Source organism: Gopherus evgoodei, chromosome 6, assembly GCF_007399415.2.
Source record: "Gopherus evgoodei ecotype Sinaloan lineage chromosome 6, rGopEvg1_v1.p, whole genome shotgun sequence".
Taxonomy (NCBI): Eukaryota; Metazoa; Chordata; order Testudines; family Testudinidae; genus Gopherus; species Gopherus evgoodei.
In genome coordinates, this window is record NC_044327.1 from 41,509,114 (window position 1) to 41,743,726 (window position 234,613).

The 234,613-nt window shown below is 41.4% G+C and overlaps 4 protein-coding genes across 6 annotated transcripts; 1 reads left to right on the forward strand and 3 right to left on the reverse strand.

The window, feature by feature from the left end:
- Window positions 1–17,943: 17,943 nt before the first annotated feature.
- On the reverse strand, window positions 17,944–18,909 carry LOC115653562 (forkhead box protein D4-like). Its single transcript, XM_030566985.1, has one exon. It carries the CDS (start codon window positions 18,907–18,909, stop codon window positions 17,944–17,946), a length of 966 nt encoding a protein of 321 aa, XP_030422845.1.
- Window positions 18,910–21,980: 3,071 nt separating this feature from the next.
- CBWD3 (COBW domain containing 3) lies at window positions 21,981–78,320 on the reverse strand. The gene is given in 17 exon segments (XM_030566219.1): window positions 21,981–23,785; window positions 23,788–23,837; window positions 25,154–25,283; window positions 27,729–27,794; window positions 27,899–27,967; window positions 37,870–37,921; window positions 49,715–49,771; window positions 59,223–59,267; window positions 60,089–60,175; window positions 61,507–61,553; window positions 65,559–65,596; window positions 67,032–67,091; window positions 70,649–70,740; window positions 74,270–74,366; window positions 75,543–75,629; window positions 77,637–77,796; window positions 77,998–78,320. Coding segments are annotated over 16 exon segments (1,197 nt in total). The 5' UTR covers window positions 77,770–77,796; window positions 77,998–78,320; the 3' UTR covers window positions 21,981–23,698.
- A 14,085-nt stretch (window positions 78,321–92,405) lies between these two features.
- Window positions 92,406–233,180, forward strand: DOCK8 (dedicator of cytokinesis 8). Its single transcript, XM_030566193.1, is given in 50 exon segments — window positions 92,406–93,071; window positions 115,764–115,861; window positions 122,232–122,307; window positions 122,310–122,392; window positions 122,394–122,407; window positions 127,789–127,860; window positions 139,058–139,181; window positions 140,857–141,069; window positions 142,159–142,244; window positions 143,447–143,513; window positions 144,359–144,508; window positions 145,595–145,675; window positions 147,486–147,645; window positions 148,314–148,453; window positions 148,686–148,779; window positions 150,977–151,139; window positions 175,771–175,888; window positions 176,772–176,842; window positions 178,354–178,492; window positions 179,115–179,216; window positions 179,932–180,027; window positions 180,285–180,519; window positions 181,363–181,527; window positions 183,123–183,298; window positions 184,869–184,964; window positions 186,344–186,439; window positions 188,228–188,377; window positions 191,238–191,351; window positions 192,682–192,837; window positions 195,007–195,146; window positions 196,346–196,515; window positions 198,482–198,630; window positions 200,165–200,347; window positions 201,463–201,598; window positions 203,271–203,358; window positions 208,839–208,935; window positions 210,050–210,184; window positions 212,056–212,208; window positions 212,906–213,064; window positions 214,288–214,388; window positions 214,711–214,903; window positions 219,223–219,366; window positions 220,130–220,261; window positions 221,193–221,327; window positions 222,612–222,701; window positions 224,911–225,147; window positions 226,627–226,770; window positions 228,278–228,384; window positions 229,828–229,998; window positions 230,534–233,180. Coding segments are annotated over 48 exon segments (6,114 nt in total). The 5' UTR covers window positions 92,406–93,071; window positions 115,764–115,861; window positions 122,232–122,279; the 3' UTR covers window positions 230,595–233,180.
- On the reverse strand, window positions 157,657–163,453 carry LOC115653244 (angiopoietin-related protein 3-like). 3 transcript variants are annotated; one of them, XM_030566197.1, is made up of 3 exons: window positions 162,913–163,453; window positions 162,224–162,334; window positions 157,657–158,125 (listed from the first exon to the last, which is right to left on the reverse strand). In XM_030566197.1, the coding sequence occupies exons 1-3, from the start codon at window positions 163,405–163,407 to the stop codon at window positions 158,093–158,095; spliced, it is 639 nt and encodes a 212-aa protein (XP_030422057.1). In that variant the 5' UTR covers window positions 163,408–163,453; the 3' UTR covers window positions 157,657–158,092. The 3 variants fall into 3 exon arrangements, with proteins under 3 accessions (XP_030422057.1, XP_030422056.1, XP_030422055.1); XM_030566196.1 differs by lacking the exon at window positions 157,657–158,125 and adding an exon at window positions 160,792–161,532 and having other exon boundaries at window positions 162,934–163,453; XM_030566195.1 differs by lacking the exon at window positions 157,657–158,125 and adding an exon at window positions 160,792–161,532.
- Window positions 233,181–234,613: the final 1,433 nt, after the last annotated feature.

Below are 234,613 nucleotides of genomic sequence, written 5' to 3' on the forward strand. Positions count from 1 at the left end.
AATCAATGAGAATAAAAATACATGAGTTTTAAAGGCTAGGCAGAGCTGATAACCTACAGTTAAGATTGACTTAAACCAGGTGTGGACAAACTACGGCCCCGGGGGGCCACATCCGATCCTCCAGGCATTTTAATCTGCCCCTCAAGTTCCTGCCGGGAAGTGGGGTCCAGGGCTTATCCTGCTCCAGTGCTCCAGCCTGGGAGTGGAGTCAAGGTCTTGCCTCACTCCGCACAGCTCCCGGAAGCAGTAGTACGTTCCCCCTCCAGCTCCTATGTGGGGCAGCCAGGGGGCTCCGCCAGGGCCGGTGCAAGGATGTTTCGCGCCCTAGGCAAAACTTCCACTTTGCGCCCTCCCCCCCGCCGTGCCCCCACCCTGAGGCGCCCCCCTCCCACGGCAGCTCCCCACCCCGCACCCTCCGCCCTGAGGCACACACCGCAGCCCCAGCTCCCTCTACCTAAATGCCAGCGGCGACTGGGGCAGCCGAAGATCCGGCTGCCACGATTGCTCCTGAAGAAAATGGCGCCCCCCCAAATCCTAGCGGCCGAGGCGACCACCTAGGTCGCCTAAATAGTTGCACTGGACCTGGGAGCTGCCCAATGTGCTGCAGTGCCAGGGGACTAGCAGAATGGGTAAGGAGAAGAGGAGGGTAGAGGGGAGAGCCACCAAGAAGTAGGCTGAGGTGGGTGAGGAGAGGTGCAGAGCCAGGAACAGGAAGTTGAGGAGTGGGTAGTTAGAGAGACATTGTGTGTGTGTGGGAGGGGGAGTAGTGTATAAAGATCTAGACAAAAAAGCAGCATACATTTAAAATAAACCATGCCAGATACTAAAGAGGCTAGTCTCAAGTGTTTGTATAACTCAGGGATATACTGGCCTTTTGCTTAGAGTCCAATCTCAGTTTTATGGTTAGCATGGCACTTATATAGCATTTTAATCCATAGATATCATCTCAAACTGTTTTGCCAGGGACAGTAAATATCATTATCAGCATTTTTACAGGTGGGGAAAATGAGGCACAAAGAGGCACTATGACTTGCTCAAGGCCACCCAGCAGATTGGTGGTAGAGCTGGGGCTAGATCCTAGGTTTCCCAAGTTCCCCTCTTCTGCCTTACCTGCAGTACCAAGCTGCTTCCTGTGGTGTCCGTGGTTGGAAAGACCTGGAGGTCATTAATCCTGGTGCAGGGAGTGGAGGGTTACAAATAGGTGTCGGGGGCGTGACCCGGCCCTTTCCATCTGTCTCAATGGGAGAAAGGTTCTAGTATGGAAAAAACTGAGACTCTCTGGACTAGACATCTAACCATGGATATTTGCCTTATTCTCTGATATGTGTTAATTTCAAGAGGATGGCATTTCTATCTGCACATTTTAAAACTTAATATTTCCTTTGATTTCATCAGAAATACAGAGCCTGCTATTGGACATACGGCAGTTGTGTACTACAGTCTCAGTCTCTGCCTTACGCAGTCACCGGTTATAATGTCTAGAAATATAGCACTCTCTTTGGTGGCCATAATTAATAAGCTTGCCTGGAGCTGGTAGCTAAAAGAAACAACCAAGCATTTATGTTCCACTACTGTGTTACCAATGTACAGCCCAAAGTCTCCAATTATCAAGCTACAGTTGAGGATATTTTTTCCAGTTTTATCTGATATGGGATAAAAAAAATTGCAGTTTAAAAGGTTTAAGCTATACAGTGAATTGTTAATTTAATGCCAACTAGAAAGAGTGAAATTTAGACCATGAAATAATATATCTGCCAAACTTCTGAAGTATACCACTAGGAGACCATTTGGAGAAGGCCATTCAGTTGGCACCATCCGTAAGGCAGAGTTTGTCATAGTTATAGAGCATGATATCATCTGAGCATAATAGCCTTGAGGGCCTGATTTTCAGAGGTGCTGAGCATCTGCTTCTCTCCCTGACTTCAGCTGGCGCTGTGCTTTTTCTTGTACCTCACAAAATCAAACCTTTATTCTGTGGCTGCTTCAGCATAAGATTTTTTTTCAAAAATCTATCTTGTCAGAATTTCAGTCAAATGAATCAAGCTTTCCAATCTTCCTTTAATCCATGAGACAGAGTAACCATAACTGGAACTGTATAACTTCTAGATTACCGTATATGGGGAAATCTCTTGCTAAATCACCGTTTGGCAACATGTTGATTCTTGGCAGCACAAATGGGTTCTCTCACAGAATGTGTCTCTGCTGCACAGGGGAGAGAGAGCGTGGAGAGTACACATGTAATTTCACACATGATAGTATTGGATATGTTCTACATTTGCACTTAGAAACTGGGTGTAAACTGCTTGACTTCAATGGGAGAGGTGGGTGTTCTGCCTCTCAGGATCATGTCCTGTCACACAAAGAGAAAACACAAGTTCTGACAAAAAATACCTATAAGGAAGATCTCGAGTGCGCTCAGACTACCTGTCATGGCTCAGCCATGGAATTTAATTTATTAGTTTGAACAGATAAATATAGTTATAATGCCCCCTTCTTCCTGGTGAACAACTTGTCTAAGGTGGATCTCAGACATCTCTGGGGTTTTTGTTTGTTTTTTTGTTTTTGTTTTAAATTTTATCTGCACCTCATCCACTTTAAGCCTTAGCCACATGACTCTATTCTAACATCTTCCCATCAGTCCACATTCCCTCTTACTTACCAGTTGTGCCAGGTATAATTAATGAAGAATCTATTTCACATCCTGCACTTTCCAGAAGTGTTTGTAATAACTTCTATGCACAGGAAAAATCTTGCATAGAGAAGTAAATCCCAACCTGGACTTGTTTAATAAAACAAACAAACAAACAAAAAAACCCTTCTAGCTGTGGAAGGATTTTCTAGTGGCAGGGGAGCGCATGCTTCCTTTGCAGGGAGTGCATTTTATAGCTTTGAGACTGGTAGTTTGCACATGCCTAAGATTTTGTAAACAGTTTACAGGTTATTTCAACTATTACCTGCAATCTTTTTTCCTAACATCTAGTAAAAAAGATTTCCTAAACAGCAGAAAGAAAACCTGTATCATATAAAAGCTAAAACAACAAAACCCAAGTAATATTTACTCCAACCCTAATGCAACAGGGCCAATGTACGCAGACTGATGAATCTGCAGCTGGAATATGTATGTGTGCATGTCCTTTACCTTTTCTGATTTCAGACCTCCACCAGAAGTCATTATGTCCTGATCCTTTCTCCTGTCTACACAGCCATTTTGCAAATCCAGCATGTGGAATAAGTGGGTTTAGCCTTGACACATCTGTTCTCATTTGCAATGTACGCCGCTACCCCGATATAACACTGCCCTCGGGATCCAAAAAATCTTACTGCGTTATAGGTGAAACTGTGTTATATCGAACTTGTTTTGATCCGCCGGAGTGCACAGCCCCACCCCCCTGGAGGACTGCTTTACCACGTTCTATCCGAATTCGTGTTATATCGGGTCATGTTATATTGGGGTAGAGATGTACTTCCTTTTCCTTCTACATAAGCAGTGAGTAACAAGTGAATCAGATTTAAGAAACCTAGTGGAACATGTGAAGTAGCCAGTGGTCCACTTGATAGCTTGTTTGCACATGGAAGTGTTGCACTAGTGACTGCTCCAGGGGAGAGCCTCCAGAAGAGACTCCAGGGAGCAGCCTTGTATATCCCCAGACAGGACTTTAAAGAGGGCTTAATGTGGCTATATGAGACTATATTTTGTTTCCTCACCACTGTTGGCCTTCATATGAGCAAAATGCCAAGCTCCTGTTAAGAAGGTAGGAGAAATGGAATGTGACTGTGAACTGCTTCTCCTGCTGGTCACACTGCTGGCAAGACAGTTTGAGCTAGCGAGTGAGTTGCTGAATTGCCCCAGGACTAGGGTCAGAGTAAAAGTAATTGCTTATGCCTATGTTCAATTTTGCTTCCTCCCCACACTGGCAGGAGTTGCTCAATTATGTTATTGCTCATACAGGGCCTAATTCTGGCACCCTTACTCATGTTGGGTAGTCCCGTACTCCATGAACATTCCTGAGTTGTCCTATGGAACAACCCAATGCAAATAAGAGTGTCAGAATTGGACCCTCAGTAAATATACCCAAAAGTGAAAAGTTGTAGGTAAAACATTAGTTCTAAGTTACCCACAGAGTATAAGTCTTAATTTGTACCTCCTTGTTTTTAGGGGTTTGAGTTAGACATTTATCCCTCAACTTTCAAAGTTTTGCAGGAGATTGTGTGGTTTAATCCTGTGCATCTCTGAATATTTACAGCTGAATGTTATTTTCACACGTTTCTCTGATTTGTTTAATACTCTGGATTTTTTTTTGTAATTTAACATACAGTGGCAGGCATCTTTATAACCTATTTTTCATATTATACATTACTAATAGTTTCTAAGACTTTAATAAATCAGTTGTCAATATGACAATTGAGCTCTTATGGAATTATTGTTGTCCCAATCTGTAGCTTGGCTTTTATAAGCCAATTTGGATTCAGGTCTGCGTGAAAGTATTCCTTAATACAGTGTAATGGCTGTGTTTCAATAATTAGAACCCCACAGCTGTGGTGGAGAATGGCTCTTTTTCTGGAGGTGTAACTTTGAGAAAACAACTCCACAGGTTTCAGAGTAGCAGCCGTGTTAGTCTGTATCTGCAAAAAGAACAGGAGTACTTGTGGCACCTTAGAGACTAACAAATTATAATTCTCAGCAGATCACAAATACTTGCTCTTGATAGAGTTTTGTTGCCAGTGTTTTAATCCTTGCTCTCAGACAAAACAATGTTTAGCCTGCTTTTTCTATTCAGTTAATAATAGAGTTGGAAGAAAATGGCTTTCCTGTCCCATGTGAATTTCAAGATTTTTGGAAATTTTTCACATCCTGAACTGGGAGGAAAAGTTGAACCCTTGAAAATTTTCACAAACTGAAAACCTGACAAAAAAATAAAAAAAAATTCTGATCGGGTCAATAAAATGTTTTGTTTCAATAATTTCAAAAAATTTCATTTTGATTTTGACCTTTACATTTGTCAACCTTTTAAAATATAAATTAACTTACATTTCAAAATAAAAGTAATTTTAGCTGTTTAAAAAAATGTGAAAAAGGAATGTTTCAACAATAAAAATCAACTTTTTTTAAAACTAAGAAATTAGTTGATACCACCCCTTTCCTGCAACTAGTTTTGGTTTCAATTAATGTTTTCCCCTTAGAAAGTGTCAATTTTGTTAAAAAATTCTTGACCAGCTCCAGTCAATAACCCTTTTCTCTTATTACTTAATTCCACCATTAAATTAAAGAGAGAAATGTACCATTGAAGTAACTGGAAAACCTAGTTCTGTGGTGAAGTGAGAATGTGACCTCAAAACATGTCACAAATCCCACCTGCTCCACTATGGGGGCAGAGAGCCACCGGCAGTGGGATCGGTGCAGTTCTGCTGCTGGGGAGAGGGGGGCAATATGTGCTGCCTCCAGTGCCAAAGTAGGCTACGGCAGCCAGGAGCAGTAATTACAGAGTGAATCCTGTTCAGCCTCCACAATCCCAGGCTATAGGATGATCCTTATAGGTAGACTATTACTTAATTGCCAAACTCTTAACAAGTGTTTATTGACCATGTGCACGCTGAGGTTTTTCAAAGGCTTATCAGGGCCAGTGCAACCTATTAGGCGACCTAGGGCACTGGGATTTGGGGGGGCGCCATTTTCTTTGGTGGGCGACCACGGTGGCCGGATCTTCAGTCGCCCCGGTCACCACTGGCATTTAGGTGGAGGGAGCTGGGGTAGGGGGGGCATGGGGAGGGCCGCTTGCAACAAGTAAGGGGGGGTGGCATGCAGGGGAGCTGCTGCAGGGGGAGCATCTCAGGGTGGGGGGGGGGAACTGCCACAGGGGGGCGCCTCGGGGGGGGGCAGGGAGCAGCCACAGGGCTCCGGGAGGGTGCAAGGTGGAAGTTTCGCCTAGGGCACAAAACATCCTTGCACTGGCCCTGGCAGCTCCTAATCCTTTCCTCTATGGGAGCAGTGGCTGCTTCACGGCCCCTATATCCATAGGACTGCAAGCAATGCTGAGGTAGGATTTACAAACTGAGTCCATAAAAAGAGAGGATAAGAATATTTAATGCAAGTGATACTAACATGTCACTCACATACAATAAAGGTAATTTTTTATGGCATTTGTTTATGCTATCCTGGCAGGAAAAACGTTCAGGATTTTTCTTTAGTATGTTTCCCTCCCTCTCTTTCATCAGGGATGAAATAACCTTTCATCAACTAATCAAAATATCTACCTAACAAATATTTAATAACTTCCTTCTTTAGCCAGCAAATTTACTTTATGGTTCTTTTACAATTCATACTCTAACAGCAATAAAGCCCATTTATCAAAATAAACCCAAGTATCTGCTAATGATTGTCTCAATCTTTTAAATGCCTTTGATTTCCTCTTTGGCTATTAATAGAAACAGATATGATATAAGGGCAATTATTGCTTCATTCCTATTGTTTGAATATTTTAAATTACACAGCCAAAGGAATATTGCAATAACACTGAGGCTATGTTGCAGAAAGCTCAGGCCTATGACAAAAACAGTATTAAATTAATGAGAAGTAATTATTCTGTTAATCAAAAGGAATCGTTTGAAATGGCACCAGAAATTCAAAACATACCAGATTAATCCTCTGAGTTCTATATTATCATTTTCAGCATTAATCATTAACTCTAGAAGCAATGTAGAAAGTAGTCAAACAGCACCACCTGCAGTGAGAATATTTAGCACCGCCCATGTCAATGTCTGCACGGATATTCTCTCCCTGTGAAAAAAAGGCTTCATTTTGTCTCCACCACATTATGTTGCTCCCTCTGGTGTGCAGAGGTGAAAAGCACGGAGACCAGCTCATGCTGATTCAGTAATTAGTACAGGGGTGGGCAAACTTTTGGGTGCGGGGGCCACATCTGGGTATAGAAATTGCATGGCAGGCCATAAATGCTCACAAAATTGGGGGACGGGGTGCGGGAGGAGGTGAGGGCTCTGGCTGGGGGTGTGGGCTCTGGGGTGGAAATGAGGAGTTTAGGGTGCAGGAGGTTGCTTTGGGCTGGGATGGAGGAGTTTGGAGGGTGGGAGGGGGATCAGGACTGGGGAAGGGGGTTGGGGGTCAGAGGTGCAGGCTCCGGGCGGCACTTACCTCAAGCAGCTACCAGAAGCAGCAGCAGCATGCCCCCTGCCCGGCTCCTACACAGATGTACCGCCAGGCAGCTCTGCACACTGCCCTGTCCGCAGGCACCGCCCCTGCAACTCCCATTGGCCGCAATTCTTGGCCAATGGGAGCTGTGGGGTCAGCGCATGGAGCCCCCTGGCTGCCCCTACATATAAGAGTCAGAGGGAGGACATGCCACTGCTTCTGGGAGCTGCGCAGAGCCCTAACCTCAGACCCTGCTCCCTGGCAGGAGCTTGAGAGACAGATTAAAATGTCTGGAGGGCCAGGTGTGGCCCCCAGGCCATAGTTTGCCCACCTCTGAACTAGTATCAATTCCACCACCTCATCTTAATTAGGTGCCTTTATTTGGGTGTACAATTTTAGGTACCTAATTTCAAAAATGTTAGCCTCAGTCCTTCTGTAGATCCAGTTTCCTGGGCCAGATTCTGATTTAAATTGTATCCATGTAAATCCAGAGTTACTCCACACTCTGGATTCATGCAGGTGTATCTGAAATCAGAATTTGGTGCCGCCTCTGTAAAATGGGAGTAATGATACTTACTGGCACGTTAGGAAGTTAAATAAACTTTCTAACAAATAAAAGAACACCAGCTGCTGGAAGGCCTTTGTAGGAGCTGCATGGAGTGAGAAGTATATGTAGCAGTCCCACTGGGCTGCCTGAGCATCCTCTAAAAGTTGTGGATAGAGGCCAGTCTCCACACTTATCTTGCATAGGCAGGTGTAGAAGGCTGCAAAAGCCACGGACTATGAGACTGGTGTGAAGGCAGATCAAGTGGTCCCAACTCAGGCACAAATGGCGCAGAGGAGCAGCGGCTTTTGTTCCAGCACAGACTACAAGATTCCCACTCAGTGCAGCTTGGCCGTAATCCCTCTTTTTCTCCGTGTGCAATTGGAAGGAGGAGGAGTTGTGAAGTCTACACGGGACAGGCCCCATGCGCTCCTAGTGGCACAAGCATGGACTTCCCCTTGCAGCAGCTTCCACATTTGGGGCAGCAAAATGGGCGGCGGGTAACAAAGGCAGGAGAAGGCTCAGCCTACCCAAACTGCCTGCATGGCCCCGCCCACAATCCACCCCAAGTCCCCTCCTGCTTCCCACCATGGCTCTTCTTTCCCACGTGGCCAAGTCCTGGGCCAGTGGTGCTGGAACCGGGGAGGCGGGACAGAGGGCTATCGCCCTCCCATTTTTAAAAAGTGGACAGGCCTGACCCATCCCCTTTTCACCAGGGCGGACCCTGCCCCCTTCCCCTCAAGGCCCCTTAGTCCACCTCCCAGCCAGGCCAGCCCTAGGAAAGCCACGGCAGACCCTCCACCTGCCCGGGATGCGGGGAGGCAGAGAGCAGCTTCTGACCCATGTCTCCCCGCTGCCCCGGGCTCCCTGGCCTCCCGGGACAGGAGGAGGGTTCACGGCCCCACGCCAGCTCCCCACAACTGCTTGCATGGCTTTCACCGACCCGTCTCCAGTGGGTGCAGCCTGGCCATGGTAATGGCCCTGTGCAGGCAGCTGTGAGGAGCCGCAGCCCCTCCGTATGCCCCAGGAAGCGGGGGCTGCTCGGGCCGCCTGCACCACGGGCAGGTAGAGGGTCCGCCACAGCTGCCCACCCGGCTCTTATCATGGTTGGGCTGCAACTCTGAGGGCCCCCTCCCAGCCAGAGCAGGGTTGGGGAGAGGTGCACAGGCAGCTGTGGGGAGCCTGCCCCCTCCCGCCACACTTTTGGGAGGGCTCCAGCACCCTTGCCCTGGGCTGAGGCTAGTGGAGCATGTTCTGGAGCTGGCTGGGGGCTCGGGGCTCTGGCGGGAGGAGGGGAAGGGCCCCAAGCAGAAGGAACAGGCTAGCCTACCTATGCCTACTGGTCACCCGCCATCCATAGGTGGGAGTTTTGCGATCCCTGCAGCCCAATGCTGCAGCCCATTTGCATGTCCTTTCTAATCTCAGCAATCTATTTGCATCAGTTTACATTGACAAGCCATTTACACAAGGAAAATTAGTATTACTTTGCCAAGGTTTCCTATTTTGTATTCTCCTTTACGGGACTCAGAGGCCTGCTCTTTTAAAAAGAGGCTCCCGTCCCCACAGCTGATAAGCTCAGGGCTGCAATCGGGACAGAGCAAGTAGGGCAGCTACCCAGGGCACAAAGTTGTGGGGGCAGAATAATGACCAAAAAAAGTGGTAGGGAAAGTAGTTTGCACTTGCTCACACCAGTTGCTAAAATACCAAAGTTATAAACACTGGTAAGCTCATCAGCATGTGGGGACATTATTCGTTATTGTGGTATGTCTCAAGCATAAGTATGTTGTAGCATAGCCCCATTTCCCTCCCTCATTTCTTCTTAAAAAGGACAATGTCCCTCTGCCATGTACATTGGCCAAACTGTACAGTCTCTACATAAAAGAATAAATGGACACAAATCAGACGTCAAGAATGATAACATTCAAAAACCAGTCGAAGAACACTTCAAGCTCCCTGGTCACTTGATTACAGACCTAAAAGTCAAAATATTACAACAAAAAAACCTTCAAAAACAGACTCCAATGAGAGACTGCTGAATTGGAATTAATTTGCAAAATGGACACCATTAAATTAGGCTTGAATAAAGACTGGGAGTGGATGAGTCATTACACAAAGTAAAACTATTTCCCCTTGTTTGCTCCCCCCACCCCCACTACCACTGTTCCTCACAACTTCTTGTCAACTGCTGCAAATGGGCCATTTTCATTACCACTACAAAAAGTTTTTTTTCCCTTCTGCTGGTAATAGCTCACCTTAACTGATCACTCTCATTAGAGTATGTATGGTCACACTCATTGTTTCATGTTCTCTGTGTATATATCTTCCTACTGTATTTTCCACTGCATGCATCCAGTGAAGTGGGCTGTACCCCACCAAAGCTTGTGCTCAAATAAATTTGTTAGTCTCTAAGGTGCCACAAGTACTCCTGTTCTTTTTAAGAAGAGTGGTATTCATCTGTTCCACTCCACGCTGAGTAATGGAAGCGTGCATATGGCTCATGTTTTATAAACATTAGCTGTATTCTGACGGATTGCCATGTTAGTCTTTAAATTAAGTTCATGTTTTTCTTTTCTGTCTGCATTCTTGAAACTCTCTTACTATATAGCTATATACTATACCAGCTATATATGTGGCTCCAAACAATTTTAAAGAATTTGACAAGAGTACACACTTTTTTTAACAATGCAGGGTAAGGATTTCTGAAAACAGATAAGTTAAGAAAGTGGACTAGTTCCTCAGCTGGTATAAATAGATGCAGCTCCATTAATGTCCATAGTGAATATTTAGAAGAGAAATGCTGTGCATACATATGCTACTGCATAAAAATGATACCTGACTGTCTATAAAAAACAATACTTTCGTTATTTATTGCTTTTCTAAAATTATCTATAAAAATGTCCTCACTTGTTATTAATTAGGGGTTGGGAGAACTGAAGCTTAGTTTTCAGCCTTGTTTGATGTCATCGTCCAGTCCTGCAGTAACTGATTTTGGTAAAGTTCTCCAGCCAAAAGATGGAAGCTAGAATACTCCTGTGTCTGATGTAACACACAACCCAGATAAACATCAAATTAAAAAAAAATCCAAATGGAATTTTTCCCCATTGTCGTTTATCTGGGAAGAAGCCAGCTAATATAGTCATCATAATCTTTCATATGAGAAAACACTAAAACGAGTAAATGATTTAATTTTTATTAACACTATCAAAAGAATATTCCCTTCAAAATGATCATATTTTATGTATAGTTTATATGTTGTCTTATTTATTTTACAGTAAAGTTGTGAATATAATTAACACATACAAATGCTGTGATTCAGAAACAAAAGTCCGATTAGTCATAAGATTCTACTGTGCACACATTTAAAATTGTAGCTCTCTGGGCCTATTGTCCCATTCCTTTTTAGGTAGAACTCCTCACTGATTTCTGTGGGGACTTCTGCATGAAGATCTCAGTTCAGCAAAGCACTTAGGCCTGATCCAAAGCCCACTGAAGTCAGTGGGAAGATTAAAGTTAAGCATGTGCTTAAATGCTTTGCTGGATCAGGACATAAAAGACTTATGATATGTCCCAGCATTACTGACAATTATAACCATGTTGAACAGGTCATCAAATTAACATTACCACTAGAGGGAGCAAATACCTGTTTGCTGTGATGTTTTCAACCTCAAGCAGCAGAGTGAATAGGAAACAAAGTTAGGCTAGGAAATCTCAAGCCAATATAGCAGGTGGAATAAATACTCATTTGAGGCCAGATACTCCTCCGATTGAAGAGAGTAGCAAAGCTCCCAATGAGCAAGGGCAGACCTGTTGTGTTTTGAGAACCCTTTTCTGTTCTGGTCTCAATGACACACTACTGTGATGCACATTATTAACAAGTAGTATTAATCCAACCGTGCCCTGAATGAAGAACTTTGAGCTATCCAAACTGCTTTCAAATTAGATAAGCCTCTGTCTTGTGCAAAATTTAGTAATAAAACAGAATCAATTATTTTCAGAGGCTTACAATCATCTTAGATTTAATTAAAAAACATCTGTATCTTAAATTTGTAAAAGATACGGTCAATTAGCATTATTTGCTCACTGGGCTAGAAAGAAGTCACCAAAAATAGTGTTGGATTTGCACAAGAAGATATCCAGGCAAGGATTCAATGTTAAACTAGTAGGGTCTCCAGTTTCCTTGAGCTAAGACAACAGAATTTGGCCCACAAGGAAATTTTTCCTTTGCAAAACAATAGAAGGTGTTTTTAAAGCAATCAAAATATATATATTTTAGTACATTGCTTGAAATATTTATACAGGACAGTTTTCTTACTGCTCTATAGTGACAGATACAGAGTCCAAACCACAGACTTTCATATAGTTGAAAGTACAGGCCCACTCCTCTATGCAGAATATCCAGTGAATTTACTGGGAGCAGGCCTTTGTTCATACCTCTTGACAGCTCTGCCAGAAATGATGCCTCTGGTCCAGAGGCAGTAATTTGTGAAGTGATTGGGTCCAACAGAGTTGGACTTGCTCTCTGTTTTATTTGTATGCACATACCAGACTAGAAGCAACTAAAGGACTTTATATAAGAAATAGATAAAAAATAGAAGTGTAACAGCTTACAAATACTTGATAGTGAGAGAGAAGTGAGAGGTGTAAATGGCTACTCAGATGGAGCATAAGTCATAAATCAGACAGCCTGCCAGAAACTGACCTGAGAGAAGAGAATCACCAATCCACTGTCCTCTTGAAGGGGGCTGAAACTTGGGAGTGAATTGTTGCAAACTGCAGCAGTCTCTTGCAGAGAAATAAACACCCAGGGCTTGAGTCTGATCTCACTCACATTTCACTCTCACTTATACCAATGTAGTTGCACTGACTTCTGGAGTAATTCCCAATTTAGGCCTCACTCCAATCAGATATACTAGCATGGCCACCTACACTCATAGAGTCTCATTGACTCCAATGGGGAGTGGGGAGGGCTCCATGTGGGCATTCCCTGTGCAGATCTGAGTGCATGACTGAGGTTTTATATGGAGTTAAGTGAGAGAAGAATCTTGCCAAGAATTTATTGTGTACTATTAGGTAATCCTTAGTGCCTATCCAAAATGAGAGCTGATGCCTATGAATTAAAGCAGTGGTTCTCAGCCTCTTTCTTACTGTGAGTCCATGTTACAACAGAAAAATATTCAGGGCCGCCTCCAGCATATGTCAAAGGAAAGAGGAGGATCACAGCCTTCAGCTTCAGACTCCATTGAAGGATAGGGATAAAATCTTGACTCCACTGAATTCAAGAAAAAAAAATGGTTGGAAGCCCCTCAAATAACATGCAAGCCTCAAACATACGTTACTCTTCTGCTGCCTTTACAATACAGGATTTCATGATTTTAAAGAGAGAATGGATGTACTTTTCATAGTATTTCACCCAACTGAGAGCAATAGCAGTATATCAACACAAAAGAAAGTTGTTTTGTTTTTTGGTGTGGAAGGGTCTAGATTTTATCCTTAAATTTTAAGAGGTGGAAGACAGACATGTTTGTTTTATATTCGGGTTTTATGGATTTTGTAAAACCGTGTGGGGTTTTTTTCCTGTGAAATTCAAGCTGGTCACTTCTTTTGGAGCTATGCGCTCTCTGTATTTTCCAGTTTAAGGAGTTTCGCTCTAGGTTAGTTAGTTTCTGGATGCTTTGGGAAGCGTAAGAAGGGAATTGTCTATATTGTTCAAGCTGAAATATGCTGCTGTATAAAGAAGGCTTCCCATAATCTCTTACCTTTGCGTCTGATCGGAAATGTGCTGTCAGCCGCCATGGACACGCGTTCAATGTGCGAAACCCTTAGTACGAAGTTACATTGTCACGACTCTCGCTAGGTGATTAGGAGCTGGCCTTAAATATCACTCGTCGTGCGCGTGGTCTTCCCCCCTTGGAAAGCAGATGCCACGAGTGAAAAAGACCTGCCCTGCCCAGTGAGCACGTCCCGAAGTGTTTCTCTGCGAACGCAGGTGCCAGCCTACGCAGTAAGGGCCGGATCCCTCCCCTTTGATGTCAATGAGACTCTTTCCATTCGCTTCACTGAGCGTTGCCTACCACATCATATTGGCCGCAGAGAAAGATTTGAGGTAGGAGGCGGGGCCGGTTTTGTGTAACAGGGGATGGGGGGTTGGACTAATCTTGATCACCCTTAATGTAGCCTTGAGGCGCTTCTTGAACATCTTTAACTGCTCCCCCAAAGGCTTTTTTCTTGCAATTTCAGGGCCCGATCCTGCAGTCCGAAGAGTTTTGCGCGAGTTAGGACAGCAGGGTCGGGCTCAGCCACTGCTGATGGCTACTTTGGCCTTTTATATTTAAAAACACGAAACAAATGTTAATGATGAAGTATTACCGTTTTAAAAACCGGTTACTTCCCTAGGCAGAGGTTTTGTCACGCTACACCTACTCATACCTAAGAGGAATACTGCAAACGTGTAATCCCAGCCTACATCATCTTTATAATGTGGTATTGTCTCATTCAGGATACGGCTCATATATGCCAGGATTGGGGATTAAAGAGACTATGAAAACCATGGTTTCTCTTGATTGGGTTCGTCAAACGTGAAAACCCTTAAGTACTATATAGTTTTTCCGTTTATTTTTTAAAGAAAAATGTTTGTATAAAGTCAAAGAAAAGTATTATGAGCAATAACACATACTTCTCTGTATGACCCAACTAGTCATTTAATAAAAGCAATGAAATAATCGTTACTGTTTCACCTGAGGAGATGCCAGAAGTATCAAGTTAACAGTGTGAGGAGTTTTCCAGTGCCTGCAGACCATCCCGTAGAGGCACTTATCTTTACATTTTTACCTGACCTCATCTCAGAGCCCCTTCTCTCGCCCCCGCGAAGTTTAAGCACAGGGAGTGGGTTAGAGATGAATTTTCAAGGAAGGTCAGAATGTACGCTGCCTTTTGGATGTAATACATAAACTGCATAGCCTCCCGTGTGACTTAACATTAGGAGCTTTCGGGGGAGGGGGATATTTGATTTTAAAAAGAAGAAAAAAATTATTTAGGTGAAACTTCAAATGTGTCCAGTTTGAGGGAGACGGTTCATTTGTTAACTATAAAAAAAAACTGACGGGTAAAAACGATTCACTGACTGTCCATTTACTAGTCACCGGACAGAAAGGTGCAGGAGAAGAGCACTGTTCTGTGCTAGGCTGAAATAGCCAAAGCAAAGTAGCAACTGCTGATGGTTTCAAAGTGCACAGCAAATTCGGAATCTCTTGTCAATTCCTCAGTGCCTCACCACTTCAATGCGACCCACTTTCCTTTGCTATTTGCCCTCATCCGCCACAGCCCACTGAAGTCTACAGCAAGACTCCCATTGACTCATGGGTTTGGGGTCAGGCCTAGAGACCCGCTGTTTACTCCACAATTATCCGAGTCCAGAAGTGTAGGATCGTTCAGATTTCTCTGTGCAGTTGGCTGATTTAGAGGAAATGTCATTTTGATTGTTTTAAATAAATATGCAGCTTCCTCGTCGTTTATGTACATTGTATATATTTTTAATTCAGGGATTAAAGTAAAAATGACCTGGACAAAGTGGAGTGTTTTATCCAATTATTGCCGATTGTCTAAACTGGTTTGAAATTTAAAATAAATAAATTCCTCTCACTCCCCCCCGAAAAATCAATGGAAGAAGGAAAAACTCAGATCAATGCTCTGATTAAGGAGTTATCTGCTGGAAGAGTTTGTTCCGATTGACTTCCGAGGGGGAAGGAGCTAGCTCTATTTCAGAGAGGAAGAAACTTCCATTTCCTTAGGCAGTTAGAAATTCTCTGAACTAGGACAGACCATTAACTAGGTTTGTTACACACTATGGGGCCGATCCTGCATCTAGTCCAAACGCAAAATTCAAATGCTCAAATAAGATTCAAGGAGCGAGCTCCTAAAGGGAACAGAGCCTAAACATCAACCTAAACTACCAAAAACCACTTCCACACGAAGTTTATCCTTCTGGATACAGGACCTGCTCCAGCTCTTGCTATACTGAATGGGAGCAGAATCCTGTCCTTGGCAGATCACTGCCTATTTTCTTCCTTTAAATCGTCTTGCTCTGTGCAGCCTGTCAGGCTGGATCATTAGCCGATGGGGGAGAAGCATATTAAGCATGGAGCAAAGGGAGGGTTGCACTGTGTGGGTCCTGTTTTAATAATCCGAGAAATGCAGCACGGAAAAAGAAAAAAGGAGTTGGTGTGAACAGGCTCAGGAATCCTTAACTTCGTTTTCAGGCAAAAGGGGACCACGCGTTACAAAGCGAATAAAACACCCCAGTGCCGCTCAGACATGATCATACAATTGCAGGCGGACTGTGATATACAGCTAGGCGCATACGAAAAAATATCATTTTTCGCGAGCCTAGTAGAACTTTATAACACTCCATCTGCAACTTTAAATGGCAACCCCACTAAACAAACAAGGCAGGTTGTGCGGGAGGGGAAAACTACATTCATTGTTGATGAGGAGACCTTACCTTTTTTGAGCTTAACTCTCTACCGGCTCTCCTGTGAGCGGCCAGCAGCCTGTACACCGGGGGCGCACACGGGTTCTCAGGAGCAATGGGAATTTTTGCTGAAAAAGGCAAGAGGCAGCACACTGCGCAGACTGCCCTGTGATGGGATCATATAGTGTTTAATCTCCTCACACCCCGGAAACTAAACAATCTAAAACTCTGAACGCGTAAGAAGTGTTGGCTATAAGAAGTGAAAGGGAACAAGGGCTTTACAATGCTCCAGGGCAGGTACTTCCCCTGGGAACTGTAATTAATAATACATGTACATATTGGTTGAGCGGGACCTGGTAACCCCTACCCAAGACCTTGGCTTCTACTGCACTCTTCCCTCCTTTTATAAGTCAGCTCAATTCACTGCGTTCCTTTCAAGCCACTGCTATTGGTTAGACACCTAAACAGCCGTGAGCTTGGCAAGACTGTTCTTTCTGGTGGTATCCCTCTTTGCGGGTTGAGATGGGACAATCATACATTTAAAGGTAGATTTAATACAAATACAATACATACATTCGCCTACCGCTAAGAATCAGAGAAACGAGTGACATTTCTTTTCCACCTCCTAGTTTGTTCTCATTGCCCATTGTGGGGAGGAAGATGACACCTATTATCCCAATGTACGGGTACGATTCTGCGCCCAGTGACGCCACTGGCAATTCGGATCTCAATTTAAATCAGCTTCCTCTAGGACTTGAGAAAAACGCCTCTGATTTTATGTGCAGTCAAAAAACATAGAAATAAACCCTAAATCTAAATACGCGAAACACTCAGAAATACCCTAAATACTCCCCATAGAGGGACTTCGAAATTAGCCTTTTGTCCCCATTAAAACATAAAAGCGAAAAGGTCTCTTTGGAAAGTTAGCCAGCGGGATTTTATATACATTATGATGAGCATATGCTTAGCTGTGTTATACTCTATAACTGACTTCAGAAAAAGGACAAGCACTATATTGTTTTTTATTTAGCCATACACAAGTTTTTATGTTAACATTTCCCCACGGCAGCTGCACAGATCACAGGCAATAAATATTCAGCTGCATGTCTATTTATATTGCAAACCCGTTACAAGAGGAAACACAGGATACATAAGTATTGTACGGTTGGCATTTTGAAGTTTCTCGTTCAGAGGAGGAGAAAAGGAAACGTGTTATAGCGGAAGTTGTCCAGTGTTTGAAGTTATGTTTGAATCCCACAAGTTACCCACTTAGTTCATTTCTCACTCACATAATGCAGACAGGATGCGCTTTTGACGTTGCACAGGGAGAAAAACAGCAACACTCACGATAGTGCCCGGTGACCTGTTCCTTAAAAAAACAACCCTCATAAAGTCCTTCGCTTTGTAAACATCTTACAGACAACGCACATCCGTGAGGGGGCTATTTTCTGCATGATCGCTACACGCCAGAAACGGGGTGAAAAAACTCTCTGTCCCCCTGAGAGCCGGAGCCGCTGCAAACTTAGCAGGGTCGGTCAGTTTCAGGTCGCAGCATAAAGTCAGGCGCGCCTTGACAATCGCCACCCAGAGACGGATGGGAGGGGGGAGTGCAGAAGTGCTCCGCCGACGGCAAAGGCGGAGCAGTGCCCGGGCCGGGCAGTTTCCGATCGGAGCATGACGTTGTTTGAGGCACTAACACCACCCGCCAGGGTGTCCGCGCAACGACCCCGGCAGGAGTGGCCGGAGGTTGGGACAGGGGTGGCGGTGCCAGGCCGCTCCCCTCTGGCGCTAGAAGGAGGCCGGCGCTCCCCACGCAGCCGCTCCAAGGGGCAGCGGCCTGGCCGGGTCCGGCCCGGGCTGGCAGCCCAGCACCGCCGCCGCACCAGGGCTGGGCCGCAGGAGGCGGGTGCCCTTCCCGACCCCCGGGGCGCAGCAGGCGGTGTCCCACGGCGATGCCACGCCGAGCAAGGCGGCCGGCAGCAGGCAGGGGGTGCGAGGCAGGAGCTGGGGCCCGCAAGCCCAGGCGGCGGCCGGCGGCAGCAGGGGGCTGGGGGCCGGCTCGCTGCCCATCAGGATGCTCTCGATGCTGAAGGAGCAGCCACGGCCGGGGGGAGCGGCCACCTGCTGTGCCCCGGCCGCCTCCTGCTCGCGCAGCAGCAGCACCCCCAGCTGCAGGGCGCAGCCGGCCGCCCGCTGGCGCGGCAGGGGGCAGGCGGGGTGCAGCGGGAGCCGGGCCTCGGGCGGCACGGAGCGCAGGGGCTCGGGGGGCAGCAGGGCGCAGGGCGGGCAGAGCGGGGCCGGGGCGGGCGGCGGCGGGGGGCGCTTGAAGCGCTTCCTGCGGCGGAGGAAGCTGCCGTTGTCGAACATGCCCTGCGAGGCCGGGTCCAGGCCCCAGTAGCTGCCCTTGCCCGGGCTGCCCGGCTCCCGCGGCAGCTTGACGAAGCAGTCATTGAGCGAGAGGTTGTGGCGGATGCTGTTCTGCCAGGCGGGGAAGCGCCGCCGGTAGTAGGGGAAGCGGCCGCGGATGAAGGCGCAGATGCCGCTCAGCGGCAGCTTCTGCTGCGGGCTCTGCAGGATGGCCATGGTGATGAGCGCGATGTAGGAGTAGGGAGGCTTCCCCTCGGGCTCCCCCTGCCGGCGGGGCTGCCCCTGGACGCCCCTGCCCCCTTCCACCTCCTGGGCCCCCACGCTGCCGCTCTCCTCCTCCTCCTCGTCCTCCCCATCCGAGCGCCGCGGGCCCAGCTGCCGGCTCATGGGGCCGCTCGCCCACGGACCCTGGTGCAGCCCTGGCCGCCGCCTCGCCGTGTGGCTGGGAAAGCCGCGTCCGAGCCCTTCTTATACCCCTCCCCAGGCCAGCGCGGGGAGAGGAGCGGCTGGTCCCTGCTACAGCCCAATGGGTTCACTGCTGCAGTGAGGTCCCTGGGTCCTGCCCACCACCGAGGGGGAGGATGCTGAGTCCTTGGGATGCGTTTGCCATTGATCGGGCAGTGGGCGAGCGCAGGACCCTGGCGGAGCTCCCAGGAAGCAGATCGGGGTGGGGAGCATGGCCCACTGGGCTACAACTCTCAGGCTCTTCAGCCATTTCTCCCTCCACTTGTAGCGGGTGAGGCAGGTGGGCATGGAGAAAGCACATTTGCAGCCTTTACCGACGGAAAGACACATCTGGAGTTAGTCAAAATTTGAATGAGCAAAGTTATAATCATAGTAAACTTCGCCCCCGGCTGTCACTAAGATATGGACTAGAATTACCAGCCCCTGCTCGGCGCTGCCTGCTGAAATGTGCTGCTTGTACAGCAAGGACACAAAGACTCTCCAGCGTCGCTTCTCAGCGCTACTGAACTGTAATCAGGAGATTAACATCCTTACGGATTCGGGATTTTAACAGGGATGGCATTGGAAGTCCACGCGTGTGGTTTCACTCCTTACAAAAACCAAACGCTTAGATACCCCACAAATGAAACCTCACCACTATTTACGCCAGAAAACGTCTGCAATCAAATAGTTACAATAATTTTAGTTCCTCCCGCTAAAAGGCATCCGACGGCACTACTAGCTGATCCACATGGCCCGGGGTTTGTACTGAATGACTACGAGCACACAACACAAAAGGTCAAGTTTTCAAACTAGATAGGAGAGAAAATGCTTTATTTGAGATTCTTGAAACTCACCACACTTAAATTGAGCCTGCATAGCAATAAGGCGCTATCTGCGGGCGACAGTCAGATCGGGTGTGGTAACTTGACGGCTTTAAGAGCTGAACTAATGAACAGCAATTTGGAGAATAAAGTAAACTGATCACAGCGCAGAGTTTACTTTGGGGAAAGGCGTTTCTGTGAGGTTTGGATGCTGGTGGGTTAGGAGAGGTTTCCTATTGCAGTTCTGAACGAATTCCCACTTCCCCTCCGCTATTACAGTGGCGAAGGCTAGACGCTACCCTCTGCTAATAGGCTAATTACGCCAGGCATTAAACAGCTGGGGCAAAAGGTCCAAACCCCAGCCGGTCAGCTTGGCTTTTGTAAACTTCAGCTCGTTTGCAGGTGGATTTGGCCATGAAAATGGCAAGTGACACCGCACATGAGGTTACTATTTACCTTCCAGATCTGCACATGAACACAGTAGGAAATAGCACAGCGGCAGTGAGGTTTAGAGAAGAAAAATCAGGAAGAACTGTACAATTCCCCTTCTGTGTATTTGTCTTCCGCTCTGAAGGCTGTTGCATGCTGATCCTAGTTTTTGAGATAGGGAATTCAGAATACGGACATTTTCACCCTCTTCTCACATATCATCAGAAAAACCCTGGGCAAACTGAAGTTTACTTGGGGACACAGAAGCTAGCCTGCATTTCAATGCTTTCTTCTTGCTAGCATTTCCATGACCAAACACACACAGGATATCTATTCAAAGGTTTACTTTCTTCCTTCATAGCTGCTACGTTTTATTTACACATATACAGCTTTCTCTTTCTGTACTCGTTTGCAAGAACCGTAGTGTTTTTTCGTTGTACCTGAATCAATGTCCCTAATATACAAAGACAACTCTGGAAAATATTTAAAATACAAAATGAAAATAAATTCAGGCTAAGTAATTCATAAATATGAACGGAGTAATTTCTCTTCTGAGAAAATACAGACATGCAAGGAGGAACAACCGAATGAATTTACTATTAGGCTGGTGAGGCATGCGATAGCTTTTTCTTGATGTTAGCACGGCCAATAACATTACTTATAAGAAATTTAAACAATATGGGGGAGAAATTTCCTCTTGTTCATTAGATCGCTATAAAAGGTCTCAAGACACTTACATCACTGCGCAATTGCTGTTATATCTGTAATAATGTTAAAGGTTAAATCAAACCGACATTTCTTTAAAAAAAGCAAACGTTTAGGTTTCTTCTTTCTGCATATAACGGTCTGATTACGTTTCGATTGCTGGCTCGGACGTTTTCTACCAGCACGATGGGTGTGCTGCATGCCCTCCACCAATGAAATGTAGTTCGTTTTGTTTTTCAGCCAGGCATCTTATCATCATCAGAAAATCAGGCTGTAATTCTAGCTGAAAGGGTAGGTCTCCCCCATCTTCCTCTAACTTCGCAAAACAAAAGTAACGCCCACCTCTACAAAGTTCAGCAGTTGTTAAATCAATGACAGTGGAAAATAGCGTCGCAGAGGCGGAAGCGGACACTTCAGTCTGGGTTTTCTAGCTTTTGCCCATATCTTTTTATGATAATGTAGCAAACAAATGGAGTACGATCTAAGAGAGCAGGCACTGCCCTGCTTTCCCTCGGGCGGGTATAATTAACCACCTCTCTTCTGGGATCATCTTCATAGGAATTAGAATTAGAAAAAGTTCAGAAAAAGACAAAAATGAATAGGGGTATAGAACAGCTTCCCTGGGAGGGATTAATAGGACTGGGACTTTTCAGCTTAGAAAAGAACCAACTAAGGGGGGATGTGATAGAGGTCTATAAAATCATGAGTGGTATACAGAAAGTAAATAAGGAAGTGTTATTTACTCCTCATAGTACAAGAACAAGGAGCCACCAAATGAAATTAATAGGTAGCAGGTTTAAAACAAACCCAAGAAAGTATATTTTTCACACAATGCACAGTCAACCTGTGGAATTCTTTGGCAGAGGGCGTTGTGAACACCAATACTATAACAGGGTTCAAAAGGGAGCTCGATAGATTCATGGAAGATAGACCTATCAATGGCTATTAGCCAGGATGGGCATAACAGTGTCCCTAGCCTCTGTTTGCCAGATGGGATTGGATGATAGGTTATCAAGTGATCCATGCCCTGTCTGTTCATTCCCTTGGGGGCATGTGCCATTGGCTACTGTCAGAGGACAGGGTAGTGGGCTTGATGGACCTTTGGTCTGACCCAGGATGGCCGTTCTGAACCCTCTGAGGAGAGCCCCAGTGAACAGGATGCTGATAATCCAGGCAGTGCTTAGGGGGTGAGAACATTCACCACAGTTGGGACCTGGGAACAAATTGATTCTAAAGGCTGCAGTGCAAATTTGTTCTCACTTAACAGTTACAGGCTCTACCTTACCAATCTAGAGAGGCTAGACTCACAGCAGAGTTTTAGCTCTCCAAAACCTGAACATTTCCTTACCAGCTGATCATCAAACAGAAGAAGGGACAAGAAGTCTTAATCAATTTTTCTTTACCCAGGGCCTTTTTTTCCCCAAGGTGAACAATGATGTTAAGCAAATTCTGGCAGAATGAAATTTCCCCTATGAAGACAGAAGACTCCATTTTGATCACCAGCCCTGGAATTTTTATTTGTAGAGGTGCCAAACTTCACCATCTTTGGGCTAGAAATAACAGTTAACTAATTTTTTTTCCCCTAAGGAAAGATGTATATCACTGGGGTGTGTCCTGCCAGGCAATCCTGCATTCTTTTCAAACCCACACAATTCGCTTTGACTCTGGCTGGAAGCTGGGGGGAGTTTTGAGGGAGGGGGGACCACTGGCAAATATCTGTTTCTTGATATTGCAGGATCCTCCCAGAATTAAACTGTTCCAAGAAGAGTTGTGGTGGCAGCAGACGGGAACTAATATTTAAACACTTCCCCTTGTTTGTAACTACAGGGTTAACAAGTCATCTCTTCCTGATCCCTCTGCTAAACATCTTCACATTATACTGTACTAGCATAGCATTATGGCTACTCCGTAAATCAGAGGATTATGTCACATACACTTGAAATGAAGATCATAGATACAAACCTTATTTTAAGTTCCCTTCACAGCAACAATATGCACTGCCAGAAAAAAAAAAAAAGTCATACAATCTCACAGAAAAAGGGGAGAAATTGCACTGGACATCTTGGATAACACAACAGAAAATGCCCTATATAGAAAAATTCAATACTGACAGAGTCATAGCCTTGAAGATCTAAGAGGTCATTTACGGATCTCAATTCTATGAAAATGTGATTGAGGGTGTAGTTATGTTTATGTTGATATTATCCTTTACCTAACTTTGTACATCTCTCATTAAGGTATTTGTAGTTTTACTTATACAATCATTTTAAAGCTATTTGAAAAGGTGACTGATCATCTTTACTTTAGATCTAAAAAAGGTATGAAAGAGAAAGGTAATATGTAGCTAAACAACATGATTACCTGACTCTCTCTCTACTATGACTGATTATTCCCAGTGAGGCAATGATGTTTTTTTAATTATTTTTTTATTAAAAGAACCAACAGGATGGAGCAGTAGCCTCAGAATTGTTTTGGGGCGCTCTAAATTTCTCTATTGTGTGTGCACCAGATATCCTCAGTCATAATACTACATGACCCATACACAAACACCAGAAAAAAACCTTATCCTTAATTATTTCTGTGAATACATATATTACATCATTTAAACACATGCCAAAATTTTAGAAACACGATTTTACTCTATTTTATTCTGTAACATAAATACAAATATTTAAACAATAGATGATTTGGAATTCGTAACAGGAGTAATGTCAAATTCAGAGTTTAACAATTGTATAAATTGCAAGAGCAAAATGAAGCTACTGTATTGTACGTCATCCATTATTATAAAAGTTTGCAGTGTTAAGGACAGATATTTCTTCTTCTTTGTGGTGTGATGTCAACTGTTTTCCTGTTTCTCTATCATGGTAGCTATAAATACTTGTTTAAGGATATCCTTATCCAAGTTCCTGCCTGTAAACAGACAACAATTCATATTTTCCAGAATATCACAAAATAATCCATACATAAATGAAAACCGACAAGTATACAACACCTGTTACATACTAATGAGTTAAAACACAGACTTATTATAATGACCGTAAGTAGTAACTTTAAGCTATAGATTTCCAAACAGGCTACAATAAAAAGTATAAAATAAGAGAAATGGGGAAGAAATGCTGGATTAATCTTCATTAAAACTGCAGAGTCAACCTGGAGTTTAGATAAAAAACAACTAAAATCCTAAGAGGTATTTAGTTTCAACATTAATTATGAACATTTCTGAAAGAAAACAGGAGATCAGCCTTTAATATTACACACACCTAAAAGGTAATAACACTTTTTCCTTATGGAGATTTATCAAATCTTTTATTATAATAATTCCCACAAGCATGTTTTTAATCCTAGATTTTTTTAAAGTGACGTATACAACTCTGCCATGCTATAACGCGACCCCATATAACACGGGTTTGCGTATAGCATGGTAGCAGCAGGGCTCCGGTGGCGCTTTAAAGGGTCCGGGGCTCCGGCTACTGCCGGGAGCCCCGGGCCCTTTAAATCCCACTGAACTCCTGCTGCCTCACCCCAATATAACAGGGTTTCAGCTATAACATGGTAGGGATTTCTGGCTCCCCACAACCGCGTTATAGCGGGGTAGAGGTGTATATATAGGCTTGAAAGGATTAGATTTTTTAAATAGGTAAATGGTCAGTAATCATCAATGTCACTGTACACACAAAACAAAATATTTCCATCAATCACAATTTACACATAGGCAAAAAAAAAAAAGAGTGCCACTTGAGAACTTAAGAGTTGGATTTAAGTATATTTACTTGGGTACACTTTGACAGGTGATGTTGACAATTTGCATTTTAACTGCTATGAAGCTTTAACTTTTTCAATAGTAGTGTCTTCTACTGTCATTAAATACTGTCTGACCCCCTTGTCTCCATGTCCCACAATTGTGAAAATTTAAAATGGATAAAAACTGAAAAAGCTTAAAACCCATAATTTTGTGCCACTATGAAAATGTAAATAATTAAAAATACTTAAAAATAAACTCATATTATCCATCAAAATTATAATAAACTGAATTCTGCTAATCCTACATATATAATATATAAAACATACATACACATATTTTAATTACACACACTCCATATATACATACAATTTATGGACAATTGTATTTTATTTACTTTGTTTTAGTCGTTGAAGAATTATAGTCTGACTTTGGTCAGCTGTTTCTCACAACAGGCAAAACTAAGAAATGCATAGTTTCCTCTTACCTATTAGAACCAATCTGTTTGTTCTTTCATCATCCTCTTTCCAGCTTACCATGGTGTCTTCTAGATCATACAGTTCATGGACACCTTGGACAATCACCTGGTGGGATTTGTCTTTAATAGATACCAACCCCTGATCAGGAGGACAGTTATTGTTAGTATCACAATAGAGCCTAGAGCAGTGGTTCTCAAACTTTGTATTGGTGACTCCTTTCACGTAGCAAGCCTCTGAGTATGACCCCCCTCTTTAAATTAAAAACACATTTTTATATATTTAACACCATTATAAATGCTTGAGGAAAAGTGTGGTTTGGAGTGGAGGCTGACAGTTCGTGACCCCTCCATTTAATAACCTCACGATCCCCTGAGAGGTCCCGACCCCCAGTTTGAGAACCCTTGGCCTGGAGGCTGCAATCTGAATAGGAACCACATTGTGCTAGGCACTGTACAAACAGAATACAATAATTTGAATACAAGACAACACAACCCGTAGACTTAACAAATAAGAGTAGACAGTACAACACACGGTTTTCTGGTTATAGATAATTATGATTAAGTTGTTAACGCCCTTAGCTTTTTTACTATTCTAAAACAAAGATATATGAATGTGTGTGACTGTCAACATTTTAAAAAGGCTCAGCAGCATGATGACGTGATTAGAGCCAACACAATGAGACCAGCAACTAAGTGCCAAAAACTCCCCTTGGAAAGATCCATTAACACTTCATAGAAAACCTTGTAAAACTTTCTAGTTACACACAATTCTGATTATCTAATATATTCTGTATCTCTTCATGAGGATGGGAGAGGTTTTAATTTAATTTTTTTATTTACACACACACACACACACACACACACACACACACACACACACACACACACACACACACACACACACACACACTTGCATTAAAGTAGGATCTTGTCAGTCAGTTCCTTCCTGCTTATTCCTCATCTGAAATCCTAATCCTCTGTTTGACAAATTAACTGGTGTTAAAATGACTGTAGTGTCAAACAGGATAATAACTTAAGCAAAAAAAGACAAACTGTGGCACCCATCCTACAACTGACTGGGACACATCTGCACAGAGCCCCATTTATTTCAGTGAGGTTTAGTGCACAGATAGTCGCAGGACAGAGGCCTACCTTATACACTTTGCTTTGATTCAAGTGCTCAGTATAGCAAAATGGGGGGGAAATGCAGAACATATATTGATACATATCAACATTATTTCCTCCCAGACTGTATTTTCCAAGCAGTATCAGTGGGTTTTTAGGTTTTAGGGAGGAGGAGGAGGAGGATTGAAGACAAACACAAGTGCCCTGATTTTCATGTAGCAAGACCACGCACAAATATAACCACTACTGAAAATTCAAGTAAAAATAATTATGTCATTCAACTGTGCACCACTGCAAATGCTGTTCTCATTAAGCAATAAGCAAATAAACCTGAGCACATTTTTTCTCTTTACTGTAGCCTATTAAAGCATTGACAGAGTTCTGAACGTCCATTTTTTCTGTATCACTTTTTTAACCAACTGTTTGTAGGGGAATAGGTAATATACACTGAAATAGAAGCTACTTATAAACTCTTTGCAAATATAGGACAATATTTTCCTGAGAAATTTCACTTATTGTTTGCATATCCATTGATTACTTCTTTAAAAATATCATAACATTCTCTACGACCTTGAGATTAAGTGTTGGACTTTGACATGTCTCCCCTTCCCCAATTGTATGGTGTATTTAAATTTCTGCAAGTTATGCTGAGAAGTATAATTACAACCCTAGGCAGATTTTCCAAGTGAATTGGCCATTCTGGGTGTGAGTGGGATGGGATCTTTCAGAGGAGTGACAACACACAGAAGTAAGATTTCAAGGACTATATAACATTAAAGACCTGGCAACAAGGACTTCTGCAAAGAAAACTCAACATTTATACAACTGATCATCATGGAGTAGCTTGTGACTAGCCTTACAGTAGCAATACAGGGGAATAAGGATTCTCCCACCCTTGCACAGCGGGCTGACCATAATTCCAGCCTTGGTGATTCCTCCCACTAAATCCAGAGCAAGTGGGCTGAGAGTAAAGGGAACAATGTATGAGTCTCCTCCCCCTATATGCTGGCCAGCAGAGCTCGCTAGTCACGTGGGAGGACTGAAGTGTTGGGAAAGAACTGAATCCTGAAAATCAAGTTATTACTGCCTTTCCCCTCGCTCAAATGAAGTGATCCAGGGATGGGGCAACTATGAACATTCAAGGATGTAGCTAGACTGTTTTATCCTTAACAGGAGTAAGGGAGTTAAAAAACAGAAGTTATTATAAAAAGTTAGCAAAGAATCCTGTGGCACTTTATAGACTAACAGACGTTTTGGAGCATGAGCTTTCGTGGGTGAATACCCACTTCATCAGATGCATGTAGACTGACGAAGTGGGTATTCACCCACGAAAGCTCATGCTCCAAAACGTTTGTTAGTCTATAAGGTGCCACAGGATTCTTTGCTGCTTTTACAGATCCAGACTAACACGGCTACCCCTCTGATACTATAAAAAGTTAGGTAAATTTAAAAGCTGAACCTTGAGTCTTATGACCTCCATGGGACGACCAGCCTTGTCTTTCACACTCCTCTCCCACAGAAGATTCTACAAATAGGAATATGTTTTAAAAAAAAGAAGCTTTACACAAGTGATAATTTTCTCAAGTGGTGCAGTACACATTTTTCAGGTAACAGTTATGCAGCACTCACCTGAATAAATTCATTTAGAGTTTCTTCAGTTATGTTTCCTAATATTTCAAATGTAATCGTAACAATACTCTGCAAATAGAAAAATCTAAATATTAATATTGTTATTCTAAATTAGAGACAAACTAAACCGTTCAATACCTTATTTAAAACAAATGTTTGTGCACTTAACAGTATAAATCAGGAATTGTGATTTTTTTTTTCCTTTGGAGTTTTTTGCTACACTACTGGTTCTGCTCTAATATAGTATATTACTCTGGTCAATTCAGCTGTTTTTATGATGTCAGTTTAAGGAATATACGATTCCCTACAGTCAATACTTTTGGGTATTTTGATGCCATAACATTTCATATTGTAGAACTCTTTGCACTAATTGATATTTAGTCCTTATCAACAATTGTTAATATGACTAGGCTGTTAATACTGGTATCTTTTAAAAAATGTTTAATAAAGTTACTTCCCTTAGCTATTTTTTTTTTCCTTCATAGTTGTTCTCATTCACCAGCACAGTTTCACTGGGCTGATACACATGTGTCACAATAAGGGGGTTCTCTTTTAATGCACCAGACTTTATCCTGTCATTGCTGTACACTCTTTATGCTATGAAAAAAAAAAGCTTTATAAATAGATCCCTAAATAAAAACACAAAATGCTATATTTTACCCAAAAGTGAACAGTGGATTACTTCTTAGAGCCTGATCATAGACAAGGAAAAAAAATCCATGTGCCAATGTCCTGTTTAGAACTGCTGAAATTAATTTCAAAATACATTAAGAACCTTGTTTTACTTAAAGTTCAACACACAAAATTACCATCTCAGTGGGGTGAGATAAGGTGGGTGAGGTGATATTTTGTATTGGACCAACTTTTGTTGGTGAGAGAGACAAGCTTTCAAGCTTACACAGAGCTTACCTGAAAGCTTGTCTCTCTCACTAACAGAAGTTGGTCTAATAAAATATATTACCTCACCCACCCTGTCTCTCCAACTGGTCATAATATTTGGAGAAAAATAAAATGACTAAAGCAGCAATTCTATGAGTTTACTCAATGACAGAGTAATTCACAAAATAAAATAAACAAACCAACCCACACCCCAAACAAGTGCTAACATTTTGTTCACAGGTAACTTCAAAAGAGGGACTGATCCAAGCCTATTACGCTTCACACACATTGCAGCTATCCTTCTATCACAATCTACATGAAGTCAATAAGCACCCTTTCTCCTCCAGAAGAACTTGTAGCCAACTGTGAGAAAACTTCCTGCTCTCATTTACACCTCATACATCAATAGTTTTTTTTTTTTATAAACCATTGTTAAACTAAACAGGGATAACGACAATGAACTCATACTGCTTCCTAGTGGGAAATGGGCTGCTGGTTACAGTACCACACTACATAAACAATAATCAGTTCCTTAATAATATCAAGTTGCTACCTCCCACATAAAATTCAGGAAGTATTACACTTTACCTCTTTCCACTAGGTATTCATTTAGGTTTTTATACAATTGTATTTTAAGAGACTTAACACACAGATTAGTGTGAACATGAATCTGAATTATGAGGGAAATTTTGAACTCACTCTTAGGCGGTGGCCACAAAAATAAAATTTAAATATAATGTAACTTAAGTTTAAGTATTAATTATCCATCACTCTGCCGAACAATTTTAATTATGGATGTGTCGATAGCAACTCCAATAATCAAGGTCACATTGAGATTTGAGCTAAAGCAGTGGTTCCCAATCTTTTTCTGTAAAGGAGCCCTTTGGCATTGACTAAATTACTAAGGCCTCTTTCATATTTACATTTAGTTTCATGTTGCAGTTATTGTATTAGTTAGGTTACTTTATTATTAAGACAACACTCACAAAGGAACCAGAAGTAAACAGTCTGCAATTATAACAAGTTTATTTATTATAGCAACCATTAAACTGTGTATCAAAGTATAGGTAGGTATCAAAGAACATTATGGAAATACAGTCATCAAACATGGTATGACAATTGAGAAATCATAGGTACTGATATAAAATATAACTATGGTAGTTTTGTTAAAACTCATTTAAATTTAAAACTGAAATAAAAGAAACATATTGTGTTACTCGGTGTGATGAGTGAGCCTGCCTTTGTGAATACAATCTTGATATATTTTGCACAATATTTGAAAGTTTCAGCCTAAAGATCTTGCTTTGTATCCAGTTTGTATCTATATCTTGATTTTAATGAGACGAGTGCCGAGAAATCACTTTCATGCAAATGAGTAACAGCAAATAAGATTTAAAAAACCACCACAGCTCTGTTTGACAGCGTTGGATACTTTGACTTCTGTTGCAGCCAAAACTGGATCAATTAATGCTTTGTAAAGTCTTCAAATCTCCATCACACAACAATTCCATTAGTTCCTCCTATCTTCAATATTCAAATCCTTTGATGGTTGTGCTTTTATAGCAAAGAGGTGTTGAATCCAAATGTTAGCTTCTTCACAGAAAAATATCATCATTCTTCACAGGAAAATATTCTTGGAAATTGCCCGTGACGTTTACCAAATGCCAAAAAAATTATGTTTTGCATTTTTCATCTAACATAAATCTAATAAAGACAATCAGAATTGTCATTTGTCACACACCACCACAACTGAAGCTTTATCATCATTGCTTCTCCTTAGTCTTGATCATCAAACATGGTTATTGATATTCCTTCCCCGAAGACCTAAATTCAGTTAAATTAACTGAGAAAATATGTCCTTCAAGTATGCCAGCTGCAATTGTCTAAAAGGTACAATTTGTCGGTCTGAAAATTCAAAAGGATAATCCATGGAAAATGACGTCTCTGAACAAACAGGCCAATATCTTCCCTCAAGGGAGAACCAATGGACTTCGGTTTGTAGAAGTAATGAAGAGTGTTCACTTCCCAGGTTACTGCAGAGTGCTAAATATGCACAAATTCAGAGTACATGATTTAAAAAAAAAATCATGATTTTAACATCATTTAACACTGCCTTTCATTCTGCTGATTTTTTTGCCCCCAATGATTCACAACATATGCTAGAATGGTACCACTGCATTTTTGGTGACACTTGACATACTCAAGTGACAATTCCACTCAATATATACCCACCATTGCTTGAGCTTCATCAGTACACAGACCAATACAACGTTTCCGTAATAAAAAAAAAGTTATTCAAAAAATATCTTCTGCTGTTATGCATGTGGGCAAAGGATGATGACAAATCAAGTCTTCAGCCACCTCATCAAAAATATACCAAACACATGCAACAAGATTAGTAACATCTGTTGATTTGCAAGGCAATGTACAGACTCACCTGCAAGCATAACACCAGTTTTTCCACATTATCACTCATGTCATATATTCTGCTATATATTGTACTGTTCAACAGGGGAATAATCTCTAATTGCTTTCCTTGCTTCTCTCCTAGCATTATGTTTACCATGTCCTTCACTGCTGGAAGAATCAGTTCTTCAGCAATTATGTGTGGTTTTCCAACTTTAGCAATTCTATAGCTAACTATATATGAAACTCCAAGAGCTTTATGATTTACATGGTTTGTGTTAATAACATGCTGTTTTCCAGCCTATAAGTCACTTAATGATTGTTTGAAAAATTCTACAGGCTAATCTATGTACAGAACATGTTTCGTAACTAAATGTCAGCAGAGTTTGGCTGGTTTTAAACACTAATTAGAAAGCATTTTGTAACACAAAAAACTGTGTCGCAACTATACATCTTCTTGTATGACACAGGTAAAGCCAAATGTAATGTAAAGCTCATCATACTTTCTCCTCTTCTTTGTTCTTTCATAAAGTTTGGCACCTTCCATATTTTCACATTTCACACCAGTGACGTGTCAATGATGTTTCCTTATTCTAGTTATACTTCTGTTATCACTTCGATCCTCGTTGATTTCATGTTTGTTCAATAGTAGATATCTTTTCTTCTTATTGGTTCCGTTTTTTAACGCTGGTCCATTTTTGTAACAAAACAGTTATTTTCATTTTAACTAACATTATTTTCAGTAAGCTTAGCTATGGAGTGGTTTGAAGCCTCCGAAAATACACATATATACTAATACACAGTTTAGTTTAGTGGTCTCAGGATTCCCTGAAAACCTATACATGTCAACTTTATCTGTATTTCTGTTTCCCCTGAATGGGGCTATTACTTTCTGAGATCTGTGAGTCTTGAAATGCATGGCAGAAAGAGTACTTCTAAATGCTCACAAGGGGGTTTAGTCCTGAATGTGCAAGTATTGGTACTACCGGAATGCCCCACCAGCATGACCTCCCATACATTGTGCATATGACATCACAGTGTGTGGAGAACGCCATTTTGTTATCACAATGGTATCGTCTGTGCAGCAAAAGTGCTGGAATGCAGTTTCAGTGAGTTCTGGCCCAGGTTCAAGGGATGGACCCCCACATAACCCATGGTGGACCCCACTTTGGGAATCACTGAGTTAAAGTTTTAAAGTCCCACTATTTCTCATTTTAATATTTTGAGTTTAGTTTCCAGGTTAAAGACAACTGGGTTTTCTATAATGAGGTGGTGTCAAAATGCGACTAACTTTGCTGATCTCCCTTTTTAAAATTTAGGCCCAGTATAACCTTTTTGCAGAACTACCAGAGTCCACAAACTTCTCTCTCACTCTCTCACGCACACACAGATACACGCTCTAACATATTTGCAAAAAGCACTTTCTGTTTAACTTGCAAAAACAACTATTCCTCCAGTTCATCACAGTGTCTTAATAACCACCAACGGAACAGTGCACCCAACACCTATTTCAACTATGTGATATAACCTCTTTAGTTCTGTTAACAGGCTGCCTCCATTTCACACAGCCATTGCCTTTATGCCTCCCCTACATCATGCCACTATTCTAATTTTCAGAACTTCTGGGGAAATGCTAAAGTTCACCAGTGAAAGTCCTGATCTGACCAACCTTCCATGGTTTCATGGAACATGGCTTCCTCTGTGGTGAGCCATGGAAAATTAGACAGCAAAACTGCTTTAATAACAGAGGCAAGAGCTCTGCAAGGTTCCCTACTCCCTCTTAATACAATACACCAAATAACAAAAAAAAGATGGTCTAATTAGACTCTCAGGACAAATGTGTAACAAGATGACCTGTTACAGACACAGGAAAAAGAATGTGTAACACAATAATTCAAAACAGAATATAATCAAAATATTTTGAAATCTGTGGTCAGCAGAAGGGGATAGCAATAGTTTTATTAGAAAGATTTCTAGACTCTTGAAGTGATCATAAATAAGAGAGCTGTCTTTCATCAGGAGAGTGATGAACCCCCAACAGTCAAAAGGGCCGCCACAGCCACCTAGCATGAAAACCCCCATCCCAGCAAGCAGTTCTCATCTCATTGTTGCTTTCCCCTCCTCCCTTTAAATATATTTTCATGAAGTCCAAGCTGGGCCTTTCCCTCTCCACCTGCTGGGATTGTGGCCTGAGGTGAGGGAAGTGGCATGGAGTTTGTTTATGTGAGCCTTCTCTCTTGCCCTGACATACAGCTACCGAGCAAAAAGCAAGTATTTTTTGCCTTTTATGCACTACCCTACATTTCGATCAGCCCAGACTGCGAGATATGCAGACAACAGAGATCTGAATAAGGCTCTTTATATTAACCTGAAACATTTCTAAAACAGTTTCTTAAACCATTTACACAATTTGTTTATTTACTGCATTTCACTCAGCTTAGAGAGAAAAACTGAATATTGGTTTTAGTTTCCAATAATCCATTTCACACTCTGGTTCTCCAGAACTAGCACAATGCTGTTCTGTTGAAGTTTGCAACTATTCCAAGAAATGTTTATATCAAAGATTTTCATTATATTAAAAAATTATTTAAAAAACTGTTGCAAATTACAGGTTTTAGAAAGTTCCTTTCCCTCACCTCATCTAGCAGTGGTTGCCATTAAAGCATTGACTGCCAACAGTTACTAAAAAGACCAGTTAACTTTATGCTTAGGTTTAGAAAACTTGGTAATTGTAGTATCTGTTGGCAAATTATAACTTAAAGGGGCACTGTCGAGTTAATTGAATTATATTAAAATGTGGCTGTCACCCATATTACTGATTATATTAATTCAAGGCTTTTTTGTTTTTATTTGAAGGTTACTTTAAAAAACCCTGGATAGTTTTGAATTGCTCACTGAAGACAAATTTGAGAAAGCATTCTCATTCAGTGTCTAATGAAGCATTCCTATGTTAAAATCACAACTTCCACCACAATGTATTTACCCTCTCCCCCACCACCCTCACCAGTGCTTTCATTGTTCATTTACATTGCATGTTTGGATTCTAAATAAAGTGTCAAGCTACATACAGAGGAAGTCCCACTCTCCCCCTTTTAAGCGGCAAAACAAAATGAGTGCTCTTGAAATGAAAAGAGCAATTTAGATAGGGCAACAAGGGGTCTTGTAAGTTCCAAACAGAGAAAGAAGATGCCACAATTACAAGGCTCTCCACAGAAACAAATCTATTCACTATTTAAATAAAAGAACGTTTTAAATACAGCGATCCCTATATGGCCAGGAGCATCTTACAAGAAAGAGATAAAAATGGTCCAAGGGTGAATATTAAAGCAAAAATCTATTTAGAATCAGAGCATAAATTTTGAAATGCATTTATCAACTAATCCAAAAAAAGAAAAAAATATGCAAGACATTTTATATAAGTGACAGTGTTTTTAATCCTGTCAGAAAGAAATATTTTGTGCCTCACTAAACTAGAAGACACCAGAGTCAATATTTTTGAATAAATATATCCTTAGTACACATAATGTGATTTTGTTCCCTGGGTTTCAAGTAAATTGAATTTTGTAATCCACTAGTATTTTGTAACCCTGGTTACTCATACTGGTGGAATACCAATATATTCATGAGATATGTCTGAATGAAAAAGCACCTGTTTTGTGTCTCCTCATCCCATCAAATGTTGTAAACAGCACAGTGGAAACAAGAACGTATTAGAACTACAATACACAAATAATGTTTACACAGATTAATAGTTTTTCTTTTAAAATGCTAAAAATATGCTAAGTATATTTTAGATGGTTACAATCCTCCAATCTTCCACATTTACCAGCATTAACAAATTGGACTGTAAAGCTTGCATATGAAAACAGGCACCAAAACACTACCTTTCCCCATATGGTATTTCATGGATGAACAGCATTTTATAACATTTGTGCTACACTTCTAGGTGAGAGGGATAGAGTGTACAGGTAAACATTGAGAGGGGAGTATTACTTATGACAAGGGAATTTTAATGCCTATAGTGAAGTTATTTTTTTAAAAAAAGCTTTCAATAAGGTTTTTATATCAGACAATGATTAGTAGAGCCATGGAGCAGGAAGTAAATGGCAGGCTAGACAGAAAACTAGTTTGGAAACAGTATGCAGAGGGGAATTACAGATGGGAATTTCATGTTGGAAAATGGTTGAAGGTGGGGTCCGATAGCATTACAGCAGAACCCCCTTTATCCAATTTAACTGGGACAGGGGTCAGATCAGATGATCAAAAATTCAGACAATTTGGAGAATGGGAAAGTATGAGGCTGCAGCTCCATTTAGCAGCCAAAAGAGAGATTGTCAACTTCTGGACTTGCGTGCACTGGTTGTTTGGTTAATGCACAGAGCCATACAATGGCGGGTTGGATAAATAGGATTCTACTGTACTTTTAAGTTCTCTGCTGTTCATAATACATGGGTTGGATAAGAATATTGATGACAAAAACTGCAAGCGAGATGGTACTGAAGTTGGAGTTCCATCAACGAGCCAGCCAGATTCCAAAGGACTTGACTGATGTAGGTGAAAGAACTGCATTTGCCATCTGCTGCCCAATGTAGAAAAAGGTAGAGCAATTAGTCTAAGGACAAAAGACCAATTTTATCAGCTTAATACAGGGGTGGGCAAACTACAGCCTGTGGGTCAGATCTGGCCCGCAAGTCATTTTAAGCTGCCCATGAACTCTAGCTGGGGCTGCAACACATGGCTTGGCACCGCTCCAGCTGGGGCGCTGGGTATGGGGCCGCACCATACGATCCAATGGTTGGGGGCCACTCCATGCATAGGAGCTGGAGAAGGGACATGCCACTGCTTCCGGGAGCCATTTGAGGTAAGCGCCACTCAGAGCCTGCACCCCTGAGCCTTTCCCCACACCCCAACCCCCTGCCCCAGCCCTGATCCCCCTCGCGTCCTCTGCACCCCTCGGTCCCAGCCCAGAGCACCCTCCTACACCCCAGACTCCTCATCCCCAACCAGAGCCCTCACTCCCTCCCAGACCCCAACCCCAATTTTGTGAGCATTCATGGCCCACTATACAATTTCTATTCCCCGATGTGGTCCTCAGACCAAAAAGTTTGCCCACTCCTGGCTTAATGTGTGTTCTTCTACTGATATGAAAAGAAAGCAGCCCTCTAGAAGAGTCTGCTGCCTCTGCTTCCTTATGAAACAAGCAGAGGATGTGCAAATTAGGAGTTCTGGACTTGTTTTTCTATAAATTTTAGTGGATAATTTTGAGCACAGGCTCAAGGGTTATGCTTAGCTCAGAACCCTATGATATTTTATATGATCTTACTTGGATGTCTCCATGATATCCACAAGACTCTTTGGGGAACATGTCCACATACTCAACAAACAAAAAATTCTCAGCTTTCACTCTTCTCTGTGACTTCACACTGCAAGCTACTTTTGCCCTGTATAGCACCAAGCATATTGTCAGTGCTTAACAAGCAATACAATCAACATTACACATAGGTCTATTTCTGTAACAGTGATAAACTTGGGGGGTATGGGGGAGAAGCCCATTTGATTTTTAGTTTAGAAATGTTTAAGAAAGAAAACAACATTATATTTTCCATTAATCAAGTAAAAGAAAAATTTAAGACAGTGGTTCTCAAACTGGGAGTCGGGACCCCTCAGGGGGTCTCAAGAATATTACATGGGGGGTCACAAGCTGTCAGTCTCCACTTAAACCCCGCCTTGCCTCCAGCATTATTTTATATATTTAACGATATTATAAGTGTTTTTAATTTATAAGGGGGGAGGGGTTGCAATTAGAAGCTTGCTATGTGAAAGAGGTCACCAGTACAAAAGTTTGAAAACCACTGATATAAGAGGTAATAATGAACCACTTCCTATTGTTAAAAATGCAACAATGACAATTTTAACTGTGTACTAGACAGAGGGTCAAATTCTGCCCTGACTTACATGCCAAAAAGTAAAGCCTTGATCCTACAAACTCTATATGTGCTTAATTTTACTAATGTGACTAGTCCATTAAGCACATGCTTAGTTTTACTACCATGAGCAATCCTATTAACTTCAATGGAACTATTCATAATAGTTAAATAAATCATGTACATAAGTGTTGGCAGGATGAAGACCTAAATTAGGGCAGATTCTAGTCCAGAGTTATAAACCCACAATTATACAGTTTTTCCTTGTAAAACAAATTGCAAGCATCTATGTAAGAAAATTTACACATATTGGGCTAATATGTCAGTTGGCTGTAACCAAGATTCTAAATGTATACATGCATAACTTGGTGCTCAAGTACTCAATTTATATACTCAAATACTGTTTGGGTGCACAAAATATGCATGTGAAAAATAATTACTACAAACCTAGGGCCCAGTCCTGCACATGAGTAATTTTATTCATGAGAGTCATTAATTTCAATGAGGCTACTCATGTGAGTAAAGTTATTTACATGATTGTCTGCAAGCCACTTCTGAAAATATGGCCCACTGTATATATTTAGTTCAATATAATAAAGCACATCCAGACAGAACAATGCATATATTCAAATTATTCCTTAATACATTATCACTTAGTTAATACCCACTATTGCCCATTTGATTAGTATGCAATGTCTAACATGCAGCAATTACTCCAATGGATTTGGTTAGAAAGTTTAATGTAGCAGGTTTAGAAGTTACCTTATCTAGGTGTGGGTGTGTAGTCTGCACATGCTGCAGCTTCTTCTGCAAACTGAAAACAAGTAAACTTGAACCTTGCATTGTCTTAGAGTACCAGAGTCAAATACTTGGCTACTTTCTGTTACTAAAGTATCAAAAGGACTATAAGGAATATATAAACATAAATGAAGCATTATCTGTACAGATTGAATTTTACACTAACAAGTAGGATGAAACAGTAAAAATTATATTTAAAATACTGTCATACTTAGTTTTACTTTCAGATACATATGCAATTCTAAAGTAATGTGCACCTATAAAACTTATCTCAAAGTGTGTTTTGATCACCTATACATATACTTAAACCCACACACGCATTTTATAATACATAGCAACAGGCATGGAAATTACTTTAATTACAGCACACTGAACAGATGTGATGAGAGTCATATGAGAATCAGAGAGACCAGAGAAGAAAAGGTAGCAGTAATTTATGCAAAAGATGGCTAGAGTATGGTCAGGCATGCTGGAGCAGCAACAATTGAATGAAAGAGAATTTTTTGAGATATGGCATAGAAAAAGCCAGGGGGGAAAAAAAAAACAACAACAACAAAACCAGTCTTGCCATCACCATTCTGACTGAGAATTGGATCAGTGATCACTAATATAGATCATGTAAACAATGATTTGATGATATATACAGAATTTTTATTAGGCAAAAAATACTTCCTCCATCAAGTGCCTTCTTTATACATCTTGGCTTTCCTAAATCTTAAGGAAAATATTGCCTATATATTTATATCTACCTACTCTTTCAGAATGCTTCATGTGGGGTGGAGGAAAACTGTAAAAGGCACTGCTGTTACGCTGTGAGACAGAATGCAGATAAACATTTTCCAGCAGATTATGTCTTCAACAATTGTAGCATATATTCAACTACAGGGAGGCCAAGGACTTCAAAACAAAACATCTGCAAGGTCTTAAGAACAGTGAGGGGTAAATAGGTAAGAGTGAGTTTAAAAGAGGGGAGGGGGAAAGTTTGTGTGTTGACAAGCTATTGGACTTAATCAGTCACCCCAGGGGTCATGATAAGGAGGGTGTCAAATTTAACCCTTCCCAGCTGGTTAATCTTTGAAGGATTTTCTCTGTTTTGCAACTATACAATACATCTAATGTAAAAGGAGGAATCAAGTACCAATAATTCAATTTTACTTGTTTGTTTATAGCTATGAAATGATGTTTGGCAGTGATTAATGTCATTTCCATAACCCAAACACAGTAAATGGAAAGGATCTTTTGATTACTTGATGACATTTGCTACTGTAAAAAAAAAACAATAGGGACAAAGACTACAAAAGGGACTCATTCTTAAAATAAATCAAAGCATTAAACTACCATACAAGTTAAATTTACACTCAAATGGCAAAATACATGGAGAGTTTACATATCTTAGTTCTAACATATGCACAGACAGCTGGCAAAAAATACAGTTGCTGCAAATGATAATAATAATGGTTTTGAAATAAGTGTTCACTTTAATACTCTAAAAATGCAATAAATCAACTCTCAGCCAACTTTTGCGTCAAACGAAGGGCAAACTGAGTCATCCAAACAGTATTACTAAGAACAGAAGGCAAAAATCAATGTAGTCCTTTCCCTACTTTAAATCATGTTTTTAAAGTTATTGGGGCACGGGTCAGGAGAAAGGACCTGTAGCATTTACTAAAACAAGACATACTATGTGCCAGCTCCACTAATCAAATTAATTCATGTAGACGAGCCCTTCCTCGCTTGTGGTACAAATCAGTCGGGGACCAGTCTTTTGCAAACTCCAGTGCCTTTTATTTCCCTGCTTACATTTCCACCACCACCTATATACAGTTCTGTACACTTCAATACTACTCAGGTAGCCACCTGGGGATAGCTAGCTCCTGTAGCTAGGTGGGAACAGCGAACCCTACCTCCTCCCTTTCCTGTTCCTTCCTGCTAGCTTTATAGGCCTCCGCTCCATAAAGCTCACAGGTGATTACTTTGCAGCCCTTTAATGAGCCACACCCTGCCAGCTCCAATTACTTCCCCTTAATGGGAGCAGAGCTAACAGGGGCTGGTTCAGCGCCTCTTAGGCCAGCACCCTGTTACAATTCCTAACATGAGACACCCATGTTATTTTAGTCCCAGTCCTTTCAAACACAAATCATCCAATTGTATGTTTTGTGGTGCAGGGTAATCCAATAAGGACTAATGTGAGGCCACAACATACAATTTTACTATTGTCTAAGACTCTACATTTGAACCTACGTCTCCAGGAAAGATGGGTCAGAACAACCCAAAATTTTGGGGGGTTCAAAATTTCAATTGGACTTTTGTGGCTCAGACTCATTTCTAACCTAACAGAGAAAAGGCTTATGCAGTAATTTACTGTGTTTAGAGCCCTCAACGGTCTTTCACTTTAGATTTAAGTTTACCTGTAAAGTCTATTCTCACTTTATTATAAATTATTTAAAGAAGTGCTGAATGGGGCAAAAAAGGTATAAGAAAATTATGTTAAATAAATAAAATATTTGTACACATCTTGCACTTTTGCTTTTCTTGTGTCATTTTTTGGTCTTCATCCACATTGTGTATTACAGGGGAAAGAGGTACAACTGTATTACTTGTCAACTCAGTGTATGAAAATAAAAATAAATGCTGATCACTCAGATGCATTACTAAATAAGATGTCACAATTTTAATTGTAGAAGAAATATTCAAAATGAAGTACAGTATGATTTTAACACAAAGCCTTAGTTCAGGTTCAGGCTTATATCAGTAGTTTGAGTACACATTTTACTTTTCAAGAACGCTAGAGGTAAAAACACACTTTCAAACATTAGAAACTCAGGAAATTCAGAACTAATGTCTCAAATAAAGTAATCCATGCTCCCTCAACTCTGTCCCTGTACAAATGTCAGTTTACCATCACCTACTTTGCATGTAGCTTACTTAAAATGCACAACTCAGAAACTGGTTCTATGGTTTCATGCATATGTCTGCAATATAAAGTGTGGTAATTTGTCATTGTACACTTTTGTTCTTTGCATGCAAGTGCTCTAATGTGTCTAATTATAGATTGTGTGCTTTACAAACAAAAATACAAATGTAAGAACACAAAGAAAGCTCTAACACAGCGTAACTCAATGGGCTCAATTCTGAGTCCAGCTGTGAACCTTCAAAGAGTAAATGGGTGTAAGGATCTACACCCTGCATGGAAGGAGAGCAGCTGCCAGTGGGCTGCTATTCCTCCCTTCCATGCAGGTGCAAGGAATGGACTGAATCCTGGCTTCCACCCCCACAAGATACTGGCCAGCTGAGTAGTGGTGGAGAGAGAGTAAGATGTGTCAGGAAAAGGATTCTTGCAGTTTTACTTCCTGTCATAAACAGAGTGTTAAGGGTTAATGTCTCTTATACCTGTAAAGGGTTACAAGTAGGAAACTGGACACCTGACCAGAAGACCAATCAGAAGACAAGATACTTTTAAATTTGGGTGGAGGGAAGTTTGGGTGTGAGTTCTTTGTTCTTCTCTCGGACGGTCTGAGAGAGACCAGACATTAGTACAGGCTCTCTAAGTTTCTTTTCATATAGTAAGTAAAACAGGTGGTTTAGGCTCTGTAATTGTTTTACACTATTTGCATTTGTGGATCTGGCTAGTTAACTTTTATATGTGTAGTTGCTGGGAATATTTTGATTTGTATTGGTACTGGTGGGAAAGTCTCTTTCTGGTGTCTGTAAGCTATAAGACCCTGTAATATTTACATCTTGAAGTTACAGAGATAATTCTTTACTTTTTCCTTTCTTTTATTAAAAGATTTCTTTTTAGAGAACCTGATTGATTGCTTTTTCTCTGTTTCCCTTGTTTTATCCCAGGGGATTGGGATAACACACCAGGACGGGTGGGGAGACGGGAGGGGGAGAGATAAAATCTCTCTCTGCTTTCCTTGAATCTGTTTGCCTCTTTGTGGAAGGGAAGGGAGATGCTTCTCTGTATGGTGATTTAGAGGTTAGATCAGTATCTCTCAGGATAGCCCAGGGGGGGCGGTGGGGGGAATGGTTTATTTCTCCTTGTTTTAAGAACCCAAGGGATCTGGGTTCTTGGGGTCCCCAGGGAAGGCTGGTGAGGTCAGAGTGTCCCAAAACACTATATTTTTGGGTGGTGGCAGCCTCTCAGATCTAAGCTGGTAATTAAGCTTAGGGAAATTCATGCTAGTATCTCATTCCTAGACTCTAAGGTTCAGATTTGAGAAAGAATGCTATGACGCTTCCTCAATGGAGCAAGCAAGGGCGGCTCTAGTGATTTTGCCGCCCCAAGCACGGCAGGCAGGCTGCCTCCGGCGGTTTGCCTGTGGAGGGTCTGCTGGTTCCGCGGCTTCGGCAGACCTCCCGAAGCCACGGGACCAGCGGACCCTCCACAGGCAAGCCACCGAAGGCAGCCTGCCTGCCGCCCTCACAGCGCCGGCAGAGTGCCCCCCACGGCTTGCCACCCCAAGCACGCGATTGGCGTGCTGGGGCCTGGAGCCGCCCTGGGAGCAAGTGGATCGCAGGATCTTAATCATAACGCAGGATCATAGCTTGATCCCTGCCTTGTTCCTGAGGCAGCACAGGTATATGCTGTCTCTTACTTGGGCTGGGCTACACTGCAAGATGCCAAACTGACTTTATGATTAGGGCTATGTTTTTTTTCCCCACAGAGATTGCAGAAGTCATGGAATCTGTGACTTCAGACCTGGCCGCTGGAAGCTACAGGGTCCCTACGCCTCCTGCAGCGGCAGGGAGCTGTGAAGTACCCCTGCCACCTGAGGTAACAGTCCCTAAGCTAGTGGCCCCTAAGCTCTCAGCTGCCATAGGGAGCGGGAGTACCCTGCAGCTCCCAGCCGCCCCCCTGCTTCCACCACATGGGGGACCCCTGCAGCCCCCGGCCCACCCCATGGTGGCAGGAGGACCCTGCAGCTTCCCACTGCGGTGGTTGCAGGGAGTTTCCCGCAACTCCCTGCCGCTGGGGGGTTGAGGGGGAGGTAAGGGGACCCCGTAGCTTCGCTCTGTCACTGGTGACGGGTGGGGACCCTGTAGCTCTCAGACCCCACAGGTGGTAGGGCCCCAGAACCCCCAGCAACTCCGCAGCTGCCCAGTCCCTACCCATTTTATCATGGATATTTTTAGTAAAAGTCAGAGACAGGTCACGGGCTTCCCTGATTTTTTCTTTACTGCCTGGGACCTGTGACTTTCTAAAAACATCCATGACAAAAATCTTAGCCTTAATTATATTCAGACAATCTAGTTAATTAAGACAACCTAGTGAGCACTGATAAAATGAAACTTTATTTTATGGATAGGTAAGGTAATATAGTCTGATTTTCTGTAGGCATTATTATGTGGGTGCAGAGTTAAGATAGTTTGAGAGCCTTATTTGAGAAGTACTTGTGACACCTTAGAGACTAACATTTATTTGAGCATAAGCTTTTGTGGGCTAAACCCAGTTCATCGGATGCATGCAATGGAAAATACAGTAGGAAGATACACACACACAGAAAACATGAAAAAATGAGTGTTGCCATACCAACTATAAAAAATGGTTACTCACTTTTCTGTAACTGCTGTTCTTCGAGATGTGTTGCTCATACCATATCCAGTTAGGTGTGTGCGCACGCCACGTGCACAGATGTCGAAAACTTTTCCCCTAGCAGATACCCGTTGGGCCGGCTGGGGAGCCCCCTGGAGTGGCGCTGATATGGTGCTCTATATAAGACCCTGCGGCCTGACCCCCCTTCAGTTCCTTCTTGCTGGCTACTCCAACAGAGGGGAAGGTGTGGGGGAATGGAATAGATATGAGCAACATATCTTGAATAACAACTGTTACAGAAAGGTGAGTAACTGTTTTTTCTTCTTCGAGTGCGTGCTCATATCAATTCCAGTTAGGTGACTCCTAAGCCTTACCTCGGAGGTGGGGTCAGAGTCAAGGAACCTCAGATTGAAGAATTGCCCTGCCAAAGGCCGCATCATCACAAGAATGCTGAACGATGGCGTAGTGGGATGTGAAGGTGTGCACTGAGGCCCACGTGGCAGCCCTGCAGATTTCCTGGAGGAGAATGTTTGCTAGGAAGACTGATGATGATGCCTGAGCTCTCATGGAGTGAGCTGTGACAGCAGGCGGAGGGACATTTGCCAAGTTGTAGCAGGTACGGATACGCACAGTGAACCATGAAGATATCTGCCGGGAGGAGACCGGCGTGCCTTTCACCCGCTCCACAATGGCGACGAAAACTGGGTTGTCTTACGGAATGGCTTTGTTCGGTCTATATAGAAGGCGAGCGCCCTCCTAACGTACAGCGAATGGAAGTATTGTTCCCGAAGGTCAGCATGTGGTTTTGGATAAAAACAGCAGGAAAATATCCTGACTTACATGGAAACGGGACACCACTTTTGGCAGGAAAGCTGGGTGAGGTCTCAGCTGAACTTTATCTTTATGAAAAATGCTATAAGGTGGTTCACACGTGAGGGCCCATAGCTCGGACACCCGATGTGCCGAAGTGATGGCCACTAGGAAGGTGACCTTCCAGGAAAGATAGAGATGTGAGCAGGAGGCCAGTGGCTCAAAAGGAGGGCCCATAAGGCAGGAAAGAACCAAAGTTAAGGTCCCATGCAGGCACAGGCGACTTCGTTGGAGGATAGATTTTTTTCAAGCCTTTGGGGAAACGCTGCACGACCAGGTGTGCAAACACAGAGCGCCTGGCCGCTCCTGGGTGGAACGCAGAAATGGCTGCAAGGTGAACCTTAAAGGATCCAAAAGCTAGGTGCTGGTCCTTCAAGAACATGAGGTAGTCTAGGATGCACGGGACTGAAGCCTGGAGCGGGGACACCTGCCGCTGAGTGCACCAACTGGAAAACCTTTTCCATTTAGCTTTGTAAGTAACTCTAGTCGAAGGCGTGCGACTTTCCAGGAGCACCCATCTTACCGAGTCCGAACAGGCATGCTCAGCCTGGTTCAACCATGGATCCTCCAGGCCGTGAGGTGGAGCAACTGAAGTTCCAGGTGTAGGAGACGACCGTGGCTCTGCGAAATGAGGTCTGGGCTGAGAGGTAGACATAGGGGAGCTCGAATTGACAGGTCCAGCAGGATAAGGTACCAACACTGGTGTGGTCAGGCAGGGGCCACCTTGTCCTGGCGGACCTTGAGGAGCACCTTGTGGACCAGCAGAAATGGCAGGAAGACGTAAAGCAGTTGGTCCGACCACGTGATCAGGAAGGCGTCTGCGACTGATCCCGGGCCGTGACCCTGGAAGGAGCAGAAGGCTAGGCACTTCCTGTTGGTCCGCAAAGCGAACAAGTTGATTTGGGGAAACCCCCAGATGCGGAAAACAGAGTGAATGATATCCAGGTGAACTGACCATTCATGTGTGAGAAAACACATACTCAAGCTGTCCATCAGTACGTTCTGGACACCCGGCAGGTATGAGGCCTGAAGGGTGATGGAGTGGGCTAAAACAAAATTCCCACAGAAGAAGGGCTTCTTGGCAGGGCAGTGATGACCGGGCTCCGCCTTGTTTGTTCAGGCAGAACATGGCCGTGGTGTTGTCTGTTAGGACTGCTACGCAACAGTCTTGTAAGCGGGGAAGGAATGCTTGGCACCCAAGGTGAATCACCTTCAACTCCTTGGTATTGATATGCAGGGACAGCTCTTTTTTGTGCCATACACCCTGCGTTGTCAGGCTCCAGAGATGCACACCCCATCCCAGAGCAGATGCGTCTGTAACCAGGGTCAGGGTGGGTTGAGGGGGATGAAACAGGACCCCGGCACCCACCATACGGGGATCCAGCCACCAATGTAGAGGGTCGAGTATGCATCTTGGGACTGTGAGCATGATTATCTAGATTGTTGCAGTCTGGTCGATATACTGATGCCTGGAGAGGCCTGAGTCTTAGTCTGGCATGTTGCACTACGTAGGACAGGATGCCATGTGACCCAGCAACCTGAGACACTGCCTCGCTGGTGGTGGGAAACCTGCAGAGGTTGGTAATTATGCTTGCTATAGCCAGGCGCCGGGCCTCTGGGAGGAAAGCTTGCGTTTGGTTTGCGTCCAGGACTGCCCCGATGAACTCTACTGTTTGGGTAGGGAAGAGGACAGATTTGCTGACGTTTAGCATGATGCCCAAGCAACTGAACTTGTCCACGACCAGTTGCACTTGAGACCAGACTTGTTGGTGAGACCAGCCCCGTATAAGCCAGTCGTCGAGGTACGGGAACACATGCATGTGGTATCAGTGAAGAATGGCTGTCATGACCGCCATACGCTTGGTGAAGACGTGAGGGGTTGTTCACAAGCCAAATGGGAGGGCTGTGAACTGATAGTGCGTCTTGTTCATCACAAAATTGTGAAAACATCTGTGGGGCTGGGTAATTGAAATGTGAAAGTAAGCGCCTTTCATATCGAGGGTGGCATACCAGTCTCCCGGAACCATTGAGGGAATAATTTGTGGCCAAGGAGACCATGCGGAATTTCAGGTTGACAATGTGCTTGTTGAGCTCCCCGAGGTCCAAGATGGGCCTTAGGCCTCCTTTTGCCTTGGGGATGAGGAAGCAGCGGAAGTAGAATCCCTTGCCCCATAACTTGAGGCACTTCCTCCACTACCTCTAAGGCAAGAAGGGGTTGTACCTCCTGGATGAGGAGTTGCTTGTGAGAAGGGTCCCTGAAGAGGGACGGGGAAGGGATGTGTGTGGAACAGAAATGGATAGAATATCCCACCTGTACTGTGCGTTGGACCGAATGGTCCAATGTAATGAGGGACCAGGCATGGTAGAAACGGGATAGATGGTTCAGAAAGGGTTAATTGTCCGGGATGTGAGCTGTTAAGTCCGTCCTTGAGAGTACCTTCAAAATGGACGCTTAGAGCCCAGAGGTGGTTTGGATTGCCCTTGACCCTGCCTGGGGCAGGGGGAAGGGGAGCGGAGGAGGGGGGTGGACGGGACGTGGGGACGTGATGGTCTATGTTGAGGGTACCTGCTTCTCCAACGTGAGAAGTCCTGCCTGGGTCTAGGTGGGAAGGGGCATTGTTGCGTGGTCTGAGGCTTAAACGGCTTTCTTTAAGTAGCCAGGATATGCATGCCCAAGGATTTAATAGTATTTCTTGTATCCTTCAGGGTATGCAGGTGGGAATCGGTTTGCTCTGCAAACAGGCCCTAGCCATCAAAGGGGAGATCTTGCATGGTGTGTTGCACCTCAGGCAGAAGACCTGAAGACTAGAGCCAGGCGTTCTGATGCATGGCGATGTCGTATACCAGAGTGTGTGCAGTTGCGTCCGCAGTATCGAGGGAATCCTGAAGGGAGGTTCAAGTTACCAACTTGCCCTCCACGGCAATGGCCCCCAGTTCTGTATGAGCCTCAATAGGGAGAAAGTCTTGGAACTTAAGGACCACAGACCATAAGTTGAAATTATATCTACTGAGGATTGCAAGCTGGTTCATGATCTGTAGTGAAAGGCCACCAGATCTTCCTGGGCGCCTGGGGTAGCCCCTACCACAGGTGCTGATTCCACGGGTTGCTCCAGGTCTGGAGGGCGGCTAAGAGTCACCTCAGGAGGCCGGTCATCTGATTGTGTTGAGGGCGGGCCACGGGAGGGGCACCCTGGGCCTGATGATATGCCCAGGGGGTCAAAAATTGCCACTGAGGTTGCCAGTGGGTCATGACCAAGGATTCTTGGGCCTGACTGGGGAATGTCCGAGGCCCCTGAAGCTACTGTAAGGGGATTGGGAGTGTGACGGCCAAGGGGGAGCGGTGTGTGAATGGAGCAAGAGGGGCACCGAGTCCCTTGACAGATGAGGGTCGTACGGTGATCGGCATCATAATGCTGACCGTGACCACGATCGGTGCCATGTTGAAGAGCAGTGCCGTGTTGGGGAGCGGTGCTGTGAAGAGGATTGGTGCCACAAGGTTGCCGAGCATGATCTGGACCTCGAGCGGGATCATGATCTGGCAGTCGATGGCGATCTTGAGCACGAACAGCTCCGAAGATCAGGGCTGCGGGACAAGCACCGCAAGTTTAACCGGTGTCGTGAATCAGACGGGTATGTGGAGCGATGCAGGGACTCCTAACAATGACGGGAACTCAAGGTGGTGTGGAGACGCTGGTCTGAGAGCTAACAGTCCGAACATCACCGGTTTGCCCCTAAACAGTACCAGGACTCGGGTCGGAGCCAGTGCTTGAATTGGGAACACCGGTGCCAGCATTTCGATGAGCCCTCTGGCGGTCTCGAAAGTATCTGGAGTGGAAGGCAATATAACCTCTTCCACTTGTAAGGTCACTTGTGGTGTGGGACTGGCATGAGCAGACGGGGGCCTAGTGGCTTTGTGAAGTTTACAGGCCTGGTCCAAAGTTTGCTCGGCTGGGGCCGCAGCGACTGCTTCGGGCCTAATGGAGGGTCCTCCCAAGGCTTGTTTTCGAGCGACCGGGGAGTGGGAGCAGTGCCGGGGTGGATGTCTTTGGGGCCCGGCAGATGTTGGTCCCAAGGCGGGCACAGTATCTTTTGTGAAGCCGTGGCCGGTACCACTGGGGGAGCACTGTGCAACAAGGCGCTTGGTCCCGTATCTTGGGAGGGACGCAATGCAGACTCCATGAGGAGTTGCTTGTGGGGATTTCCCTCTCTTTTCTTTGTTTGGGGCCTGAACGCTTTGCAGATCTTACACTTGTCAGCCTGATGACCCTCCCCCAGACACCTAAGGCAGGAGTCGTGGGGATTGCCCGTGGGCATGGGCTTGTTACAAGAGCTGCAGGGTGCCCCAGAACCCTGCAGGGCAGTTGTTGAAGGGCAGAACTGTCCCCAACTACTAAACTACACTTAACACTAAGATAGCTGTCAACAATTAACTAACACAGATAACTACTAACATAAGAGAAAGCTAGGGATTAGTGGAACACTTGATAAACAAAAGACCACTGTTCCAACAACCATCAAGGGCAGTAAGAAGGAACTGAAGGGGGGTCGGGCCGGCAGGGTCTTATATAGAGTGCCATATCGGCCCCACTCCAGAGGGTCCTCAGCCAGACGGACAGGTAGCTGCTAGGGAAAAAGTTTCTGACATCCGTGCACATGGTGCGCGCACACACCTAACTGGAATTGATATGAACAAGCAGTCAAAGAAGAACAAGAGTAATCAATTAAGATGGGCTATTATCTGCAGGAGAAAAAAAAACCAAACACTTTTGTAGTGATAGTCAGGATGGCCCATTTCCAACAATTGACAAGCAAGTGTGAGTAACAATAGGGGAAAAAAAATTAGCATATGGAAATATTTTTACTTCGTGTAATGACCCATCCACACCCAGTCTTTATTCAAGGCTAATTTAATGGTGTCCAGTTTGCAAATTAATTCCAGTTCTGCAGTTTCTTCTTGGAGTCTGTTTTTGAAGTTTTTTTTGTTGGAGTATTGCGACTGATGTCTGTAATTGAGTGACCAGGGAGGCTGACATGTTCTCCGAATGGTTTCTGAATGCTGTAATTCTTGACCTCTGATTTGTGTCACTATGCAAATGAATAAATGGACACAAATCAGACATCAAGAATTATAACATTTGGCTGTAGTTAACAACTTTTAGGTTGTCTAAATATAACATCTCCTTGTTCAATTCACTTCAAATGTTTTTTAATAAAAAAAATGTACCTCACGCCTAGGTAATTAAAGTGATGATCAACTAAGAATTTTAGATAAGAGGCCAAAATTCAGTTTATAACGGAAACTCAGTTGCAACCTTAAAGTGATAGCGACTATTTAGTACAATCATTTCTTATGATTTCCTGTGTAATTAATTGCTAAAATAAAGATTTTAAGTTATACTGTACCTTATCCCAGATAAGCTGTCAAAAGCATGCAGGTCTAAAACTTCACAGAGATCAACTCTACAAGAAAAAAAATAAACCCATAAAAAAAAAAAACAGTCTTCATACTTTTCTCAACTTAAATATTTTATAGTAGTAAACAATAACGCAAAAAGTTCAACTACAACACAGGTTTATGATGTTTGACAGACACAAAGCTATTTGAATGACTTCATTCACCAGATGTAAAGGTATCAGATAATTGTCTCTTAAAGCAGGCTATTGCTATGATTCTTTTGTTGCATTTTTAAATATGTTTCCAGTGGAAAAAATGGTATTAAATCACGTAATTAAAGACTTATCATAATATAAAAGAAAAAGGGGCCTGACTTGACTTTGCAACCATAACATACTTTTCATATTTTTTTGCATGTTGTTTCCCAGATTTTTAAAAACACAAAGTGAAAAATAAAAACAAAACACAAAACTGCATCATGTGGAAACAATCACACGTGGGTCAGCTGCTGGGCTGAAACCTTTAGATCTTCTATGTGCTCTAGTCACTAAAGGGAGATGAGGCAAACATTTTAACGAGTTTCATAGCTGTTTGAGGACAGCAGAGGAATGCTGAAATTTAGGAATCCTCAAGTTCTACTCCAGGTTTTGAGAGGAGTTTATTTAGTGGTTTCAAACCGTTCAGCCCTTATTTTCCTCTGCCCCCAAGATTGACAGACCCCTTCTGCTTCAGACTTCTCCAGCCTGTTCTGACCCCATGTCACAGGACCTCAGGTCTTCGTTCCTGTGTCCAGCACATCAAGCCCTGGTGTGGAGCCAGGAGGAACATTGTATGGAAAGGCCTATTCAGACTCTGCAGCTATGGCCTAGGGCATACTCCTAGAATTGGAATCTGAAGAATTTAGTTGCCAAACTAACAAATCTGTCCTGAGCATGTGAAAACAGATTTTCAAAGGTTCATAACTTGGCCAAATTTGGGTGGAATTTCACGAAGACAGCAAAAGGCACACCCCCAAGCCAAAGCAACTCCTCTTCCAAACTTGAGGTCCCGGCTTGAAAGTGTGGTGCTAGAGATTCTCAACACAGCTGCAAAAGTGGTTGGTTTGTTTTGTTTGGTAAAAACAGGGGCAAATCTATGTATTATCCCTAACTTTGTTCTGAGAAATAGCTGAACAATTTTTGCAGAAATTCTTGATCTCCGCACCCCCCACACCCCCAAATTCAGCCTGAGGCAGACACCCAGCATGGAAAATTTCAGCCCAAATAGTTAAAGTCTGGAAAAGTAACAACAACTGAATACAGGGTCTTATAACAGATAGCGCTGGACAACCTTAACTATAAAAAAGTGTTTCTACCTAGGTCTCCTATCACACACACACCCCTTTTCAGAAAAGTACAATATATATTCCCTTACATTCCAGTTCAGGTGTTACTGCTAGGACAAAAGGTTGGCTTTACAGAACTGGTTATTGAAAATGTGAAAGCAAGGATATGGTTAAAAGGAAAAATCCACAGGCCTCTGGGTCTTGGCCAATTATTATTATTAAACATGCCCCAACAACAAGTATACAAAGCTGTTTCTAGGGTGAAAGATTTTTAAGGTACAATGCATAACATACATAAACCTCTTCTTTAGTTTATGACCAGCTGTGTCTGAATTGTCTGTTCTCAGTAGTACTCCATAAACTCATACTAAGGTCACAGAAACACTCAGGCAGATTGTAAATGCTCCTACCTCTTGCATAATATTGACTGGCAAAGGACAGAAAAAAATCTTATTTAAAGGCTGTGCGCTCTCAAGTACCATGCTAATAAGCTAATTTTACTGTTAATCTAACTGTGTCACTATTTCAAGTTTTGGACAGACAGTGCAAGGCAGAGAAACAGTGTCAATCTCTGAAGACTAATTAACTAGGAACCTAGGAGTTGTCATATGGGATAACACCTGAAGCCAGTGTAGTCTAGTACCCCGTGTGATCAGCACCAGAAGGTATAAGAACCCTGCAGTCAGACGAGGGATAATTTGCCTCTGAGACAGTCTCCTCCTAACCCTTCATCGTCAGATACTGACTTTAGCCCTGAAGCATGACATTTTATATCCCTTCCAAAATTGTTAGCATTAACTATAACTCCTCTGGATTTTGCTGTTATCCATACAAATGTCCATTTTTTAAAAAAAATCTTGCTAATTTCTTGACATCAACAACTTCTAATGACGTCCTGAGTTCCACAGTCCAATTATGCTTTGTGTGCAAAAGTTTCATTTTATCAGTTTTGAATTTGCCATCTTTTAATTTCATTCAACATCTCCTTATTCTTGTGTTAGAAGACAAAGATGACAAAAGCTCCTGATCTACCATTACTCTATATACTTTTATCGTGTTCCCCTCTTATTTGTCTCCTTTCTAAGACAAGCAATCCCAACATTTTCAATATAATTTCATGAGTTTTTCTGGGTCCTAATCATTCCTGTGGCCCTTTTCTGAACCCTCTCTAATTCAGCATTCGATTAAATTGAGGAAGACTGAAATATAGCTACACTTCCCTCTCCTAAAAAGCTATTTAGCAGGCAATATGATCCATCTAATGTTTTAAAGATTATATATTACACCTCTACCCTGATATAACACAACCCAATATAACACGAATTTGGATATAATGCGGTAAAGCAATGCTCCGGGGGGCGGAGCTGCATACTCCGGTGGATCAAAGCAAGTTCAATATTATGCGTTTTCACCTATAACGCGGTAAGATTTTTTGGCTCTTGAGGACAGCGTTATATCGAGGTAGAGGTGTTTTATGTTTCCTTCTTCATAAAGGAATTTGAAGTTGAAAGATGTTTCGACTGTGACTGTAGAGCATCTCTTCCGCCACTATGCAACAAGGGGCTGATTGCTTTCTACTGCTTTTCCCTCTTATACCCTGCATACAGGGTGTATGCATGGAATTTAGGATTTGTCCTGTTGTATGGATGTCATAATATGTATGACCAGATCAGTACAAACACAGACACCCAGACTTTAGTATTGTCCAGCTAATATGCCAAGTTTATCATCATCGTTAAATCATGTACAAACATGAAGATAGTCTCTCCCGCCCCCACACAATTTTCCCCTCAACTGGGCTTGGAGTCATGACTGTATTCTCATAGACATTTTCCTGTCTACATGGCCAACTGTTTCAATAAGAATCACATATGCCAACACACATACCATTACCAAGGTTACAGTTTCTAGATTCACGGTACTAGCAATAGTTAATGGAATCCATAGTTTTGCTGCAGAAGTCTACAAAATATTGCAGAAACTTTTAAAATCAATGCTGCATAAGAACAAAGGAACTACTGTAAAGAGCCAGATTTATAAAAGCACTCAGCATCCATAAAACTGGATGATTTTCAGAGAGGCTCAGCTCCCATTTAGACAAGTAAATGAAGTGGCCAGATTTTCAAGAGTACTCAGCATCCAGCAACTCCCCCTGCTGCCCATGGTAACTGGTGAATGCAGAAGAATTTTGAAAATCTAGCCTTAAATGTTAAAAAGCCCACTGAAGTTAAACTATTTTTTGTTATAAAGAGACACATGCTGATTTAACAAAAAATATTTAGTTAAGATCACCAGAAAAAGCAATAAATGAGCAATGGGAAACTCCATAATTGAGTTTATGATTAAGGGGGCTCTGTAGTACTGTTTATTCTTGTTCCAAGTATTCTTCAGCAGAATTTAAAAGTTAATAAGAAAGGAGTGTGAAGTTGTAGAAGCTTCTTAAATACATTTCACCTTCCTAGTTGAACAAAGAAACAAAAACAATATGAGGGTAATCCATATAAACTAACATGACAGTCACTGCAGAGAAGACTTTTCATAGTGCAACTGTTTAGCAGCAGGACAGAAAACTTCCAGCAAGGAGCAGCTTGCAAGCAGAATTTCAAATAAGTTAAATCAATGGACATGTTAACAAGATTAACATTATTGGAAATGTAAAGCATCCAAACACTGACCATCAAATAAACTCAGACACACTACCATCTGAAAATTTCTTTAATAAAATTCCATGGTGGTATCAATAAAAAGTAAGCCTTTCTACCTATGTTCCTATATTGGCACCGACCATAGTCTTATCTGAGCACCTCCCACGAGTAAGAATGACAACAACCTCGCTTCCCCTTCCCTGTTAGTAAGCAGCAAGCTTCAGGGTTTTTGTGCATGTTTGTGTTTTGGTTTTAATAATTACTGAACCCACAAGAGAAGACTGTTGGAGCAAGTAAGGGTAGATTCATGGGAGAGTGTGAGAAAAGGTGTGTGTTTTGTATTTAGTTCTGAATGCTGGGAGGTTAGTCATTCTTATTTCATCTGGCAATCTTGGCCAGCTCCTTCCTGTCTGCTACACCCACAATTCTCCCCCTATTGAGTAATACTTTCTTTGCTCCACTGACAAAAGTCATCACCCAAGGTCAAAGAAAGGAGTGCTGTCCTTTAGGTGTTAAAGAACAACTCCATGCAGGGCTCTGAAAAACAGTACAATGATGTTGAACTGGGCTCTATGTTCAATAGGAAGCCAGTGCAGAGTGGGATGATGTATTGCAAGGAACCTATGCTGCTGAGCAGGCAGGCTGCTGCAGCCTGAACTAGCCCTTCTAAGGCACAGAACTTCATTTGCAGATACAGAGAATTTCAGTAGCTGAGCTTAGGTCTGCCTATGGCCTGATATTAGTCTGGCAAGATCAGGTGAAATCTTTTGGATGCCCGCAGATTAAAGTGCATGTTTTTTGCCACCGTTGGGTGTCCAAATGTAATGCAGAATGAAAGAGGATCCCAGAGCTTCAGACCAATAAAATGAGAGATGTCTTTAATAGATGAGGTCGTTATGGAGATTTCTTCAGAGCATTTCCTTCTTCTCACCAGCTTCATCTCAATTTTGTCTGGGTTCAGCTTCAGCCACTGCCTCTTCGTACCAGCACTGATCTCAGTTAGGCAAGTTCTAGCATCCTTTACATTAAAAGGATGTACAGCTGGGTGTGATCAGTCCACTGCTTGCATGTCGGTCTGTGCTGTCTCACTAGCTCTCCAACTATTTCATATAGATAACAGAATGAAGGAGAGACAGACTTGTGGGACCAACCATGTGAGTCATGGAAATGCAGGAATAGTTGCCAATAAGGACCCCTTTGGTTCATTCTGAGAGAAATGACCTAAGCCATTTCAGGGCATTTCTATCTACTCCTATGCTGCCTGTGAAGGAAAGACAGTAGAGCTTGGTGGTCAACTGTATGACATGCCAGAGTGATTCTATGAGTCTATGTCCAGCCATACTTCCTGTCGATGGGCACAATATAGTTATGCCCTAGAGCAATAAGTGCTTTCTCTGTCCTATATGCTTAGGTATAACATTTCAAAATTTGCCCAGCTCATTTTCAAAGGCAACAGCTGATTTCAACAGCAATTGTTAATAGTTCAAATATAGTAGTTTCAAAATCCTAATTTAATAAGAGTAGAACGATCATTTCAACACTATTTGTAATAAAAATGAAATGCTATATTGCATGCATCTCTAAAGACTTAAATATGGTATGGATTCCACAGTGTATTCTCGCTAAAATATTTTAAATCTTCATTAGTGTAGATCAGAAAAAGAATTAATATAAATATATGAAACAGAATACCTTTAACATCACAGGCCACTTGCTGGGTTGAATTGGAGTAAATAGCAGATTTTCTGTAACTTGAAGTCTTTAAATCAAGATTTGAGGATGTCAATGACTCAAGTCAGAGGCTATGCAGGAGTGGGTGGGTCAGGATCTCTGGTTTGCAATGTGCAGGAGGTCAGACGAGATGATCATGATGGTCCCTTCTGGCCTTAAAGTCTGCGTGCATTTGGTAAGTCTATCAAAAAGGGTACTACTTGGCAGACCAATCACTCAGATTTTATCAAGGAGCAAACTCCACACCAGGACTTGATTAAGTTTTAGACCACATTTCAGCTGTTCATTGGGTATGTCTACACTGCAGCTGAGAAGTGTGATTCCCAATGCAAGCAGACAGACTCACGTTAGCTCAGCTTGAGCTAGCATGCTACAAATAGCAGTGTGGACATCGTGGCATTGATGGCAGCTCAGGCCAGCTGCCTCAGCCCAACCCCCGCTGAGACCCTGGGTCTGAGCTCTGGTGGCTAGCCTAAGCCACTACCAGTGCTGCAACATCCACATTGCTGTTTTTCAGGATCTGAAGGAATACTGTAGTGTAAATAATGCCCTTCAATGGGCATACATCTTCTGATGAAAACTATACTAGTGCATAATATTGCTATAAACAAAGGAAACAATAATGAGAAGTTATAGTTAACCGCACAAAGACCTATATGCCAGTGTTAGTAGAGAAAACACTTGGAGTAGAAAACCAGTCATCTGTGCTCAAGCTATTTAAACCTGTATTGAAATGCAGAGTCCCCATCTACATTTTTGAATATTTACTGAAAACTACATTTGAAAGGTTTATGATGAGTATCTAGCCTTATTCCAGCACTTCAATGTGTGGTACTTGTACTTCATACACAAGTTACTAAACCCTAAATGACATGTTTCAAGAGCGTGCTTTTGTCACTACTTCACTCAGTCCATTTGATTCATCCATAATTGAATCAGAATAGACATTTTCTACTGAGAGCTTCATGTGAGTTCTTTTCTTAAAAAAATACAACCTTTCCATCTGTCTAATAGGTACTCTGGTTTGAATTCCTTATTAAAAATACGAAAGAATAAGCCACTTACTTCTTATATTGTGACTATTTAGACATATCTTTCAAAACAATTTTGCAGGCACAATTTATTTTTTAAGTCCCACTAACTCAAACCTGGAAGAGGCATAAAGAGCTTTACACAATACATGTGATTAGAGTTTAACGTTGGACACTGATTGGCCTGTTAGGCCTTTTCAGTGATGTGTCACATGACTCATAGATTTTAGGCTCAGAAGGGACCATTATGATCATCTAGTCTGCCCTCCTGCACAATGCAGGCCACAGAATCTCACCCACCCACTCCTGTAACAAACCCCTAACCCATGTCTGAGTTACTGAAGTCCTCAAATCATGGTTAAAGATCTAAAGGTGCAGAGAATCCTCCAGCAAGTGACCCATGCCCCATGCTGCAGAGAAAGGCAAAAAACCTCCAGGGCCTCTGCCAATCTGCCCTGGAAGCAAATTCCTTCCCGACCCCAAATATGGTGATCACTTAAACCCTGAGCATGTGGGCAAGACTCACCAGCCAGCACTCAGGAAAGAATTCTCTGTTGTAACTCAGATCGCACCACAACATTCCATCACAGACCACTGTACATATTTACCTGCTAATAATCAAAGATCAATTAACTGCCAAAATTAGGCTATCCCATTATACCGTCCCCTCCATAAACTTATCAAGCTTAGTCTTGAAGCCAGATATGTTTTTTGTCCCCTTGGAAGGCTGTTTCAGAAATTCACTCCTCTAATGGTTAGAAACCTTCGCCTAATTTCAAGTCTAAACTTTCTAGTGTCCAGTTTATATCCATTTGTTCTTGTGTCCCCATTGGTACTAAGCTTAAATAATTCCTCTCCCCCCTGATATTTATCCCTCTGATATATTTATAAAGAGCAATCATATCTCCTCTCAGCCTTCTTTTGGTTAGGCTAAACAAGCCAAGCTCTTTGAGTCTCCTTTCATAAGACAGCTTTTCCATTCCTAGGATCATCCAAGTAGCCCTTCTCTGTACCTGTTCCATTTTGAATTAATCCTTCTTAAACATAGGAGACCGGAACTACACACAATATTCTGGATAAGGTCTCACCAGTGCCTTGTATAACGGTACTAACACCTCCTTATCTTTACTGGAAATACCTCACCTCATGCATCCCAAGACCACATTAGCTTTTTTAACAGCCATATCACATTGGCAGCTCATAGTCCTCCTGTGATCAACCAATACTCTGAGGTCCTTCTCCTCCTCTGATACTTCCAACTGATATGTCCCCAGTTTATAAGCAAAATTCTTGTTATTAATCCCTAAATGCATAACCTTGCACTTTTGACTATTAAATTTCATCCTATTACTATTACTCCAGTTTACAAGGTCGTCCAGATCTTCCTGTATGATATCCCGGTCCTTCTCTGTATTAGCAATACCTCCCAACTTTGTGTCATCCGCAAACTTTATTAGCACATTCCCACTTTTTGTGCCAAGGTCAGCAATAAAAAGATTAAATAAGATTGGTCCCAAAACCGATCCCTGAGGAACTCCACTAGTAACCTCCTTCCAGCCTGACAGTTCACCTTTCCGTATGACCCGTTGTAGTCTCCCCTTTAACCAGTTCCTTATCCACCTTTCAATTTTCATATTGATCCCCATCTTTTCCAATTTAACTAATAATTCCCCATGTGGAATCGCATCAAATGCCTTACTGAAATTGAGGTAAATTAGATCCACTGCATTTCCTTTGCCTAAAAAATCTGTTACCTTCTCAAAGAAGGATATCAGGTTGGTTTGGCAAGATCCCCTTTTTGTAAAACCACGTTGTATTTTGTCCCAATTACCATTGACCTCAATGTCCTTAACTACTTTTTCCTTCAAAATTTTTTCCAAGACCTTGCATACTACAGATGTCAAACTAACAGGCCAATAGTTATTTGGATCACTTTTTTTTCCTTTCTTAAAAATAGGAACTATGTTAGCAATTCTCCAGTTGTACGGTACAAACCCCGAGTTTACTGGTTCATTAAAAATTCTTGCTAACGGGCTTGCAATTTCATGTGCCAGTTCCTTTAATATTCTTGGATGAAGATTATCTGGGCCCCTCGATTTAGTCCCATTAAGCTGTTCGAGTTTGGCTACTATCTCGAATGTGGGAATATCTACCTCCATATCCTCGTTCCCATTTGTCATTCTACCATTATCCAACTGGAACCACATCACTGAAAAGCTATGTAAATGACCTAGAGATTTCTACACATAAGCCTCAATTACAACAAGATTGCCAGCTGCTGCAATTTATCAGAGCCATCTTGGTTGTGTCTACCCTAGCACTTTTCCAACCAGTGATGCTCCTCCAATGGCACTGCTAGTGCAGACAGTCTCAATAACTGAAAGCCACTGTCAGGTCAAATTTAGCCCTAAATTTAACTGGGTTTAGATTTTGCAAAAACTTAATATAATAAGGATTTTATTTTTTTAGTATTCCAATGTTGATTAAAAATTCCTAGTTTTCTTTGAATGTATGCATTTAAACCTTACTAAGTCTGGAAATGACTAACTGGAAACTGATAGTGTATTTTCAATTTCTAAGCTGAAAGAATATAAAGAGAAAGCAAACAGCATAAGTCTTCTTTTTAAAAGTGTTAGTTATAATCTAAAGTGCTGATAGTAAAATTGGCAAGGAGTTATTTAAATAGTTTTCCTTTAAAATGAATAGAACTAAAAAATATACAGCAATTTGTCACAACAGAAATAGGAAGTGGCCGCAAGTGATACTGCCCAATACTAAATATTACCTTGATCTTTGAGTTTCTAAAATTTTGACAAGTCCATTTATTGACCTGAAAAAGAGTGGGGAAAAAAAGGAGAAATTAGATGCGACTAAAAACTGAATTCTATAATGTAGTGAACTAAACAGGAAAATGAGAACCAGGAACTCCTGAGTAATAATCTAACTCTGTTATTAAATTGTTGTACAACCCTATAGCAATCTCCGTTTTTATTTCTCTCTCTCTCAGCTTGCCAGGAGATTCATTATCTATGACAGAAGACTACTGTTACAGAGGACAGATTTTATTTAAGCAAAATTTCCCCCCTTAGTACATGTTGCTGGGCTTAAACATTTTTACTTTTATTTAGGATATTTTTTTAGTTAAAGCGGTGAAATGGGAAAAGACTTTTTCAAACTCAGTTTTTGGTGTGTGTTTTTTCATTCCTCTCACAGGATGTGAGGGTATTGTGCTGGCAGCAGATGACGTTTTTGCCTACACCTATAACCACCAATCTTGTCCAGGTTATTTGTTTATTTACTCACAAACGATAATTATTCCTTGCCTCCACAGATATCTATTAATTATTTGTAAAGGCATCTTTAGAAACATTTAAGTATTTATACAAAAAATCTGAAGTCTGAAAAGTTAAAAAGGGGTTATACAGTTACTAGATAAGGATGGTGCACAGCCACCACCACATGCAAAATACCAAAATTTGTGGAAGTACGTAATTGTATTGGAACACTAATCCTTCTCTCATGTGAGCAAATAATTTGTGTCATGGTAATCATGCAATCTCCAATCCCTGTGCCAGTCATAAGAAGCAGAAGTCTATATATAAACAAAAAACTGTCAGTCGGTATGATTTATTCATACTATCAGTTTCATACCTGACAGCTGTTCTTAGTTTATTCAGTTCTTCTTGTGAAATCAAATCTGTTTTATTGATGATTATTAGATCAGCTAGTGCAACCTGCCTGCACAGGAGGACAAAATAAAAGAGAAGACTAAAATGTATACATTCATTTTCCACAATGAAAAGTTACCACACTTCCCATGCCCTAAAAAAAAAAGGGAGTATCATGACCAAAGCAAGAAAGTCTGTATTGAATTAGGAGACCAATCAATATATCAGTCAGACCATGTAACACTTTCTGATATACTGCATTGTTGACAGGTCAGAGAGTGTTCTGCTACTAAAAACATTTCTTGCAACTTCTTTGTAAAATTATTGCATTAAAACAATTCATTTTAAATCATAGTGTTAAAGACAAAGCTTTTTTCATTAACACTGTACTCGTAAATTCTGTATATCTTACTCTTCGTAAATTATGAATGCACTAGCATTTTTTCCCCCAAATTTCCTATTGATGATATCACCAGCAAAGTCAGATCATCAGCATTTTAATAACCATGTTGTCTGACTCTGTGCAAAACAGGTCATGATTAGATAGTGATTAAAATACCAGTGGCCTGTCTACACTAGTAATCCCACTGTTACCACCACTACTGGAGCTGCACTGGTATGTTACACGAAAAAAAGCAATGGCAGATGAGGCCATGCAAAATAATGCTCACTCCAGTGTAGAGGATTAATCTGAGATCTTTTAGATCCCTAGTATTTGGGATAGGCAATCTATGAACCACTTAGTCTCTCTTACAGTCTGAATTCAAGATATTAAGCAACACTAAAAAATTTTAAAGCTGTTTTTAAAGTAAATCTCTTTATTTCTTTACTTTTCAGTTTACTTTGGGCATCTGACAAAACTTTGTACATAGCCTATTTAACTATATAGGCAGTTCCACCTGACATTTATGTGGAAATTTTTTTAAAAAGAAGAAGATTGTAAAATCCAGATGCTGGAAGGCAGACTAAAGTGCAAGTGCAGCACCTGAAACTATTTTTGTGCGGTTGGGGGGGGAGGGGTGTTTGGGTTTTTTAAACAAACTGACTAGATCTTAAGGTGTATGCAGTGTTTTTGTAGCCATGTTGGTCCCAGGATATTAGAGAAACAAGGTGGGTGAGGTATCTTTCACTAGACCAACTTCCATTGGTGAGAGACACAAGCTTTTGAGCTTACACAGAGCTCTTTTTCAAAATCTGGGAAATACTCTGTGTAAGCTCAAAAACTTGTGTCTCTCACCACCAGAAGCTAGCCCAATAAAAGATATTGCCTTACCCACCTTGTCTCTAGATCTTAAATCGACAGTGAACAAATGCACTGGGATGACTCACTTCCTATGAACATTTACACACTGAAGTTGCTAACTTTTACCAATTTTATATTAATAGCTTTTATACCGATACCTAGTTGCTTCATTGATAAGGCCATCAGGTTTTTCCTCTGTCAAATGCTGAACAAAGATTAAAAACAATTATTACATCAAGAGTATTCATGTAACAAATACCCATTTAAACATATATCAAAATCAAGGTAAAAATCAGTTTTAGATATATTCAAGAAATTAAGGGGGATGGTATCTAGAGTATTAGTATGCCCCGACTCATCTTTATTATTTATATAAACAAAGTGATGATAAAAACCAGACATCCACTCTTTCCTTAAGTTCAAATCTGTTTCTTTACCAACATTTGTCTTTTGTTTATTATCCTAGGACTGCTGTAGAATGCTGAGCTGTTAACAGCTTTTGTTTAAATGTTTAGGTTTATTGTGAGGTAAAAAAAAGCATTAGAATCCATGTTGTGCATTAGCTTACAGAGAAAAATTAGGTATTCTAAGATCAAAAGCTAAATAAAAAGAGTAATGTATATTTCAAACAAATAATAAGTTAGTTATTGAGGTAACTGCAAGATGCCTAAGGGTTATTAAACTAGTTTGGGGAAAATCATGCATTAGAATCTACCACTTTCCTTTTTTGTTTTAATTAAAAATTTTGCTTATTGGGTGGCAAGTTATATCTAACTTTTGCCCCAGGTCTGCATGGGTAGGCCACCATCCCCCAGTAAACTTGTCATAATTTCTGTTTCAAAGGATTGGGGTGCACAAGAGTTAACGTCTGATGAGCCTGTGACAGTTACACAGGATTGTGATTTATCCCATTATCTGTGATCTCAGCTGACCCAACAATCAACTATACTATTTTAAAATTGATTTGATTTTAAAAAACTGCTTCTTTAAGGTGGAAATAAATTCCATGACATGCACATCAATTTTAAAAAAATATAGCAAACTACTCGTTCAAATAGATTGGTTAGTCATCTAAAATGACTTGGTCCTAAAAAAATCCTACTGCATAATGTCAGTCTATTTTTTCCCTAGCTTTTTAAGTCAAAACTGTTTTCTAACTGAATTGTTTAGCAGGCTGTGCAATAACAGGAGGACTAGAATGAAACCTCTCTTCTGACCTTTTCTCTGTAACTCGCTACTCATTGATTCTATTGCATTAAATGCTGTCAGATTTGTAGCTCTGAAAAGAACAATATCAGTGGCCTGAGTGTCAGGTCCTGAGAGTAGAGAACTGTCATTTCAAGTTGTCCAATCCTTTGCCCATGATTAAAAAATGAATATTTCAGATTGCTGGATGACAATCCCATTAGAGTGATAGCCCATGATATCAATTACCAGTTCAGTTTCAATTTGGCTGGCTGGCCACAGGGTACTATTTCTTAGCTCTGCTTGTGATGGGTTGGGTCTGTGAAGCATGACACCCTTAAATTGCTGCCTATTATCCCAGTGTCACTACTTGCACTGCCTTCAGAATTCTTTGAATCACAAGTAGCTGCTGAGGTCAGGCTTTGCAACCAAAAGAAATGGACAAGTTAGCACATTCTCTATACAAAGCAAAAGTTATTTATCTGGTGTATGACTGAGAAAATGTAAAGTTTCTATTATCCTGACATTATGTCAGTTTTGCGCCGGCTTATTGATTTAATAATGTAAGAAGTTTCTTCAGGCTAGCACAAATGTTAAACATTTACTATGTATTATTTCAAAACTTCTTACTGTTAGCACTGTACTCAACAAATGTAAGAACATCCACTAAACCCAGAAATCAAACAATTATAGTCTCCAGGTATATACATGACTCTGCTCTGTGCAATGAAATTAGTTTTGCTTCAATATAAAGGAAAACAAAAAAATCAGCATTTTGCAACTAACGAAACGTCCAGCATAATGGACTGAAAACAAGTGTGGGAATCAAAAGGTACTAATCCTTGCTCTGCCACTTCTTGTATGGCCTTGGGCAAATGACACTCTCTCTGTCTCAGTTTCTTCTTTAGTAAAAAGACTAAAACTTATCTCATAGCGATGTTATAAAGATTAATTGGCTAGTATGCATAAAGGCTTTTGAAGATGTATAACACTGATAGTGCTTTACATCAGTGCTTCTCAAAGCTGGGCCGCTGCTTGTTCAGGGAAAGCTTTTGTGGTCCGGGCCGGTTTATTTACCTGTCCTGTCCGCAGGTTCAGCCGATCGTGGCTCCCCCTGGTGGCAGTTCACCGTTCAAGGCCAATGGGGGCTGCGGAAAGCGGCATGGACTGAGGGATGTGCTGGCCGCCCTTCCCGCAGCCCCCATTGGCCTGGAGCGGAGAACAGCGGCCAGTGGGACCCGCAATCGGCCAAACCTGCGGACGTGGCAAGTAAACAACCCGGCCCAGACCACCAGAGGCTTTCCCTGAACAGGCGGCGGACACTCTTTGAGAAGCACTGCTTTACATTATTCTCTCTGAATAATAAAACACTTTTGCAATGCAAAGCAATGAAATCTAAAGGTAGTGTCCTGAACACTGTGCCTTACTGAAACAGAATGTGATGTCCAAGCACTTCTGATCATCTTGAATTCTCTATTAGAATTATCAGAGAGATTATAAACTTCCACTCTGGGTACCTCTAACTCCCTTGCGTAAAATGTATCCAATGTTAGGAATGTTTAAAACAAGTTTCCAACTTCCCTCCTTCTGATGCCTCACTATTCTTGAAGCTATCCAGAAAACAGAACTAATGACAAATGGCATGCTTTAATTAATCCTTTACAGATAGTGTTAAAAGTTTAAGTACTATAGCTATTTTGCCAATTATTTGCAATTTTATTTTCATTCCACTGTTCTACATTTCTCCCTCACCAATTGTATTTTGAAAGCACTGAAAAAAACTTCTACAGAATTTTGTAAACTTTACTGCTAGTACATTTTATCATAGTTTTTTCCATTGTTTTACCTCAATGTTTCATATTTGTCTCCCTCACATATGCTTTGTCCATATTAAATCCTTTCTAACCAGATTTTGGAATATTAATAAAAACACTCAAAGGTCACAAAAATGTAGACATAACACCCTAAGGAGCATAGCTCAAACAAGGATATCAATGAAAGAAATCTCTCAATATTTTTATTTCTCTTTAAACACCATCTTTCAGTTTACCTTGAATATTAAGTATGCTCAAAAACAGAGGAAGTATCTAGATGTTAAAATCAGGGAAACAAACATTTTCATAGTGTAGATCACATCTTAATTGCACCTGGTTTCATTTTATGATAATTGTGGGCCATCTCTCATTTCACTCAATCTCACAATATCCCTGTGACAATTACGCTAATTGTCTGAAATTGAAAACATGTATTTTTAGCTCTCTTTAATTTCAAAAAAAGGCTAAAACTTTTTGGACAGTCACAGTACCTACTGTTCTCATTTCAGTTCTCTTTCCTATCTCCCCTGGTCCTCTCTCCCGCCACATATATGTTTGCCTGCCACCTGGTCCTCTCCTCCATTTTCTTGCTGTAAGGTTCTCCATTACATGGAATATATGCCTGGCATCCTGGCTCTCTTCACCTTTGTACATACTGCCTTGCTCCCTTCTTCCTAGTCCCCTAGGTATTCTTTTTCTAATGGCAGTTCTAATCCCACTGATGACTACCTATTCCAGTTCCTGAGATCAGCTCCTCTTTCCTTTAAAAAGTAGCACTGATTGGTGGTTGGGACCAAAGAGAATCTTGATCTTTCCAGCCAATTTTACAGTCATCTAAGTGCCTGTTTGCAATGAAGAGCCTGGGTATCTGTATAAATTGCTAGAGACTAAGAGGAACAAGTACCACCTGACCGAACAGTTCTCAGTAAAGAAGAGCTCTGCAGACAACAGATTACGAACTACTGTGTAACGCTATTGCTTCTTCACCTACAAAGCATTACATTAAAGGGAAAGAAGAGGCTTTTTAACACCTCGTGATTATCTGGATGAAACAATGCTGCAATTTGTTATGAAACTGCAATTGTAACATAGCTTCACACACCACAAGAATTAGCATATTAGAAGTTAGCCCATAAACAAAACATGTAAAAGACCATCACGTCTATCAACTGTTTTGGTTTACAGTATTTTTTTAAATATTACTATCTTACCTGCAATCCATACTTAGCATCAACAACAGACACAATACCTGGGGGAAAAAAGTTCGTAAGTGACATCTAGAATGAAGAGTATTGATTAAGAAATAAACTGAAAACTGCTAAGAAGATGTTAGCTTCTTGAATAATTACAGGGGCAGCAGCAACCTCAATAGTTAAGGGTACACAAGAGTTTTTATTCTAATCTCACGTTCAGTTACTTATAACCTCGCAAAACTCTCATCAATCTGGCTGAAAATATTATAATTGTTTCCTAATTATCTAGGTTCTTATATAGTGCTCATCCACTGTGGTATGTGAGTGCCTACCAAAACGGTGAGGTGTACACATAATACAGATGCATCTCTCTCCTTGTTCCAGTCCACAGGGGCTGGATGTGGGGAAAGATGTTGTAGTGGTGTTATAGTAGTAGTATTCTGAAGGAACTGAGGAGCATGGTCATTCTGATCATTTCTGGGAGCAACTTCCAGATACACAGCCACTTGCCAAGAGAACCATCGCCTGCCACACACAAGCGTCACTCAAGTCTGGCGGTGGAACACAGCTGGCAAAGGAGGTAAACAAGAACAGAAGGTGAGGTAGTCCCTCATATAACTTGGACCAATCTCAAAGTGGATTAAAACTATGCATTTGAATCAGTATTCAATGAGGGACCCATTTAAGAGAAAAGGCAATGGAAGGCACTGTGTTCTTGGTGGCCTATGTTATTCAGCAGACAGGCTCTCTCATATTGCTTAAAAGAAATATATTTTTTAAGAAGAAAATAAGTAAAAATGTGAACAAAATAAGCCCAGCTACAACACACTAAATATTTTTGAGAGGCTTGCCAATTGGTGCAAGAGAAAGAAAGGAGTACAGAGAACAAGAGTGCTAAAGAAAGAGATTGAGAGGAGGAAAAAAACAAACCAATCAAAGATGGGATATATAGAAAAGTAACAAGTTTCAGAATTTCCTATTCTATCCAGATCCAGAAATTCTTTAAGTGGCCAGTACCGTGGAATAGTTTCAATGATGCAACAGAAACCAAAGAAAGTGAATTCCACCAATACAACCAGATTTTGTAATGGCAAGAAGAAATTCCATAATCCGTATCGTTAGTGACTGCTTTACATGCTTCTATACAGTGTTAAAGGTATCTGCTCACACGCATTGTTTTCAGCTTACGGACAGTTTATCATGATGAAAAGTAGTGCCTATGTAATTAAGAGTCATCACTACCTTTGACTTCAGAATTTGGCATGTTTGCACAAGTCCAGTAAAAAAAATTTCTAAGGTTTAAATATATTTCATTGAGAAAATAATGAACATGAGGTTACCCATATATAAACAACAGCAAATAAGTTTTCACCATGCCTCTGCAATCAAGCTACTTGTTTATTTCTTGAAAAGAAATTGTCAAAATAACTCACACTAAAGCGAAAGAAAATCTCTCACAAGTATTACAGAAGATAAACACACACTTCTTACCATCAAGATATATGTCACTTCCGAGTTCAGCATCAACCCAAAACATGGAGGCCACAGCACCTAACAAGCAAGACATTTAGTTGCAAGACAGATGATGTACCAGAAAACACTCATCTCTAAGCAGTTTTTAAACCACACCTGTTCACAGTTGCTAGTCTTCAACTTTCCCCTTGATGCCAGAAGAACACGAAATCAAGTATTAAAAATGTTGGTTCTCCAACCATATATTTGGTGCAGTGATGCCGCTGTGAGTCTTGAAAGCAGTGATAGCAACACCTAAGATGTGAGAGCTCTAACAGGTACATCACAAAAATAAAAAAATTCAAAACGAAAAGAAACCCCTCAACATGACTCCACCACTATGTCAGCAACCACATTTCTTAATTCCAAATTCTTTATAGTTCTCTTCTTGTGTTTTTTATCCCCCTTGGATCCCTGCCATTTCACTAAAACTGATCCATCCTTTTGATGAAAGTAAGGGCGCCTATGCTCATCCTCCTCAACCTCTACAGTATTTTCTACACAGTCTCGCACTTCTTCCTCTTCTCCGCACATACTCCTGACTACACTTTCATGATTCTGCTCTCTTACCTCTCTCCAACCATGCATTTAGCATCAGCTTGCCTTGTTGCTCCTTTTCACTGATCCGTTATCTACTGAACCCCATTTTCTAGGGTAATGTCATTGGCTCCCTCTTCTCCTGCTCTCCCTGGGTGAGCTTACCTACTCCAAGTTTCCACTACCCCCTTATGTAGTAGCAGAGAGAAAGAAGGGATTTACAGTGAGAGAGAAAAAAGGTTGGATCAGGACTTCTGAGAGGAGCTAGATCCTAATGCAGTCTGCTAGGAACCTCCTTCTTCCCTAAAATCCTTCCCAGTTCTTCACATGAGAAAGCAGCGCAGGACATAGATGAAGATAACCCAGTACAGCACGCTGGGTTCCATACTAGAAAAGTGCAGCAGTTTTTCATTTAGATGCATTTAAACCAGTGTAGTACTAGTTCATATCAACATATCTTAAATTGGTAACTGAAGCTTAATTGATACAAGCAAGACTAACTGGTTTAGTGCATCTACATTAGAGGTTTGCAGAGGTTTCACTACATCCATTTTTAAACTGATTTCATTACACCAGTGCACTTTTCAGGTATAGAAAAGGCCTGACCAAAAAAAATTCTGGAGGCTGACAGCACTTCAGAAAAGTTGCATCCATTTCTTCCTTATGTCAACAGTACCTAAGTTAATAGAATAAGAATTTTTTGACACCATTAGTAATTTTTTAAAAATAATTAAATTTAGTATTATTTCTGAGCCTGACACTGGAGCCAAGTATCTTTCTGAAATGTCATTTGTGAAATAACTTTGGAAGAGAATGAACTGGTTTCCAAGCTGATTTTATAACAGTTGATTATAAAATCAATATTAAACAAAATGTTTAATTATTGAAGATTAAAGCTTTCCTTTGAACTAGTAATATTTTGTTGAGTTGATACCAAACACTATAGTTTTTCTGAAGTCTTCAATTTCAATATTTAACAATGACACATTTTGCTTCATTACTGATGGTTAAACATTGAAATGAAAGAACGCTGTATTAAACATCTAAGGTACTTTTTGTAAGAGTAAAGGTGTTAGCACTAGTGGACTGGCCCAATTCTGACTCAGGTTTATATTTATATTCATTTATATTCTCACAATAGTTTATGTTGGCTATGGCATTTTTCATATTTCCTTTCACATACAAATGTGTACATCATGTTGCTGGAACTAATTAGCTGCTGCTATTTCCATCCCAGAAGACAATGCTCTTCAGTGATAGGTAGTGTTATACAGCTACAAGAGCTAGATTATCTACTGCCTTGCACCTTGTTTGGTCGTTTATACCTCTGCAAAGCATATAATGGTGAGAGTGGAGAATTCTGACTTGGCAACATTTCACATTCATATTGGAGAAGTCAATGACTACACAAATCAGTGGAGAATTGATCCCTCACTCTGTAAAGCACTATGGGATTCTTGGAAAAAGCAGATGCTATTTATTTACAAAGTATTTTCATTTCCTTGAAGAAAAAAATAAGCATGGGAGGGTAGGCGTTACATGTGCCTCTGAAATAATATATTCAACCTGTGCGTAAAAAGCAGTCCTGAAAACATGTAGATTAAGATCAGCCAATAAAAGTTAACAAGTCAAAGCCTTTGCAAAAGATATCTGTTCTGAGAAGAAAAAGGTAGAGGGGTATAATATTCATGGTTATTCCTGAAAAGCCCCAGTACAAAAAGGGGCCTAGTGTCTTCAGGATAAATGTTATATATTTATAAATAAGACATCATAATTTGTTTTGACGCGAACTGATTTAACATGTAACAGTGCCACAACATGAAGAGGAGAAGCTGACAGCAATGAAAGTATTTTATTTTTCAAAGCATCATGGCTCTAGCTAGTGACAGGGCTGTCTAAAAGAATGAAACATATAGGGAAAAACAATGATAACTGAACTCATTCCAATGTCTAAAGCCATCTAACTGAACTGACAAGATGTGGTCCCCCAAGCATCACCTTGTGTCAACTCTGAAATACCTGTCAGATGTTTACAGTGATTACTCATGCAAGATATAGCAAAGGCCACACGATCTAATGGTTTCCTGATATCTATTGATTTTTTCCCCTAAAACCTTAATAGTTTTCCAATTTGACTGAAATGGGATGTGTGTGTAACAGGGGCTAAATCAATGTCCTTTCTTTTAAAGAAAATTACTTTACCATGACAATTATTTAGCTTTGGACTGAAGAATGTCAGTTTCCTAAATGGGAAATAAGAATTTCCTTCACTTTCCTGGCTGACAACAGGTTTTTAATTAACAGAGGTCAGGGTAGACTGTTTTTAAATAGTTTTCCTTAATTTTAAAATCAACATATACATGTCATTTTTGTATAGTAAAATATAAACAGCACCCATTGAATCGTTGACATCTTTTATTACTAGACTGGAAAAAAATAAATAATTAACTATATATGTACATTCAGCATGATAGATTGTCTACAAATTCAGCAATACTTAACTCTGTGCAAACAGCTGTGAACTGGAAGTTTCTGTATATTCATCTGATTCACACATTTAGACAATACATTTGCCTGTTTGACAGTATGCTCTGTACCTTAACAAAATACAAGTCCATCATTGACAACCTCCATAATACATGTACATAATATATATAATTAAAGCATAATAATAATCTGAAAGTGTTACATAAAAATAGCACCTCCTTACTTGGAGCCATCAGTTTTTATACCACACTTCTCACTGTCATGTCTGATATTTGCTGCCTGCGTATTCTGAGCCACATTGAAAAAATATTTTATCATTTTTTACTCCTGTTAGCCTTCAGAGCCCATACTGCTGCAGGAGAGAATGCTGGATTCTATTCTGGCTTGTGCAACAAAATCTTTATCTGATACAATTTCATAATTTGTATTGCAGTCAGGCATGTGAACACACACCACACTATCACACATTCAAAATAAAAATGCATACTATGCAAGCAAATAAAAAATGATTTCTATCTTTCTCACAAAAACAGGATATTCACCATGGCTATCATGAATATATAATTATCTACCTGGATCTGCCAATCCAGTGGTTTCTAGTAGTATATAGTCAAACTTTCCCTTCTTCTGCATCAGGTTCTCAATAGCCTTCAAGCCATTGTCCCTGTAAAAGAAAAAAAAAAGTTTTCAACCTGAGCAGCCTTTACAGGAGCTACAATAGATATGAATATGTTTTATGTTTTTTATTCATACGGAAGGTAATGTGGTTTAATCTCTAAAACAAGGGACTGGTAGTTAGAAATTGTAGTTTATATTCCGAACTACCAACTCACTGTCCAACCTTAGACAAATCACTTAATCTCTATCTTATTTTAACTATCTGGTAATAATATATTTTTATTGGACCAACTTCTGTTGGTGAGACAGACAAGCTTTGGAGCTACACAGAGCTCTTTTTCAACTCTGGGAAACCTACTCCAAGCGTCACAGCTAAATACAAGGTGGAACACAGAGGATTAGCATAGGGGTTCTCAGACTTTTGTACTGGTGACCCCTTTCATCCAGAAAGCCTCTGAGTGTGACTCTCCCTTACACATTAAAAATGCTTTTGTATCTATTTAACACCATTATAAATGCTGGAGGAAAAGCAGGACTTGGGGTGGAGGCTGACAGCTCACAACCCCCCATGTAATAACCTTGCGACCCCGAGGGATCCCGAACCCCCATTTGAGAACCCCTGGTTTGGCATAATTAGATAATGTGTGTGTCAAGGGACTTTCAAGGTGAAGTGGTCCATTAACACCCCTCCCGTCATAGGGAAAGGAAGGGAAGAGGGGAAGCAGCTGGGGGGAGGGGGAGCTTGTTAGTGGGTTATAAATTGTTGTAATAAGCCATAAATCCAGTGTCTGTATTCCCTCCATGATTTTTAGTATCTAGCAAAGTTACGAATTTAAGGTCCCAGGTTCATCTTTTGAAAGTGTTGTGCAGGTTTCCTTTGAGGATGAGAACTGACAGGTCAGATAGACAGTGATCCCTTTGTGAAAAGTATTCACCCACAGATAATGTGGTGTTTGTCTTTTATTGTTTTCCTGTGAGAGTTCATTTGAGAGCATAGTGATTGTCTGATTTCACCCACACAGTTGTTATTGGGGCACTTAGTTCACTAGATGAGGCGCACCACTCATTGTGACAGGCATGCATATGACCTATGAACCTTGAAAGGTGTGTTGTGGGGAGTGTTGATCATTGTAGCAGTGGAAATGTCTGCAGGTTTTGCATCTGTTGTTCTGACAGAGTTTGGTGCCACTTTGAGTTGGTGTGGTATTATTAGTGACTCCACAAAAGTGTTACTGTACATCCCAATTAGTATTATGAAAGGAATTCAACATGTTAATTACATGCATCAGCATTCATACTGTGACATATTAAAAAAGGAAAAGACCTAGTAGGTTATCCAGTCTGTCTCCCTGTCAATACAAGATGTCACTTACAGTACCTTTTCTACTGCTTTGTCCAAGCAAGTTTAAATTGTTCCAAGTGTTAAAGCTTATAGAATTTCCCCTGGGTGAATACTCTACAGCCTAACAGGTCTCACTGTCAGAAAGTTCTTACTAATTGGGGTCTATATTTCTGGCCATAATTTTACCCTTTTATTTAATACTACCCTTAATTTCTCGCCCTTTACTTTTACTCTGTTCAAATATTTGTAGAGTTATGGCTCCATCACAGTAATCTTCGGCAAGTTATATTAATATATTCTTATTTCTTAAAACTCTCTTCAAATCAATCCCTCCAGTCCGATCATTTTGGTTCTCTTAACTCTCTCCAATAGGTTCTTCATGTTTCTGGACAGTAGATGCCCAAAACTGAACACAGTATTATTAGTATTGCGGTAGTGCCAACAAGCCCTAGTCATGAGCCAGGGCCTCATTGTGCTAGACGCTGTAAACAGAACAAAAAGATGGGAATATTGTGGATGTGGTCACTATTCCTGCTACTTGATGTGATGCCTCCGTAAAGAAATGGCTAAAATTACTTTTAGGCAATGTAAACCAAAAATCCTGCACATTGCAAACTTACGTATAATTTGCTGTCCACTATCATTCCTATGTCTTTTTCAGGATTACTGATTTCCAGGTTTATGCCTATCAAGTATCTGTATTTTGAATTCCCCATCCCTATTTCACATATATTATCTTGTATTCTTCCCACCCACCAACACTGAATTTCATCATTATGTGTGCTATGTTATGGCCATTTTCAAATTGGAATTGCTCTAGGTCTAAGAATTACGTCTCTAACCTCACTGGTGTTTGTAGCTCTTATGGAGAGAACTCAGCCTTACTGAACTCCCTCCATACCATCAGCAAATTTAATCAACATACTGTTCCTCTCCTTGAAAACTCTAAGGCATGTCTTCCCTCAATTTTGAAGCTCCTCCACCACCTTCTTGAGGTTAAGCATGATTGTTGTCTACAAATTATTACGGAAGGTGTGTGTTCAGGGATGGCTCTACCACACAGGTAGAACATGAAGGCACACAGGGCAGGAAAATATTAGGGGCAATAAAACCTTCAGTAACTGTTTCCATAGGTGACAGCCCACTGGTAGGAATCAACATTTGCAATTTCATCTGGGACAGGAGAAACCCCTGGGATCGCACTCCTAATATTAAACATAAGAGGCTAAACAAGGGGGCTCTATAATTCAGCTAGTCATAGTTTTATCTAATAAGCAAAGCCTTTCAAATGAGCTACTTTCCAAAATACAATATTTTAATATCTTATGGAAGGCATATTGTACTAATTAGTTATTTTATATGTTGTTATTGACCTCTAATAAACCACCGTGCTCAGTTTTTGTAATACTATCAGTAGAACATACATTCCTTTTGAGAATGAGAGTTTGCCTTTCTGTAGTTGTTTATAGATATTCAACTATTCTTCCACCCCAATAAGTCAGTCAACATTTGATGCAAGTATGTGAAACAATTATGATACAAAGCAATAATACATCAAAATAGAAAACACAAGTTAATTCAAGGATTCTGGCTTTAAAAATATATATAGAAGAGCAAGAAATTCAACATCATTTAGCTTTTTTTTTTTTTTTTTTTAAAAACCCACTGTAGATGATATATCTAATGCCTATCAAATATCCAGGTATACATGATAGGACTGTGAAAAAATGAAATTTCAAGAAGAGAGAGCAAGCCCCAAGCTTACTCCTAATGCAAGGGTAGCCAACATGAGCCTGAGAAGGAGACAGAATTTACCAATGTACATTGCCAAAGGGCCCCAGTAATAAGTCATCAGCCCCATCAGCTCCCCCTTCACCCCCTGCTCCCAGTGCCTCCCGCCCACCAGCAGCCCCACCAATCAGGACCTCCTGACCAGCTGTTACATGGCGTGCAGGAGGTTCTAGGTGGGGTGGAAGAGCGAGGGCATGGCAGGCTCAGGGGAGGGGGTGGGAAGAGGTGGAGTGGGGGCAGGGCCTGTGGCAGAGCCAGGGGCTGAGCAATGAGCACCCCCTAGCACATTGGAAAATTGGCACCTGTAGCTCCTTCCCTGGAGTCAATGCCTATACAAGGAGCCACATATTAACTTCTGAAGAGCCGCATGTGGCTCCAGAGTCACAGGTTGGCCACCCATGTCTAATGTTTATATAAACCACCCCCACAAAATATTCCTTACTTTACTGAACAGCACAGGCAACCGTTTCTGAGCTCTAGCCATTCTTCATAGAGTTCTCCACCTTGACTTATAGCCAAGGATTTTTCCAAGGCACTTCCTAGAAATACAGGAAGAGCATAAGTAGCACATTTTAAACCTACAAACTCGCAACAATACCTGAAAAATAAGATGAGAAAAATTCAAATGAGGTAGATTTCTGAACTTTATTTGTGTTCCATGTTCTCATCAAACCTTCCTGACAAATTCTTTAGACATTATACTTAGTTTAAGCAATCATTTTGATATTAGGCGAATTTAAGGTCTAAGGGCCAAACCACGCTATGAAGAACAAAAAATAAACTTGCAAAAGCAGAAGTATGACCCATTTATTTGAACGCGTAGGTGGGATGGATGTAAGGCATTCAAAGTGGTATGATAGTCATGTATGATGCAGACAAAATTGAATTTATATATGAGACAAAGAAAAACGGTTTAATACTTAACTCTTACACATTTTTAAAACTGCAGACATTAACTGAGAGGTTGTGTGACAATCAGCAAGTCATTGGCAATACTAAATTTAGAACTCAGTGCTTTGACTACAACTCCTGAAAATAATCTTCTCTCGACTCCACTTACAGATTATGAATTGAGTTGTCCATAGCACGAATTTTTATAATGAAGACGGAAACTTGCCAACATCATTATAGTAGGGTGGGGAATTGCACGGGTTCGCAATACTATATTTCTTCATCAACAGTCATATAAAAGCAGAGAAAAGTAATCAGTTAAAGTTTAAAAAAAAAAGCACTAAGTCGCTGGAAAAAGTGAAGGAATCTCATCGTCCAGCCTCAATAGAGGCAAGCTCTATTACAGTCATTTGACATACTTCTTGCTAGTTAAGCTTGATTTATTACACTACTAATCATTTCTTTAGTTTGGTCTTGTGCAAGTTCTTTATATTCAATGTTAGTTGAACAGCAATGTCTACTAGCATTCTTTTGAACAAAAGAGAACTGACACATCCCAAATCTATAAGCAAACTTTTGAATGTTTATTGTAGTGTTCATCCCACATGTACAAGCTTATTGAGGACGTGGTCTCAATTTTACACTGCTGAGAAACTGCATAAGCCACTCAGATAGCCTTAGCTTGCGGAACAATCAATTTAGATATCAATCCATGCACCCTTATACCATTTGCCTGCTTTTAATAGTTTACTTTCCTAAAGCATTTCTTAACAAAACAGAAAATTGCTTATGTATTCCAATTTTTATTTCTATAGCATACATACCTTCTCCAAACTCATTTAGAATAACTGCTATTCTTTTGCTATGTTGTTCTGTCAAAATATAGTTAAGAAGAGTTGTCTTCCCAGCACCTAAAAAACAGCACAAATATCAGTAGATCAAAAATAAAGTATAAGGAGAATTTTCAAATTCAATGTTACCACCATGCTCCTGAAATATACTTTTTAGAAATTAACACCCAATGGAGTGCTAGTACGTATTATCTCATCTAATACCTTCAGAAGCATTACATTTTATTTTTATATTTGTAATTAAATTATGCCCCTAATTTTTTTAAAGTTATTTGTCGTACTTGGAAGAGAACCCAGGGGATTATTGTAGCACTTCACAAAAATCTTAGAAGCCTTATTGAGTTCCCTCCATGCCCTACAAATCTTAAGGGGCTCACCAGTCTCTTCCCACCCATGGCAAATCTTCTGATATAAAATTCTCTCTTTCTCCAGTAGATAAGCCTTCTTAACAATGAGATTACATTTATATCTATTTTTTCCAATGAACTGGGCTGAAAACTTTTTTTTTTTCCAAATGAAAGTTTAGGTTCCCAGCAATAATTTGTTATCCTATATCAATACTGCTGAAGTAGATGTTTTATAGCATTGTTTCTAAAGAAATGTTAATAATTTCATACTAATCAACTAAATGTTAGTCCTAGGCATGAGACAGCTAGGCAAGTTCAGTAGAGTTAGTTTTATCTTTTTTTCGAGGGTGCGGGGCTATAAAGGTTTCAAAAATCTTCCATGGATTTTTGGAATTGCGATACCCATTGTCACTTCAATTTTACAGAAATATTTTTCCTCAGCCCTGGATCTAATCTAAGTTTTGAGCCCTGTATGGATTTCTGTGAATCTGAGAGTGAGGGGCCAAAATTGGGCTTATAAACATAAACTGAGTTGCAACTTAACTATGGAGCAACTGTCACCTCTCTAGGTCAGCATGCTTTGGGGAAAAAAAAACAAATATAATTATCATATTTAAGGTGGTTGGTGAAGAAGCAGAGCAGAGGGGCATTCTGCCGCTTCTGCAGCTGGGCTGAAAGGCTGTCAGTTTCACTGACTCTGACAATACCCTTCCCTAAGAGCTCGGAAAGAAAAAAAATTCTGTACTGGCTCTCTTGAAACAGGTGGTTTTTTTTTTAATGCCCTTTCTGTGATTTTTATACCAATCTCAGTTTATGGTGACCTAACTTATGATTTTTTTTAACACTTTGGTTTGGCAATAACTGCATTCATATAATTTTTAAGGGACTTTTTCAAAGGGTGTCAAAAACGTTTGGTCAGTTATACAATCAGTCATGCAAGACATCCATTCAGACACTAGCATCATATTTTGAGTGCTTACTCATGTAATCTCTGCACTCATCTTTTGATGGAACAAAATGGACTGACCGCTACAGCTGGAAAGCCAATTCAGGGTTTGTCTATATAGCAAATTACTGCACAGCAAGCCAGGATGTGCACCAGCTTGCAGCACAGTAACGTTGCATGTGGACACTCCTACACCACACTGAAAGTCCCAGAGGGCAGCTTGGCTGTAGATTCACACTCTGAGCTTGCCATACAGTGACTTGCTGCGTACACAAGCCCTAACTGTGCCGGTCAGGCTTTATGAGCTATTTTATAGGAGCAACCACAGAAGCTCATTTAACTCTCCAAAATGATTCCGCAAGCCCATTGTGACAGAAGTATTTTCTATAGATAGTGGTGCCATGAGACCAAGTTTGTACTGGATGTATTGAAAACTGAAAACATGACAACAACAGTTTAGAGCATCATCAGAACTGAAGTTATGCACTCTTTTTGTCATGAAATATAGAATACTAGGAAGATGGCTGCATGGTTTGTTTGGAGTAGTGCTCCTCATTCCACAGATTGTTCTAGTCAAGAAGAATATGAACAGGCAAATTCCACCCCATACACCCAACTGAAGTCACTATGCAATGCATAAAACAAGGCAAATGGTGGTTTTGCATGGAACGCTGTTAGGGCAGCGGTAAAAAAAAGCACAAAATAGGGCAAGTTTGCTTTGCAAAGACCCCAGAGAGGAAGCTGAAGGTTAGTGTTGCTAGGTGAGCTGGTTACCTAAATAACCTGTGATGATAGTGACTGGGATCTTGGTGCCGTGGCTGAGTTCAGCCTCTTCTCCCAAAATCTCCTGATCCTCTATGGGAACCAGCTCGGGGCACTCCTCTTCCTCCATGGGAGCCTGGGCCATCGCCAGCCACTGCCACCACAGAGCACCCTGGAGAGAGAAACAACGCGCGGCAGGGGAGCCTGGTGGGACCAAACTCACACACGCTCCCATACTACCCCCCCCCATTTACCGCACGCCCCTAATACGCTCCTTCCCCCCACCCCCGGCTGCGCGCCCCGGTTGGAGAGGGGGAGCGGCTCTCAGTCCCTCCCCGCCACTAGCGCAGGAGTCCCGGGCCCCCCCACTCACCTGCGGTCTCTCCGCCCCTCTCCCGGCGGCGTCACGCCCACGTGACGGCGGGCCGAAGCCGCAGCGTCAGGAGGCGCCACCAGTACCTCTAACCGCTCGGCGGCGCCCGGCACAAGAAGCGTTAAAGAAGAGACTGTTTCTCTTGCACGCTTCCCCCACCAGCGTCTGTAGATGCGCATGCGCAGGGTGAGACACCCCCCCACCCCCGATTCTAGACGCGCATGCGCAGCTCTGTGGCCTTTTTGTAGCACATGAGCCTACCGCACTATGCGGATTGCGGACATGCGTGCGCAGCCTGTCCTTTCACACGCTGTTCTCTCTGTCAGAGTCACGGGGTGATTGTCGGCTCGGCAGTTGGAGTGGGCACGGGTGTAGGGGCGGGGGGCGGAGTTAGCCGCGCGCCGCGGGCCGGGGGGCAGCGCTTTGTGCAGGTGCGGCTGCGTGTAACGCGAGGCGGGGTCAGTAGTGCGGCAGCCACTGCTAGTAAGGTGCCGTGGTGAGTTCGTAGCTGGAGGCCTTGTGCTAGGGCGGGCCATAGGGCTACTGTACGGGCCAGTTTGCAGCCAGGCCTGGGCCAGAGGCGCGGCGGCCTGGAGCGACATCAGCTACTAGGGGAGGGGGCGTTAGTGTGAATGAAGCACCTGAAAACCCATGCACAGTTCTCAACGCAGCTCTGTTTTCATGCCTAGTCCCAAATGCAAAGGGCTCACTCCCGCGGATGCTGGAAACATCTTGGCCTGGCTAATAAGTGGGGTGGGGGGCGGTTTATATTTTTGCTTGTATTCTGATGGATTATATTTTAGGGTGACCAGACAGCAAGTGTGAAAAATCAGGACTGGGGGTGGGGAGTAATAGGAGCCTATATAACAAAAAGACCCAAAAATCAGGACTGTCCCTATAAAATCGGGACATCTGGTCACCCTAGCATATTTTGGTCCAAGGAAATAATGACCAGTTCAAGGCACAGTAGATTGTGTCAGTGAGAAGTATCAAAAATGCTGTATGCACTTAAAAGGCTAAGGATGAACCCTGCTTTTTAGTGGTATAATAATAGTAATTAGTGATGCCTGTTAGGGTTGCCAATTTTGTTTGCACTGTATTCCTGGAGGGTTCTTCACATGACATCTTTAATTAAAGATTAATATTTAATTCATGAAGATTCTAGGCCAGTCCTGGAGGGTTGGTAGCCCTATAGCACCTTTTCTCTGTAGATCTCAAAGTGCTTTCCAAAGGTGGATGACTCCTTTGCAGGTCAGAAAACTGAGGCACAAACTGGTGAAATGACTGGCCTAATTTCTCTTTGCAGGCTTGTGGCAGAGCTGGGAATAGAACCCAGATCTATTCAGTGCTCTATTAGACCTTACTTCTTTTCATATAGCTCTTGGGTATAGATACAGTTTTTTGTCACAGAATGCTAATGACGACTAAAAAAAGTGCTGTGTCACAGGTCCAGTCAGTCTCTTGTTCATGCATTCATTTATATGTATATGTAACCCTTCTGCCCCTCTAAGTTGGCAGCAACAAGGGCCGGGTTCAGTATCCAGGGATTCCGTTTCAGTAACACAATGCATAACCGGCTCGAGCCCCCACCCAGTGACCTGGGACACTTACATACCACACCCCCCTGGGCGCCTCTAGGAGGCAATACTTCCCCTCTCGCAAGCACGGAGTCAGTGTAGCAAAATCTTTTTAATAAAGGAAGGAATCAATGCGGCATCCCATTGGAGAAACACCACAAACAGGGTTATAACACAAACCATAAACAAAAACCCACCTCCAAGTACATTTGGCAATGTCCTTTTTCCCCTTAGGGTCTTAAGTCCAATCACTCCAAAGTCCAACAACCCAAAAGTCTCTGGTCAGTGCCACCCCAGAGTTCAAGAGTTTATCTGTAGAGGTCCCTCCCCCCAGCCTGGGTAGAAAGGGGCACCTTACATGGTCCGGGGCCAACTGCCCTGCCTCTCCGTGGGTTCTGCTTCCGTCTTCTCCACGAACTGCTCCGCTTTACCAACCGCTCCACTCTGCTCCTCCAGCCGTCCTCAGAAACTGCTCCGCTCCGCCAGCTGCTCTGCTCCATGAGCTGCTCCAGTTCTCCCTGCAAACTGCTCGGCTCCACTCGCTCTGTGGGCCGCTCCACCCATCTCACAGCTACTCCGCTCTGCCAGCCGCTCCGCTCCACCAGCTGTCCCATGGTCTGCTCTAGCCATCTCCACAAACTGCTCCACTCCGCCAACAGCTCTGTTCCACAGTATAGCTTCAGGCTTCTCCACTAGTTAGCACAGTACTCAGTGCTCTCAGCTCAGTAATTTCAGCTCTTTAGTGATTTCGACTCTTAGTAGGGGAGCCCCAGTGCTAGTGCACCATTAGCCCAAAGTGAGTTCAGCTCAGTAACCTGTATCTAAATTCTTGAGGGAATAAAAAAATCAACTGACATTCCACAGTGGAGAGAGGACGGGGTGGAACTAGTGCTTCTGGCTCCACAAGGAGACTGCCCCACCAGGCACAGATACCTGTCCCCAGCCCCTCTCAATTCACTGGGTTTTGGAACCCATGTCCCTTGTCTAGCAAGTACCACCCAACTGAGGTTGAGTCATTTCTGTCACAAAGCAGTCCCACAGCTCTGCAGCCTGGGATGGGATAGGCGTGCCTATGCAAATACACTCTCTGAAATTCTTTCCACCAAATGTCAGGGTAGAGCTCATCCTGACTCTGCTTACATATATATATATAATCTTGAATCCTGAAAGGGATTTAGTTATACAGATAATTAAACTATGCAACCTTGTGTTCTTAATACTGTTAGCCAAGTTATCGCTCTCGCACAATATTTGTATCTCACCCATTCCATTTTTATTTTATTTAAACTATAAAATGAGGTCTCTGGGACCAGGACTGTATTATATGTATTGTTACATAGCACCCAGCACAGTTATTTGATAAATAAAGCTGTTGGAAATCCATCATGTTCTCTCACAGTGCACCACTTTGTAACCTAAAATCCACTAATGATACCACCTCCTCTTTTAATACTGTTTGATTTTCAAAATATTTTGTTATGCTGACAACTAGGATAGGACTCTGAATCCCGAGTGATATATGACTATAGTCTGAGGATCATTGCCCTCTTGACTAAAATAAGTCAATTAAATTTGGGTTTATACAGTTAAATTTGGGCTTATACAAGTGTTCCTTTAATATCAGTTATACTGTTAATCAGTGCTTCTAGTTTGATTACAAAAGTTGTTTACATTTTAGTTACTGCTTTTATTAATGGGAACATATAGACAAATGTTATTCTGAAATCTTCAAATACGGTGGGCTCTGTTATGATACTCACATAGTTTATCCTAGAATAGGTAACAGTCTGGATTTCAACATAAATATCTAAGATTACATGATTTTATAGGTACAAAGGGAAACTCCGTAAGAGTTCCAAAGATAATTATAAAATCCTTTATTTACTAACAGTTTCCTTTTTGGCTTTGGTTACTATTCAACATTGATTAAATGAAGTACTATCTAATGTTGTCCCACTCCATAAATCTTGTGCTCACTCCTTTTGTGAAAGGCCAAAAGAGTTGCAAAGGGTATACTTTTTGCTTCTAACTGGATGCCAGACTCAGAGGTCTTGGATAAACAATCTGGAACAGTAGACAAAAGCCAGTTCTGGACCTGCAGTTCTTTGTGACCACAAAAAATAGTGAATCGAGTCCATTTATTGCACAGTAGAAGTGCAGTTTCTGCTATTTGAAGGATTTTATGGTTGGCTCATGGTAAAACACAACTTTTAACATTCTTATTTTCAGCAGACAAGACATCATATTGTGTGATATCGGTGTTGCCTTCATGCTGGTTACTTTTCTGAAGGAGCATTTCAACTTCCAAACTAGAATAGCTGATGTGTCAATAAAATTTGATTATACAGATTCAGAAGGGAGGGTTGTCCTAAAACTGGTCTGTAGGGTAAGTACTAAAACCTTCAGAAGGACCTATGAACTGCTTTTTGGTAGTCCAGCTCTCAAAGCCTTATACGGTACAACACGTCAAATTAGAAGGCATTATTCCAGTACTAAGAGCCCAATCCTGCAACTCTTATTCAGCCAAGTAGTCAATGGGACTACTCATGTGAGAAGTGATTGGAGAATCAGAAGCTATGTGGCACACCACTGGGATTCAAATCAGTAAGTCTATTTCTCCAAGAAGGAACCAATATGTCTGTGTTGTTTATTATTATTATTATTATTATTATTATTGTATTCCTTGTATTAATCACAGACTTAAATGAGTGCCTGATTAAGAACAATTTTAGATTATTAGAAGAGATTTTTCTCAGTTTGTGCACAGTGAAAAGGGCTGGAGTGCTGGAACAATTTTTATAGTGGGGGTGCTGAGAGCCAGTTAACCAGACTAAACCATGTACATAATGGAAACCACTTCAAGCCAGGGGGGTGCGGTAGCATCCTTGGTTCCAGCACCTATGGAAAAGGGGGAGGGTATGGGAAGCTGTTGGGAACTGCAGGCTAGAATAAATGATGTGTGAAAGCCCATAAATCCTCTTTCAAAATCAGACTGGATATAATGCTGAACTTTCTGTTTTATGGAGATGAGAGACACCTTGTATAAACCTTGCCCAGGTTAGATAAGGCAATGGACAGCCCACAGCTATTAGAAAGGAAGAAGGTGAAAATCCAATTTATTGTACAAAATATTTATTTTGTTTCCCATAAATAATAAATTAAAAATACTTCAGACCAGTCTGTTCATTATTTTTCATTAGGACAATAAAAACATTTGGTTTGGGGCTTTCTGCTGGCCTCTAAATTTAATACCCAAACATAAGAACCTTACTTTGTACTGAAAGTCTTTGACTTGGATTGTGCTGTACCGGCTGCTACAGCTTTTGATACACCTAAACTAAAAAAGTTGACAAGGTAGAATGTGAAAAAAATCCTCATTTTCCTGTGAGTGTGCATTGTGAATACAGAGACTATTAAAGTTTTGAATGTATTGCATGATATTTACCCTAGCAAGCTAGAATGAACATAAATAAAACATGCATGTTTACTAGTGCAGATAATTAAAGCAAACATAGCAGAACTGAAGTCCTTTCCCCAAACAGTACAGCTGAAGTATTTATTTTAGCATACTAGAAAGCCAGATACATCACATACAGTTGATTTCAAAAGAACAGCAGGGTCGAAGATGCCAGAGTTCATTATTAATGGTTATTTATCTAGATTGCGGTAGCACTCAAATTGTGTTAGGAATTTTCTAAATGCAGAGAAGACATGGTCCCTGCCCTGAAGATCATACAGTCTGGGAAAGACAAAAATACTGAAAGGATGGAGAAAATAGATAAAATGTACAAGCAAAGAGATTGGGGGTGGGGGGAAGAGAAGTCTAAGCAAAATCAAATAATATACACATTCTTTTTCGTCATTCAACCTTTGTGGATCAGCTCAGAATGGGCAGTGGATGCATGGTGGCAACTTGGAAGAAAGTGTGTGGGACTGGGAGAGATGGACAAATGGGTTGTTGAGACTAGCACCATAGGTTGGGGAGAAAGGGGTAATGGGCAAATAAGGAAGAGGTAGTTTGGAAGAATTTTGAAAGTGATCACAAATTGCTTGACTGTGATGTGGTGGAGAATGGAGAGCCAGTGGAGGGATTAAAAAAATTGATGACATGGTTAGAACAGTGAGAAAGAAAGATGAATTTAGCAGCTGAATTTGGTAGTGAAAAGGTTACTTCTTGTAATGGCTCTTGCTAGAGGACATAATATAATGAAGTTCAAAGTCACTGAGAGAGGAGTCAGACTAAAACCTAGCACTATAATGACAAACTTTTGAAAAGGGAACTTAAAAAACAAACTGAGGAAGCTAGTTGAAGAGATCCTAAAGTAAAAGAACAAGGAAATTAAAATTGTTAGGCTCAGTCTATATAGAAGCTTTTAAAGCATATCATAATAGAAGCACAGTAGGCAGTCCTACTAAACAAAAACTGGTTAAATGAGTAAGTTAATTATAATTTACATGCCTTAATTATAAACAGAAAATTCTGACAATCTTAGCAATGATCTTACAACTGCAATAAATTTATTGCTCCTTTTTTCTGTTCCTGTTTTTTCTTTGTTTACTTAAATATCTCTACAGTGCGAACTTCTCAGACCAGCAATTGTGTGTATTCTGGAAAGCACCCAGCACACACAATGTGGGTGCTACTGAAAATAACAATTACATTGCCAGGCTCAAGAGTTGATTTGAGCCAAGTGGTTATCCTTCAGAAAATGGAATTCAACCCTCATTAAACCAATAGATAGGCAGGTGAACTCTAAAATGGAAATTACGGTCTAGATCCTGCAAACATATAAGCATATGCTTAATTTTACCCATGAGTAACCCCACTGAGGTTAAGGGAACTACTGACATATAAACTTAAGTATGTACATAGTGTTTGCAGCATCAAATAACGGACAACACAAAGAAGGCTGAACTGTTTCAATTTTTTAGGTCAATTTTCATAAAAAAGATTAACTGTGATTAGGTATTTAATACAATTAATATTAACAACAAAGGAGAAGTATCTTGGACCAGAATAGTAAAAGAACAGAATAAAGAATACTTAGATAAGTTAGATGTATTCAAGTTGGTAGGGCCTGATGAAATACACCATAGGGTACTTAAGGAACTAGCTGAAGCAATCCCTGAATCATTGGCAATTATCTTTGAGAACTCATGGAGGATGGGAGAGGTCCACCAGAGGACTGGAGAAGGGAAAGCATAGTACCTCTCTTTAAAAGCGGGTGCCAGGGGGGAAGGAGGACCTGTGGAATTATAGATAAGACAGTCTAACTTTAATACCTACAAAGATACTGGAACAAATTATGAAACAATCAATTTGTTCAAATCTGGAGGATAATAAGGTGATAAGTAATAGCCAACATGGAATCATCAAGAACAAAACATGCCAAACCAATCTAATTTCCTTCTTTGACAAGGTTACTGGCCTAGCCTATGAGGGGAAGATATGATATATCTTGATTTTAGCAAGGCTTCTGACACAGTCTGATGTGACATTCTCATAAGCAAACTAGGGAAATAATAGTCTTGAGATTAAGTTACCATGAGGTGGGTACAGAACTGATTGAAAGACACTACTCAGAGCGTGCAATAATTCCCAGTCTTCCTGGGACGAGTATCTTGTGGGTGTGTTTTGGGCCTGATACTATTAAATATTTTCATTAGTTACTTGGATGATAGAGTGGAGAGTTTGCTTGTAAGATTTGTAGACGACAAAACACTTCAGAAGACAGGATTAGAATTGGAGTGATCTTGATAATTTGGAGAATTGTTCTGAAATCAATAAGATGAAATTCAGTGAAGATAAGGTGCAAAGTACTATACTCAAGATTGAAAAATCAAATGCACAAATACAACATGGAGAATAACTGACTAAGCAGCAGTACTGCAGAAAAGGATTTGTGAGTTATAGTGGCTCACAAATTGAATGTGAGTCAACAGTGTGATGCTGCTGCAAAAAAGGCAAATGCCATTCTGGGATGTATTAGCAGGAATGTTGCAAGCAAGACACAAGAAGTAATACTTCCCCTCTACTCAGCACAGATAAAGCCTCAACTGGAATATTGTGTCCAGCTCTGGGTACAACACTTCAGGAAAGATGTGGACAAATTGGAAAAAGTCCAGAGGACAGCAACAAAAATGATAAAATGTTTGGAAAACGTGACCAATGAAGAAAGATTGAAAGAGTTGGGTATGTTTAGTCTAGAGAAGAGAAGTTTGAGGGGGACACGTTTGCAAAATTGGAGCCTTGAACTCCATGGAACTACTTATGAGTAAGGTTCATTGTGCATAAGTGTTGGCCAGGATGAATGCTTATATGCTTTGAGGAAGAGGAGCATACAAAATTAGGTCTTATCTTGCAAACACTTATGCATAGACTATGACTGCGTTTAACCTTTGAACTCCGTAAGACCACTCCATGCGTAAGGACGAGCATCGATGTTTGCAAGATCAGAATCTAAGAGATTATTCACACATATTTTATTAAATATAGTACACAGATGGGAGAAGCATGGGAATAATATGTGTATAAAATGCAAACCCTAAAGGGGTCAGACATACCACTGTATGATTTAATGATGTTGCTTTTTTATTACTTTTTTACCATTTTTATTTGCTTATTAATAGCTCTCATGCTGTTTTATCATCTTTTAATTGTAGTGTCTTCAGTGCCTCAGCAGAGGGCACTTTAAAAAAGAGATGTTTTTATTTATCAATGAAATATCTACTCAAATGATTAATGTGACCTGACTGAGCACGTTGTTTATTTGTAATGTTTTAGGTTTTGGGAGTATGTGTGGGGTAGGAGATGATAGCAGGGAAGGAGTTGTTATTTTTTAAATATATCTTCTGCTGAGTTTGTGTTTCTTATGAAGATAACCAAAGAAAGTTTTCAACACTCTATTATTTTTTAAAAGTAACAATCAAATGCTTTCACACTTCCCATCCTTCTCCTCTTAAATTTGTGCAACTTCCTCTGAAGGCATGAAAATGTCACTAGTTGTTAGTGTGACTATCCATAATGTCTACATGCAAAGGAAAAAGGAAATCAGAGGGTTGTAAAATTAACTTAGTTTCCTTTCTGAAACTGCAATAGCACCAAAATGAAATTTGAAAAAGTGTATGGTTTTAAGTTTCACATGCTTGTCTAAGTATATTTCTTTACTACTCTATTTCCACTGATTTTAGTGCTTTGCTAGGGCTTTCAAGCAATTAAAAATTAATTTTGATTAATCACGTGAATAATCGCATTGTTAAACAATAATGGAATACCATATATTTAAATATTTTTGGATGTTTCATATGTTTTCAAATATATGGATTTCAATTACAAAACAGAATACAAAGTGTATAGTACTCACTTTATATTTTTTTATTACAAATATTTGCACTGTAAAAAACAAAATAAATAGTATTTTTCAATTCACCTCATACAAGTACTGTAGTGCAATCTCTTTATCATGGAAGTTAAACTTACAAATATAGAATTATGTATAAAAATAACTGCATTGAAAAATGAAACAAAGTAAAACTTTAAAGCCTACAAGTCCACTCAGTCCTACTTCAGCCAATCGCTCAGACAACCAAGGCCTTGTCTACATTGCCACTTTACAGTGCTGCAACTTTCTCACTCAGGGGTGTGAAAAAACACATCCGTGAGCACTGCAAGTTTCAGCGCTGTAAAGAGGCAGTGTAGATAGTGCACCAGTGCTAGGAGCTACTCCCCTTGTGGGGGTGGGTTTTTTACAGTGTTGGGAGAACTCTCTCCCAGTGCTGGTGCCACGACTACACAGCCACGTTAAAGTGCTTTTTGGATAAAGAGATTGCACTACAGTGCTTGTATGAGGTTAATTGAAAAATGCTATTTCTTTTGTTTATCATTTTTACAGTGCAAATATTTGTAATAAAATAATAAAAAGTGAACACTGTACACTTTGTATTCTGTGTTGTAATAGAAATCAGTATATTTGAAAATGTAGAAAAACATCCAAAAATATTTCATACATTTCAATTGGTATTCTATTGTTTAACAGTGCAATTAATCACGATTAATTTTTTAAATTGCTATTAATTTTTTTGAGTTAATCGCATGAGTTAACTGCAATTAATTGACAGCCCTACCTCCTACTGTTACTGATAAGGACTAGAAAAATACATATTTTCTGAAGTTCATGGGCTAAATTCTGCTCTGTTAACTTTATGTAAGTCAGGAGTAAAAATACTGACTTTCTGGAGTTAATTGGGATTTATATCAATGTAAATTGGAGCAAAATTTGACACTTTTCTATATTTATATTAAACAAGAGTGTCCAATTATACTGCCTGCTCTATATTTCTCTGTCTTTTTCTTGCAGAAACATCACCAAATCCCTCAGACAGAGAGTTTGCTAGCAGTTGGACTTTTAGAGCAACTGGAAAATTAATCTTCCTATTGGCACAAATGCATCTTACAGGCTATCAGGTAATCATTGGAATCTGAAATTAAGCACTGTAGTGTATGTGCTAAGGACCCAAACTTTCTTCCATTAAAGTTATTGGCAAAACTTCCATTGACTTCAATGAGAGCAGGATTAGGCCCTAACACAGGATAAGATTGGCATGAGAATCCTTTCTTGCCTAAAGACGTCAGGCACAAAAAAGTTCTGGCCTCCCTTTTTATTTTGAGCGGCAAAGGCAAATGTAGTGATAAAATATTACACTGCTTTGTCTATCATACATATACCAGTACTGTGACACTCAGAAGTTTGCACAGTAACTGATTCTCTGCAGGTATATCGCTGGTAATGAAGGAGTGATAATTGCCTGCTTATGGTGAGATTGCTGATGGAAAAGGCGGGTATGGAAATACTGTCATTGTGTAAAATACCACCAGATGGCACCCTGAAATACAGATCATATAGTCTATGGGTTGAATAGTTTTCTTCAGCAGTAGATGTTGCCTGTCTTCTAGTCAGCATTTTGATCCTTGGCATCTTGTTGGCACTTTCCAAATTGCTGCCTTTGGATCAGATCCTGCTTCCATTGATTTCTATGGGATCATGATTAGGCCCTAAGACCTTTGTACACTGGGGACATTTTTCAGAATATTCAAACCAGTTTTAAAACCAGTTGGAACACTAGTATAGATAAGACTATAGACCAGTTTTAAATGTGGGTCCATCGGCCTGTGCTTTGTCCATACTTTGGTGCTCCAACCAGTTCTAAAACTGTTTTGACATTTTTGGTAAATTTCCTCAATGCAGACAAGACCTAAGAGTGCAGGAAAAGTAGACTAAAGAAACGTTTAGCAGCTTCTGCTGTTCACATGTACTTTTGGAATAAGTTGCTGATCACTCAGCATTTCCAAAAAAGAGAACACAGATTGCTGTGCTGTAATTATGTATGCTGTGTATTTGCTAAATATTCTAGTGGCTTGGAGACTTTTATTTTTATAGGTATTCTTTTTTGAATGTAATCAATAAAATACTTTTAACTTACAAAAACATTTCCCTGTGCTTCTCAAAGACTTAGCAATGTGCATTTGATTGTTGCAAAGAGTAAAACAGACACTTGCAATATAGACTGCAGGATATATACAAACGTATCTTTAATTATTACTGGTAGTACTGATTAACTTAATCAATTTGCAGTGGATAGCTTTGAACTGTATGTCTCAGGGGACTCCATTCAACAAGCAAGGATGGTAGAGGTCCATGCTCCCACGCCACTTGAGCTGTTATGATAAAACACTTGCTGAACTTTGCTCAATAATTCCCTCCATTTTGTAAGTAAAACAGTGTCTGAAGCATTTATTCAGCTGCTCTTGAACACTTAGCAATGCTGAAAATACATCTAGAAAAATACATAGCATGCTGAATAAAATAAACTTAATTTAACAGGAATTTTAAAACGGATTTTTAAAAAGAAAGAACAGCAAGGATCAATTCCCTCTGTTGGTCCTGCAGAAGAAGAAAAGGAAAAACTAGAAAACATTTTTACGGTATAAAGTACTACAGCTGACACAGATGAATTAGGGAATGAATGGGGAATTGCCTGCTGTTCTTTCTGCTCCATTCCATTGTATTTTCTTATCTCTGTGTCTTTAGATTGTGAGCTTCTTGGAGTAGGGACTGATGCTTCTTGAATGTTTGGAAAGTGCCTAGCACATTGTGAATGCTACCATAAACAAATAATGAAAGAGAGGGTTTTACAATACCCAGTATTACTAGTCTGTACAGTACTTTTTAGGAATATCAAGGGTTTGATTTTCCACTGTGCCCAAGCTGCATGTGGTCACAGTCAAAAGAGTGTGCTGTCAGGGAGTTGTTTGTAACTCCCTGATTCATAGCTGTCTGCCTCTGGCACAAATTAAAGCTGCAAGAAACCGGCTGTACCTTATGCAAGGACTCTATACCAGTGGAAAATTGGGCATAGTAGAATTGCACTCCCCCACAGCTCCTCCCTTTATAAGTGATACAAAGTGAGCTTGACACACCAGGGAATCCAACCTTGTGTGTAGGAGAGAACTGTAAAGCAATAACATCTCTTCCCTGGCCTGTAATTGGTGTCTTCACAATCTTCACAATGTAAAAAATAGATAAGTTCTAATTCTATTGCTTTCCATCCTAAGGTAAGCATGGCATGCGTTGTTTTTTTAAAGTTATAATATTATAAGAACATGATAGTGGAGAGGAAAGTAGACCCTATATCTCCATCAATTCCATGCAAGATCAACAGGGGTGTGTATCAGAGACAGGCCCCCATTTTGAAAAGCAGAAAATAATTTGGGATGCCCAATTTTCAGTAGTGCTGAGGGCCACAAATCCCATTAAAATCAATGGGATCTGTAGTGTCCAGTGGTTCTGAAAATCAAGCCTGGGGTGTTTGAACTTAGGTACCCAAAATTAGTGGACATTTAAAAAAATGTGGTTCTAACTTATGAAATGAGGGTGGATGAAATTTCTCTCATTTATTTCCATGTTTCTGATTGGAACACATTGCAATTGTTGATTCGAAGCTGAATGTTGTGTTTTTAATAAGAATTTTTATGAGTAGTACACATACTGTAGTTGTAATTACACTGTGCATTGGAATAGCTCTACAGGATTATCAGTGTCGATTCTCTTTCTCTGTGTCTCCACACACATAATAGGAAGGAGCAAGGTCCAATATCCCTTGTCTTCATAAGAGATTAATCATGAGAGAGAGACCCACCTGATCTTAACAGAACATTCCTTGCTCAGTGCTCCAGGAGAAGGGGAGCAAACCCCAACTGCCAACCAGGAAGCAACCTCAGTGTCAATGTGTTGTGAGAAAAACATCTTGTGCATATGCACAAGACTCACACGATAAAATATCCAATTCCATTTATACCTCATGATGTAACTGATTTCCAGTTAACATCCATTCTTTCCAGTCTAACATATTCTCTTTTCTTCGTTCATTTTTTTAAGACCCTCCTCTTGGGTCTCCCTGATTCTGTAGATTCCTGATGTGTTTTGTTTACATATCCAGATTTGGTTCCATACTCAGTGATTCATTGGTTTTAGTTTTTCTGTTAAATCCCTCAGCTCTCCAGCTGCGCCTTTCTTTCCCCTGAGGCATATAGTAAGAACTCTGAAAAGACCATCTGTACAACCTTGATCTGGTGGTTTATATGTATGAAACTACCAAATTTCACTTTATCATCTTAAATGAGCCCTTCATTTAACAACGCTCTAAAGTACTTTTAAACAAGAAAGACAGATTCTGCCACCCTTACAGCTACTAGCACCTTACTCTGCACGGAATCCTATTGAAATCTGTAGAAGCTGGAGAGGAATGGGTGTAAGTCAGGATATCAGAATCTGTCCCATAGTATGGCAACTCTGTTTCCAGCATTCCAGTACAGAGTATAGAATTAATGGGAGGTTTGGAAGCCTAACATTGGACTTACTTTGACTCCCTCATATCCCTCTGTAGCAGCCATGGACTTGTATACATTTAAAGGGTTGTTGTTGTTTTTTCATAATAGATGCACCAGTGTTTATCATCTTTACAAGCCAGTAAATCTGCAATAACATCATAAAATACCGGTAATCTTAATAAATGAAAAAAGCCGTAAAATGTCTTTTTAAGATAACATTCCCCCCCCAAATGAAGGGAAAGAAGGAGGAACAAGAAGTAGAATAGTGAATATAATTACACCACTATACAGAACCAACTTCTGGTTACTGCACAATAGTATCTAGTATATGTCTCTGTCTCTCACGCTTTTGTTACACATAGTACAGCTTGATTCTGTAACATATATGTACACATTTATACCAGTAAAAATGCATTTTAATTAAAGATCCATCATCGTCTCATCCAGTGGAAATTGGGACATACTGGAAGGAGAATAATGTTTCCTCTTCTATTTCTTGTGTTGATGTAATCCTGGCTCCAAGTCAGAATGAGAGTTTATCTTTCAGATTGTACTCGATTGGAAAGATCATCTTTGAGGATTTAGTTGTACTGTACCCACCGCTCATTGGAGCCTCACATTTATTTAATAACAGGATCTATTTTATCATCCCCTATTACAGCTTTAAGTATTCACACCCAGAAAGGATTTTAGTGGTTGTGTACAAAGAATGACGGAAACAACTTAGAAAATGGCCATAATTTTTCTTAAGAGGCTGCATAGAAATATCTTGTCCCCGGAAGAAGGATGGGATCAGAATTGAATCGCAGAGATCCTCACTGGAAGGGTCCCTTTAATCAAATAGTTTTCTTGCAAGCCCAGAGTCGCTGGAAATTGTTTTCAGTACAAGCGAGAGTGACACCTATTGAGAAGCGTCAGCCTACTTCAGAGTCTGCAAAGGTTCCTTTCTTCCAGTTGTGCAAGAGGAAGCCGAAATATTAGCAAACAGAGTTTCCAAACAGCATGGGAGCCAGACGCTTTGATCTCTCCCTGGTTACAGTGGGGGAACTAGCCCATCCTTAGTGCCTGTTTAAATTCCTGTCTTCCTGCGTGAACCCCTCTGGACCAGTCAAAAATACCGAAGCGGGCAGGGTTTCTAACAAGGTGAAAAGCTATATTCAGAGTGAGCGCTGCATTTCCAGCCGCCTATCAAGGGATCATTAGAGTCCCTGTTATATAATTGCAGCGGGCTTGGGTCCTGGTCAGAATTACAAAACGGGAGGGCTTGATGGGGAAGGATGCGCATCGTCCAGGCAGCTCCGGGGTATTTGGATTTTCAGCGCACGGGGAGCCCCGGAATTAGAGCTCAGGCTTTTCTCTGGAGGGTAAGTCAGTAGCTGAGCCCTCCCACTTGGCCAATTTCAGTGAGGAAGGTGAAATGCGGAAGTTTCCACCCAGAACTGACAGATGAAACTCATTCTTTAGCTCTTGGTATGATACACATAATAAGCGCCCTCGGTGGACATTACTAGCCTCAACCCTCCTAGGGATCTTAAATTCCGAGGGACGCTGTCAAGCATGGCCACTTTACCCGCAGCTGACAGAAGGGCATTTGCCCTGAAAATCAACAGGTAAGAGACTTTTATTGACCTCTAAACTTTCCGGAGTGGGGGTGGGGAATGCAGCAGCTCAGCATGCGAGAGGGTGGATGATCCGGGTGTGGGTCCCGCTCCCCCCAGACTCCGGGCGTGGAGCCATCTGCACGCTCCTGATACCTAAGGAGCTCTGCCAAAGGTTCCCTCCTATGAAGAGAGGCTCCCGCTCGGTGGATTAAGTTTAAAGCATGTCTTTCGCATGGTGAATTTTGCTTTATAAAACAATTCAAACCTCACATTTTAACGTCTCTCTCTTGTTTACACTTGGCACAGGAGTATCCTTGGCTAGACTCAACTTCTTTTTTTTTTTTCTCCTAACGAAGTTGGCTGTAGAAATCCCCTCCCCGGAAAAACTAATCATTCGTATGTGTGATGGTTCTTTATTCACTCAGCACACTGGGTTTATTTTTCTGACAGGTAGGAAATGTCAAATGCCTCACCTGGTTTGTTACTAAGGTTTGATTGTTTTGTCAGGACAAGCCCTGAGTCTGCTTGAAAACTGTGCTCCTCACATAGTGAGTTGAGGTTTTATATGTATGAGATTCCCCTCACCCCCCTTCAGATGTAATAGCTTAAATGTTTTTATGGCTGTGATGATACTTATTGCAACACAAGGTTTTTCTGTATATGCAGTTAGTATTAATATGACATCTAGCAATTTTTCTCATATATTTTCCTTTTCTGCCTCTTATATTATGACTCACCATAGGATTTAAAATGAAAAATGTTATTCTAATTTTTCTATTCAAAACTAACATTAAACTCTACTATGCCATCCTTTATTGCTGATCTTTCATTCTAACAGAGTTTAAACTGTGGCTTTTTCTCATAGAAAAGCATTGACTGTTCAGCTGGTGTGTGTGTTATGGTAGCATTGAGAAATCAAGACATTTATTTTGGTGGTGTTAGGCTAAGAGAAAATACAGGGTGTCTTTAGTACAGCCTAATTATCTCACTACAGAAGTCTCAGTTCCAGGTAGTTTGTTTTAAAAACAAATTAACTGAGTTTGCCAATAGATCTAAGAACAAACAGGATAATGATTTTATTACTGACAGTGAGCAAGACCATCTCTGTAACAGACCCCCCCAAAAATGCATAGAACCCCTCTTCCTCAGCAATTTGTTGAAAGAGATGGAGTTTACAGTTATTAAGGAAAATAATTACATTATCATATATATGTCTTTCCCATGATAATTTCCCATCACAAATTGCACATCATTTTACCTTTCCAAACCCTTCAAGAATTTGTTTCAAGTTGCTGGCAGAATATATTCTTCACAACCATGTGGGATTACACTGAAAGATTTTCCAAAGAATGATTTAATCCAACACTTTTTTCTTTGGCAAATTTCCCGTTGATTTCAGCAGGAACTTTGAGTAAGGAGTGCAGGACTGGATTGTACTGCAGTTTCTCTACCTTTTGGGCCAGATTCACCAGTTACTCTGGATGCTTTTTGCTGCTCTTGTAATATTTAAAGTTACTTTGTATTGCCAAAGCTGCTGAAGCATACCAGTGAAATTGGCCTTATGCGTTATCTGTCCAAGCTTGGCTAAAGAGAAAAATTGTGAAATTAGACCAATCATTTTGTTTCCCTTTTTAACTTTGTCTTATGGTTTGCAGTGTCAATGCTGAATGTTTGTGTAGTGAAACAAAGAAAGATTGAAATCCATCATGTTCTGAATCTATGATTACAATTTAACAATAATTAGATTTAGTTTACAAGCATTATTCAGGAATGGTTCTGTTCTATAGAGCTGACATATGTGAAAAGGAAATAGAATGGTAAAAGTTGTGTATATTTACTAGTAGAATTTATGCGTTAGTCCCCTCTTCAAAAGTTACAGATTGCTACTATATGGACCAAATCCTATGTGCCCTGTTCTTTTGAATTATTCCACTGACAGTAGCACTTGGCTGTATGTCTTCAACAAAAGCAAACTTCATACCCAGCAGCAATATTCACTTGTTTGTTTTTTTCCAAGATAAGTCATTGTAAATCAATGGGCTAATTCATCAGCTCGTGCACCAAAGAACATGCTCCAGCTGTAGAATTCTAATCTCCTTTCTTCAGGGTTTTGGTTTTGGTTTTATTTCTTCAAAATGAAACTATTTAAACACCAATTCAATTTACCAGTCGTCTCCTTTCCCTTGGGGGGCTTCTGGAGGGGCCTATCTGCTCCCTATTGGATTACTCTCTACAGGGCTTCTGTCTGGGAGTTAGGCAAGCCTCTCCTCTCCCTTCTCATTCCTAGCCTGCTCCCTGCAGGATTACAGTCTACAGGACATCTGCCTGAGAATCCTATATAACCTGGGTTCTTTCCCTTGCCCCAGGGTCTCCTGTAGGAGCCTACCTATTTGCTACATCTCTCTAGCAGAACTGAACTACTTGCTGGTACTTACTAATTATTTATTATTTTATAATTATTTATTTGTATCACGGTAACACCTAGGAGCAGTGCTTAGCGTGTGCCTGCTTGCAACAGCTCTCAGGTAGAGGAAATACAATTTATATTAATCCTCCTCTGATTGGGTGTTTTCCCCACTTCCCTGCCTCCTGGCCTAGAGCAGCCAATCTCCCCTCTGGAGGCAACACCATTCTCACAGGAGGGACATGCCAGAAGAAAAAGCCCAGCAGCTCAGAATGGCTCCACGCCTTCCTCTCCTCTGTTCTTGCCTCTCCTTTCGTCCCCTTCTATGAGCAATAGGATGGCTGCCCTACTCCTCCCACCTCTTCTTTCCCTCCCTGCAGCACCAGCCCTGGGAAGAGAAAGAGGGGACCCTGCTACAGCCCTCCAGGCCTGGGAGAGGGGACTGGAGAACCCCAAGAGCTCAGGAGGAGCAGAGATGAGGCTGAAGGGACAGAACTGATGGGGCTGGGGTTGAGGGAGAGAGGATTGGTGGAACGCAGGAGGACAGGCAGATGTGATGTCACTTTCATTTCTCTAGAAAGTGATTGACACCCCAGCTGCCACCATTATTGAAGCACTGCCAAGGAGCCCTAGTCAAGAACCAGGACCCAATTCCACTAGATGCTGTACAAACAGAACAAAAAGATGATCCTTGTCCCCAAAGAGTTTGATCCAGCATCAGCTGTCCCCCAGATGATCAGTCACAGGTGGAGGTACACCCAGTGGCCTTTTGTTTAAAGGGCCAGCCACCTTCTTACTGTCATGTTAAAAGTATTCTTTACTTGTAAATATCACCTTTGATCATTAAAACTGAAAGCATACTAACATTCATTTCACTTTACACTATTATATTGTTTGTTAAATATTGCCTTCACTCAGCTTTTAATTTTTGCCCTTGGTTCCTTTTTTACAGTGACGGTAGATGTGTCTATTTTATAGTCAATTTCACTTGTTGGTTTTCATGCATTAGGACAGTGCAAGACATTTGGGTTGCAAACACTGCAGGGGAACTGTTATCACATTACAAGCCATGTTAATTTAAAACATGTCTCATTTTTATTTATATCTTAAAATACCTTCAAACTTGCAAGATTTGCATGTAGTCTGTATATATAAGCATGCCTTCCTGTCACTATTACCCTAATCTTCCCTCCACCACTCCATTTGTTTGCTTGTTACTAGTCAGTTGCATCCTGTGTGGTCTGATCCTCCAGCCACTTAAGCAAGTGTTTTAACTATACTCATGCTAGTAGTCTCTTTGATTTTAGTGGGACTACTCACATGCATAAAATTGCTCTGGCACATGCATGTTGCAAAACCAGGGCCTTCAACTGTAACTTTTCAGGCCAGGGACTGTCTCTTACTATGTGTTTGTTCACACATAGGCAATACAATCCAGTCCTGCAATCACACCTTCATTTGTAGGGTAGGCATATCCAACCCCACCTAACCCAATGAAAATAAGGTGATCCAGCGACCTTCCCAGTTATACCAAGCTAACATCAAATAGCCGGGCTGACCAGGTACATCTTACATCACTTTCCAAAGTTTATCAAGCTTAAATCAAAGTGCAAAGATCTTTGAGAATGCCCTCAGTGAGTTAGTTCAAACTAATCAGAAGTTAGGGACATACTTCAAGAGCATGACAGCCTATCACAACTATAGAGATGGAGCATGCATGGTAAGATGGTCTCAGAGACGGGGCCAGCTCCAGCTTTTTTTGCTGCCCAAGCAGTGAAAAGAAAAAAAAAAGAGAAAAAAGAATAATCCAACTGAGCTGCCACCAAAGTGCCGCCGAAGAAAAAGAGAGGAAGTGAAGGGCCCGCCGCTGAATTGACGCCAAAGTCTGAAGCGGAGCGATTGAGTTGCTGCCAAATTGCCACCTCAGACCTGGACGTGCTGTCCCAATAATGGATGGAGTGCCGCCCCTTTCTATTGGCCGCTCCAGGCACCTGCTTCCTTCACTGGTGCCTGGAGCCAGCCCTGCTCAGAGACAAAACAGAATGCATCCAATGTGCTTTAATAGTTGTGCCCTACTTATGGTTCTTGGAATGGACATTTTGCACTGGATTGCATGAAGCGATTTATTATATTGATAAACACAAGATATTAATTATCTGCAAGTCAACAAGATATACATATGTGTTATTTCAGAACTTCTGATGCTTAGGCCAAGCTATTTTTTTTTCATAAATTTGTATTTTTGTAATGAGAATTCAGTTAACAAAATTACAAAAAGATTCTTGCTTTTGGGAAGTGTACTAAAAATGTATCCTTCTGATCACATTTTATATTAAGGGTACCTTAATATATGTGTTTTAAAGAATGAAAAATTATTAATACGTGTTTTAATAAAGTGTTAGGTCAATAGGCTGGTTATATCCATGGCTTATAATCATTTAATACCATCTACTGATGTTCTTATAGCCGTCTATAATACATACTTCTCATATATGTAGCATCCTTATAACATAAATTAATCATTTATTAATCCTTTATGAACAAAAATGCACCCTTAATCTAAAGCATGATGATTTAGCCATTCTCTCAATTACTTATACTGGCATGGCAGTGATAGGATAAATGACCTTTTTTACGGCTTATCAAATCTATCTAATAAATTAGTTGCACGAACAAATAAGTCGAATTTGACAAAAAGGTTGTGCAGGATTGAGCCTGCATCACGTGAGTTTTCTCCAGTGGGACTAATCATGTAAGCAAGATTTCTCAAGTGAGTAAGGTTTTGCAAGATCATGCCTCTAGTTAGTTCATTTAAAGGCACTCAAATGTTAATAAATTTGAATGCATTTGAAATCCATTTCTTAAATATACAATACACAGTGGCTTACAAATCATTATTGAACCTTTTTTTTTAAACAGATTTTCCATTTTGTGAGCCTAATCTTTGCTGCTAGAAATGATGAAAAATACAGTCTAAAATTGCCTGTTGTTATGGGAACAGACTGCTTTTCACATACTACATCTGTGAGATAATAGCATTTTTGTATTTGGCGTGTGCATCATCTACCACTAATAACAGATTAAGAATAAAATAGGATTTATATCAGTTTCATATTTCATGTGCAACAGCCTGTCTATTAGTAGTTTCCTTCATTACAAAGGCCAATTTTGATTAGACTTATATTTACATAAAATTAAATATTATGGGGCTGATTCTGTAAATCTTTCATGTGAAATGACTTGGAATTCCATGTGCAGAGAGGCTGTAGAATAGACATGTATCCTGGTTGTTAAATACTGAGTATGCTTTTATTCTTGTATTAGATCCTTTTGCCTCAGCCATAGGGGATTCTTGATAAACTATGCTAGGAATATCAGTTTAAAAGAATTGTATACTACTATTTCTTTTTCATTCATTTGTATTTTTCTTTAATGATTTTATTCTTTTGTCACTAGGCATACTGGAACCTTTTCCCAAGAGGGGAAAATATGCATTTCCCTTTGCACATCACTGGTAGAGGTGCTGAACAGATCGTAATAGTAACTCACTTTTTCCAATTATTTATTGAGGACTAAATCTTACAAGCCTCATTCATGTGAACATCTTCATAAAAAGCCATACGTCTCCCACTTCCTCATGGCAGGACTTCTCTTTGCTATCATGGCTTTCTTGTCCTGGAATCTTCTGGGCTTGTATTTAAACAGGGACCAGATTATGCCTGGCCTTTATGGAGATGTGCAGAAGGGAGAGAGCACAAGACATCAATAGGAATTGGGTGCCTAAATATCTTTGAGGTTATGGGCCCAAGCCATTCTCCATCACACAGTATTCAGAAGTCCAGTTGCAGCTGCATTCATTGCACATATGTATATGTCCAGATTGCTCCCTCCCTACTCCCCTCGGGGATCATTGCATTGGTGGAGAGGCTCTGGGATCACGATTATACCCTCACTATACCCCAGGTAGAACTGCTGGAGTAAGTTCCACCCTATGACATGCCTCTGTGTGCCTGCACTTGCTGCTCCCTGAGGCAACAGAATGCATATTTACTCCTCTCTCACTGCAAGGGAGAGATGTGCCTTACAGGGACTACTGAGCTTTAAGTAATTTCACCACAGAGGGAGTTAGGAACATTATACTAGGTGAAGTGTTGGATCACATCCAATGTCAATAGCTTTATAGATAGTACAGCAAGCTTTTCAACTGTCTGTAAGGTTGTTGTTTAATCAGACCTCCAGATAATAAATTTGCCTTTGCCAGTGTGTTTCTAATGACTAGGGAAATTAGTATGAGGCCCTAGTTCTTCTTAATATGTTTTAAAACCCTTCTTAAGCATACTTTACATTTGGTTGAGGCACTATTTGTCTGGCCATTGTGGAGGGATCCAAACCATGTTTTATAAACAGGATTAAAAAATCATGTTTGGCTTGGATCGCTACTTGGGCTAAAGCACATTTTAAACTCAAGGTTTGGCCCCATCCACGTGGCACATCAAACCATGTTATTACCCAGTTCTACCACAACAAAATTAAAACTGTGTGTTTAAACAATGTTGTAAGCCTTATGCCTACGAGCCTCACATACGGGAAAAGAACAGTGTTATAGCTTTTTTTTCTTAATCTCCAGTGTGGTTGGGACATGACAGTTCTGTAACCATGTTAAGGAACAATCTTTTAGTCTGTGTTTTAGTCTCTAGCCTATTATATTTTATACACTGGCAATAAAATGAGTGATAATAGGGATGTCCCTAACCCCGACAAAGAACTGTGCTAGCCCATGTTTCTTCATGCAGTGTAGATGGGTTTCAAGTTAGCCATGGGAGCAAGCTATGGAGCAGACACGGAGTTGTATTTCTAAATTATGCAAATATTATTTCAGGATTACGCCATCATCTTAATAGGTTAATTCAAATGATAACATTTAAAGAACTCTGTAAATATCTTTCTTCTTGCCATAGATGTGCTTATTTGGGGCAAGTTTCTGGCTTTTATAGCAAAAAAGCATACTAGAAAGGTAACACATCATAGGAGGAAATTTGGTTGCGTCTGTTGTTTTTGAAGACCAAAGCTCAAGTCAGTTTGTAAGCAAACACTGCAGAATGCATGTACATCACTGTGACAAGGTATATAGGCACTCCTATGGCCCAATGTACAAGGGATAAAAAGCTTCCCTGCCTATCACATGGCTGGTCTAGGGTGGGACTATAACAGGAATGCGGAGGGACAAATCCTCCTCCAGCTTTCTGAAAGCTAAAAAGGTGGTTGTTGTTGCCAAGTTATTTGCATCTTTTTTAATTAATAAATGGAGCCTTGAGGAAAAGGACTTAAACATTTTGCCTTCTCTGGCTGGTGAATCTGCCCATTGGTTTACAACCATATCCAAACATGAAGATGTGAGAACAGCCACTGAAGTAAGTCAGTAATTAGGAGTAAGTGCCCACCCAGTCCAGTCATGTATCACTGAAAAATACCAGGAGCAGCAAATGCAGGCTCCGTAATGCAGATCCACTGTAGCAGCTGAAGAAGCTACTGCAGAAAAAACTGTTTAGAATAAGAAGCAGCCATGGGATCAGAAAGCCACTGAGGTTCATTCAGGGACAGTCATAACTAACAGGTATTAAGTAAGCATCTGAATAATCGTCATCTGCCAGGGAGTCAGATAGTCCTAGATATCTCCATTCGTTTGTTATAGTAGTTATTTATGAATGATATCATGTTTCATTGTATTTGGGATTTTTTTTTAAAGGAAGAGGTAATAGTATAACTAGAATCCCTGTTGTGTGATAGGAGTATTATTCTTTTACGTGACCCATGGCAGATGAGCAGGGACAGGAAATAAAATTTAGTCTCTGACCAACAAACTCTATGTCACAGCATTATGAAAGTGTCTATAACCTTTGGATGACAGATTTCACACGTAGTTTAAACATCTAAAGTACTTTAAGATGTTTATGTTGTAATTTATGGAGCAGTTCTTTTGTTTATGACACCACAAACATTAATCTTACTCGGCAAAAATGCAATTGTGGAATGAGAAAAATGTTAATTCCATGTGATGCCAGGTGGGAAGGTTTGTATTCATCTTTCTAAACATTTACTTCTGTTTTTCTGTGAAAACAGGTGAGGAAGCAAAGTGTACATATTCCACATCCTCTGCCACTTTTAGGTTATATAGTAATCAAACATGAGTTTATTAGAACAGTTAGAATTATTTGCCATTTTCCCCCCCTCAGCTAGAAGTTTGCTGGTGTTAAAAAAAACATACTTTAGACTATCATCATGAATGAAGAAAAAAATACCCTGGGGAGAGTTCAATTGCTAATGTATCCACCTTCATGCTTGCCATCAAAAATGTAACTACAGTAAAATAGGCCCAAATCAAAACTTGGGATCCAATAGCTTCAGACTTTGAACAAATTCAAATCCAAAATCTGCAGCTTCTTTTCATGGCCTTTTGCAGAATTTTAGGGTTGCTAATTTGGTTGTATGTATTCCTGGACATTTCATCACATGATATAATCTTTTATTAAAGATTAATTTTTAATTCCTGGAAAATCCTGGAGGGTTGGAAACCCTAAGAAAAATACCAGTTTCATGTGACTGGTTATTAGAGTAGCAGCCGTGTTGTCTGTATCTGCAAAAAGAACAGGAGTACTTGTGGCACCTTAGAGACTAACAAATTTATTTCAGCATGAGCTTTCGTGAGATACAGCTCACTTCTTCGGATGCATAGAATGGAACACACAGACAGGAGATATTTATACATACAGAGAACATGAAAAGGTGGAAGTAGGCATACCAACAAGAAGAGTCTAATCAATTGAGATGAGCTATCAGCAGGATAAAAAAACTTTTGAAGTGATAATTAAGATGACCCATAGAAGGTGTGAGGAGAACTTAACATAGGGAAATAGATTCAATTAGTGTAATGACCCAACCATTCCCAGTCTCTGTTTAGGCCTGAGTTAATTGTATCTAATTTGCATATTAATTCGAGTTCAGCAGTCTCTCTTTGGAGTCTGTTTTTGAAGTTTTTTTGTTGCAAAATTGCCACCTTCAGGTCTGTCACTGAGTGGTTAGAGAGGTTGAAGTGTTCTCCCACTGGTTTTTGAATGTTATGATTCCTGATGTCAGATTTTTATCCATTTATTCTTTTGCATAGAGACTGTCTGGTTTGGCCAATGTACATGGCAGAGGGGCATTGCTGGCACATGATGGCATATATGACGTTGGTAGATGTGCAGGTGAACGAGCCCCTGATGGCGTGGCTGATGTGATTAGGTCCTATGATGGTGTCACTTGAATAGATATGTGGACAGAGCTGGCATCGGGCTTTGTTGCAAGGATAGGTTCCTGGGTTGGTGTTTATGTTGTATGGTGTGCGGTTGCTGGTGAGTATTTGTTTCAGGTTGGGAGGCTCTCTATAAGGGAGGACTGGCCTGTCTCCCAAGATCTGTGAGAATGAGGAATCATCTTTAAGGATAGGTTGTAGATCTTTGATGATGCGCTGGAGAGGTTTTAGTTGGGGGCTGTAGGTGATGGCTAGTGGCATTCTGTTATTTTCTTTGTTGGACCTGTCCTGAAGTAGGTGGCTTCTGGGTACTCTTCTGGCTCTGTCAATCTGTTTTTTCACCTCAGCAGGTGGGTATTGTAGTTTTAAGAATGCTTGATAGAGATCTTTTTTTTTTTTTTGGTTTATTAAGGCTTTTAATATCACCCAGATCCCTATACATCCACAAGCCCAGCCTAAAGTGCCAGCTCCATTTTCACACCCATCTTGCTTTGGTAGGGGGTCAGCATTGGGCGAGCTTCCTCCTTCAGGAATCTCGCCACCTGCTGGGAAGCACGTCCAGTGAAGGAGGTGGACTCCAAGAGGCTTTCCAGTTGTCCATGGATGGGGCTGAAGTAGGGATCAGCACGGATCCGAGCAATGAGGTCATTATCTCCCCCTTCCTGTTTCACAACAGCAGCTGCCTGCTGGGAAAGAATGCGTATCTTCTCATGGCAATCCTGGAGATTACCCCCTGCTTTCACCATGGCCATGATGATATTTTCTGTGGCCATGAAGGGTAGCTCCTGTTGTAGGTGTTTATCTCTGTCTGAGAGATTGGAGCAAATACGGCTGTATCTTAGAACTTGGCTGTAGACAATGGATCATGTAGTGTGTCCTGGATGGAAGCTGGAGGCATGTAGGTAAGTATAGCGGTCAGTGGGTTTCCGGTATAGGGTGGTGTTATGTGACCATCGCTTATTAGAAGTCTATTATTATGTAGAAGTCAAGTCTATAAAAAGGCTTCTGCATGGACTTCTCCTGAGGGTCGAAACAACAGACTTGACTTCTATATAGATTGCTTCCGTCAACGTGCACGGACTGAGAAAGCAGTATCACTTACCCCATAACCTAAGCCGTGCTGAACACAATGCCATCAACAGCCTCAAGAACATCATAATCAAAAAGGCTGACAAAGACAATATACACCTTCAAGTCAGTGGCACTACATTGATGACATCTTCATCATCTGGACTCATGGAAAAGAAGCCCTCGAGAAATTCCACCATGATTTTAACAATTTCCATCCCACCATCAACCTCAGCCTAAACCAATCCACACAAGCAGTCCAATTCCTAGACACTACTGTGCTAATAAGCGATGGTCACATAAACACCACCCTATACCGGAAACCCACTGACCGCTATACTTACCTACATGCCTCCAGCTTCCATCCAGGACACACCACACGATCCATTGTCTACAGCCAAGCTCTAAGATACAACCGTATTTGCTCCAATCCCTCAGACAGAGATAAACACCTACAAGATCTCTATCAAGCATTCTTAAAACTACAATACCCACCTGCTGAAGTGAAAAAACAGATTGACAGAGCCAGAAGAGTACCCAGAAGCCACCTACTTCAGGACAGGTCCAACAAAGAAAATAACAGAATGCCACTAGCCATCACCTACAGCCCCTAACTAAAACATCTCCAGCGCATCATCAAAGATCTACAGCCTATCCTTAAAGATGATTCCTCACTCTCACAGATCTTGGGAGACAGGCCAGTTTTCGCTTATAGAGAGCCTCCCAACCTGAAACAAATACTCTCCAGCAACCGCACACCATACAACATAAACACTAACCCAGGAACCTATCCTTGCAACAAGGCCCGATGCCAGCTCTGTCCACATATCTATTCAAGTGACACCATCATAGGACCTAATCACATCAGCCACGCCATCAGGGGCTCGTTCACCTGCACATCTACCAACGTCATATATGCCATCATGTGCCAGCAATGCCCCTCTGCCATGTACATTGGCCAAACCAGACAGTCTCTATGCAAAAGAATAAATGGACACAAATCTGACATCAGGAATCATAACCAGGGCCAGCTCTAGCAATTTCGCCGCCCCAAGCACGGTGGCACGCCGCAGGGGGTGCTCTGCCGCTTGCCGGTCCCGCGGCTCCGGTGGACCCTCTCGCAAGTAGCCTGCGGATGCTCCACCGGAGCCGCGGGACCAGCGGACCCTCCACAGGCATGCCTGCGGGCGGTCCACTGGAGCCGCCTGCCACCCTCCTGGCAACTGGCAGAGCACCCCCTGCGGCGTGCCGTCCCAAGCACGTGCTTGGCGTGCTGTGGCCTGGAGCCGGCCCTGACCATAACATTCAAAAACCAGTGGGAGAACACTTCAACCTCTCTAACCACTCAGTGACAGACTTGAAGGTGGCAATTTTGCAACAAAAAAACTTCAAAAACAGACTCCAAAGAGAGACTGCTGAACTCGAATTAATATACAAATTAGATACAATTAACTCAGGCCTAAACAGAGACTGGGTCATTACACTAATTGAATCTATTTCCCTATGTTAAGTTCTCCTCACACCTTCTATGGGTCATCTTAATTATCACTTCAAAAGTTTTTTATCCTGCTGATAGCTCATCTCAATTGATTAGACTCTTCTTGTTGGTATGCCTACTTCCACCTTTTCATGTTCTCTGTATGTATAAATATCTCCTGTCTGTGTGTTCCATTCTATGCATCCGAAGAAGTGAGCTGTGAGAGCTTTGTTCTTATTTTGGGAGGCTGCTTGTACAGCGCTTCTAGTGAGCAAGGAAACTATTCCACAATGCAATCCACAACTGCATGATGTAATGCAAAAGTGTTTCATCATCCCCTTCTGAAACCGCTGCAGGCTGGCTACTTCTCACATAGCAGGAGAGAGTGGCATGTTGGAGTGAGAGTCAGGGCAAAGGGCCAACTGGAGATACTCTGCATGTTTCCATTCTCAAGCTGGCTATTATGGAATCTTTGAGAGTCCGTCATTTACTTCATTCTCAGACTATTTGAATGTACTTCAAAATTCATTACACAACTCTGTCAGAATTGCCAAGATTTATCTGGCTTGCCATGTAAAACTGCTGAATTTCATATGATTTCCATGCAAAATAAAAAACCTGGACCAGGTTCACTTGAAATTCAGGTGGGATTCGCCAGAAGATTAAAATATCTGGTTCAAGTTCTGTGTTTATTAAAAAAAACAAACCCAGGTAAAGCCAGTTTCACCTGTTCTGGGGTTTGTTTCAGGTTGTGTAACAAAGGTCTTTCTCTTCTTTAAGTCAAAATCTGCTCTTTTCTGTAATCATGTCTGATTTCAACAGATCTCACTTGCCTTAGAAGTCCTTAGAATATCAAGTTTACTGTAACTAAGGCTATAGGTTTAACTTTTACAACCACTGTGTTGCAGCCAAGAACTGTGCTCTGGAGGAAATCCTTTCTCTGCTAAGATATACAAGTAGGCACAGCACCACTTCTTCCTTTGTGGTCTTTTAATCATCAGCTGTTTTGGCTGCTTGCATGAAATGTCTGCTATTTAAATAACTTTTAAGAATAGGTTAGTAATTGAGGAACCACTTGTTCCTTCAAGACTTCAGTAATATGTAACACAGCCAAACTGGGTGCTAGTATTTTTCCTTAGAGTGCAGGTGAACCTGATTCGTTAGAATATATTTTAGATCAATTACTGTATTATCTATGTTTGGTAATAAACATAATGACAACAGCAGCAAAACCCTTACCCAAAAGTAAAATTAAACATGAGGTCCAAACTTTCCCAAAGCATGAAAGTGTTCACACTGGGGGTGAGGGTGGGGAGGTGGTTGTTTTATCTTTGTGTGGAAATATAATTAACTGCTAGTAAAAAAATGGGTGCAAAGAATTTAATTTTCCATGTTCTAATGAAATTATTTCCAGAGTTGTTAGATAAAAATATATTACAGTATCGTTGTAACAATTTGCTTGTAAACTTAGGGCCAAATTCTGCATGCTTTCTTACTCACAGGAGCATTCCCAATTACTCCAATTTGTGGATAAATTATAGGTGCTGCTTTGGCTCCTGTAACTGTCAAAGTTAAAATTCACATAAACCACAATGGGAGAGAGATTGGGCTCTAACAGTGTATGTGTTTGAAAAAAGTAGTATCTCAGACACATATTATCTTCAAAAACAACAACAACAAACCCCAACAATGTAAGACTTCATATTTATTAATGTTTAATGTTACTCTATTAGATTGTAAGCTCTTTGGGACAGGAGCTGTATCTTTGTTTACCCCAATCCTGACTGTGACCTTTGGAAACTACTGCAACACAATGATTAAATCATGATCAGTCATGATCGTCACAGGCAATACACAACCAACAATGATTGTATAGTTTTTACATGTATTCAGATATCATGGTGCTGGGCATGATGCAAATCACACATTTGACAAAATGACAATCAAGTTTTACTTTATATTCCAATTACACACCTGCTTCTCACTAATTTTTAATGAATCAGCAACAGGCTTTTTCCCTCCTGTCTGCTTTTCAAATGACCAAACAATAATAATAAAAGCAACTGTCCAAATTTGGGGGAAATTATTTTGTTTACAATAGTAGCCAACCCTATTTCAATGTCACCCTTGGTTTAAAACCACAGGGGAACACAAACATAGTGGCAGTTGCACCTTCTAAACTAGAATTGATTAATGGCTAAGGAAGTAGTAATAAAGCTATCAGCCACTGTATAAAAACTGTATAAAGACCAAAAATGTGTCAGCAGAAGCATCACAACAGGGATCTAATCTTGCCGTTCTGAAAAAAATGACAAGGCATTCCAAAAAAATGTCACAACTTTGAATATGCAAAATCCTGTCTCCTTGGGGAACAAGGGTCAAAGCATGGCAGGGTCAAAGCACAAATAATGTTTTTTCCAACTCCTATTGCTAATTTGTGTAATAGCTGATTTGTTTTAGCTGTCCCTGTGGCTTTTGCAGTGGCCTTGCTGTTATTACATCCATTAAGATCCACCCGTTTCATTCACATGAATGGTATTGCGAACTCCTCCAAAGATGCCAGCTGTAAAAGAAACATGATACAGAATGGGAGGAAAGGTCCCTTCCTCTTCAGAGAAAAATGTCTGGACACAGGTCTTTAGTTAGTAGCGAAAAAGAAGGACTTAATTCCATTGATCGATATTCATCACCAGATTTAAGGTCTGATTCTTTTAGTCACTTCTACGCTTTGGTAGTAGTCTTCCCCCACACCCCTGCAGCTCCTGCCACGGGTAAGATGGGGGGAAAGAGAGAGAAAAAGTTTCAAAACTGTTAAGCTAGTTGTAAATTTTATAAAGTTGCTTTTATTGCAGTAGCCTGTTGTTAATGCAGTGCTTGGATTTGCTTTGAAAAACTTTTGAATGGTATAGTTTTTGTATCTGGCTTGAAATAAACATTGAGTGGAAATGCCTTGTGTTTCTGCTGGATGAAAGATTGAATAACAAGAGGAAGAAGTCCAAAACAATATTATCTGCACCAGTATAGAACCATATTTATTTTGAGCTCAGATGAAGTTGTGAGCTGGAATAAAATGTCCTTGCACTCTCTTTATAATCATTTTGTTGGAATATGTTTCTAGATTGATAGGAAGCTGTAGACAGTACAAGTATCCAACAAATTAAAAAGGAGAGTATTGTCGTTTGCTTTATGACATGCTAAATCAAAATATGAGCCTGGGTGTAAATGAAGGCACAAATGTTTGATAGAACAGTCGAGGACTCATCCTTTTGATTTGGTTAGACTATGCTGCTGACAATCCAAGATTTTTTACAGAAAGCAATTTAAACAGCCCCTAGTTGCAAAGTTTAGCTTTGGATCCAGATCCAGCTTTCCTATGGGATATGCATATTTAGGGGTTTAGTTCAGAGTCTTATTTATTCAAAAGTGCATTAAAAGAACTTTTGGTCTAAGCTTTTTTGGTAAACCAGTATGAGAGAACCCAGAAGCAAGCACTGAATAATAAAACTAGATAAAATGGGATTAATTTCTCTGGTACAGGTGACCTATATATATAATGTTGTATGTTGTTTACATTTTTCAGCCATGTTAGAGTAACAGACGAGCTTTATTAATCGCAGATCCCATTTTTTCAAAATTAATCCTGTATGAAATCATTCATGAATGATCTAATGTGTCCAATTTCATTTTTACATCCACTTTTCCAAGTTAATTTTATGTATTTACAGGCAGTTTTGAGCACAGAGGTGCATTGAACTGAATCTTCAAGTTTCATATAGCTCCTTGTTTTCCAGGAAGTGCAAATATACTGATCACATGAAAAACTATAGCTGAAAAAGTAAATACAGTAAATGCATTCCGTTGCTGTTTTCTCTCCTCTAAACTCAGCAAGTAATGACAAGATTGGGAGACAACGTAAAATGTTGTTCTGTACATTTAATTCCTTAAACACAGAAGCCACCACCGCATGCATGAACAAATCTCCTGTACTACCCCACATCCTTTGTACTTGATCCACAGAGTATGATTTTAAAAATACACAAGCACACGGACCAAGGTAACCTAATCTTCAATTTGTTTATGTGGTATGGAAATGTGACTGCCCTTCCCCCCCACTACCAGAAATGGTTTATTTAAAATTAATTTGTGTGTATGTTATATTCCTCTCTCTGAAGAACAAGCAGGAGTGCTTAAAAATCCTGAGTGCATTGAATGACTGGCACGTCTAACCAGGGATAAAAATGAAAACTGGCCTCCTGCCTGTTTCCTACTAACTAATTAACAACATAAAGATGAGGATGATGTTCTGTCCCAGAGTTCTTCACAGTCTGCTGCACCCCATGCTGACTTTGGGAAGACGTTGCATGACAGTCCAGCAAATAAAATTCAGTTGTCCAGTCTGGGATTGTTGTTCCCTTCCTAGGCAGGGTATTTCTTAATCTGATAGACCCTAAATAAGACCATGACAGAGTGCAGAGGCCCTACCTGAGCACTAGCAGACAAAGAGTTAACTGCTAGCCCAGGTCAACCACACCTGTAAAGAGGGAGGTAATGAAGCAGAAGCTGTGGTACCTGAAGGCCAGATTAGAAATTTAGAGGAAAACCAGGGAACTCTATTAAAAGAAAACTACTTCCATTGGTAGTGAGAAGGGAAAAGAATCTCTGAGACAGATTTTTATGCTTGGTAGCTAAAGAGGTGGGTTGGAGTCTGACCTGTTGTGTTTTTTTTTCCTATTTACTTTCTTCTCTAGCAGAATTTTTTGTTTGTTGCAACCACAGAACTCTCAAACCTGAGAATAAAGGCACAGAAGAATTATTCTAGTAGATGATTTGCTTCGTCACTATTAGACCACGGGTCTATTCCTCAGACTAACAAAGGTTTAACATAAAGTTAAGCATAAGGCAACATGTTTGCTTTTTTACAGAAAATCCTAAATGGATGCATAATTCTGTTTAATTTTACTTTTCTTACAGAAAGTAGGAGAAGCCAAACCAGTCAATATATAATACTGAAGTTTTTTTCTGTTGTATTTTATGACCCCTTCTATGTAAGTACATATATACACCATCCTTTGAGAGACTCTTCCTTTCCCCCTTTTTAGTTAACCTCTCTGTTTTTCTGTAGCCAATGAAGACTGTATGCAGATCTTTCAGAAGCCTGTTCTCAATTCTCTAAGTATTGGATGGATGGATGACTTGAGTGATAAAAGTTTCTCTCACCAGCTCCTCCAACTAGATAGTTGCTTATTTCTTTGAATGGGTCAGCTAGAAGGTGTATACAACAGACTCTTACCTTTAAAACCAGATTTTCTCTATTTAAAAGTTTCCACTTTCCAGCTGCTGAAAGATCTCTGTGAGCTTGAAAACCATTCTCTTCTGCTCTGTTATATATTACCCAAACTTTTGTACTGTCCCTTTGACCACCATGGCACCACAGTGCCTGCTGTGTTCTTTCAAAATCTGTCTTTAGCAAATCCAGTTCAAAAGAGGTAACTTTTATGGGTAGATCTTAGAGTGAAATCCTAAGAATCTGCAATGGTATCTTTACTTTAAAGACAATTTATTATATTACATCCTAATACTGATACAATGACTGTCCATATACAAAAGCATATTTCTTTTACATGTGATTAGTCTCCAGAACTTTTTGTAGTACAGACTAATGTGCCTCAGCGGGGGATCACTCAGCCTCTCTAATCTCATCCACAGTTCAATGAATTCCATTATGGGCCTCGGAAGCTCTTGGCATACGAATGTTTGACGTTTGAGAATGGTCTGTTCATTTCTAATACTTCTGTTTCTTTCTTGTTGGGATTGGTGAAATTTTTGCCTCTCAGTTGCTCATTAGTATTTTTGCTTTGAGAGTGATTCAAGACATTGTTTTGCCTTGCAATTGAAATTGGCTTTCCATACAACTGTATATGGGTGCAGTTATTGATGAGTAGTGATTTTTCTTTTGAATATCTTCTCTCGGACATCTTCATTAGAAGATTCTCCCTCTTCTGGGCACTTATAGCTGTGTTTGCCTCTCCCTCATCCTACTTATGGACTGGTACTATCCAATTTGGAGAGCCACTTGTTCTTACTGTGCTATGAGCCTGACCCAGAGGTCCTTGATCTTGTTGGAATCTTTATACTGATTTCAATGGGCTTTAGCTGTGGTTTATGACATGAGCATAAAATTAAGAGACAAGCTATCACCATTTAAATTATCGCTCATGTGAACTAGGCCAATTAGGAGTGTGCAAGAGAGGGTCTAAAATATTCTAGACGTGAAGGAAAATTGTTTTCATTTTCTTTTCTGTTCTATTATATAATTTAGGCCTAATCACTAACCTTAATCATGTTCTATCTCTGAGGCCCTAGTCCTGCAATGAACTCTGCAGTGGCAAACTCTCTGAATTTGGTCCATAAGCTTAATTACACTTAATACCTGCTGTCTGTAACTATGGTTGCACTGTTGGTTTAAGAGATTATACAAACTGTACACTTTGTTTAGGAGAGGAGTTTGGGGTGGGGGGGACTGTTAAGTCACAACTATAATGAGCTGTTTGGAAAAATTTCTGCAGGATTGCATATACTACTTGGAAGTCAATGGGCACCCTGGGGAAATACACCCGGTGTAGGAGCAAGGACTGCTCCAACCCCCCAGTGCAGCCCAAAAATGTGGGAGGCAGAAAGGTGGCATAAAGCTACCTTACTCCCCCTGCCTTCATTTTCTTGTGGGTTCTACCTACTGATCAATGCAACATGGAATCTGACCCAATAGGAATTTCACCAGTGAATTGTGTGACAGCCTTATGACTTTTTCTCTACAGTCAGTTGTCTCATTGAGTACTACATAAAACAAACAGGGACCAAATAAGAGCACTGCACTATTATTGCCACACCTATATGTTTGGGGGCCAATTCCGATCTCAGGAATGCTTGCTCAAATACTGATGGCTGAAAGTGGTCCTGCAAATGAATTCAACACGTGGACACTTCCAGCTGCATGGAGTCATTTCTGTAGGATCAGGGCCCAATGGAAGTTGAGTTTGTGTATATCTAAGGGTAAAATCTGGCCCTTGTTTTCTTAGTGAGTGTCTTTGTAGATCTAGCTAGTGAGCACAGTTTGTTTGCAAAACTCATGTAGTACAGATATCCTAGTGCACAATATTGTTAATTTAGCAGAAATAGTTAAATTAGTAAATGAAACAAGATATACTACCTACTTCAGTATCTAAAGTTTATCAATTGAACCAGCCTTCTTTACTTTATCAGTTTCCTGTAATGTATGTCATTTTTTCTTCAATATTGTAGTGTTCCTTTTCAAATTATTCCTTCTGTTAGATAGTGAAAAATCTGTGCGGTCAAATTCATTCGGGTGACTGACCATGTGTCCCCATTTTGGCCAGAACAGTCCATTTTTAAGCCCTGTCCCTGCCGTCCCGACATTTTGGAAAAAGTGGGCATTTATCCCATTGGCTCTTTCCAACTTGCTCAGTTGGCAAGAGCCAATGGGACAAATGCCCACTTTTGTCAAAAACGTGGAGTGCGGAGGAATGTGCAGGGGACAGGCAGGGCTTGAGTGAGCAGTGATGCTAGCCCCCGCCTCATAGGGAGGGGAGAGGGCAGACAGGGCTCAAGTGAGCAACGATGCCAGCCCCAGCCTCGCATGGGGAGCAGGCAGGGCTCGGATGAGTGGCTTGGGCCAGCCCCATGCATGGGGGGCAAGGGGAGGGATGGCTCAGTAGGCTAGCCCCCCGTGGTGTCCTGTTTTTTCTATTGGGGAAATATGGTCACACTAAATGCATTGCTTCTTGTAAGGAGCATAGCTCCCCTGAAGGCCACGGAGTTGCATCTGCTTATGCCAAAAGGTGAGTTGAGTTCCTTGTCTGTGTGCCTCTTCCCTTTTGTAGCTCAGAACAATGCCTTGTTCTAGGGGCCTAATCACCCCACAGCCTGTATAATTTAGGAGACATATTATTCCCTCATCTAGAGTGGGAATCTGTTTTTAGAAAATGTTTAGCCATCATCTTCCAGCAGATGAACGTTGCTACAACACTCCTTAATGTCAATGAGACTCGTGTGATATGCTTCACAGGGCAGAATCTGGCCCATTCTCTTCAAAGGAAAATTCTGGGTTCAGTAAAACTGATACTTATTTCGTGCTGTGAGAGACACATGATCAGAGGTTACTTGTAGTGGGAGATGACTGGAAGAAAATCAACTTGGTATACAGTTTTTGTTCTCTTTTTAAAAGTCCCCCATATATCTTAAACACACTAGACATAAGAAAACCACGGATTTCCCCTGTGTGCCTTTTTACTGATTAAAACACCTATTTGTCTAGTGAATCAGATCAAGAATCCCTCAACATTTTGGCTTGCAAAAGCCTTGTGGTGCCAATACTGAGTAGAACGTATTTTTTCAGTGATGTCTCTTCTTCCTGTTCCATAGCAGTACTTGGCTTTTCAAGGCTGCTTTTGCTCTGGCTGTTTTTAGAGTCAAGCAAATTGGTCACATTTGAAAAGGACTCTGAATTATCAGCTGCTTCACAGGAAGTTGGGACAGGAGAAGAGGGAGGAGAAGGTGCAGATTGAACAGGGAAGCACCATCATTTTGGGTCTGAAAGCCTGATTATCAGATGGCTGAAGAACCCAATAACGCTCACTAGCATTAGAGGAATGAGTGCTGGGGACAGAAGAGCCTTCTCATTTGACCACATCATGATGTTTCCCTAACCCCATGCAGATTGTCCCATGTAGCAAAGAACTTTTCTGATTCTCCTCCACTGGGAGACAGGACTACCTAATTTCCTTAAACTTGAGACCTGTTCCAAAGCAATAATGCTGTCTGAAGTGAAGCCAAACCCTCCTTTAACACACTTAAATATAAACCTACCCCAAGGAAAGCCTTCTATAACCTGAAAAGGGAGAAGAGCCTGAGCCTGCATGAAGTCCACTGGGGACTATGCTATTTCCAACCTGTTTGACTTGGAAGAGGCTCAAATACTATAGTGATGGGTGGCAGCACAAAACTGTAAGATAGATAATGTAAACCGAAACACTGAGGATCAGGTTCATCCCTGATATAACTCCATTAACTTCAGAAGAATTACACCAGGGATGAATGTGGTGTGAGGGAGATTAAGGGCCTGATTTTTCAGAGGTGCTGAGCACTTGTAGCTCGCACTGATTTCATTTGGAGTGGTCAGTTCAGAGTCTTTTGAAGCTCCAGTTCTGAGCTCAGCATCATTCAGTGAGTCAGGTTGCAGAGCTGGGAATAGATTCATGGACTTCCAATATCCTGCTTTTACCATTAGACACTCTGGACTCTAGTGGATCCTGCTAAATATCCTACCCTTTCTAGATAATGGTAATGTGACACTGTTTTCTTATTTCTCTAAAGAAGTTATTGTGGGGGAGATTTTCAAAAGTGAAAATGGCAATTAAGTGCCTAACTCTCATGACTTCAGTGAGAGGCATGTAATTGTCATCTGCACCTTTGAGAATCATGCCCCTTGTTCCTAAGGGAAAATATGTAAATTAATCAGTTCAAAACAAAAACAAGACATTACTCAATCATTATTATGTATTTTATTGTTTAGTCCTGAGCCTCATAGAATATTTACAGCAGGTTATTAAAGGAAGGCAATGCATCAATCTGATTAGTGGATTGTTAAACTCAATGGGTTTGGTTGGCTGACTGTACTTTCAATCAAAGTGGGATTTTCAAAAGTGCTTGGCATTGACCTATCTCTACTCCCCATTGAAATCAATCAGTTAGTGCTTTTGAAAATCTCACTCTTATACATTCAGCTGATACTCTTATTAAGACTACAATGTTCTAGACTGGTGTTTTTGTTTCCAGGTGGGTAATGACAGCACACCGTGTTATTGATCCGAGTGTAGGATTTTACTGTTCGGTCAGTGGAGTGCTGTCTTATTGCTTTTTTTGGTCCATGATTAGTTCATTAAAAATGTTTCTCCTCTGTGGTGGTCCCTCTCCGTTCTGTTGCTCTATAATAGTTTCTTTGCAGGACTGAATTTGCAGACTATTATTAAATATTGCTACTCATGTTCCAATTACAATTGATTAGGGTCAAATTGTTCTTATCAGTTTATATTTAGTTTCCTCAGTTCCAAGAATTTAGCTTTGATAGCACTATATTTATTGGTGGGAAAATGAACAAAATCCTGAGAATACAGGACTGTAAATGTTTTGTGAACAATTCAGTGAAGGCCAACACTTGCTACAAAGCAAGAGGAGAGCAGGAATAATCAAATATGGTTCCACACATTAGAGTAATCATTAAGCTTCTTAAACTCTAGGAAAAATATTTGATTATCTTATTTATACCTCAAATATTCATAAATGTAGAGTTAAAATTACCAGTGTGACCTTAACATTAGTTGTTGGTTGGTTTTCAGTTGTGGACAACTACTGCACTACACTTAAGTTTTTCCTGTTTAATTAAAGGCATTCATCAGCAGAAATAAGGAAGCAATTTAACCGTCCAGCCGAGCATTGGGACAGTTTTGTCAACGAAGTATAAGTGCCTCTGGCTCTATTCAGCTTGGTAAGTACTAAGATTAGTTTGTTGTGTATAGTTTTTACATCTATATTGATTATGTTTTAGACAAGTTAACTGAACCCTTCTAGGGGGCTGATCTTGCTTTCTGCTGCCCTCTGCATAAGGCTATAATAAAACTACTGAAATGTGAGCTGAGGCAACTGTTTGTTTGAAATGATTGTCAGTGGTGCCCAGGGTCTGAGATAGGGTAGCATAAATCAAAGTAAATAAATGACTGTGCAAATTATGCCTTTTGCTGGAATTGTTTGAGCCCTGCCCTGTAAGCACATATATGCACAGAACGTGCGTGTGCTGGCCAGTGGTGCTCTGCAAAGACAGGTGGTGTGCCTGGAATAAAGGGCATTACGTGACCCATATGGCGTGGCTCAGTGCATGGTTCCCTACACCTTCCTAGCATGAAGCATTTGGCACTGGCCACTGTTGGAAAAAGGCTGTGCATTAGTTGGACTGCTGGGTACAAATTTTGTCCACATACTTCAGTTTCAGGGCTTTTTTTTCCTTGTGATTGTCTGTGGGCAGGTGACCATTTTTCTTGTATTTATTCCTTATTGTAAATTATTTGCTAAACAACAGCAGTTAACCTAATGTAGGTTGACTGATAGCACTGGGTTAGTTGTGTTTTGGATGCACTGAGGTAACTGAATTACTCCAGTCTAGATTTCAAATACTTAGCCATAGAGAGCAAAGAGACATGACTGGATATTTAGCTTTATACTATTTCATGTTAGAGCCTTTTCAGGAAGGTTTTCAATGCCAAATACTTAACACGGGGATACCCTCCAGATTTGTCATCTTCCTACATGTGCTAACAACTGACGGGCCAAATTCTGGCCACCTCCCCACAATGAGGTTCAGGTCTGGAGGTCAAAAGGTATCTCACCTCATGCTCCTATGCAGGGACTGTCCAACATCTTGAAGGGCAATGTGACCCCTGCTATCCGCAAATGTGCTAGGTGCTTGAAGGGGAAGGGGTTAAGAGAGATCATGGCACCTCCCTCTCCCCCATGCCAGTCAGCAGAGCTGCTTGGACAGGGAAGAGGTAGGATGCCATGCCCTTTTCAAGGTGGTGCAATAGGTGTGTTGGTGTGCAGTGCTTGAAAGTCACTGGCTAGTTCTGCTTGAGTCAGGTGCTTGCATAACCCCTCAGCATCTTCTCCAGCCTGCTGGATGTCACATAGGGAGGAATATAGTCCTGTTTATTGTAACAAGAGGAAATGTATTCCCATTAAATTCAAGATCTTTTTAAAGGCCCATCAAAAGCAGGGGAGATTTGGGAGTATCTCATGCTGTGAAATAAAACCAGAATGGGATTTTGACCCTTTTCTGAGTAGTAGTAAGAGTAGGCAGAGTATTCGTGCCCCAGCGATTGAGAAACTGGAAATACTGTTAAGCATTCACTTCCTGTGTGTCAGGGCTTACCACTAGCGGTTTGCTCACTTCCCAGTTTGAAATGCGTGGTGAGGGCAGGGTTTTCTTTCTTCTTTTGCTCTCAGCAACCTGCTTCTGCTGTTAGGAAATTTGGTAACATTACATTTCACTTCCGGTAGCCGCCATTTTGTGAGCTGTCACAACTTACATGCCTCTAATCCATCATCTAAAAAGGTACGTCTGCTGTAGTGATTTATGGTTATTTCTGTAGGATGCTTAAATTGCTCTTCATTGGATAGAGTGTGCTCTGTGTGTGGGGTGGGGGTGGGGGGAGTACAACAGTGTATCATAAAATGCAATGATGACTTTTCTTTTGAAAATCTGCATTTTTTCTGTTTTAATATATTACATTCCATCTCTATTTATTTAGCTTTATCTTTTTCATCCCTTTTTAAAATTCGTATCTAGAAAATGTGCAAAACTGCAAAAGTTAAAAGCACACAATTCAAATGACAAAGATTATTATTGCCATCTAACCTAGAGAAGTTAGAAGCCAAAACAAAATGTGATTGATTTGATTGATGAAAGTGGGTGGTGTGATGTTGGAAAGTAAATACAATGGCTGATTTTAAAACTGGATTTTAATAAGCAACATCATTTTGTTTGCAAAACACTGTCTTCAGTAAAAAAAAAAGATTATAGATATACTACCATGAATTTTAAATTAGTTTACCTCATTTGTTTTCATCTTTTCTAAACTAATACTATGGAACATTATAAAACATATCTGCAGGTATATGTCCTTACTACTAGGGCTGTCAAATTATTTAAAAATTAATTGTGAGATTAAAACAATTGTGACTAATCCAGTTTAAAATCGCATTGTTAAACAATAACAGAATACCAATTTTAAATTTATTATAAATATTTTGGATTTTTTTTCTACATTTTCAAATATATTGACTTCAGTTACAATGCAGAATACAAAATGTACAATGCTCACTTTATTATTTTTTATTACAAATATTGCACTGTAAAAAAAGATAACAAAAGATAATGCAATCTACAAATCAAAGCATGAAAGGGCATATAAATGTTTAGCATATCTGGCACGTAAATGCCTTGCAACACCAACTACAACAATGCCATGCAGTGCTGTTCTCACATGTAACAAATTGTAAATAAGTAGCAGGCAGCATTATCTCCCATAAATGTAAACAGACTTATTTGTCTGAACAAGAAGTAGGACTGAGTGGACTTGTAGGCTCTAAAGTCGTGGTTCTCGAACTTTGTGCTGGTGACCCCTTTCACATAGCAAGCCTCTGAGTGTGCCCCCCTTTATAAATTAAAACACTTTTTAATATATTTAACACCATTGTAATGCTGGATGCAAAGCGGGATTTGGGATGGAGGCTGACAGCTTGTAACCCTCCATGTAATAACCTCACAACACCCTGAGGGGACCCAACACCCAGTTGAGAACACCTGCTCTAAATTTTTACATTGTTTTGAGTGCAGGTATGTAAAAAAATAATTCTACATTTGTAAATTGCACTTTCATGATTAAAAGATTGCACTACAGAAATGGTATAAGATGAATTGAAAATACTATTTCTATTGTTTATCTTTTTTACAGTGCAGACATTGGTAATAAAAAATAATTTGTACACTTTCTATTCTGTGTTGTAACTGAAACCAATATATCTGAAAATGTGGAAAAACATATATTTTATTTATAATAAATATTTATAATTTAATAGTGCAATTAAAACTGCCATTAGTCGCAATTAATTTTTTTAATCGAGTTAATTTGTTTGAGTTAATCACTTAGTTAACTGCAATAATTGGCAGCCCTACTTATTAGATAATGCTTTACCTAGCAATTGTTCTCTCGGACTTTGAGGATATTTTTGAGGATATTTTGATTGCAGTGCCAGAGACTGCCTGAACTTAGTGACTATTGAGCATCATATGTAGATGTTGTGTTTCTTACTGTCCCACTGAGACAAAATTACTGAGTCCGTGAATGCAGTGAGATTGATTACAGAGGATCTAGAGCAAGGATTGGCAACCTTTGCATGCGGCCCATCAGGGAAATCCGCTGGCGGGCTGGGACAGTTTGTTTACCTGCAGTGTCCGCAGGTTCAGCCAATCGCAGCTCTCAATGGCCGGGGGTTTGCTGTTCCAGGCCAATGGGGACTGCGGGAAGCGGCAGCCAGCACATCCCTTGGCCCGCCACCACTTCCCACAGCCCCCATTGGCCTGGAACGGCGGACGCTGAAGGTAAACAAACCGTCCCAGCCTGCCAGGGGATTTCCTTGATGGGCTGCGTGCCAAAGGTTGCCAATCCCTGATTTTAGAGAGATGGAGTGAAATTCTTGCCCCACTGAAGTCAATGGGAGTTTTGTTGTTTGCTTCAGTTGGTCCAGGATTTCATGCATTATAGCTTGGGTTTGTCAAAAATCAACTTGTTCATGGCTTGTCGTCCCCTCTAAAGAACTCGATTGGCCAACAAGCTAGTATATGAGAAGACAATTGGGGGAGATGGGTACTTCAGTAATAGCAACCCAAAGAACAAGCTCAAGTCCATATCAGTCTTGCTGAAGGTGATTTAGCAACAGCTAGCTCTGTGGTCTTTTAAGAGCAATTGCAAACTATCTAGTGATATGATTTGACAATCCTGTAGTTGAGGATTTCTGCACACGTGGAAAGCACAGTCAAATGTCCAGTGCCAATGGTATATAAATGATTTGTGTTCATAGATGTACTTGTCAATATGACACTGGCAGCACATACAGTAATATAAGCAGAGTAGTACCCTGAACATTCTGACAGTCACCATATAGGGAATTTTCCTCCTGGTTCTGTAAATGATGCAGCTGGGGCATGGAGTTTCATGATGCACTTGATACAGATACAAGCACTTGTTACTGAAAATACCCTCAAGTTCTTAAAAGTGGAAACAGACTGATGTAGAAAAAGGAAGGATAAGAATAATATCTAACAAAGATGCAAACAGACAAAGCAAGAATTAATAAAAATTAATAAAAATGGGTAAAATAATTAATAAAAATTACAGTGAAATGTAAAATACCTATATCCTAATTTTCTATAAAGGGGGCTGGGAAACCCCTTTTTATAAAGCTTAATCCAAAGATCCTTACAAGTAAAAAAACAAAAACAAAAAACCCAAACCAAAAACAAACCTGTCATGGGCCCAAAACCTGAAGTTCTTATATTTTACTCAGTTTTGAAATGTGAGTTATCTTCACTGAGAGTTTTGCCTGAATAAGGACTTAAAGATTTGGTCCATAGTTTTTATTTGTATGGAAGAACCTTGCAATGCAAATAGAATAAATCTCAGATGGAGTTGTTGGTGATACTAGTAGTAGTAGTAGTAATATTGAATATTGAGGGTGTAATGTTATAAGAAACATCAAATGCTTCATTTTTCTTAATAGCTGGATACTTTTTATAATCCCCAGCTATAGGACAGTATGCATAGATTATGGTACCTACGTTTATCCCAATTTTTTTTGGTACTTCAGTAAACAGTCATTTGCAATGTTTGGGCTACTGTTGTGACAGAGTCCTTGTTCTTGATAGTCAAGGATAGTTTAACAGACTGATTTGATAAATATACTCCAGTGGACTTTCCATTGGTACACTAGTTATTCTAATCCTGTAATTATCTTTCATGGGTCACACTGTGCTTAGTTTTCCTCACAGCTCACAGAAAAGGAAAGATAGATTATCTTAAACTGTGACTTTTATACCACTTCATTACTTATAAGGAAAACCTTTAATAGGGTATAAATAGTCTTTGAATGTGACTGGACAGCTGTTTCATTGTCTTCATACAAGCAGCTTTTTTTGTATTAGTTACACAGTAAGGAAAAAGAAATAGCAGTACCCTCTACATTTGCAATAATCTGTACATTTACATAAAATACAGTTGTATATAGTTCTAAGCGAAGAGGTTCTAAGATGCTGTTTCACAGTCTCTTTTCCATTCTGCAGTAGGAAATTCTGTCACTATTGTTGTGACTATGCAAGTAAAAAGAACCAGCCAGCTTGATAGTGTGTGCCATTGGAAGAGTTCACATGTTTTGAACTTTGTTCTGAAGAGGATGTACCACCTCAGAATGGCTAATTAGGCATGACTAAACATCCTTTGGCTTTATTAAGTTGCAGCATAATATGCTGCAGAAGTGGCAGATGCTTGAGGTTTCTGATGATGGGGACAGCAGTTCCATGTGTTTCTAAAGATTTACTGTGGGGTAGTTGGAAAATATCATAAAATAAGTCATCTGTACTAGCAAGAGGTAGGAAAACAACCCTGTATTTAGATTTTGGATGGTAATGTTATTGGGATCCCATGGACTTAATTTGGAGTTGTGAGTGCTCAGCACTTCTGACAATCAGGATCAAAGTATTTCATGCAGGAAACAAATAGCCATTTTGATGATTTTGGCCTGGATTGTTTGGGCTGGGTGTCAGGGGCTTCAGTACTTACCTTAGCTGCTGCTCCTGCTTCAGGGACTCAGCCGTCATGGCCTGGATATTGCTGTTGCCTTTTACTGAGGATGTTAGATGCCCTTTGGCTGCTGCCTGCATGCTGTCTGCTTCCTGACCCTGCCTCTGCATCTCCTCATCAGTTGAATGGGCCTGTAAGGGGCCCCAGATGTGATTGAACCAGCCCTCACTTCCACCAGCTAGTGAAAGTTTTTGTGAAGAGGAGCTGCAAATTTGGGCCTAAACTTAGTATGTTGTGTTTCTTTCTAATTAATTAACTCTTTTCCTTTCTGTGCCTTCCATTTTTAGACAGATCCTTCTCTAACCATTTTCTCTTCGTGAAGAATTTTACTTGCACTCCATAAAGGAATAGAGTCATGCTTTCCAGGTTTAGTAGGGGAAATAAGCTTGAGTTATTTCTTTTAAAAGCCCACATTGCTATAAAACCCTATTTATTTTTATTCTCTACAGCCTCCATTTTATGACGCAGTGGAGCCAGTGGATTTGAAGGTTTCCTGATGACACAGCTGAACAACTTAGACCCAGAAACTGTGCAGAACTTGGTGACTTTCCTGAAGATGATTTGGACATTGTCTTTACTCCAAAAGAATGCAGGACTTTGCAACCTTCCCTTGCCCGAAGAAGGGTAAGGAGAGCTTATTTGGAATAGTGTGTGATTAAAAAGGTATTGAAAAGGATGTGTGCACGTTCATGTTTCCAATTCAGCAAGGCACTTACTCACATTCCTAACTTTAAGCAAGGAACGTCCCATTGATTTCAATAGTGCTGCTCATATATTGAAGTTAGGTAAGTACCTTGCAGAATTGGGAGCCTATGAAAATGTTTATGCAAAAGCATGGATGACTATTGTGATCTAATTGGTGGAAGAGGGTTTTGTTTTCTGAGACTGTCATTTTCTCCAATAAATGCACATGATGGGACTGCAAGGCCTCTTCACCATCCAGCTCATGAGCCACTCCACAAATTATAGAGTTTTTAACCAAGGTATTTATCAACAGTACCCATTTAAAACTATGTTTTTAAATCTTGGTTATTTAAATAAACTCATAGCAGAAAATGCCTGATTCAGCTCCCATACTCCAACTGCACACACACTTCTTGCATGATTGGCTGAGCATATGCTGCTGCCACTGCATGAGGCTAGAGCTCTCTACCAGAGCTAAATGGAGAGCCACTTTCAGCCTTAACTTGGTCCCCTGAAGTGTTCTCCTCTCTTTGTGTTCCTCCCTTGTCTGCCTGCTGCCCATCTCACCCCAATGCACAGAATTTTTTGGGCAATCACTCCAAGGGTCCTGAACAATAGCCCACTGAAATCTGAGGGAATTTTCCAGTGCCTTCAATAGCCTTTGGACCAGTTAACAATTGCCATGCACTGCCACTGTGGCAGCAGAATTCAGAATATGTTAAAGCTATTAGGGTAGCTCTGGTCTTAAAAAAAAAAAAAAAGCTAGAAAGACTTAGGGCCCCTTCTGGAGCCCTTATGTGTGTTTTACTCCTGTTGAGACTAAGGGGGTATTTACATGCATATAAGGGCTGAAGAATCAAGCAGCTAATGGCAAAATCTACACTCACCTACAGTCTATCTCATGCAAGTCCTACAGGTGTTGCAAAGCGGGTAGGTGTCAGGAAGTGGGGTGCGTGCAGTCAGGCCTAGAAGTCAGAGCAGAAGTCAAGAAAAAAAAACCAAGGGTCAGAAGCTGGATGCCTCAGCCGTGGGTTCCAGAACTGTGTATCTGAGTCAGGGAAGGCAGAAGCATATCTGGGTCCAAAGCTGGAACAAGGCAGGCTCTGTCTCAGACAGTCCTCCATGCTTCAGTAGTGCATCTGAACCAATCAGCAGTAATGGAGGTGCTGCCAGTCAAATCTTCTGTGGGTGGCATTTCCTCTGGTGAGTAGTCTGCCTGGGTTTACAGAACATTGGTCATGGCTTTGTCTTGGCTGCCAGTTGCAAGAGGAATGGTGGTCATTCAGCACCCTGCAGACATGGGTTCTGGTCTAGTAAGTCTGTGCAGAATTTGATCCTGAGTCATAAAAATAAATCATTTTATTTTGATGGCTGCCATTTGTGCAGCTGCATTGGTAGCAAAGGTCCTACTCCTGCTGCAGCAGCAGATATGCTGGAAGCTCAGGCCAGACTAAGTGTTTTTGGAGCCAGAGTGCTTGCCCAAAATGTACAGGTGGGGGCAGGGGGGAAAGACCAAGACTTAGCAACTATGCAAGGATTCCAAGGAGATCTAATAATGCCATTTGCTGGTACTGTGAGGGAGCCAATTGTGTCCTTGCTGGCCTATCTGTGCTATAGGGCTTGGCTGTGTGGGGACAGTCATAATTGCTGACGTTTTAAAAAAATCCTAGAACAGGTCTAAGCAGGAGCTGAATCCATCCTGGCTTGATAGGGATTGTTGGCAGCTACAGGAGAAGTAGTGGCAGGGGTTACCTGGCAGCCATCCCCTGCAAAAAGCAATGTGGGAGAATGTGCAGCTGGTAGTCCCCTATACAGCCTGAAAGGGTGTTGAGGTCTGTGGGTTCTCCTTCAAAAAGACGGCAACAATGAGAGTAGACCCTGGGGGAAGGAAAGGGCCAGAGATTAATTTCTCTTTCTTATAGTAAAAATCGTCCTTTTTGTGTTTTGTATCTGGATCAAAACCAGCCCAAAGTTCAGGGCATGTTTGGATTCAGAGTTCTAGTAGGGCCCATCTCTGCTCTTCTCCTTTATGATATTTCAGAGTTCAGAGAGAAACAGAAGAGATGCAGTTTTCTCTAAAGGGTCGGTAATGACCACAGTTAAAAAAAAAAATTGAAGCAGTATATAGACTTGCATTCTATTTCTTTTAAGCCTAATGGAGGGTGTATAGAAAAGGGCACACCGTTAATTCTTAATGTAGCTCGCTTTTGTTGTTAAGTGTATTAAGAAGCTAAATGCGAACTTTAGAAAAATTACAGTTTCTTTCTTGGTGTGTAAACAATTTGATCACAACCAATTGATTAGAGAGACAAAGAACAGGCCAAAAAGAACCGCTGCAGCTGATCACCTGAACGGCTTGGCACTCGTTAAGTTGTCTGTGGCTCTAAACACCTTGTAGTCACATAGGGATGGACTTTAAGATGCTACAATGGGGTACTGCATGTTCCATGCTCCAGATTAAATCCTGGAGCTGGGAGATGCAAGCTAATCAGAATCCTTTGTCTCAACCAGCTAATGGGTGCAGAGACTCCAAGGGAGTGGGGAGGTACCTGGTGCCCTCAGTAACTGTCTTCCTCCTTTGCTCCTGGGGCTGTCCCCTCTGCTGCTGGCCCCATCAAGTTCCTCCACCTGTTGAGGGGGTGAGGCATTTGTGGTCACACACAGATAAAGCACTGTGGACTAAGCATGGAACTGGGTTCTGTTTCTTGCTCGGCCACTGACTTGCTATGTGATCTTGGGCCAGTCACTAAACCCCCTCTCTCAATTTCACTGTCAGTAACATGGAGATAATAATACTTAGGTAGCTATCTACTTCACAGGGGTTTTGTGAGGATAAATTTGGCAATCTCTGGAAATCACTTTAACCATGTAAAGCCCAGTGGACCTGAGCTGATACCCAATGAAACCATTAGGAGTCTTTCCATTGACTTTAATGGGATTTAAATCAGATTAAATCTTGATAAGTATTAAATATTATTAGTGGTGTTCTCATACAGATGATGAGCATCCTGGAAATACCTGAGGCAGCTAAGAGAGAGAGAGACTAAAATTATGAGCAGTAGAATGTTTAAACTGGAAAAATGATGCCTTGGAAAAAATTTTTAATGGTTTTAGCAGAGTCAAAAGCAAAATGTGTCATGGTCAGCTCGGGTGAATAGGTGTGAAAAACTGGTCTGCAAATTGGTATCGGTTGGGTGTTTCACTATACATACAAGTGTGTAACATACAGATGGAACAACCACCAGTTGAATTTTGGTGTGCAAGCAGTCACATCTAAATAAATTTGAAGTCAGCAACATTTCACTACAGATCTCCCATATTCACAGAAAACTAACAATGCAAAACCTGTTCACTGGTTTTGTGCCTGAGTAAAAAGCATAAAAATTTAATTGCGGAAGAAATTCTATGTTTAGTTCATTCCAGAAATTCTACATCTCGGGAGATCTAGTTGCTTTCTAGCCTTTTGCACCAGTCAGGAAGTTCAAAGGGGCCAGAACAAAACTGAGAATCTGACCCTGGGGGTCAAATTCTGGCCTCATTTAAACTTGTGCAACTCCAGTCAGAAAATGGAAAAAAATCTGGAGTTGCATAGGTGTCCCTAAAATCAGAATTGTTCTGGTATGTGTAAGTGCTCACAAATCATGAGAGAACTCCAAATGTCCTGCTGCAGTACCTTCAATAATACTCAGACCTGGGCAAGCTAAGGATAGATTTTCAGCCTCATCTGCTTTTGTTGAGTTAAGTCATATCCACGCTAGTTATTTAATATAGATTTGCACGATCTCCTAGTATTATACATTGAGATGGCAATTAAATTCAAGCATGAAGGGCCTTATGCTGCTTTTGATCCAAGTGCACAACTGCTATTTGTGTCAGTGGAGGTGCTATGGATATGGCTCAAGAGTAGTATTGGCCTTGTTTGTTAACGTCCTTAGAAATCACTCAACCAAGCATCTTTTAAAATGTAGACCATGTGCTTAAAATCACGTATGATTGATCCAAGTTAAACATTTTCTTATGCAATTGCTCTACATTTATTAATCATGAACTAAAATATAAGTATTTTCTTCCTATTTTCCCCTCATTGTGGATAATATATTTTTTTCCTTTTGGTTTTCACATGAATAAAGAAATATCTAGTTTTGCAGCACATAATGAATTACCTGAAAAAGAGTGTTTAAAAATGTGTCAGAGAATAATTCCAGTGGTTCTTTCAGCATATAAATCTTGGAATAGTCTGTAAAATTTTGCAGAGAGGGTGCTTTTTGTTTAAAAATCATTTTATATAAAATAATCCATATAATAAGATAAAGATTGTTGTGACTTATAATAATAAACTCTTTTTTCTGGGACAGATTAGAAGCCATTAATATATTCTGATGTTTGGAGCTCCTGCTTAGATAGATGATTAAAAATATTACTCTCTGTTTCATTCTGTAGCAAAATAATTTTTAATTTTTTTTTTTTGGTTTTAGATAGTAGGCTCCAGTGTTACTGAAGAATATCAGTGTTCTCTTTTCACTGGAAGAATGTATAGATTCATGCTGGGTAAAGTCCTTATAGACCCTGTCTCTGGTACAGGGACAATTGTGTTTTTTGTAACTAGCTTGAGACAAGTTCAGCTAACCAGCTTCAACAAACATTGTTGATTTATGTGCACACAACAGCTTTTAACGTAACCACATCTACCTTGGTAGTATCTGTACTTAAGAAAATCTTCATAGCTATCCCCCAGTGCCTGAGCAAGAGGTAGAGAGCCTGGAGGACATGCACACACAGGAGCACGTAAGGCAGTACACTCTGAGGTGTCCTGCACAGAGAGCAGCCAAACTAATTGAAAGGATCTTAGCTACACTACAAAATCAAAACCAAACAACAAAAAAATGCTGTACCAGTTACAGGAAATTTACTATTTGCTAATTTAGAGTATGTTTGCACAGGAGCTGTAGCATGTAATTTTCAGCATAAGGAGACATACCTGCATTAGTGCTAATAGAGTTAACCTGCTAAAAATAGCCATGTAGCTGCGGTGGCATGAGTGACAGGAGGGGCTTGCTGCCCTGATTATGATCCTGTCTGAGACCCTGCACTCATGCCTGGACACTTTCTTTTGTTTTGCGGTATTTTATGGTTGCCATAAAACGTTGCGTTAGTCTTGTAGTCATGAGCTACCTACAGTGGTAAATAGTTAATTCTGTTAAAACTAGAACAGCAGCAAACATTCCAGCAAGATAACACATGCAGTACAGATTAATCGTCCCCTTCTCAGACATGACAATGTTTTTAAAGTATTAACATGTATTTTTTAATATCTTTCCCAGTGTTGAATTGGATCCACATGTCAAGGATTGTGTTCAGACATATATTCGGGAGTGGCTGATTGTGAATCGAAAGTAAGTTACATATTTGCAAATTAAACAGAAAATACCTTGCTGTATTTTAATGTAATACTTGTTGTTATAACTAATCCCACAGAAGAGGATTTTGAATTGCTAGGTAAGAGTGCATTTTAGTGTGATTTTTAAATCTTTTTGTTTTGTTTGGGCAGATGCACTATAGTTAAAATTCTTGCTGCTGCTTAGTCTTTTGATAGAATAACAATAAATCCAGAGGGAAGTATTTAATATTAAGTGATGAATGATTTCTGTGCAATGTGAATAGTGTATTTATTATACTACTCATTTTTAATTTGCACACAATGAGCCATGTGACTATTTAAATAGAGTCACATATTCCACTTCTGGGAGGAGATGTGAAACGGAGGTCCTGATCACTAGTGGTCATTAAAATTCCCATGACACCGTTCACAAAATCCTGACCAAATCCCAAATTGACTAATAACATTCTCTCTACTTAAATTCTGTTGTCCTTCTAAATATGATAAGGTACTCTTCATTTCCTGTCCTAAACTATATGTGGTGTTGCCTTCTGCTGTTAGACCATTTTTCTGTTTCACCCTAGGGATGTTTGTAATTCACTGGTGGATGAAGGGAATCCCTGTTAGTAGTTTAGATGTTATTTAAGTTTGTGAATTGCTTTGGGATCTGTCAGGGTAAAGATCTCTAGATAAATGTCATTTATATCATTATAAGTAAGATGGGATAAGGAAGTAAAAATGTGTATTTCCATTGAGTTAAAAGGTATATACACAAACTTAAATGTTTATGTAGACAACTATTCATGGGCTCTGATAGCAACTCATGTGGAGATAGCTAACCTAGTTTTAATCTAGTTGGTTGGGTACTGGACTGGAGCAGTCAAGCTGAAAGGGCATGGCTTTAATGTTTACGAGCTGCTCAAGTAATCACCAGGGTTCCAGCCAGGCTTGTACAGCCTGTGTTGAAGCTGGTGCTGTCACAACTTCACTGCTCTGGTGCGTGAGCTAGCTGGACTAAAGCTAGTTCAGGTACGTTTATATGAGCAGCAGTCAAACTCCGTGAGTGCAATGCGGACATACCCTTAGATTAAAGACCTTTGTAGGCAATAGAGCTTTTAGAGTCTGTATTTTTAAAACATTTGTTTTATTGAACCAGTATCTCTAAAGATTTGGGGAGAGGTGGAGAAAGAATTACATCTGTCCTGCTGGTTTAATTTCTAAAGCTTGGTCACCTTTGTAGGTTTCGCCAAAGAACCAGGTTTCAAAGATTATTTCAGAATCTTTCAGAGATGACAGATTGAAATGTTTTTCTGGGCCAAAGCCAGAAATATCATTTATGGGTGGACTTCCACTGCTGCCAGACCATGCCTGTGCACTGGAAACAGTTTCTTGTGGAGTGTGTCAAATAATCATCAGGATATACCAAGTGCAGTTTGTTCAAGAGCAGTATTAGTCAAGTAGGATTTCTGGATTTACCTCCTTGAGCAATAAAGCAGTTAGCGATCTGTTTTGTACTTAAACTAACTTATTTGATATTATCAAAATAACTGGAAGCAAAATGTGGATTGAAATTGTGCTGTGTGTGTCATTTCTTTAACCTCAGCTTAGAATTTTTACATGAACTGATTTCCACTCTAGACTTGAAAGAGAAACATGTCAGTAGCCTAAGCATGAGATCTGTGTCTGTCTCTCTCCCATGAGAATTGACTGCAGTCATATGATCATTAGCACACTGTCAGAGTCAGCTGCTTGTTTCAGATAATACTTTGAGCAGTGGCAAAGCTATTTCCTCAGTTTATATTGGTCAGTGCAATTCAAGGTGCAAAGTCAGTGACGTACCTCTTAAGAGCCCCATTAGCAATGGCCTGAGAGTTGCTAAATGCCTCAACTCCCCTTAGCTATTTTGAGGAATATTTTAAAAAAAGTTAAAGGGAGTCACCTTTAAGACCTGTGCTCTGTCTACTGTGGGTATCCAGGCTGAAGTGCGTTGTTTGTTAGCAACTTCCTTTTTGGCAATTGGTAAATTAATCCTATCATATAGATAGGCTTGGCTGAATTCCATTTTTATCATTTCAAATTTTTTATTTTCAAGCATTTTAAAATTATTTTTATGGGTTTGAATTTTCTCAGTTGCACAAAACTATGGGTTTTAAGCATTTCCCTCCCAATTTTTATTGATCTGAATTTTCACAGTTGCAGGAAATTAAGGGCAGGTTTACGGGTAGGGCTGCACTGACAGTGTTCCTGAAGGGGACTCCCCACGCTGACAGCAAGCCTGCAGGGGCTCCCAGCACAGTTGAGAGTGGGGTAACCACTTTTTCAAAATTCTGAACAGGACACATGCAGAAGCCCTACCCCCTCCATGGCCCCACCCTCTGTTTCTTCTCTTCCCTTTAGGCTTCCAGCGTGGCCATGAGGCGGCGCTCTAAAGTCTCTGCATGTGCCCCACCCCCTGGCCATGCCAGGAGCTGAGCCGGGCAGTAGTAAGAGTGGTGAGAGCTGCCCAGGGAGCCTGGGATGCTGAGGGGAGCCACAAACTCTCTACTTGCCTGTGGCAAGGGGTCGGGGGGCCCAAATCCTGCCAAGCCTAAATATAATTTTTTAAAAAGGGGACTATGGGATATTGAAACTGGTTTGCTTGGGTGAGGAGCAGTAAATTTTGACATCTGTTTAGAACCTGTCAACTCCCAAATGCCCCAGATTACACCCAAATAAAATAAAATAAAATAAAAAATAAAATACCCAGCCAAACCAACAAAGAGAAAAACATTAACAATGTTCAGGTTGCAGAGTGAAACATTCAAGAGTGTGGAATGCCAGATGAAGTTCTGCAGACAGCCTTAATACTGGCCTCTATGGCCTATCCCTCACTACAGTACAGGCCTCCATCTCTGGGTCCAGCCAGATCCCTGTGCATCCCTGATCCTGGGAGCAGCTGAAGGCCAGTTTGTTTTATATGGATCTGCAGTTCATACATAGACTATACACTAAGGTTAATAGGGGTTTAGGTATATAGGTGCTGGAGGAATGGGTTCTAAACTTTTATGAGCTTGGTGGATTCATTTACACAGTGTCACACGAGTCACAGGTTGACAACTTCCTATTTTGCAAAAAAAAACGAACACTCTTGCCCTGCCCCCTGCTCCTCCTTCTCCGAGGCCACATCCCCGTTCCACAAGTCCATCCCCTCCCTCCCCTCGTTGCTCGCTCTCCGACCCCACCCTCACTCACTTGCTCATTTTCACTCGGCTGGGGCAGGGGGTTGGGGTGCGAGAAGGCTCCACTGCGGCCCTAGGGTGGGACAGAGATGAGGAGTTTGGGGTGCAGGAGAGGGCTCCAGGCTGAGGCAAGGGGTTGAGGTGTTCCTGGTCAATGGGAGCTACTGAGCTGGCGCTGGGGGGGGGAGCAGGCGTGCAGAACCCCATGGCCGTCCCTCCACCTAGGACCCAGAGGGACATGCTGACAGCTTCCTGGTAGTTGTGCAGAGCTGACTAGGGAGCCCTGTCTGCGCTGCCACTGGACTTTTAACGACCCAGTCAGAGGTGCTGGATTGGAGCCTCCAGGGCCCTTTTCACTGGGTGTTGCATTCAAAAACCGGACACCTGGCAACCCTAGAGTTACTATGATAAGCTGGCAGTGCATTTCACTCTGAATATCTACACTACACAGAGCATGAATGCTAGCTAACTGTGACTCCCTTACAAATTCTTTTTTCGTAAATGCCGTGCAAGTTTATGCTCATTTAATCTATAAAGGAACTATCTTGTAAAATTTGTCTGTGTGCACAAATGGACAAACGCTGTAAAGTAATGGAGACAGACAATAGCATATGTAGAATATTACAAAATACTCTAATGAATTATGTACAAGTAGATGTAAATAGAGTCATACAAATACTGTTTCCTATACACATGCATGCTGAGGCTTATGGTATGTTTTACTATCTTGGTCATCCAGGTAAAGGGAATAATGCATATGTGTTTTTAGTGAACAGTTGTATCAAAATATTTGAGGAATCAAAGTAAGAATTGGAGCCAGAATATATAGTTCTGTTCTGTTCCTGATTTTGCTACTATCTTGCAGTGACCTTGAATAGGTTATTTAAACTATGCATTGGTCAATCTGTAAAAAGATAATAATAATACCCATTTGGAAAGGAATTGTAATATATAATATGGAGATATACCTATCTCATAGAACTGGGAGGGACCTTGAAAGGTCATCAAGCCAGTCCCTTGCCTTCACTAGCAGGACCAAGTACCTGTCATAAACAGATAGCTAGGGTTAATGTCTCTTTCATCTGGAAAGAAGTAACCTGAAGCACCTGACCAGAGGACCAATCAGGAAACAAGACTTTTTAAAATCTGCGTGGAGGGGAAGTTTGTGTGTGAGTTCTTTGTCTTGTCTTGTGCCTGTACTCCCTCTCGGCCTATGGGAAGGATTTTTTCTATCTCCTGCTTTCTAATCTTCTGTTTCCAAGTTGTGAGTACAAAGATCATAAAACAATAAGGGTTATTGTTTTTTTCTTTTGTATTTACATGTGTGTAGTTGCTGGAGTGTTTTGAATGGTGTTCTTTTGAATAAGGCTGTTTATTCATATTTCTTTTAAGCAATTGACCCTGTATTTGTCACCTTAATACAGAGAGACCATTTTTATGTAATTTTTCTTTCTTTTTACATAAAGCTTTCTTTTTAAGGACCTGTTGGAGTTTTTCTTTAGTGGCGACTCCAGGGAACTGAGTCTGTGCTCACCAGGGAATTGGTGGGAGGAAGAAGTCAGGGGGAAATCTGTGTGTGTTAGATTTACTAGCCTGACTTTGCATACCCTCTGGGTGAAGAGGGAAGTGCTTGTGTTTCCAGGATTGGAAATAGGAGAGGGTGGAGTCCCTCTGTTAAATTCACGGAGCTTGCTTCTGTGTTTCTCTCCAGGAACCCAGGGAGGGAACACCTGGAGGGGGGAAGGGAAATGGTTTATTTCCCTTTGTTGTGAGACTCAAGGAATTTGGGTCTTGGGGTCTCCAGGGAAGGTTTTTGGGGGGACCAGAGTGCCCCAAAACACTCTAATTTTTTGGGTGGTGGCAGCTTTACCAGGTCCAAGCTGGTAACTAAGCTTGGAGGTTTTTTCATGCTAACACCCATATTTTGGACGCTAAGGTCCAAATCTGGGAATTATGTTATGACAGTACCGTTCCTGACAGATTTTTGCCCCAGATCCCTAAATGGCCCCCTCAGGGATTGAACTCACAACCCTGGGTTTAGCAGGCCAATGCTCAAACCAGGCTTACTTAATATTTATTAAGTGCTTTGAAATCCTCAAGTGTACAAAAGTATTTTGCACGTGTATATGTTTCTGCTGCATATATATAATATGTATATGTGCATGGATACATGGTTGGCTCAATGCTGAGCTGAGAATGAGTGGAGATGTATGCCACTCAAAGGCTTCTCTAATTTATGCCTGGCCAACCACAGTTCCTTGGGCCCAATAAATAAAGCAGTGGTTCTCAAACTTCATTGCACTGTGACCCCCTTCTGACAACAAAAATTAATACATGACCAAAGCCTGAGCCCACTCGAGCCCTGCTGCCCCAGGGTGGGGGGGACCAAAGCCAAAGCCCATGGGCTTCAGACCCAGGTGGGAAGGCCTGTAACTTGAGCCTCGCAGCCCAGGGCTGAAGTTGAAGCCTGAGCTCTGCTGCCCAGAACTGAAGCCCTTGGGCTTTGGCTGCAGACCGTGGGGCTCAGACTTGCTTTTGCCCCAGGCAGTGAGGCTTGGGCTAGGGCTCCAGCCCCAGTAAGTCTGTTGCCAGCCATGGCAACCCCATTAAAACAGGGTTGTGACCCGCTTTGGGGTCCCAATCCACAGTTTGAGACCTCTGACATAGAGGACTGAGGAGCTCTCTTCACACCCACTTTTCCTCTAAACTGGAAGCTGCAGGGAGTGATGATGTACAGCTGAAAGGAACAGAAGAGGGTCAGAAGATCTAGGAAGCAGATAAAGGGGTGGTTGAAAAACACCCTTCAGTGATGTGGATTAATGAGGCAGCTAATGTCGTTTGTCAACTTTCTCCTAAAAGAAATTAGCATGTTCCTGCGAAGAGAAAGAGGGTGGAGTGGAGTGTGGGGTTGAACAAGAGAAAGAGATGTAGAAGAGGCAGCAGAAATTGTCAGATCAGGATTCAATCAGGGAGGAAAAATGTAGTTGCTTAGGTCTGGTCTACAGTACAGATCTATGAATATAACTGCCTCACTCAGTGGTGTGAAAAATCCACACCCCATAGCTACATAGTTATAGGCCATGGCTACACTAGAGAGTTGCAGCTCTGGTGAGGGGGTTACAGCGCTGCAACTTAGGATGTGGCCACACTTGCAAAGCATGGCCAGCGCTGCAACTCCCTGGTTGCAGCGCTGGCTGTACACCCGGTCGAGCCTCAGGTGTAGCGATTCCAGCGCTGGTGATCCAGCGCTGCTCAGCAAGTGTGGACCCCACCAGCGCTTTTATTGACCTCCGGGGTATAAGGAGGTATCCCAGAATTCCTGTCCACAACAAACAGGAAAAAAGGGAGAGCTCGGAGTTCAGCCAACTGCTTATTTAAAAAACAAACACAGCTCCTGTTTGCTGAGCGAGCGGAGGCAGGCAGGGGAATTACTTTGGAATGTTCACAGCTGTTTGCTTGAAGAGAGAAACAACACGCTCACATGGCAGAGGGGGAGGGGGAAGTCCGTGTTGAGCAGATGCTTATCTGGTCTGACGGCTATTTAGGAGTACATAATTTGCATTTAGTGAATGAGAGAGGGGTGGGGGAAGGGGGTCAGAACTTTTAAATGATTGAAGGTAGGCACTGTGTGTCTTCCAGTCCTTAGAACTTGCAAGGCAGGGAGCTGAGAACAGTGTCAACTCCAAAAATCCATTCTCTCTGTCTCTCCCACGCTTCCTGTCACATTGCACCCCACCCCCCTCTTTTGAAAAGCACGTTGCAGCCACTTGAATGCTGGGATAGCTGCCCACAATGCACCACTCCCAACAGCGCTGCAAATGCTGCAGATGTGGCCACACTGCAGCGCTGGCCCTACACAGCTGTACGAACACAGCTGTAACTACCAGCGCTGCAGAACTGTAAGTGTAGCCATGGCCATACTTACCACTTATTTCTGATGCTCCCCACTGCAAGTTTTTCCATAATTGTCCACTGGAGGTTTCTTGCATGTTATTGAATATTGACCACCATCCACAACTGGATAGCTGGTAGATCCATAACTGCTGTCATTCCCCCACCATTGACTGGGAGTGTGGTGATGGCTGTGGGGACTGTTCAGCCCAGAGGCTGCTATAGCAGTTGAGAAGGCTCTGCTTTTACTCCTTAGAGGGGGAATGTCTTCTTCTGGGCCAGCAGTCTGGGCTGTTCACTGAAAATAGAGCTTGTCACTTGATCAGTGTTAAGTGCCATCATGTGGTGATATTAGAAAAACTTTTCAAAATGAGTATTTTCCATGAAAATTTTGGAGAAGCAGGAGGAAAAAAAAAAGTAATTTCTAATATGTTCAGTAGTTGACAAGAAAGTTAAGCGCTTGAATAATTAAAACTGTTTGCTGACGTTTTGATGGTTTCTTTCTTTACCTCCAGGAACAATAAAACCTCTTTTTGAATGTTAGGGGCTTTAAAATAAAACAGCTTAGAGTTCCTGTCTATCATCCTGGGTGATTAAGGCAATTCCAGAACAAGGTTACACTCAAGGAGAGCAGGGATGTCAAGGAATGGTGCCTTCTCTTTTATGACTTCATTTTACATTCTCAGTGAACTGGTAAACAATTAAAATTAAAACACATTGGTGCATATAATTCAGTTACTCCCCAAATGTAATGACAAAAAAAGTGTCTTCCTGATCCCTAATTATTTATTATGACTTATACAAGGCATTAAGGTGCTTGGTTGTTGCTTTGGAAAGGTTATGGAAAGGAAGCTGAGCAAATCAGAATATTGTAACTGAGAGAAGGAGAAGGCTATAAAAAGTTAGTATAGAGCATATAAAATGTATGCATTCCTGAGATGGCACTAAAAATGTCACTCGGATACTTTATAAATATCATGCTGAATGTAGAAGACTTTACTGTTAAAATTATTCAACAGAGCTCTGAACTCATTGAATTTCAGTTTAAATGACTAATCCTGTTTCATGGTATCTACTTCCTTATTCCTAATTTCTCTCTTGAACAATGTTATAAATGAAACCATGACATTGCTACAGTATTTGGCACAATTGCCAACAGCAGCAGGGAATAATTAGCACCACAGCAGCCTTCCCCAAATATAGTTGAGTTGTGCTATGGAATTTGTTGCCCGCTGAATTAGAATTCAAACTTGCTGTGGTTTTACCCTTCTGATCTGCAGCACTTCATCATTTTATGCTCCCTTTTGCCTTCCATCCTACCTCTTTATATGCACTTCACCCAGAGATCCTGTTGCTTGTCAAAATTGTGATACTTAAGCTGGGAAGTGAATCTGGGAGAGCAGTAGTCTGTACTGTTCTTTTCTGACAATTAGTTTGCAGTATGCCAGCAATGCCATTGTTAGACATTTCTGTTTGTTTTCCACAGCAAAAGGCCACTGAGTGGAGTAAGCTGAGGGTAGATGAGACTGTGCCTGCCTTTTTATCATATCAAATACAGAATGTATTGGTGTGCTACATTAAATAAAATACAAGGGAGTGCCATTTGAAACAAACAAAAAAAGCAGCATGTGTCTTAGGATCACCACATTTATCTATGCAAAGTATTGGGAGATCATCTTTGTAGTATAATGAGTGGCCCTGGAGGAAGAGGGTCAGGACTCATGAGGTACACAGTTTGATGTACATGCGGGCCAGGCTGTTCTTGAGCACATATCTTTCAGCAAGTAATATTGGCCTCTCAGTATCCTCAATAAAGATCTCATTCTTACAGCTCTGAAGTTTACTAAATATCCCTTCAGAATTAAGAGAGAATTATAATGTATAATAAGTATTTGAATAAATTGTACTTCTTAAATCAACCAGACCAACCAAACAATATAGTAGAGTTGTGCTATGAAACTTGTGAACTGAAGAGGTCTCTTGGATTTTGGTCAGACTGCTTTATAAGGGTGTGGTCATTTTCAGTCCCTGATTAAACTAAGCACAGTTCCAGCTTCCGTATTATTTACTGCAGGACAACACGCTGTCCTAGATCTGGGATGCGTGCTGATTCTAACACCTGTGAGATGGCCTTTAAAAATAAAATAACAAGAGATACCATCATCTCAGCAATGTCATTGTAAGTCCTGAATTCATTTCAGTGGCATATCTTAACCTTGTTGAGGCATTAGGATAATATTTTCATTGAGATGCATGGGAATGTAACTCATGATTCCTATAAATTTTAACATGGGCTATGCAGATGAAACCAAGACAAAAATACTAGGTTAGATCAGACCTAGATTAGACCTAATGGTCTGACTTAAACCCAAAAAGAGTACTAAATGTGACTTGTAAAGGTCAGTACGCAAGACCATTCCCCTAACTGCATTTGACACACCAATTTGCAACATACAGGGTTCCAGTAACGAGAGAGCTTGGAGACAGATGGCTATCTGAGCTCGGACTCGGGGTGGGGCAGGCTTGAACTGATGCCACAATGTCCACACAGCTATTTTTAGCATGCTAGCGCAAGCCCCACTAGCACAAGTCTGTCTGCCCAGGCTGGGAGGCTCACTCCTAGCTGTACCCTTTTGGTACTACAGTGATGATCATGGCAGAAGAACCTAGATAAAATTGAATGAATTCCAACAGCATACATTACAAGTGGCATGTCACACACCTCAGCTGCTTATAGAGTACCTAACTTAAACTATTGTAACCATCTATGCCAGTGGTTCTCAACTTTAGTTACCATCATGGGCCACATATGTGACCCATGATGTGTTATGTGGGCTGCATCCAATACTACCTGCATGGCCCTGAAAGTCACATGGGCCGCAGCTGTGTGCCGATTGGGCTGCAAGCTAAGAACCACTGACCTACGCTATCATTGAATGTGGCCCAGTCATTAAACCTTAGTTTTTAATGCTGTAATTTAAGTGTCAGTTCACTGAATGAGTCCACTTGCAATCCATAGTAAGTGAATGCTTCCTTCTACAAAATATACTGCAGTCTTCTATAATAATATGCTGAATACTGCCGTGTCACTATTGTGAGATGTAGTGTTTGGAATCCTTACTGTAAAACACTCTTGTCATCAGGGTTTGCTGGATTTACAAATTATTGCATTCTAATATACTGTAGTATGGATTATGTCAGCACATGCTGTATCGTAGGATCTGCTTGACACCTAGCAGTGGTTCTTATTTAAGGTGCACATTCCAACATATCCACTAATACGTTTCTTTGTTTGACCTCTTCTGCACTTGACCATTGTGGTCATTAAAGTCATATTTTGTTGATAACATTTACAGATAGGATTTCTTATACAGACTTTTCTTCCATACCAAGTTTTGATGGTTTTGATACTAAATAATCACAATTTATTAAATTATGTTTTGGTTATTGGAGGTGCTACCACATGCTAGTTATTTTTCCTCTCTGCTTTTATCTGGCTTTTCAAAAATTAGAGTTAATGATACATTTCCTACTCTGTATAACTGTACAAGTGCACAGTTTGAAGAGGCCAAATAGTGCTGGCTACTTGTGCTGGGTTGCCTTAGATGTGTCTTCTGATGCAACAAATTGAAGCTGAGTTACCATAAGAGCAGTTCAGAAGAGACCAGTTTCTAGTGTGTTCCCTATAATGTAACTGCACTAGCAGGGAACCAGCCAGAATGCAAATGTTCCTAATCAGGGTTCTGAACCTTCAAATGAAACCCTGTAGGAGTTGGAGCCTTTGAGGAGCCAGTTGCAGGAACTGTGCCCACATCAGGCTCTTCTGTTAGCTACACTGGGTAAGAGTTGAGTTGCAGTGCTCCTTTCTCTGCAAATAGTGATATAAAGGTAGGATCCTTTTAAAAAACATTATTATGAAAAGAGCCTGCAAACAGAGCGGTACCCCAAATAAACATTGCATTCTTTAACCCATTAAAGCAGTGCCGCACTGCCCTTGTGCAATAATACTTCAAATGGAACCTTTTTTATTTACTTACTTTGTTTTTTATTTTATTTTCATTAACTCTCCCGACATCCTGACTGGCTGGCTTGTGTTGTTTAAAGAAACCAAGGAAATTCAGAAACTTGCACCTTTAAAAAAAAGGGATCCCGAAGGGATTTTCATAAGACCCTTCAAAAACAAACTTTCGAATCGGAAACATTGGATTGCAGTGATGCCAGCTATCAGGTATTGTTCTTCGTCTATTTAAATTAGATTCTCAAATATCCTACCTTCCTTTAAAGAAGGCTCTCTAAGCAATATAGTTGTTTGTATGTTACACTTTGTTTATGTTTTGCAGTATAACTCTAATGTGCACATTGTTTATGCATGGGTGCCTTTAAGGCGAAGTTCTGTAACCACTGCTAGAGTGCAAGTATGTTGAGGCAAGCTCATGGCATTGATGAGTAAAACCCCCTCCTAGCACCAGCCAGGCCCACTGCACCTCAAGGGGTGTTGACCTCAATAGAGGGCAGGCAGTGCTGCATCTGCGACTGTCCTCCTGAGTTTTCAGCCCCAGTGTATGCATACACATGCAGCTTTGGAGCTTGATCTTGCACCATTGAAAACAGTAGAAGTTTTGCCGCTGTCTTCAATAAAAGCAAGCCCTGCTGGTGGAGGAGGAGGACATGTACTGCTTCACTGTTTCCCTGGACTGCACTGACTGTGCTGGCATCCAGCTGGGGTGATGTAGAAGGGAAGGATTTAGTTCTTTTTGTTTGCCCCCCCTCCTTGGAGAAATTATGTTGCAGAGGTGGCTTCTGCCAAGGTCAGGAGCAGCAACTGATACTGACCTGGGATAAATCTGGCCCAGTGTAGTTGAAGTTATGGAGTACAAACCATATTACGGTTGTTGTTCTAACCTATGCAATTACCTGATTCCTTTCTGTTTTCAAAAGTGAGCACCGATAACTCTCTTCCACCATATTTTACCATCCTGTCATCCTTCTTGAGCACAGAGCCAAGTTAAAGAAGGAACTGCCTAGATCACTAGGCTTTTGTGTCCCATATAGTCTCAGCAACTCATGACCTGACTTCCCTCACACCTCCAGAGTTTTGAGTGAGACTGGAGGGGGAGGGAAACTGCAGCTGGATCTTCCCCTCCACTCCTAGCAGTGGGACTGAGGAGTGAGGCAGCTCCTATCCCATTACCCCCTCTCTTGACCTTTGGGACCAATGAGGAAGGTAACTCATGGCCCAATCCTCCCAACTCCCCTCCAGAAGCAGGACTGGAGAAGAAGAGGCACACAGCCTAGCTTCTTCACCACTGCCCCAACTCTAGCAGCAAACCCTACTACACAACCAGAGTTTTTACTTGGTGTCCTTTTAAATAGTAGTACCAGCTCATGAGTACTAGGGTCACCATACCCAGTACAGCTCCAATCTCACACTGTAACTCCCAGCTACAGTGCAAAGAAATCTAAATGATACAAAGTGGTCTAAAAGTCTTCAGTAATGCATAATAGATCAATTTTACAAAGTAACTGTAATATATTATCTATTATTTGTGGTAGGACCTAAAGGTCCCAGTCAAGAATTGAGGCCCTGTTGTGTTTGGCACTGTACAAACACATAACAGAATCACTGCCCTTTCCCCAAAGAGTTTATAATCTAAGCCTATTATGAGAAGCAGCCAAGTGCAGAGTACAAGGAAACAGAAAGGACCGAGTCGTGTAATCAGCCGTAGTCATAGCACGCTGTCTGCCTACCTGTCGCCAAATGTTATGTAGGCCTAGCAGCATGGGTGAGTTTGAGGAAATATTTGAAAGAGGATAACCCCAAGTGAAAACAAGCTCTGAGTAGCTCCAGTGTCCAAGTTATCCTTTTTTGGTAGAGATTTCAGTCTTGTGTCTCTCTTCAACAGGAAGCTCCCAGGCCCTTAAATGTACTTTGTGATGAGACCGGACGAACCACCCTCACATCGTGTGACTTTAATCTACGTAGCCTGCAGCCTGACCCACGGCTGGAGAATCTGCTGCAGCATGTTAGTGTGGAGGACTTTGAAAGGCAGAACGAAGAAGCACGGCGAGCCAATAGGCATGCAGAGCTCTTTGCCCTCTACCCAGCCATGGACGAGGTGAGCGCTGAGACTTTCAACATGTGCCTTTGAATGTCACATTTTTAGATAGAAAATCTTAAAAAGTATCTTAGTTTCTTCTGACGCTAATAAATATGGGAATTAGAGCTTCCTGCAGAAGGTAATGGCCTCTGAGTCTGCTGATCCAAGGAAGCACCACAGGTCTCTCTTGCTACACAGCTATGGCGTCTGCTCCTTATTCAGAGGGGGCGTTTTCCCTAGGGATGAGCTATGGACTGATATTCAGATGACATTTTGTATATGGCTGTTGTGGTCTGACTGTAAGTAAATATTTGGCTGCATTTAGCATATTAATTAAGTCAAAATTTGATTCACCTGTCCCTTAACTTCCACATGGGATAGGGTATGGTATGTGTGATACCAGCTGAAGCATTAACACCCAGTGAAATTCACCCCAGTGTAGAAGGCTACAAACATTCTTTACTCTAGGGGAACAAATAGGTGGGAAGTATCCTCTCTAGCCCTTTACAGAGGTATTGGGTACCTCCCATTAATAGGCAAACAGTTAACAGGAGGTAAAAAAAAAAAAAGTCCACTGAAGATTAGGTTGTGTCTTCAGAGCAAAAAGGTATCAACCTTGATTAGCTTCATCTAGGTAAAAACTACCTGTGCCATGTCTCCATTAGGATTTTGCATCGAGATAGCTCTCTTGATTTGAAAATCACATTCTTTTTTGCAGTGACGATAAAGTCTGCAACTCTCTTACACCCATGGAAGGGGAATGTTTGGATGTGTATTGTGCTAGGATCAGGGTGGGAGTGCTAACATGTGGCCCCCTTTATTTTAAATGTTTTTTGTGGAAAATACAGGCATTGTGGTCAAAGGTCCAAATCTGTTTAAATTTATTATTTTTGACCCCATTTTACTAGACACTGTACAAACACAGAATAGTAGTGGGTTCCAGCCCCAAATTAAATGTCAGTTTTTACTTTCCTCTATGTGAGGGAGAACACTCTTCAATGAAGGCAATACATTGCAATCAGTTTGTTTATAGCAATTGTCTGGTTACACTAAGTGTGAGGGTTCCATACGTAATTAATAAGTGCCTAATAATGTGGTTAATAATAGGAGGATGCAGTGGAGATACGACCTGTTCCAGACTGCCCAAAGGAACATCTGGGCAACAGGATTTTGTTGAAGCTGCAGACGCTGAAGTAAGTGTCCTTCTTTCTCTTTCAGGATTCATATGACCATCACATGCTTATTCTTTTGTGGTGTAGAAAACTTGTATATCAGTTGGCATATATTTCACTAGCACTCATTATAAGACATCTTTAATGTCAAAGGTCCATTTGGATTTCTTGTTCTTTCTTAGGCTGATACTTGTAAAGAAATTGTCCATCTGCAGTTAAAGAACTGTTCAGACCGTCAAGGAGACAATGGGGTAAAAAAAACCCCCAAACCATGTAATAAGAGCAAACTCATTTGGCCTTTGTGTGTGTGTGTTATTGGATTTTTTTGAATAGGGAAGCAATCTGTGCCAGGAATGTGCTTATTTTTATTATTCATGGCTATGATTGTTTTTCTGAAAACATGAGAAAGTACAAGCAGATAGCTAATTTCTCTCCTGTGCCTCTTGGAGTCATCTGTGTGTGTGCTTACATATTATTAGAGGACATTACTTCAGAAATGATTGTTAATTTCAAGAAATAGTGAATGTGAAAGTCCGGCCAAATGCCATTTCAGCATAACAAGAGTAATAATAGCGTTATCCCAAACCCTCTTATTTGAAGATGAACTAGATTTTCAGAGATGTGACTAATATCCATAGGGATTAACACTGAGTTAAATTAATGACACTAGCCTAGGTGAAAATGCAACTTAGCCACAGCTTCTCACAACATCAGACCAACAAGAATCAGTCCTGCATGCTTAACTGACAGCAACCTCAAAGCCGTTCTAAACTGTGCCAGCTGCTAACACCCCCCAAAGCTACTATGGCAGTCAGGGATCATTAGGGTGTAGGAATGCTCTACCCATGCCCCTTTTCTTCCAGGCACATCTCTTACACCAGAGGCTGGGAGTTGGGGTGGCATAGGAATCAATGTGCCACTGGAGGAGGAGTCTCCCACACTGGAGAAATCCCTTACCAGGCAGAAAATGCCATCTGAGTGCAAAGCAGATTTAACAGACAAGAGAAACAGGCACCTTGTCTCTCTAAAGGCTAAAACAAAAATCCCAGACCTATAAATCTCCCAAAGTTTGGAAGAGTTGGGATCTGGATCTAAACTTTGTGTCTCATGCCCATCTCTCCTTTCCTCATAAAGGAAACAGCAGGTAAAATAGAGCCTTTACTTTTGAATATGCACAGACACAAGGGTGAAGTATTAATGCTCTGTGTCTCTTTCCTCAACAGATTTGATATAGAAATAGAACCGCTGTTTGCATGCATAGCCCTCTATGATGTAAAAGAAAGGAAAAAGGTAAGAGTGCAGTAGAGCAGAGCAAAGGACAATAATAAAATATTAGTAATGTATTGGCTAATAACAGTCTGTTCTTTTTTCAGCTGAATTTCCTATTTGAAAATGCTAGGACATTTGGCTCTGTACTTTTTGTGACTTGTCTTTTGAAGTTACAGTTCATGGTACGTTGCCAAAAATGGGCAATTTACCCTGGTTTACTAGAAGTATGGTAAAAATCTGCTGTTGTGCTTGTTCAGCTGGAATTCACGTGTATGAAATGCTTGCAGCAAATGATCTTCAATTTACATGGAGCATGTTGCACAAAAATGTGTTGTGTGGCTATTTGTGATCCCCTCTTTACAGAACCGCTCTTTGCAAAACTGGTTTCACTGTGAAAAATTAAGGACCTAGTCCTGAAATGTATCGAGTCTGCTGTAAGGTGCTGAGTGGTCTCAACTCCACTCAGGGCCGGCTCTAGGCACCAGTGTCCCAAGCATGTGCTTGGGGTGGCACTTTTCAAGGGGCAGCATTCCAGTCCTTTTTTTGTTTGTTCGTTTGTTTCTTTTTGTTTGGGGCGGCAAAAAACCTGGAGCCGGCCTTGACTCCACTAGGCCCATTAAGCTTAGGGGTGCTCAACACTTTGTGGAATCGGACTATAATGGTCTAATCCTGTATCCATTTAAATCAATGGGAATTTTACATGCATGCAAACTTGCGTTTCCATATTAATTTTGCAGTTCTGGCTACTGCTTTTCTAACTCTTTTTATATCTATCTTCTTATGTTCCCATGTTTTATCCTTTGATACACTTTTGCTTTGCAATGGAAAATAACTATATGGGAATTTTGTTTTTTGTGGTTTTAAAGATCTCTGAGAATTTTCATTGTGACCTGAATTCAGAACAGTTCAAAGGATTCTTACGATCTCACACCCCCTGCATTGACTCATCTAGTCAGGCAAGATCTGCGGTATTTTCCGTCACTTACCCGTCTTCTGATATCTACCTAGTAGTAAAGGTATGTAGCAATGGCTGTATCATTCTGTTGGTTTCTAATGTTTTCTGACTATAACTGTTACCGAAATATCCGGTCTGCCTAGCTGAGAGCCAATTAACAGCCTGACAAGGATAAGGAAAAATGCTTTATTCTGCAGAAAAATGAGAGCCTGTACCTTGGTACAAAAGACTCTGTCTTACACAAATTTCACAAACCTTTTATACACATTCAGACAAAGACTCTTGCGTGTTAATACTTGATTGGTAAGTGTAAAATTTCATGTTCCCCTTATCTGGGTAGTACTGACTGGTTTGGAGCAGGATCTTCCTGCTTTGAGGCAGAGGAAAAGAGATAGTGAAAAAGTTCAGGCTACTGTGTTCATGAGCAGTACTCACCCCTCCCACCTACTGGCCGCTTGTAATCTATTAAGGGGGGTCAGCCAGCTTTCACATAACTATGGTTTGGGTTCACGAAGATGAAGTTTAGAGAGGATAGTAATAATCAACAAGAATTTCTTGTTGCTTAGTTGTTCAGAGATATTCTGGTAACACTGATATCACAGGAGTAGGAATCTATTGACATCTCTGTCACACAAACTGACAGTTATATTGCTGCTCCGTATACTACTCCTATAAATGTTAATAGATTTCTCTGTCACCATCCAAGAGAAATTTAAAAGCAAAATGAAATAAGCCATTTGATTTTGAATTACAGTTTGTGTTTTCGGTGAATTACCAGTTAGTGTTGATTTGGTGTGTCTAAGTATTTTTTTCAACTTTCGAATGAGGTTGATATGAGCTGTTTTTTCTCATTTAGGATACACTAGCTTTTCCCTGATTCAGTACAATGCAGTGACATTCTTTTTAATTCCTTATTAAGCACTGATTTGGAGCTGAGAGAATTACTATGATGAATTATCCCACAGAGAAAATCACAGGCATTTTATATTATCTATTTGTTTAATTTATTAATAATATTTGTACTGGGCTAACGGTGTGAAATAGACCAGCTCTTTCCTACTTACAGAGAAGCAAAAGCAAAAGATTGTATTTTTCATCATATATGTTTTTCTTTTATGGCTTTCATACTTTTACTATATTTTGATAGATTGAAAAAGTCCTTCAGCAAGGAGAAATTGGAGACTGTGCTGAACCCTACATGGTTCTAAAAGAAAGTGAGGGTGGGAAGGTAAGTATCATACTCTCAAGATTGTTAAATGCTAACAAAGGATGGGGGGAAAGCAACTAGAATCTGCAAAACAGTTAATGGAAATATACTTTTGTTACGTATATAAGCGAATCTTGGCTTATGTGAATGACTGAAAAAATCATGAGAAGATGATGTATGTTTTTATTGTTTGCTTCTTCTGAAATCAATAACTGGAAAGTTTTTTGAGCAATGTTAAACAACGAGGAGATGAATTTTCAAAGTTTGGTGGGCACAAATATTTGCGCCTTGTGTAGACACGAATCAGTGATTTTTGTGTGTAAATCATCTGTTTGTGTATGTGGGCACTTAGGCGCCATTTCTTCAGATGTCTCTTTATTGGTTCAGTTAATCATTATTTACCTCTTAGAAGGTGAATGATAATGTTTCTTGGACTTCTAAAGGTATCTCACCTTTAGGCTATGTCTACATTGTGAGTAGCGGTGCAAATATTTGTGTTAGCATGAATATAAATATAGTAGAACTTCAGAGTTACAAACTGACCAGTCAACCGCACAACTCATTTGGAACCAGAAGTAAACATTCAGGCACCAGCAGAGACCAAAAAGAAAAGAAAAGTAAATACAGTACAGCACTGTGTTAAACATAAAACTACTAAAAAAATAACGGGAAAGTTTAGAAATTTTTTTGACAAGGTAAGGAAACTGTTTCTGTGCTTGTTTCATTTAAATTAAGATGGTTAAAAGCTGCATTTTTCTTCTGCATAGTAAAGTTTCAAAGCTGTGTTAAGTCAATGTTCAGTTGTAAACTTCTGAAAGAGCAACAATAATGTTTTATTCAGAATTACGAACATTTCAGAGTTACAGACAACCTCCATTCCTGAGATGTTTGTAACACTGAGATTCTACTGTAACAGTGTAGCTGCAGTAGCAGGGGTAGGGACAGCAGAGACCCAGCTGAAATTTGTGGGTATGTACACAGCATAGCTAAGCTGTGCCTCCACTGCCACTACCCATGCTACCGCAGCTATGCTGCTATTTATACTCGCACTAGCTCAATGAAAGTTAGCATGAGTAGGTGTACACGAGCGGGGGTCACACCCCTAGCTAGCGTAGCCTTAGAATGTCAATTTCAGACAAAGAAGGGTTATAATTCTGATGGAACTAACTGTTCAGAATATATATAATAATGACATCTATTGATTTGTTATGGTGACTATCAAGAATGCATATTATACACTCAACTGTAAATATATAATTACTGATTCTTTGTATAATGGGTACTATGTACTCAGCTTTATGGGGGGAATTTATCTTATACCTCTGGTCACTAGTTCAAATTTGGACCTGGTCAGTAGTCACTTGACAGCTGTTATAATCTGACTACAGTTCAGTGACTTACTGTATGTGATGTGAGTTGCCTGCACCACACTACTTCCCAGATACCATGGAGGTGAGCTCTTCAGAGACAGAGGAGGAAGCTCACCCCTGTGCAGAGGGTCAGTAAAAGGCCCATGCAACAAGTAAGTCCCATTTTTGAGGATGTAAATTGACTTAAGTGATGTCTAAGTCTTCAGCTGGCTCTCTTCACAAAGGTGAATTTCACCCAGTAAGAGAGAAACTGTCTTTGCAGTTGTGTGTACTCAAGCTGACCTTGTATAATATGTGCCTTGTACAATGACAAGGACTCCCTTGACTTCAGTAGTCATTGCATTGGGTCCTGTATACACAGATTTGAAGGAGGCTGAGCATACACATTGAAAATTGCCTTCACATAGTCATAGTCAAATTTAGGCCTTTTTAATATTTGTATTTTCCTTTCTTTATTTTAGAGCAAAGAAAAGGTTGAAAAGCTGAAAGCCCAAGCTGAGTCCTTCTGTCAGCGTTTGGGGAAATACCGGATGCCTTTCGCCTGGGCTCCCATAAGCTTAACCAATTTCTTTAACTTTTCAACACTTGAAAGAGAAATGTCTGAAGCAGAAAGTTTAAATGGTAATAGTTATTTTTCTAATCAATGCAATGTGAAGCTTTAGTAGCAATGTTAATAGGGTACCAATGTGTCATTGGCTCAGAGCATTCTCTTGACAATAGTTTTGTAGTTAAAAACTGCTCAGCTTTCCCTCATTTTTCACCATAATACTCACAAGTTGCAATGCTCGTCAGTTGGAGCCCCCTAAATGTGATCTTATGCCCAATCTACATATTCCCACTGCATGCATTCTAGCCCTGACTTTTGATTCCACACCAGTTTTATGGCAGTGGAATCCCATTGACTTTAGTGGTGTTACTCTTGATTTATATTGCTGGAAGATCAGTCATTTTAGTCTTCCACAATGAATAGAAGGCCCAATTCAACAGTAGGACACACCAGATTGCCCCACTTCCTGTCATGCTATGAGCTAAAGAAACGAATAGCATCATGCCACAGCAGCAATGATGTTCTCTTAACAGAATAAATACTGCACTTACTACATTGTTTTACATAGCCTTACACTGAGTTGCTGGAAAATACAAAGTTAAGGTTTTTTGATATTCCCCTGAGATCACAAGGTGCTTGTGGTGTTTTAGAACTAATTCAGGTATATTTGTCATGCTTTATGATAGACTTTCTACTGACACAAAATAAGATGAATTTTTTAAAACGTAATTTACTCTTGAAGGGAAAGGAACTACTGGTGACAGAAGAACGATGATGCTACAAGCTAGAAGACTTTCTGAGAGGAGCCTCAATTCAGAGGACAATTATGCTGTGTCAAACTTCAAAGCAACCAGTCTGACTGTCAACACTTTTATAAAACAGGTACAGTAAGCTCTTTATATTTTAGAGCATGTGGAGTTTTATATTGTGCTGTTAAACATGTACTAAAGTGAACTGAATTGAAAAAATGCTGCTCAGTGGGGAACAAAAGGATAATTCATACAAAACACAGTTACCCACTCACTCTTTGTCTTGTAGACATATCTAATTCATGAAAGTAGGTAACAATACGATGTACCCTTATAGCAGTATTAATTTGTCTTTCTCCTGACAGGAAGGAGACCGACTTAGTGATGAAGACCTATTCAAATTTTTAACTGACTACAAGAGATCTTCCTCCTTGCAGAGAAGAGTGAAGTCCATCCCAGGTATGGAATGTGTTTAGGATGGGATGAGATGTAGGCACCTAACTCCAGTAAACGCCAATGAAAATCTCAGCCCTCCTATGCAATTATCCCCTTGGTTTTTAGGATTATAAGTTGTGTTATGAGGGAACTGTCTTATTTTATTAATGACTTCATCAAGCCAGCCATTAATTTTTGAATGGCTGGCTTGTTCACCCGTGGCAGACAGAGATTTATAGTTAGTTTTATATTCTAAATTAGTTTGTTTTCATCAATAGTTTACAAAGGTTAATTAGGTTTTTTGGTTTTACCTGAAGTTTTTGAGGAGAATGGGATTAAAGCAGTATCTCAAGATCCTTACTGGTTCCCTAATACCTTGTTAGAATGGGGATCAGAGATTGGGTTGGGTGATTAAAATGTTTATTCTCTTTCCCTTTTAATTGACCCAGTATTAATTAAGCAGACGCGGAGACTGAATTTGCCCTCTGTAGTGATGCTGGATTCACTCCTGTGGCGCCTCCTGCTGGTCTCTCTCGGGAATTAGCTCATCCAGCTCCCAGAGCGCCCTCTGCAGGCTGGTGATCCGCCTTACTACTGGCCCCCATGTCCCTCCCAGGATCCCAGTGCCCCTTTCTCTGGGGTGCTGCCCCTCTGGCAGTAACCCCTTCAGTCTCAGGGTCTCCCCGCCCAAGGGAATCCCCACCTTGCCTCAGTGTAAGGCTACTGCCAGTCACCAAATAGCCCCCATTCCCTGGGGCAGACTGCAGTGTATGCCACTCATCACTGGCAAGGGGGATTTGGACCTGTTGCCTCTGTCTAGCCTTGGGCTGTCCCCTACAACCCAAGTACCTGTTTGGCCTTATACTAGGCCGCAGCCTGGGGGGTTTCCGGTCTGGAGCACCCTTGGCCTTCCCCCAGCCCTGCTCCAGTCCAGGTACCTTATCTAGCTCCCCAGCAGCCAGGCCCGTCTCCCTCCACAGCTAGAGGAGACTGTCTAGGCTCCTGGCTCGTAGCCTCATATAGGGGCCAGATGGGCTCTGTTTGGGGCATGGCCGCAGCTCTGCCTGCTTCCCCCAATCATCCCAATGGCTGCTTTCTCCTGCCACAGCCCTTTCCTAGAGCTGTTTTAAGCCTCTCAGAGCAGGAGCAGGTGTTCACCCCTCTACAACTGGTGCTTTTTTGTGATGGCTTCCTTGTGCTCCATATTCTAAGCTTTCATTTACAATACATTATGTCTCTAGCCCTTGTGGTTGCAACCAATCCAAATATGCATAAGGTGAAAAGAAGTAACCAGGAAATATGAATTTGGGTTTTTAGCTTGAGGACTGCAAGAGAAAGAAATCTTGGTTGGAGAAAGCATTTTGTTATCTGAATACACAGGAAAGTAACCCACATAGATCCCTACACATCAAGATAAAATCTCTCTTCAGGTTTCATCATCATAATCACAGTAAATCCAAAAGGAACATGGCCTTCTTGCGGGTTGAGCACTTCCCAGATTGATCTCTGGGCAGGTCCTAAAGGTGATCTCACGGGATATTCAGTTTATGACCATCACTGGCGACCTCATCACGCCACTGAAGTTTTTTGACACCTACATTATCCCCATCCACATAGTGGCATTCCTTGGCGCGCACATTTTGGAAACTGTTTGTCTGTTTAATAATATGTCCATATCAAGAAAGCCACCAAAACTCAACCAGTTCTGATGAAGGTGGTTTCTGGGTTCAGCTTCAATTATCCTCATTTCTAATCTGGTCCTGACACTTAATATATGGAGCAGTTGATGAAGATACAAGACTCTTTGCACATTCACGTGTAGACAGGAAGGAAGGGATACCACATGCTGAGTTGACTTTCTAGTCTTGTCCATTAAAAAAGGATAACATTTGTTAAGGGCTTGACTTGGAAATAAAGCAGTGATGTTCTCGCTAGCATTGTGCGCAAAGCAAGCACTGCCTTACTTAAGATAGTAAAATGAGATGCAGATCTTCAGAATATGATTTTCCATATTTTTTCTTGCTTGCTGTGACCAGCAGAGAAATTGTTAACAATGGTAACATTTAAACTGTCATAATTAAACGTAAGATTTAATACTCTATTGAGATGAATGGGAGTTCACACCTCCCAGAGCTGCTCTTTCAGGCTGTCTGCAGACCCAGGCAGTCATTTCATTACTTATTTTTAATGGTGGGCTGAGCTTTCATGTAATTTTTTTAAGGATCACTTAAATTGGAGGTCTCCCCAGCTTCAGAAGTCCTCAGTTGCTGTCTCACCCCTGAGTTATTACAAGTGAAACCATTTGCTGAAAACCGCAGTCGTCCTCAGAAAGAGATTTTGGAATTCCCAGTTCGAGAAGTGTATGTTCCCCACACTGTTTATAGGTAAGAAAAATGGATTTTTTGAAAACTGTGAAACCTATATTCCAAAAATAATTTATGGTATAATTTTTCTCCGATTCATAGAAACTAGAAATTGAAAAACATATTGTGTTATCTAAGCCTGTAAAGTTACAACCATTCTTTAATCTCATTAGTCAATACAAGATAGGATCCCTATTGTATGTTCTGCAGTATATTTTCCAGTCCAATTATAAATATCCTGAGCAAAGTGTTTCAAAAGTGTTGAGGAACCAGCAGCTTTCATTCACTTCAGTAGGTACTCAGACAACTTTACATAGCTGCTTGTATATGAATTTCAGAACCTAACTTTAGGCACTCATGTTTAAAAATCTTAGCCTTGAAGTTCTGACTCCCAGTCTTTTTTTCTAACTATAAAATCCCATTGACATCCGTGGAAAACAGAGGCCTAGAATTTTAAACCGCTCATGACACAAGACTAATTATATTTTCATTTGTGACTTTGTTGTATCCTTTATCTTGTCATATAATACGAGTAACATTCACAGCATTGGAGCATATTTGTACTGAACAGCTTTTGTAGTTACCATGTGTCATCTAACTACCCAAAGATGCAGTTTATTGCTCTGTATACTCCATGAATAAGATTCCTTCATATATCACTTTGTAAAATGTATTAGTCTATTCTGACTGATTAAAAAAGGTTCTAAAGAGTACAAATCAAAATAGGTCCCATCATTTCTTAGTAGCCTGGCAACATATTAATCCCAAATGAGCTATGAATATCAAGGGAATATTCTTCAACACGCTGATGTACTATATGGTAATGCTAATAATACACAGGCTGGAGATTTGTGACTCGAGGTATGTTCTGGGATTATGTATAGATTTACCTCTAATATTTGTATTTGTTTTTGAAATTTGATGAAAGGAAGAGAGAATGTATTGCAGATTTTTTTTTTAAATCAGCAGCTGAGTATACTGTACAGGACTGGGACTTTGACAGCAAGGCCAGTTTGATTAGTAGGGGAGATGTGACTATCACAAATGAGTCAGGGAGTGTGACGCTTTCTGGGGGTACCCAAGTGTAACAGGGTGCATCTTCACTCCTTCCTTCTTGCCTCAAAGATTCTGCCCAGAATCCACTAGTGTGCATTCACAGCATCATTTATTTTTAATGTCTTCCACCAGTACCACTATAGGCCCCGTGCAACAGTCTGTTTGAAATATCTTTAGCGCTTTTGGCCCTCTCCTCAGGACCTGAGGGAACAGAGATCTCCCTTCCCTGAGGCCCGCTCTCACTCCCCTCTGCATTCCCTTCCTGTGCCTCTTTCTCAGACAGGAGCTGATGGGCGAATGGCTCTGTATCCCACCCAGCCCACCAGCCTGCTTCTCTAATTACCTCGGTCAGCTGTCTCTGGGGAACTAGTTGGCATCTAAGTGATCTGAGTGCAGGCTCACCTGTTCACTTCCTGCACTCTGTCACACTAGGGTTGTGAGACACCTTGCTACCACCTCTCCTTAGCATGAGGAAGCCTTGTCTCGGCCTGCTGTGGGTCAGCTTTCTGACTCCATTGGTCACAGGCAACACATGCACTTCCTTCCAGGCTTCCACAGGCCCCACACTGTAGCTATTCCTATCAGTTCTTTTTCTTTTTCACTATTAAAAGTAAAGGATAGAGAATACATGTCACTTACTAACTATGAGTCACTTTTTGAATTTCATCAACTGTTTGATGTAAACGTTGATTAAGAGATCAAGATGACTTTTCCGTAAAATTAAGCAATGTTGATTGTAATTGGAAATACACTCTTTTTAGTCACTTCCTTCATTCTTTCATATCAAAATCTACTACATTTTATTCTACCTTTAGAATATCCAATTATTGTTGTTAATAAAATTTATAAAATTAGAATGGCGGATACTCCATCATACAACAACTGACAATATCAATATGACAAATTTAAACAACCTACACACGCATATTCACACATGATAAACATATACATACAAATACTTAACATACACACACAATTGACACAAAGTATTAGCAAAATGATGCAGCAGCAATTGCCAGAGTCTTAGGGTATGTCTGCACTACAGGATTATTCCGATTTTACATAAACTAGTTTTGTAAAACAGATTGTATAAAGTCGAGTGCACGCGGCCACACTAAGCACATTAATTTGCCGGTGTGCGTCCATGTACCGAGGCTAGCGTCGATTTCCAGAGCGTTGCACTGTGAGTAGCTGTCCCGTAGCTATCCCATAGTTCCTGCAGTCTCCTCCGCCCATTGGAATTCGGGGTTGAGATCCCAATGCAAAAACAGTGTCGCAGGTGATTCTGGGTAAATGTCATCACTCAATCCTTCCTTTGTGAAAGCAATGGCAGACAATCATTTCGCGCCCTTTTTCCCTGGATTGCCCTGGCAGACGCCATAGCATGGCAACCATGGAGCCTGTTTTGCCTTTTGTCACTGTCACCATATGTGTACTGGATGCTGCTGACAGACGCAGTACTGCAGTGCTACACAGCAGCATTCATTTGCCTTTGCAAGGTAGCAGAGATGGTTACCATCCCTATTGCACCGCCTGCCATGCCATTGTAAATTGGCGATGAGATGACAGTTATCAGTCGTTCTGTAACATCTGCTGCTGTCATGGGTGCTCCTGGCTGGCCTCGCTGAGGTCGGCTCGGGGCGTATGGACGAAAATGGGACTGACTCTCCGGGTCATTCCCTTCTTTATGTTTTGTCTAAAAATAGAGTCAGTCTTGCCTAGAATATGGGGCAAGTGTACTAGAGAACCAGAGAGCACAGCTGCTCCGGGTCAGAGCCCCAGAGATCCCGCAGAAATGATGACCTGCATGCCATTCTAGGGGGTGCCCCTGCAACAACCCCACCTGTTGCTTCCCTCTTCCCCCAACCCTCCTGGGCTACCGTGGCAGTGTCCCCCCATTTGTGTGATGAAGTAATAAAGAATGCAGGAATAAGAAACACTGACTTTTTAGTGAGATAAAATGAGCGGGAGGAAGCCTCCGGCTGCTGTGATAGTCCAGGCAGGACATTAAAGGGTGAGGGGGAGAGGAGCCCAGCCTCCCGCTGCTATGATAGTCCAGGCGGTACAGAATCTTTTCTTTAGACATGAAAGAGGGGGGCTGATGGAGCTCAGCATCCAGTTGCTATGATGAAGACGGTTACCAGTCGTTCTGTACCATCTGCTGGGAATGACCGGGGAGTCATTCCCATTTTTACCCAGGCGCCCCCGGCCGACCTCACCGAGGCCAGCCAGGAGCACTCACAGGCTGATGATGACAATGGATAGCAGTCTTATTGTACCGTCTGCCACCGGGAAGGGGATGCTGGTGTTCAGTGCTGCAGCACCCCGTCTACCAGCAGCATGCAGTAGACATAGGGTGACATTGAAGAAAGGCGAGAAATGTTTTTTTTTCCCTTTTCTTTCGGGGGGAGGGGGAAGGGTGTAAATTGACAATATATACCCTGAAACACCTGGGAAAATGTTTTTGACCCTTCAGGCATTGGGAGCTCAGCCAAGAATGCAAATTCTTTTCGGAGACTGCAGGAACTGTGGGATAACTGGAGTCCTCAGTACCCCCTCCCACCCTCCATGAGCGTCCATTTGATTCTTTGGCTTTCCGTTATGCTTGTCACACAGCACTGTGCAGTGACGTCTGTCTATCATGGCCTGGAGATTTTTTCAAATGCTTTGTCATTTCGTCTTCTGTAACAGAGCTCTGATAGAACAAATTTGTCTCCCCATACAGCGATCAGATCCAGTATCTCCTGTACGGTCCATGCTGGAGCTCTATTTGGATTTGGAACTGCATCGCCACCCGTGCTGATCAGAGCTCCATGCTGGGCAAACAGGAAATGAAATTCAAAAGTTCACAGGGCTTTTCCTGTCTACCTGGCCAAGGCATCCGAGTTCAGATTGCTTTCCAGAGTGGTCACAGTGGTGCACTGTGGGATACTGCCCGGAGGCCAATACCGTCGATTTGCGGCCACGTTAACCATAATCCAACATGGCAATACCGATTTCAGTGCTACTCCTCTCGTCGGGGAGAGTACAGAAATCGGTTTAAAGAGCCCTTTATATTGATATAAAGGGCCTCGTTGTGTGGACGGGTGCAGAGTTAAATCGGTTTAACGCTGCTAAATTTGGTTTAAACACATAGTGTAGACCAGGCTTCTGATCTGAAACAACTCAACAAAAATAGTGAGTCTCAGTCGACAACCTCCGAAAACTAGTAAACTTAGCATTATAAACAGCCTGTCAGAACAGGTAATGGCTGTACACGATGAGAAAAATGATGTCATTGCCAGTTTGTACCGTAGCGAAGCAGTATGCTGTGCCTGCAACGCAGAGCTGGCTTAGGTAGGGTTACCATATTAGGATACATTGTGATTGTCAGAGAGGGGGGATTTGGCCTATGAAACAATAACTGTATTAAGATACAGCCTGTGAAAAAGTTTGAGAAATCTTAACTTAAATTTCTTTGGTGACATGATGTAATATTCAGTACTGCCAACCTCAAACATTCAGAACTCATGAGCTGGGCCCCCACAAAATCACTCGATATCTGACCCATTAGTCCTCATCCTCAAATGAAACCTGCAAAACACTTTTCAAAAGATGAGCCTGGGAGCTTGAATTCAAAACATTGCTAGACACTAAAAATCACGATCTTCATAAAGATACTGGATTTATGGTTAATTACAACAACCTGCAACCCACTAATCTCCCCTTTTGTCCTGGGATTACAAGGGAGTTAATGGGCTACTTCACCTTGAATGATCCCCTTGAATATGTGCTAACTACTTGTGCTAAACTATCTGTTAGTTCTAATGTTTAGCTGTGACACTGTTAGTACCTTTTCAGACCTGAAATAAGAGCTCTGTGTAGCTCGAAAACTTGTCCCTCTCACTAACAGAAGTTGGTCCAATAAAAGATATCACCTCATCTACTTTGTCTCTTTTAAATAATGTGACAGCACAAGGGATTGTATAAAATCATGTGTCCCTGTAGCTAAACCCCATCACCCTGGTCCTTTTCAAGTATTCATAGTAATAAGTTCAATAACAGGTTTGCAGACCTTTGACATCTCTACTTAAAATGACCTGACAACTTTCCAACAACTGCTGAAAAGTGTTTTTTTGAAATGTTCTTTGTAAAATAGGCTCCTCCCATATGATTTCATATTGTAAAGTTTGTCTTTAAGTTTAAATTAATAATTACTGAAACTTCTGTTTCTATTTGACATTAATTCCGCTTATGCATAATACGTATTTCTTACTTTACTAATCACTTCCTTATGTGGGAAGTGTGAAACCAGCAGTCTTGGCATGATTTTCCTAGTTTTGTGGCTGTGTTTTATAATCAGTTGAATTACTTTTCAAAATGTTAGCTACATTATTTTTTTTTTATGCTATGGCTTTCTGATCAGTTTAAAGAGCAGGATTCATCAGTGCAGCTGGAATTGTTTTCTTGATTTATACACTGCAAATAAAAAAAGTTGGGGGATATTTTTGAAAGTTAGATTAATGCAAATATCAAGTATTTAATCATGTCACTTTTTAAATAGGTTGTTTTCTCATAGATATCCCAGATTAATCCATACAGGGAAATGCAAATAGAAAGTCCGGAGTTTTTTTGAGCTGTGGAGGCTTGGCCCTTGCGACATGAGAGGAAGGGGCCCCGAGTGGCTGCAGCTTACAACTCCCAGGTTCAGGTGACTGGGCATAGGGGTCGGAGCCACAAAGGTTTCCTGCTAAGCCAGCCAGCCAGTGATGGTCAGGAACATTTCACAGGAAACCCCACACTGTCTGGTGGCATGGTCCACAGCAGCATCCCTCCTAGTCCTACGCCGCCTCCCGCTGCCGCTGTCAGGGCAGGAGCCAATACCAGGCTCTTGCGATCTGCGAGGGACAGAGGTGGTGGGCGGCATCCGAGTGTGCAGCCGCCTCCTCCCCGGGCTCCAACTTTCCCAGCTCCCTGAACCACAGGGCCCGAAGCAACTTCCTGCCTCCCTACCTCTGGCTGCTGCTGTGTGGGCGAAGTGCCTGGCCAGGGGCCCATGGGTTGGAGAGGGTGGGAGCCGGGGAACTTGGAGCGCGGGGAGGAAGTGGCTGCTTGCTCGGATGCCACTCGCTGCCTCTGTGCCACCGCAGATCGCCGGAGCCCGGCATTGGCTCCTGCCCTGGGAGTGGCAGTGGGAGGCAGTGCGGGACTCGGAGGGATGCTGCTGTAGACCATGTAAAAAAATTTTTGGGGGCACCACTTTTTGGCGCTCCCAAATCTTGGCGCCCTAGGCGGCCGCCTGGTTAGCCTAGTGGTTACACTGGCCCTGTAGCTACAGGTTAGCAATAGGCACACTCCAACCCAAGCATCTCCTTGGAGTGCCCAGCCCCTGTTCCTCTATATTTCCAAATTAGCTGCTCCCAAAGTACCAGTGCACCCCTGCTTACCAGTTGCAGCTCTGATCCCTGCTCCACTTAACACAGAGAACTTAAATAAGAGTATAGTGAAAACAAATAGCAGTTTATTTAACAAAGTACAGGGATTAGAGTAATAGCAAGTAGGAGCACTGGAAACAAAAGAGTACATATAAAATAAAAAGGTTACGTGCATTTTAGAGCCTAGATTTAATTAACTAGATATTTCTCTGTTTTATAGAACAATGCTCACCAAAAGTCCTCCCAGCATCTTGCAGCCGGACTTGGCTGTGATCACCTTTTCATGAGGCAAGTCCTGCTGTCCGCTTGCCTCCTTGGTGAAAGATGCTTTAGAAGTGTCATTATTTCAGTATAGTACTGTGTATCTGTGCTGTTCAGCCACTTGAGGGTGCAGTTTCTTCACTCTCTAGACCCAGACATGCTTTAATGAGGAAAGTTGCAGTGTCTTAAGCATGTGTGAGAGAAGATGGAAATTCATTTCTTTCTCCATTTGCAGCATTTCGTTCAAATATTTCTATAACTCAAGTGGTTTTTCCACTAGAAGGGCAAATACAAATTAGCATGATTAACATCAAATCTTTAAACTCACAGATCCTAGCCAACAAAACAAGCAAAGAAACGAAAAAGCACTATGCCAGCTTTATTCCCTAGTGATATGGACTTATATTGTAATAGAATATAATATTATGGGATAATTATTTGTATTCTTTATTAGCATGTTACCCTGGACAGAGGTGGAAATGGTTACATGTACAGAATATTTATTTGGATAAAGTACATGAGTGAATGGAAGTTTTTAGTTATAGGCTGGTAAATTTGAAATCTGACTGTACGTGTGCAGGATGGAACCATCAATGAACTATCTGCCTCTGATGGCTCAATGGACTTTTTGCAAAGTTCTAAGTCAAGTAGTAGACTCCCAACCTTAAGTTTATTTTTTATGATGTACAGTCCCCTTAGGTTCTTCTCCCAAATGGGGGAGGGCCTGGCCATGCCCAGTTATTGACACAGGGTGCCTCCTGCACAGGCTCAAGTGGGCCTGCCCTTTGTGGGCCCTCTTAAATCCCTTCTGATGGGGGATCTAAAGGAAAGTTAAATGCCCCAGTGCACCTGAGAATAACTTCTTCCTAGAGTCCCTCAAGGGGAAAAAGGTCAACATTAGTGCCAACAACATAGCATCCGTGTAGTGGTTTTCAAGGAATCCCTCTGGCTGGGCTGCTGAATCGGGTGCACTCTGTCAGGCTTTCCCTGTGATTTCACTGCGCTCCCGTAGGGTCGGGGTGGAGATCTCCTCCTGGATAAGAGTTCCCCCATGGCTTCAGGAGTTGCTCCTACAGTCTCCTACTCAAGGTGATCTCTTTCCCCAGCTGACAGCAGTTTCTTCCTTTTTAAAGGCCTCCTCCCTACCATACCTGATTGACAAGGCCAGAGGGGCAGGGCTAGCCCTGCACACAGGGTTCTTCTGGTGCCTTCCTCATCTAGTATGGGCTCTATTAATCCCATCACACATCCTGAAGGTCCTTTTCTACCAGCGCAAAAGCTTTCATAGATAACAAGAAATATCTGGCTTTTCTGAAAAGTGGATTTTTCTTGTTTAACAGCAGAGGCAGATTCTTTGTTATAGATTCTGGATCTGACTTTGATTTTGCTTATGCTAGTTTTTATACTGGCGGATTGTCATTCCTTTATTATTCCTGATTTACCCTAGTGAGATCACAGCACTGTGAAACAGAGTGTTCCCTTTCGTTGTATACCTATGTTTCCTTAATAAAAGTAGTTTTGCACTGAATGACAAAACAACTGAAGATTTATTTCAATAACTTTTTTCTGTTCCAAATAGCACCAAAAAAAAAAAGCTTAAATCATGTTGAAATTTATAACTCCGCCCCCGCCCCCCCCCCCCGAAATGTAAATAAAAGTGATGCTGCACTCTGCCAGGGTAAAATTTTGGATCTAGAGCATAGTGATTTGCTTCAACAGTCACTGAGCTAAAACAGACACCAGGAGTTCATGTGTTTGATATTGGAAGTGTTAGGCTTTTGTTTTTAAGGGTTTGAAAGAAGCTCTTGTTTGGTTTTGTTTGTTTTTTTAATTGAAGTTGCTAATTAGTGTTCTCGGGCATTTTGTGATCACCTGTGCTTGGGAGAGTGTTTCTAGACCCAGCCTCTGCTTGGCTTCTGCTTTTAGCAGTAATGGTTCTGTCTAGTCTGGAAGAAAAGGTAATTCATTCATAATGGTCCCCATTGCTCTCATGTTTTGAGGAAGGGGTGATAGCACATACTAACCACTTATTTACTTTAACAGTGGAGAGGTAACATTTTTCCTTGTGTTCATGCTACCCTTGAGATCCGGGGGCAGGGGAGTGTTGTACCTTCACAGCTTCCATTGTTTTGCTCACATTTTAGGTTGGTGATGCAATAGCTTTTGCTGATATGTGGCTCTGGGTGAACTTGTCTGTGCTCTGGCCCACACTCCAAGGTCCCATAATAGAGGGATTTCTTTCAGACACTATATGCATTGTTAGTATACTCGGAGAGGTCGAGGGGGTGGGATGGGGCTTTATGAGCACAGCTGCCCTAATTTGTGTCATACTCTTGGGGCAGGGCATCCCGCCATGCTAACAGTTTCACAGTCACTCTCTGGCATAGAGATTGCTCCCTTCCCATTCCTTTATTTGTGTACCAGTGCTGGGGATTCTAGCACTGCATTGGTTTTTCTTTAAATTGCCCAACTTCATTTCTCTTTGTTTAAAAACGTGGGTTCCTGCTCATGTATTACCCTCAGAGTTCCTGCCATCAGAGGCCCCATTTATGTCTGTCTTGCTATCTCCCTGCTTCTTTATAGATCTCAGGAAAGAGCAGTGCTTAAGCCTTTGCTATTGGCAGAGGGGATATGACACAATATCCCACTTCTTGTTTTTACTATCCAGGAGTAGTTCCAGCCAGTCCCCACTTGTGCTCAGTGTGTGTGTGTGACTGTGTATGTCTGTGCGCACACACACCTGCTTGTAAGGTTTCCTGAAGTTATTGTGCTTTGTGTGTGTGTGCACTAAAATAAAAAAAAATAATGAATTCTGTTACATGTTACTTAGCATAACACAAACCATGAAAAAATGAAAGTCTAGCAAACAGCCGTCTAGTGTAGGGTGACCAGACAGCAAATATGAAAAATCAGGACAGGGGTGGGGGGTGGGGGTAATAGGAGCCAATAGAAGAAGAAGACCCCAAAAATCAGGACTGTCCCTATAAAATTGGGACATCTGGTCACTCTAGTCTAGTGGCACAAGCATTCCTCCTGCATATAGCTTGTATATCACAGTGCTTTCAACTGATGCATTACACTCGACATGCCATAATAAATTCCATTAGTTATGTAATATACGATTGGTGAAATATATACCATATGGCATGCTGATCACTGTGCAGTCAAGTCAGTGAGCTGAGAAACTGAATAAAACATGGATTTCCATAATCTTCATGATAAACCATAGTTCTAAGAAATGTCTAAAAACATTTTTTTTTAAAAATCAGATGCACTAATTTTTTTCAATACCTTAAAATATTTGCTTTGTAACCAGTGTTTACAGATCTACAACATTTCTGTTAGGAGCAAGCTACTAGGTAACTGTCATATTCACGCTACAATAACAATATTTTTGCAAAACTTTTCAGCACCTTGGCCATACAGTTAAAAGATAAAAACTATTGAACAAGACAGCCCCTAGCTTTCTTGCATGTTAGCCTTCTAAATCAAGATATGCTATTAGGATTTCTATCTGCATTTACACTGCATAGATCACTGGTAACATATTTTAATCCTGTGATTGTCTTTCATATACTCTTATGTACTGATAATGTTGTGTTCTGCATCTCAGAAGAATCTGCTTTTTTCTTCCTGATTCCATTGGTCTTCTGCTGTCTGGCTAGCTTGCTTTTTGACCTAACCTGTGTAGCAAAAAGTAACGACAACAATGCAATGTGGTTAAAAATAAAAGAGACTTACAGAAACAAAGTTAATGCAAGTCATTTATAAAGTATACAGGGAAATCACAAGGTTTTCTTTCTATCGGTACTAAAGTGAGCATCAGTCTTCCAGAGATACATAGGAATCAATTGATTCCATTAATCAACAAGTATGCATCTCCATTCTTTTGGCAGGCAGAATGTTGAGACATTAGACTGTAGCCATTGAATTCTGAAACCAGCTGTTACTGACTCCCTGCATAGCCGTGGGCCATTGTATCCTATTTGTAAAATTCCTGCCATGCAGGAATGTGACATGGATTGATGATATTTATACAGTACTTGGAGGATTAGTGCCAGCTTTTGGTATTGGTGGTTTTTTAATTCCCAACTCCTGGTGCCAAGAATTGTGGCAGATCTCTTGTCTTTCATCTACCATTTAGGAAAAAACGTATCATGACTGTTTCTCCCTATAACAGGAAAAGCTCTTGAGGCAGGGACACTCTTTTTATAATGTTTGTACAGCACCTACTGTGATGGGTTCCTAGGTGCTACCACAATACAAATAAATAATATTCATAATAATGTTACCAGTTCAGTGGATCACTGTATTCTTCCAAACTCAAAACAAAGGCCAGCAGTGAATGGGGAAGGAAAGTTATGAAGAGCCTACCTTTTTCAGTAACTTTTGAATGAGGGCATCTTGTATACTAATTTGGTCTTCCTGCAGCTCCACTTCAGTAAGCAGCTCATCAATTCTTATGCTTTGAGTTTGCACAAAAGACTAAGAAAAGAGGTGGAGAGGGAGGAAAAGATTACTTTGAAGCTGCAGAAATCTTTGATGCGTTCCAAGGTTTGGTCACAAAATACTGGGGCATCTTCAATGTGATTTTTTTGTTTGTTTTTTTTAGCTAGAGGAATTATCAGAAATAGAATAGAACATTGTTTTTAGAGGCAAATCTTGTTGTACCTATGCAGGCAAAATTCTCAATGAAGCCAATAAGAGTTTTGCCTGAATAATAACTGCAGGTTTTGTCCCACTTTTAATTGTATGTGGTAAATGAATTTACCACTACGGTTTTTGAATAATAATTAGTAATTATCAAGCTATACAATGCACAAAAAATAAAGAAAGCTCATGCGTGGAAGATCTTACACGTAACCATGTAAATCTTAAATAAAGAAAAAATGCAGAGCAAAACAGACAAGCCTGTTTTCAGCTCATATGGTAACAGATTTATGGATTTAAAAAAAAATGTCCTATGTCTAGTATCCACTTTTCCTGAGAATCACTGTAAGTGAATAAATAATCATGCTAAAAGAGTATTAAGAAGATCAGGTGTTAAAAACTCCAGTACTTACCATAATGTCAGTCATGCTCACTGAAGTACTGGTGTTAGTCTTGTAATTTAGGGCATTCTCTATCTTCTCCTCTAAAAATTCCAGCTTGGTGTTGAAAGTCATTCTGTAGTGCATCACTTCACCAAGCTGGTTCTGGAGTTCTGCAGAGAGCCTGCCCAGAACTTGGTTCCTAGTTTCAAGTTGCTGAGTTTTTTCCATAAGACCATTTCTCAGCCTCTTATTTAGGCTGACCTGCTCCAGTAATTCTATCAAGGAGTTGTTAAAAATGTTGAGCTGTTGACAGATGTAGGTAATTTTCTCTTTAGTATGGTCAACCTGCTCCTTTAACCCAGCTCCAAGCTTCAGGACACCCTGAGAGAGCACACGGATTTCCTCGCTGGAATAATGAAAGTGGACACCTGGCATTTCTTTCTTGCTTGATGCATAGCTTCCTTTGGTTACACTATTTAGAGAATGTGCAATACTCAGGAGGACCAAAACAGATATTTTGTGCATTGCAACTTGTAAATATTTTTAGCCTCCTACAGATCTGCCAGCCTGTTCTAAGAAAAGTGTCCAAATGGACCACTTTGAAGGTCCCAGCACAGTGGGAGAAAATGTGAATGCGATCAACAAAGCATTTTCAAATTCCACAGGTTAACCCCTAACTTCCTATTGCAGTTAAAGTGCAGCTGTTTAAATACTGGGTGCTGGAGGGTTAGTGATTAGTCTATGCTTTTAATTCCAAAATATTTTGCATTGAAATTATATCAATCAAAAACATCCTGGGAAAAAGAAGATATTGAAGCATGTGAGATGATGTATTCTATCACGTAAAACATATGACTACACAGGAACATGTTATCAGTATTTTGGGAAGTACTAGATTATATTAAATGTCATGTACCTACAAGGATAGTCTTATTTATTAAATTTACAAGGCCAAAATAATGTCATCATAATTATCAACAGTATCAGAAATTAGGGCTATTTAAGGAACATTTTCAAGAAACTTTTTTTGTTTCTTTGAGGCGTATTGTCTGCTGTATGTTAAAGCTTAGAGTTAATGATCATCAGAAATTTAACCATTTAGTTCATTAATAAAGATTTCATGCAATTAGATTTGGAAGTCGATAGGGTGACCAGATGTCCCGATTTCATAGGGACAGTCCTGATTTTTGGGTCTTTTTCTTATATAGGCTCCTATAACTCTCTACCCCGTCCCGATTTTTCACATTTTCTGTCTGGTCACCCTAGAAGTATATCAACTCTTCTGCTGGTGCAGTTGGAGAGAACCTTGATCCTAGGATCACAGAATGAACAGAAAAGTTGTGGTTCCACGAACATTGTCCCTGTACAAGTCCATGAAATTCCCCATTCCCTTTTTCTCTAGTACTCACAGATGGCCCTTAGGTCAATGTACTTTGGGGTCGAGCCCAAGGGAAGGCCTTACTCCTGGCTTATCCTGTGGATATCAGAGTAAATATCAGGTTTTAATGGTGCTTAAAACATTATCATCTCCCATTGGGTCCCTTGCACAAGTGTGAATGGGCCTTCCCTCTGGATCTCCAGGATTCATGGGGGCTGGGAGGTTGAAACTGATTACCTCTTGTGCATCCCACAAAACACCCACTTGAGTGGATGGTTACTTGGTAACTCCATGAGATGGACCTCACAGAGTTATATACCCAAGCCCCAGCCTAAACCTAATTTGGATCTGAACACTGATTCCTGAACTGATCTCTAATTTTAAGTATAAGAAAATATTATCGAGGCTATTATCCATATTAAAAGTAAAATCATGTTTAAAAAACCCAAAGAACTATGGCCATCTTGAGAATTTATGCATGTACTTCCTTTTAAAATAATGCAGCATATTAAAATTTTGCTGATGCACCATTTCTTCTGTGTTTTCTAAGTTATTGAAAATGAGTTTATATAGTCAGTAAAATAACTGCAATTTGGGATAAAGTTTACAGCCATTTTTCTGAAGACCTAATAACGAGTGAAAACAATAGAACCAACAGAGACTATGTTGACATATACTAAATAACTGCGTTATTTGTATCTGTTACCATCAACAGCAAGTGCCAAGGTTAATTTAGTGATCACAGTACACTTGCATATCAGTCTGTGTTCTGTATTAATAGGGTCTACCTAGAGATATATTGAATTTTATTATGTGTGGTATTCATGTCCTAGTCATCCATAGACGTATCTATTGTTGATTAAAATTTGGAACCCAGCCACACTGGGATGTAACACACAAGTAGTCATGTAATTTAGTATGAAGAACTACCAACCAACACAACCAATAATTTTGAGTAATGGCATTTAAGCACAAGAGGGTCAAATTCTTAAAGCCTGTGCATCTATTTTATTTTGGTGGAGGATAGATCTGCTCTGCCCTGGCCAGTGAAAATGGTCAAGTCAGTGCAGTAAAATTTCATGGAGATGTAGGACAGGACAGCAAGTTCAGACCACAGTGGAGTTGTACAGTGTGCAAGTCAGGGCAGGGTTTGACCCTATTGTGTTTAGACAGAGCAGTACATGAACTGATCTCTCTTCAAAGGGTTCTCCAACTCAGGTCAGTGTTATGTGCACAGTAAGGGTTGTTTCTGTGAATCGGTGGTTTTACTGAGAGACTCTAAATTAGATTTGCATTAATTTTACGTTGTCATCTTTATTTTATTAATTATTGTCTTGTGGACTTGCCTGAACATTGTTTTGTTATTATCTTAGCCAATGTTTTGGTCTTTCTTTGACATCAAAACATCTTCTACACAGTTGAGCATTTATATTGCTTTGACACTGATTTGCACAGAAATTTTTCTATTGTCATTTTTGACCTTGTAACATGGCATCCAAACACTAGCACTAAAGGAACTCAACTTAAAAATCAGACTTCTATCTGAAAATGTTTTACCTGCTATAGTTACAAATCACAACTAAAATGACTAAAACTGCAAGACATTAGAGAAACATATGCTTTTCTGTTTTAAAAGTATGTTTACCTTTTTCATAGTCAGGCTTCACTATTCCCCTGGACAGTCAGTTGATTTTCCCAGGGTTTTGTTTTGGTTTTTTTGTGCATGTTGAGGTTCTTGATGCAACAACTGAGGAGAGAAAAGCATTTACAATAATAGATACATGCAGTTGAAAGTAACAAAACTTGGCAGAGAGACTTAGGAACTGAAGTACCTGAAACTACTTACATTTTTTAAAAAAAGTTTTAGATCTCAAGATGGAGGTGTCCATTTAACACTAGCCTGAGAACAGTAACTGAATCATGCTATACCCCATTCATTTGTATGTGAAACTAGCATCATTGAAAAATACTTGAGAGTACCTATAGAGGACTTTTTAAGAACACCAAATAGGCCTAAACTGGTGAAATCTGGAGTGGTAGGTGTTGTTTTTAATTAAACTAAATTGTACCTGAAGTTTGATGTCTGAAATCTGATGCAAGTCATCTTCAAATTATGTTGGTCTGTGCTCAAAAAAACAGTTTTACCTTTCAAAAAAAATTCTGGGAAGAAAGTTTGTAGTTGGACTGACATCATTTATGCTAAAGTTCACCCCAGTATGATTTTGAAATGCTGAGATTATTATTATTTGGTGTATGCAATCGTCCAAGCCACAGCGTTCTTATCAACAGTGTTCAAGACACAAAGACCTCCAGGAAGTTGAGTCATTTTGCAGTCCTCAGCAATGTGTGTCATAGTTTGTGGCTGCCCACATTGACATAGTGGACGTTGCTGAGATAACAAACCCAAATAGGATATTTATAATGGCAAAACTAACTCAGTCTTTAGCTGCAGTGATACTTGTATAATGCTGGCTAAATAAAGGAACAGTTTACAGTACAGCAGTGTGAAGATAACATCCCTCAACTAGAAACAAGAATCAGTGGCTGCAGCTGACCAAATTCGAGTGTTTTGCCCAGCATACATGCTCCATCCTAGAGGTTGTAGGGTAAGGTATCCCTTACAAAAATTAATCTCTGTAAAAAGCACTCTCAAAAAATAAAAAGAGAGGGAGAGAGAGGGGGTCAGAATGGGTCAGATCCTGAGCCCTGATGTGGCCCCTTTTCATCATCACTTTACATCCCACCCGGCTGTACTTCACCCTTACCTGTCTAATCTTACTGGCCATTACAAGGAAGTGTAAATGAGAGCATTGAGGTTGCTCTAACTTGCACTAAGAGTCAAGTTGGGCCCTGACTGTTCTGAAAATTGAGGGAGCCAAAGATGATATATGAGCCACATTTACACAGGCACTGACTTTACAATGTGCTGGGGGACGGGGGGCTCTGCCCCAGGCTCTACTCCCACTCCACCTCTTCCTGCCTTTGCGTTAGAGGAGCTAGATACAGCCTTTAATGGAAAGATTAACCATACTGGGATATCTTTGCTTTCCTAATGACCCTTTCCATCAGATACAAATGTCTAATGGTCCTGTGCGTTGATCTCCCTGAAAGGGGATGTTTCAGCCTTGTGTATCAGTTACTTTTCCACTTTTATTGAACCCAAAAGTAGCTGTGACACGTAGACCAGAATGTGTCCATTAGGCACAGCTGCACTGTCCCACTGACATTACCAGGGGGCACTGATCCTCAGGGAGACACAGTGTCTCCTGGAGTTCCCCAGCTCTGCAGGAGCATGCTGCTGTGCCACAGTTTAGGAGAATGTGCTCCCTCCCATGCATGGCCTGCTCGCTGCTGGTTGTTGCGGTAAGGGTATTCTGGGCATTGAGGGGGCAATCCAGACCAGTGAGAGGTAGTGTCACAACTTACGCTGCAACTCTGGGTGTCTTGCAGTGCTTTGCTGCTGGAGCTGCCAGCCTGAGATGCTCACAACCAGCCTACAAGCATGTAGGTCCCACACTGAAGTGTCTGTGCTCGACAGCCCTGGTTCAGCAGCTCCGGCCCCAGCGGCCTGCCTACAGCCCCACTCTGGCTTCCACCAGCTTTGGTTACTAGTTGCAGGGTGAGCCCAACACACTTCCAGCCCAAATTATCCCCAAGCCATGTGCTCTGTAAAGGGCCGGCAACCTTTCAGAAGCGGTGTGCCGAGTCTTCATTCATTCACTCTAATTTAAGGTTTCGCGTGCCAGTAATACATTTTAACATTCTTAGAAGGTCTCTTTCTATAAGTCTGTAATGTATAACTAAATTATTGTTGTATGTAAAGTAAATAAGGTTTTTAAAATGTTTAAGAATCTTCATTTAAAATTAAATAAAATGCAGAGCCCCCTGGACCAGTGGCCAGGACCCAAGCAGTGTGAGTGCCATAGAAAATCAGCTCGCGTGCCGCCTTTGGCACCTGTGCCAGAGGTTGCCTACCCCTGCTCTAAATACACAAAAGCTACCACCTTGCCACATTAACTGGAATTAATATTCACTTTAATTCAAACACAGCACTGGTGATTTAGATTAATAGTAAAACAAATGTATTAACAAAAGAAAATGGGATTACAAGTGAGTTCAAGTATAAAAATAAAGTTAGAAAGGGTTACAAACAAATAAAAGTGAAAACATGCCTCTAAAAGTTTAAATCTTAATGTAGCAAGGTACAGGTTTTGTTCAAAATGCTTTTTCTCACCTATATTCAGTTGCCAGAGAGCAGGGCCGGCTTTAGGCCAATTCGCCCGATTCCTAGGAATCGGGCCCCGCGCCTTAGATACTTTTTTTTTTTTTAACTTACCCCGGGTCCCTGGCTGCGATCTGCTCAGGGGTCTTCCATGGTCCCACTCCCTTGAACGAAGCGCAGGCAGGAGCACTGCAAGCCCCGCGGCCCCAGCTGGAGTCCCGGCCGGAGTGCGGCAAGTCCCGCGACCCCGGCTGGAGCTCTGGCCGGAGCGCAGCAAGTCCCGAGGCCCCGCTGTCCTGACTGGAGCCCCGGCCGGAGCGCGGTAAGCCCCGCTCTCCCGGCTGGAGCTCCGGCTGGAGCGCGGCAAGCCCCGAGGCCCCAGTCTCCGGGCTGGAGCCCCAGCCGGAGCGCGGCAAGCCCCGCTGCCCTGGCTGGAGCGCGGTAAGCCCCGAGGCCCTGCTCTCCCAGCTGGAGCTCCGGGCCTTTAAATAGCCTCCAGAGCCCTGGGGTAGTGAGGGGCTCCAGGGGCTATTTAAAGGGTCAGGGCTCCAGCTGCCTGCCTCTGCCATCCCGGTCCTTTAAATAGCTGCCAGAGCCCCGCCACCCCCATGCATTCCCCGGGGCTCCCGCGGCTATTTAGAAGATCCAGGGCGGGGTAGAAGCTGGGGAGCCCCGGGCCCTTTAAATAGCCCCCAAAGCCCTGGGATAGCAGGGAGCTTGGGGGCTATTTAAAGGGCTGGGCTCCAGCTGCCTCAGCTGCATCCCCTGCCCTGCCCACACGAGCCCCGCTCCCCCTGCCTGCAGCCAGATCTGCATCCTGTGCCCACAGCCAGTCCCTGTCAAACCCCCTGCCCTGTCTCCAGTCAACCCCTGCCACACACCCGTGGCCCTGCCCAAAACCAGCCAGCCCCACACACACTGCTGCCCGCACCAGCCCTGCACACCCTGCCCTGTCTCCAGCCAACCTCTGCTGCACCCCGCTGTCTGAAGCCAGCCAGTCTCACACTCCTCTGTCTCCAGCCCTGCCAACCCCTGCTGCATGCCCCCATGGGCCCTGCCTGAAGCCAGCCCACCCCACACACCCCCTATCTCCAACCAGCCCCACACCCCTTGCTCTGCCTGCTGCCAGACCCTACCTCCAGTCAGCCCCATGTCCACTTGTGCCCTGCAATTCCCAGGGCAGTAACCCTGCACACCTGCTTCAATGAGGGGAGCAGGGAGCAGCTGGGACCCACACATGTGAAACAGCAGTCATTATAACCAATCAACGGCATATATGATGCAATGTACATAATATATAATTTTATTATTTATATGGTTATGGAAAGTAAATAATACATGAAAGAAATGAAAGGCTTTTTTTTCCACTTTTTTTTTTAAGTCATCCCTGCCAGGGCCCCGCCGAAAATGTTCGAATTGGGCCCCGCACTTCCTAAAGCTCTTTTTTAAGTCATCCCTGCCAGAGAGTTCAACTCCTCCTTGGTGGAAGGACCTATCTTTCTCAGCATGCAAGAGCGCTGTTCCTTTGTGTATGTCTAGTGATGGATGCAAAGATGGCTTCTGTCTTTGCGTATATCTTCCAAAGTTCAGTGACTTTGTTTCAAGAGGCAGGATGACCTCATGCTATTCTTCCCTTCCTGTCTGTAAATGGGGCTTCCATTGTTTTGATTCCACCATGCATAATTTTTATAGTTGACAGGTAAATGGCTACTTTTCTCCTGTCTGGAACGGAACCTGTTTCTCCCTGTTTGGCCACAGACTTTAAAACATGACATCATTTAGTATCCATATTTCCTCATAGGGTGTCAATACATACATTTCACAGTGATATTAATCACCACTATGTCATTAGCTTTCAGAAAAGACCTCACTCTATACACTTATATAATACAGCAATATTGTATTCAATCACTTGATTCAATTGCTTATCACTTGAGGTTCACCCCACACCCTTGTAATTATACACCAGTAAACCTTTGCAGTGTATTCTTCTGAAAAGTAAAACCCAGGTCAGCTTCTCTCTCCTGCTGGGGCGTAGACGCCATGCTGTCTCCTCCCTGACTTGTTAGTGTGAGGTTTGCCTCTACCCCTTGTTATCTTGATAGGTCTGTTTACTCAATATGTAGATACATTCTCATCGTCTTTCAGAGTACTTTGGAGGAGTGGGGGAGGTGTAGGTTGGATATTAGGAAAAAACTTTTTCACTAGGAGGGTGGTGAAGCACTGGAATGGGTTACCTAGAGAGGTAGTGGAATCTCCTTCCTTAGAGGTTTTTAAGGTCAGGCTTGACAAAGCCCTGGCTGGGATGATTTAGTTGGGGATTGCTCCTTCTTTGAGCAGGGGGTTGGACTAGATGACCTCCTGAGATTCCTTCCAACCCTGATATTCTATGATTCTAAGTGACTTCCAGGAGGGGAAAACATATGCCTTTTTCTGGGGTAGATTTGTATACCATCTCCCTCTGACATGCCTGGTTTAAACACACTTGAGTCATAATTCTAGCATATATCTGTAACTTTTAATACCCACTGCACAGATACCTCACAGAAGAATACAAAATAAATGATCAATGGGTTGTTAGTTTTCCAATGATACCTCACAAGGTATATTTTGTACAAAGATTATTACAGTAGTGTGTAGGGTGTGAATACGAGAGTGCTTAGTGTCCAAGAGGGCCATGCCCAACTCTCTGTTTTCTCTCCCTCTGTCAGAGTGGCTTGTAGTCCATGTGAAGCACCTCTGCTCAGGAGGGCTGCCAGTTGTATCTGGGTCATGCACAGTGGGAGGAAGCTCCATTTACCTTTATCCTCCTGACCTTACACAGACCAACCAGGACTTGCCACAATCTGGCCTTTTCTGAATGCAAGATATTTAGTGCCAGATGCTGCCCTTTACAGTCCCTAGTTGTGGTGGGGTTGGCAAATGTGAGACCAGTGGAGATATACGAGAATAAAGGGGGTCAGAATTTGGCCCTTATCTATGTACTTGCTGGATTAATTTGTACATTGGCGCCTCCTCATATGTGTAGTCAGCAGAGAGCTCTCAGTTTACATGTGATTTTACACATCTTTCATTTTAAGTCACATCTAAATGTAAAATCCAGCACTCAGGGTCATTATGTGGATTTGTGACACCCTCTATAGAGCTGCGGATCCATAAACCAATGAACAGATTATACAATCTCTCCTCTATGTGTTTTTTCGTCTCTGGCAGGTGTAATATTGATAATATCCTTTGTTTAATAAGTCATTCGGCCAAGCATAATTCAATAGAAGTTACCAATATATTTTGCACTTTCCTTAGCTGTTTCATAGCATCATGTAAAGAGAACCTAGCTAAATGGAAATTGCATATAAAAATGTAAATGGTAGATTGCATTACTCTGTGAGACTTGGCACACAGCAAAATGAAAGGCACTAGTTTGTCCACTAAGACATGCTGCAGTCCATCCAGCATGTCCTAGCTGATAAACCAACCTGGGATATGTTTTTAATTTCACTGTGAAGTCTGCTACATCTCACAAAGTACTGCAACCCTAAACATTGCAGTACATGGTGATAAACTGAACTAAGTTTTCTACATCTCAGTTTATTTGTACCAAAAGAATAATAATAATTAATACTAATACTTATCTCTTAGATATAGCACTTTTCATCAATCAGTCTCAGACAGCTTCTCAGTCTATAATATATTTATCCTCACAAAAACCTCTGTGATGTAGGAAGGTACCATTGTCCCCATTATAGACATGAGGAATTGAGGCACAAAGAGGCTAAAGAGACAGCTAGACTGCACGCTTTTTACAGCAACATATAGAGTACATACACTCCACCTCTACCCCAGCACATGTATAAATATTTCTTGCAGGTGGTGAGGCGCTGCTTAGGCAAGTTGAGGAAAGACACACTTGATCCCTGTGTGATGAACCCAGATACAGACCCTACTTGGCGCTCTATAGCCCAAGCAGTGCTTCCCCATTTACACTGCAGTTTTGAGCGGCGCAATGTCCCACTGCCTCTTCACTGCTGGAGTCTTTCCCTGCTGCAGAGAAAATCTCCAGCAGTGAGAAAAATCTCCGGCAGAAGGGAGGCAGCAGACAAAGGCTCAGGCAGCTTCCTTCTGCTGTAGCCTTTACCCACCACAGTGAAAGACTGGCAGAAGGGAAAGGCTCTGGCAAGGAGGAGGCAAAAGGGAAAGGCTTTGGCAACTCTTCGCTGCTGGAACCTTTCCCCACTGCCTCCCCCTGGCAGAGCCTTTCCTTGCCACAGTGAAGGGCTTTGGCAGCAGGGAGCTGCCCGAGTTTCCCCACAGTCTCCCTCCCACTGGAACCTTTCACTGATGTTTGTAGCTATACATACCCTACACACCACGACCAATGTTGTGCAGTATAGATGTAGCCTAAATGACTTGCCTAGGGTCACACAGGTCACCATGGCAAAGCAGCGTATTGAGCCCAGGGCTCCCATGTCTTAAACTAGCGCTGTAACCACGGGACTATTCTTTCATGAACATTTTCTCAGACAAAGCCATAGTGCCACAGATATATATGGTACTGTCGAGCTGTTGTATATGCAGTTTATGATTGCAACAGTTACAAGTAGGGTATGAGAAATGGTGGCAGCTATTCTAAGCTTTATAGGATGCTTTCTGCTCAGACTGATGCTGGCTAAACTGTTCAGAGCCTGCAGTTTCAGCCAAAATTTTTGCCCTTGTTACCCAGTGCTAATCTTATTCCTACTGTGGTAGGAAGAGAACTGGTTAGGAAATCTGTCCTGCATTGGACAAGGCAGAATGAAATACGCAACAGACAAAATCATGTAAATCAAGGTCTTTGTACCAGGTGGTCATTAATCTATGTTAAACACTGATATTTGGCAGAATCCTAGCTAAGAAAGGACCCCTACAGCTGTCAGACCATCATAAAAACAACTTTCATAACAAACAGCCTCGTTTTCCTCCATTGGGGCTTTCCTCAGAGTGGGATTGCACCCGTATAACTGAATGGCAAATTGGGCCCAATGAGTGGTATGAAGTGAATATTGTGCTGCTGTTATAGTATGCAGAAATACAACTTCTTGTTTGTAATTAACTCAATATTGTGGCAGCCCTACTGAAGTCAACTGTAATTTTGCCATAGACTTCACTGGGGTCAGGGTTTTACCCTTGGATTTTGAAGCACAGGCACCGACTTTCCAAAGTGCTGGGGGTCAGGCCCCGCCCCCACTCCACCCTTCCCCCCCAAATCCCACCCTGCTCCACCCCACCCCGCCTCTTCCCACCCAGTTCCACCCCCGCCCCTGAGCACGCCGTATCATCACTCCACCCACTCCCCACCAGAGCCTCTTGCACGCTGCGAAACATCTGATTGCAGCAGGCGGTAGACACTGGGGTAGGCACTGACCTGTGGGGCCCATCACTGGGTGGGAGGCGCTGAGGGGATTGGAGGAGTTGATGGGGGGCTACTGGTGGGTGCTCAGTGCCCAGTATTTTTTCCCCAGGGGTGCTCCAGCCCCACAATGCCCACAGAGTCGGCACGTATGTGAAGTACCCTTATGTATCCTTTGATCCTGCAGACTCTTCCACTCTGCTAGCCTATCCTCCACTCCGCAAAGTCAATTTGTGCAGGTGCAGTGATCTGCCTATGTAGAGAAGCTTGCAAGATTTGAGGCATAGTGAATTGTAAAGGTATACTGCATTTTCCAGGAGGGAGCTGCATTTTTTTTTTAAATATGTATATAAACATTAGTAAAAATCCATCCCCAAACCAGACACCAAGAACTACAGGTTGAAAAACGATTTAAGTGCCATCGTTAACCTGCTATCATTATTGAGTTGTTATAACCTTGGCAAATGTGAAACAGAGTTGTTGAGTTTATTCGGTGAATATATATATATTGCATCTCTGAGCATATCCTTCATTCAGAGCCAATTTCTATGTAGGTGAGAAAGCAGCAGCCCTATCCAGCAATGCTCTCTATTTGTCTTGTGTTATTAAGACATTCTTATAAGCTTTGTTTTTCCTCTTTAACATTTGCAGACAATGTAGGCTCATTTTCCTGAATAGAGATTTTTGTGTTTCATTGCATAAAGCAGGAATGTTAATTTATTATGGAATCAGCACATTTTATTGCATGAAAATGGTCTTCATTTGTTTCCATATCACATTGCCTCATAATAAGCTATATCACTAGGTTCTGGAATGCTAGGGGAATGAAGGATTAGCTGAGACTCAATGTACCTTGAACTTTCCCTTGCTTGGCAAGGAAAGCTTTAAATGCTAGGTCTGCATTACGAGATTTTTTTTTTTATTTGCCAGCAACTATAAAAGCAGACAGCTGCTGTCTAATGAAAGAATAAACTAAAACAAAGAAAAAAATCCGTGAAATACATCATTACAGCTGGGGCATCCAAGCTGCTTTGTATTGATCTAAACAAAACATGAGGCAGACGTGGATCAAAAAATGGATGTGTATTGTTTGTTGGTTTGAACCAAATACCTAGTGAAACTCAAAGCCAAGTGAGTTTTTTGTTTGTTCCTTCCCCACAAAAGGTACAGACTCCTATTCTCCCCTGTTGGTCATCTACCCTCCTATCACCTTCTACCATCTTCAGTGAGCATCTGAGTGCTCTTGGATGACCATCAGATGGCATATTGCTGTCCTATATGGATAGATAATTATATATATATATAGAGAGAGAGACATTTGTTTTAATTGTGGGCTGGTTGCTGGCTTGATGTCCCCCATCCCTCCATCATACATACCAGTTAAGGATCTCCTGAGAAGAGTGATGGGAACAAAGGGCTTCCTTGGCCCCTATTCTCCAGCAGCAGGACTGGTAACAGTTGTTCTTTCTATCTGTCTAGCAAGCTAACTAATGTAGGTGTATCTTTGCCATGGTATCTGAGTGGGAGCTGTATTTGTTCTCACATGGGAATGGAGATTTTTTTAGGCCCAAACACTCTAGCTTGTCTTGCAGCCCTAGAATAAAAGGGCTGGGCAATAGGGTACTTTGGAAAAATGGGGGAATGCCAGGTTGCCCTCTCAAAGGCATAGTTTATCATCAGGAATACCACAAAACATACACTCTGTATTGCGCAGCACCAGAATCTTACCCTTTTCCAACAAGCTCTGTAGATAGGAAGAGCCCTTTCAAAGCCTTCAGTCTCTAGGTTGAATTACAGCATTGGGAGAAGAAGAACCGAGTCAGATGCGATGCCAAGTACTTTGTTCTTCAAAAGCAAATAATTGTTCCTTACTCATTTACTTTTCCTTTCTTTTGCTTCCAGAAATCTCCTTTATGTTTACCCACAAAGGTTGAATTTTGCTAATCGACTGGCCTCTGCAAGGAACATTACCATTAAGATTCAGTTTATGTGTGGAGAAGACGCTACCTGTGCAATGCCGGTAATATAGACTAAATAAGAGGATCAGACATCTGTGGAGTATACTCAGCTAGCTGTAGTACTGACAAAACCTGTGAAGGGTTGTCTTGTGACACATGCTTCACACACAGCTATGATTTTTTGTGGGCCTTGCACTGAAACCGGAATGGTTTCGATCGCAGTGCTCGTGCAGCATGCAGTTCACATCAGGAAGCAGGGCTAAAGGACTGAGGAACAGCAGAAGAGAATTGTAATTAGTGTGGAACAGGAACATATCCTCCTGTATTCTCTAATGCTTCATGTATTACATGAAAGAGTAAACATTCAGTAGCTTCTATTTAAAAAAGAATAAGATTGCCTTCTATGTGAGTGCTATGTTGGGAACTCTACCAGTAAATCTACAGAGGTTCAGAAACCTGTTAAGAATGTTATATTCTGTGTCCCACTGAACTAATCCTGGCACTATGAATACACAAATATCAGGTCCATCCATGCATAGCACTGAGGATAGAACCTGTGACCTTGACGCGGGAACAGTAAACAGACCTACAGTGAGACAGAACTGGTAAACATCTTCATATGCAGATAGTTTTCCATTCAGCCGCCCAAGATATCTAGATATCTTTGTGTGTGTGACACTGTGCAACCTTGATGTTCTTTTAACAAAGTTTTGTTTTAGATGTTTGAATATACAGTATTGAAAAAAGTATTCAAATCTGCGTGTTCTATTTTCTATCAGCATGTTGTCATGAATGGGATGTGTAATATATGTACGTCCCATTCATGACAACCTGCTGATAGAAAATAAAATGCTGTAATTTTTCAACATTTAAATCTTTCTGAAAGTTGATATAAAATTTGATAGCTATATGCCTGGTCACTATTACTTTTATTTTTGAATACAGATCATTTTTGGAAAGTCTTCAGGTCCAGAATTTTTGCAAGAGATGTACACAGCTGTAACATATCATAACAAGTATGTGTACTATTATTAATATTCTTTTTATTATATATTAAATATCAGTCATTTGCTCAGGGATGCTTTTAACTGTACATACCTTTTAAAAATACTTTAAAACCCCACACAGTTGATTAGTGAAATTCCATATTTTTCTGATTCCAAATACTGCTTTGAAGATTTGTCACATTCAGAATTGAAATAATCCCATTCATTGAAATCATGGAGACTGGGGTATATTATTATTATTATTATTACTGATGATATTAGATTTATTTTTCAGAAGGAAATTCAAGGATTTTCCCTATTTGAAAGTTAAGAAGTATGTCCAGAAGTAAAAAGTAGTTCTGGGACTTTAGAATATTCCTCATTTGGATAAATTAGCGGTTCCAAACAAAGCTAAATAGAAACACTCAGGTCAATTTGGACCCAGAATTTAGGTGTTGTTAAAACGAGTGTTTTCAAAACCAAAGATTAATAGAAGGCAGTTTCACAAGTGTGGAGAGAAGAGACATCTGAGGTGTCTCAGTGTGGTCTCTCCATTTCTGCAGGGCAGCTAATTCATAGATTGATATTTATGTAGGAGTACATCATTGGCCTACTTGAGCTAATACACATCTTGATACATCTAGCTATTTGTCTAGAGACTGAGGGCTTGTCTACATCAGAAAGTTGCAGCGCTGGTGAGGGAGTTACAGCGCTGCAACTTTGAAGGTGTACACATCTGCAGGGCACCACCAGCGCTGCAACTCCCTGTTTGCAGCGCTGGCCGTACTCCCGTTTTGTCTCGGGTGTAGAGGATCCAGCGCTGGTGATCCAGCGCTGGTAATCCAATGTAGACACTTACCAGCGCTTTTCTTGACCTCCGTGGAAGGAGGAAGCCTCTGGTAATCAAGCTGGTCTCCTTTCCCGGTTTGCTCTCTCGTTCCCGGAACCCCGAGCAAGCAGGTCTCCTTCCCTGCGGTTTGCAGGGTGGCTCCGGGAACGCGAGAGCAAACCGCGGCGAAGCTGGTCTCCTTTCCCGGTTTGCTCTCTCGTTCCCGGAACCCCGAGCAAGCAGGTCTCCTTCCCTGCGGTTTGCTGGGTGGCTCCGGGAACGCGAGAGCAAACCGCGGCGAAGCTGGTCTCCTTTCCCGGTTTGCTCTCTCGTTCCCGGAACCCCGAGCAAGCAGGTCTCCTTCCCTGCGGTTTGCTGGGTGGCTCCGGGAACGCGAGAGCAAACCGCGGCGAAGCTGGTCTCCTTTCCCGGTTTGCTCTCGCGTTCCCGGAACCCCCCTTGAAGCCGCCCAACAGCGCTGCAGTGTGGCCACATCTAACACCACTTGCAGCGCTGGTTGCTGTAAGTGTGGCCACTCTGCAGCGCTGGCCCTATACAGCTGTACTAATACAGCTGTAACAACCAGCGCTGCAAAATTTTAGATGTAGACATGGCCTTAGACAACTCATATCATAGTAGTATCTGGGTCCCTAAACACAAGTTAGCCTTCCTGCCTGTCTCATAATGTATGCGTTTGGTATTTTTAAAACAGGTCTCCTGACTTTTATGAAGAGGTGAAAATTAAACTGCCAGCTAAACTTACAGAAAAACACCACCTACTGTTCACATTCTACCATATCAGCTGTCAGCCAAAGCAAGGAGCATGTGTAGAAACCCTTCTGGGATATTCAGTAAGTCATTTGCGATTTACACTTCAGCTCCCTGTGGACACAGGCCTTTTGTAGAAATAACTAACTCATTTCCTCACTTAGTCCCCAGCCAAAGTAGCAAAAACACTCTATCTTGTTATCAGAGAGACAAGGTGGGTGAGGCAATATCTTTTATTGGACCAACTTGTGTCTGCCATTCTGGGACCAACATGGCTACAACAACACTGCATATATCCTGTTATAACAATTTCCAGACATGAGTAATAGGGTCTTGATTTTACACTCCCCAGTACCCACATCTGCATTCAAATGTTATGGCTTTTGTGGCTACATCAAAAGAATTAACAAGCACAGGTACAGATCACAGACTGGATCAGATGCCCTGATCCTGCAAAGAATTCTGAAGGTACTTGACTTTACACACTGAGAGTGGTCTGAGTGAAGTCTGACCTTATATCATGCACTGGCTCTTATGTCATGCGGGGGCATGATGACACTTCTGCAGAAATTACTGTGGAGTCAAAAACAGTTCTGGTCGATATCTAATCATTGTTCTGTTGACTGTAATTATCACAAACTAGATAAATAGCCATACTCTCATGCAGCAATGAATATCACTTTGTTTTTGCCTCATCTATTTCAGTGGCTGCCAATTCTATTAAATGATCGTCTCCAGACTGGACATTATTGTCTTCCTGTTGCCTTGGATAAGTTGCCTCTAAACTATTCAATGCATTCTCCAGAGGTAACAAACAAAATAGCTAATAGATACTATTTCCCCAGTTAAAGGGGCACTGTCGTATTTTAGGCTCCAACATTTGCCTAACTTGATTGGAGGAACCCTTCCCTATGCTTAAACAAATCAACTGACCAATCAACCAACCCCAAAAAGATTTTAAAGAAAACCCCTAAACCAAGTGGCTGTGCAGTCATGCACTTGCTTGTGGGTGCCAAAATAATCACTTGCTTGCTGGTACAGGCCCTACAGACCTCCAACAAGCTCCATCCTTGGGGTTTGGGTCATATGACCCTTAATACTCTCCTGCTACTTAGTGGCTCAGAACATCCAACTGTCCCACAGTGTATGGGAATGTCACTGCCTAGAGTTTTCAGGAAAGGTGTTGCCAAGTGTGGAGAAGCAGGGATCAGGCTCCCCCAAGAAGACAGTGAGGTGGAGGACAAAGCCCTCTAAGAAAATATTGCTAATGTAAGGGGGACCAGACAGATTCAAACTGCATCACTGAGCCCAGTCTCTCTGGCGGAGCAAACCAGAACCCCACGCAGAATAGTGTAGAGTGAAAAGATGTGGAATAAAAAGGCGATACCTGAAGTACATCTAATTTGTAACTAAAAAACACCCTTAAAAGCTAAATGCACTCTGTGTAAACGGTAATTGCTGTTTGGCTACTTACAGGGGAAAGTGCTAAGCTGATCATCTTGTTGTTTTATCTTCAACACAGAAAGTTCCATCACAGTCACCTCCAATTAAATGGGTTGAAGGGCACAAGGGAGTGTTTAACGTAGAAGTGCAGGCTGTTTCATCTATTCACACTCAGGTAAAGAATCTACACCCAATCTTTTACATGCAATATAAGCTTTATTTGAAACAAATGGCTGGGGCTTGGATGGCTGAGGGGACTGGTGAATGGGATACGAAGCTCTTCACCTCTTGGTTGCCCGTTCAAATTTTGGTGACCTTTTTTACTTCTTAGCCAACCATCTCTGTTGCTCTATGATTGCCTGTGGTTGCAGCAGTACAGAATATGCAGTAACTGTCCAGCACCACATGCTGAGTATTTGATTGTATTCACAGGACAATCACCTGGAGAAATTCTTCACTCTGTGTCATTCTCTGGAAAGCCAAGTCACTTTCCCAATTCGAGTGATGGAACAGAAGATCACAGAGGCTGCCCTGGAACATGAGTTGAAACTCAGTATTATTTGCCTGAATTCCTCCCGCCTGGAGCCCCTGGTCTTGTTTTTACACTTGGTGCTGGAGAAACTTTTCCAGCTGGCTGTGCAGCCCATGGTTATAGCTGGTCAGACAGGTACTTATTGAAGCATTGCCACTGACTAACAGAACAGCAGTAGGGTTGGAAAGGGCCCACAAGCAAACTAGGTTGGTGGATGGGAGACATTTTGCTAAATTGGCTGGCTTTAATTTGATATTAGCAGATTGAGCTTCTAGAGGGTATTTATGGGGATTTGAGATAGAGCAGTGTTCAACTTCCTGCAGTTTATTCAGGCAATCAGCATGTGCTCTGTACCCAGGTACAGTATCTGCTGACTGACATTTATATCAGTAACCGAATATCCAAAGTTATAATCTATGCCAACATAAATTTTGGAAGGGATATTAAAGCTTGTGCTTCAGGGCTTAAGGTGATGTCTGACTATTAGAGATCAGCATTAGGAAAAGATCTATGTTGGGGGGGCAGATTAGTCCACATTTGCCAACTGCAGGGTTCTTACACCTTTCTGTGATGCAATTGGTGCTTGTCACTGCCAGAGAAAGGATACTGCTTGGATGGATGTTGGGCAGGGTTTCTCAAACAGGAGTTGCCATTTGTGTAGGGAAAGCCCCTGGAGGGCTGGGTTGGTGTGTTGGCAGTAGGAGCTGCGATCAGCCAGACCTGCAGATGGGGCAGGTAAACACACCAGCCCGGCCCACCAGAGGCTTTCCCTACACAAGCGGCAACTCCTGTTTGAGAAACCCCGATGCTGGGTCTGATCCAGTCTAACAATTGTGATGTTTCTGTGTTTAGCTTTGAATTTGTTAAAGTCTAGATTAAACAGTGAATGGATTAGATGTTATCTGCTCAAAGAATGCCCTGTCTTAACTGAGTTATGCCCTTTAATGCTTAGACTAATTCTTTCCCTTTGGTTCACAGCCAATTTTTCCCAGTTTGCCTTTGAATCTGTGGTCGCAATAGTGAACAGTCTTCACAACAGTAAAGACCTGAGCAAGGACCAGCATGGGAGAAACTGTCTCTTGGCATCATACGTCTACTATGTGTTTCGCCTTCCAGAGCCTCAAAGAGATATTGCCAGACTAGGTATTTTGTTGCCTTCTCCATAAAGTAATTCCCTTCTCCCTGACCTGCCCCAACCCCTCAGATTGTAGGTAGCAGGGGTGTGCATGGCTCCTGACATTTGGAGTCATTTGTATTCAGAAGGAGCAGATTTAAAAGGTACTTTAATGTATAGTCCATGCAAGAAATAGGAGAGAGGGCAACAGTGCAGTGGGTGCTATCGGGCAAGATGGTGCCTTGAGGAGCAGCCCAAGCAAGCTGCACCACCCCAGAAGTAGTCTCAGGTGGCTTTGTGCCCTGCTCATAGACTCATAGACTGATAGACTTTAAGGTCAGAAGGGACCATTATGATCATCTAGTCTGATCTCCTGCACAACGCAGGCTGCAGAATCTCACCCACCCACTCCCACAACAAACCCCTAACCTATGTCTGAGCCATTGAAGTCCTCAAATCATGGTTTAAAGATTTCAAGGTGCGAATCCTTCAGCAGGTGACCTGTGCCCCATGCTGCAGAGGAAGGCCAAAAACCCCCAGGGCCTCTGCCAATCTGCCCTGGAGGAAAATTCCTTCCCGATCCCAAATATGGTGATCAGCTAAACCCTGAGCGAGGTCACCTAGTCCAACCTCCTGCTCAAAGCAGGACCTAATCTCCAATTAAATCATCCCAGCCAGGGCTTTGTCAAGCCTGACCTTAAAAACCTCTAAGCTTTTGGGCAGGGTTTCTCCTCCCTAAGTAACCCATTCTGGCGCTTAACCACCCTCCTAGTGAAAAAGCTTTTTTTCCTAATATCCAACCTAAACCTCCCCCACTGATCTATACCAGTGACTCCCTTCTGATCTATATCAGCAGGAAATTATTTCCCTCCTCCCACCCTCTGTGCTGGTTTAGCTATTCCGGAAAGAGAGTAGGGAGATGGGGCTAGGCTCACCCTTCCCCAACTACCTGCTCCAGGGAGGGAGTAAGCAGATGAATAACCCTTCATTTTCCTACATACCTGGACCCAAAGAGACGGGGGTGAGGGGTGATAGGGAGGGGGGTTTGTTCCCCTGCTCAGGTGTGTAGTCTGAGCTCTTCTTGAATATTTGGCTGACGTTGGGATGCGGTAAATCTCAGGGCTTATCCACACTTGGAAATTTACTGAAAACAGCTATTCTGGAATAGTCGTTCCTGATTAGGTATTCTGACACATTTCTGAGTGTAGACAAGCCCTCAGTTTCTATCACCTACATCAAGGGTGGAGATAGAGTTTTGAGCCCAGATGTATGTACATCTGTTTAATGTGCAGCAAGAGACTAACCGGTTGTCTCTGAAGTGGAAGGAGAAAGGAAGGAAAGAGAAGCTGCTGCTGTGGAGCTGCTGCTCTGATCTTCCTCTGGTGCTCTCTGTCTTGGTGTTGTGCTGGACAGCTCACCATCCTTCCCCCAACTCTGCATCCCCTGGCTCTGGGCCTAGTTAGGTTATCAAAGGTGAGGTTGGTGGAGAGGCTTTCAGAATCTACATGCTGTTCTTGCTCTGTTTGCTTTAGGAGCACAGAGTAAAACTGGCTTTCATGGGATCATAATGTTATGTTAATATGATATCCTGATTTTAAAAAAAACAACGTGTTCCCATGACCAGGTGCAGCAGGAAGTGCTAATTTGCCAGAGTCTCGTTATTACACATTTGGGCGCACCACAGCTGTGTCTGTTGGGTCCAGACTTCTCCAGAGCCGGGTAATGAGCTGCAGCAATCCAGATATTCATGGTACACAGACTGCTACTGATGAGGAAGTCAAAAATATCATGTTATCGAAGGTAAGGGAGGAAAGAAAGCTTGGTAGCTAGAGGTGGGGTCTCACCCAAAACCCAGATGAAGGACCCAGATCCAGACTTTGTGGGTGGACTCATCTCTACTCATATATGCTGCATATGCCACCAAGAAATCTTGCTGTTCACCTGGGAGCTGAAACAGCAAGCTAAAGCTCTGGTGCCAAATCTTTAAGTCCTTTCTCAGTGTCCCAGAGAAGTCAACAGTAGTTTGACATCAGTAAGGTCTTCAGAATTTTGTCTCTGGATGGATGGATTTTTGTCTCCACTGCAGGATGTGCATATTTTCAGATCTCTAATAATTCTTTTTTTGTGTTCTGAAAGATCTATCCATAACAATACCGAGGGTGTTTATGAGGGGCTTGATCCAGCTCTTGTTCAAGTCAGCTGTTGACCTCTGGAGGTTGGATCAGGCTCTAATGAGAGTTAAACACATCTTACAAAGAAGAATTGCTCTTCTAATGCCGAGAGGGAAAATACTCCATTTCTTCACAGCCATTTTTTAAAATCACAGTGCCTGTTTAGTGCTGAATGTGTGCACTTCAGATGAGAAACTAGGTGGGATGTCCATCCTCAGCACAGTGCATTTACATCAGCTAGTATGGGCACCAAAAGCATCTGCTTTGGTGATGAGTTCTTCTTTTGTGAGTCCTTAATTTATGCATTGAATTAAAGTGAAACATAAACTGATTTTCTTCTTTTCCTTGTTCAGAATTACATAGATTGTTGATGTTAATTATGTGTAGCATAGTGCTTTTGCAGTGGTTTGTTTTCAAACTTGATTATAAGACACTTTCTGAACCTGTTCTCAATCCAATGTGCATGTGCATCTCCTGTTAAAGCGAATGAGACTTGTATCTAGCTTGAGGGAAATAAAACAAAACAAAAGAGAAGAACTAGTCATATTTGGAAATTATGAATATTTGATTTGTTTATATGGATATATTTCTTCATCCATATCAGTTTTTAATAGTGTAGACTTGTATTTAATTGTTTATGAATTTTACTCCTATTTCCTGTGTCCTAAAACATAACTCAACTCTAGAGACTTTTAATTTACCCAAATTAAAACAAAGTTAACATGCAGGTTATTAAAGCTGCATCACATTAATAACAACATTGCAGGTTATTAAAGCGTGCATCACAGCAATTTACAATGCTTGGGTGAGTACTGTGATTTCACCACCTTTTAAATGGACATTGTTTTTAATGAAAGAAACTCCCAGCTGTCATTTTATTTGGTTGTTCTAAATATGAAATTTCTTTCAAGAACAGCTCTTGTTGAGTGGATGAATTAAGAGAGCTTTAAAGTCTAAATGCAATACTTGAGTAGGCCACGTGGTGGAGGTATTTACATTACTTTCCTTTGAATTCCAAATCCTGGCACTGTTTCTCTTTTACCCCCCTCCTTCCCCCATTACTGGGTATGTGTGTGAGAGAGGATGGTAGGGGAGATTTGTATTTATTTATTTATTTATTTATTTATTACAACTAGCAGCTGACTCTCCTTTGTTAATTAATTAAAATCCCCCCCGTGGCTTTTGGCCCTTTTCTCCAGGTTGCAGATCGCAGCTCCAGTCGGATGTCTTTCTATATTGAAGCCACCAACGACACATCAAATGCATCTGTAAGCCCAAGACCATCCAATAAAAAGGTAGAGTGCTACACAATGCGAGAGCCTGGCTGAGAGCTGTTAAACACCTGCTAAAACAAACCTTGCCAGTAACACTTAGATGAGGTGCAGGAGAGAGGGAAAAAATTAATTTATCAGTTTTGGCAAATAAACTTTGTGCCATAAAGTGATGTTTATACCAGGGAGGTTGACCAGTAGATAAATTAATGTATCTTCATATTTGTATCAACCACCTGAATCTCAGACTCTTTAGATTCTGTTTCCCAGGTAGTTCTGGCAAGTAACCAAATGCCTCACAGGTCAATGTACATGAATGGAGACTCTTTACTTTGACATGTAATGATCATAATGGATCCGTGTTTCCCAAGGTAAAGGAAGGGGAGTGAAGGATTAGCTGTGGTCTGAATTCACCAAACTGGCTTTTCCCCTGCTCATAGTCTTTGAAACCAACCCAGTCTGTCTCTCTGACCCAACAAAGTACATGTTCCAGGGTAGCAGTTATTAGGAACATAGGAACTCCCATACCAGATCAGACAAGTGATCATTCTAGTCCAGTCTGCTGTCTCTCACAGCGACCAGCTACAGCTGTTTTAGAGAAAGTGCAAGATACCCTGCAGTAGGTAGTTAAGGAATAACTTGCCCAAAGGGGAAGTTTCTTCCTGACCTCTGTTAGAGTTTGAGTTATGTCCTGAAGCATGAAGATTTATATCCATTCCTAATTCTTGAGGGATTAATTATCCTGTCTAATGTAACTGGAGATGTTCCCATTATCCATATCAATGTCTGGTATTTCTACTTGTATACTTTTTGTATAGAGAATGGACCATGATGCAAAGTTCAAATCTGGATCTGAACTTCCTAAAAGTTTGGGGTGCTTGGATCTCGGTTTTCGGTTCAGAGTCATCTTTACACAGTATTGTTTTCAAATAGGATCCAATGCAAAGGTCTTGCTTTAAGGATACCTTCATTCTCACCCTTTAGCATTCACCATCTTCCTCCCAGCCTCAGAAACGCTAATGCATTACATAAAAGTGCTCAGAATCAGCATAGCCTGAAATTCACTCCCTAAACACATTGCCCAAAGTCCATGAGTTATGGGCTTGAGTAATGGCTGCTTCTCATCTGTGCCTTCATTTGGTGATGCCTCAACACTGGATGTGGTTACAGTGACCCCTCACCCCATCTGTCCCCATCAATCTCTCCAGCATATATGGAGTGCAGAGGCCTCCATGCCCAGCAGCTCCTTCCACATCACCTCCCTCACACAAAAGGCCACTATAGTATGGAGGGCCTTGCACACATGGAGTGAATTTCACCCACACAGTATTGGATCGAGGGGTCAGTGTTGGAAGATGAGTTGAGTTTAAATCATTTCTCACCATGCTGTGTTTGTTGCCTAGCATTTCCATGAAGAGCTAGCACTGCAGATGGTGGTCAGCACTGGCATGGTGAGAGAAACCGTCTTCAAGTACGCCTGGTTCTTCTTTGAGCTTCTGGTAAGATTTTGTTCACAGCATTATATAACAATTGAGAAATTAAATGCCATTTGTGCCCAAAACCACAGATGCAGATTTGTTGCTGTCTTAACCACCTATACCCCCCAGTGCATCACAACCCACAGTTTAGGAACATGCCCATACTCTGTGTGTGTATGTGTCTGTGTCTGTGTCCATTCATCAGTCTGTCCAGCTAATCTTCCCCGTAAGAGTGGGCCTGAGGCACACAGTGTGGACTGTCCTCCAGATCTGAACCTCCCCAAAGTTTGGAGGTATCGGGCTAGGGGGTTTGGTTCAGATCCAACTCTCCATGGACCCCTGATGACTCCAACACATAAACAGAAAAATCAGCCTTGCGGGAATTCTCTGAATTAATTTATCCTAACTGTAGCCAACGGGATCTGCCTAGGGTTGAGGATTCAAAAGAACCCTGCTTATGTTGTGCACTCATTGGTCCACAGCTGGCAAAGCACTGCAAGACAACAGTCAAGCTAGTATCTTTCCTTCATTTCAGATGTATACCAGCTGCCATTTTCTCCACTCTGCTAATAGCATGGGCCACTGCCCGCAGTGCCCGAACGCCACACACTGAGATTCTCCTGTGCAGGCCTGAGGTGACTGACGTCACTAAAAAATGGTCTGACTTATTGGTGAACACCGGCAGCAAATAAACCATCCAAAAGCCAGCCAGGAAGTAGGAACTGTCATCACGAGGGGTCAGAGCAGCAAGAACCCTTCGTGAGCACAACAAGGACCCACATCCTGCATTCTCTCCGATCTCAAACTCCTGCTCAATGATCTTCTCTTTCTTTCTTATTATTGAAGCTATGACTTAACTGTGAGCTTTGGATGTGTGAGGGAATGCAGGATGGAGACTAGAAAATGAGGGGGTCAAGAATGGAAAGGTTTTTCGAAAATGGATTTGACTTTTCTGCTGCTGGCTTCTCGCACCCCGTCATGTGGTGGCTGAACGTAACGCTTTCCTTCTAAGTACCAATGTTCTGTTAGAATGTCAGCACCTGCTTGAGGAAATGGCGGTCCAGCGGGGATGGTGTGCTTTGCCACATATATTTGGTAAAATAGGCATTTATAGTCCAGAACTTGAGCAGAAACAGGGTCTGGAGTCCGTTTTGTACTTTAAGAAATAAAAAATAAATAGGTGGCATGTAGGGAGAAATTGAATTTTTTCTAAGTGTAGGTAGCCCCTCAAGAGTGGAGAGTGTGTCTGAAGCCTGGAACGGTCTCCCTCTCCTGGTATGCTAAATGACCATCTGCTCTTCTTTCAAATCCCTCCTTGAAACACTTTTCTTCTGTGAAGCTTTTGAGAGGTAATCCACCATAAAAAAGCATTTAATAAATATCACACATTTTTGATCTTGAAACTTAGTTTAGGTAACAGCTGTATTGTCAGTCTGTTCTAGATCCTAAACCTTTTGGTTCAGGGACTGTGCATTCCTTTGTATATTATGTACAGCACCAAGCACAATGATGAAGGATGAAATCCTAATGCTTGCATATAATAAGTGCAGCAGAAATATCAGGAATGCAAACCTCTCTGTTCTGTCCTGCCAACTTGCATCAACCCTGACCTACAGTGGCAACTTCTAGGACTTAGACAGTAGTTCAGCCTCCATTCTCACTCAGTCCATGTGCCCTCTGCTGACACTGACAACAAGTATGCTAGTTGTGATGGTAGTTTTGTGCAGGTGAAATTGAGGCTTGTGGGAAATTGGGCCCAAGTGCCACTGTTAAAGCAATCATTTGATAGTAATGGGTTTTGTTTTGCAGATAAAGAGCATGGCTCAGTATGTTCATAACATGGACAAGCAAGATACTCCACGAAGAAGTCGATTTTCAGATCGTTTCAAAGATGACATCACCACTATCGTCAATGTGGTCACCTCGGAGATCGCAGCACTTTTAGTTAAAGCACAGAAGGTAAATGTGGGATACAAAGAAATAAATGTAACATTTCCTAGCACTCTTTTTGTGGTTATTTCCCACAAGACCTGCTGAGCCAAATGCAACCCTGGTGTAACTTCACTGACATCACTGAAGTTACATCAAAGATGAATTTGACCCAATATTTTTATTTTATCTCACTTGTGTCAATCATTGTGTGGTAGATTCTAACATCCTTATTCATGTTGCATAGCACCTTATTCCATGAGTGGGTCCATTGATTGCCTAGGAATATTCAATAATTAAGGTAACACTCAGCCTTTGGAAGGTTTACAGAATCTGGTTCCAAATGATATCATCACCAGCTTCAAATGCTGTTAATATGAAATTCACAGATCAAAAATAAAATCCTTACCTCACTTTAACTCTCTCCTCTAATATATTTGAAAATCAACGTATATGGTTATAAAAATGGAAGAATTTAAAAACCTAACATACTTTTCACCACTTATGCCATTTGTTTACATTATGAATTTCAGTCATCTTGGACAATGGAAATAGATTAGTCGGTTTATTCTCTGGTTTTCATGCACTAGCAAAATGCTACGAGAATGTTTAAATAAAAAACTGGGTCACTGTGATCTTTAAAATCATTTCATGAAAATACTTCTGTTCACTTAAGTAAAACACTTTTTAACAAAATTTTCGTTTATGCCCTCAATACATTAACCATGGCCTGTTTATGGCTTCTTTACAGAGAAAACACAAATAGTCTTATATGGGCGGTACTGTTAATTAGATCACATTCTGATAGGGTGAGGACAGAGGGTCTAAACGTCAAAGTTCTCCATGTGTGAAAATGTCAGTGAAGTGCCTAGAGAGTTTAGAGAACTGGACATATACTTTAATCATTCTCAGACGTCATAGATGGCACTTGTATGATTCTTACAGACAATGCAAAAGCAGCCTACTTGTCTTAACACAATATTGAGTATGTTTTTAACAGCTTGTTGCTTAAGTCCTGTAGTGATGAAGCTTGTCCCCCTGGCTTGCTTTGCCCAGGCTAGCAAACTGCTTGCACCATGATAGTAAGAAAATATTTAACAGCATGAGATCACAGAAAATAGCTTTATATATCTGAGCAGAAAAGACAAAAACATGAAAAAGTGACTCTCTGAACACTGTAAAGCCACTCTGTCTAACATGAGACACTGAACGCTATACAATTCCCTCAGTCTCACTTCCTGAAACTGCTCTATTAGTCATGAATAAACAACCTCTGTGGGACTTGAACACAAGCTAATTAAAAAGCACCCACATATGTACACACCAGCAACAGTCACACACGCAGTCAGACAGTTCTTTGCACTGAACTACACATAGAACCAAGATTTTACATTCAAATTAGCAAATTTCAAATAACTTGGGCCTTATTTTCAGAGTTGCTGAGCATACAGAGCTCCCAGTGACGTTAGTGGCAGCTGTGGGTCCCTGAAAACAAACCATTAGTAAATATTCAGAACTGAGCTGCCAGATCATAAAACCTAGAGATTTGTCTTGCTGCATTTTTTTTGAGAAGTCTCAGATTTACAGTTTCTAAACAAAATATTTGTAAAAAGCACGACTAACATGGCAACTCCTCTGATATTTAATAAAATATTTGATGTTCAGTAAATAGAGTTGAAGAAACATTTTGTCAAATCTGTGTTAAGTATTTTAGTTTTCTGTAAATAGTAAGCATTCAATTATTTTTTAAGAAAATGAGACTAGAAATGATTGCAGCTGTAGGAAATGCAGACAGGACTTCAATTCCATTTCAGTGTTGTCATTTGCAAGCTTTGCATAACTAAAGGGCTGCCCAGAGGATTCAGGGGGCCTGGGGTCTTTGGCAGTGGGGGGCCCCCGGCACCAAATTGCTGCCGAACTGGCACTTCGGTGGTGGGTCCTGGAGCGGAAGGACCCCCCGCCGCCAAATTTCCGCTGAAGGTCCGCTCCAGGGGCCCAGGCCCTGCAAGAGGTTTCCGGGGCCCCCAGAACAAGTGAAGGACCCCACTCCAGGGCCTCCAAAAAGCTCTCGTGGGGGCCCCTGCAGGGCCCGGGGCCTGGGGCAAATTGCCCCACTTGCCTCCCCCCGGGCAGCCCTTCATAATTAAAACTATTTTGCTTTACTGTGATATCCATCTCTGTGAATAACAGCAGAAATAACTGTATAGGAGCAACTCTGTAGATTTTCATAAAATCATATACATTAGAGCAGGAGAAAGACAGGTCTAGCCATCCCTTCGTAAGCAGAAGGGCTATTCCAGGGGTGGCCAGCCTGTGACTCTGGAGCCACATACGGCTCTTCAGAAGTTAATATGTGGCTCCTTGTATAGGCACTGACTCTGGGGATGGAGCTACAGGTGCCAACTTTCCAATGTGCTGGGGGGTGCTCACTGCTCAACCCCTGGCTCTGCCACAGGCCCTGCCCCCACTCCACACCTTCCCGCCTCCTCCAACCAGCCTGCACTGCCGTCCCCACCCAGCCTCCTGCACACCAGGAAACAGCTCATCAGGAGGTGCGGGGAAAGAGGGGGAGGTGCTGATCGGCAGGACTGCTGGTGAGTGGAAGGCGCTGGGGAGTAGGGGTGTGGGGGGAGCTATTTGGGGGCTGCTGACGTATTACTGTGGCTCTTTGCCAATGTACATTGGAAAATTCTATCTCCTTCTCAGTCTCAGGTTTGCCACCCCTGGAATAGCCCTTCTGCTGTAGGCTATTCCCTACAGTGTATTTTTCCATATTGTGTCAAATCTATTTTTAAATTGTTCCAGCAATGGAGCTTCCACAACTTCACTTAAGTGAATGAATCTGGTGATTTTATATATTATAAACCACAAATTCTTTATTTTTTTAAAGGAAACTGAACAAGCAGAAAAGATCAACATTAGCTTGGCATTTTTCCTGTATGATCTGCTTTCTCTAATGGACCGTGGGTTTGTGTTTAACCTCATCAGACATTACTGTAATCAGGTATGCAGCGTTCAGGACAGTATCTGAATGAAGATTGGTAATCTGCTCAGTTCTGCTTCTGACTCGTTTTTTCATCAAGAGGCTGGCATTAGTAATAGTGCCCAAAAGGCAGGATACATTCCCTGCTTAGTGGAGCCTGGGAATAGGCAGTGAATGCTGTCTGCAACCATGTGGATCCCAGTGGATCTGCAGAAAGCGGGAGCCCCTTCCTGCTATTTCCTGGCCCTCCTACCCCATAAGCAGTAGCCACTTAGTGGACATACTGCTTTTAGGCCCCCTGCCATTCCCGCAATCTGTATCTCTGCCAGTGGGACTCAGGGCACAAAGTGGAATGCTGCTATGAGCAGTATTAATTTTTTCATAATTTACCAGTGGAAGAGTCCCTGTATTTGGAGGCTCGCTTGCTGTATAGAACAGATACCCCCTTCTTCTAGGCATACACCTCAATCTTATGAAGTCACAACTGTACAGTGTTTGAACAAAGGAGCTTGGAGGATTAAGTGGGAGAAAATGTTTGTGCTGACCCTGCTCCTCCTCTGACATACTCTGGCTACATTTCTGCAGATTTTTCATGCCTCTGCTTCCCTCTGGACCATGCCACATGGTCTTAAATTTAAAAAAATCCATCTCGAGCTCTAACCTCTTGTGTTCTTTGTGAATGGCTCTGCTTCAAAATCCTGCTGGAAAAACACAGTATAAAAATGCATGACGTCTCCATTATTTTCATACAAGTTATTTGGTGCTTCTTTATTTTTTTCTAATCTTGTGATCCATATAGCCTTTCATGTTTACTAAAAAAAGGCCAAATTCTGCCACTGAACACATGCACAACTTCCATTGAAGTTCACAACTGTTTTGCCACAGTTTCTGCTGTGGCATTGCACTGGTGAAGGGATCTGACAGTACTCTTGGAGCAGTGTGGTGCACCATGTAGAAGCAGATTCCTTTGTTTAGTTTGCCACAGGCGCAACAGAGTTTTTAAAAGTTAATATTAGTATGCACAAAGGTGTGTGTGTTGGGGGAGAATCCTTCAAAATTACTTTCTAGACAAGCTTGCTAAGGCAATTGCATTTTTTCTGGAAGGAAATAATAACTGATCTTCTCTTGGGAGGTCAGCCAAGTACAAAAACACCCCCACTAAACAGAGAATGCCTAATGGCTGGAATCTTGTTAAACACAAGAATCCAGTGAGCTTTTTACAGTCTGTTACTCTGCTCAGTTACTTTTATTAAATTGGCTGATTCTATTTTAGGAAGAGGATATTTCTCTATGTGTACATCTAAATTACCTGTGCTTGTCACATGATATTTTTGTTTTTTTTTTTTTCTAGCTGTCAAACAAGCTTAATACCCTCCCCACCCTAATTTCCATGAGGCTGGAGTTCCTAAGGATTCTCTGCAGCCATGAACATTACCTCAATCTGAATCTCTTCTTCATGACTTCAGTGTCTGCGCCGGTGTCCCCCTCTCCCTCTCTGTCATCACAGGTAGGCATCACTCAGTCCGTATCACATGTCTGACATCCTGATGTGAAGTACGTATGTGGAGAACTGATGGTCTTTCCACTGCTGCTGTATTCAGCTACTTAAGTCAGGATACATCAGTCTATAATCATCAAGAGCTATGAGCTCCCTTTTGTAGAAAAGGGGCAGAAAGGACTAATATCAGCAAGATGTTACTGTGAAGGTGAATTACACAAGTTCATACATATCATGCCATGCAAACGTGGGGGATATTTTCAGTAGGCGCGGCTAGAAACACCTATTGAAAAAAGCTATGCACACCCAATGTTCAGCAGCAACTGTTCTTGTGAAGATGCAGCGCACGGTACTATCAGATAGATGGCAACATCTGTTTGTGAGGGTGATAGCATATGGAAATATGCGGCAGACTTTGCATTCTGAGCTTTTGCACACGCTCTCACTGCTCATCTTAAGTGTACAGGCAAGTCAATATTCATTAAGGCAACAAGTTTTTTTAAGGTCCTTTCTGATCATTAAAATAAATCTTGAGGCTCTAAGAGTCAGGATTCCCCAGAGTTGTTGCTTGAGGCTCATTCTTGACATCGAACAGTTGGAAATGAAATTCCACTACTAAAAATACCAAGGAACTGTGCATAACTATCAAAACTAGTTACTGCAAAGCAGAGCCAGGCAGCTACCGCTTAGAATCGATCTTTTCCTTAGGCAATATCATCAACTCTTTCCTCCCTTAGGAGTCACCCTCGAAGTCCAACCTCGAGCCATTGGACTTTTTGCTGCTTTTGCATGATTTGCTACAGTAGCTGGCCACCAATTTAGTAACTCTGCTCTGTCTACAGGATAGTTGCTAACTTGAGTGAGATTTTTCAATAAGAAATGTTGCCTTGGGGATAAATCTTGTGGAATTTTTGTTGAGAGCTCATATATGAAATTCATTTAACCGGATGCTCCATGCCTCTGTATTACTGCAAACAAACAGCTATGCCAGCATCTATATGGCAGCTGAGATAGGACTGCTCTGTAGGGGTTTCATCCAAATTCAAGTCTGCACTGTCCCAGAGTTTAGGCGGGGTGTTCAGCGGTGGGGTTTTGATTCAGCCCATTATGGAGCTAGGGGTCAGCCATAAAGTTGGGATCTGGTTTTTACATGTTTATTTTCCAGGAATATTCAAGCAAATTAGTTTATTGGCAGAAATATTTTCAAGTGAATATTGAAGAATATGAATGAAAAGCAAATTCTGAACTTGTAAACCTAAGTATTTGCACTGGAAACAGATTCTAAGAGTTATGCTCACCCAGTTGGGAAGAGAAATGTACCAAGTGACTTATGGTTCAGATCCACAGTTACAGTTGTGGAGCTGATAGCACAAACTCAGCAGCAACTCTGCTGATCCTGGTGTGGCTGTGCATCAGCCCTAACCATATGTTACAGCAGATTGAAGGCTGCTCTAAATTACACTTGCTGCCAGCAACCCCAGACTGAGACTCCTAGGATACAGGAAAAGCATGTTCATACTTCCTTCTTGTGGGCCACATTTCTGTACCAGCCATGGAAAAAGGGGGTGCATGTGGCAAAGAAGTCAGTATGCGGGCTCTGCACTGGGATGATCTTCTCACGGTTGGCTATGCCAGCTTTAGGGCTGATTTGTGCCAGCAGAATGGTACAGACTCTACAGAGCAATCTGAACACAGGGTTGATTCTGGCTTTGTGTCCTGTTCAAACTAACAAACACAGCTTGTTTGCATATCAAACACTCACACTGAGCTGCTCATGCATAATTAACATAGAGGGTTAATCATAGAAAGTATTCACTGAATAATTCCTCCAATCAGATCTGAGAAAATTGTAAGCAGACAACTGCAAACAGTAAAAGAGGCTAAATTCATTGAATAGATTCCTCTGTTATAATCACATACTCTGCTCTAGCTTTAAATCATTCAGCATAGCTCTCTATATTCATGGAAAAATTTTGCTTCAGAGAGATTTTGCTCAATTTGATAGATAAGCTTGACATTTTTATTATACATTCCAATATTTCCCTCAGATGATTACCTTGTTCCCATGTTGTATTCAGTCGTTTACAATAGAACAGGCTGTTAGCTGTATTCTCAGTGAGTAGCAATATTATAGTATACATTTGATCATCCACTAAAACACCTAGTACACTTTTGCAGAATTCAAGCTCCTGCTCTAGTTTCCAGGATCAGAAAATTGCCAGCATGTTTGACCTTTCAGCAGATTATCGTCAGCAGCACTTTTTGGCTGGACTGCTTTTCACCGAATTGGCAGCTGCACTGGACACGGAGGCAGAAGGGTAGGTTTCTCAGTTTTTAAGAGGATTTTTTCTGATGACCCGGTGATCAGAGATGTGGGTTTGATTTTTAGGTCCAGCCTCTTGTTTTCCATTATGAAGATTCTACAAAGGCAGTATGGTCAGCATAGCAAGAGAGAATACCACGTATTGCTCCCTCTGCCTTTGGAGTAGAATTGATAGTGTTTCTCTGGTCTTGTGTACCCTGGAGAATGTTGGTATGTTACCTTCCATGTGCATGCTTGTAACAAACAACATGTTAACCTCCATGTGTATGCTTGTGACAAATATCCACTGCAGAATTGCTTCCATGGAGCCCAGGCAACCACCCCACCATTTGGAATAGACTTATTTTGAGCAAGGTGAACTATCAAGTTCTCTGTCTAGGAGGGCAGCTGTGGTGATATAAAACCATAGAAAAAATAGGGGCTAATGTATGGTACAAGAAACATATGGGGCAACTTCTTAAACAGGAGAAAAAAAGTTCTGTTAGAAAGGATAATCTCTCTTAAAGATGACAGATCTTTATGCAGAGTGTGATGAATACTAGACCTCCAACATCTTGGAACGAGCCAGTTATGTACAGCTCTTACCGCTTCAGTCAAATAAACATAGTACTTTCACCCTGTGGGTAGTTACTTAGGGGTCACTTTGTAATAAGGCAATAGTACGATTGCTTTGTAGGCAAAATGTTCTCCTCCCGGTGAATGCATGTGTATTATTTATATGCGATAGTGCTAAATAAATATGGAGCAAAATGTCATTGGGAATTTCACATCCCATCAGTGGGAATTTCTCTTGCTCTTAGCAAGGTGAAGCCTTGAAAACACTGCTGCCTTCCATCATTCTGAAGGATTTGGTTAGACAATTGCTGTGCTTGGCCATTGCAAGGATGTGACATGTTTCTTTAAATCCATCCCGTCCCCCCCATCCACACCCCCCGTTGAAATTGCCTGGGACAGTTTTCCCTATTGGATTACTAGTTACCAGTGATCATTGCTTTGCAGGTGTGAAGTCTGTCATCTGGATCAGGATTTATGTAGGGAATGCAGGCTGAGATGTTACTCTCTGGTTATAGCATAAGCGATTATCCACAGAATATTTATTAACTTCCTCCGCCTCAGTCATCTCTCATAGCCTCTTTGATCCACATAACTTGTATGTGTCTCAGTAACAGAGCTAGTCCTTGTTTGCGCTGACAGAATCAGTAAAGTGCAGAGGAAAGCGATCAGTGCTGTGCACAGCCTGCTGAGTTCCCATGACCTAGACCAGCGCTGCTTAAAACCAGAGGTGAAGGTCAAAATTGCTGCCCTTTACCTCCCTTTGGTTGGGATCATTTTGGATGCACTGCCACAGCTGTATGACTTTACAGGTAAGACATTCTTTTCTTCCCTTATTTGACCTCTCAAAGTGACTTTATTAAGTGAGTTGACAAAATGTAAAAGAGATTGCCTTAATTACTGGAACTCCAAACATGCTGGCGAGGGCATATGTTTCTTTAATTAAAAGTAAGTTGGATTTTCAAGTACAGAAAAATGTTTATTCAAATACTATGAATTAGAAATGGTACAGAAATAATTAGGTGAGCAAATGATAGAGCAGTGCTTTATTTATGCATAATGATATCATTGTATAATTAATAATTATTCTGATAGATGGCTAACATATAAACATGGCCCCTACCATGGAAGGGTTACAAGCTAATATTAAGATATAAATGGGTGTAACAGACAGTGGCAAGGAGAGTAAGGGTAACAATGTGATGTTGTTACATTATTTAGCTAGTGCGCACCTAGATGCGTTGGATTCTGTTCGACTTTTTTGTTTGCCCATTTTTATGTTATTTATTTAATTAGGAAGTATTAACAGGTTTACAAACAGGCTTGCTCATTTTTCTGTTATTTGTTAGTACTGTTGTCATGGTACCGTAGTTAAAAGGAGCATTTGCAGGCAAATGTAACCAGCAGGCTCAAGAGTTTAGAGTAGACTTTTTATCCAAAATCATGAAACTACAAATACTATTCTAAATCTTTAATCCTTCTAAAAAAATATTCTCTATGCTGTCTAATTCTGTCATATTTGACTTCTTATGAATTTGTCCCAGGCAGCAGTTTGCCATTTTTTATTAGAGAAACCAGCTATTTATGTTCTATTGAAAGAACAACGCTGTGCTACTTGCAGAGGTGCCATTTGTTTTCATGAAAAATTCAAGGCAGCAAAGAAAAATGTATAGCTGTTTTGAGAAATACAATTTTTCACCAGTCATGAAAACTTTTTGTACATGTCTGGAATAGAACAATAATATTCGGAACTTCTATTACCACCTGCCACCCAAGAGTATTGAAACACTTGACACACACTGTTTAAACCTTACCATACTCTGTTAATCTAGGTTTTATCCCTATTTTGTAGATGAGAAAACTGAGGATAGCAAGGATAAGGCCTAAACATTCAACTGTGTCCACTAATTTGGGATGCCCACTAATTTTGGAGTGTCTAAATTGAGATGCCATGGGCTTAGTTTTCAGAGGTACTGAGCACATTGAAATCAATTGGAGTTGCTTAGCACCTCTAAAAACTCAACCTTTGGTATCTTGAGCACTCAGTATTAGAGGAGCTTGTAAACATTAGTTTAAATAACTTATTTGCTCAAGGTAACTCAGAAAGTCTGTGGAAAAACTGGGTATAGACGTGAGGAGTCTTGAATCCTAAACCCATCTTTTAACCAGTAGGGGACGTCTCCTCTGTCAGCAGTTGCCAGATTTGTACTGTATTGTATGTGTGAGAAAGGCAGTTGATAGGCATGGATGGCAAATGTGGGTAGCCCAATGTGCAGCAAAGCACGGGATGGACTAAGATTTAAGATGTTGTATATGTATTTCTGTGAGAATTCGCCACCCAAGCACAGCTTTGGTGATAATGCTTAGTAATGTAATGTCATTGAACCTGGCATTGGTGATTTAATCCAAGCAGTGCAAAGCACTGGTTTGACACTACAGTTCAGAGCCATCTGAGATCCTTTAGTGGCTTTGCCTCTGAAGCATAAATCAAAGTTACCAGACAGCAGGAGTGGGCTAGAACAGATCCTTCTATCCTTGTGTTTATTTGTATAACCTGGCAGTCTGCTGGTGGTGGCAAACTGTCCAGTTAATCCTATACCTCTTTCACCCCCACCCCCCACTTCTCCTTTCCCCTTCAACATAACATGCAGTGGCTCTCATGGAAATGCCAGTTGTTTCATTAGCCAAGAGGAATACAAGACTGTGGAACTTGGTAATATTGAGACAACATAATGTTGGATTATTCTGTGCAGAGTCAATGGGGCATTTCAAATTTAGTTTCAGAAGCCCGCAGTGGGAAAGGCCGTACAGGGAGCCCAGATGAAGACCAAGAATCTTCAAACCCAATCAATCAGTCTGTCGCCTGGGCCATTGCAGGGAATCAGTTCAACCTCTTAAGGACTTCAGGTGCACCTCTGTCTTCACTGGTATGTCTGTGTTGCCTTGCCAGCCTTTCTTTCTGGCAATATTATTTTATTATCCTCTTTCTGAGGTTATCCTAAACCTTCAGAGTACTAGAGAGACAGGCTTCCTGCTTTCAGTTCCAGTGCCCGGCCTGGAACATCTGGGAGCAGCCACTACAGGGAAAGACCAGCTTTGCCCCCATATGTATGGACTGGAGGGGGAACAATCAGCAGCCCTCTGGAAATGGAACATGTGTAGTCTGGTCAGCACTTAGGAGCTGTGAGAGGTTTGAGCATTCTTAGTGAGGATGGAATCTTTGGAGATTTTAGCTCTAGCAAGTTTCTGCTGTGCATGTACAAAGTGCAGTTTTTCAAAGGATTATAAAAATTGGCCAAATTTGGGTGGATTTTGACAGGGGTGGCAAAAAGCCATATGCTGCAGCCCTACCAAATTTCAAGTCCCTGCTCCAAACCATGGGGGAATAGATCATTTCAAAGGAAAGGTTGCCAGAATTTTTTCAGATGGGTAAAACAATTTATTTTCCCCATGCCTCATTCTTGGAATTGGCTGAACCATTTTGGCTGGAAAATAATAATAATAATTAATAGTTAAATAAATAATAAAAAGCCTGAATCAGACACCCATCAGCCCAAATGGTTAAAGTTTGCCAAAGTTATAAGCAACTGAAAATAGGCCTTATAATGGAAAATGTCAGACAATTAGCCCAACCTATGATAAAGCTTTCTCTTACATTCTTCATGCATTTGCACAGGTTTACCTTTTGTTGCTGTTTAGTGTCGGTCTCACTTTTGTAAGCCAGCATAGACAAAAAATGGTTTCTGTTTGCATTCAAATGTTCCTAAATCCTTTTAGTATCAAAATAGAAACATTTTATAAATCCATATAAGGCAATATTTTCAAAAATAATCATTCAAGTAGCTGCCACAAAATATGTGCACACTCACAAAAGGGTCATTACACCTATAAATTGGTAAATGTGTGCCTAGTAGACACTTAGGTATATAAAAGTGTATTTTGTGTGCTCAGTTACCCTGACTGCAATCATTCCTTTATACAGGTATGGAAATATTTTTGGGGCACAACTTGTGGTAATTGTTTTTAAAATGTGACCTATACTTTATGGCCCAGATTTCCAAAATTGCATGGATGTATCTGTGTGCACAAATGATCACTGAGATGTGTGTATCTGTGTAAACACATGTTACATTACAAAAACAGTAGGAAACACAACAGGAAAGTCCTTAACAATTAGAGAATTCTATCTGTACACTACAGGCTAAAAAATCTGATGTACGGATAACTACCAACCAATGCCCCTTTCTCTCTCTCTCTCTCTCTTTTTTACACACATGCGCTTCCTGTCTACACAGCCTCAGCTGTATATTATAAATACTGAATATGGAATAGATGAAGCACTCTCAGCATGAACTATGGTTTTGATACAAAACTCCACCAGTATTAAATAATATTACTGAACCAGTGTGACTTCTCTCATTTTTTCTCCCTCTGTGGAACATGCTTTTTATCTGTTTCTAGCCCTACAAACAGTATAACACATTAAGCCCTGATACTACTCGCAACCTTTTGATCTGTTTCCTCTGGATCATGAAAAATGCTGAACAGAGTCTTATTCGGAAATGGATTGCAGACCTTCCATCCATGCAGCTGAACAGAATTTTAGATCTTCTTTTCATTTGCGTTTCATGCTTTGAGTACAAGGTATGTGGAACTTTTCACCGATGCTTTGTCACAATTTTCTAACAAACTCTAATGAAATCATTCCCCGGCAACCCATAATTCTGTGATTGGAAAAGGTTAAACTGGCTCTCTTGTCATCCGATCTTCACCGTTGTTAGGGATGAGCAGACTGATTCAGATAAAATAATTGACCCAAGCTTTTGAACAAAGCTCAGGTTAAACTTTTTATGAGATCCTATAATGTTGTTTTAAATTATTTATTGATTTCCTTTTTGTGTGGCTCTGAGCTTCTTGCTTCTGAATAGAAGCAGGAGAGCCAACAGTTGTGCAAATGGGTCTGTTTTACTAACATTGCTCTGCAGAGATATTCGGATAAGGAGTCAGGCTTTTGAATCTATATAGAGAGAGAGAATAAACCTCCAGTCTTTGGAGTTTCACCACCATACATTTTTACATATTTCTACAGTTCAATTCCTTTCCTCTTTCCCTCCGGAATATAAGTAGCCTGTGGGAAGGTGAGTTGGGGTAGCTTCTTTCCACACACTCTTTTTTCTACCCTTTACAGGAAGCCATGGGAATGGAAGAATGGTCTTGTGGTTCAGGCAAGGGTCTGAAAGTCAAGGCTCTTATCAAAGCCACAGATTGCCTGTCTGAACCTGGTCAAGTAATTTATGCGATGAGCTTGTTTCTTCATCTGTAAAATTGGAATAATGCTACCTACCTACTTCACAAGGGGTTGTGAGGCTAAATACATTAACGCATGCAAAGCCCATTGCATAGAAAATGCTACAGAAGTACAATCTATAATGGTAGCATAACAACAATGGGGCCCTTTGAAATGTTGGAGTGTCTTAAACAATCTATCCAATTCCAGCTTTCTCCTGACTTCCAGCTATCCCTGTGTGCTTAGAAACAGTACATACACTACCTCTTTGACAGTGTGCAAGTTGCTATTGTACTTTGATTGTGTGTGTCCTATGCCCCTCTGATAGTGTTCAGTGCCCTCTGCCTGATTTGGGGACTGTAGCGACAGCTTTGGTAGAACACTTTGGACTAAGAGTTAATTTGACTATATGTACTTTAAGAGGGCTGCTCAGAAACTGATCACTGAAACTTTCTTTCTCATGCATATCCAGGGCAAACAAAGCTCTGACAAAGTCAGCACCCAAGTGCTTCAGAAATCAAGAGATGTAAAAGCCAGGTTAGAAGAGGCTTTACTGAGAGGCGAAGGAGCCAGGGGTGAAATGATGAAACGCTGCAGGACACCAGCTGGTACTTCCCCCCCTCCCCAGTTTTTAATTTAATTTTTATCAAAAGACTTCAAGCACGCTGTGGATATAAATGTTTTTCCCTTGGAAGGCAATAAAAGCACCAAAAACCCCATTCTTGTATTTCTCTCCCTTTCCTGCCCTTGCAGACGTTTCTGTGCTTTGCTGTGGATAAATATGTTTTTTAGCTTTCAACATATATAATATGTGAGCTCTTCTTATGCTAGAAATATGCAGTCAAATTATCTCAAAAAATCACATGTAATGTTTCTTTGATTCTATTTTTTAAGTTATGCATAGTCTATTAATAAAGGGTGAGATACTGTCAGTTGCCTTAGGCCCAAAAATATATGGAGAGGCATTTTATGCAATTGGAGACTGAGTTTCAGACAGACCTCTGTCCACTCTCTAGTTTTGTGGAAATATGATTCATCTTTGTTGCCTCTCAGTGTTCTTATATGTGATGCATTCCATCTATAAATTAAAAAAAGATTGTTCTAACTGCTAGAACTGAGGGGATCTGAGAGTCAAGCAGGGTTATGTTGACTTGTGCATCATTGCCAGTAAATATATTTTTTTGTCTGCAATGAGGATCCACTTAAAAATTGTGTGGATGTTGCCTAAGCCAGAATAGATTCTAACTCACTCTTCCGTAGTTGTATTGACTCTTCATAGCTAACAGGAATGAAAAAATAGTTAAAATATAGGGCTGTGCAGGTGGGGATGTTTAATAGAGAGATGCTGGCTCTATGGTACATTCACCCACCTCCAAATCCTATGGTCTCTTTGCCATGAGGATAGTATTCCTTATGGATGTATGGATCAGAGGAGTGGGTGGAGCCGGAGAGCAGCTGTTCTCCAGCAGATTTCTAAGACTTGTGAGTTATTGTTGTTCCAAGCAACCTTAATTTCTGCTGGGCCTCACCTGCATCTGCTACAGTGCAGTCACATGGGGAGGCTGTCAGGAGAGAGGAAGACTATCTGGGTAGGTCTGTGAGGCCACTGGGCCTTCATGAGTGTTCTGAGATTGGCATCTCTGTGTGTCTAGGGATTGCACTCCCTACCTGCTCCATACAGAGCAAATCCTGCTCCTCTGATGGATTGATGAGGAGCGTGAGTTGAAACTCACAATGTTTCCTGCCCCTTATATGGGTTTTCCTGTTTAGGGGATTACATGGCCCTTTATTTTATCAGAATCAAAAGCAGAAAGGATCCAGAATATGTAAGAAGAGCATATCTGTAAGGACATTCCTTTTTATATAGTTGCTTTTCTGAATATATCTTTCTTGTAGGAGCAGAAGGAAAAAAGTGTGTATGCTTCCACAAGTAGTCTGTGTGCACACTGATGTCATTATATTAGTGCCCTCGTACAAGTAAGAAACATGACAATGGTTTTGAAAATATTAAAAATGAACAGTTGCTTACACAGAGAGACAGTCAATTTGATTCAAAATGGATTTTTAATTTTCTAAGGCATGTGTAACAAACATAAATGTATAAACCCAGATTTTAAAAAAATTATTGACAATATGCATTTACTCGTGTCCAGGAGACTTAGAGCTGGGAGATTTGAAAACTGTCTGTTGCAGAAATGTAGATCCTCCTGTACGATTTGATATCAGAATCCAGATCACCCCTCTGTACTTTAATTTTGCTGACATATGTTGCACTCTTAGGGAATGACAGATTCCCAGGGTTAAATGAAAACCTACGATGGAGAAAAGAGCAGACTCAATGGCGGCAGGCAAACGAGAGGCTAGATAAGTAAGTCGTTTAATAAATTTATATCTCTTTTACCAGAACTAAGCTTATTTTTCCCAGGATGATTTTATTACAAAATCCGCAGCTTCAGTCCAGCCCCAGCCTTCAGAGGAGAAAAGAAATCAGAAGTGATTACCTAGCACAGTGGTTTTCAACTGTGGTCTAGTGACTCCTGGGGGTCCGCAGACTATGTCTAAGGGGTCCACGAAAGGTTATTGTTACCATAGAACAGTGGTTTTCAACCTGTGGCCTGGGGTCCTGTGGGGGTCTACAGACTATGTCTAAGATTTCTAAAGGGCTCCGCACCTCCATTCAAAATTTTTTAGAGGTCTAGAAATGAAAAAAGGATGAAAACCACTGATCTAGCACAAGGATGCTGGATGTTGCTGTTACACAATAAGGAGATTGTTAATGCTTGAATGAGATGTTTACCCTGTTATCTAGCGTTAATTAACTGCATGAGTGACACTGGGTCTCTGATGCATATACTGAAAACCGATAAGAGGGGTTTATATGACTTATATGGTGGTGTAGCTATAGCTACTTTATATATACAGCATGGTAGTGCATGCTTAGTCTCATTAAATGGAGAGCAGTCTGGATCGCTTGCTAAGCTAGGTGCAAGCAAACAATAGGCATTTTAATACAGCTAAATGTAAATATGTACATCTAGGAACAAAGAATGTGTAGGCCATACTTGAAAGATGGGGGACTCTCATCCTGAGAACCAGTGACTCTGAAAAAAGTTTGAGGGTCATGGTGGATAATCAGGTGAACATGAGCTCCCAGTATGTCACTGTGGCCAAAAGGGCTAGTACAATTCTTGGATGTGTAAAGAGGGGAAATCTCAGGTAGGAGTAGAGAAGTTATTTTACCTCAGGATTTGGCACTAGTGTGACCATTGCTGGAATGCTGTATCCAGTTCTGGTGCCCACAATTCCAGAAGAATGTTGATAAATTGGAGAGGATTTCAGAGAAGACCCACAAGAATGACTGAAGGATTAGAAAACATGCCTGAGGCCATGGCTACACTGGCACTTTACAGCCTTGCAACTTTCTCGCTCAGGGGTGTGAAAAAAACACCCCCCTGAGCTCTGCAAGATACAGCGCTGTAAAGCACCAGTGTAAACAGTGCCGCAGCTAAACCTCATGAGGATGTGGAGTATGGGCAGCGCTGGGAGAGCTCTCTGCGACCATACTCACACTTCACGCTCCCGCGGCAGCGCTTTGAAGTTTCGAGTGTAGCCATACCCTTATAATTATAGACTGAAGGAGCTCAATCTATTTAGCTTAACAAAGAGAAGGCTTAAAGGGGTGACCTGATCAGTCTGTAAATACCTACATGAGGAACAAATGTTTGATAACAGGCTCTTCAATCTAGCAGACAAAGGTATAACAAATTCTAGCGTTTGGAAGTTGAAACTACCCAAATTCAGACTGAAAATGAGGTATAAATTTTTAACAGTGAAGGTAATTAACTAGTGGAACAATTTATCAAGGGTCATGGTTGATTCTCCATCATCAGTAGTTTTAAAATCAAGATTGGATTTTTTTTAAAGATATGCTGTAGTTCTAAAGGAATTATTTTGGGGAAGTTCTGTGGCTATATTATACAGAAGGCCAGACTATATGATCACAGTGGTCTGTTCTGGCTTTGGAACTTATGAAATCAGGTGAGCAAAATTTGACCTTTTGTGTTATATTTTAGTTGACTTATATGCAAAGGGGGAAAGGGTGACATGTTTTTCCTGTTGCAAGTTGTAAATTGTGATTTGTGGATACAAATTTCTGTCACTCTCCAAAGTATGAATGCACAGGGAAAATAGATCAACTTAATCAACTGACTGCAGTGATTAATAATTGAATGTTTATAGTTATAGAAAACTGGCTTTTCATTAATCAATTATGATACTAACAGTACCTGCATGCTGTATGTGCCAAGCTTCTATAAATATAGCCATTTGGAGAGATGTCATTTTTCCATAGCTTCTTGTCCATTCTGAACCTGAATTAGATTACTTGAAAGGATTGCCTTTCATTCTGGCAGTGCAGTAGCCTCCCTATATTAAAATTGTAGTGACTTTCCATGATAATAACCTTTAGCTCCCTTGTTAATTTTGGCTTGGATAATTGGTTCTGTTTTACAGTGCCTGGGTTTTGTAAAAGCTGTGAAAGGTAACTACATTGTTATCAGTAATCATAGCTGGTTTTTTAAAATAGGTTTTTGGTTTTGGTATTCATTGGAATTTTAAAAAATGACAAATCCTTGTCCACTCTGCCTTTTGTTCATGTATCTCTCATTTCCTCATGAAAATCAATTTGACTCAGTCTCTTACTGCAGTATTTGTACAGTCCAGAGGTTGTTGGTACAACCTAGAAATATTGGGCTAAATAATGTAGCAGTTATAACTATGGAATGAAATGCTGATTAATATAATCCCCTTTTTGAAAACAGAAGTTAAAATGTTGGGACCAAATTTTGTGGTCCTTTTCAATCTTTCATAAGTAAAATTCTTATAAAAGTAAATGGGTTTTCTCCTTACTACGGCAATAGGATTAGATCCTTAGTTATCCAATTGCCATGTTTAGCAGGAGTGGACCAAGGAAGAGCAGAACTGGGGCTTATGTATCAGACACTATCCCTGCTCTGTAGCACAGGAATGGGACAAAGGCAATTTTAGCCTTGGGGCTGCAAAAGCACTCTTGGGATAATTAGAGATGAGGATTCTGTTTGTCAATGAGATTGTTTATACACAAATTTGCACTGGTTGAGCTAAAAAGTGGTGGAAACCCCTGTGTGGGAACTCTTCTTTTGGTTTAAAAGTGGCTTATTATGGTTTAGCTTACAGCCATTCCTAATTGATTTAAGCTAAACCAAAATAAACCTGGCTTAACCTGAAATAAGTGTTCAATACAGCCTTTTGCACTGGTGCAACTAAATCAGTTTAAAATCATATCTTTAGTTAAACCTGTGCAACTCTGCATGTACACAAGGCTTTTATATTTGTATGACTGTGTCTACACTACCGCCCATGTCAGCAAAACTTATATCACTCAGTAGTGTGAATATTCCACCCCCTGAGTGACAAATGTTACACCGACATAAGCACTGTCGGCAGGAGAGCTTCTCCTGCCGACATAGCTTATGCTGCTCGCAGGGGTGGGTTTTTTGTATGCCGACGGGAGAGCTCTCTCCCATCAGCACAGAGCATCTTTACCACGTGCGCTGCAGCCGCACTGGTACAGCTGAGTTGCTGCAGCACTGTAAGTATAGACATGGCCTGTGGCACTCATCACTGTGCGACTTGTTTGTCCTTAATGATTTAACCAGGGTTTTAACACTTAGTGCGTTTTCCATTGGAAAACTATTTGCACATTGTCATTTTTGTACCCCACAAGGCATTCGGGAGGCGGTTGGTGGGCCACATGTTCAGGTTCACGTATGCTGACACTTGTCCTAACTTCTCCTTGCCCCACCTGCCTTGAAGTAGATTGTAGTCACCATTATAGCCTAAGTGGAACGTCAAGAGAGAAGTCAACCAATCGGAGCGGCTAATGTCTAGGGAGTGAATTATCCAGTGGTTGCTGGAAATGGTTCAAATGAACATGTTGTTTGTTTAATTTGTGCAGACTTCACCGTTATTTAGCAATACATGGCCTGATTATTGCAATTGCCTCCTGGCAGGGCTTCTCCATCATTCCTGGCTTTGAATAAATGTGATCAGTCAGTTACACCTGCCCTTACTTCCCTACCCTGGCAGTCTATAACACTCTCAAGATGACTTGAAGATGCCCATGCTGGTCTTTACTAGCTGAGATTTCCAGCCTCATCTCAATATAAATTTTGAAGCAGATCTAGTAGAACATTCACAGAAAGCAAATTGTAAATTCACACCAGATACCAGATGGTAAGAGTCACTCATGCAGCCAGGGGACAGAAACACACCACATGAGCGATGAGTCCTGTCAAAACAGCTCTGATTTCACATACTGAATGCTCTCAACTGAGAGCTTGCAAACTTACTGGAGCCCAGGAATAATAACGAATACAGTTGAGCAAACCACCTTGTGTTCCTGGGTAACTCAGGGTCAGCAAGTAGATGAACTTTGTCATTTTTCTGGTTACAAATAATTCATCAGGCTCAAGTCATCATCCTGCTGAGAGATCTAGAGGGGCTATGTTCCAGACCTCCTCCCTGAGCCTTATCATGTTACAGGTTTGCTCTTTGACCCACCATTCCCTCATCTCCTTTTAGGGATGCCACCATCCCTTCTTAAATCGACTGATGATGGTGCCTTTTGCTGTAGTGGCCTCAAGGGTATGGAACTTGCCGCCTGTTCTCATCACCTCAGTCCATCCCTCCCTGGGGTGGGGCATGGCATCATTTTATAAATATTGCTCATTATTATTATGTTGTGGTGCCAAAGGAAACTGCATCCTCTATTTTAAAATATTCATCGGCCTAGTTGTAGAGCTTTTCTCGGGGATCAATGGTATAGATCAGTGGTTCTCAAACTACGGGTCATGACCCAGTACTGGGTTGCAGAATGTAAGGCACTGGGTCACGGCAGCTCTGGTCAGCACCACCGACCAGGCCATTAAAAGTCCCACCGGTGGTGCTACCCAGCTAAAGCAGGCTAGTCCCTACCTGTTCTGACACTGCGCTGCTCCCCGGAAGCGGCCAGCAGCAGGTCCAGCTCCTAGGTAGAGGGGCCACAGGGCCCCGCATGCTGCCCTCACTCCAAGCACTGGCTCTGAACTCCCATTGGCCGGTTCCTGGCCAATAGGAGCTGGAGGCAGTGCCTGTGGGAGAGAGCTGCACAGAACCACTTGTGCACCTCCACTCAGGAGCCAGACTGGCTGCTGGCCACTTACGGGATGCAACGCAGTCCGCAGTGCCAAGACAGGCAGGAAGCCCACATTAGCACCCCCACTGTGTCGCTGACCAGGAGCCACCTGAGGTAAGCCCATGCCCCAATCCCCTGCCCCAGACCTGAACAACCCCTCAAACCCTGAGCCTCCCCTGCATCCCAAACCCTGCATCCCTGGCCCCACCCCAGAGCCTGCACCCCCAGCCTAGAGCCCTGACCTCCTCCTACACCCCAAGCCCCTGCCCCAACCTGGAGCCCCCTCCTGCTCCCCAAATCCCTCATTCCCGCAGCCCTCACCCCCACACCCCAACCCATTGCCCCAGCCCTGAGCCTCTCCCACACCCCAACCCCCTCATCCCCAGCTCCATTGGGTAATGGGCAACAACAGTTTTCTTCAACTGGGTCGCCAGAAAAAAAGTTTGAAAACCACTGGTCTAAAGTACCAGTTCCTCCTAATTACCCAGTAGTCCTTATGAAATGCCCTTCAGCAAGGTGGTTGTTGCTTGTCCCTATGGGAATATTCAAAATGCTGTCATTTTTATTTTGCACTGGTTTATACAGTAGGTTATTATCCAAATAATGGGGTACTTACTATATGCTTCTTTTCATAGAACAAAAGCTGAGCTAGATCAAGAAGCTCTGATCAGTGGAAACCTGGCTACGGAAGCTAATTTGATCATCCTAGATATGCAGGAGAATATCATCCAGGTGAGAAACTGCACGGCCAACTCTAGGCCAGTCTCGGCACCTTGGATGCCAAAGTGAGCAGGATTCATTTCTTATACATTTTAATTAAAAAGACCTTGGAAACATTTACAAGCTGAAATAAATAGAAAATGATCCTTAGTTATCCCAGCATGTTTTAAAAAAAAGCTAAAAACAAGGGCAAACATGGCATCTGTTGGTGCAAGCCCCTTTCACTCAGTGGGGTTGCAGCAAGTAACTGAGAAGAGACTTGGCCCTGGTTATTTATAACAGTACTTGAAAACCAGTTTCAGTGGGCTTTAGAGGGAACTGGTGTTTCACAGCTCTAACTGAGGAAGGTGAAGGAGAGAAGGATCTTCATTTTTTTCAGGAATTTGTCTGAGGATCTTAAACATTTGGGACTGGCCTGGCCTGATGGACTTGTGGCATTGCTCTGCGTTGTCATGTGAGATCTCGGTATTTAGTCCCCAATCCTACAAAGTGCTCTGCACAGGAGAACCTTTATGCCTGCTTGGAGCCCTGCTGGCCCAAGGGTCTGTCCACTTGAAGCAACTTGCCAGATCAGGGTCTTAACATCCAAAGGAGAGGTCCTCAGCCAGCATACAACATTACAGCTCCACTGAAATCAGTGGAACGATGACAATTTATGACATCTGAGGATCTGCCTGCTGGGATGCGAGCATGTGGAGGCAGTGCAGAACACCTTGTATTCCTCTGTAACCCCTGGCATTAGAAAAGTGACATCCTTCAAACCGAGTGCCATATAGGCCTTTAAAGCCACATAAAAAAGACTCAGACAGAAGCAAGATTGTGAAAACTTGGGGCTTTGAGGGTGGGTATAGAAATGTGCTGAGTTCACAATGGATAGGAAGGATCCTTGGAACACTGAGAGGCACAGGGAGGACTCCTCTTTACCTTTCTACCCCTGATCCATGAGAAGTGACTTCCCCATTCCTATTTCGTAGGATAAAACACAGTGTGGTGAAGCATTTTGTTTGCAGCCTTCCAGGGATTCCAATCTTGGTCTCCTGGACAATAGAAGAGAACTTTGTTCCCTATGCTTCTGTTTCCTGTTAGCTTGCCTAGTTACATGAATACTGTTCTTCTCTGTGTGTAGGCAAGCTCGGCTGTAGACTGCAAAGATAACCTTTTGGGAGGTGTGCTGAAGGTCCTGGTAAATTCTCTCAGCTGTGATCAGAGCACCACATACCTGACTCATTGCTTTGCCACACTCAGAGCGCTCGTTGCCAAGGTAAACTCTTTAACATACTTGTTTCTGTCCTTCTGGTTAAGACATTAGGGCCACATTTTCAGAGTGGAGACCCAATTGCACTTTTGCATCCATCAGAACAGGTGTTGTGTACAGACACGCTGGTGCATGCATGGCCATTCATGACTGCACAGGGCTGTCTGCTTCCACTCTTTGGGAATATTGTTGATAACATGGATGGAAAAACTCAGGTGGAATAAAAGTATTGCATTGTTTTTGCTCCCAGTAATGTATCAATGAACACAGAAAATGATACTGATAAAAATGCATAGCAAAATTCCACCCAAAAGGACTGGTTGCTTCAATTAAAATGGTTATTTTAATTTTCAGGAATTTGATTGTGCTGTATTCATGAATATAGTAGAAATCAGATTATTACAGCCTCAAGACTAAATTCTGATCAGTTACACTGATGTCAATCACCTGAACTAAGTGGAATTCTTCCATGTTTAAGCACATGTAATTGAGATGAGAATCTGAGTTTGTTGGTATATTTTGTACTATTATTTTTTCTAAATACTAACCCAAATTATCCCCACACTTTCCCCAGTGCATCCCCGCTGAAGTTAATACAGTTTCACAGGAGTAAATAAGGGCAGATTTTGGCCTACTGTCTTTATAACATGAATCTTACCAGATTTGTTATCTTTTAATATAGAGTCCTAAGAGAAGAGCCTCGTTCAGAATATTTTAGCACTTGGCAAAGGAGTCATTCTCCTCTGAAAAAGAATTTCCGAAAAGGATTTGTGAAGATCCTAAATGTAAAAAACAAACAAACAGGATAATTGTGCCCAAATTAGTCTCTGTCTTCCATTAAATATGGATAGGCAGACAAGCTTAATGATAGGGTAGTTTCGTGAGTAGTTATGAAATTCATAAAGTACAACGGAAATTTAATTATCTTTGGAATCTTCCAATTAAAGTGATTTATGACAGATTTCAGTAATAATAATTGGTGTATTTTCCAATTAACATGACTTGGTACTGTAATTTATGAAGCAACCATTCTGATTCTTTATAATGCACTATAGGTGCGTGCGTGTTGCTTTATAAACAAAGGAAAATGATGGCACCCTGTGCCAGAGAGTTTGCAGTGTAGATTAGACATAACACAGCCAGATAAGACAATGAACCAAGGGTGGAGGCTCAGAAAGAGGCACACAAGGGTTGCAACAGTAAGAGATAATGGGATGTGTTTATTGTTACATGCACACCTTCTAAGTTCCTATCTATGCACAAACCGTATATGTGTATCCATCTGTATTCTGTTTAGAATGTGAGCTCTTCAGGGATGTTGCCTTCTTTGTATTTCACAGTGCCAAGCACATTGTGGGGCTACCAGAACCAATAACAATCTTTGTGTCTCAAACCTATCATAAATCAAAAGTTTGGAGCAGGGTCTGGGATAGAGGTTAGTGCTGGAAGTTTTGGGGAGAATAAAATTGTGTGGTGCCAGGGGTTGGGGTGCTAGCAGGATGTGAAAAGATCCAATCAATGGTAGTTCCATATTCTCAATGCACTGTTGGCATATTTCTTCACCCCTTTGTGTTGGTGTGCTTAAAGTCTGGAAATACCAACTCTCACAATCTTACTGCAAATCTTGCCATATTTATTGTTTTGCTTAAAGCTCCTGGAGTCATGAGATCATCTGAGAATTGTAGCTTTTGTTTTGTTTTTTTTAAGAGTAAATTTCTAGCCCTCTTGGTCTGGAGGAAAGACTGAGAAACTAGAAGCCAAATCAAAAGAACCACAAACAGTATTGTCTTTAAATCTCATGATTTTTTGAGCCTGACCTGTGACATTTGAATGCTTGGGGTTGAATGCCCTGATGGTGTCTTCTTTGCCTCTCTTAGTTTGGAGACTTGCTGTTTGAAGAGGAGATGGAGCAGTGTGCTGACCTATGTCAAAGAGTTCTACACCACTGCAGCAGTAGCATAGACATCACCCGAATTCAGGCCTGTGCTACCCTTTACCTCCTCATGAGACACAGTTTCAGCTCCATCAGTGTAAGTTATTAGATACAGTAAAGAATTTGATGCCATTCTTTTGCATTAGAGTTTAAAAGCAATCATAAAAATGATAACAAATTGAAAAGATTTGTGTGTAAGGAGGGGGTGCTGTGCTTTTGCAGGCAAATCTCTGAGGCACAATTCCCACCCTGCTTGCCTCCTGCTCTGTGGGTACAAATGATAGTTGTTTGTTTGCTGGCCTATATCAGCAGCAAATTACAACATTCCCACTCCCCCAACATCTCCCACAAGCTCAGCTGCACAGGCTGGCTCATTGAGGAAAGGGAGGCAGGACTCCACCTACTCATTATCCAGCTGTTCTGATGGGGTGTAGCAGGTGCGCATAGCTCTCATACACCTATGTGCCTGGACCTAAGGTCCAGGTGGCATGTGCAATCATGTGACAAAGGGGATTCTTGCTTCCTCTTACAGTCTGCATAGATGCATAGCCTAAGACACCATGTAGCCCTAAGGTATTGACATGTAAAGTACTGGGCCAAAATGACAGATGGCATAAGCTGGTACACTTGGCCCATTGTATTTAAATAAGTAGAAAAGATGTGAGTTTACATCCCAAGAGCACACAAATTAATAAAAATGTCTGGTGCCTGTGGCAAATTAATACATTTGAATACGTACACCTTGTAGCTATTGCATGGCCTTTTTTTTTTCTTTCCACTCCCTACCTATAAAGAATTTTGCAAGAGTAAAGATGCAGGTAACAATGTCCCTGGCATCTCTGGTTGGTAAATCATCTGATTTCAATGAGGAGTACCTCAGAAGATCCTTACGAACCATCTTGGCGTATGCAGAAGAAGATATGGACATGCAGCCAACCATGTTTCCAGTCCAGGTTAGGCCTTTTGTGACTTCTGATGCTTCTTTTCAGGACGTCCCATCTTGAGATGGGCTGGAACGAGATCTCCACACCTAAGCATTCCTTAATCAGAAATACTGAAAATTTGGGTGCAAATGTTGCTGCTTGGGCCCGTCTCTAATTTAATCAAGGGCCACGCTTTTAAAATTAGAACAATCTTGACAATATCTAGGATGTCTGGGATAAAAGCTGAGCATAATTCCATGGGACAACCTTACAGTGGTCCAAGTAGAACTTACTGTAGGCTAGATTCTTCTCTTAGCTATGTATACATGATTCCCCAGTAGGAGCTACATCCATGTACAGTATCTGAGACTTGAATTTGTGTCATTACCATAGTACTGCCAATCTGAAAACATAACTTACCTCCATTCCTCCAAAACCCAAAGCTGTCAGTGAAAAATGACATAAACCTTATTTTAAAGGAAACAGCCTAAAAGGTATGCAATTAGGATATTTGCACTTCTTTGTGTGTTTTGAGTTATGAAAGTGAAAGCTAAGTTCTTCCAACTGTCCAAACAGTTCCTGTATAAAAAGAATATATTATTTTTAAATAAAATATACAAGTAGCATCTCTAATTATTCCTGGTCACTTGAGTTACCCTGCTTTCACTAACAGTTTGGCACACATGTTGGCTAATCAAATTTCCCCTTTTATGCATCCCGCTTTATAAATTATGATGATTTCAAAACCATCACAAGAAATGGGAACCTGTCATTTTCCACATTATCAGAGTAAGACAGCTGTATATGGAAACCTTAGTTTAAAAAAAATTCCCACTCTTTTCAGTTCATAAGGAAGTGACTGCATTACTAGCAACCACCATGTCTAACGGTGAGATACTGAAACATCTGGTGCTAAGAATTGCAAAAACATCTGTTTAACAATATATTGCAATTTTCCTGAACCAGAAGTTGCACTCCATTTAGGAATACGTATTATAGAGTTCATGAACAAATGGAGATGGACTTGTTTTATTTGATTTGATAAAGCTAGTGTGTGTGTGTGTGTGTGTCTTTTGCCATGTCATTGATCTGTTAGTTGCTTGCTGAATGAATATGACTGGTAAAGTCTGCACTGTCACAATCCTGCGTTGTGACTTTTCTTTGTGTGAACAGTTAATAGAGTAAGCAATAACTCATCTTGTGTTGATGCTGAACTTTTAATCAACCCCTGAAACATGTGTGTGTATCTCCAGGTGAAGGAGCTGCTACGTAATCTGAACAGTATCTTGTCAGACACAGTGAAAATGAGGGAGTTTCAGGAAGATCCAGAGATGCTCATGGATCTCATGTACAGGTGAAACCTTCTCATGCTGCTGCTGAATGAATTAAAATGAAGCAAATACAAAGGGCCTGTGTGGTTTTGAGAGAGATCCCCAAGTATTTCTTACCGACAAGCTCCTCAGGTGCAGTGTTTAGACAAAAGGAGCTTTTTCCTTGTGATGTAACATACAAAGTGCACCAGTCAATTGTCTACATTTTTAAAGATTTTTATTCACCAATTTTCAATTTCATTTGTGATGCAATATGCACATTGTAAGCAGTTATGAAGATAGATATATATTTTTAAAGAAAGAAAAGAAACCAATTCAAATCTATTTCTTGACCTGTATTGCTAGAATTGCCAAAGGGTATCAGACATCACCTGACTTGAGGCTGACTTGGCTCCAGAACATGGCAGAGAAACACGCCAAGAAGAAGTGCTACACTGAGGCAGCCATGTGCCTGGTCCATGCTGCAGCTCTGGTTGCAGAATACCTGAGCATGCTGGAGGATCACAAGTACCTGCCAGTGGGCAGCGTCAGCTTTCAGGTAGAAAGAATATGAGTTTTTTCTGTATCTGGTACTCTTCTAGTGACTTTGGGGAGGCGTTGCCTGACACCAATCAGAGCCAGTTAACCGAATCCACATCTGGGCTATCTAGAAGGTGACATTCAACAGTTGTATAATGTACCCCTTTTCCCAAGACTTTAGTTTGCGGCCAGACCTCATTGCTTAACACTGAGTTGGGACCAACTGTCGCTAAACTGCTGGAATAGCTGAAACTGTTTCATAGTTTTGCCATAGCTGAATGACATAGCAGCCAGAATATATAGCAAGTAAGCCCCTCCTTTGTAGACAACTCATGTCTATTAATTGAATCAGATGCACAGAAAACATTCTAAACATAAAGGGCTAATCTCTCACCAACATGTGGCTTTTCTTAACATGTAACTAGCATTCAATTAAATGAATTATCTACCTGTGCACCAATAGGAGAGAGGCCTCCTTGGAAGTGTCAGTCCAACCTAGGATTTCTGCAGTTGTCTTGAGCTTTTGAGCTTACATGGAGGTGAAGAAGAGTGCTGTGTAAGCTCAAAAGCCTGTCTCTCTCCCCAGCTGAAGTTGAGCCAATAAAAGAAATTACCTCACTCACCTTCTCTCTAACTAATTTGTGAAATTCCTAGATATAGAAGGTGGGGAGACACACCAAAGGTATTCCATACCATCATTTGGTAGGAAATCTTGTCTCATTTACTCAGCTAGAATCCACTGATCTTATCAACATCAAATAGTGTCTAGAAGCATCCCAGGTGGATCTGCTCTTCATCAAAATACATGTCTGGAGAAAGGACAATTGAGCCATAGTGCTCTGTAGTAGAGAGGTAATGACAAATATTCTTGCTTAAGGATCTAGAAACCTCTCAGTGACACGGCCATTTATCTGAGCAGAATTGAGGTTTCAGTTTGCTCTGTAAAAAGGCAAAGTGTTGGGTATTATTACTGAGCTTTCATGTGAGGATCTCCAAGCGTTTTACAAACATTACTTAAGCCTCGCAGTGCCTCTGAGGTAAGGCTGAGAGTGGAAGGGATGCTCTTGTGGCTAAAGCACAAGATTAGTGAGACCATCTGGATTTTATTGAGAGCCTGGGCTCAGACTTATTATGTAATCGTGGGTAAGTCACCCACTGGATCGCTCTCTGTTTCCTTATCTATAAAACAAGAAAGATGAGAATACTTGTCAGCTCAAAGTGCTTTATTATTGTTATTATTTGTATTACTGGAGCACCTAGGAGCCCTAGTCATGGACCAGGACCCCACTGTGCTTGGTGTTGTACAAATACAAAAGCAAAAAAGATGCTCCCTATGCCAAAGAGTTTACAATCTAAGGAATGTTTGTGATGTACTTTGAGCTGTTGGATGGCAGGCGCTAGAAAATATTAGTATATAAATATTATGTTAGGTCAGCAGTAGTATTATCCAAATTTTACAGATGGGTAAACTGAGGCATAGAGAGATTGAATGACTTTCCCTAGGTCCCTCACACAATCATTAAAGTCTTGAATTCCAATTTCCAGCCCCTTATACAAACCAGTAGCATCACGTTTACTCTTTATGCTATGCAAGACAGAACGGCCTATTGTCAGAATGCTCATACATAGCTCATTAGCATTATGGACCCTAAAATCTTTCGTTCAACAGAATTCATCTTGGGCCTGATTGTCAGTTACACTAAGTCCCCTTTACACTGAGTAAAGGGGACTCAAAGGGAGTGTAAATTATATTTACATCTACTTTAGGGCCACTTTATACTCCCTGAACCAGGATATTTGTAGCATAAATGAAAATCAAGCCCTGTGAGTTGGTGCTATTTAGAAATGTTGGCTTTTCTTAAGGAAAACTGAAGTATATGTGACTGAAAAAGATTGTAGATTATTCAGAACTGAAACTTTTCTGTTGCTCTGTAAGCTTCACTAAACATCCAGAAGGGTACAGCAAGGGTTAAATAAACTGCTGTTAGGATCATGCAAGTTCAGGAATTCTGCAGCTTATGTGAGTGTGGAACTGGATAAAGCTACCCAAAGTGTTGCCTGAATGCTAAAATATTCAGGATCATCTGGCCCTGAATCAGTAACTTATTTGTTGTATGCAGTGCTGTTGTAGCCATGTTGGTCCCACTGGAATTAGAGAGACAAGGTGGATGAGGTGATATCTTTTATTGGACCGATTTCTGTTGGTGAGAGGGACAACTTTTGACCTTACATGGAGGTGAAGAAGAGTGTTGTGTAAGCTCAAAAGCCTGTCTCTCTCCCTAGCTGAAGTTGAGGCAATAAAAGAAATTACCTCACCCACTTTCTCTCTAACTTATTTGTGAAATTCCTAGATATAGAGGGTGGGGAGACACACCAAAGTCTAGAAGATCAAGACAAAAGCTGCAGGCCAAAGTTAATGGAATGTTGTCCTGCATACATTTCTCAAAAGATAACGGAAATCACAGAAGTGTACAGAAGAGGTGCTCAGATACTACAGTTCCTATCTAATAGAAAGGGGCTGTGGGAAAATATTTAGAGCCAATGAACAGATAATTTGATGGCTGCAATTTCCTTGGCTTCCCCTTTCTAATAAATCACTGCTCCGAATGCTTTTACATTTCCCATGAAAGTGCTCATAAAGGACAGTAGAACTCCAACACTAAACAGCCTGTGAAAATACATTGGGATACTGGGATGAAAAGTGCAGTACATTTGTTAACTAGATTGTAAACTCGTTAGCTCAGGGATTGGCTTTTTGCTTTGCATGGCTAGTACAGTGAGGCCCTGAACCTCGATTGAGGCCTTTAAAGGCTATCCTGATATAAATTAATTAATAACAAAGTGCAAAGTGCTGAAAAGTTTATCCATATCTTCCAAATTCCCATTATTTTTGAATCCTTGCACTTTAAATAAATGTGTATAAGAACAGCAAATTCTAGTGCTGATGAATGTATGATATGAATCATAAAGAATGAAGTTCCCCTTTTTGCTAAGGAAAGCACAGGTTCTGTGTGTCACTGAAGTCCCATTTCGGCCACTCTCTTCTTTGGACTTCCTGTTATGGTTTAAATGGGACTAAAGTTACGCACAGGCCTTGTATGGGTGCTCTGCACAGAGTGAATTTCTCCCACAGAGAAAGAAAAATGATCGCAGATGAGATGATCACAGTGGTCCCTTCTGACCTCAGATGCTATGAAAATGTGCCCATGAAGCTGCAGTGGAGAGGAGTATCCCCATGCAGTGATTAATGTGAGCTATCAGAACTTTAAGTCAGATCAATAGTAGTGGCACTTGGTGTCTGCCATTTTAGAAAAAGGCCTTTCCAAAATCAAATTGCCAGCTAGCTGGCATTTCTCCTCAGCTGAGACAGAGTTCAAATATCATTTTCTGTTAAAACATGAGGCTACATGATCTCAGTTTACCTTTTTTTTTCAATTAGAAACAAAAGCTAGAAATTGTTGCAGCTATTGCAAACTACTGATGCTGGGGTGTCTTTATGTTTATGTGTACTTACATATAATTTAACAATGCTAATATTATGATGATTTTGGATTTATATGTTGGGTTTCATTCAAATGGATGCCAAAGCATTTTCCAGACTTTACTAAGTGGCCTAAAAACTTAAATGCCTGATCCTGCAGGCTTTATTCAGTATATCTTCCATTAAGAAATTGACTTCAGTGGGAAACTTACCTTCAGGATCAGGCTCTAATATATTACATGCAGTAAAATACCATTAAGGAGCACTGAGATTGAGAAATCAAACACGTATAAGTAAAAAAAGAATTCAAATATTATGGTTTCTAAAGCAACATCCTATGCATTGCACTTTCCCACACTTGCATAAGTGGAGTCAAAATCCATTTACCAAACTTTGGGCTGATATGAAGCATGGAAAATGTAAGCTTGGAAGGATTTATGGAGGAGGCAATTATGCTCAGCTGACAAGGGGGAAGAGTTGTTAGAGTGAAAATGAGCAAGACACCATGGAAACCTTTAGCGCCCCCCCTCCCCGAAATGCAGCTGCCTGGAAGTCTTTCCCCTGCAGAGGGAATTTTGGGACTGATGGGGAGTTTCGTTTCAAAATCATGAGGTGGGAGGGAAATGTCGGGATTCTGGTGACAAGCCCCTTGATCTCTAGTCCTGGGGTTTATGACGTGATAAGAGCTTCTTGATGAAAGGAAGCCTTGTATCCGGCAGCGGGACTTCTGTTATTTTATTTCTGTTGTGTTAAGGCTCTTGTCAGTGAAGAATCTCTGTTGCAGGGTGTGCCTCTGTGATAGCCTGTTGGTTTTGGTTTCCAAGCCCTATGGGGGTCTCTGCTGTGATCTGTTTCAGAATATTTCCTCCAATGTGCTGGAGGAGTCTGCTGTTTCGGATGATATTTTGTCTCCAGATGAGGATGGGATCTGTTCCGGGAGGTATTTCTCTGAGAGCGGCCTGGTAGGGCTGCTGGAACAAGCTGCAGAGCTCTTCAGCACGGTGAGTGAATAGACAGGGTGGGCCAAATTCATCCCTGTATGACTGTGCTGAAGATAATGGAGTTACCCCAGGGATGATTTTGGCCATTGGGTCAGACTCGCTCCTGTAAGTGCAAGGGAGTGCAGTTTTCACTTCTTGTGCCCTCAGGGGTAGATGCATGGGGTGGGACTTATCCCTGGGGATTGGCAAGTTTAACATTCTGCCAAGGCTCCTGTAGGACCCCCACCAGTATTGGCTCCCAGGCTGGCCATGCCCACTTCTGGTGGGGGAGACTGATCACTGCTTGAAGCTTGCAATTTGGTTTGCACCAGGAGTGAACTAAGCCCTCTGGGTATTACCCTGATATAGTAAATTTGAAAAAGATCTTCATTAATATGAATTAATACTGCATAGACTGTAGACCCTAAGAGTTACCCATATGCTTTCATATAGAGCACAGTCAGAGTTTAGCCTCACAATTTTCATTTACTTTAAAGGGAGTCATGCAGTTAAACTCCATCCAACTCAGCACATGTATACATCACTAAGGAGCTTTGTGGATGCTTGATAAGACATTTTACTAAATTAATACATGGTAATATAATTATACTCCCATAGGCTCATAATCACTTTTCTGATTTTTTTAAAAGGTAAAACAGGCATCATATCAGAAATATGAGGTTATAAAATAACTTGTCCTACAATGCCTGTAGTGACGGTCCAATCTCTTTATATAGTGTATGAAAACTCAATTTCTTTCCTTTTTTAAATTCCCTTTTACAAGGGGGGATTGTACGAAACTGTGAACGAGGTCTACAAAATTGTCATCCCCATCCTGGAAGCACATCGAGACTTCAGGAAGCTTACCTCTACTCACAGCAAGCTTCAGAAAGCCTTTGACAGCATTATTAACAAGGTACCTGCTGCTGCTGGTTCTCTATGAGCAAGTTGTGTGTTGCTGCGCTGCAGTGTTTGCTTACGGGATGGTGAAGATAAGACCATACAACCAAACAGGAGCACTTCCTTCCTCTCATCAGAGTTTCCATCTGTTTTGGACTACATGTTGTTGTAATTTAGACCTTGCCTGTTAAGGACAGTCTATATTGAAGAGAAACATAATGACTCAGAGAAATATGAAGAGATGGGAGAGGATTATAAACAACATGTATAAAAAGAGATTAATAGAACATTCAAAATATTTTAAAGGGACACAGAGTTAAAAAAAATCACAGATAAAATTTAGACCCGGTGAAAGCAAGCATGATTACATTTGGCCACACACATTCGAAAAGAAAAAGAATTTTCTTGCCAGTGTTACTAGTACCATAGATTACAAAAACAGAATTGTAAAACCTAATTTACTTTTCAGTATTTTACTGTTTCTGTATTTCTCCTGGTTTGGACAATGAAAATAGATCAGTCAGTTTAGTTTCTACTCACTTTCAAGTGCTCCTGGACTTTTACAATACTACAAAGTTTTGTGAGTTGCAAATATTTGAATGTTGATGTTTGTTTTTAAAATGCTTCCATTGGAATTTTTTTTAAAGAAACATTTCTATTGTTTTAGATTTGCAAAAGCGAGTTCATACAAAACCTAAACTTTGAGCCAAATTTGAATCAACAGTGCCCCTTTTAACTTTTATAGTTTTTTTTTTCTAATAGGAAATTGAACTGTGCTATGTTAAACAAGGTGATATTACATAGGGTCATATTTTGCTCTGAAATCTGGACAAACCTAAGGTCCATGGGGTTCCTCATGTATAAATCAGATGAATAAGGCATCAACACTGTATTATATTTAAGGGAAGAAAAGCTAAATGTAATTTTTCCCCCCCTTTATCAATCAGGGTCAAAAGCGAATGTTTGGAACTTACTTCCGTGTTGGTTTCTATGGATCCAAATTTGGGGACTTAGATGAACAGGAATTTGTTTATAAAGAGCCTGCAATTACTAAACTTCCTGAGATTTCTCACAGACTCGAGGTAAAGAGATCATAGCTGTATAACTTCCTGCTTTGTGTTTTACTTTCTAAGAAAATAGTAGGGTGAATAAAGAAGTCACAGCACAGCAGCTGTAGATGGTGGTAATGTACAAAGGTCAATCAAGTTGATTTATATTTCAGATCATTGTGTCTGTGTATCTGATACCTTGGATTGCAGCCCCTGTAACAGCAGGATTACATAATGTTAGAATTTTCATTACTCTGTGGTGCCATGTCTTGAGGTGGTTGGTCTCCGTCCCTCTATAAGGAATTCAGGGACTTAAGCTGAGGGGATGCAAGTTTTGTTTTGAATCCTTTTGGAACTTTTGCTTAGGGCAGCAATGACAGATTCTTTGCTTTTTTCCCCTTCTTTGCTGACACTCTGCCTTTTACGGTATGTCTACACTTACCTTTTAAAGTGCAAAAAGTCCCTTTTTTGTGCTAAAACCACAGGAGTGTCTACACTTGTTAATGACTTTTTGTGGGGAAACTCAGAAGTTTCACTGCAAAAAGAAAGCCACATACAGGCATACAGCTCTTACCGCTGTTCTTTTTGCACTGCTGTGAATGTGAAAACACGTTCTAGCAGTATCAACACCTTTTGGCCTCCAGAGGATACCCACAGTTCCAAAAGTGGCCATTCTGGCCAGCATCTCTGCTGCTCTGATGCACCGATGTCCGCCTCTCCCCCTGTAAGCCCTGGGAAGTTTGAAACTCCCTTTCCCTTTGTTTGTAGATGTGGTGGGGAAAGCAGCCAGATAGCAGGAGGTTTTTAAAAAATGCCACGGAAGAAACCAGGAAGTAATGAGGCTGCTGAGACATGAAGCAGGGCAGCACGGGGCACTGAGCAGGGACCCAGAATTCCTTCCGCTCACTACCCCCTTCCCACAAGACCTATCGAGAGAGCTGCACTGTGGGATAGCTGCCCTACGGTGCTGCTCTCATTGGCGATGGAAGTGCTGCTAGAGTAAACACTCTCTGACGCCTGAGGAATTGAGTGAGTACACAAACCAGCGCTTTACTTTCACCGGTTCCCTAACATCGGTGAAACTTACAGCGCAAAAACTCTGTAAGTGTAGACATACCCTACTTAACAATTCAGTGTTGAGACTTCATCAGTAAGGTGTCTAGGCCTCTGCAGACTTTAACACTTTCTGTAGCATACTTACTGCATTACATCCAGAACTTCTCACAACTCCTGGTCTTGATCAGAGCAGCACAGATGACTTGCATTGCATTACAGATGGGTAAAATCATCTCTGAATAATTATTTTTTCCTTGTCAGGGGTTTTATGGTCAGTGCTTTGGGGAGGATGCTGTGGAGGTGATTAAAGACTCCACTCCTGTAGACAGAAGCAAGCTGCATCCCAATAAGGTACGGAAGGTATTAGCCCAGCTATTCGTATCCTTTGAACAGAACTGAGCACTGAGTGATTGAAAAAAAGGAGAGCGCGGAGCTGCCTGTGAGACCTTAATGCTGACTCAGACAAGTAAAGCTGAGATGTGTGTGTGCCAGTATTTGATGTTCAAGGCTATCATTATAAAACAAACTGGGGAGGCAACGTGGTCCAGTGAATAGGGCACTGGACTGTAAATCAGACACCCTGATCTCTGTCCCTCCTTGCTCTACAGCTGACCTGCTGTGTGATTCTAGGCAAGTCACTTCACCCCTCAGTGCTTCAGTTTCTCCAAATATAAAAAGCACTAGCACTTGTGAGCTCTACATGGTGTGACAAAGTTCCTCCTCTACCTTGGTGGGTCCTGCGCTTATTGGCAGATTTGCTCACCTCAGTGATCTTCCCCACAGTCTGGGTCAACTCCTGTGTCTGATCAGGAGTTGGGAGGTTTGGGGGAACCCAGGCCCGCCCTCTGCTCTGGGTTCCAGCCCAGGGCCCTGTGGATTGCAGCTGTCTATAGTGCCTCCTGTAACAGCTGCGTGACAGCTACAACTCCCTGGGCTACTTCCCCATGGCCTCCTCCAAACACCTTCTTTATCCTCACCACAGGACCTTCCTCCTGGTGTCTGATAATGCTTTTACTCCTCAGTCCTCCAGCAGCTCACTCTCACTCTCACTCTCAGCTCCTTGTGCCTCTTGCTCCCAGCTCCTCACACACTTCCTCTCCTCTGTGCCCCCTCCCTGACTGGAGTGAGCTCCTTTTTAAACCCAGGTGCCCTGATTAGCCTGCCTTGATTGGCTGCAGGTGATCTAATCAGCCAGTCTGCCTTAATTGGTTCTAGCAGGTTCCTGATTACTCTAGTGCAGCCCCTGCTCTGGTCACTCAGGGAACAGAAAACTACTCATCCAGTGACCAGTATATTTGCCCTCTACCAGACTCTTGTACCCCACTGGCCTGGGTCTGTCACAATGGACGGTGTTACATAAGAGCTACTGGGAGCAGACTAATAGACTTCAGAATGCAGCATGAAGAGAGTCATCACAAGAGGATAGGAAGGATGATCCAATGGCTAGGGGCATTAGCCTAGGACTTTGGAGATCTCGATTCAAGTCCCTGCTGTACCACAGACTTCCTAGGTGACTGTGGGCAAGTCACTTAGCTTCATGGTGCCTCAATTCCCTATCTGTACCATGGGGATGATAGCATTACATGGAGTGTGGTGTTGATAAATACATTAAAGATTGTTAGGTGTTCTGATAGTACAGTGATGGGGGTCAGATAAGTACCTAAGATACATAGACAAGACTTGAGCTTGGAGTGAGAGGCAGTCTCTGAGACAGCCAGATCCTTTTCTATTTATCACTATAAAGACAAAGACACTGAAGTTCACGTGGAATTGGATCTGCAGCCAGTGCAGAGTCCAGAGTAAACGTATTGTGATAGGAAATCCTGATCACTTTCCAGGGCTTAGTGGAAAACTATATCTATCTCCACGTTACATTTGTGTTTAATATTTGTGGTTTCCATTTTTCTTTTTTTCTCCTCTTTCTATGCTTGTTTTCCTTAGTTTATATTGAGCTAACATTAGTAAAAAAAGGTACATGAGTGAAAAAATAAGACTTGTGTTGTCTGTTCTGAATTTTGGTTTCTTTAGTACTTCTCCCCTGCCCCAACCCCAAAATAAAGTCCATGGGCAGTCTTGATTGGAGAAAACATAGTCACTGCCTAGAGGCAACATGTTAGTTTTCTTTGGTACGTTTCAATCAAATGGTTAAACCCATATAGGCCAAATTCTCCTCTCGCACCATTGCAACTTCATTTAAGTCAGCAGGTTTCAGAAGTGTATATTCAGCACCCAGGTATTCCAGTCCTGCCTCATTGAAGTCAGTAACAAATTACTTTAAGGGGAGTGGTACAGATGCAAAGTGGGGGAAAGGAAAGTGGAGATACAGAACACTGAAGCCTCTGAGTAGGTTCTGGACAACATGAGGTCATTGCAGCTGTGGTAGAATCAGAGAGGTCTTGCTGTGTGTGAAAGCAAATTAATAATAAACAAAACACAGCCTGTGTGCTCTTCTAGCACATGCCATCTCACTGTGAGCTCTGTGATGTTTCATGCATTCCATTTATTTCATAATCATTTGTCTTGGCACTAAAACAAAGATTCTTCCTTCCCCCTCCTCCAGGCCTACATACAAATTACATTTGTGGAGCCCTATTTTGATGAATATGAGATGAAAGACCGGGTGACCTACTTTGAGAAGAACTTCAGCCTCCGGCGTTTCATGTACACCACCCCTTTTACCCTGGATGGACGCCCCAGGGGTGATCTGAGTGAACAGTACAAGAGGAATACTATCCTGACCACAATGCATGCTTTCCCCTATGTCAAAACCAGAATCAATGTCATTCAAAAGGAAGAGGTAATGGACATCTTTGTGAGAGCTGTGAATTTGAGTATGGAGCTCAGACATTAGATAGGGATTGAGGGTGTTGATGGAAGGGAATGATTTCAAGCTCTGTGCTGAGTGAGGAAAATTTACATTTCTGTTAAATTGTATACTGACTGGCACTATAGAAATGCCATAGATTAGGTCAACGGATGCATGAATGCATGCTCCTGCAGGTTTTCGGAGCATTGGGGAGACGAGTGTTCCACATAGCATCCCATTGTAAGGATAATGGCAGAAGAGGTGTGACGGGAACGAGAGGATAGCATTTTTGTAAAAGTAGGAAGCATAGTGACCATGTTAGCTAGAAAGCCAATAACCTAGAATAAAAATAAATGTAGATATAGGACTTGATCCTAAGCCCATTGATGTCTTTCCATTGACTTTACTGGTGTATGGATTTGACTCAGAATTTACAGGAGGTTAAATCTGGCTGGTTTGAGTGATATTGGAGGGATGGGAGAGCCTGGGTTGAAGGTGGAGGTTGGCTCTGGGGGTGGGGGCAGGAGAAGGAAGGGAGGTGACAGCCCTAGGGTGAAAGTTGGGGGGTGGCCAGTAGCAAGGAGATTCAGGAGAGCCTTTGTGTGAGGGTGGGGGTTAGTTGTGTGGGGTGAGGACAGTAGGAGGGATGGGGGGAGAGCCCAGGTGTGAAGGTTGGGGTAGGGGCTTGAGGCTGGATTGTGGTAGCCTTTGTGGTAAAGTGTGTGTGTGTTTCTCCCTGCAAAAGATGGGCACCAGCAATTTTCCTCCCCACACTCCTCCCCAGTAACTTTACTGCTTCACTTTGCAGTCATGAGAGGTGGCGAGGCAAAAGGAGAAATAGGCTAAAGAAACTAACTTTTAAAAAGGTTTTGTAAACATTATTGTACCAAAGTAGAAAATGCAGCTTTCAAAAAATGTATTTACGAAACATAACTTTGGGTGGTGGTGGGGAGATGCAGGTGCAATACCACTGACTGCTACATTCGGGCTTAATATGGCTCATAAGTGAGCTAATTAAGCACTTGTGTTCAGGGCCCCAGGTCCTGAGTGTTTAGACAAAAAGGACAAAACTAACAAATAGCTCCCTCCCACACAAACCAAATCAAGGGTATTCCAGGTACATTGATGTTAGCCCAGTTTGTTCTCTGTGGGCTGAGTGGAGGTCACAATCAAGTGTGGCTTCAAATATCTTATTTTGTTTTTGAATAAATGTTTTCATCCCCATCCCTGCAGTAGCACATTTTCTATGGCACCAATGGCACCGTCACACTGGGCCCACACTCGGAAGGGACCCATAAAAACCACATGGGGGCCCACAAATATGTTTGACGCTGGGTCCACAAAAGGTTAATCTTGACCACTCTGGCTGTGACCCAGCACAAAAACAGCTTTACTCAGCTGCAGTGCCTGTAACAACTGTAATACAAGTATTACTCAGACAATAATGCATCTATCTTTATGTTGTATTAGTTCATTTTAACCCCAATTGAAGTTGCTATTGAAGACATGCAGAAGAAGACACTAGAACTGGCTGTTGCAACCAACCAGGAGCCACCAGATGCCAAAATGCTCCAGATGGTGCTGCAGGGTTCTGTTGGAGCAACCGTAAATCAGGTAAAAGTCAAGCTCAGCAAAATAATGTATCTTCTGCACAGCCTTTGGCATGTTTCTTTTTTTCCCCAGTGTGCTTTCTTCTACCTCTTTTTGTCTTGCATTGGTGAGAGAACTTCCAATCAGACTGATTACTTGCAGATACCCCTTTGAACTCTGCCCATTGTTGCTCATCTTTGTGGAGTAACCCCTGGGGATGGAAAAACTTTTTTTCTGAAGTTTAGAACAATCAGGATAACTTTTTACCCACGATGATTTATTTTTGTAAATCTTTGCATTTCCTTGTTCTGACCAAAGACGGAAGTGCTAAAATGTTAAGAGACAGGGATTTTTTACCCCAACTGGAAGCAAGAAATATTAGCTCTCTAACACCAGCCTGTTCCCATTACATTTACAGCCCAATTTTGCAGTTACAGTGGATTCAGAGAGTGCAGCTAATGTATGGATATGCATTTGAATCTCTAAGCGGTTACTCATACTGAATTGACTCATCTTTAGAGAGATTTTTCCTTGACAAGAGCACTGACCATCCCATCAATTTAAGGGAATACTCAAGGAGTAAATCTCTCTGTTGGGAGGCCACCAGAATCCCAGAACTCTTAGCATGTAAGAAAGTACCAAAAAAACCCCCACAGCACTCAATTGTAGTTTATTACAACACACACTCCTTAACAAAAACCAAACGTTATGAAGACAAACTAAGAGGAAAAAAGCAAGGCCCTAAGCATGCCTCAGCAGAGCTTGGTTCCCTTAATCCAGGGTAGTCAATAGGTGGACTGCAGGCCAAATCTGGACCACCAGATGCCTTGAATGGACCACAACATCTTTTTATTTACTTATTATTATCATTATTGTTATTATTTTTGTATTATTTTCTCTGGAGTCTGGACCTTGACTATACCTTGATCAAGAAATTTTGATCTTGATAAAAAATAATTGATTGCCCCTGCTAATTAGATCCTACTCCCTTCATTTCCTACCCATTCTTCTTCCACCAAAACCGCCACTAGATTGAACTCCTTATAGGAACGTGCAGTTTTGTACAGTGGAAGAAACATTATTTTCATGTTCTTAACCGTCTATGCTAGGAGTTTTGTATTGCCGCCCATCACTTAGTAGCTGTGCATCTTCCATGTAAAATAGTTTGGCAGTAGGAAAGTCCCTGCTCACTCCTTTCCAGATGGAGATAATCCATTTTCTTTTCATAGAGGAATCAATGGCAATAGGGTATGATGGACAAAAGTAGAACAGAACAGAATATGTTGGCCTAACCTTGGACTGGCAAAGAAAAGAAAGGCAAAGAAGCAGTGGTTAATGCAACACAGTCAGGGAAGACCCTTAAAAGGGCAGCTTCCTGCCACAATGTCAACATATGATTTTTTTTGTCACTCCAGCACTGACATAAAAAAACCCAAACACACTCTAACCAAATAAATCAGTTTTGTGCTTCCTTTTCAGTTAATGCAGGAAATATGTTCTCTGTAATATTATACTGTGTTATTCCTATAAGGGACCACTAGAGGTAGCCCAGGTGTTCCTGGCAGAAATTCCAGCAGACCCAAAACTTTACCGACATCACAACAAGCTGAGATTATGCTTCAAAGAATTTATAATGAGGTGAGTGAAAGGAAAACTAATTGAAGATCTGTTGAAGCTGGAGTGTGGAACTGTAGCCATGTTAATGTCATTCATAATACAAAACAATGCATTAAACATCAGGAACTAGATTTTCACACCATATATAGGCAGTGGTGCTGGAACACTTTTTAGAGTGAGGATGCTGTGCCCTCACCCCTTTCTGTGCCCCCTGCAGGGCTGGGGCTGTGGGAGAGGAGGGCATGGATAAGGGGGCTGAGGCTGGGGCCCAGGTTGCAGAGCTCTGGGTGCAGGGTTGGCAGCAGGGACCCGGAATGTGGGGATGGGAATGGAGCCTCGTGTAAAACCTGAGGATCCTGCAGAACCCCCCACACCCATGGTTCCTGTGCCTATGTATACATGTATTAGTCAATGGAAACTCAGAATTTCCATTCAGTGGGAAATTCCAACATTTTCATAGAATCTCAGGGTTAGAAGGGACCTTCAGGAGGTTATCTAGTCCAACCCCCTGCTCAAAGCAGGACCAATCCCAAGACAGATTTTTGCCCTGATCCCTAAGTGGCCCTGTCAAGGATTGAATTCACAACCCTGGGTTTAGCAGACCAATGCTCAAACCGAGCTATCCCTCCTCCCTTTCAGTTTCCCTGCAGTCCAAATCAGAATGAAAAGTTGAAATTTCCCAGAAAACAAGAATTCCAAAGAACTTTGTTTCGGAAATGTCAAAACAAAGTGCTTTGTTATCTTTTTTGTCAAATTTTGTTTAAAGTGAGACAGTCCTGTCTCAATTTTGTTGACTCAGCATTTTCTGGCAGAAAACTGTTCCATGACAGGAGGGTTAGCTCAGTGGTTTGCGCATTGGCCTGCTAAACCCAGGGTTGTGAGTTCAATCCTTAGGGAGCTGGGACAAAAATCAGCACTTGGTCCTGCTAGTGAAGGCAGAGGGCTGGACTCAATGACCTTTTGAGGTCCCTTCCAGTTCTGGGAGATATAGGCATATCTCCAATTATTATTATTAAACTTTTCAACCAGCTCTGGGAGGCAGGAACATTTGCATGTATGCAGATATGCATGCTTGCTTTGAGAGTGTACTGCCGGATATGCATAGAAATCTTATTCTGCATGCTTACAGTCAAATATATAACCATCTAGTCATGTGTGCATGCACATTGAGATGCGAGTTATGTATAAGGGCAACTTTACTGACTTCCAGTGAAGATGTGTCCATTTACTCCAGTACAAATTTAATCTGGTGTCACAATGGTCATTGAAATGTGTTTATTTCCTTCATGTATTTTTGATATCTAATAAGTGGTAAACTCATAACCAGAGGACTGTGTGAGTCTGGCAGCAAATAATTGGACAGACTGAAATCTTGCTTTATCTAACACAAACTCACCATAATACATTTTTTAAGTGTTTGTTGGAATTAACCAATGTGTTTTTTAATCTTTATTTTGAGAACAGATGTGGTGAAGCAGTGGAGAAAAACAAGCGCCTTATTACTGCAGATCAGCGGGAGTATCAGCAGGAACTCAAAAAGAACTATAGCAAGCTGAAAGAGAACCTTAGGCCGATGATTGAGAGGAAAATCCCAGAGCTGTACAAGCCTCTAGTGAAAGTCCACAGTACAACAAGGTACAACTAGGGCAATGGATGCCGTTCGTATGCTAACAAAAATAGTGCCTCTTTATTTGTGAAATGTGAGACAGTTCTTCCCTCTGCTTCTGAGGTACAGCCCCAAAATTAGATAGAATAAAGCATTAATTGTGCTGCTCAAGCTGCTGTACCGCAAGGTGAAGGATGGATAGAATTTTTACACTAATATAAGAATCAGTTTAGAAACGGGTGATTAAATGTCCCGCCAGCTCCTCATTATTTGAAGCCTGTGGCGTTTCCCAAGCTACATGAGAAAAAAAATACATATATTCCAGCACCTAGTGTTTATTGATCATAAAATAAGTGTGATCATTTCACTTCAGGGCTGCATGTTGCAAACCCAGGATCCAGATATATAAACTGTGGGATGCTTTATACTTATTAATATGTTGTTCTTTCCAACACCACTTATTTGCGTCAAGGAAAAAGAGTAAAATATGTCTATCAGGTATTAAAATATCCCATTGTGTGATTGACAATCCCATGTTTTATTTCTAAATTTATTCCATTTCAGGGATTCTTTTCGTAACTCTAGTTTTAAGAAATACGAAGCCCACTCTTCACAGAACATCTAAGGACTGTCTGCTTCAGAAAAGAAAGATCCATTTGCTGTGGATCAGCTAGGAGAGGATACTCCAATGCTATGCAAACTGGGAAACTCTTCTCACAATGTAACATGTACACATTCTCAGCCGTTCGCACTGAGTGTTCAACGAAATGTACAGGACCAAAGAAAAATGGGGATTGAGCGGGAAAGAGGCTGAAAAGGGGGTTGACTTAGGCTGCTTTTGTATTTATTGTAAAATATTGTTCAGAGAATTATGAAGGATAGATAATTGAATAATTGATTTTATTGTGCAGGGGCCAATCACTATTTACAAAGAGACAAGTTCCTGGGGTTTGACCGAAGTGTCAAGAGAATCAATCCACTATGCCTAATGGGCCCTGGAGAATGTTGCCCATATAGGTTCCTGTTCTGGACAGCACTTAAGCATGGCCCACAGGACTGCCACACAGTCTGAATGTTGAATGCATACTTAAATGCTGTTCTAAACAGGGAAGAATTTAAATGTGTGTAAATGCTTTACTGAATTGAAGCCCTAGGAAAGATGTATAATGTTTACAGTCAACTTTGCTCACTTATACTCCCTATATCATAGCAATCTATGTACATTTTTTAAAATAGAAAGGACTTTTTCTTACAAGGCTTCTCACAGTGAAGCTTCAAAGACAAGAAACAGCAAGCAGTAATTTCTGCATAACTTGCCTATCCTCAAAGATAGATCTTTTTACAATTGTCTTAGTTAAATATGTGAGCTACTTCTCTGTGAGACTAAGATTTTTTTAACCAGTGTCATGTTAAAATTGACATTAACAGTACAGAGCTAAACTATAAGTGATGCAACTCTTAAGTACACAGTGCTCTTTTAGAGAGCTCTGAAAAGAGAGGAACTCCAGGAGTGCACTGTGAGGATTGCCCACAATGCATTTCATCTTTGTGAAGTTTTAAGACATCATCATAATTAGCACTTAAATATTTATAATAAATAAATAGTGCTTTGCACATTCAGAGCCCTGTACAAACATTAACTATTGATCTTCACAACACATCTATGAAATAAGCAAGTATTATCATTCTTGGGTAAGACAGAGAGAGAGAGAGAGCAATATACAGTAACTTGTCCAATGCACCTAGTGAGACAATGTCAAAACCAAGATTTGAATGCAGGAACTTCCATCTCCCAAATCCACACACTCAGTCCTGCTGACTACATGGATTCCCTTAATTCTTATTCTTTTAAATTAAGTTCTATGGAAACAGTAGTGCTGCTTTTTAAAACATCAGGATTTAATGGTATAATTCAGTTTTACATCATCTTGGTAATTTTTTAGTAAAAGATTAACATGATTATGTGAAATAGAAAAAATACTTTAAATAAAAGGCTGTCTGCTCTGTGAATAAAATACGAGTTTTTAAAAATAATAAACCAAGGTTTCTCCCTCATACTTTGTTTTCAGAGTCGTACCCGGCCAAAGCATTTCAGAAGGGACAGGGGAATTTCTTTAAAACGTAAGGATTCTGCACACTGCTTTGCAGTGTGAGCATAAATGATAGTCAGGCTGATGGATTGCTGGTTCCTTTGTTTTTAATTTCATAGAAGAACTGAAAGTATTTTGACCCTTCATGGGCATCTCCAATCTTCCCATTCTGAAAATGTGTACATCCCCCCAGCAGTTATATCAACAGCAGAGCACAAATATATAAAAGTTTAAGGAGTGTTTCTGAAGTTATTTGTGGCAAATCCAGAGATTCACACCAAGATAGGAAAAGGAATGGGTTAAATAAACACTGGTATTTGTACTGATGTATAAAAACAAACTCTTTGGCTGTAAGACTATTTCCCCGCCCCACCCCCACTCCCGGCAAAATTCAGTATTTCAGGAGTAGGTGCTCCGTGCATCTTGAAGCCAAAGCATCTGAAGTACGTAAGTAAACAGTCTATTAAATTAAAAGCCAACAGATGCCTCCTGAGAGTGCCTTTCCTTTAATTAAATTGCTTTGAAACATTTACAAACTAAACAGAAGGTTAACTTCCCACAGCCTGGTAACTATGGATTCTTGGCATGCCACAACATTGTGCTTTTTATTATTGTTTTTAACACCCTTTTCTGAAAGATGATCAAAGTATCTTCAAGATCACAATCCACTGACTCCACTCCCTCCCTCTCACCCCACAATCCAGCTTCACTATTCTCAAGATGTTTATCATTTACAGCTAGCTAACAAAAACCTCAGGTAACCAAAAAATGGGAAACCTACAAATATGCTGCATACTGCTTGATTTGTATGCACTGTGTTTTGAGTGTCTAAGTGTTCCATATTGTGTGGTCCTGTACAATAGGTCTATTAGTCGAAGAAATACTTCGGAAAATCTACAATAGTGAATAAGGGCTAGATTTTGAATCCCTTGCTCACATTGGTGAGCTGTTAATTCCACGCATAATCTGATTGCTCACCAGTGTCAGTAAGGGTTTCCAATGTGCACGTCATCCCTTGCAAAAATGAAACACGATGTGCATATTTAAGAGCTGAACTGTGTAAATTGTAAAAGTATTGAGTTCTGATATTCCATTTTGCAATAAAGTGTAAGTTTCAGTAAAAACTGAGAGTTGTGTTAGGATGCCTTGTATTTTACCCGTGTCTCCTTGAAACAAAGCTTGACTAGTAACTAACTTTTCATTCTCTTTTAAAAAAATCATTTAGGGTAAAATCCTGACCCCAGTGAAATCAAAGGGGAGTTCTGCCATTGACTTCAATGGGGCAGGGATTTACTCTTGGGGCGGGAGGTGTACATGTACTCGTACTCAGAGAGTCCATTACGTGGTTTTCATGACTGTTATACACCTGATGCTTAGAAGAGTGACTTGCTTCAGGCTTCCTTTTAAAAACTGTGCTTTAGTGCCCATGAAAATAGCTGGACTGAAAGCCCTGGAAACTACAGTTCCCGTTCCACTGAATATATTGCGGGGGGGAAGCAGCATCCCAGGTTCCGCATGTTGGCCCATCAACGCAGCTCAGCACTGTTCTGGGGATCGTCTCAAGGGTGGGGAGTGGAAAGAATGTAGCCCAGTCTCCAGGTTCATTCAAACAAAGACTGCAACACAATGACATCTGAGTTAAGGCCAGATTTATGTGCTGAATGCACCCCACTTACCAAGCTGCATGTGGCATTCCATACCAAAATAAGGATTAATTTACCTTAAGAGAGACTGGAAAGAAAAAAATGCCCTTTATGATGTGTGAAGAAAGCCTCTCATTAAAATAAATTGGAAATAGCAGGTCCTGACTTCCCTGTTTTGCTGGAAGATTCCTTAAAGACTGCAGAACTGACATGCAAAATCAACAGCAAAATAGGCTGATATCCTGCGGGTAGATTTCCAATCATTCCATTGTAGGAGGAGGGGACAACATTGGCTACACTCACACTTTACAGCGCTGCAACTGGGGTGTGAAAAAACACCCCCCTGAGCGCTGCAAGATACAGCGCTGTAAAGCGTCAGTGTAATCAGGGTAGCTGCACTGGGAGCGCGGCTCCCAGCGCTGCACGCTACACCCGTAAGGGATGTGGTTTACATGCAGCGCTGGGAGAGCTCTCTCCCAGGGCTGCCGCTCTGACTACACTCACACTTCAAAGCGCTGCCACGGCAGCGCTCCCGCAGTGCTGCCGGGGCAGCGCTTTGAAATTCCAAATGTAGCCATGAGTCTATGAGCCCGAATCTCTAGTCTGTTACCCCGAGTGTATGAAGTTTCTGGGTAGCACAGAGCCAATGAAATATCTTTGCATCACTCCCATTTGAAGCCATTGAGGTAGGGAATTTACTGGGGATGTGGCCAGGTGGAGACAGCATGACCAGAGCACTGCTGCGCTCTGGTTATTTTTTGCTGCTAGGACAGCCTGTTGGGGCATCTCTAATGTACACTAGATACCAGACAAACACCCCAGTGGGTCCCAAACGAGAAGTGTGAAGTTGACTTCAAGCCACCATTGCATCCTTTCCCCTTTGTTTTTAAGCTGAGTGGTGTGGAGCTCAT

What these genes read in the sequence shown, in the direction of transcription:
- LOC115653244 (XM_030566195.1), bottom strand. Translation starts at nt 163,407, where the DNA reads ATGCACAAAATATCTGTTTTGGTCCTCCTGAGTATTGCACATTCTCTA. An exon ending in TGAGCATGACTGACATTATG is followed by an intron (nt 162,335 to 162,912) that starts GTAAGTACTGGA and finishes CTCTTTTCTTAG; the next exon opens with TCTTTTGTGCAAACTCAAAG. An exon ending in TTCAAAAGTTACTGAAAAAG is followed by an intron (nt 161,533 to 162,223) that starts GTAGGCTCTTCA and finishes TTTGCTACACAG; the next exon opens with GTTAGGTCAAAAAGCAAGCT.
- LOC115653562 (XM_030566985.1), bottom strand. Translation starts at nt 18,909, where the DNA reads ATGAGCCGGCAGCTGGGCCCGCGGCGCTCGGATGGGGAGGACGAGGAG.